The sequence below is a fragment of the Bos indicus x Bos taurus genome, chromosome 20 (assembly GCF_003369695.1).
Source record: "Bos indicus x Bos taurus breed Angus x Brahman F1 hybrid chromosome 20, Bos_hybrid_MaternalHap_v2.0, whole genome shotgun sequence".
Lineage (NCBI taxonomy): Eukaryota > Metazoa > Chordata > Mammalia > Artiodactyla > Bovidae > Bos > Bos indicus x Bos taurus.
This window is the reverse complement of record NC_040095.1, coordinates 28,121,510-28,409,867: the sequence shown is the minus strand read 5'-3', so window position 1 is coordinate 28,409,867 and position 288,358 is coordinate 28,121,510. Positions and strand designations below refer to the sequence as shown.

Sequence of the window (288,358 nt, the reverse complement as noted above, 5' to 3'; positions counted from 1 at the left end):
ATGAATATTGCACTTGTATAGTGAAATAAAATATTGAATTTATCTTGTTTTTAAATAAAACATAATACTGTGTACATATTTATTACCCTCATAATATGGCTAGATAATAAATACTGTTCAGTTCAGTTCAGTTCAGTCGCTCAGTCGTGTCCGACTCTTTGCAACCCCATGAATCGCAGCACACCAGGCCTCCCTGTCCATCACCAACTCCCGGAGTGCACTGAGACTCACGTCCATTGAGTCAGCAATGCCATCCAGCCATCTCATCCTCTGTCGTCCCCTTCTCCTCCTGCCCCCAAACCCTCCCAGCATCAGAGTCTTTTCCAATGAGTCAACTCTTCGCATGAGGTGGCCAAAGTACTGGAGTTTCAGCTTTAGCATCGTTCCTTCCAAAGAAATCCCAGGGCAGATCTCCTTTAGAATGGACTGGTTGGATCTGCTTGCAGTCCAAGGGACTTTCAAGAGTCTTCTCCAACACCACAGTTCAAAAGCATCAATTCTTCGGCTCTCAGCCTTCTTCATAGTCCAACTCTCACATCCATACATGACCACACGAAAAACCATAGCCTTGACTAGACGGACCTTTGTTGGCAAAGTCTCTGCTTTTGAATATGCTATCTAGGTTGGTCATAACTTTCCTTCCAAGGAGTAAGCATCTTTTAATTTCATGGCTGCAGTCACCATCTGCAGTGATTTTGGAGCCCAGAAAAATAAAGTCTGCCACTGTTTCCACTGTTTCCCCATCTATTTCCCATGAAGTGATGGGACCGGATGCCATGATCTTCATTTTCTGAATGTTGAGCTTTAAGCCAACTTTTTCACTCTCCACTTTCACTTTCATCAAGAGGCTTTTTAGTTCCTCTTCACTTTTTGCCATAAGGGTGATGTCATCTGCATATCTGAGGTTATTGATATTTCTCCCAGCAATCTTGATTCCAGCTTGTGTTTCTTCCAGTCCAACATGTCTCATGATGTATTCTGCATATAAGTTAAATAAACAGGGTGACAATATACAGCCTTGACGGACTCCTTTTCCTATTTGGAACCAATCTGTTGTTCCATGTCCAGTTCTAACTGTTGCTTCCTGACCTGCATACAGATTTGGAAACAATGCCACAAAGTCAAAAAACTTTCTGATTGTTAATGAGAATATGATAATATCTAAATTTACAGGGGTATATCTATAATGAAAATAATTACTGCAAACAATACTTTCAGCAGACATAGTGATATGCATTGTTTCAACTAATCCTCAAAACATTCCATTTCAAAAGTAGGAAACTAAGTCTGCACTAAACATCTAAGTATATGTTTCCCACCTTCAAAAAAACAGTAGAAACTTTGAATTAGTCCTACCTCAATTTTCCCCTAACAAATCCAACAATCTTGTCTTCTTCTCCATTCATTTTCTTCTTCAAAGTAAAAATAAGCAACTGACCCTCTTTCTGTTGAAGACCAGTCCTTTCATAGCTTCTCTGAATCAGCTTATCTTTTGACTTAGGAAACTGACATCACCAACTATCCTTCCTTGCTTCAACCACATCAGCTTTTAAATACCTTCATATCTTTTCCATATTTAAAACCAGTAAAAACAAGCACAAACAAAACAGAAAACCTCACTATTAAATCCCTCGCCACCTACCCCTTCAAACCAAACTCTTCTAATAAGTTGTCCATATTCACGTTCATTTCCTTCCCACTTATTCACTCCTCACTCCCCATTCTCTCCCTCATTAAATTATTAACCTGATAGATTTTTTTTCAACTTCATTGTGCTTAATCTCCTCGTGACTTTTGTACCTGTTAACCACTCTTCCTTCCCTTGGCTTCATTGGTGTTGTTCATTCCCAATCTTTTTCTCTTATTCTGTCTGCAACTACTCAGTTTCTTTGTCAACTTTATCCTCCTTTACCCACAGATGAAATTCTTCAAGGCTAGTGCTTTCTTTCTGTATTTTATCAAAGCAAAGTAAAGAAGGTTGTGTCTGGGGAACTTGTAACTAAGGATAGATGTGTAAGTAATTCAGACAATAGTGACTCTTCCATTGTAGAGACATTAATTATATGAGACATTGTATGCACTTTCAATGTATCTGAGTTTTGTAGAAAACACATTAGAATAAATAGAAAACCTGACTGTCATCTGCTTTTTTAAACTGTAAACCATTCTAGAACCATCAGTAGCTACATTTAGAAAACAACCTTAGATTTAAGAAAGCTCTAGTTTGTTGAAACACAGGGAAGCCTGGTGTGCTGCAGTTCATGAGGTTGAAAAGAGTCAGACATGACTTAGGGACTAAACAATAGCAAGTGTGTGGGAAGAGATATTACTTTTCTTTCTTCATGGGACTGGTCATATAAGACACAATGTGACATCTTACATTTCACCGAAAGATGCTTTTAGGATTAAATGCTGTTGCAATGACATGATCTAGTTATACTCCCCACCATGTGGAAAAGAAAAATCTTAGCCTCACTATATTTCATTGCTGACTACTCTGGAGACGTCCTTCAATTCTCATATCCTGGTTATTCCTTATTCTTGCCCTTGAATTGTCAAAATGTAAATCAAATTCATGTGTATTACCGGTCTCATCTATGACTGCTTGGCAGGCACAACATGGATTGCTTGTATAGTACAGATTACAGGAAAAAACACAACTGAAATCAATATCAGTTACTTTTCTGAGAATATTAAGAACCCTGAACAGGTGAATTGCTGCTGTGACTATTTTTCTGTGCTAAAATATATCCAAATACTACTGTTGTCTTTACTTTGTTTTATTCCTTGCCAAATAGGGTTGAAATGAAGATTATTGTTGTAGTATGCTGATTCATTTTTAGTAAAGTTCCACTATAGTATAAGATATTTACAGAACTTGAGGAATAGTGACATATTAAGACATTTCATCACAGGTATTGGCTGGTACTAAACTTGAGGAACCAGAGATCAAATTGCCAACATCCACTGGATCATGGAAAAAGCAAGAGAGTTCCAGAAAAACATCTATTTCTGCTTTCTTGACTATGTCAAAGCCTTTGACTGTGTGGATTACAATCAACTGTGGAAAATTCTGAAAGAGATGGGAATACCAGACCACCTGATCTGCCTCTTGAGAAATTTGTATGCAGGTCAGGAAGCAACAGTTAGAACTGGACATGGAACAACAGACTGGTTCCAAATAGGAAAAGAAGTACATCAGGGCTGTATATTGTCACCCTGTTTATTTAACTTATATGCAGAGTACATCATGAGAAATGCTGGGCTGGAAGAAACACAAGCTGGAATCAAGATTGCTGGGAGAAATATCAATAACCTCAGATATGCAGATGACACCACCCTTATGGCAGAAAGTGAAGAGGAACTAAAACGGCTCTTGATGAAAGTGAAAGTAGAGAGTGAAAAAGTTGGCTTAAAGCTCAACATTCAGAAAACGAAGATCATGGCATCCGGTCCCACTACTTCATGGGAAATAGATGGGGAAACAGTGGAAACAGTGGCAGACTTTATTTTTCTGGGCTCCAAAATCACTGCAGATGGTGACTGCAGCCATGAAATTAAAAGATGCTTACTCTTTGGAAGGAAAGTTATGACCAACCTAGATAGCATATTCAAAAGCAGAGACATTACTTGGCCAACAAAGGTCCGTCTAGTCAAGGCTATGGTTTTTCCAGTGGTCATGTATGGATGTGAGAGTTGGACTGTGAAGAAGGCTGAGCGCCGAAGAATTGATGCTTTTGAACTGAGGTGTTGGAGAAGACTCTTGAGAGTCCCTTGGACTGCAAGGAGATCCAACCAGTCCATTCTAAAGGAGATCTGCCCTGGGATTTCTTTGGAAGGAATGATGCTAAAGCTGAAACTCCAGTACTTTGGCCACCTCATGCAAAGAGTTGACTCATTGGAAAAGACTCTGATGCTGGGAGGGATTGGGGGCAGGAGGAGAAGGGGATGACAGAGGATGAGATGGCTGGATGGCATCACTGACTCGATGGACGTGAGTCTGAGTGAACTCCGGGAGTTGGTGTTGAACAGGGAGGCCTGGCATGCTGCGATTCATGGGGTCACAAAGAGTCAGACACGACTGAGTGACTGATCTGATCTGATCTGAAACTTGACAATAAACTGATATATTAATAAAATGCATGATCTGAAGAGTCTGCTAAACTTTAACAAAATATTATTTATATAAGGAATAATGCACAGAGATATATACTTTATGCTGCTTGTTTTATATAGTAATATAATGGACTGGGAAAATTTTAACAAACTTAATATTTATCATGAGGCTAGAAATGGAAAATTTTAGCATGCTGAATTTCCACAGTGAGTTTTATAATTCTTATTGAGAAAGATTGATGATAAACCTTCACAAGTGTAATCAGTAATGTAATCACTTAAACTAGTCATGCTTGATCTATTCTACTACCTAAATTTTGCTGACAGTATTATTTCTTATTCTTATGGTTATTTTGTTTGCGTATTATTAGTAAAATGTAGAATCAGCTAAAAATGTTAACTATGATTTTTTTTCAAGACTGTAGGTCTTACATTTATGAGTCCCATTGATCTCAATGTCAGCAATCTACAACATTCTAGAATTTTAGTCTAAGTTTTCTAGCTGTTTATTTACATATCCTAAACATTTGCCATGCTACTACATGATCTTAATAATTAAAATTTAACTGTCTTGAATAATGGTATTTTAAATAATGATATTAGAAATATTGTTAAATATTCTAATTAAAGTCCAATATTCAAATAAAATTAGAAATGTAAGTGTCCTAAATAATGTTATTCAGCATTGAGTTACCTAAATTTGACTGTGCTGTCACCCAACTACTAGTTACACAATTTGTTTCAATTTCTTTGTGTTTCTGATTTTAGAAACTCTAAAATGATTACTTCCAGAAAATAATTGTTTATAGAATTTGCAAATAGCTGTTTCAAAGATTTATTTAAATTTGAAACACATATTTTTAATCATGTATCAGTATAGCCTGTCCTTCAGTTCAGTTCAGTCACTCAGTCGTGTCCGACTCTTTGCGACCCCATGAATCGCAGCACGCCAGGCCTCCCTGTCCATCACCAGCTCCCAGAGTTCACTCAAACTCATGTCCATCGAGTTGGTGATGCCGTCCAGCTAGCCTGTCCTAGAATGGGATATAAATTAATCATACAGTATTATTCTTGTGTTTGATTTTTTTGGTTCGGTAAAGTATTTTTGAGATTTACCCATGTTTTCACAGAGTAGATTTGCAGCAATCTCTTCTGAGGATAGCATGAAAAATAGACATTTCAACTGTGCCTTTAGATTCTCAATCAGGTTGATGGAAACAAATAGCCCCAAGTCATTCACCTTAAAACCTAAATAAAGAAACACGCAATCGGCCAACCAGAGGTAAAAAATTGGTATAGAATTTAAAGACTCAAGAGACAGTTTTCTATAACAGATTAACCTGGGATATGCTCTAATGCATATTAGAAGTCTCCTTTATATACAGTTGGGAAGGTTCCCTGGAGGAGGAAATGGCGACCCACTCCAGTATTCTTGCCTAGAGAATCCCATGGACAGAGGAGCCTGGAGGGCTACAGTCCATGGGATCGCAAAACGTCGGACATGACTGAGCAACTAATACTTATACTCATGTTTTCATCTGTCTCAGCAATTTGTTCCTCTTTATTGCCTTCCTCAGCAATCAATGCAAAGAAATAGAGGAAAACAACAGAATGGGAAAGACTAGAGATCTCTTCAGGAAAATTAGAGATACCAAGGGAACATTTCATGCAAAGATGGGCTCGATAAAGGACAGAAATGGTATGGACCTAACAGAAGCAGAAGATATTAAGAAGAGGTGGCAAGAATCCACAGAAGAACTGTACAAAAAAGATCTTCATGACCAAGATAATCACAATGGTTTGATCACTCACGTAGAGCCAGACATCCTGTAATGTGAAGTCAAGTGGGCCTTAGAAAGCATCACTACAAACAAAGCTAGTGGAGGTGATGGAATTCCAGTTGAGCTATTCCAAATCCTGAAAGATGATGCTGTGAAAGTGCTGCACTCAATATGCCAGGAAATTTAGAAAACTCAGCAGTGGCCACAGGACTGGAAAAGGTCAGTTTTCATTCCAATCCCAAAGAAAGGCAATGCCAAAGAATGCTCAAACTACTGCACAATTGCACTCATTTCACATGCTAATAAAGTAATGCTCCAAGCCAGGCTTCAGCAGTACGTGAACTTCTAGATGTTCAAGCTGATTTTAGAAAAGGCAGAGGAACCAGAGATCAAATTGCCAACATCCGCTGCAAGAGAGTTCCAGAAAAACATTTATTTCTGCTTTATTGACCATGCCAAAGCCTTTGACTGTGTGGATCACAATAACCTGTGGTAAATTCTGAAAGAGATGGGAATACCAGACCACCTGACCTGCCTCTTGAGAAACCTATATGCAGGTCAGGAAGCACCAGTTAGAACTGGACATGGAACAACAGACTGGTTCCAAATAGGAAAAGAAGTACATCAAGGCTGTATATTGTCACCCTGCTTATTTAAATTATATGCAGAGTACATCATGAGAAACGCTGGGCTGGAAGAAACACAAGCTGGAATCAAGATTGCTGGGAGAAATATCAATAACCTCAGATATGCAGATGACACCACCCTTATGGCAGAAAGTGAAGAGGAACTAAAACGGCTCTTGATGAAAGTGAAAGTAGAGAGTGAAAAAGTTGGCTTAAAGCTCAACATTCAGCAAACGAAGATCATGGCATCTGGTCCCATCACTTCATGGGAAATAGATGAGGAAACAGTGGAAACAGTGTCAGACTTTATATTTTTGGGCTCCAAAATCACTGCAAATGGTGACTGCAGCCATGAAATTAAAAGATGCTTACTCCTTGGAAGGAAAGTTATGACCAACCTAGAGAGCATATTCAAAAGCAGAGACATTACTTGGCCAACAAAGGTCCGTCTAGTCAAGGCTATGGTTTTTCCAGTGGTCATGTATGGATGTGAGAGTTGGACTGGGAAGAAAGCTGAGCACCAAAGAATTGATGCTTTTGAACTGAGGTGTTGGAGAAGACTCTTGAGAGTCCCTTGGACTGCAAGGAGATCCAACCAGTCCATTCTAAAGGAGATCTGCCCTGGGATTTCTTTGGAAGGAATGATGCTAAAGCTGAAACTCCAGTACTTTGGCCACCTCATGCAAAGAGTTGACTCATTGGAAAAGACTCTGATGCTGGGAGGGATTGGGGGCAGGAGCAGAAGGGGACGACAAAGGATGAGATAGCTGAATGGCATCACCGACTCGATGAATGTGAGTTTGAGTGAACTTCGGGAGTTGGTGATGGACAGGGAGGCCTGGCGTGCTGCTATTCATGGGGTGGCAAAGAGTCGGACATGACTGAGCGAGTGAACTGAACTGAACAGAGTTGCTAGGTAGTATTCCACTGCATAAATTTATTCATTCATTCATGTGTTGAAAGATGTTTGGGTTGTTTCCCGTTTGGGAAGATAATGAATAAAAATGCTACCAACATCTGGTACAAATCTTTTGTGCACATGGATTGTCATTTCTCTTGAATAAATATTTATTCTGGATTTTTTTTGGTCTTAGGGTAAGTATCTGTTTAACTTTACAGGAAACTTCTAAACTGTTTCCCAAAGTAATTGTATCATTTTGCATCCCAACCTGCAATGTGAGTATTCTAGTTGCTCCACATTCTGACCAACACTCCATTTTTTTCTAGTCATTGTAGGACTATAGAACAGTGAGACCACACAAATTTTTATCTTGGAGACCACAGGATTTCTGAAATCAGAAGACAAAAATATAACAGAGTTTTTAACTGTGAGATTGCAAGTTAGTGCTGTATCTTTTGATTTCTGGATTTGATTACTAAGTAACATACCCACATTAGAGTTTTACCTGGGGTTGAGCGTTTTCTTTGCATTTGAGACTTCCTCAGACTCAAAGCCCTCATTCATCAGCTCAAAAGTTCAAAAACACTTGACAGGTTTCACTTACACAAAGCAAAGATTGTCTCTCTTCTAGCAGCTTGCTCCTCCACCTATCCTCAGCAACTGCACCAGGTAGAAATGTTCTCCATCCTTTGCTCACCTGTGAAGGGTTTATCTCTCTAGAGAGCATTTAGTTCTAGATTTATTTGTGCCAAATAGGATTGTCACAAAATGGTGGTTTTAAACAAAAGCATCAATTTTCAGTTTATTGGACAACTTGTGTCAGTAGGAGTGGAGGTCTTTCACGTTCTTTTTATAACCTAACCATAAGCAGGGCTCTTACCAAAAAAAGAAAAAAAAATTGTTTGCTAATTTGAGCAAATTCCTAAGGATTTATTCCAAGAAGAACATTATTAAGTCAAGAATAATAAATGTTTTCATAAAGATTGCCAAAAAAGAAAGATGATGAGGGTATTATTTGTCAATAGAAATCCTCTGCTCCTTTTTGCACAGAGTGTTACTGCAGAGATTTGAAACAGGACTCATTGAATTTTATTGCATTTATTCTGTCAAAATATTTGTGTACTGTTTTCAAACTTATTTGCATGACATGCTCTCTCCTCATCCACCACACATTTATTTCAAGAGCAATCTTATGACCTTTCCCCCACTTTTACAAACAAAATGAAATAAATGAGAATAACTACTATTGGGTATGGGATTTCTTTTTGCAGTAATTAAAATTTTCTCAAATTGATTGTAGAGATGGTTGCACAATACTGAATATAATAAAAATCATTGAATTGTATATTTTATATATGTGAATTATATGATATGTGAATACTATCACAATAAATCATTACCTAAAAAAATTAAATAAGGGAAGGAAATAGGAATGTCAATTAAGCTTCTGCAATATGACCAACCTAGACAACATATTAAAAAGCAGAGAAATTACTTTGCCAAGAAAAGTCTGTCTAATCAAGGTTATGGTTTTTCCAGTAGTCATGTATGGACATGAGAGTTGGACTATAAAGAAAGCTGAGTGCAGAAGAATTGATGCTTTTGAACTATGGTGTTGGAGAAGACTCTTGAGAGTCCCTTGGACTGCAAGGAGATCAAACCAGTCAATCCTAAAGGAGATCAGTCCTGGGTGTTTATTGGAAGGACTTATGTTGAAGCTGAAACTCCAATACTTTGGCCACCTGATGCAAAGAACTGACTCATTTGAAAAGACCCTGATGTTGGGAAAGATTGAGGGCAGGAGAAGAAGGGGATGACAAAAGATGAGATGGTTGGATGGCATCACCGACTCAATGGACATGAGTTTGGGTAGACTCTGAGAGTTGGTGATGGACAGGGAGGCCTGGCATGCTGTGATTCATAGGGTCACAAAGAGTCAGACATGACTGAGCAACTGAACTGATGAATATGTCTCCAATAAGTGAATTCTCACCCAACTGAAAACCAAAATCAATTTTATGGGGCAAGTTCCTAGTACATTGAAAAAAAGTAAAGTAAGAAAATAATCTGATCTACCAGAATATTATCGCAATAAATATAGCAAGAATGTACTGAATTTATATTTGATGTCAGGTACTGAGCTCAACATGGACTTTCCTGATGGCTCAGACAGTAAAGCATCTGCCTGCAATGCAGGAGACCCAGGTTTGATTCCAGGGTCAGGAAGATCCCCAGGAGAAGGGAATGGCTACCCACTCCAGTATTCTTGCCTGAAGAATCCCATGAACAGAGGAGCCTAGTGTACAGTCCACAGGATCACAAAATGTAGGACACAACTGAGTGACTAGGTACACACACACACACACACACACGCACACACATACACTGAGCTAAACTTTATAAATGAATTCTCATTTAATCTTTATATCAACTCTAGAAAGTTACTATCATTGTATCTTTTTGTAGATGAGAAAACATACTTAGACCAAAGAAAGTAAATGAAAAGATCCAGAGCTCAAATTCTAGGTTTGTCTGATTTAATTTTTTAATCTATTGCTTCCCAACATTACAGCATAATATCCAAGAAGATTCCATTGTTGTTGATTGTGGCCAAAAAATCTACACATTAAGATACCCACATCCAGAGTCACAAAAAGGCTAAAAAAGTATTTAATAGCATATACACATCAAATCAGCCTGTTCTGCTGAAAACCTAGACCTAGGAACTAAAAGCCTAAATGGAGAAATCCTAAATTCTTCAGAGGTTAACTGGAAGCAGGGGGTGCTGATAGATCTTCCACTTATAACTCTACTCCTGTTCAACATCAGTTTAAAAGCTCATTGATCCTGTGTCCAACCACAATAATAATACTTCAGCTTCTATGACACTTTATAGTCAATAAAGAGATATAGTATTGGTTAAGACAACTTATGGCCAGCCTTTTGAGAATTATTGAATTTAAGTTTTGCAAGAAATCTTTGAAATTTTATTTTATAGGTAGGGACACAATTCCCAGAGAAGCTAAAGCAATTTTCCAAAGTAAAGCAACTTTTTGGAAAGAAAATCACAAGTGTCTCGGGTGTCTTGAGCCAGGATCCAGGAATTCTTCTCCCATGTTGTATTGGTTATTACTGATTAGTAAATGTTAGTCTCCTTTTCTCTCTGCAGTCCATTGTAAACACCCAGCACTGGGCCAGTAATCATCTGTGATACTGCTTCCATGGTCTCTAGTATAGCCTGCTCTCAGATTACAAACTCTGGAAATAAACTTGGCGTAATCCCAGACTCTGCTCCTGCCAAGTCCAATTTCATCAGGGAGTAATAAAGAACAACAATACGCATTTTTACTTTAATGTTCAAAGAACGCTTCTGGATCATTGAATTTTGGACAGCATTTCATCTGTGGGATGGAAATTATTCTAATTACCACACGTTTACCTTATAAAAAAAGAACACCTTTTTTTTTCAGAGCAACATCGCCTAAACAATATTGAACTGAATAAAATTAAATTTTTCTTGCACTGAACAGTAGTCGTGAAATGATGAAAAATACACAAGAAATTATGTTTGCCACTGGAGAAAACACTGGATGATTAGAGAATTTTATGGAAATAACACTTTAGAATTTTATACTGTGTGCATTCGTACATGTGCATTCAACAACAACAAAAAAAGAAAGAATAGCATATAAATCTTGGTCCAAATTTACTGAAATTCTATTATTTTTTCCTTCTTATGATTTTTAATCTTCTATGACAGGTGAAACCAGGTAAGTAAACTTGTGAAAAAATTGTATGCTCAATAAATGGGACTCTTAAATATGTCCCTGTAAAGTACCTGGCCACTTACAGGGATCCTGGAAAACTTCTTCAGGAAATTTGGGAGAAATATGGGTTCATGTATTTGCTATAAGTTAGAGCTCCTCATGAAAATATTACCAACGATTAACTCTATTCTGTTTGTGAAGTTAGCAGAAGGGGAAATTGGTAACCAGGCTGCTTTGGTCACCTTAACAAAATACCATAGACTGAGTGGCTTAAACAACAGAAATTGATATTCTCATGGTTCTGGAAACTTGAAGTTCCAGATCAAGGTCTGGCAAGGGCAATTTCTGGTGAGAACTTTCTTCTGGCTTGTAGATGGCCACCTTCTAGCTATGTCCTCATGTGATAGAAAGAACAAGCTCTCTGGTGTTTCTTATTACAAGAACACTAACCCATATGATGGAGGAGGCACAAATATTCAGCCCATAGCATGTGGTTAGACTAAATAATCATATTTTTATTTTTCATGTCATTCTATTTCTGTATAATTTATTTTACTATATTATTTTTAATTAATCATATTACTATTATTATATTAGATGGTGATATGTATGGAAACTTTTCTGAGGTATATAGTTTAGTGTTATTTGGTTAAGTATCAATTTTCAGTTAAACTCAGAAATAGCATGTACTCCTTGAGTCTGTCAGAAGAGGATATCAAAGTACTATGGCCTATAGTTAATTTTTAGACTCAAGGCTTTTGGCTTTCATTATATATTTTTTGATGCTATAGATATCTGTTAAGTGCAGAAATAACCTTTATATTTAACAAACACATATGTCTCTCAAGTTTAGAGTAAGTGAAAGTCGTTTAGTCATGTCCAACTCTTTGCGACCCCATGGACTATACAGTTCATGGAATTCTCCAGGCCAGAATACTGGAGTGGGTAGCCTTTCTCTTCTCCAGGGGAGCTTCCCAACCCAGGGATCCAACCCAGGTCTCCTACATTGCAGACAGATTCTTTACCAGCTGAGCCACAAGGGAAGCCAAGTTATGTTAAAGCTATGTTAAATATTTTTGTTATGAAATTGATACTACTGCTTGATGAGGGGAATGAAAGAGCAAAATTTACTGATCAAATTTGTTTTTCCATACAGTCTCCAACCAAGAATGAGTCTTGGTTGCTAAGAAGATTTCCCCTGGGGTTTTCTTTAAAAGGTTATAATGTTAGTTTTCAATGACTGTCCTTAATGTAGTAGTTGTGAAATCAATCAAGTGTAGTGATCCTTCACCTGGAAACTTCTCAGACTTCATCTAATGGATCTTTAAGTTGTTTGTACAGATCACGGGTCAGTGAATTAAGCAAGTGGTTTTGTTCTTAGTGGTGGTGTTAAATGAGACAGTACAATCAACAGAAAACGCTATGGCTTTTCTTTACTGGAAAGTAAAAATAAACATTATGAATATTTTTCATTTACAGGTTACAGTGAAACCACTTGTCCCTGCCTTCCAGCATGACTATTACTCATCTTCAATCAACAGACAGCTGGGTATACAGCATTTGATAAACTAGCTGAGTATTTGACGCTTGCAGTACTTCCTAAATTATAATGTGTAAGTGACCAGTCAAGGAAAATGTCAAACTGCCCTTTCTAACTTTTAGGTCCAGTAGGTGTAGGATGGTCCAGTTTCAGGTGTTGCCTGAAATTCTGCAGTTTTATTGGTGATACTAATGTTGCTGGCCCAGACCACATTTTGGAGAACAAGGCACAGTCATTTCTCTTAAAAATTTACGAAACAGAGAATGATAAATGTAACATTACTAGCTTCCCCTTTATGGGTGCTTTGAGAAATGGTGAGATTATATATGTCAAGCAGCTGGCCCAAGACAGTTCAACAATGATAAAACCTATTAGTTGCATAAATAAGAAACTATCTATTATGTTTAATTTTATATAGCTTTATTTACTTAAGGCAGAGTTTGGACGGCTTGTTATGGTAGCATGGGCACATTGACATGAGTTTGTTGAAAACGGTAAACTTCTTGGGAATTGATTTCCAAAGAGGGAGAAAACTCAGCAGTGGCTTCCAGTCACAGTGATGACAAAGTAAACGCAGTAATAGCATCTGGCAAAGTTAAAGTTTGGGAAACCAGTGTGGATGTTTTTGCAGCGATACAGATTTGACTTGATGAGAGCATAGGGGTAACAGTAGAAATAATGAAAAAGGGGTAAGAGAGACCAGTGTTTATTGAATGGCTACTCTCAGCCAGGCAACATCATTTCTTTTACACTGGTTGCATATCAAACAAGCTGGGAGACTTTCAAATGTCTGCACACATTCAGGTCTCAATCAATAGAATCTCTGTAAGACAGTCCAATAAAATCTTTTTCTAAAAAAATGTACTTATTTATTTATGGCCTGCCAGTCTTAGTTGCTGTGCACCGGCTTTCTCTAGTTGCGGCAAGCAGGAGCTACTCTTCATTGCAGTAAGCGGGCTTCTTATTGCAGTGGCTTCTCTTATTGCAGAGCATGGACTCTAGGTGCTCGGATTTCAGTAGTTATGGTACGTGGGCTCATTAGCTGTGGCTCATGGGCTCTGGAGCACTGGCTCAGTAGTTGTGGCACATGGGTTTAATTGCTCCTAGGCATGAGGGATCCTCCCAGGTCAGGGATCGAACCCATACACGCTGCATTGCAAAGTGGATTCTTAACAACTAGATCAGCAGGGGAATACCAAGCAAATCTTCTAAAATGCTCTTCAAAGCCTTCTCTTATAGCAGGTACACCCTTGTTTGCCTGGAAGACTTCCTCACCCCAGAAATCCTAGAGGGAAACCCCCACTCCTTTCCTTCCCCACTTGCCCTCCTCCAGCCCAGCCACTTTCATGTAACCTTCCCCAGGGAAGAGCTAAGTAGTTATGGCAGGCACCTGTCCTCTGCTCCTCTGACAGCCTTCTGTTTACTCTCAGAAGTCTAGATTTAAAGTAAAAAATATTTGGAGATTAATAACTCTCTGCTCTACCTAATTCCTCTAAGGCACTGTAGATGCCTCTGTTTACAAAGGAAATACTCAAGAGGAGCAGACAAGAAAAAGATGCACGCAGTTCAATACTGCATGATCCTTCATTGCTACAGTAAATGGCCTGAGTCAGGGTCTGATTCTAGGTCGAAGTCCCAAGTACATATTATTCCTACTCTTCTTTGCTGCCAAGCATTGCAAGCTATCCAGGAAAAAGCAATTAAATTAGTAATAAATTTTGCTCTTGCACTTTTAAGACAGGAAAGAAATAAAAGTCATTATTTCATCTCACCAGAACTGTACCTTGAAATATTAAGACATATAGTACAGTAATCATAACAACATCTTTATCCTGAGCGACGAGGCTGTCACCACAGGTCCCAATTTCATTACACATCTCCAACTCCTCACTTCATATTTTGGCTCAACTCAGATTTTAAAAATTGAACATCATTCGTTGTTATAGATCTTTATCTCCCACTTCTGCCTTTTCAAAGCTTCTCTTACACGTCTTACTTGTCTTAACTGTATTGAATCTCTTCTATCAGAACACAATTTGTAAAGTTTTACCTTCCCTGAAAAGAAGAATTGAGCAGACCCAGTTAAAAACATATATGATTCACGTCAATGTATGGCAAAAATGACCACAATATTGTAAAGTAATTAGCCTCCAATCAAAATAAATTAGGAAAAGGCAATGGCACCCCACTCCAGTATTCTTGCCTGGAAGATCCCATGGACGGAGGAGCCTGGTAGGCTGCAGTCCATGGTGTCGCAAAGAGTCGGACACGACTGAGCAACTTCACTTTCACTTCTCAGTTTCATGCATTGGAGAAGGAAATGACAACCCACTCCAGTGTTCTTGCCTGGAGAATCCCAGGGACAGTGGAGCCTGGTGGGCTGCTGTCTATGGGGTTGCACAGAGTTGGACATGACTGAAGCGACTTAGCAGCAGCAGCAGCAACAGCAGCAGCAAAATTAATTAATTAATTTAAAAGAAAAAACCTGTATGTATTAATAATCCCATTACAATTCTGAGTCCCTTTTCAAAACTGGCATTTCCTCAATATGTATGTTTTCTTCATCTGTGTTCTTTTAAAGTTTTAAAAGCATATAGTATTGCATTGCCCTCTGTTCTTTTCTCTGGAACCTCTCTAAAATACATCTGTTATGATTTCCTGGGAACAATGATTTTCAAGCCCCACTTACACATTAGAATCTCTCCAGGTCTTTGAAAAATATTGTTGCTTGAGACCAATTAAATCAGAATCTTTGGGGTAGGATCAAGGTGTGAGTTTATTTTTACATGTTGGAACTGAGAATTGCTACTTTGAGTCAAGTATTACTTTGAAAATGACAGCAACAACAAAACAACCCTAGGGCATGCATTTAGCCAGAGGATCCCTAGGAGGGTTTGGAAACCTAGTAACTGGAGGGTTCCCAAGAGACAAATTTGGATGTCACAGAATTGGAAGACATAATTCAATCAAGGATACTGAATCAGTTACCAGGTACTGTATTTACAGTCCTTGTATCAGCCAACTCTCCTCTGCTTGTAAGAAGTACCTCTTGCTCAAAATCAGTATTTTAGATGATGGAAGGTCAATGACTCAGGTTTCTGTGATCTGCACGGAAGACTAAGGACAGGTGAGCAGAGTCAGGCTTGCCTTAATTGTCTTCTCACTCTGTAACCCCTATGATCCCTAAATTTTCTAGAGTAAACATGTCCTTTACAGATTCATCAACAAAGGGCCCAGAATGTCTAGCTAAAGCCCTGCCACAGGGGCTGCAGGCACAGAGGAGCACCGTAGGGTAGCCTGTGGTTCTGAACTTGAGATTAAGCACTGGATGTCTTACTTGTAATAAGTGTGTGTGTGTCTGTGTGGGGGATCAGTCATGGCCCACTCTCTGTGGCCTCATGGAATGTAGCCTGCCAGTTTCCTCTGTCCATGGAATTTTCCAGGCAAGAATACTGGAGTGGGTTGCCAATTCCTACTCCAGGGGATCTTTCCAACCTAAGGATCAATATTGCTCTTTATTTTGAACACAGTAATCAATCTGGGCCTCAGGTTCCTCATCATCAAAAGGGTATAAGATCAAGTGCCATACACACCTCCAAGGATTCCATAAAGTGAGACAGTCATAAAGCTAAGTGCTTGAAAGATTATAATATACAATTCAAACAAAAATGATTTTGATCACTGTGATTATTTATAAATGATGAATTTAGTCCATGTTCTATGTGGGGACCAACTTCTTTAGTAGAATGAAGTTTAGGAAGTAAAAACAAAGTGGAAAACAGTCTCACTGAAGTACATTTAATGATATGAACACAGTGAAAATGAAAGAATTTTTAAAAGAGAAGAAAGACATCCTGGGCATTTGTAATGACAGTGAAAGGAGGAAAAGGAGGGGGAAAGTGGTTTTTCTAAAAAAATTTTTTTTTTTTTTTTTTTTGCTTTTTCTGTAATGTGTACCTCCTGCCAAAACATACTTGCTCTCCCTTTATCAACCCAAGCATTGTTTAGGGGAGAAGTGACTGACCTTCAAGTTGAATTGCCATAATTCCAAAAGAAACTTTTGTTGCTTTCTAAGGCAAAATAAAAATTCAGTCTTTATCCTTATTGCATTCTCCAGGGAAATTTCAGCTCCTCAGAATAGCCCCTGGGACTTACTGCTGAAAGACTATTTGGCTGCTCTAGAGAGAAAGATCTCAAAGTTCCTCCGAGATGCCACTATAACTGCTCATTTCAGATACTTAGAGGCAGAATGTTTTCACTCTTAAAATAATTTTTCTGAGACATGTTTTCCAAAGAGATTGCTAATATTAAAATTCTATATCATAGATTACTCACTAATAAAGAGGTTAACCTCCTAACAAACCAGGAAGATTGTAAAATATTTTATGAATACCTAAGGCTGCTGTCACAAACAAGAAAATGGTAATACGCAAAGGACAATGTGTTGCAAAGCCATCAGGAAGAATTGTGTTCCATTTAAGTTCTGCCATGGTTGCTCCTCTATTTTGTTTTCCCTTAACATTTGTGAAATTAGTCAATGCGATATTATTTTACTTCTACACTTACCTTTGGAAGTGATTATTTAAAAATCCATGAAAACGTTTCCTCCTTAAAGGCAAAATTGCACGTTATTCAGTATGCATTTAGCACTTGATAAACACTTATAAAGTACATAGTAATATGAATCACATGATAATTACCATTTTCACAAGTCAAGTGTAATTTTATATCAGCAATCTCATATGCCTAATTACATAAGACTGACTTATCAATCACTTTTTCAAATATCAGGTTGTTTGTATTTCATTTGTAAATATCTTTAAAAAAGGTTTTCCCATCTATGTCAGAAAAGGTAAGCTAAGTGTTTTTTTGTCTCATGTAGTCATTTGTACTTTACAGCAATTAAATGGTACTTCTTCATGTTATGGTGGTTCCAAGTGTTTAAAAATATTTTTTCTTTATATGTCTTAGCATTTTTTGTTTGGAGGCTTTGGAGTTTTATTTTGGAGACAATATCCAGCTGCTGAAGACATTTGAGCCTGAGATTGAAGTAACAAAAGTCATATTTTATGACAAATAATCCGGCAATGTAGATAGAGTAGACAGAAAGTGAAAGTCGATCAGTCGGGTCAACTCTTTGTTACTCCATGGACTACAGAGTCCATGGAATTCTCCAGGCCAGAATACTGGACTGGGTACCCTTTCCCTTCTCTAGAGGATCTTCCCAACCCAGGGATCAAACCCACGTCTGCTGCATTACAGGTGGATTCTGTACAAGCTGAGCCACAAGGGAAGCCCCAGGTTAGAAAACTACTATAATTGTTCCATGTTCCTAAGCCCAGAAATATTTTAAATTTAATTTTTATCTTATATTAAAGTATAATTGTTTTACAATCTTGTGTTAGTTTCAGCTGTCTAGCAAAGTGATTCAGTAACACATATCACATATCCATTCTTTTCCAGATTCTTTTCTTATATAGGTTATTGCCAAATATTAAGTAGAGTTCCCTGTGCTATACAGTAGGTCCTTGTTGATTATCTATTTTATATAAGTAGTGTATATATGTTAATCACAAACTGCTAATTTATCCCTCCCTGCCACCTTTCCCCTTTCTTAACCATAAGTTTGTTTTCAAAATCTGTGAGTCTGTCTCTGTTTTCTAAATAAGTTCATTGGTATCATTTTTTTTTTTTAGATTCCACATACAAGTGATACCATATGATATTTGTTTCTCTGTCTGACTTACTTCACTTGGTATGGTATCTCTAGGTCCATTCCTGTTGCTGCAAATGGCATTATTTCATTCTTTATGTCTGAGTAATATTCCATTGTATACATGTACTACATCTTCTTTATCCACTCCTCTGTCAATGGATATTTAAGCTGCTTCCATGTCTTAGCTATTGAAAATAGTGCTGCAGTGAACATTGGGGTGAAGTCTTAACAGTTTTGTTGTTCAGTCACTAAGTCGTGTTCGATTCTGTGACCCCATGGAGTACAGTACACCAGACTCTTCTGTCCTCCACTATCTCCCTGAGCTTGCTCCAATTCATGTTCATTGAGTCAGCGATGCTATCTAAACATCTTATCTGCTGCCACCCCCTTCTCCTTTTGCCTTCAATCTTTCCCAGCATCAGGTTTTATTTTTTATTTTAATTATATTCCTTTGATATCTTGTAAATAGGTATATTGAACCAGAATGTTTCAGCTTTAGTTTTTCTTGGGCTCAATATGTTATCTATATACATAACTCACAAGTAAGTTAACAGCATTCTTATTTCTTTAACACCATTTTCAAATTGTGTTTATTCAAACTTGATAAGACAAATCGCTAAATTTCTACTCTACATATACTTAAGCAAGTTTTTCCTTACCATTTCATTTGGTCAGTCTTACTCTTCACTTGTCCTTCTGCCAAATTAAAAAACAATGTTTAAAAATTTATTTCATAATAAGAAATATGGGTTTCCCTTTAAGTCACTACTAGAAATCACAAATGTTAATAATATCTAACAAAGACATATTTAAGGTGATGGCGCATCTTTCAAAACTGATTTAATTCCATTTTCATGACTTTTGAATACCCACAGAATAAGAAATACCCACAGAATACCCACAGATAAGAAATAGCAAAATGTTACAAAGACTGCATACTCAAATTGTCACTGCCTTTTCCATTCTATTTTCTAGGATATAGTTCACATTTCAGGATCATTTGTCACCAAACTTCCTGCCAGCTTCCAAAATGCTGGTTCCCAGAAAGCCTGGACTTCCCAGAGAATAATCACAGTTGTTTCCCTTTGCATTTAATAAGATCCTTTATCAATATAGTGAGTCCTCTCTTCCCCATCCCAATTTTCTACCCCTTAATTTTAGTGTAGGCACATTTAGAGATTGTTTTGCTTATTCTCTAGACCCTTCTTTTGGGCAAATGCTTTTTCCCTTACCTAGTTTTGTGTTGACCTCTTGTAGTAGTTATGTAAATGCTTTCATGCGCAAATTCTGCATTGTCTTAGTTTCAATTTCAGGAGCACCTTAAAGATGTTCATCTACAAATCTAACCAACCATTTCTTTCTTACATAGCAGAATCACTCGATATTTGTTTGCATCTATTTATTTTCAGATTGGTCTTTCTCCATGAGGGAGGGGGAGGGTAAATGTGAAAGTGCTTGGAGTAAGGAAGAGAGGGATGGAGGATGGGGAAGGTGAGGCAGAAGGGAAGGAAGGAGAGGAGAGCAGAACAAAACCGGTGAATTCATTGCTTCCTCTGAGTCTATTACTTAACAGAAGGACCCCCCTGTCCAAAAGTTCTTAAGACTAAGGGAAGGAAAGACATTGGGGGAAGCATTTGAAAAATGGTGACGGCAATGTCAGTGTTAGTCTAACAGAGAGGTACATAAAGACGGTAATTATAAAAAGACCGGATGTTATATATGCTCAGTTCTTCACATTTTTAGAGGGTTTTTCACCCTCTCTCACCCAAGGCCCAGCTCTGACTCAGGCAAATATCCTGGTTCATATCTGATCAACTGTTAGCATTTGTCTCTAATGTTTTCATTTTCTCTCTCCTTTATATTAAAACTCAAAACCCAACTCTAAAACAGCCTTACACTGAATTTTCCTAGTCATTAATCCATGTCTTCACAGCATAATTTTGAATAACAACCACATAAATTCACATTATTTTTCTCTTGGATTGTTAACATAAAGCTGGTCATCAATGGATATAGCTATTTTCAGAAGCTATGACAGGAAAATTAAACTGGAGTTGGTTCTGTAAAGGGGAAAGAGTAAAATCTGTCTGGGGCTGAAGAACTGAAAATCAGCTTGGGCTGAAAAATGAAAAAGAAGTCCTGCCCTTAAGCAGGTTGAGAGCAGCAGACACAGATAAAACCAGTTGTTCACAGGAAACATTGTTTCTTCCAAGGTCACGCAGCTACAAAATACACAAAGATCCTTCTTTGTGTGACCACTGCTTTGTCACTTATAATGCCTGCAGCCCTGCTTTGCTATCCTCGCCCGTCCATTAGGATTCTTAACCACTGACTCACCCAGGAAGCCCCCATCTATTACTGCTGCTGCTGCTAAGTCGCTTCAGTTGTGTCTGACCCTGTGCGACCCCATAGATAGCAACCCAGCAGGCTCCCCCATCCCTGGGATTCTCTAGGCAAGAATGCTGGACTGGGTTGCCATTTCCTTCTCCAATGCATGAAAATTAAAGGTGAAAGTGAAGTCGCTCAGTCATGTCCGACTCTTAGCGACCCCATGGACCGCAGCCCACCAGGCTCCTCCATCCATGGGATTTTCCAGGCAAGAGTACTGGAGTGGGGTGCCATTGCCTTCTCCGCCATCTATTACTGGGGATACTCAATTACTGTGCCACACTGGCCTCATGCTAAGTAGCTTCAGTCCTCCTACTCTTTGGGACCCTATGGACTGTAACTCGCCAAGGTCCTCTGTTTGTGGGGATTCTCCAGGCAAGAATACTGGAGTGGATTGCCTGTTCCCTCCTCCAGGGGATCTTCCCCAACCAGGGATTGAACCCGCACGTTTTACATCTCCTGCATTGGCAGGCGGGTTCTTTACCACTAGCGCCACCTGGGTTTTTACTAATCCTGCTGCAGAAAGAGCATCTGACCCAGAACAGGTCTCCCTTTCCCTGGAGAGCTTCCTCAGAATCCTTCAGCAGGAACTGAAACCTCACCATAAATAGTACCCTCCTCCCCTCTGTGGAGGCTTCCCAGGTGGCACTAGTGGTAAAAAATTCCCCGCCAGTGCAGGAAATGTAAGTGATGTGGGTTTGATCCCTGGGTGGGGAAAATCCCCTGGAAGTCAACATGGCAATTCACGCCAGTATTCTTGCTTGGAGAATCCCATGGACAGAGGACCCTGGTGGGCTATGGTCCATAGGGTCATAAAGAGTTGGACACAACTGAAGCGACTTAGCATGCATGCATGGCCCCTTGTGGAGAGCACCATTCATGGTTCCTCTGCACTATGCTCCAATGCTTGCAAGCCAATAAATACCATTTTGTCAAACTACAGGTTTGAGAGTGGTAGACTGGGTGGTTGAGCTTTAACAGATGTCAAGTAGAAGTTGGAGAGTTTAACTGATTTCCTTGGATATTTGGAGTTTTAAGATTTCCCACATGCCAGAAGTTGTTTGGGTGGTATACAAATTATAAGAAAAACATGTCTTTGAAGAAATCCTTTGAGACATAATGAAATAGTATCTGAGTGAGGATTCATGATTTCACCTAAAGCTGACAACTTTCAATAATAAAAATTTCTTACAATGATGAAGACACAACTTTTCAAAAAGACGTGACAGTTTGGCTAAGAAGGAATAAATTTCCATCAAGTGTTTAATTTTTAACAAGTCCAATGAACTCTGGGATTTCTCTTTTCTATCAAACCTTGGATCTCCTTGGCAAGTACCCAGTATAAATATTTACTTCCCTTCACTCTTCAAACAGGTACTGCAGGGCATATATACCAGTAGCATTTGATTCAGAAGATTACTGTGGGTATGGCCTATGTCTGAAACACCTTCCTCAGTTTTATGCACTGCAGCTTCAGAATATATTTTTTATCTGATGAGAAATATCCTTTCCCACCATCCTCATCCTTTTTCAGAATAGTCTAAATTGTTTAGACTTTTTATTCTACCAAATACATTTTGTTAAAATGTTGTTCTATTCCAAAAGAAAATTCTATTAAATGTTCCCCATTGTAACTTTATGTAAAATAGCATCAAACTTCTAAATTAATTCAAAAGCAATTGAATTTATAGACTCAGGACTCGGTATGCTTCTTTTTCAAGTACTGTTTCTCAGTAAAATTTCTTTTACAGATGTGTACCTAATATTTTTACTATTTTAAATGTAAGATTTATTATTTTTCTTTCTTTATTTTTTTTTCATTAATAGAAACTGCCTTTAAAACTAACATGCTATTAATTGTGGTACCTCACAGATGATCCATGTATCAATCAAATTGCTCAACTCATTATTTTTCTTTAATATAAATAATACTCATGACAGGAAAATTTAGAAAGTGCAATATATATGTGTATATATATATATATACACACCATATATATACATATACTTTATACTCTATATATATCTATAGATATATATACCATATCTCTATTTATATAGAGATACAAGGGCTCCCCAGATAGCTCAGTTGATAATCCACCTGCAATGCAGGAGACCCCGGTTCTATTCCTGGGTTGGGAATATCCACTGGAGAAGGGATAGGCTACTCACTTCAGTACTCTTGGGCTTCCCTTGTGACTCAACTGGTAAAAAATCCATCTTCAATGCAGGAGACCTGGGTTCGATCCCTGGGTTGAGAAGATCCCCTGGAGAAGGGAAAGGCTACCCACTCCAGTATTCTGGCCTGGAGAATTCCATGAAATATATAGTCCATGGGGTTGCAAAGAATTGGACATGACTGAGCGACTTTCACCTTCTTTTCTCATATCATCATACTCCTATTAGGAGCATTAGGAAAATTTAGAAAGTGAAATATATGTGTGTGTGTATATATATATATATATATATATATTTCATACTCCTAATGGACCATAGTATCATCTTATCTAAAAATATTAACAATTATATCCCATCTTATTAAAAAAGTTCTACTCTATTCTTGTTCCATGCTTTAGTACGCAGAACAATGGCCTCCCAAAGATTTTCATGTCATAGTCCCTGGAACCTGTGAATATGCAAAAGGAAGCTAAGATTGCAAATTGAATTAAAGTTGCTAATCAGCTGGCCTTTAAATAGGGAAATTGTCTTGATGGTCCCAGTCTAATCACCTAAGTCCTTAAAAGCAGAGAATCTTTCTCAGCTTCAGTCTGAGAAGGATGTGAAGACAGAAGAAGGTCAGAGAAGTGAGACTTGAGAAGGGCTGGCCACTGCTGGCTTTGAGCCATGGAATAGGAATGACTTCTAAAAGCTGAGAAAGTCTTCTCCCACCGAGCCTTGATTTTTTTTCTCAGTAAGATTCTTGTCAGATTTCTTATCTACATAACTGTAGGAAAATAAATTTATGTGTTTTGTGCAATCAAGTTTGTGATAATTTGTTACCACAACAGTCGAGATTAATACACGTCTGTACATTGATCTGAACAGTATTAAATAATAGTGTCAAATTTGGAGTGGAGAAAGAGACATTTAGGTCCAAAAAACAAATGAGGCTTCCCTCCCTCAGCAATAAATGATACAAGAATTCCCTTCCACTTCATAAAATTTAATTAAATTTCTAATCTAATTTTATTGATCTGATTTCTAATGATACAGTGCCCCATATTTCATTTTTCTGGTTTCCTTTGTTTATTTCTATTTGTTACTTTCTTGACATACCATTTGCAAGGGATTATACAAGATTTCTCTACATCCATTTTTAAAGGAAATTTGAGGTGGCATCTTATCTAATGGGTTCTTATTTGAAATTCATATCCCTTTTAAAGTATTGACCCTTTTTGGTACTTTTGCCATCATATCTCTTTATACTGGGTATGACAAGACTCAGGTCTTATGTCTGTATTCTTATTCATCTTTTGACTTTTACCACATTTAAATTCCATTTCTAAAGATAGACTCAATATACATAGCTACCAACCTTGCCCATTCTCCTCCATTTCTCTCTACAGATCCAGTGGTCATAAGTAAGGTGAATATCAGTCATTATCTTCCCAGTTATCTTCCTTTCTCTTCCTTTTTAATTGCACAGTGCTCTCAGACTAAATCATGGTGGCCCACCCCTCCCTAACTATTAATAACAGGTAGTACATAAACCAAGATTCTTTTTCTCCTGGGAATCTAAATCTTTATTAGAATGCTGTGGTGTTCTTTTTCAAATTTTTTTATTATTTTTTTTAATTAATTTTTATTGGCGTATAGTCACTTTACAATGTTGTGTTAGATGGTGTTTTTGAAGTTGACTTGTGGGCTCTCAAAAGAAACTGTCTCTGAATTTCTGACTGAGATGCTCAAAGCTGCCACAGTTCTATTTTTCTTTTTTCCTGAGGCCTGATTATCCTGGTTTCCCTCTACTGTGTGATCTATGCAACATCTTCCCTTTACATTCACTTACTGACTTAATTTAACCAGAGTCATTTCCTAATTAGCCTCAGACTGATGCACAGAAGATAGTGATCAAAATGATACATAATATTCTCACCTTTCTGTAGATTAGTGTAAAAGTACTTCTTTGTGTACTATCTTAGTTAAGAATCTTTTAGTTTTACTGTCAGATTGACGATAACAAGAAGAAAGAAAATACGTTAAGTATGAAATATAAGAATAAGAACACATTCTAGTGGGATCTCGCCAGTGACTCCAATGTTACCAAATATGCCTTCCAAGTAACTCTTGTTTTTCCCGAAGTGAGAAGCTGCACAAGAGATGTTGGAGTGACACGGACCTTTGTTTGCAAAGTAATGTCTCTGCTTTTCAATATACTGTCTAGGTTTGTCATAGCTTTTCTTCCAAGGAGCATCATCTTTTAATTTCAAGGCTGCAGTCTGCCCACCTGTGAATGGCTACCAAAAAAGAAAAACGAGAGAGATTAACACACTCCTTTCCAAAGGCTGGCCCTTCCAGGAGCTATTTTGCAAGACTGAAGCCCCTTTTTACTTTACTTCCTCACTGCCTCTCCCTCTCTCTTCTGCCTTTTGCCTTTAGTTCCCCATTGCTGCTCTCCCTCTGGCTCTATAAAAGAACCTGGCATCCAGACCATGATAAGACAGTTACTTTGAGACTTCATCTACCATCTTCTTGGTCAGCCAACTCTCTTAATAAAGTTGAATTCTTTGCCTTAACACATCGTCTCTCAGATTTACTGGACTGTCACGAGGTGAACAGAGTCAGGTTGGACTTGGTAACAAACTCACTCCGGCCCTCAACTGCTGAATACACACATGTGTGTTAGTCACTTGGTCATGTTTGGTTCTTTGCAACCCCATGGACTGTAGCCCGTCAGGCTCCTCTGTCCACAAAATTCCCCAGGCAAGAATACTAGAGCGAATAGCCATTCCCTTCTCTAGGCAATCTTCCCAGCACAAGGATCAAACCAGGGTTTCCCACATTGTAGTCAGATTCTTTACCATCTGAGCCTCCAGGGAAACCTGAATGGCGACATATAAATAAGGAAAGCTTCCATATAATGTGGCTTAATGGTCTACATGGCAACAAGGGCAAGACATTTCAATGACAAAGAAATGAGTGATAATGAAGACAATTATTGAGGGAAAAGCAGAATGGCATATTGGCACCAAATATGTTAAGTAATAGATACTATAAAATAAGATTTAATAGTGGATCTGTTAGTTTGATTTCTTTTGGCTAGAGAAACCTTTTTCTAAATGATTAAGGCATCCACTATCTTTCCCCTCCTCACAAATGAACATTTATAAAACTGAGTTGCCCCCATCCCTTTTACTGGAATTAATCTATGGGAGAAAAATTTCAGAGCCCAGACAACAATACATATAAAATTCATTTACCCTGAAGGGGCAATAAAAGAATTTTTTTGAAAAGTTACTCAGGCATCTCTAAGAATCTGAAGAAAAGTTGGAATACTTAACCACTGGACTAACTCAGAGAAACTGAGAAGCAGTAGTTCATGTTTTGCTGTTTAGTTACTAAGTCATGGCTGATTCTTTTGCATCCCCATGGACTGTAGCCCACCAGGCTCCTCTGTCTATGGGATTTCCCAGGCAGGAATACTGGGGTGGGTTTCCATTTCCTTCTCCAGGGGATCTTCCCAACCCAGGAATCGAACCCATGTCTCCTGCATTGGCAGGCAAGTTCTTTATCACTGAGCCACAAGGAAAGCCCAAGAATTCATGTATTTTCCTTCTGTAGTTCTGTTAGGGGAAGCACACTGATTGAAACTGCCCACCGTGGCCAGGCACCATAGTAACCATTTGCATGAGTTGTTTTATGACAGGAGATCCTGATAAGGAATACGGAACTAATAAGCCACCACCAACCAGAAGAGTTCGGAAAAGGTCTAAAGGAGACACCACGTGTCCGTCCACTTCCCAGAATCCCTCTCACTAGTATCCATCTTGGCCCAGCGATGCCTGCGCCACTAGGAAAGACTCTGAATTAGAGTGATTGGCCAAAGACCAGCAGGAAACTAATCCCATCACCATAAAACCCGACATTGCGAACCACGCGGTTCTCCTGGGTTCCCTTACCCTACTGCTCTCCACCCGGGTGCCCTTTCCCAATAAAGTCTCTTGCTTCGTCAGCACATGTGTCTCCTCGGACAATTCATTTCCGAGTGTTAGACAAGAGCCCAGTTTCGGGCCCTGGAAGGGGTCCTCCTTCCTGCAACACTTCTACCAGGAATTTAACTTCCTTCTCAAAGTTAGGGAGTTCTGTGATCTCCCTGTGTGAGAAATGAATGTGAAAAAGCATTAGGACAACAATCAACAGTAATATACTGGCAACCAGAATGACATATCCTAACACAGGACTCTCACAGCTGTAACATTTTCTAATTTCTGTGCAGGGCTTCTTTGTGTTTTTTCTTTTCCCATCTAACCTCTAATATTCTGCTTTTCAGTCTCTCTGCCTCTTGATTTTTTTTCTAATTCTTAGGCCATTCAATTGCATTTTGTCATTTTGAAAATTGATTATTTGTAATATCTTTTGATTAATTTTTCTATTAAAACTTTTATCATATTTAACATATTTCATTATTCTCCAAAAGTTTTTAAAGTTAGAAATGATCAATGGTTTCCTTTCCAATGTTATCTTTCTTTTATATATATGATATATGAAGTATGAAAGCAAGTCACAAAAGCTAGAGTGAGAACATCTTATTTTTATAGAAATAATGTGTATATAACAAATTTATACACCAAGTCTAAATCTAACTTACCAAATTGTAAATAAATCAATAAAATGAAAGTGGAAAAGAATAAGTCAAATGATACCACATGGGAAACAAGCAACCAACCAAATCCAAAAAGTGGGAAATTCTTCACAACAATGGACCTAATTTCTTCAACAATAAAAGTCATAAAAATCAGAGGGAAGAGAAGCAATTACAGACTTAAAACTTTGGTTTGTCACAAAATCCTTGTCAGTATCCTCATTTGCAAACAAACAAAAGAACAATTAAAAAAAACTGTTAAAATATGCTTTTGAGAAAATCAGGAAAGCTGTATTAAGGAGTAATTAAACTTCGTTATGTGTGATAATGGCATTCTGGCTATATTTTTTTAAAGTCTGTCTGTTAGAGATGCACACTGAAGTACTTCCTAGTGAAGTGTTGTGATAGGTGAAATTTGACTTAAAATATTCCAGTACCACTTGTCGAACTGTGTGTGTTGGTGTGGGGTGGGGAAATAGATAACAAGGTTGACAGGATGTTGATAATTATTAGACAAGGGGATTCATCATGTTCACTCTCTACTTTTATAAATTTTTGAAAATTTCCATAGTATAGGTGATGAATTGCTGGATGACTTCCTTTCTGTGTTTTCTAGGTTTCTACTATGATATATTAGTATTAGTTGTGCAAGAATAAAATTTTTAATATTTTAAAGGTGTGTCCTATATTTTAAATGCATTCCCATTTCTAATGGAATTTGTTCATCTTCTATGTGCTACTGCCAGCTTTTCAAGTTTTGAGAAATAAATTTTGACATTATCAGGAAAGGTGCCATCTTCCATCACAAGAAGGTTTTAAAGTTCAATTGGGATCACATTTCTGCAAATATAGTGTAGCCATAACAATATTATCCAGATGCATTGTTATCTGTTATTGACTTGTTTCTTGCTTTTCTTTTCCTTTTCTCTTTTCATATTACAATCCAAACTGTTAGCACACATACATAAATATTGTACACAGACTTTCATCTTATCGTCTATTGTATTGATTGCTATTATTTGGCTTCAGAAATTGTTTTTCTTTATTCTCTTGTCCCTGAGATGCAGCTAAAATCTCCTTTGAATAACTTCTAGATGCAGGAAAATTATCCTCAGATAACTTTTCATATTTCCCTGAAGAGTACCCCTATTAAAAATTCTCATGTTCTCCTCTCAAAAGAAAGTGCAATACTCTCAAGAGGGAATTGTAAAATATCTAGGTGCATGGAAAACACTGAATAATAATAACAAAAACAACAATTTGCTTTCCCCTCCATACCCTTCAATTTATCTTTCTGCTTCTTCCATTTGTCTCCAGGCCTATTGTTATCGCCCTGCCCTTGTCCTCCTAGTTCTTCCAGGCATTATGGTCCATTTCATTCGGTCTGTTAACCTTATTTCTTTGAGCCTTTTCCTTTATTGATTTACCCATATATTCTTTTCCTCTTTCTACCTTTCCACTGCTAGACTTAGATAAAACTTCTTTCCCAAAATAAAAACAGTCATTTGGACAGGATATCCAATTTATTTCTTTAATTTTCAGTTTTATTTTTTGGTTTGAAACTGGCCGGTTCCCCTCTTTTCTTGTTATGACCAGTTACTCAGAATCCACAGGGCCTCCAAGGGACGCTTCGGGGTTGTATAACCAGCTCCTTCATTCTAATGATGAGAAACTAGAAGCCCATGTTTCTGACTCAATACTGAAACTCTTTTCATGACACCTCAATTCATCATGCACTTTAATGGTCATAGTTTATATTTGCATAATATTGGGCTGTCCAAAAAGTTCTTTCAGATCTTACAGAAAAACCTAAATGAACTTTTGAGCAACCCATACTATTCCTTTGTAGTGGCTTTCACATCTATCTTCTCACTTGAATATAGTTTAATAGCCACTCCTGACCACTAACTTCTAGTCATATTAGCCATGGCCTTGGGATATTTCTGTCCTGTGACTGCTCCTCCTTACTCTAGGCCCTCAGATAACAGCACAGAATCCCACATTGTATTGTCTTTAATGCTTTTCACTCTCTGGAGAACACATTTTGTTATATGCTCCATTATCATGGTAATATTTGCCTTCAGTTCAATGTGGAAGCATTAAAATGTGCATAATATATATCCTTTTAAAATATTATCTTAAAAAACATCACTTGGGGTGGAGAGGAAGTAGATGAGTAAAGAAAGGGTATACTTCCTCCCAAACAAATCAACCAAGAACCTCCTACAAAAGCTATGACCACAATCTGGATAAAGGAGGTTCACTTCAACAACAAAAATGTAAGAACCCAGATACTCCTAGATAGAACCTCTTACTACTTTTCTGTGGAACTTCAATGTTCTCTAAACCTTTTCACACATTGTCTCTTTTTCTTCTCTGGGGTGTCCCATCCTAATCTATACATAATTCTTTTTTTTTCTATAAATTAGTTATGTCCTTTTCTTCCAAAAATGTAGCACTTTTCGCTTTTTTTTTTTTTTTTCTCAGCCTGAGTCAAAAGGAACGGGAGAAAATCAAAACTTCAGATCTGTTCCTTAAGCCCGCAGAATCAATAGAAGCACAGTGGTGTTTTTCACCTGGATATTTTTAGCATCTTGTATGGCTCCTGCCACCTGCAGATGTTCAGGGTGTAGATCAATGAAGAAATGAAAGACCTCAGTGGCATTTCCATGGCATGCCCTCCCCCTCCACAGGTTCTCACTCAACCCACCTTCCTCTAGAATGTGTTGTTTTACTTGTTTAGTAATTTACCCATTGGTTTGAGACCCATTTATCGTTTAGACCATGTGGCTGTTGTCTCACCAAGTATTGATTCTTAATACAGCCCTGGAAGGAAAGCAGGGAACTTTTCAAAAAAGTGTTTAAGAAAGAGCGAAATTAAGCCCTTTGTTTAAAAGCACACAACAAGTTTGTGACAAGTCTGAACTAGACAGAACTCGAGTCTCTGGCTGAGAGTTCAGTGTTCTTTAAACTACACTGATTCTCAGAAATAATAAAAATTCCCATAGTGCAATCCAACTAAGAAGGTAATAGATGTATGAAAGAGATCCATCACACAGAAAGCATTTGACCACACATCATCCTGGTCCCCATGATGTGTTTTGTTTATATACTTTAGTTGGGTAGCAGGCACTTGGCACAACAACTGTCAGAATGAATTGAGGCCACAGTTTCCTGTGGCTGAATGTGTTGAGTCATTTCCCTTAGTTCACACTTCCACCTTGCTCTGTCTTCTAAGTTATTATCATGGTTTTAATCTCACCTTTATTTTGACAGTTGGGATATTTTTTAGACGTTATCCACTCTGGTACTCTTGCCAGGAAAATCCCATTAGCGGAGGAGCCTGGTAGGCTGCAGTCCATGGGGTCGCTAAGAGTTGGACATGACTGAGCGACTTCACTTTCCCTTTTCACTTGCATACATTGGAGAAGGAAATGGCAACCCACTCCAGTGTTCTTGCCTGGAGAACCTCAGGGACGGGGGAGCCTGGTGGGCTGCCATCTATGGGGTCGCACAGAGTCGGACACGACTGAAGTGACTTAGCAGCAGCAGCAGCAGATAAAATACTGATTCTCACTTACAAGCCTCTAATCCTTCCCCAAAGGAATTGGCTATTTGTTTGATACAATAGCTAAACCAGTAGGAGCAACAGCACTTTTAGGAAGACATTAAAAAGTTGTTTCCAAAAACAACAGTCAATTTACAGAAAATAGAAACTGAAACTTGAGATGATTGCCAACAGCTTTTTCTAATGTGTACTCAGCTCTTTCCCCCTCAACCCTCCATGATGTAAATTAAAAGCTATTTGAAAAAAAGACATTACCATTCAGGTGAGAAAAAACAGCCAAATCACTGAATTAGTTAAAAGACATGATTTCTGATTTCCAACTGTTGTCATATTCTTTTGTAATATAGTCATTATTTCTTCAGGCCTCTATAATATTCTACTTAACTAATCATCAAGTAAGGAAACTCTAACTTCTCTATTATGTATTATTCTATTATTTTAATCATTTATTTGATAAAACTCAGCTTCCTTTATATTCATGTAATATTAGCAGTCTAAAAATGACATTTCTCAATGAACAGGATGAATCATTTTGGGGAATAGAGAATCAGGTAATCACCATCAGGAAAATTAGAAAAGAGAAAGAGTCTAGGCAGTTGGAGGGAACACAGTTAAGGCTGCAGCATGAAAATACTGGAGAAGCTTGTTGGAAGGGCAAGACCTAACACATTTACCCTTTACACTTGTAAAGTATTTTGCTTCTTGCCTCTGCTTGAATGCCTTTTGTCATTTATTATGACTGGATTTATTGTTCCAATAGGGTTGTACCTAGAGTTTTGACCACAGTCAGAACAAACAAATCACTGGATTGAGTTGAAGCCATAGATTAATGACATAGTAGGGATTCATGCACAGATTTGCTCTATCACCATCTCAGATTTCTCTTACCATCAATCCATCCCACTGGTGCTCTGTGAAGGTCATCAGAGCTCAGTATAATTTCAGTAAGGTTTTAACTGAAAATGGCCTTATCATTTGGTGACATTCAGCTGTTTACAACCAAGAAGCCACTCCCCCTGTTGAATGGTTACTTGTACATGAGTCACCCAATTAGTGTCACTTTTCCCAACAATACTCAAGCTCTGGTACGTTAAACACTGCTTTCCATAAGCCCAGCTCCCCCCATCACTGATGATCCAAAGAATCTAAATTATTTCCCTGTCTTTGTCAAAGCCATTTCTTGTCATTGTATTTTTGCTTACATTGTTTCTACTTAGAATTTGTATCTGCTTCATTTTCCATTTCATCACTCTATCATCTACATTCTATGCAAATTGTCGATTATCAGAATTGATCTTAGCTGACTCTCCATCAAACTGTTTTGCCTGAACTCACCCTGAAACAACATTTTTCTCTGCTAAATTACCACTTGTCGTACATTAGTGCAAGTCTTCTCTAACTGTCATGAAGTGGAGTAGACGAGGTGAAGATGGAACTTAAAATTTGTTCTTTAAGGCAGACTCTGGGAGAATAGGCTTGGCTGGCGGTGATGTATATCTAGATGATGTTTTCAGAATCTGAAGATGGTAACAACCAAATACCAGTGCAAACCCAGGCAAGCTATCAATCAGTATGCTGCTACTGCTGCTGCTGCTAAGTCGCTTCAGTCGTGTCCGACTCTGTGCGACCCCATAGACAGCAGCCCACCAGGCTCCCCTATCCCTGGGATTCTCCAGGCAAGAACACTGGAGTGGGTTGCCATTTCCTTCTCCAATGCATGAAAGTGAAAAGTGACAGTGAAGTCGCTCAGTCATGTCCAACTCTTAGTGACCCCATGGACTGCAGCCCACCAGGCTCCTCCTCTGTCCATGGGATTTTCCAGGCAAGAGTACTGGAGTGGGGTGCCATTGCCTTCTCTGATCAATCAATATAGGGGCCTACAATTAAGTATTTCAAAGAATGGATAAATCAACTTGAGGAATTGGTAAGTAAATAGAAGGTGGACAGGCAGGGGTATGGTGAGGAAAATGGCTAAGAGATAGCAAGACTGAAGCATGGCCTAAATTGTTAAGAAATTAAGCCTGTCTGAGTCACTGAATCAATTATAGGGCATAAGACAAGATAAGAACACAGATTAGGTCAGGGTTAGCAGCAAGGGTGAAATAATATTGAGTTCTGAAATAATGAGCTAGAAATATTTAAATCCTCCTTGCCGAAGGTAAATATAAAGGACATTTCTTGGCTCTGGGTGAATTTCAGGTCTTTTGTTAAGGAGGCTAGAGCAAAAATACTCTCTTCCACTGAAAGTGAGCAGTGAAGCATAAAATCCCAAATATAGCTGCAGGTTCTATCACCTACTGGTTTGTGTGTATGGAGTATGAAAAGAAGGCTCAGAAACAAAAGCATACGGAAAAACATGCGAGGCAGCACCTACTTACAAAGAAATACGAGGAAGTCAGACTTCAGAAAAACTAGCCCAACAAATTAAAAAGCAGGTCAAATTTTTTAAAGCAAACACACAATATTTGGAAGACTATCAATTTTACATTCGCCTGTTCATGGTGGAAGACAGCAATTTTATGTTTACCATATTCATAAAATTCACGGCCTATCTTCAGACAATAGCATTATCGACAATAAAGTCACTTTCATTAAGGAGATAGCGACTAAAAGGAAATACTCCAAGAGTCATTTATTTGGAAGACTAGAACTAGACAGTCTTTTATTTATTTTTTGATTATATCAGGGTGAAGTGTGAGGGTTTTTTTGTTCTTTCTTTCTTTCTTCAGTGGTGGGATGTGGTGAATGTGCTTATAATGGTGGCAGTACCAGGTGTCACTTCTGCTTTTTATGGTGCTTCCTGTGGTCAAGTTTCCTTCCCTGTAGGACACATTTGTCTACCTACATTTGCTTAACATTTTCTCAATCAGTATTATTGATTTTATATTTTACTTTGACTCATTTGCATGGATGTAACAAGAAATGTTGATTAATATAGAATTACTTCTTTGATTTTTTTTAAATGGGACATATGATACTAAGATTCAAGAGTTTACTTCTGTCTATAGGTGTATAAAGCTGTATGCTTTTATTTGTATGTATTTATTTGTTCAGATGAGAGCAAACTAACCCATCCAATTCATTCTACCTGATTTCACCTACAGTACTTATAATTTCAACGGTGTCCTTTTTATAAAAGATACACAAATTTCTCACTGTATTTGTCCTTCCAACAAGCGACAATCTTTTCTATCTCCAGGGCTGAGATTTTGTAGTCCATATCAGGAACCAGATCAGGTTCCTGAAGGATATTGTAGGCATCATTTCTGCATGCAAAACATAGAACTGGTTTTTATTTCTTGGATCTATCTTATCTAATTAAATGGAATTTGTAGCATGGGAATGGTAAAAATTTGCTTTTTCCAATTATATGCAGGTAGAAAAGAAAACCAGCTCTTATTGAACCAATACAAATAACTACATTGTCATGAAAAGTAAAGGTCTTTATTAAAAGTAACTTTGGGGAGAGGGAAGTAAGTTTATACACTATCTAACCACTACAACTAATTTTATGAGTGCTTTAACAGACAAAGTCAAATGTAGCATGTCATAATTTTTTCTTACAAAATCATTATTTGTATTTTTTCTTGGAAACTTATTAGTTCCTATTCTATATTAAGAATTTTCATAAGCTATTTTTTTTCTCAGCAGTGAGGATTCAGGTTTGAAGTGCTTCATTTGGTTTTTACACATTTAATCTCTTAAATTGAGGGTTAGAGATAGATTTAAAAGAAAGAAAAGGGGTTGCTGTCATGTTCATTAAAACAAAATTAGATTAACCCCAATCAGATCACTTTATTAAGTCCCTCCAGTCCTAAGCAATCACTTCTTCTTTTACTGGCCTTGAGCTGTGCAGTATACCTTCATGAATTCAACAACTTCTAGATTACAAGCCTTGGAAATCCTGACTCATTCACTGGGTATAGTTAGAATATTGTTTCTGAGAACAAGGTTAGCTCATTTGGGAGGCTGACATCCATGAGTCAGTTTCCTGTGGTATCAAGACTGTCTGCCATGTCTGGTGCAGTTCTTTCTGAAGCTCTTTTGGTATTGCATCTAGAGGCCTTTAGGTTTTGTTTTGTTTTGTTTTGTTTTTTTTAAAGAAAACATTGATAGCAAGACTGAAAAGTCTGCTCTATTTTGTGTCATCAACATGACAATGGAAGAAAATGAAATTCTCTTTTGACTTATCATATAGATTCACTTAGTGAAACTTTTAACAGAGAATGCCATAAAAGAACAAGTATACTAAGGACACTAAGAGAATTCTGATACATCTCTAGGGCCTTTAATTTACTACATAAGTATATATTATTTTCGGAGAAGACAATGGCACCCCACTCCAGTACTTTTGCCTGGAAAATCCCATGGACGGAGGAACCTGGTAGGCTGCAGTCCATGGGGTCGCTAGAGTCAGACGACTGAGCGACTTCACTTTCACTTTTCACTTTCATGCATTGGAGAAGGAAATGGCAACACACTCCAGTGTTCTTGCCTGGAGAATCCCAGGGATGGGGGAGCCTGGTGGGCTGCCGTCTATGGGGTCGCACAGAGTCAGACACGACTGAAGCGACTTAGCAGCAGCATATATTATTTTAGTCACCAGTTGATAAGGTTATTTAAAAAAATTAATTGGTAGACAGTTATACCAGTCTTTGCATATGATTATAAATATACTTCAATCCAACCTGAAATGTGCATATAGTTGTTACAATGTAGCCATAGTAATTATAAATAATTATTCTATTTAATTAATCTAGGACTTTTTTAACTTGTTAGGTTTTCTTATATTGTGGGCTAAAAAACAGAATGGCTCTCACTGTAGTGTTGAACTAATTAAGGATCTGGAGAATGGAAAACATCACCTTTATTTCTTATTTCTTGCAGATCTGTGGGGTTGCCCAATGGTCATCTGGGCTCCCAGGTGGCGCAATGGCAAAGAATCCTCCTGCCAATGCAGGAGACACATGATACACAGGTTCAATTCCTGGGTTAGGAAGATGCCCTAGAGCAGGAAATGGCAACCTGCTCCAACATTCTTGCCTGGAAAAACTCCATGGACAGAAGAGCCTGGTGGGCTACAGTCCATGGGGATCACAAAAAGTCAGACATGACTGAACACAGTGATCATCTAGGAAAGCTAGAAACATTGTATTCATAAAAGATGTCTTAATAGTTTTAGGACTTTGAGTTGGAAGGTTAAATTTTGAAAAAGTAGTATCAAAAAGAGTGTCAACAATAGAAGTTTCAGGGTGAAGGGTTTTGCAATTAGATAGCCCCAGCTGGGCTTCCAACTCAATTCAGCATCCCAGCTGTGATGGCGACGCTCTGGGAAAGCACAACTTTTATAAGAGCAGGAATCTCATCGAGGTCCCTGCACCTCTACACCAGCCGATTATACCCCTGTACCCGCTTTTCCCTTCAGTCCCTGTCCAGGGATCAGATACTGGGGCTTAAGATGGAGCTCTCATGAGAAAGGCAGAATAAAGTAAATATGTCTTCTTCTGAAGACTTAATTAAGTTTTTTCATGACCTAGGTGCCACTACCGTTGCTTTTGTAGCAGAGGTTGTGGAAATCTTGGCCAATAGCATCTGGCCACTCCCCCAGGGGTTTGTGAGTCTGGGCTTTCCCTTTATCAGTTAGCCAGAGAATTCATGTAAACACATCCTGCCTTAGACTGCACTGTTGTATGGATCTGCTGCTCAAGGAACATCAGAAGGCAGACAGCAAGTGCTGGGACATTTCAAAGACAAAAACAGTCTTCAGAGAACAGTTGGTGTGCAAATGAAGAGGAAAGGCAGTTATTCCAACTTATCAGGAAATTCAGAGCTTCCACTTTGTCCTCAGAGAGTTACCAGCTTTGTAACTATAGTGTCCAATGACTTTTACAAGTTAAAGTACAGAAAGAAGAGGTCAGAAAATGTTCGTTCACTTTATTTATATGATAGTGGTTACCCAAGCATTAGTCATCAAAGCTGTTACATTCTTGAATGTAACCCAAAAAATGAAGCTATTTGGAAGACAAGATGGTTCTGAATACAATTTCTTATGAAGAATGAATTTTCTATTTGTAACAAATTATACTGCATAACTATCCAAATTCTCAAAGCCTTGGTATATTAAATCTCAAAGGCTTTAAGAACTTCCAAATCAACAATCATAGACAGTCAACTTAAAGATAATCTTTGTTGGGGTCTTTCAAAATTTAGAACTTAATTTTCTGACTTGTAAATGTTTTACTTTTTAGTTAGTGGCAGAAAAAAAAAATCTGTATTATGCCAAAGCAATCTGGACATTAGTTGTTAGTTATATAATAGATGCAGAAAATTTTTCTGTATCCATATTAACTGTCTCACATCATTCATCAGCTTTCATTCTCTCCGATTAGGGCAAAGTAAGTAAGCCTTGCTGGCTCAGATGATAAAGAATCCACCTGCAATGCAGGAGACCTGGGTTCAATCCCTAGGTTGGGAAGATCCCCTGGAGAAGGGAAAAGTGACCCACTCCAGTATTCTGGCCTGGAGAATTCCAGGGACTGTATAGTCCGTGGGGATGCAAAGAGTCAGACATGACTGAGCGGCTTTCACTTTCACACTTGCATTTCTTCCAAGGAGCAACCATCTTTTAATTTCATGTCTGCAGTCACTATCTGTAGTGATTCTGGAGCCCAAGAAAATAAAGTCTGTCACAGTTTCCATTTTTTTTTCTCATCTATTTTTCACGATGTGATGGGACCAGATGCCATCATCTTAGTTTTTTAAATGTTGATTTTTAAGTCAGCTTTTTCACACTCCTCTTTCACCTTCATCAAGAGGCTCTTTAGTTCCTCTTTGCTTTCTGCCATTAAAGTGGTGTCATCTGCATATCTGAGGTTATTGTTATTTCTCCTGGCAGTCTTGATTCCAGCTTGTGATTCAACCAGCCCAGCATTTCACATGATGTACTCTGCAAAGAAGTTAAATAAGCAGGGTTACAATATACAGCCTTGACTACTCCTTTCCCGATTTTGAACCAGTCGGTTGTTCCACGTTCCAAGAGACTTTCTAAGAGTACAGAGCTGTGTTGCTACAAATTTCTATTTCCTGTGTTGCTACAAACAACAATATTGTTGTTGGCATGTATAATTTATGTCTAAAGGGCAATTCCTAACCTGGTAGGACACTAAATAAAGACAAGAAAGCAAAGGAGGTGCTAAATGTAAGTGTACTTGTGATCTCAAGCTCTCTAATTACTCTTTTGTGATATCAGACTCTCTAATTGCTCTAGGGTTCTGAAAAAAGTAACTGAACTTTTAGTTAGACAAGTAGTCATAACTGTCTTGACTCAGGCTTCCTCTCTAAGACTCCATGCCTAGTGAAAAAAATAAAATTTAAAAGAATTGTCAGAAGATATAAATATGAATGTAAGCTTTAAACACCCAAGGACAAGAATAATAAAACGCACAAAATAAGCACAGTGATAAGAAACTGATAATTAGAAACAAAAAGACAAATTGATTATTAAAAAGGAGATTTTGTTAAAGAGTTATTCAAATATATAACAAAAGTGAAAGCATTAACCTTTGCCATCTGGAAGGCAAAAAATAACTGTACTATCTCTGCTAAGAGCAGACTAGGATACAAAAGATTGATTTACTATTTTAAAATATCAAAAAGAAAACCCAAATACTATTCCTTTTTGGATCATCTATATAAGATTTTGCAATAAGAGATTCAAAAGCTCTTTTATATTTTATAGATCAACTCATTAAAATTTAAAACAGCTTGATCCAAAAACTGTAAGCATTGTATTGCTCATTTAAACTCATTATTTACAAGTATTATGAATTGTATAGTGAATAAAGTTTACTTCCCTCACATATTCCACCACTGTTTTACACCCTCAAATATGTATTTTAAAATCTAACTTGGCATCATGGCACAGACATAACAATTTTACTTTTCCAAAAAAGTTACTCCCTTTTTGTTCTGATAAATAAAGCCTATTATCTTGCATGTACTTTGCCTATAATCACACTGACAACTTCTTAAAGTAGTAAAAATATACAGTGCACCAATAGGAGTTAAAGGTATTTTTTGTAGTCACTGTTCATTCTCTTATCTGATAGCCACTCTATAACATATAAAAGTAAGGGACATGGACATAAAAAAATGTTGAGTATCCAGATTTATCTTAATGTAGTCCAAGTTCTCAGAGTTAAGTAGTATATTAAAATTCAATTTGGGATGACACATTGCAGAGAAATGGAAATACATATTAAAGTTATGTTGGATATGAAATTTGAAAAGTTTTTCCCAGAGTATGTGATTTTACCTAGACGATGTAGTGATTTGTAACCCCACCTAAGTTCCAGAAGAAATAAAACTTTTTAAAAGATAATAATTATTATAATTCAAATTAGTTGAACCATAAAACCAACATGAGACATTTAGAGACCTCTGATTAATTAGGGTATGTTATAAATTAGAAAAAAAAATGCTAACATCAGTTCTAACATTGTGATAAAATCAGGAAGAAAACATAATTTATTTAAACCAAACTATCCAACCATATTAATTTATTTAAGAATTTCCCACAATTAAAAATATTAGTAAGCTTAATTTTAATTAAATAGAAAACCCCTTCAAATTTGGTTTTAAAGTACTGTATATATGGTCAGGCCACTCAGGATGGCTGCTGTCTCGCTCTCTGTCCATCTCCTGCCTGACAAGTGCCTGCTTCACTCATATCTTACCACACGACTGACCTTCCTATATTCTTGCCCAAGGCCCCAGCTTATCAAAGAGGGGCCTGGGGCAAGTATACAGGATGGTTTTTCACTAGTAACTAATGTGCTCATCTGACACTGACATCAATTCCCCTACAACTGGTAATCAATCCCCGCATCACTCCCACCCCTGACTCGAGGAGCGAAGGCTGCCCCCAAGCCCTGTCTGCTGTCAGCCACACATGGTGGAGCGACTCCCCAGGAACTGGCTTCAGACCTGTGGGCTCCACCACTCAGTTAAAACATGGATATCTCTGCTACTGGTTCTGGGGTCTTTCTTCCATTTTGAAGCTGAGCAAGCACAGGCCTTGTAGTCCTGTGGAATGCAACCCACAAAGGACCAAAGTCCTTAGCATTATTCAGTTCCTTTTACCCATCTGCCTTCCTTTGCTTCTTCTCATCTCATATAGCAATAAAACCCATTAATTCAACTAAGAGCTAAACCTCTGTATTTTTCCCTCCAAGCTACATACAGATCATCAAGTTACATGCATTTATATGGATAAGTCAGTGAAAATAGGAGCTTCATTCAATTTAAGAGACTGCTTACCTTAATTTATTAGTTTTCTCCAGAGATAGTAAAATATATTAGAATTTATTCAAAAGATATTTACATCACACAACAGAAGGTCATTATTGTATTCTGGGCCAGTGATTATTTTCTCCCTATTTTCTTATGTACCTTTATGTGCTGTTTATTTATAGTCCTCATCTGGGTCAGATTATGGGTCAAGTTAGGGACATAATTGTTGAGATTTAGTAATACCTTATTTTTGGCATACCGAATATTCCTCGCATCTTACTGTGATGCATTTTTATATTTCTGAGATTTTCCTTTTGAGAGAAAGGAGAAAGATAAAAACTTGAAACTCTTTAAAGTTTTCAGAAGGGGATACAACTCCAGACAAGACAAAAGCCACAGATCCCACAACAAAACGTATTCAGACTCACGAAAAACTTGGTTCAGGCAAACCAAGCAAACACCTCTCAAACGTCAGAACTCTCTATGTTACAAGCCATGCAAAATTTCTTCATTTGCTACTACAACAATGTTTCAACCTGAATGTGCAGGAGAATCACCTGCAAGGAAGGCTTATTAAAATGCAGATTCCTTGCCACTCAATCGGCAATAAGTGCTTAAGTGGGTAAAGCCCAAGAATTTGCATTTCTCACAAGTTTCCCGGTAAGGCTGATAACACTGGACCAAGGACTACTTTGAGATCCACTGTCCTAGAATGTTCACAAGATAACCAATTTTTTTGTCCAATTAATCTCCAAAAGATTCCAGAGAGAAAAAAATGAAAGACTGGTAACACTAAAAAACAGACCACTCTAAAAAGTTGATTAACCTTTTCTCGTAAAAATAGGAAAAAATGTGCATTTCATTTCACAGTCACAAAAAAGCTTTACAACTTCACTGACAGGTTAGAAGAAAGCATAGGACACTAAAGCTCACTGACCCCCAGGTCTCAATGTGTGGTTCTCCATTCCAATAGGGCAAACATTTTGAGCCCCTGTTGTTACGCCGCCGCCAACAACAACACAGAGGATGCTAAAAGGTATCAAAATCTTTGATACAAATAGACCAGAAAAAAAAGAAAGGCTATCTGTCATATTCCCTAACACTTTCACCTAATAAAAAATGACTCCCTGGCATTACACAAAATCAAGGAGCTGTGGTCTGCCAAGTTTCCAAGAGTCTTGGACACAGAGACCCAAAATTAGAACATCTGGGTTATTCAGGCTTAAGCAATATCACATGTGGGTTATGTCCAGCCCAGCTCCAGACCATGCAAGTCTCACTGGTATTCTGCTTTGTTTTCACTGTTTTTGCTATTCAAGAAATCTAAATTTTTGAAATTTCTTCATTTTCTTTTAGGAGGACATAAATACGTTGATACAAAATTTTTATCCCAACTTCTTTGAAATTTTATTAAGAATTCCAGAATAAAAGAATCCATCACTTTCCAATTTTTTTCTTAGTTGTACAAAAACAAGGAGGAATAATCGAATTATTCATTGCCTCAATGAAGGCTGACCCCATTTAGCAATACAGTGGAGGATAAGTTGGAACCAATGTCCTCAGAGCTGTCAAAAATACACTGCACAATGTGATTCACCATGGTGTTTTAAGATTTGGGGTTTTTTTTTTTTCAATTTTATTTTATTTTTAATTGGAGCATAACTACAATATTGTGATGGTTTCTGCCATACATCAACATGAATCAGTCATAGGTATGAAATTTATAATTAAAATTTTACCCTTTATAAAGTCTATGGTAAACTTTATAAGAGCTTCCCAGGTGGTGCTAGTGGTAAAGAACCTGCCTGCTAATGTAGGAGACTTAAGAGATGCAGGTTAATCCCAGGGTTGGGAAGATCCCCTGAAGGAGGGTACGGCAACCCACTCCAGTATTCTTGCCTAGTGAATCCCATGGACAGAGGAACTTGGCGGGCTACAGTCCATAGGGTCGCAAAGAGTCAGACACTATTGAAACGACTGGAGCCCACAGGCATGCAAACTTTATAAATGTAATTTGACTTTACCACTTCCACTCAGGTAAACATACTGATTTTCTTGTCATACAGTATGAATATTTATATCAGTTCAGTTCAGTTCAGTCGCTCAGTCGTGTCCGACTCTTTGCGACCCCATGAATTTCAGCACGCCAGGCCTCCCTGTCCATCACCAACTCCCGGAGTTCACCCAGACTCACGTTTATTGTGTCAGTGATGCCATCCAGCCATCTCACCCTCTGTCGTCCCCTTCTCCTCCTGCCCCCAATCCCTCCCAGCATCAGAGTCTTTTCCAATGAGTCAACTCTTCGCATGAGGTGGCCAAAGTACTGGAGTTTCAGCTTTAGCATCATTCCTTCCAAAGAAATCCCAGGGAAGATCTCCTTCAGAATGGACTGGTTGGATCTCCTTGCAGTCCAAGGGACTCTCAAGAGTCTTCTCCAACACCACAGTTCAAAAGCATTAATTCTTCGGCGCTCAGCCTTCTTCACAGTCCAACTCTCACATCCATACATGACCACAGGAAAAACCATAGCCTTGACTAGACGAACCTTTGTTGGCAAAGTAATGTTTCTGCTTTTGAATATGCTATCTAGGTTGGTCATAACTTTCCTTCCAAAGAGTAAGCATCTTTTAATTTCATGGCTGCAGTCACCATCTGCAGTGATTTTGGAGCCCAAAAAAATAAAGTCTGCCACTGTTTCCACTGTTTCCCCATCTATTTCCCATGAAGTGGTGGGACCAGATACCATGATCTTCATTTTCTGAATGTTGAGCTTTAAGCCAACTTTTTCACTCTCCACTTTCACTTTCATCAAGAGGCTTTTGAGTTCCTCTTCACTTTCTGCCATAAGGGTGGTATCATCTGCATATCTGAGGTTATTGATATTTCTCCTGGCAATCTTGATTCCAACTTGTGTTTCTTCCAGTCCAGCGTTTCTCATGATGTACTCTGCATATAAGTTAAATAAGCAGGGTGATAATATACAGCCTTGATGTACGCCTTTTCCTATTTGGAACCAGTCTGTTGTTCCACGTCCAGTTCTAACTGTTGCTTCCTGACCTGCATACAGATTTCTCAAGAGGCAGATCAGGTGATCTGGTATTCCCATCTCTTTCAGAATTTTCCACAGTTTATTGTGATCCACACAGTCAAAGGCTTTGGCATAGTCAATAAAGCAGAAATAGATGTTTTTTCTGGAACTCTCTTGCTTTTTCCATGATCCAGCGGATGTTGGCAATTTGATCTCTGGTTCCTCTGCCTTTTCTAAAACCATCTTGAACATCTGGAAGTTCACAGTTCACTGATTGTTGAAGCCTGGCTTGGAGAATTTTGAGCATTACTTTACTAGCATGTGAGATGAGTGCAATTGTGTGGTAGTTTGAGCATTCTTTGGCATTGCCTTTCTTTGGGATTGGAATGAAAACTGACCTTTTCCAGTCCTGTGGCCACCGCTGAGTTTTCCAAATTTGCTGGCAGATTGAGTGCAGCACTTTCACAGCATCATCTTTCAGGATTTGAAATAGCTCCACTGGAATTCCATCACCTCCACTAGCTTTGTTTGTAGTGATGCTTTCTAAGACCCACTTGACTTCACATTACAGGATGTCTGGCTCTACGTGAGTGATCAAACCATTGTGATTATCTTGGTCATGAAGATCTTTTTTGTACAGTTCTTCTGTGGATTCTTGCCACCTCTTCTTAATATCTTCTGCTTCTGTTAGGTCCATACAATTTCTGTCTTTTATCGAGCCCATCTTTGCATGAAATATTCCCTTGGTATCTCTAATTTTCTTGAAGAGATCTCTAGTCTTTCCCATTCTGTTGTTTTCCTCTATTTCTTTGCATTGATTGCTGAAGAAGGCTTTCTTATCTCTTCTTGCTATTCTTTGGAACTCATTCAGATGCTTATATCTTTCCTTTTCTCCTTTGCTTTTCGCTTCTCTTCTTTTCACAGCTATTTGTAAGGCCTCCCCAGACAGCCATTTTGCTTTTTTTTTATCTAGGTCAATAAAAAATCACAACTGTTATCTTACATAACTGCATAATATCAACATATAGATATAAAATATGTGTATGTATATATATGTATGTGTATGAATATATATGTGTACATATAACTTAATTTTAAAAGTTATTTAATCTTTCTCCTGTTGATGGAGGTTTACCATGGTCCCATATATTTTGCTACTGCAAACACAGCAGCAATAAACATCTAACTTTCTGGAATCTGTAACAAACATCGGTGCGTTAATTTCCGTAGGCTCGAATCCCAAAAGTAGAACTTCAAGTCAAAAGGTATTTTGTCTTTAAGAAAAATAATTATTATTCACAGTTTACTTTACGAAGAGTTTCCAGTTCACATTTCCATCAACATAAAATGTTGATATTCCAAAATCCTCATCAGCACTGCATTTTTTAATATAATCTGATGGACAAAAAAACAAACTAGTTTCTTCTTTAATTTGAAATTCCCTGTTCACTAATGAGATTAAACATCAACATTATTCCTTTAAAATGCAAATTCTGAAAATATGTATAACTATAATAAATGTCAAGTCTGTAAGCCAAGAGTCCTGGAAATTGAATTCCTATGGAACAAGTCACTGGCTGTGGAGATGGAAAGTTCCTATATAAATCCTAGTTCTTCCACCTACTGGTTTTGTAAATGTGGGCCAGTTGCTTTTCTCAGTTTCGGTTCCTATATTATTTAAATTGGACTACATCATCATATCTACTTCTTGGGGTATTGCAATCACGTGAAGGAGTTAACACCTGTTAAAGTGGTCAACTCAAGCCCTGCCACATAGAAAGAAAGCAACAATAGTGACTGGTATTACAAGTACCCTTACCATCTTCTAGTATGTTCTCTAGGATCCTGCGGGAAACATGTGGATGCAGAACAAGAGCAGAATGATGTCAGCTGATGATCTCAATGTAGTCACATTTTAAATATCTTGAAATATTTTGCTGGCAAAACAGAAGACACATACTGTCTTAATTGGGCGCTGATCATGTATTTAACCTCTAGAGGCAAACAATATGAAGTCAGAACATCAGCACCTACCCTTTCCCTCCACCAAAAAAATTAAGCAAAACAAAAAGAAGCAAAAAAAAAAAACCACCACATAAACACAAATCTTAGTGAGTTCATGTAATTCTGACTGCTGAAATGGTAGTGTTTTGAAGATTGAACTTTCTTCATAAGTGGATAAGTGTCCCCAGTGAAACCATATAATCATCTCATGTACCCACTCACTGTTTCTCTTACAAATTTTTACAAATTTTCTATCAGTTCAGTTCAGTTCAGTCGCTCAGTTGTGTCCGACTCTTTGCGACCCCATGAATCGCAGCATGCCAGGCCTCCCTGTCCATCACGAACTCCCAGAGTTCACTCAGACTCATGTCCATTGAGTCGTTGATGCCATCCAGCCATCTCAAATTTTCTATGTGTCTCTGTAAATTCACTCATTCTTTCCAGTTTCCTATTCTTATACTTTGAACCATTTTATCAGTTTATAACATTTACCGAATGGTAGTTTGCATTTGTTTATCTTTGGCTGATTCAAAACACTTGGTATAATTTCCTTTAAATGATCTTCCTCCCATCTCATAACACTGCATTATTTTCAATTAATTTCCAATAAACTTTTAATTGCCCATGCTCTGTGAAAGCTAACAGAGCTAATCCCTGTTTAAGCTAATGGGCCCAACTTTTTCAATAAGCAAATCTTTCATGAAAGCCACTGACAAGCCAGAGATTAACTGAATCTAGTTTCATTATTTCTCACTTTCCTTGATCTTTCTCTTACTCTCTGAGAAATAGTCATAACATCCTGGTGTTGGTAAATAGTATGATAAAAAATAGAGATTGCAGTCCAAGAAGCCAGAATATTTTTTTTGTAAATCTGGTGTGTTACTTCTTGAGCACCAAGATTCAGCAACAACAACAAAAAATGCTAAATTCATATATTCTACTGCAATTTCACTGTCAGGAACTTATCACACAGATAATTTTGTGAAAGTACATGAACCAAGATTTGTTATTAATGTAATTGGTAGTGGATTGTTTAAATGAAGTAGTCATACAATGCAGTTGTTAAAATAAGACTATCTTGAAGATAAATTATTAAAAATGCAAAGCCTAGGTAATCATTTTCCAATGTATACATGTATCAAATGGTTATACTATGCACCTTTAAACGTACATAATGTTGTCAATTCTATCTCAGTAAAGCTGGGGAAAGAGCACAAAGCCTGAGTTACACAATCCTTTTGTATAATTCTAAAAGATAGTTATATTTTCTAAAACTTGCTTAAGATATATATTCTATACTGGGGGATATGTATTAAAAATCATTTTTAGTAAGGCAAGAAATCGCCAGCAGTCATTATGTTCAGGAAAAGTTCTAGATGTCTGGTGGTGGAAGACTAGAGGAGGGGAATTTTATATTTTATTTTTATCTTAATTTAATTCTTGAATTTTCTTATCAGGTGCATGAATTCTCGGGTAAATGAAATTATAACTGTTTCTGTTTTCTCCTATTTATTTTTGTGCATAAAGAAAAATAAGTCTTACGAACCTATCTATAAAGCAGAAACAGACTCACCAACATAGAGATTAGACTTGTCATTGCCAGAAGGGAGCAGGGAAGGAGAGGGATAGACTGGGAGTTTGAAGTTGGTAGATGCAAACTATTACATTTAAAACAGATAAACAACATGTCCTAATTCATAGCACAGGGAATTATATTCAATCTCCTGTGATAAACCATAATGGAAAATATTTTTTTAAATGTATACATGTGTATAACTGAGTCACTTTGCTGTATAAGTAGAGATCGGTCTACCAGACAGATAGCACAACTTTATAAGTCAATTACACATCAAAAAAAAAAAAAGTCTCATCTTTTTTAAAATTTTGTAATTTTAATCCACAATTTTTAGGAAAGTACTCCTCTATCTTCCTATTTTCTTTCACAAAGACTGTTTATGTTGTACAATTATTTTTAAGACAATGATCTTATGAAGTAGGTACAAAAAGCAACATGCCTCCTTTGGGTCAAACTATTTTCAGGTTATGAACAGAATTGTGTAATGTCATTTTTAAAGACCTTTCTCTGATCTATCAATCTACAAAGTTAAATAGCTGAAATCGCTTCCAAAACAAATTCTTTTGCAGTCAGCAAAATGAAGCAATTACATGAATAAGTTTTTCCACTTGGCCTATTTTTCTGCCCATGGTTATTAATCAGTCTCACTGACTACATTTTCCATTTTACATCCACTTTCAGGCACTACTCCAGGTGGCCAAACATTTCGCATTACGTAAATAAAACAAAACCTTTGCCCATTTAACAAATGGGTGTACTTCATATCTAACACTTCCAGCCTCTTTCAAAGCACTCAAAATACACAATATTGTTTCTATAAAAGGATGCTCAATACTCTCATTCTATTTGGCTAACTGGAATTTAAGTGAAATTTTACTCTAGCCAATCTTAACCAAAAAACTGAATTAATTTAAAACAGTGCCCCATTATGGACCAGCTTTCGAGACCTTTGGCTTGACTGTATGACTGCTTTGTCTTGTCTCTTCTGAATTCTAAGTCTGAAGACTGTCTCTTCTGAAACAGCTGTTTCACATAAGGATTCTTCTGAATGCTGGTTCTTAACCCTGGCTATGCATCAGAATCACCATTTCTTTACTACTAATATTCTGGACACAATCGAGTAGAGATTTGGGTTTAATTGGGACAAAGTGGGGCCAGGAAACTTTTTTAAAGCTCTAAACATGATTCTGTGATGCCCATACATACATCTTGGGTCTCAAACAAGCCCAAACGCCATTCTACTCTGGGTCTTCCTAGATGCTTTCACTAGTTGCAGCAAGTGGCGGCTACTCTCTAGCTGCGGCGCGCATGCTTCTCACTGCGGTGGCTTGTCTTTTTGCAGAGCACTGGCTCGAGGTGCACGGACTTCAGCAGTTGTGGTGCACAGGTTTAGTTGCCCTGAGGCATGTGGAATCTTCCCAGACCAGGGATCAAGCCTGTGTCCCCTGCTTTGGCAGGCAGGTTCTTGACCACTGGACCACTAAGGAAGTCTACCACTCTACATTAATGATACTTCTCTTACATTTAATTCAAGTCCTTACGACTGACAGATTCCTATGGGCTGACCTGGCCTAGTGGTAATACAGTTGTATCAAATCTACTTACAGTATCTGTGTTCTTCATAGAAATTGCAGTGTTCTAAGATTAATGATTCTTTGGTCTGAGAGCTTTAATGATGCTTGCTCCACTCCCAAAGTCTAGAGTGTGACTGGGCATTGAGATATTTAGAATTTTTTCCAAATGATGCTTATGTGTAGCCTATGCTGAGAAACACCCTGTAGGAACAAGATATTTAATAAAATTTAAGTCCTATCCTGTCAAATACAGTGCCCCTCTTTCCAAAGAAACCCGGAGTACTGCATCTGATCACAGGATAATGACAGGCAAAGGGAAACAAAGTAAAATCACTATATGGACATAAATTCTGTTTTTTTGACACTTGGTTTGTAAATTTCTGTGTTAGAGTTCATTATTAGAATTCTGTCTCTAGAAAACATATTTTCACTCTGCAATACAGGGCCAGGCCTAGGAAAAATACTGAGATTAGAAGTTTTTTTGCCATGGCCTCCTCTCAATTTCTTTTATCCACTTCTCTTTTTTCTCTATCCAGGAAACTTCCTTATGTGGCAATCTCAAAAGGCTGTGCTCTCAGTTAATTAGCTAAGACATTAGCTTTCAAAGGTATATTTTCTCACAAGGGTGTAGAGTATCAATATTTAATAAGGAAGATTATGAGAAGATTTCAATCCTCTTTTCAGGGATATTATATCCTCTCACTCTATTCATCAGAATAGTCAAGTCTCTAGATTAAGATGGAAATTCACAGCTAAAAAATGAATTCCTGTTGTGTCCAGTACCGTCTTGATTTTAGCAACAAAAATTCCACATCTAGACAATACTTAATTCCTGAGCAAATTGGGAGATTGATCGCCGCCACCCCCTGCCCTTTTTCTATCGGTGTCTCTCCCTTTCATAACTGGCTCACAAACATGGTTGCTGTGGCCTGTCTGTTTCTATTTTACAAAATTTGTATGTTTAAATAGTAAACCCCAAAGTGATGCTATAAGGAGGTGGGGCTCTGGGAGATAATTAGAGCATGAGAACTGAGCCCTCAGGAATGGGATCAGTGTCCTTGTGAAAGAGACCCTATGGAGATCCCTCTCCCTTTCTGCCATGCAAAGTGAAAGTATTAGCTGCTCAGTCAGGTCTGACTGTTTGCGACCCCATGGACTGTAGCTCGCCAGACTCCTCTGACCACAGGATTCTCCAGGCAAGAATACTGCCATGTAAGGATATGTGAAAAGACAGCTGGCTATGAACCAGAAAGTGGACTATTACCAGATACCAAATTTACCGGTGCCTTGATCTTGGATTTCTAGAACTGTGAGAACTATGAGAAATAAATTTCTGTTGTTTATAAACCACCCAGTCTGTCGTAATTTGTTACAGCAGGCTAAGCAGACTAAAACAATGGCAAAGGTCACAATTAAAAAAAAAATTATTTCAATGTATTACTCGTTTCTGTCTTTGTGTTTTTAAAATGTTTCATACTCCTTAAGAAACACCAGAAATATATAGAAAATAGTAAAGAATAAAATAAAAATCATTGACATTCACTATTAAAATCATTCAGTATTTTTTCTCTCAATTTAACTTATTCTTATTAATGTCAAAAGAAAAAAATCAGAGCTTCACTCTTGTCAAACAACTGTCCTTTGCCTCTAGACAATTTTGGACAAATAAATAGCTTAATTCTATCCAAGCTTCCCTTTTACAGACTCCATGTCTATTCTGTTAAGACATCATTTTCTGAGACAGAATAAATATGGTTACTATATATATAAGCTTTCTGAGTTAAACTACAATTCAGTTAGCTTTCCTAAGTTTGTAACAATTGGATTTTGAATGACCACAGAATAGCAAATTGCTCATTTTTTAAAAATTCAATTCTTGTAATATAACTACAATTTGGGGTACTTTTTGTCTCATGTTCATATTCTTTCTCTATTTCAAAGTCCAGGTATATTTCCATATTTACATGTTTGTTGTTGTTCAGTCACTCAGTCGTGTCCCAGTCTGCGACGACATGGACTGCAGCACACCAGCTTCCCTGTTTTTCTCCATCTCCTGGAGTTTGCTTACACTCATGTCCACTGAGCCAGTGATGCATAAAACAATAATGATATTATAGTGTACATACAGATTTATATAATGCTGTTTTGAAAAACAATTAAGTGGACGTCCCTGGTGGCCCAGTGGCTAAGATCGCATTCTCAATGCAGGGGCCTAGGTTTGGTCCCTGGTCAGGGAACTAGATCCCACATGCTGCAAGTAAGAATTCACACGCTGCAGGGAAGATCAAAGATCCCACAGGCTGCAACTAAGACACACACAGCCAGAGAAATAATTTTTTTTAAAGAATATTTTCACCCTGCTTATTTAACTTCTATGCAGAGTACATCATATGAAATGCTGGGATGGGTGAATTACAAGCTGGAATAAAGATTGCTGGGAGAAATATCAACAAGCTGAAATATGCTCGCACTCTCATAGCAGAAAGTGAAGTTGAACTAAAAAGCCTCTTGATAAAGGAGAAAGAGTGAAAGAAGAGAGTGAAGAAGCTGGCTTAAAATCAACATTAAAAATTAAGATTATGGCATCTGGTCCCATCTCTTCATGGCAAATAGAAGGGGAAAAATTAGAAGCAGTGACAGATTTTATTTTCCTGGACTCCAAAATCAAATCACTGTGAATCGTGACTGCAGCCATGAGATTAAAAGATGTTTGCTCCTTGGAAGGAAACATGTAACAAACCTAGACAGCATATTCAAAAGCAGAGATACCACTTTGCCGACAAAGGTCCATACAGTCAAAGCTATAGTTTTTCCAGTAGTCATGTACACATGGGAGAGTTGGACCATAAAGAAAGCTGCGCACCAAAGAATTGATGCTTTTGAATTGTGGTGCTGGAGAAGATTCTTGAGAGTCCCTTGGACAGCAAGGAGATCAAACTAGTCACTCTTAAAGGAAATCATCCCTGAATATTCATTGGAAGGACAGATGCTGAAGCTGAAGCACCAATACTTTGGCCACCTGATAAGAAGAGCTAACTCTTTGGAAAAGACCCTGTTGCTGGGAAAAATAGAAGACAGGCAGAGAAGGGAGCAGAAGAGGATGAGGTGGTTAGGTAGCATCACTGACCCAACGGACATGAGTCTGAGCAAACACCAGGAGATAGTGGAGGACAAGGAAGCCTGGTGTGCTGCAGTCCATGAGGTTGCAACAAGTTGGACATGACTTAGTGACTAAACAACAACAGTTAAATACTGAATATATGTGAAATACTTAGAAAATATGTATAAGATATACACATTCATTGTAAAACAATTATCTCCAAGTTTCAAAACTAAGACATTGAGACTTCCCTTGTAGCTCAGTGGTAAAGAATCAACCTGCCAATGCAGGAGACTCAGGTTGAACCTGGTCTGGGAAGATTCCAGACGCCATGGAGCAACTAAGCCCAGGAGCCACAACTACTGAGCCTGCGCTCTAGAGCCCAGGAGCCACAACTACTGAAGCCCTAGAGCTAGTGCCCTGCAATAAGAGAAGCCACCTCAATGAGAAGCCCATGCGCCAAAACGGTAGAGTATCCCCCATTCTCCAAAACTAGAGAAAACCTGTGTGTAGCGACGAAGACCCAGCACAGCCATAAATAATTTAATAAATAAAATTATTTTTAAAAATGGTTTTTAAAAAACCAGGACATTGAGATATCTTTAAAGCCCACCTGCTTAGACTAGGCCCTCTCTTCCCTGTTCTACTCAATCATTTATTGGGTCCCAAACCAGTTTGTTCTCAGATTGCTTCCTGCCTCCTCTACTATTTTGTATTTCAGGAAAATACATTTCTAGGAATCTGTGAGGCATTGAGAGAAGCCAGGTTAACAGCTCTCTGTCTCATATGGTATCTCCTGCAAAGTTTGTCTCTTTTAAGGGGGCCCAGCTCCTGACAAATTGCCCCTACTTTCATTATGACGACTACAGTAGACAATGCTAATCTTAGCCTAGCACCTGCCTGAGATACTGGCCTCCTGTCTCTGATAATGATACTTCCTACCACTATCCTTCTGCCCCTCGGGGAATTCCTGGCTTCCTGTTCTTAAATAGCTAGCTCACCATGCCAGGTTTGGCTTCCATCATCTGGTAATCAATTATCTCCATTAAATCTCTGCTTGAAAGACCTAGAATAGTTTCTGATTTATAAGTGGACACTAAAAGCTCTTCTATTTCTAGTTTGCTAAAAGATTCATCAAGCTTAATTATTTAATTTTATTGAATTTACATTCTGCATCTCCTGAAACAATGATTTGCTTTCCCTCTTTTAACTTAATGTGATGAATTACATTTATAGATTCCTTTTTTCTATTGTTAAAAATCCTTGCATTCATAGAATAAGCCATTTTCATATTATATTATCTTTGTCATAGATTGCTAGATTTCATTTGCTAATTTTTAATGTAGAATTTTGCCTTTAGTTTCAAGAGAAAAATTGATTATAATTTTTCTTTAGTGTACATTTCTTGTATAATGTTGGTATCAAGATGGTAGTGACCTCAAAATATGAATGAATAACTCTTCCTTCTTTTTTCATTCTGAAAAATACTGTATCTACTTTTTGCTTTTTGTGTGACAAGAATAATACCGTTCTTGAAAACATTTGTTAGGATTCACCAATAAAAATGTCTAGGCATATAGGTTCTCTTTTTGTGGAAAGGATTTTTACTTCTAATTAAATTAAATATCTTTAATGCTTAGGAAAATTTTTAAGTGTTTTTATTTCTTCTTGACATTGATAAATTGGAATTATGAAAAGTTCTCAGATATGATCTCCACAAATATAACATTTTCCTTATATAACATATAAGAATATAACATTTTCCTTATGTTGATCACATTAGATATTGACCTTATTTTTCAATATCTATTCACATACCCATTTTACATTCTTCCCTGTGCTGTATCCAGTACAATTTTTTCATATCTTCTAATTCATTTATTTTATCTTTGGTTGTATCTAATCTAGTATTTAACTTATCCATTAAGATTTTAATTCTAAGGTTTTTTTTAATGTATAAAAGTTCTCTTAAATTCAGTTCCCAACCTGCTTAATATATTATATATATATTTCTAATTTATATTCCTGGCAAACTTCTTTGATTTCTTTAAACATATTGAACATAGATTTTTATGGTTATGTAGAGAAGGCAATGGAAACCCACTCCAGTACTCTTGCCTGGAAAATCCCGTGGACGGAGGAGCCTGGTAGGCTGCAGTCCATGGGGTCGCTAAGAGTCAGACACGACTGAGCGACTTCACTTTCACTTTTCACTTTCATGCATTGGAGAAGGCAATGGCACCCCACTCCAGTGTTCTTGCCTAGAGAATCCCAGGGATGGACGAGCCTGGTGGGCTGCTGACTATGGGGTAGCACAGAGTTGGACATGACTGAAGCGACTTAGCAGCAGCAGCAGCAGTAGTTCTAATATCTGAAATCATTATCATTCTAGTCTGTTTTTGCTCATGATGACTATTAGCTCATAGATTTTGTGATGGTCTTATTTTCAATCTCATGTTTAATGGAATGCTGTCAGTGGTAATTCTTTGAAACCCAGGCTACATATGGATTTCTCCAAATATGTTTTGCTTTTGTTTATCTAAGTTCTTGGCGATAACACAAATTGGGGCAAATATAAACTAAATTTTCCCTTTTTTTATTAATTAAACAGATAATGAGGTCTTAAACTACAAATTCATGTGAAGATGGACTTGTGATTTTTCCCTCCTCAACCTAGCACTAACTTTGAGGCAGAAAAATTTCCTAGTTGGCCCCTTCTGAGAGGCACGTTTTTTTGTTTTGGGGTTTTTTTTTTCCCTAATTTTCTTTCTCACTGAAATTATTCTCCTTTGGAGTTCTGACTTTAAGCAGATTTCTCGATAAGACTGATACTGAGCAGTCACTAAGTTTTGTCTCTCTCTCATTTCCCAGATCATAAAAATTGAATCCCAGGGTTTCAGGGACAGGACTGTCCTATGGAAGTCTCTGGTTTTGGTGAGCCTTCTGAATTCCTGTATTCTCCTCATGTTTAGCCTATGGGGTTTATTTTAACTCCTTTGCAGGTCAGCAAAACACATTTAAAATTACAGGTACATTTTTTATGGAATGTGTACATGTTATATAGGAAGATGATGTACATGAATTGAGGTTCAGCAAATCTAGACTACCATATTTCTGATAGAAAAATATCTCCTGCTTTTTGAAAATATTTTATCAGTCACTTCTATTGCCATTAATATTTTATAAATGTACTTTAAAATAAGTTCACAGCATCTTTAATATATTTTTGTTATCCTATATTTAACTAATCTGTCCCCTCCTCTTTGTTTTTTGGAAGTGAGGGTTGTATTCAATTCTGTTTGAAGTATGCTCCAATAAATATACATCTATACAAGAGTGATTATTTCATAAAGAGTGATTAGTGAATTATGGTACATATGGATTTTTGAGGATTGAGGTATATATGTTTTCAAATTTCAGAGTATAAAATGGTACCATTTTATACTCTGAGCAACTACTAGTCAAAGTACCGACTTCTTGCAGTCCTACAAACCCAAGTCTTCAATGTTTTTATGTCTGTAAATCTCACAAATCTTTAAAAGGCTTCTTATTATTTCACTTTACATTTGTTTGATTACCAGAATACTAAATTACTCAGCACTTAATCATCTAAACAATTTTTATATTGCTTTTTATATTAATATAAATTCTGAATCACTATTTTCTTTATCCAAAATTGTCTCCTAAGGAAAATTATATGGAACTCTATTCATACCTCTTAGATTAGATTGTTTTCTTATATTTATATTCTGTGAAATGCAACAGCATTATATATTAATTATGAACAGTTGGTTACACATATTGTATTTATTAGCATATTTTTTTCTGTAAATCTAAACATCATAAATCTTCCTTTAAATAGCTTTACAGAATTTCCTCTGGTTTTAATGATTGCAGGTAAACCTCTTTCTTTCATTTCCTATTGCTTCTGGCCGTTGCTGTCTCTTCTTTCTTCCATAAGATAAATAAAAATTTTTGTACCAGACTCTCTGACATATTATTTCTTACTCCCAGTCCCCCCACAACATTTTAAGGGTTGAAACTGACCTTTTCTTCTATTCTTCTTATTTCAAATTACTGGTGTGTCAGTACCTGGGAAATCTCATCAAGGGTTTAACAGTTCATACCCTACTGACTCATTCTTTATTTCAATTTGATCTTCCTTATTCTCATTCAATTCTATTTTTTTATGAATATAAGTTCTTCAAGCTTTTCGTTCTCTAATGCCTTTTCCAGGATAGCAGTTGTAACCCTTGTTTGCCCTCATTGAACAAAAAGATAAAATGTGCTAAGATTCTTGGAAGCTAATTATTTTACCAACTTGAAGACAAGAAAATTGATGTACTGATAAATAAATGGGAAGCTTAAGGTCATGTTCCTCACAAGTGGAGCAGAATTGGGAATCCCTGGGACTCTTCTGGGTTTTATTCTGAACAGTTTAAATATATCATTTTTTTAATTTAAGTTTTTCTATGTTCTCTGATACTTGTTTACATTTGTCCAGGATTGCCGGGATAAATATCAATAACCTCAGATATGCAGATGACACCACCCTTATGGCAGAAAGTGAAGAGGAACTAAAAAGCCTCTTGATGAAAGTGAAAGAGGAGAGTGAAAAAGTTGGCTTAAAGCTCAACATTCAGAAAACTAAGATCATGGTATCCAGTCCCATCACTTCATGGCAAATAGATGGGGAAAGAGTGGAAACAGTGGCTGACTTTATTTTGGGGAGCTCCAAAATCACTGCAGATGGTGATTTCAACCATGAAATTAAAAGACGCTTATTCCTTGGAAGGAAAGTTATGACCAACCTAGACAGCATATTAAAAAGCAGAGATCTTACTTTGCCAACAAAGGTCTGTCTAGTCAAGGCTATGGTTTTTCCAGTAGTCATGTATGGATGTGAGAGTTGGACTATAAAGAAAGCTTAGCACCAAAGAATTGATGCTTTTGAACTGTGGTGTTGGAGAAGACTCTTGAGAGTCCGTTGGACTGCAAGGAGATCCAACTAGTCCATCCTAAAGGAGATCAGTCCTGAGTGTTCATTGGAAGGACTGATGCTGAAGCTGAAGCTCCAATATTTTGGCCACCCAATGGGAAGAGCTGACTCATTTGAAAAGACCCTGATGCTGGGAAAGACTGAGGGCAGGAGGAGAAAGAGTTGACAGAGGATGAGATAGTTGGATGACATCACTGACTCAATGAACATGAATTTGGGTAAACTCCGGGAGTTGGTGATGGACAGGGAGGCCTGGGTTGCTGCATTCCATGGGGTCTCAAAGAGTCAGCGACAACTGAGCGACTGAACTAAACTGAATACTTGTCCGGTTTCTAATTCTTAGAACTTACTGTTCACAAAGGGGCCGTGGGATCAGCTTAACTTGGGGACTTGTTAAGAAGGTAACATTTCAGAACCCTCCCAGAGCCATCAAATCAAAATCCGCAACTTATCAGGATCTCCAGGTAATTTGTATGTGCATATCAGTTCAGAAGCACTGCTCTGGCAGACTGGAAGACTCTTCTACCTGCCTCATAAGTTGCAGGTGACGTAATTAGTTAATCAAGCAAAAGGTTCACATTTCTTAAGGAGAAGGAGCAGTCACTGGCTGTGTTTTGAGTGGCAAAATGGTTTATTCAGTCCTCATTAAACACAGAGATGTTAGAGACCCAGATCAAGATTATTAATTTAAGACACGCCTGTGATGCAGTTGCATTTGCTGAATGAAACTGCCTAAACAATTTGACGCAAGTTTCTTCTTTCTTCTCTTTGAGGAAGAAGGAAGAAACAATAAGCTTACAGAATGCTAGGAACTAGAAGCCAGGTGGCAAAAACACGCTATGCAACCTACTCCATGTCATCATATTGCTTTCTTGAAAACATTGTAGAGAGGCAGTTAGCGTTCAAAAAGCCAACGACTCCTTGCCTGGAGAATTCAGGGACAGAGGAACTTGGTTGGATACAGTCCATGGCATCACAAAGAGTCAGACACAACTAAGTATGCACACATTTAATTCTAAAAAAAATTAAAAGACATGCTGTAATTTCACTTCAAACATTTTATGGAATACTACTTATAATTCTTTTATTTTTGCTTATTGAACTCTGATTAGCAATATGTAAAAACTAATTTATTAGCAATCAACAACTTCTCTTCTTCTGAAAAGCACATATATTTTTTCTATTAACTGTAGAAATTGAGATTCTGGGAAGTATACATAAACTTTGTGATCCTGAATTTTTATATTTTCATATTGAAGTTACAATCCTCTTGCATCATGAAGAAGTACTTAAAATGGTTTAGGTTATATTTAAATATTGTTGGATGAAATATACTTAGTGACTGAAGCAAATTATGATACAAACCACATGTTTTTCCGTACCAAATTAAATGAAATGGGAAAAAAAGATAGTTCGATATAGTGTCTCTGTTTCAATATTGCACAAATCAGATGTATGCATATTCTAACATCCTTGTTCAGTCACTCAGTTGTGTCCATCTCTTTACAACCCCAGGGACTGTAGCATGCCAGGCTTCCCTGTCCTTCAACATCTCCCTGAGCTTGCTCAAACTCATGTCCTTTAAGTCAGTGATGCCATCCAACCATCTTGTTCTTAGAATATATATTCTAATATACATATTAGAATATATATATCTGTCTCCTCAAGCTTCTCTTAGAAATAAAATAATTCATAAGTAGACAAATTGTGTGTGTATATAATAACAAAAGAATGGAGAGATCTAGAAGCCAAATTGCTTGAATAGTCAGCTAAGTACTTTAAGCAATATGCATTTTAACTCCAGCAATTTTTGTATTAAACTTCAGTGATAAATAAGCAGAGTATACTGAATATCATGAGTGTTTTTCTCGATGAATCAGGGTTATCTCAACACAGTGCCAATGTCACATAGTTTGGAGTTAAAAAGTGACTGCGCTTGGGACTCTTGAAGCCTTGGGGGTTGGGGGGCGGGGTTGCCAACAGTATATGAAAAGAATAACACGCCAGTAGAATTTAGCAGCCTGTAATCGTGGGACTTGGCAGGCTCTACAATTCTGGTCTACATGACGCAATGAATGCCTGTTCCCTGTTTTTTCCTAACCTGGCTCATTTTGATTTCTTCACCTCTAACTCTTGTTTCTGTTTTATAGTAAACATACAAACACGTATGCCAATAAGTAGGGGGAGGATGGGAAAATTGCCAGACAATTCTGTTTAGTATTTTTCTTTTTTCCAAACTATGCACCACAACACCGAAAAAAAAATTAAGAATTTCTGTACATTCAAGAGCCTTCAGTACTTACACTGGTTATTGCAAAGTTTGCAGGAGTCAAAATCTGTTGAAGATTCACAGGTCTGTGATGCTTAATTTTGTGGGTCAATTTAACTGGACCACAGGGTGACCAAATATTTGGTTGAACATTGCTTTGGGCTTTTCTGTGAAGGTGTTTTTGGATGGATTGATATTTACACAAGTAGACTGAAGGAAGCAGATTGCCCTCCCTAATGTGAGTGGGTTTTACCTAATCAGGTGAAGGTCTGAATGGAATAAAAAAAGCTGACATGCTCTTGAATAAAGCACTTCCTGCCAGACTTCTTTTGAACTGGGCCATCAGCTTTTTTTCTGTTCTCACAATTGAACTGAAACATCAGCTCTTTCTTGCTCTTGAGCCTGTCTGTCTTTGAACTGAAACTATATAATTGGTTCTCCTGGGTGTCCAGCTTTGGTCTTATCCTGAAAATCTTGGGACTCGCCAGCCTCCATAATCATGAGAGTCATTTCCTTATAATATATACATATATTATATAATGTATAATATCCTTCTAGTTCTATTTCTTCAGAGAACTCTTAACACAAGGTCCCTCATGTAATTTCAGAATTTTGACTAAGAAGTAATAATGAAAATGTATTTCTTACAGTGTTCTTTAATCTCCTGCTATTTCTTGTATGTTTGTTGTTGCTCAGTCATGTCTGACTCTTTGTAACCCAATGGACTGCTTCTCTGTCCTTCACTATCTTGTGTGTATCATGTTCTTATCTGTGTGCATAGTTATTATTACAAGATCAGAGGCTAGTGGAGGTATTTGTCATGACCTCTTAACTTATTCTTATATATTCAATTTCCTGACCAATTCATGCTTTCCTTTTGCCCATCTCTGAAAGATTTGGGGACAAGAAATAGATTAGCTCAGGGTGGCTATATTAAAGATAAATTTATCTTCAATCAGCCTGCTTTCTGGAAAAGAGTCTAGTGAAATTACTTCAGATTTTCAAATTCATTAAATGGGTTATACCCTGGTGGCTCAGATGGTAAAGAATCTGCCTGCCATGTGGGAGACCCAGGTTCTATCACTGGGTCAGAAAGATCTCCTGGAAAAGGAATTGGCAACCTGCTCCAGTATTCTTGCCAGGGAAATCCCATGGACAGAAGATCCTGGTGAGCTACAGTCCATGGGGTCACAAAGAGTTGGACACAACTGAGTGACTAACATTTTCACTTTTCATAATTTCAAAATCATTAAATGGCTTCTAGATCTAGAGAATAGAGTTGACCCTCTCCATTCTCAGATGGTTATAAGGAATACTGCATCTACAAAAAATATGATGGAAGCAGAATCTTCAGCTGCATATTCAACAGCTATTTCCCGTTCCTCCTTGATAACAGATCCCTATTATCATTTAGGTTCCTAGTCTCAATTGATGAATCATGGAGTCTGAGTCAACAGGGTACTATCATTTTCTCTTTTTCTGTGATTGTTTCAGAGGCAAGTCTGTGATCTCTTTCTGACCTCTGAGATATAAGAAGAAGTGTGTCGAGAGCTTCTGGGAAAGATTTCACCTCTAATAAAAAAGAAGGCCTTTTTTTGCCCTATTCTCTATTTTCCTACTTTGGAAGCTTTCAAATAAGTAGAGCCACAAAGCTATTAATAACTATGTGGTGATGAGCCTGAAGGTGACATTCAATACCCTGAGGAGGGTAGAGGGAAAGGATAGAGGGGGGGGGATGGTTTTTTAAGATACCACTGAACTGCCAAACCAACTGTAGGACCCAATACCTTAAGGCTTCTCGTTAAGTAAAAATCAAATGTTACAGTGTTAATTAGGCTTTCTATTGCTTTCAGTAGACACAACGTAGCTGGGATAATTTAACATGATTAATTATGTATTGAATGTGTGAATTAGTCTTTATTTTTCAGTGGCTTTTTCTGGTTACTTTAGCTTCATACTGAGTAGCCTACCTTTTCTTGCATTATATATAATTAGATTATGTTAATTTCTGTTACGTATTCTATTGACATTTCATTAATTTGATACCCTGTGGGTGCCTTTACTTGCATAATGTAATCCTCAAACATACATTATTAGAAATAAAGTATTTTCTTTACCCTAATGGTCTAAGGTACCCCTCTGAAGTTCACAGAATTAAGCAAGATGCTTTTTTTATTTTTTGCAAAATAACATTTTTGTTCTTTAAGAAACCTCTCGATTGACTCCAGGCCATTGTAGAGATTGAAGTCCTATCAGTGGGACAAACATGACAACATGAATTGCTTATCAAGAAATGAGTGCTACACAATTAACAAGTCTTCTTCATCGGCCAACAGGATCCATGTATGTGGACTTGAGCCAACACAGATTCTGAAGATGCAGTAAGCTGCGTGAATTTACTCTCTGCACTGTTGCCCCTTCTCATCTGTATCTTCATGGGCAGTTCCCTATGGCCAGTTGATCGATGACAGACAAACTAAGCCTGATTGACAGGAGTAAATGCACAATATATCAACACCATACAAAAGTAGATTGCTTAGGCATTATGGTCCACTTGAGTGTAATCTTAACAGAACTTTAGGACATGTATTTGGTTTTTCACTATTCCTGTAAGGGGGGATAGTACTGATTTATATGTAGTGGGTAATGATTGTGCTAAATGATTAGGAACTTAGAAGGAACAAGATTGGAGAATGGATAACAATGAATTTGGGGGAAGAGATTGGGGAATGAACCAGAGTATGATAACATCTGTGCTTAATGCAAATGCTCACCAAACTACTGTCAAGAAGATTACCAATCAGATATTCAGGTGTGACACAATCTCTTTTACCAGGCACTATGTTGCTTGTTCTGAAGGCTAGTGACCAAAGAAACCTTGGTGAGGGCAATAGGGAATATGCGTAGACTCAGCATATGCCCTGTTCCTCACCAGAGCCAGTTTATCTGCAGCACCGTTAGGTGTCCAACATGCAAGCCACAGGGATCAAAGCTAAGCACCCAATAATACGTCTTGGGTGTACAAACCACTCACCTTTTGGCAGACTCATTGATAATTCTGACAATCCTCTATCAGAGTGGTAATGGGAATTTTGTAACTAGAATAGATGTTTATTCTAGGATTATGTTGTCTCAATCTGATACTACTCTCCATGAGCATATCAAATGCTTCATATGATGCCATGGTATTTAATTCTACGTTGCTTGTATGTAAGGAACCTGCTTCATAACAAGAGAGTTGTCGTTGAGTTTGCCTGTCTCACCATTTATCCTCTCACCCTAAAATAACTGTTATTACAGAATGGTGAATATTCTGTTAAAGACTCGGCTCTACTGTTGAGAGACAATGAGTTGTAAGGTTGAGCTGATGCTAGAAGATGTGGTGTGTGTTCTGAAACTAGTAAACAAGTCTGAGCTTGTACAGGAAGAGTAAATATTGAATACAAGAGCCTTTGATCTGGGTTACAGATGTCATTTCACCGTTACAACTACTGATTCCTTTCAAACTTTTGTTTCCTATCTCTGAGATTCTAGGCTTTCCTGAATTAGTACCCAAGGGGAAGATCGACAACAAATATTCCATTGAGTGAGAGGATAAGACTGCTATGTGGACTTTCAGTGCTTCTCATGCCTGTGGACAAACAGCTAAAAATTTAAGTTGGATCCGTTGTTGGCTGGGATAATAAACCTTGACTTTCAAGAGGAATTAAAATCTCAATTTCTGAGAAAAGTAGAAAGGATCCAGGGGATTCCATCCAAAATTTTGCAAGTCCTGTGGTAAAAATTAATGAAGGCTAATTGCCAAAATTTGGAAGCAACCAAGATATCCTTCAATAAGTGGCTTGGTAAATAAGCAGTGGTACATCTGCACAACTGAATATCATTCAGTGATTTTTTTTTTCAGAATGAGCTATCAAGCTATGAAAAGATATGGAGGGAATAGATGCATTTTGCTAACTGAAGGAGGGTAGTCTGAAAGGGCACACTACTATAGTATTTTAACTATATGACATTCTCAAAACTGTATGGAGACAGTATAAATATCAATGGTTGCCAGGAGTTGGCGGGAGGGGGATAAATACATGGATCATGGGGTTTTTAAGGCACTGAAACTATTCAGAGAGATGCTTTGTCGATACATAATAGTACACACTTGGAAAAAGCCACAGACCTGTGCAACACAAAGACATAACCCTCATGTAAACTATGGGCTTTAGTTACTAAAAGCGTATTGGAGAAGGCACTGGCAACCCACTCCAGTACTCTTGCCTGTAAAATCCCAGGATTGTACAGGTGGACAGAGGAGCCTGATAGGCTGCAGTCCATGGGATCGCTAAGAGTCGGACACAACTGAGTGACTTTACTTTCACTTTTCACTTTCCTGCATTGGAGAAGGAAATGGCAACCCACTCCAGTGTTCTTGCCTGGAGAATCCCAGGGACGGGGGAGCCTGGTGGGCTGCCGTCTATGGGGTCGCACAGAGTCAGACATGACTGAAGCAACTTAGCAGCAGTAGCAGCAGTGTATCAATATTGATTCCTCAATTTTAACAGAAGTACCACATATATACAAGATGCTAAACTTGTTTGGAACTCTCTGCACTTTCTCACTCAATTTTTCTGTAAACTTATAACCACTCTAAAAAATGAAGTCTATTAATTTTTTTTAAATAAATTAAGAGTGACCACAGCAAGTGCACACAAATAGATTATGAAGGACATTTCTGTTGAGAGTGAAGATTTGGTTACCTTATAATGTAAAATCTGACTGTCAGAGATGTTAGCGGAAGACACATGGTCATGCTGCTGCTGCTGCTGCTGCTGCTGCTGCTGTGTCGCTTCAGCACCAGTAATGACCTGGTGACCATCCACAGAAACAAAGGCCGTAACTTCCACTCATGCCTTTTTTCTGGTATTGTCTTGTATATATTTATATATCTTCACAGTTTTTCTCCTGTTCTTTCCTTTCCATTATTCCCTCTTTTTTTAATGTAGGGTATATTGGAGGTTAATTTTGAAACAACACATGAAAAAATATCAAGACAGTATTAGTGATAGACTGAGAAGAGGAACGGACATCATCCAGAACTCTTGGACTTAAAGTAAGTGTTATGACTAATGAGATTTGCAGATTATCCCCTTGTTGGAGGAACGTAGGAAAGTGTGCACTTGGAGAAATCATTGTATTATGTTAGGAGAAAGTATCGGTTTTTTGCATTATTGAAAAAATGAAAGTTTACGTTAATATTGAGCAAATCAAAGCATGAGTATTTATTACTATTTGAAGTTTGTTTCTATGTTTGAGGAATTCTCTGGCCTATCAGTCTTGATGGAAGCAAAAAACTATTGCTTTAGAAGCTGGGCTTCCCAATTGGCTCCATGGATATAGAATCCACCTGAAGTGCAGGAGCCACAGGAGATGTGGGTTCAATCCTTGAGTCCAGAAGAACCCCTGGAGAAAGGCATGCAACCCACTCCAGTATTCTTGCCTGGAGAATCCCATAGACAGGGGAGTCTGGCAGGCTACAGTACGTGGGGTAGCAAAGAGTCAGAAGTAAGTGAGCAGGCACACACACTTTAGAAGCTAAATTGCCAAATGCATGCTTTCTGTGCCCCCTTGCAGCTGGAGTACCACAATATGCTTTAGATTCTGCCAATTTGTTCGCCTGTGCTCAATTTTGACTTAAGAATTCATAGAAAAGAAAAAGATTTAACCTTTCAGTTTCTAGTGGAGGCAATGCAGTAACTGCTAAAGTGTCTGTTGTGGTGTACAGTGGGCGTGATAGCAGTGGTTTAACAGTCCGCCTCGGATTGTGAAACAGGGACGAGCTACAGTGTTAGTTCTTAGCAGTGTTGTCAGCGGTTTCCTCTCTGAACAGTTCTACAGCATGCTTGGGGCATGTTTTCTGGCTGCTTAACTTTTAAGTCCGGTTTTCCAGCCTTTTCAACGGTTCCCAATATTTCTGTTATAAATTTATTTACTGTTAAAATCAGGCCTATTAGGCATCTGTAACTTATATTTTAAAAAATTCAAGAAAAATATAAGAGATGCACAGCATACATTTGTCTTTTTAAGATATAATCTATGTCACATCAGGTAAAATGAAAAAAATTCAACACGCTGAAGTGAGGTAAAGACCAACCATATCTTAAGCCTGGCTGGACTTAGACATGTGACTGGACAGACCTGAGGTTTTTTGACTAAGTAGGAAACAAGTTATATATATTTGTAACTTGTTTTAAAAGGCCTGGAGTGTCTGGGTCCAAATGTCCTGGCTAAAAATGTTGATTCTAATCTTGTGGGAAAAGTAGAATATGAAAATACACTGATAATCTGAATCAGTATTTTTCAGTTCTAGGTAAAAACCTTTTTTAATATAGATTTTCAATAAATATTACATGGAAAAGGAAATGTTTGGTTAATTATAATGAAAACTGTAGGTGTAATCATAATTAGATTTTTTTTTTAATTTTTTACTTCTTGAAATGTTTAACATGTCTTGTGCTTTGTGGATCTCTAAAAGTGTGAAAAATACAGCTGGATATTTTCCAAATGTATTTGAACATGGACTATTTACTAATTAAGTTAGCAAACAAATATCCCATAACTCTGGCAAATCTAGTATCGATCAATTGTGAGATAACATTTTGGTGCTAGTATATTTGAGTAACTTTGGTTGTGAGTAACAAAAAGCATAATTCAGACTGTCTTTTATAATAGAGAGAATTTTGATAATAGTAAAGAATTCAAGATAGTTTGATACAGAGCTTTAGCAATGACACAAAATAAATACTTCTTGTCCTCTCTGTGGGGCTTCCCTGGTGGCTCAGACAGTAAAGAATTTGCCTGCAATGCAGGAGACTGGGGTTCAATCCCAGGCTCAGGAAGATCCCCCCGGAGAAGGGTAATGGCTACCCACTCCAGTATTCTTGCCTGGAGAATTCCATGGACAGAGGAGCCTGGTGGGCTACAGTGCATGAGTGTCTCCCTTTGACATTATTGCTGCTGCTGCTACTGCTAAGTCACTTCAGTCGTGTCCGACTCTGTGTGACCCCATAGATGGCAGCCACCAGGCTCCCCCATCCCTGGGATTCTCCAGGCAAGAACACTGGAGTGGGTTGCCATTTCCTTCTCCAATGCAGGAAAGTGAAAAGTGAAAGTGAAGTCACTCAGTCATGTCTGACTCTTCGAGACCCCATGGACTGCAGCCCACCAGGCTCCCCCATCCCTGGGATTCTCCAGGCAAGAACACTGGAGTGGGTTGCCATTTCCTTCTCCAATGCAAGAAAGTGAAAAGTGAAAGTGAAGTCGCTCAGTCGTGTCTGACTCTTCTCGACCCCATGGACTGCAGCCCACCAGGCTCCTCCATCCCTGGGATTTTCCAGGCAAGAGTACTGGAGTGGGGTGCCATTGCCTTCTCCATTGACATTATTAGGTCTCCATTTTACTCTGTGGCTTGAAATTCCATGTCATCACACGGAACTACCTTATGCTTCCTCTGCCACCATCAGAGAGAAGCTATTTTCCACTCAGTCATTGAATAAAAAAGCTGTGCTCTGTTCTGATTTGATTAGCTGAAAGCATATGCTCCTTCCTGCATCGATGATCATGACCAAGAGTTCTTGGCATGGGGTTATCTCACTCAGATGTTGTCATGGCTGGGAAATTCACTATCTTTTTAAGGAGTATGTGTGGGTGGGGAACACTGAATGCTTAGGAGGGCACGATATGTATTTCCAACAATGGGTCACTACATGTATTTCCATTTTAGTAAACTTTGTCATTAAGATACCGCTAGAACAACAATCAAAAAACAGAGCCTGGCGTTCCCAATTCTATTGAATTGACAAAATGAGGTTGTTTTCAATCGAGGAGTTTTGAGTCTTAACCATGCCCATATGTTCTAGCCCAAATTTATTTAAAAAACTTCTCAGATCCATATATTTAGGATATTCCATTTTTTGTTTATGCATATGTATATATGTTATTATAATGTATAAATATGTAAAATATTTGCACACAAACACCGCTACAGATATTAAACTTTTCACAAAAGAATGAAGAAAAATGATGGGTGCAGAAGTTGAAAAGAAAACTTTTGCTTTGTTGACATTTGTAGAATGTGCATCTAAATATTGTACTTTGTGGATGGATTGCTATTTTCACAATTATATTTGTTATGGCTTAAAATGACAGAAAGGTATTTTCTCACAGTTCCAAAGGATAGGAGCCTGAAATCCAGGTGTCAGCAGAGCCAGGCTCCCTCGACACCTCTATTGGACAGTCCCTCCTCGCTCCCTGTAGCTTCTACGAGGTGTTTGCTACCGATCCTTTAAGTTTCTTGTTTTATAGATGCATCATTCCAATCTCTGGCTCCATTGACGCACAGACTTCTTTTCCCTTTGTTTGTGTCTTCACATAGTGATCGCCCATGAATTTAAACACTACTTTAAAACCAGAAGATGAGATCCCTTAAACAAATTTGGCTCTCACCTAAAAGATGTCAAAGTATATGCTAGGGACTTCCCTGATCATCTGTGTGGTTAAGAATCTGCCTGTCATTGCAGGGAACATGGGTTCAATCCCTGGTCCAGGAAGATCCCATATGCCTTGGGGCAGTAAAGCTCATGCTCTGCCACAAGAGAAGCCACCGCAATGAGAAGCCTGCACACAGCAACCAGAGAGTAGCCCCTACTTGTGCAACTCGAGAAAGCCTACATGCAGCAAGGAAGACCCAGTGCAGCCATAAATAAATAAATAATTTTTTAAAGTATATAGTAGATGTACTTTACTCCTCAGTCTCCTCTGTAGAAATTTAGAAAGCCCCTATATTTCAGAAGGGCCTAACATATATAATTGCACACAGACACCAAGGTCTACAGTTGTCAACCAATTACTGTTGGAAAGCTACAGTATGTGCCATAGAGAGGGCAGCTCCTGGGTTTGCATTGGCTTCTAGCAGTTCTTTCTACTGTCTCCGCCATGTTTCATGTTACTGTTATTTAGTTACTGAGCTAACATGCTTATATTTATAAAGGATCTTGTGTGAGCCTGTAAATAATTAAAGACACATTAGCTCCCTGGAGGGCCAACATGATTCTCTGAACAAGCCAAGACACCTAGGGACCTAATCATGCAATTTCCCTAAAAAGCTTAGCTTTGAGGAAGAAGTCACATCACTCAGCAACGAGTATTATAATTACTCACAGCAGTTTGCCTGGTGCTCTATAACATTCAATTTACAGAATTAAAGGTAATACAATTCAAAAGAAAAATAGCTGGTTTTAGAGTGAATGGCTTTATCAACTATTGGAAATGTCTTTGGGTTACAGCCTCCATATTAGGGTTTTGCAAGCTTTATACTTTTAATTAATAACCAATTTAGCTTGCTATAACTTCCATTAAGCTTCTCTAGGACAAAATAAGTCAGAAATTGATTTTTGATTATAAGCCAAAAAGCAAAAAAGCCATAAGAACTGGGAAAATTTTGAAGAAAGAGGTCTACCAGGACTAGTCTTCCCAAAAGGATAAAGACTAATCAAACAGATAAAGAACCAGATATAGTACAAAAACCCTATAAAATGCACCAAGAAAAAAAAATTAATGTTTTAAGAAAAAAAGTTTAACCTGTCAGAAGATTTAGCAGTTTGGACAGGAAAAGAGCCAAATAAAATTCCAAGAATTACTTGAAGTCTAGAAGATGAAGCTTTAACTGTTCTCAAAAGAATTAGGATGCTAAAGGACATAGTTTAGTTAAAATTTGTGACACATGAGTTTTCTATAGTCTAATCTCCACTCAATAATTTCTAGCTTTTTAGAGTATTATATGTTTATATATAAGAATGTATTTCATTGGTTATTTAATCAGAAACATCAGAACTATAATGGCATTTATTGGGTTTAAAATGAAAAATTAATGTCCCCCTCCCTCTCCCCTATCCACAATATTACCCAAAGGTAGGTGCTGTTAATAATTTCTTGATCAAGAAAAAAATAAATTTCTTTGTCAACCTAGTATGTTTCATTTACTTTTTTAAAAAGTAGTGTACTAGACTAGTATACATGCTATCTCTGCCTGCAATGCAGGAGACCCGGGGTCGATCCCTGGGGTGGGAAGATCCCTTGGAGAAGGAAATGGCAATCCACTCCAGTATTCTTGTCTGGAAAATCCCATGGACAAAGGAGCCTGGCGGGCTGCAGTCTATGGGGTCGTAGGAGTCGGACACGACTTAGCAACTAAACCGCCAACCAGCACCATTCATGAACCTTGATTTTATTATTTAATAATATGTCTTAGGGCCTTTTCCATAATAGTATATATCTCTTCCCACGCTTTTAGTTACTGCGTACTGCATCATTCAGATGTACAATTATTTATCTACTCATTTCTTTATCAGTGACTATTTACGTTGTTCCCAGCCTACCCTTGCAGACAACTCTGAAATGAATAATCCTTACACATATATTATTGTACATATATTGTAGGGTTTGCTCAGTCAAAGAGAATATACACTACTAATTTTGGTGCCTGTGTGTGTACATGCTCAGTCCATCTGTCTTGTCTGACTTTGCGACCCCAAGGACTGTAGCCCGCCAGGCTCCTCTGTCCATGGGGTTTCCTAGGCAAGAATACTGGAGTGGGTTGCCATTTCACCCTCCAGAGAATCTTCCCGACCCAGGGACTGAACCCACATCTCCTGTGTGTCCTCTATTAGCAGGTGGATTCTTTACCACTGAATCACCAGGGGAGCCCCACTAATTTTGGTAGATGCCACTAAATTGTACACCTGAAGTTTAATCAGTATACACACTCTCCAAGCGTGTGGGTGAGCACAGCCCTTGTTCCCAACCAGGTAGTCAGCAATGATGGATATTACGAAATATGTTTTGCCAATTTATTGGTGGAAAAATGGTGGTCAATGCTATTTGGATTTGAATGCCTTGAATTAACGTGATTGAGAATCTTTTCACAATTGGTAATTTGCCTCTCTTTGTTGCTTTTCTCTTTCTATGTATATAGGTTTCCCCTGCTTTCAAAAAGTAAAATGTTCCTGTGAAACATTTCCTAAGCCAAAATGGCCTACAGAAAATCAATTACCTTAGGTCACATCTTGCTAATGGACACACAACATAAATCAAGATAAAGCACAGATGCTCACAGACACAGTTTGAAGCTATTGGCGCCTTGATCCTGAGTTGCTGAGTGTGGTTCCCAGGAAGGTGCTTGACGACTCTGGGGGTGAGTGATGCCTCTAAGACAGTTCCCAGCAAAACAAATGCTGAATGTTATTTTTTTCACCTTTATTTTATAAAAGCAAAAATTTTCTTTAGACTTCTTTCAGTTAGTGAGAAAGCAGGTGCTAATATAAATCTTTTGTAAAAGTGAAGTGACAGAAAGCGAACTTCAGAAAAGTGAGGGATAGATGTACTTACCCATGTCGTCTTCCTTTCATCTGTGTGTTGGGTTCTTCACTGTTTCCTTAATAATTTGTAGGTTTAAAATGACCCCCTTATCAGCTGCATATAATTCTAACAATCTTTCTCAAGTTGCTAACAATGATTATAAAATTTCTTGATATTTTGAAAGATTTTTAAAAATATTTTATGTAAACTAATTTTATTCTTATACCATAAGTAGTGCTAGGTTTGGAGTCTTCCAGACCTCTGTGCAGGCCACTTACAGGACATTTTCCTTGGAGATATATCACCTTTTCCCATTTGATTGTTGAGCAAAGAATAACATTACCAGTGTGAGGCACTCAGGAAATTTAATCAATGCATAATTGCTTTTAATCCTTATCATACTCTTATAAGAGTATTTGGGTAAAGCGTCTGCCTGCAATGCAGGAGACCTAGGCCGATCCCTGGGTCAGGAAGATCCCCTGGAGAAGGAAATGGAAACCCACTCCAGTACTCTTGCCTGGAAAATCCCATGGACAGAGAAGCCTGGTAGACTACAGTCCATGGGATCGCAAAGAGTCAGACACGACTGAGCAACTGCACTTCACTTCACAAGGATGATGAAACTTGTCTGAAGAACTTATGAAATTTGCCTAAACTCTTAAAAGAAGTAAGTGGTGAGACCAGAGTTTAAATCTAGGCAACATGAGTCTGAGTGGGAGCACTTTGCCTCTACAGCAGCTATTTTCTTTTGAGATTTCTAGTACAACGTCTTCAGCATTTACAACACTTATTTTTTGTGTCTCTCTCCAAGAAATCTGCTGTACGGTTGGGGATGCATTAATCTCTGCATTCCTCAGAGCATAGCACAGGGCTTGGAAATTAGGAAATGATGGAAAACATTCACTGAAAGACTTATTAATCTGTGATAGTTGTTATAAACATTCAACTAGTTGTTCATGATTACCAGTTACTAAAAGGAAGTCAAAAGAAAGAAATTACAGGTCTTTCCTCTAAGAATTTATAGTTTACTGACAAAGGTAAACTACACATACTTATGAATAACTGAAAGATATTTACAAAAGAATATCTGCTTAACCTCCAAGAGGCTGTGTTAATCATGAAGCAAACAAGTTTGTTCATAAATGGCTGAATGAATGAATGAATGGTTTTTCTTTGCCCTCCAGTTATTCTTTTTCCAAGATTGCTACTCTTGTCTTATTATTGTTAAAAAATGTATCAATCTGACCTTCTAACAAGAAAAAATTGTGTGTGGCTCAGTTTGGAAGCAAGGTATTATAGAGTAGAAATTCAGGATTAAGTTCAGATTCTGTGCTACTCTGCTGATATAGAAAAGCCTGATTTTTAGCTCAGTTCTCCAACTGAGTGCTAGATGAATGCTGGCAGTAGGAGATGGTGAGCCAGTACAACTGGCTTTGAAATATGGCTTTGAAAAACTCTGTCTCATTATGGCATGCCACATATGCTAACATTTGACCCTTGGAAAAAATGAGGGTATCATACTGAAATCTTAGAATTTTTTCATGTTGCTCCCTAAATGGATTTCTCTCTACTTCATTCTTATGTTAAGGGCAGACAGAATTCTTATTCATACAAAAGGGATAGTCACCTGAAGCTTTTCCTTCCAATATCACTAGAGTGACAAAGCTAATCAAGAGCTTATATTATATTTATATAATCATATATATTATATAAATATGTTGTAGATATATAGTAGGGGTCCCTAACCCCCAGGCCATGGACTGGGACTGATAGGTCCCTATTAGGGACTAATAGGGACTATAGACTGATAGGCCTATTAGGGACTGGCCTGCCCAGCAGGAGATGAGCAGCAGGTGGACAAGCCAAGCTTCATTGTTTTTACAGGGGTTCCCCATCACCTGCATTATAGCCTAAGCTCTGCCTCCTGTCAGATCAGTGGTGGCATTAGATTTTCACAGGAGTGAATACCCTACTGTGAAATGTACATGTGAGAGATCTAGGTTGCGCAGCGGCTCTTAATGAGAATCATCCCAAAACCACCACCACCACCACCCATCACCCGGATCCATGGAAAAAGTGTCTTCCATGAAGCCATGAAGTGGTTGGGGACCACTGATACATGGGATATGTCACAGGCTGAGTTATGCCCCCATCCCGGTCATGTGTTGAAGTCCTGACCCCCAGCACTTCAGAATGTGACTGTATTTGGACAGAGGGACTTTAAAGATGCAATTAAGGAAAATGAGGTCATATCGGTGGTACCTAAACCAGTAGGGCTGATGTTCCTATTGGAAGAAGAAAGTTAAACACTGGTGTGCATGCACACAGAAAGAAGAAGAGCCTGTGAGGACAAAGGGAGAACATGGCCATCTACAAGTCAAGGAGAGCGGCCTCAGAGTGAAATCGAACCTGCGGACACACACTTCTAGCCTCTAGAACTGTGAGAAAGTAAGTCCTGTTGTTTAAGCTGCCCGGTCTCTGGTGTTTGTTTTAGCAAAATTAAAACACTAATACAGAATATGGATGTTTATGTATACATAAAAACATATATATACACACACATAGATACATGCCCTTTATATATATACATACATATGTACATGTATATATATAAACATTCTTTCCAATGGTATGTGGATAGCAAGAGAAGAAAAAAGTCTCACATCTCCCTTCCTTTCTGCTATTTTTAGACTGCAGACTCTCCTCTCAGAAATAAAGTAAAATACTAACAAAGCAAGCAGAAAGGAAAATAATACTATTTTTGACCCCTTTTCTAGAATTCCTGCAATGTAGCTCTTCATTTACATTGAGACGTTTATGTTCAAGGTTGTATTAACGTGGAAGAACTCACTCCTATTCCAAACATACAGAAATAATAGATAAAATGATAGAGGATACTTTTAAAATACATAGCTGAACCAGACTAATAGAAAAAAAATTGCTGTCTCCACCTGGCACAGAGCCAAACATCACATTGCAGGTTTCTGTAAGACCCAGGTCTAAGGATTGAAAGTTGGAATACATATTGAGAGAAAAAGAGAAAAGATGATAATACAAATTTGCTAAAAAATATTAGCATTAGAGTAAAGTGCATGTGGGTATTATGGGTGCTGCTGTGTTTTTAATTTATTTAATTTCAAACTTGTTTGAAATTGTTTTCAAACAAAAGATCTTTAAGTTAAAATCAGAGAGATACTTTAGGGTAACATTTTCACACCTAGGCTTTTCAGATACAGGTAGTACTCAAGCTCTGAGCAAACGTCTTACAAATAAATGCATAGCTACATATACCACTGCAAGGAGATCCAACCAGTCCATGCTAAAGGAAATCAGTCCTGAAAATTCATTGGAAGGACTGATGCTGAAGCTGAAACTCCAATACTTTGGCCACCTGATGCAAAGAACCAACTCATTAGAAAAGACCCTGATGATGGGAAAGATTGAAGCCGGGAGGAGAAGGGGACGACAGAGGATGAGATGGTTGGATGCATCAGTGACGTGATGGACATGAGTTTGAGTAGGCTCTGGGAGTTGGTGATGGACAGGGAAGCCTGGTGTGCTGCAGTCCATGGGGTTGCAAAGAGTTGGACATGACTGAGCGACTGAACATATACCACAGTGAAATTGCAAGGGATTGGTGGCAAGAGGAGAAGAGGACGACAGAGGATGAGATGGCTGGATGGCATCACTGACTTGATGGACGTGAGTCTGAGTGAACTCCGGGAGTTGGTGATGGACAGAGAGGCCTGGCGTGCTGCGATACATGGGGTCGCAAAGAGTCAGACACGACTGAGCGACTGAACTGAACTGAACTGAACTGAAAGATTCTCTGGAATGTAACAGGGGTGAAAGCAGATAACCTGCAATGAGAGACAGGTAGGTTATTGCAGACTTTTCTTCATCTGCAATGAGAACAGGCAATAGAGAAATAATATATTCCAATTTGAGTCATCAAACTAGAATTCTATAACCAAATAAACCATCATTCCATGGACTGGGATTACAGATGTTACCAGATGTATATAAGAGAGATTTACCTCACAGATGTCACTGTAAGTTTGCTTGCTAAGATAGTGGTAAATGGATATCTGATAAGCTTACTGGGAATTAATGAAGAGTTCAAAGCTTCCATCATGTGTCCCCACTGAACACACGGAGTTTTGCACTTGCTGTGGAAGGTGCTTCCACTACAAAGAAACTGCTGCAACTTCACCACCTCAAGTGTAAGAATCTCTCTTTCACTTTGATTCTTGGTCTCTAGTCCCTGCTCACGTGTATACATGTTTGTGTGACACAAGTCCTTCTCTTTTGGTTGTTTAATTCTAGACACTGTCTCTTTCAAAATTCTTTATGTTCACCTCAACCATAAACAGAAGAGCTGTACTAAGTGATCCTGGTTAACTGCATTGACTGCATGGCTTGTATTTGGTTAGCACATTTCTTTATAAAATATTTTATGCTTAGATGGAGAACTCCATATAAACTCAACTAGGAGAATATTTTCTGTTGTAGTTATTGGACTCTTGGAGATGTACTGTTAATTTCTCTTCAGCAAACAAACAAGCCCAAATAAAAGTATTCAAAATATAGATGTTTTGATCATGCTTTGAAATGGTATATGAAGTAGCAAAAGGCAAATAATATTCAGGGGGAAAATGATTACTTCTTAAAAATTGGTGCTGAAGAAAGGGAAATGTATGAAGTGTGAGGAAGTATGTAAGAAAAGGTATGTAAGTATGTAAGAAAAGTTTGAACATAGTTGCATCTTATATTAAAACCTATCTGCTAAGAATTTCTGATTGGATAATGGCTAGGATGTCATAAGAATATGTCATATTCTTTCTTGCAGAGTGTCTGACACAGTTGCAAAAATTTATTATGTGTGAGTTTGAGGTATGAAGCAGGGCACCCAAAGCTGATGTTCTGGGAAAACCTGGGTGGGGAGGGAGATGGAAGGAGGGATTTAGGATGGAGGGAACACATGTATACCTATGGCTGATTCATATTGATGTATGGCAAAACCCATCACAATATTATAATTATCCTCCAATTAAAATAGTTAAAAAGCCAAAAAAAAAATCAATTTAGATTTTTCTAGAAGAAGAAAGCAATATGCTGTCTTTTAAAAACTAGTACAGAAAAATAATAATTATGAGAGGATCAGATCAGATCAGATCAGTTGCTCAGTCGTGTCCAACTCTTTGCGACCCCATGAATCGCAGCACGCCAGGCCTCCCTGTCCATCACCAACTCCCGGAGTTCACTGAGACTCACGTCCATTGAGTCAGTGATGCCATCCAGCCATCTCACCCTCTGTCGTCCCCTTCTCCTCCTGCCCCCAATCCCTCCCAGCATCAGAGTCTTTTCCAATGAGTCAACTCTTCACATGAAGTGGCCAAAGTACTGGAGTTTCAGCTTTAGCATCATTCCTTCCAAAGAAATCCCAGGGCTGATCTCCTTCAGAATGGACTGGTTGGATCTCCTTGCAGTTCAAGGGACTCTCAAGCGTCTTCTCCAACACCACACTTCAAAAGCATCAATTCTTCGGTGCTCAGCCTTCTTCACAGTCCAACTCTCACATCCATACACGATCACAGGAAAAACCATAGCCTTGACTAGATGGACCTTTGTTGGCCAAGTAATGTCTCTGCTTTTGAATATGCTCTCTAGGTTGGTCATAACTTTCCTTCCAAGGAGTAAGCGTCTTTTAATTTCATGGCTGCAGTCACCATCTGCAGTGATTTTGGAGCCCAGAAAAATAAAGTCTGACACTGTTTCCACTGTTTCCCCATCTATTTCCCATGAAGTGATGGGACCAGATGCCATGATCTTCATCTTCTGAATGTTGAGCTTTAAGCCAACTTTTTCACTCTCCACTTTCACTTTCATCAAGAGGATTTTTAGTTCCTCTTCACTTTCTGCCATAAGGGTGGTGTCACAGGCCCATTAATTTATTAAGTACAGAGCGATAGCTCTATCTCCCTCTCTCTTGCCCTATTACTTTTACTTCTTTTCTCTCTATTTCACTTACTTTTCAGACCTCTGTGTGCCCACTGACTCTAGAGAGGGATGTGAAAAGGCAAAGCAAAGGAAAATGTTTTTCAGGCTTTGGTTTCTAAGGTTCTAAGCCTTAAGGAAATACAGAGGGTTCTAGACTTACCAAGGTATTTAGAGGCAGAGAAGAATTTTTTCCCACCTTCTCCTTAAACCAAAATGAAAAAAAATTAAAAATACTTCAGGTTCAAATTAGAAGAGAGAGAAGGGAGGATAATGAACTTGGGAAGAAGTAAGACCTGGAGAGAGGGCACCCTTAGGGTCACCCTAACAGGAAGGAGGAAAGTCGCAACAAGCAACGAGGACCTGCAGCCACAGGTGTCGTTGAGGGTCCAAGGAGCTGGACCTGAGCGAGCTGAGCAGCCTGCACTTGTGTAAGCAGAATGTGCTGCCTCACCACAGGGGTAATGCTAGCTGAACTTCCCCTCTCTGACCTTTTGCAGATTCTTTCTCTGGAACATCGTGCTGGAGGATCACAAGTGACCCCTATTAGTGTCCACGGGGGTGAAAATGACATCCCTAAAATGCCATTGGATGAAAGGGGATGGATGCATTTTATATGGATGAGAAAATCCTTGTTCCTGAGACCTGGTAATATTACCAAGCCAAATACAGGTCTCATCACCTGACTCACAGCAAAGCCAATTTATTGATGCTAGGTTATGGTGAAGGAAAGTACAGTGTTTATTGTAGGCCCAAGCAGGGAGAACAGGCAACTCTTGCTCAAAAGACCAGAACTCCCTGATGAATTTCAGAGAAGGGTTTCAGGAAAGGAAAAAAGAGGAAGAGGGTGGCCCGGTACCTGATCAACCTGTAGACATTCTTCTGATTGGTTGGTGGTGAGGTAGCCAGGTGGTATTTTGGGAATCAACATCAACTTTCCGGTTCCAACCAGTCTGGAGTCTACATACTGGAGGTCAGCAGTTGACCTCTTCCACCTAATGCGGGCTTTTGTATCTGCAAAACAATGTAAAGATATGGTTCAGGATTTTATTTATTGCCCCTGAGGAGGAACTAAAGATTCTTGACTTTGGTTTATGACTGAACTATTATTATTTTGTCTTGTTTGACTGCTTTCCTTTATTTTGGCATTTTCTCACTTTTCTAATTAAGCCTGCTCTATAGAACTCAGGGAAGGCTTAGGAGGCTAAAACATTTCTATAAATGATAGGTGGGGGATATGGGGGGAGTTGGTCCCTGTTAAGGCCGCAAAGGGTCCTGCTCAGTTCAGTAAGACATATCCCTACTACAGAGCCTACCACCAATGTCAGATAAGCAATATCTAAATGGCGCCTAGAAGTAAGATTTTACTGAAGAATTCATTTAGAAAAGAAGTCCTCTCTTTTATTTAGAGTTGAGAAAAATAGAGTAAAAGTAAAATAAACACCTCAGTTATGGAAGAGCCACAGTGTTCATTTTCTATCTTTTTGTTATTGTTAGTTCTGAATTAACTAAATCTATAATTTGAAAATCAAGGTAAATTTGTTTAAAATAAGTGAAAACATTTGAAAATCATGCGAATAATCTGAATAACCATTAAAAATTTTTAAATAAGGATAAAAATTAAAGCATTCATAATACCAATATTCAGAGACAAATACTTTTAACATTTTAATGTGATTTTCAAGCACATTGTGAGAGATGACCATTCAGATGTAAAGACGTTTACTTTGTAAAAGTTTAATTCCATACTGTCTTTTCGTCCTAGAAGGCACGTGTTGAACATGACAATACGGAGCCACCTGCTGTACAGCGGAAACCAACACAATTTTGTTAACCAATTATCCTTCCATTATTTTTTTTTTAAAGTGGAAAAAAATGGGAACCACCATGAGGGCACGAAGGTGTCTTTGTAGGTAAAAAGTTGGTTACTTCTATATTAAATTTTCTTTGCAAGAAACTCATAGTTTTCTAGTGCATACCAGCAATGGTCTGGTAGACTGTTTACATTGTTTTTATTGATTTATTTTGTTTTTACTCTTTATGTCAGTCAACAATTACTACAACAATGCTGAGTAATAAATCCACTCCAAACTTCGTGGCTTAAAATAGCAATCGTTCATTCTTATTTATGTGTCTGTTCGTCATTTAGGTTGGAGTAGACAGGACTTGGCTCCAAGTTGCAAGTTGAATCCAGATCTGCCCTACATGTTTGTCTGGGAACCAACAGATTCTTTGAGTTATGTTCTCCCTCTGGTGATAGCACAGGTGCAAGAGAGCAAGTCCAACCACACTTGCACATTTCAAGCTTCTGCTTGCTTCACACCTGTGAACAGCCTATTAGCCTTGACAAGTTGATGGACCAGTTCAAAGCCGAAGGCAGCAATGTGCACTATACCTGACAGGAGACCAAGAAGAATCACATTTCCAGCAACAGTTAGAAGTAGACTTTGCTCGTGCAGATTGGAGGGCAGGAGAATTACTGAGTAGTAATAGAATCTATTGCATTAAATTTCAGTACAAACATTGGATATCGTAAGTTTGCTTTGTCAATTCTTGAAGTGATTCTGTTCTGTTACGGTCAATGGTACTTACATTTTTGATTTATAAAGATTTTCCCTATGACAACTTTTCATGGATGACCCACTTTCATAAGATAGAAGAAGTACACATTTTTACTGAATTGGTCCTCACTAGGGTCTTCTGTAACCACTTTTCTATGACAGTAACTAGTGACAGCAATATTAATTCTAACTCCTGATTCTATATTAAATTTCTCTTGTAAACTATAAGAAGTTTACACAGGTAGAACAATCATTTTACACACAAAATATTCCCTAAACAGGGCAGTGGAAAGGCCAGAGACCCCAAGAAAAGAAAAGGTCAGATTCAGGAACTAAGACCCTGAAACTGCTTTTAGGGATCGGAAACTAAGGGAAAGGGAAGAAGGCTCTTGGACTGCTATGAAGTCAAGTAAGAAATTTTCAAGAACTGGTCCACTGAGTTTTCAAGAACCTGTCCTCTTGCCTTCATAAAAGCAAAACACTAAATAAAAACCAACAAAGTGACTCTGAAAAGAGTGCTCCAAGGTAGCTGCTTGTTTCAAATCACATTGCTTTCGCTATGTGTTTTCATCTCAACAGTCCTGGAAAGAATCTATTACTTTTTCTTCCTTTCTTCCTGCCATCTTTCCTTCCTCCCTCCCTCCTCTCCTTTCTTCCCTTCCTCTCTCTCTCAATCTCTTCCTCTCTTAAATAAGCTTTTTTTCTATATATATTCATAAATTTGAAACAATGTGAAAGCCCATTTAAGGTTATACCTCTGTTATTAGACTGAACCACACCTAAAATAACCTAGACAGAAAAGAAAAAAAAATATGGCAAGAGTTGGCAAAACTTCAGTTGGAAGTTTGCTAATGTCAACATTTCAGGAGGCTGGTATGCCAGGTGGCAGGAGGAAATAGACTTGTATTATATGGGATGCATGAGCTCCTGGCACTGACTTGAAGCAGTGCTGCTATTGTGGCTATGCTTGGTCTTGATGAAATCAAGCTTAGGTTGAGCCTGGCATAGCTCTAGGCTAAGCTGTTGGTTAAGATTGATTTGCCGGGACAGGCAATAACTTCCCTAGAACTGCAAGCATTTAATATAGTGTGACTATTTACGTCACCTTCTGCCAAGTTTGCCATACAAAGCTGTTGTTGAAGAGCTCCAGCCAGCAGATATTGAGCAAGTCATGTCATGTGTTTCCCCTTTCCAAATCTTTCAGTGGCTAAGAAATTCAGATGCCTATGCTTCGCACATAAGTATCTTCATAATTTGACTTGTGAGTAGCTTGCTAGCTTCGTCTGTAGTAATATTCTGTCCTCCTCATGCTTCATGCAGTGGCATAGTAAATGTTTCACTGTCAGCTCTCTGGAGAAGAACGTTGAGTGCCTGCTTTGCAGTGACTCTGAGTTCTGTGGTAAATATCCCTATTCCAGCTGATTTTAAGCTGCCAGTGTGAAATCACTGAACGTAAAGTGAGGAGGAGGTGCATACAATTGATCTTGCAAGCTTACAGGAGCCAGCTCAGGCACACCACTGACTCCAGACCTTCCCACAGCCTAGAATGTTCTTTACTTTCTTTACTTCTACTCTGCCTTCCACACTCAGCATCACTGATACCTGTCCCCCAACCCCCAGCTCATCTGAGTTATACGCCTGATGTCTGTGTTTCTATTTCGCACTGTGCAAGGGTTCTCTTTTTTCTTTTAATGGGTATTTATTGAGTGTTTTCTTTGTTTCACACATTAGCTTAGGCATAAGAGAAATTCTGTTGAACAGAGCAGATTACTCAGAATCAGGGCACATTTGCTTAGCCTTGTAAGAAAGAAAGACAAACAATATGTGTGGTAAGTGCAATGGAGCAGCACCAGCGTGGAGCACAGTCTGCAAGCATTTTCAGTATTTCACGGTAAGAATAAGATGAGAAGAAACCCAAACTGGGAGGAATAAAATACTACATTTTTGAGATATTTCACCTCCCAAAATATTATTGAACATCTCAGACCTAGTCTAGAGAAATGCAGTAAACTGGTATAGTAAATGAGACCAGTAAGAGATACTGTCTTCGTTCTTTCCCACATCTGCCCCTAAATGTGGAATAAGTAACAGACCTGGGTTTAACAAATCAGAATACTTCATCTACTTGACAGCAGCGATTATCTAAAAGATAGACCTTTGACCCAAAGCGGTTAACTATATTACCTTTAACCTGGGATTCATGTAGAGTTTTGGGGAAAAGAAGCCATCTTTCACCTCTACCCAGGCTTAATAAGCTGGAATGTTATAGGACTGAGATTACCAGAGGGCCATTTTCCCTATTTGGAAACATGAAAATGCCAAGCAGAAATGGAAATGAGAAGGGAGAGAAAATGGGTTGAATGAAGCTCCAGTTCAATTCCCTGAGCTGCCAGGTCTGCCAGCTCTTGCTTTGGTCCACTATACCACCCAAATGTATTTCTCCGTTGTCTGAGCCAGCATATCAAGGCTTGCTTTTGCTGGTGTGAGTGAGAGTTCTGTGATACAACCAAACGTTTCCCAACAAATATAGTAACCATGGATGTGAGCTGGAGGAGGTTAAGACTGGCTTATAAAAGCTGCACCTTCATTGAGGCACTCGTTTCATGTTCCTCCAGTTCCTTCCACTACCTAGAGTCTATGTGGGCTTCCAGATGGCATAGAGCACACGGACAAGGCCTACAAACATGAAGAAGAGGAAGTCCCTATGCAGGGACTTACCACTTACAACAAATACATCCAGACAATATGACAGACAACTACCAGGTAAATTGGGGAAGCCAACAAGAAACTAGTCAACTGTAGATAGGGGTGAGGAATAGAAGTTTTAAAAGCAGCTCTTTAATAATAGTTAATTTTTACTAAGCTACTCCTATATTTCTCTCTGTGTTTCCCAGGTGGCGCAATGGTAAAAAAATCCACCTGCTAATGCAAGAGATGCTGATTTGATCCCTGGGTCAGGAAGATTCCCTGGAGAAGGGAATGGAAACCCACTCCAGTATTATTGCCTGGAGAATTCCATGGACAGAGGAGACTGGCGGGTTACGGTCCATAGGGTCGCAGAAAGTAGGACATAACTGAGCACAGCACAATATTTCTCTTTACATGGGCTTATCTCATTTAAACGCCTTCAACTGTTAATGGCTATGGGCCATTGTTGTCCCCATCTTTCAGATAAGAAAACTAATTGAGATTGCATATATTGCCCAAGTTTCCAATTCTAGTAAGTTAGAGAGCCAGGATTTGATCCTGTTTTACTCTAAAGTCCAGTGGGATGAGTGTTAAAGTTGTTCCACAGTTGATATCACAAAGAAGAGAAAGAACGTATAAGGGAAGTTTTTAGTTGAATTAAGAAAATATTGTAATTACACAGAACCCAGTTCACTGCCAACAAACAAACACAAACCCCAAATGTTCAGTCATCTAAAACTACTTGGAAATGCCATGTATTCCTCTTAGTTAGGTGTATTACAGACTCAACATTAATTAGAGAAAAACCTAATTAACTTTATGTAATCCACTTTCCCTCAAATTTACTGGAATCTGGAGCCATCTTGGGGGGAAATCTCATTATATAATATAAAGTTAATATCCCATGGGATGCTTTTGAGGAAATGCTTCTCTTTTTCAGAAGAAAGCATGAAATGTTGAAGGTCATAACAAAGTGAAATCAGTTAATCAATACATCTGTACTGAGCAGCTTCAATACATTCAGCACTGTGCCAGGAGCTATTTATGAGCAACAGAAACAGCGTAAGTAACAGGGGCAATCTAAATTTCAAAGAGCTTAAAGCAAAGCAATAAAAGACAATAATTAAAGCTTCAAGTCAATCCAATAATTATCCATTGAGTTACTGTGCATTAAGTTTAAACAGTCTCTTTTGTAAGCTCTGCAGTGGTTACTGAATTGAGTAAAACTAGTTTCTGCCTTCAAGGAACTTACAATCTAGAAATGCGGAGTTAGAGCAGAGGAAATATTAGTGAGTTGGAGAAATCAGAACAGACGTTTTTGAAGAAAAGAGTATGTGGTCTGAAGGAGTTAGCTTAAATCTGTATTATTTTTAATAAATAAAGACCTAAAATTACTAACTAAACAGTGCCTATAAAAGAAAAGGTGTTGCTGTCCACAAGACATAAAAACTCTTAGGAAAAAAGGAATAAAAATCCAGAAAAACCAATAGGAAAATAGAGAAAGACTACAACAGGCAGTCATACTCAATTATACTTATATACTCAAAAGACTATAAATTGCCAATAAGCATTTGAAAAAATGCCCAACCTCACTAATAATCAAGGAAATACAAATAAAAACAAGGTGAATATTTTTCATCCAACCAATTAGAAGAAGATTTAAAGATTGATAGTGCCTATTGTTGGAAACGTTGCAGAGAATTAGGTATTTGCAAAAAGAGTTGGCAGAGTATAAAACAAGATAGTTTAAGAGCAATTTGCTTGTACCTACCAAATAAAACACCAGTTCCCTATGATTCAATCAATCCACTTCTAACAATCTATCCCAAAGAGATCGTGGGAAATTTGCATAAAGATGTGCATTTATTGCAAATTATTTTAATCACAGAACATTTTGAAAAGACCATCATGACTGCAGAGGCATGGTTAAAATATAAGACAGTGCATCCATTCGATAAAATTCTCCGCAGTAGCTAAAAAAAATGCGCTAGATCTCTTTGCACTGACTAAGTTCTCCAAGCCAGCGGAAGAATCAAGCTGCAAAACAATGTGGATTGTGTGGTTCCTTTTAAATTAGAATATACATGTATAAATCGATGAATAGATGTACATTTGTGTGTGGCTAGATGAATACAAGAATGGGAGGATTATTTTACAACTATTAATGCCAGTTACCTTTGGAATGAGGAGTAGACTTACAGGTTATGATAGATAGGAATTTTCAGACTTAATATGTCTTAAATGGTTTGCACTGAGAATATGTTCATGCAGTATTTATGCAGTCTAAAAAATAAACAAAGAAGAGGCATTTAAAGAAAGTAGAATTAAGACGGGGCGTACCTGGTGGCTCGGCTGTAAAAAATCTGCCTGCCAATGCAGGAGACACAGGTTTGATCCCTGGGCCAGGAAGATACCCCTGGAGAAGGAAATGGCAACCCACTCCAGTATTCTTGCCTAGGAAATCCCATGGACAGAGGAGTTGGTGGAATATAGTCTATGGGGTCACGAAAAAGTAGGACATAACTTAGCTACCAAACAACATCAAAGAATTAAGATAAAGATTGAGTGGAAGCTGAGAAGGATGAGTTTGCATGGGATGGTGATGAATCTAATCTAACTAGGGCTGTGGATGCATCTATAGTAGAAACAGGAATTAAAGTTTAATGAAAGACAATTGGGACTAAGTTAAAGAGACCCTTGGAACTAGAAAGAGCAGTGCAGGTTTCATGCTATAGTCTCAGTATTTGTTAAATTCACTAGGATTTTGAGGAAGGACCATAAAACCTCCACATGACCACTGTGCTGCTCTATTTGACCTTAGGTTAGGGAGTGTGGTGGCTCAGAGGTTAAAGCGTCTGCCTGCAATGTGGGAGACCCAGCTTCAATCCCTGGGTCGGGAAGAACCCCTGGAGAAGGAAATGGCAACCCACTCCAGTATTCTTGCCTGGAGAATCCCATGGACGGAGGACCCTGGTAGGCTACAGTCCATGGGGTCGCAAAGAGTCAGACATGACTGAGCAACTTCACTTCACTTAGGGAATGTGGTAAGGATCAAATTCAGGTGAATTTCATATCATACCACCTAAAATTCTCCATTTTCAAGGTCAAATTTGGTTTGCCCCTACTTTGGTTGTTAGATCAATAAGATGAAGTTAAGATAGCATGATTAGTTTCTCTCAAAGCAAAACTACCAGCTGCTTTATAAAGAAGTGTCCAAATCCCCTCATTTTAGAACAGGCCAGTTGGGGCTAGCTAGCAGGAATTTGAATTGTATGGATTTGTTTCCATTATAGAACAATTGCAAGAAGAACCTATATAAACCTAAAAATTGGCAAGAGCTTTGAGGTTGCCTTCCTTCCAGTAGCTTCCCATTTCTCTCAGATAAAATCTCACCTCCTCACTCTAGCTTAAGGTTCTTGGTTACCCCTTCCCATAGCAACCCCTCAGACTCAACCTCTGCCTTTTTGACTCTGATTCTACCACAAAGGCAAGTTATCACACTGCTGTTTCCATGGTTGACCAAGTCTGCTGGGCATTCCCATGGGCATTTGCTACTGATAACACCATTTGGGAAAGGGGACTGTTGTCTTTGACAATCCTGCCCTCAACCTCTTTTCTTAATCCCCATGGAATAGCAGAGCTCACGCTTTTACTTTAGACTTTACTGAGGGCTGGGATTCATTTGAGAAAGGAAGTTCACTGCAGGAAAGAGAAATATAACTGCCACTAGAAGAGGCTATTTTGAGAAGCCATAGGCTCCAGGCCGCCCTCAGAATCCATTATAGGACTTCTTGTTGGCCTAACTCCTGGCCTGATGCCATTAGTGGGGCCAGTTTACTCAGCAGTGAGACTTCTGAACGTTTATTTTCCTTAAAGTTCAGTTCAACTGCTGAAAGATTTGGATAGAGGAAAAGGTTCATTGCCCATCAGGTCCCACCTTAGCTAATGAACCCTTTTGTGCCTCAGTCTCCTCTTTTCTCAAATATGAAGAATAACAGTATAGCGTCCCTAGAGGGTTATTGTGAATTAAATGTTAACATAAGTAAAACTTTTAGAGCAGTATCAGGCTGGGCTACTAAGTTCTGAATAAGTGCAAGTTATAAATAGCTACATCACACCGTTGAACTTGCTGCCACATTTCCATTATGTTACACTTCTGCAGTTGAAGATTTTAGCATAGGTGAGGAATTTACATTTTTTTTTCTAGTAAATTCTATTGGTTGGCTTGGGATCATTTTTATAAACCAGTGGAACATTTTTGGCTAGACTCTATCATCTAACACATAGATTATTACGTCCAATTACTATAGCATGTCACAGAAATTGTCTCTCATTGTGAAAAAATGATTCCTTTTTAAAGCATAGTGATTGAGGGTCTGCTATTTACTATGTTCCTGAAGGCATGTGTGTGTGTGTGTGTGTGTGTGTGTGCGCGCGCGCGCACGCACAGTGTTTAAGGTAGGGATATAACCTCCTCATCTCAAAGGTGAATATAGTTTTTAATAAGACCACAAATAATCTAAATGTTTAAATAAGAGTCTGAGATGAGGTGGGGTAAGCAGGACACTGGCTTGTGAGCTGAGTTTGAAAGCACCGTGTCATAAAGATCTAGCTTAGCAATATTGATGGCTTGGAAGTTTTTATTAGAGAAACTTATCTTGTAGAAATGCAGATAGAAAAGTTTTTTTTTCCTTATCCCTTAAAATTTAAAAATATTTAAATATACTGCACCTTCAGGGCATGAACAGAGTGAGGTTAGCTTTGTTTAACCAAAACACGGCAGCCTGTAAAGCCTGAAAAAAAAAAAAAAATGTAGGGCAAATCACAAGAAGGCCTATTTTATGGAGTGAGTAGTAAACCAGGAGGTGATCCAGGGCAAAACATTCCATGCCTTTAAAACGATTTCAAATTTATTTGTGGAAAGAGTACTACTTTGGGAACACAAGCTTGATGGATAGACAACTATAAAATTATCTCTTGTGAGCTCATAGATTTTAAGTTTTTCGGGAATTTAGAGCACAGGACGGCAGGAGGAAGTGTTCATGATACCCAGTGTTAGGAGAAAGAGAAGAAAGTGCTTTTGGCAGCCAAGGGGCCTGTACAAAGCAACATGACCAGGAAAGACTTGAACCTGTCCTGCCCTAGTCAAGAAGCATTTCAGGAAGGGTGAGCAGCAGATGAGCCTCTACTCGAAGACTGCAGTGGTCCAAGTAATGCAGATGAACGTTTCCTCTTATAATTCACAATGAATGTGATGTATTCCAGGCTGTACAACAAATCATTTTGTGTTTTCTTTCTGCAAGACAGAGGAGTTGGGGCATATGATCTCTGGATGCTTTTCTCTCTAGAATCTAAAGACTCCATAAGGGATCACAGCCATTCCTAATTCTCCTAAAGAGCACATAGTCACTGTCAGCATCAGAACTGAACTGATTAAGGGTCTGAGCCAGTTTGACAACTCTTGGGTACTCATAGTGATAAGGAAGCACATTGAAGCTGGACTATCTATAAAGAGGCTGAACTCATTCATGCATTCAGACAGCAAGCATTTTCGCCTCCCCGTTATATTCCAGGCACTGCACCAGGCACTGGGGATGCAGAACCAGGCGAGACATGCACTGCTCAGGGAAGCCGTCCCAGCGGAGAAAAGATTAACAAGCCCGTCCTAGGGCACATGGCAGTACAGAGGCAGGGCAGCTACCTCGGCCCAAGTTGTCCTCAGGCAGAACAGAAAGTGAGGCTCAGAGCACTATCTCAGTTCTAGGCAAGACAACAGGATTGTAGCAGCTTTCTCTTGACTGACTGGCAAAAGGGTGGCATTAAACAACAAGCCAAACAGATATCCATCCTTGACGGAGACCCTGGCACGTGCCAGTTGATTCTGCCAATTTTTCATGGACGGAAAGACCGAGCAGAGCAGAACGGGTGAGTCTCTGCAAGTGGAAGAAGTCTCTCAAAAGGGGTTGTGTTTCCTAAAGGGCGCTCCAGAAGGGCTGTACTACTTTTATCCGGGAGAAAACACTCTGGCAGTGTAGGCACGGGAGGGTGTACGTCTGGAGTCATTTCAAGGCTTTTTCCATCTTGCCTGATGTGACAACAAGGAAGGGTTTGTTCGTTTTATTTATTTATTTCCCATTTTGAACGATTTCGCTTTGCCCCTCTTCCCCCCTTCCAGCCACTCGGGTTTGGGTTTTCCATATGACTCATAATTCCTTCCGAAAGTGGAGTCGAATTCATAAAAGTGGTGGAAGCGCGAAGAGGGGGGCGGGGGACGGGCTAGGAGCCCCAGGGAGTCTTCACTACCGACATTCCCACTCAGCCCCCGGCGCGAGCGGCGGCTGGCCTGGGGAATCCAGCCTGCGCTCTGCCGGCGGGGATACTAGCGAAGCCCGGGCGGCCGGGACCGGGTGACTGGGCGGCGGGCGCGGGAGGGTCGGCGGCCGGCGGCGCTGCAGCAGCTTCGGCACGGCCGCCGCCGCCCGCGGGCGCGAGTGTGCGCGGGTGTGGAAGGCCGGCGTGCGGGCCGCGAGGGGTGTGCGCGCGTGAGGCGGAGCGGGGCTCGCCCCTCGCCGGCGCCCGCCGCCCGGCCGGTGATCGCTCTCCGGCCGTCTCCAGCACCCTCGGCCCCCCCACGGCCGTTGGTCTTGGCGGGGGGAGGGAGAAAGTGAGAGTCGGTGTCATCACCATCCATTGTCAGGAGGGGAAGAAATTGGAATCCAGCAGCGGCGAGCAGCAGCTGGGCGGTCACATCTGGGAATGCAAAGCCGACCTCCCCCGCCTCCTCCTCCGCCACCACCGCCTCCTCTCTCACCCGGGATCACTTCCGAAACCACTTCGCCTTCAGCCCCTGCCTCGGCCAGAGGTTTCATTTTTAACTGAATATTTACGAAAGCTGGAAGCGTGCGAGGGGGTGGGGTGGGGTGGAAAATAGCGGCTGCTTCTTTTCCAGGGATTTATTTAATGGGGATGTGTTCAAGGCAAGAGCGAATTCAGAAGGATATCGACGTCGTGATCCAGAAGTCCAGAGCCGAGAAGGACTGCCTGTTTGCAGGTGAGTTCTCGCCTTTCCAGAGCCTCGGACCCAGCGCCAGCTTCCTCTGTCCGCCCGTCACCCCCTTGCCCAGTTTTCTGGCCGCGATGTGTGTGGCTGGGGATGGGGGGTGGGTTGCACATCCCCATTCTGGGGTTCATTTGGCAACAGCTGCTGCAGCGGGAGCGGGAGCCAAAAGGGGGAGGGGGCAACAGCCTCTCTCCTTCTCCCCTCCCCCCGGTCTGGGGCGGTCACCAGCTTTGGGGACAGAACCCTGGTGGCCCCGAGCAGGGGTCTAGGCAAGGAGCCGTGCATGGTATTTTTAGTCCCCTGTGGACGCCTGGAGCGTCCGATCCCGCCTCCGGGGTTTCAGCAGCAGCAACCCAGGCGGCTGATAGGACCCGCCGGGTTTGCGCAATGGGCTGAGCGGCGGCAGCCAGGAATGGAGCCCGCTGCGCTGCGCGGCGCTGGCTGGCTGCGCCGGGCGCCGAGCCCCCCCCCCCCCCCCCACGGTGGGCAGCGTCGGGCCGATCTCCGGTCGCTTCGGCTCCCTCTAGTACCTTCGACTGGCAATGTCATGCCCCGGAAAAAGGAGAGATGCCCTAGGTCCCTAAGGCGCCCCGAGCCTCTGCTTGGGGGTCGTCTTTCGTCCATTTTGCTCCCCCTGGAGGGGGACAGGATTTTGCTCCCCGAGCCGACAGCTCAGCGGGGGCCGCTTCCGGCAGCCCGGACCGGGAAATTCCCGCCGTTGCCATGGCACCCGGCACTTGTTGCGGGGGGCGGCCACGCGCGGCACCCGGCTCGGGGTGCGCAGCATCCCCTCCGGCACCGCTCGGAGAGGGGAACTCGGGGTTCTCCAGCTCTCGCCTCCCGCCCAGCCAGGCCTCCCCTTGGCTCTATCAAATAAATAAGGGGTCCGAGTCAGGACGAGGGTTAAAAATCCATTCCAGGGGGTAGCTTTTAACAAGACTTTTCGTTTCAGATTTCAGATACTCAGACTCCACCTTTACTTTCACCTACGTTGGCGGCCCCAAAAGGTATTTATGTGTATAGAGTTGCTTCATTTCCTGTTCACAAGCTGGTGTTTCCTTTGTTCTTAGCGTGTTCCGTGTTCGGGTGTTTTTTTCTTCTTCTCTTTTTGTTGTCGTTTAGCCACGTCCCAAGCCTGAGGTCTCTCGATTTTAAATAGCAGAGGGGAAATAAATAGGTTTGATTCATGTGTTTCTAAGATCACGCCACGGGCCAACAACAGAGCTCTCACACTCTTCGTGCTAAAGATGTTCTACAGTAGTACCTAGCTCTTGAGCCTTTAGGGTTTGACATAGGCGAATGCAAAACCAGAATATTGGGCATAAAAGACATAAGATGTCACAGAATAGTTTGGTCACATGTGATTTTTCTGGTGAGCTGGGGCTGCACATTTCTATGTTTTTTTGTAGGTTACCATAAACATGTAGTCTGCCAATTCTCCATCTTTTTTTTTTTTTTTAAAAGGAGTCCTATTTTGGTTTTCATAGAAAGAATTTGGAAGTTATATGTAGCTGGAATGTGTAAACTTCTTTCTGGAGGAGGAAGAATGAGAGATGCATATGTTAATACTAAGTTGTTAGCAGTGTGAAGTAAGCCCAAATCCAATTTTGTGTTTACCACTTAGAGATGAAATTAAACCATTAAATATGCCATGCTGTCTTCACTTGTTAAGGTAGAATTTTTACCCTGATAGACCTTTGGGGACACAGTGGTTTAAAGCAGTGGCCACATCTGAGAACTGTCAGAGATGTAGCTTTGCTGTTAGAACCTGATATTCAATACTGTTTGATCATATTCCAAAATATCTTTTAGCTAATGGAAACATTTAGGAACATATAAATTGCAAAAGAAGCTTTCTTCTGTAAATACATTTTTAAAAAGCTTGGAATTAATGTGAATCTTAAAAATGCTTAGGATTTGTGTTGCAGTGTACATTTCAAAAAAGCTTGCATTGAAATAGTTATCACATTTCCCATAGGCACAATGTACCTAACTGTCAGGATTGGTATATTGATTTGATTTACTAGTTGAAAATATAGCATATGTAGTATGGACTTTATTAAAATGACAATATTTCTAAATTTTCCATTGTACTGTTGCTTTTGAATAAAAAGAATATATTAGAAGAGATTCAGGCAAATTAGCACTGTTCCTACACTTACTGTCTGAAGGATGCTGGTGTATAACTAATAATCGCTTGAATTGTTTTAATAGTTAAAATTATGCTATGCGGCCCACTGAAAACATTTCCTATGCTTCTGGGTTGATACCTGCTTGAGTTGTCTGTTTCACAATTGTGGTTCTCATGAGAGGTGTGGACTGGGAAAGCCCTGGGTAGGCTTTTCAATTAATTAGCTTTATTATTAACAGTAAGATACTTGTTTTGGCCTCAGTTTACTTATCTGTACAAGAAGGGGATGAACCTTACAGTTAATCACTAAGATCTGTTTGCACTAAGATTCTTTATCAGGAAACTACTGAACTAGTGTTAACACAGTAAGAGGTGGAGAAGTTATAACTGCCTCCAGGAGCAAGGCCTGGAGATTGGGATGGATAATTGCGATAACATCAGTTTTCAGTGTAGGAACAAACACCATGGCTGCTCGTAAAGTAAGAAAACACCATGGCTGCTCGTAAAGTAAGAGATGTTTCCTCATCTATGTTATCCTCCTAAAGGATAGTTTTTTCCTTGCTTCCTGATTTAAATAACAGTTCACTTGCATTTGTAATGTGGAATAGTCTGCTTTTTAAAGACTGTTGTGAATTGTTGCTGTGATTGCTTTGTCCTTCCAAAAGCTTGCTCTATAAACCAACGTATAAAAGATTGTTTTAGTACTGTAATAATAATACCTTTAATATTACCCCTTTATGGGTTTGTAGCTAATGGCAGAAAATAAATTTTCTGAAAGAAAAAAAATTGTTTGCATGAACTACATTGTCTATATTAGAATTTGATACTTGTTAGTATTTCTCATTGCTGTGTGTCATCAGGTATTTAAAAATGAAATAATCCTTTGCTTTGATTTAAAATGCTTATCGACTTACTATATTCAGTTGATAGTGTCATTTTGGATTGTTGTTGTTCAGTTCCCAAGTCGTGTCCAATTCTTTTCGACCCCATGGATTGCAGCTTGCCAGGCTTCCCTGTCCTTCACTATCAGACTCATGTTGGTTAAGTTGGTGATGCCATCCAGCCATCTCATCCTCTGTCACCCCTGTCTCCTCCTGCCTTCACTATTTCCCCGCATCAAGGTTTTTTTCCAATGAGTTGGCTCTTCACATTAGATGGCCAGAGTATTAGAGCTCCAACTTCAGCATAAATCCTTCCAATGAGTATTCAGAGTTGATTCCCTTTGGACTGACTGGGTTTGATCTCCTTGCTGTCCAAGAGACTCTCAAGAGTCTTTTCCAGCACCACAATGTGAAAGCATCAGTTCCTTGGTGCTCAGTCATTTCCTGTAAACTAGACTTATTTTCCTGATTAAAGGAAGGTGGAGATCTTCTGGAGAGATAGTCCATGTTTATCTTGAATTATACTGTGCTATCATTTCATCTAAACCATTGAAAACATTTATGTTCAAGAAATGATTTCAAAAATAATTTTCAGTTTCAGGTTATATATAAAACTTAATCTACTGTTTCCTCTCTGACACTGTCCAAGAATAGTTACACTTTGTTCTGAGGCAGAAGTTGATTTTATATGTTACTCTTCAAAAAAGAAATAATACTGAAAATTTTTTTTCATATAATTTTGTGTGTGTGTGTGTTTCTGTGGATAAGAGGACATGCCAAGAGGCCAGCGTGTCAGGGCTGGCCATCGGCCTAGTAGGTTGGCCTTTCATTTAGAGGTTGTGAGAGGGGCAGAGTGCCTTTTACATTTGCCCTTCTATCTGTGTGGACTTCAGGTGAGGTTTGAAGGGGAGCAGATAGTCAGCTAGAAGACTTTGTTCACTTGCTTTTCCCTCGTGGGAAGATTCATGGAATTATTATTATCCCCAGCTTTGTATTTGGAAACTTGAGGCTCAGAGAGTTTAGAGAACCGGCTCAGATTTCCTCAGTTAATGACGGAGCTTCCACGTAAAGCCAGTTCTGTCACACTTCTGAGACCTGGCCTCTTTTCTATACACTAGTGTTCCCAGCCTCTTTGAACAATCTCTTGAGACTCTTGAACATCAAAAAAATGATGCAGCCGTTTACCTGAGAGTTGTAGTTTTTGCATCATTTGATTGAGAAACAATGAGAAAAGAAGTGTTAAATGTTAAGAATTGATTATTAATGCAATCTACATATGCTTGAAAACTTGGGGTATATATATATTGGGCAAGGTTAATTCATTGTAGCACTGATCCTTACAATGCTTCTGATTCCTGGCCTCCTGGGAAGAACTCCACAGTCGTTGGTAGTCCTGGGCCTGCTGTGGGCTCCTCCCGAATGCTGCCTCGCAATTTCACGGGTGTGCTAAAAACTATAAACCAGGAGCCTCAATTGTATACAGTTTGTAAGCTGATGCAAATTCACTCCTTCCCTATACTTTGTCATGCTGTTTGTTTACTTTTTTCTTTCTCCCTTATGGTTGGTAGTAAACTTAAGACCAGAGATTTGGGGCTCTTGTCCTTCACCTCACTTGCAGTTAGTTGTACAGTCAGTGGTAGAAGAAACAGAAGGGGCCAAATGAGTGGGGACAGCTGCTGAGAGGCTGGGGAAGCAGGCTGAGTACTTGGGGCCAGAGGTTAAAGATAGAGAGTAGGGGGAGCCCTGAAGGAGCCTGGTCATGGACCCTGGTAGGATTCCCTGACTGAGCTTTTAGCAAGGAAGGTATTGTGAAGATATACCTGAGGTTTTAAATGTTGATTGTTTAAGAAAAGAAAATGGAAAAAGAGATGTCAAAAATAAAATTAAATTAAAAACCACATGATTTCTCCGTCTTCTATTAACATTAGCATTTATTCTCTCAGAATTTTTCTGTGTCTGTCTGCATATAAAATGTACACATCCAAAGACTGTTGTTATCCTCTCGAGACCTCACTGTTTTTCACCCAAGAATATAACATTAATGTCTTTCTTTTAGAAAGGATATGAGAGTAAAGAAATACTTAATTGAATTAGGAATTTTCCAGTCAAGGAGTGTGCATGATAAGAAATCTAATATTTATTTTACAAATTATTAATAAATTAGAAATTTAATGTTTGGTGGAATGTTCAGAGTTGCCTGTGAGTTTACACCCTTTATTGTGTGTCCGCAGCTTTACTTTTTTGAAGTAAGTAATTTTATTTTTGGCTGTGCCGGGTGTACATTCCTTTGCCTAGACTTTGTCTAGTTGCAGTGAGCGTGGGGCCACGCGTCCTTGAGGTGCACAGGTTTCTCACTGCGTGGCTTGTCTTGTCCTGAACAGGCTCTAGGTGCACAGACTTCAGTAGTTGCAGCGTGCAGCCTCAGGAGTTGGGGCTCCTGGGCTCTAGAGTGCACTGGGGTTAGTTGCTCTGCAGCATGTGGGAACTTCCTGGGCCAGGGATCACACGGGTGACCGCTTCATTGGCAGGTGGATTCTTATCCACTGCCCCATCAGGGAAGTAAGTCCCAGATTGACAGGTCTTCTGGCTGGTGGAAAGCAATTTCCTAACCCAAATAACCAGGTATAGGGATACTCAGATAGTTCAAAAAGCCCCCAATCTGGTGATATCACTGAGGAATGGAATTTCTTATGAATCCAGAAGTTGCTTACTCAAGTTATAAGCCCTATTATCTGACTTGTTCAAATGTTTCCAGAAGACAGATAATGCAGTTTTTTAGGATAATAGAGAGTTATGGGGGCTGTGGTACACTGGAGAGTTTGTTTTTTTCAGAGTATTTATTTCAGTTACAAAAATCAACACCACTCTGGTGGTCAACCACATCTTCTGGGGATCCTAATCTGCTGGGGCTCCCATTGCACAGTCCTTTACTGATGGGATGCTATGGAAAGAGGCAATCCAGTTGATTGCTAAAGTGCATTTGTTTTCTTTTGAGTTTCCTAGAAAGGAGGTGTGTACATGTGTGCAGGAGTTGGGGAACTGGGAGGGTGGAGAAGTAATTCCAGCATCTCAAAAAAGACTCATCAATTTTCACTATGCAAAAAGTACACTAAAATTTTGGAATATGTAATTATTTTGAAACCTTCAAGAGCTCCTGAAGGTGTCAGAATGAAAAGAATGATCATTTTTAAAAAAAATAAAAAAAATTAGAATGCTTCTCTTACCAATGGGGACCTGTTTTCCATAATTTTTGATTATATCAATTATTACCCAAAATGATATTTTTTTTAAAAGTGTGTTTGCTGGAGCCCTGGGAACCTGCCTTGGAGGTTTGGGGTGACTGGTGGAAGGGAGTGTGAAGGAAGCTGAATGAGTGAGAGCCAGGCTTTCACATCCCTTTGTAAATTACAGCTGCTCTATCTAGCTTTTTCTGTTCCGGTATAACATTTTCTTTGAAAAATGTTTCATTGGTAAATGAGTTTTAAAACCATTGACCTAAAGTAACCACCAATTTAACACAAGTTTATTGTACCTTATATATTAAAAAAAATTAAACTCCATTTATTTCATGGATTAAAATAATACTGCTAATGATATTTATTGGGCATGGTCTCACCTACCTTACATCCTGTATTTGCAACAAAGAAGACCAATAGGTATTTTGTCAGCTGTTGTACATTTTATAGCTAAAGAAACTGTTGGGTAGTTTAAATAGTTTATGGTTAGTAAGAAGCTGAGTAGGGATATACTGCAGTATAAGTCAGTGTTTTTGTGAGGTTTTAAGGGGCATGGGTTGAACTGGCCTGACTAGAATAGCTGGGAATGTTTGGGCCTGGGCAGGGATTGCTTTTGCTGGTAGAATGTCTGCCAGGGGCAGTACTGAAAATCTATTGCTTGACAGGGCAAGTGCCCGAGCCCAACGCTAAGCAGTAATGGTAGGAAACTTATCTACATAGACTGTGGAATTCTTGTGCAAATATTGGGCCCATCTAATTTAAATTCCCCATCATCTCTTTCTGCAGCATTGGGGAAAAAAGAAAAAAAAAAAGGCATAAAAGTGAAATTTCATCAGTCTGAAAAATATTTTGTAATTCTCTGCACACATTTGCTTTTGGATGGGTTGTGCTGTAATAGATAAGTATTGCTCTAGGACAGCTGTCACTGACTTAGTATGGAATTTTAATCAAGTTATTGATACGTAATCTTTCTTTTTTTCATTCTCTAAATTTCTGCAATCCTGTCTCCCATGTGCCCCCAGGAAAGACTAATCAAAATATGTTTTTATTAATAAAACTTGTCATTCTTGTCTTATTGTGATCATACTTCAGGTTTTCTGTTCAGTTATCTCACTTCATTGCTGGGCAGTTCAACCCAACACATGGAAACATTTCCTCCTTTGAAGAAGCTTCTCTTCCCAGCCTTTCCCCTGGTCAGCTTGACATCATTTGAGCCTGGTGTGGGGAACCTCGGTCTCAGGTTTCATGTATCCCACCTTCTTCACCTTCTAAGCTCCACCAGCTCTTACTTTGAAATCATTGTTGGCACCTTCATCGCTCCCCATGTCTACACTTGGTCTGGGTCCTGATAACCCTGACTTAGGTCAGTCACTTTGAACCAAGTGACTTAAAATACTCGATTAACAGCTACTCACCCATCCAGTTCATTTATACCTGAACTCTTTAACTATGTATTTAATCAAAGCACTTACCTGCTCAGAAGCTTTCAAATGCAACCAAGATTTTCTCCAGATTAAATTTAATTCCCATTCTTGACTCTCAAAAGTGACCTTTCCCATCCATTCATATATGTTTCTCAGCCTTCCAAATGCTAACTCACTGCTGTTTATTTATTGACCTCATCTCTCTAATTAGCAACAGTTTGTATGAACTCAGTGCATTAAGCATATATGGCTCTTCAAGGTTTATTGATAGATAACATCTGTGTTGCATAATATTCTTGGTTTGGCTATCAAGATCATGGTTTTTATTATCACAAAGACTGATTGATTTCATCTTTCCTTTGACCACAAGTGGCATGTCTGTGAAAATATGTAATGTGTTCACACAGAAGAGGATAGAGGGAGACCCCGAGTGGAACAAGTTGAGATTGAGAAGACAAAAATGAAACCTGAGGAGGGTGGGTGGGATGAGAAAATAAATAGATCAGTCCCTATACTGAATAACAACAGCTGGTCTCATTTGTAGTTTATTTGCATCTTGGTGACATCCGGTTTGTGGCTGACACCTTCTTGGTATTAAATGGAGGATGCAAATGATTCAGTGTTAAATTTAAAAGGAAGACATTCACATAAGCCTTTGAGCAGTCAGATCATTTTTCCTTATACTGAAATTAGCAACCAAGATAGCTTCTTTCTGAACATTTTGAAATGTAGGTTGGAAAGACCTTCCCAATGGCCTGAAAGTATTCTTAGGATTTGTTAACCAACTCTGAAGTGCTGTAGTTATTTGCATTTTCATCACTGTTTTGTTTAAAAAACAAATACAGGTTGTTATTAGCCAAGATTTAGTTGTAAAATATTTCCTGTGTTTGAAGTAGAGAATTGAGCCAGAGACTAATATAACTAGTTTACATTTGCTAGACTTTCATATCTATGCAGAAAAAAAAATCAGGCAAAATTGGAAAACAACAGACCAAAATACTATTAAGGATAGAGCTGTATAAAAGAAATAATAATAAGTTGAATAAAATAAGTCACACAAATAAAATCAGTACTTTAAGAACTAGAACTCGTTTTAGCATAGTGCCCAGAGTATAGTATTTCCTAATATTTCTTAAATGATAATAATATTTTTCCTATGTGGTAGCATTTCCCAAACTGTTTAATTAGCTGTTAGATATGTAGCCAAATATGTCTGGGAAATGCTTAGTTAAACAATATTAAAAAATTTTAATGGTTGTCTTCTTAGAGGCTTTTATATATTAGTGTGCATTATGCATACCCAAGAGGTGAATTAACTATTCAGGGTTTTTCAGACTTATTTGATTACAGATCTGGAACATCTCAAGAGAGCTGTTTTGTGGAAAACACTTTGGCAAACTCTGAGTCCTATTCATTAAAAAGTTTTTGAGTAAACAACAGTATAATATAAATGGAAATTGCCGATTCACACTGAGCCCCAAAGAATTTATTTGCAGTCATTTTTACAGAATTTGCTTTATGACAGGGAAAGTCTTAGTTAAAGGCACTTGGCATTTCATGCCACCAACATTTCTACATGAGGACTTCTTTTTCTGGGCTGCTCACTCTCTCCTTGGTTGTATTGAAGTCATTTATAATGAGAGCTCTCATCTATTCTTCTTTATGAAAGCACTGAAGTTAGCAGGGCCCTCTCTGGCACATGATTAAAAGTCAGCCTTTTAAGGACGCGTTAGAGGTAGATAATGATCCTGTGCAGCAGAAGGACTCGTTATGTCCTCTTAGATTCTGCCACTCTGACTGCAGTAGAGCTTCTTAGTGAGCCATCTTTGATGGAATATATATTTTGGGAGAAGTTGGTGGTGAGAGAAGACTAGAATTTATCTAAATGTTTCATTTCTTTGACAAATTACATTTAATAAATCAATGAAGGTATCTATTTTGTAAAATCATTTTCCTCCCAGTGACTATATGAGAAAATTACTTGAAGGAGTTTTCAAACATTTCTCAGAATTTTTTCAACACTAGCCTGGAAATAAACTCTCTCTTCTTTAAAGAGCATTAGTCGTTAAACTTCAGGCAGCCACACATTACTTTGGGCTTCCCAGGTGGCGCTTGTGGTAAAGAATCCACCTGCCAATTTAGGAGATGCCGGAGACAAGGATTCAATCCCTGGGTCAGGACAATCTCCTGGAGGAGGGCATGGCAGCCCACTCCAGTATTCTTGCTTATAGAATCCCATGGATACAGGAGCCTGGCAAGCTACAGTCCATAGGGTCGTGAAGACTTGGACACAATTGAAATGACTTAGCATGCACACGTTACTTGTGCTAACATATGTGTGGAGAATGAATTGTCTGCTTTAAAGTGCACTCCTGGGGACAGAGGGTCAGAGTATTCAGAGTGTTCTGTATTCAGAGTGATTCATGTTAACATTAGATGTTTTTTTCTGTACTAACTACTGTTGTGATTCAGTGGAACCTCACACATACTGAGAATCTAGTTCTAGGTTTCTCACTTGGAAGTTAGTGTGTAAAATGTTAACATTGAATTTGTAACTGTGACAATACATTTATTCACCTACATGTATTTGTATCAGTGATCTTCTTCGGAACAAAGTCATCCATATTAGCATGTGGGAGACCTAAGCAGAAGGCTAAAATCTGCTTCCTGGATAAAAGCTGGTGCAGTCATCCTTTCTCATTAAAATGCACCACAGCTAGATATGCAGCAGGAAAAATACAGGCCCTCCAGCTGAAAAGCAGTCATCGCTTTATTATTACTACAGAATTTGATATGATGTCTATAGTGATTGGTGGTGGTGGTTTAGTTGCTTTGTCCTGTCTGACGCTTGCTACCCCATGGACTATAGCCCGCCAGGCTCCTCTATCCGTGGGATTTCCTAGGCAGGAATACTGGAGTGGGTTGCCATTTCATTTTTAGCTAACGAAGAAAGATGTTTGAATAGTTCACTGCGAGCCACATTCTTTCTTGATTCTTCTTGGATCAGCCGATCCTTCTGGGAAAACTAGCCTAGAACAGTAAATTCAGTGAGTTTCAATTAAATGATTTCAATCAGAATTGCATATTCTTCACTGAGTTTATCCCCCCACTGATGAAACTTTGGCCAAGAAAGCTTTTGAACTTAATTTTTTGAAATCATACTAGTTTGATTTCATTTGCGCTTTCTGTGTTGACTTCCTATGTCATTAATTTAAAATTTCCAGTATCAATTCTCGATGTCCAATATATAAAAAATTCTTTCTAGCTGTAAGTAATTGATAGGGAAAAATCTACTTAGGGCAATAGTTTCATAAAAAAGTTTTTTAAAAGAAATGTTGACATTTTTCAGTCTTTGGATTATTCTGGGAAATGTTACATTTCAAATGTACTTTGAAATCAGAATTCAGGTGCTTAATACTTCACAGCTATTAGAACGGCCAATATCCAGATCACTGAAAGCACAAATGCTGTTGGAGATATGGAGCGATAGGAACTGCTGGTGGGAAAGCCAAGTGTATGTCCAACCACTTTGGAAGACTGCTTACATAGATAGTTGCTTGTAAAACTAAACCTACTCTGACCTGTGATTCAGCAGTCACACTCGTTGGTAGTTACCCAAAAGATTTGAAAAATGAATGTCCACATGAAAATCTGCACATGATGTTTGCAGCAATTTTACTCAAAAGGGTCAAATCCTGGATATAACCAACATGTCCTTCAGATGGTGGATGGATAAGTAAACAGTGGTATATCCAGACATGGATTGTTTTTTAGTGCTAAAAAGAAACGAGCTATCAGGCCATAAAAAGACACGAAGTGAAGTTGCTCAGTCATGTCCGACTCTTTGTGACCCCATAGACTGTAGCCTACCAGGCTCCTCCGTCTATGGGATTTTCCAGGCGAGAATACTGGAGTGGGTTGCCATTTCCTTCTCCAGGAGATCTTTCCGACCTGGGGACTGAACCCAGGTCTCCTGCATTATAGGCAGTTGCTTTACCGTCTGAACCACCAGAGAGATCCAAAACAAAAAGACGTGGAGGAAACTTAAGTGCATTCTGCTAAGTAAAAAAAGCCGATCTCAAGGGCTGTGTACTGTGTGGTTCCAACTACATGACGTTCTGGAAGAGACAAAAGCATGGAGATAGTAAAAGGATCAGTGGTTGCCGGGAGTTAAAGGAGAAGGAATGGCGAAATACGTAGAACAGAGAATTTTTAGGATATTGAAACTGTTCCATGTGATACTGTATGAGTGCATATATGTCACTGTGCATTTTTGTAAATCCATAAAATGTACAACATGCAGAGTGAACCCTAAAAATAAACTGTAGATTCTGGATAATATTGATGTGTAGTATACGTTCCTCGTTAGTGATAAATATACTGCTCTGGTGGGGAATGTTGGTGATGGGAGAGGCAGTGCTTGTGTCGAGTGTCAAGGGTGTTTGGACTTCCCTGGTGGCTCACATGGTAAAGAATCCATCTGCGATGCAGGAGACTCAGGTTTGATTCTCCGGTCAGAAAGATCCTCTGGAGAAGGGGATGGCTACCCACTCCAGTATTCTTGCCTGGAGAATCCCATAGACAGAGGAGCCTGGTGGGCTACAGTCTATGGGGTTGCAAAGAGTCAGGCAGTGACTGAGTGACTAACACTTTCACACACTTTTCATGAGGAATCTCTATATTCTGCTCAGTTTTGCTGTGAATCTAAAACTGCTCTAAAACAAAAAGTCTGTTTAAAAAAATTGCCAGGGGTAAAAAAAGCAGGTACTTGCCAAAACTTTTCCAACTTATGATTCAGATCTATAGAAAGTTTAAGGATTTCTTTTTGTATTATACAGGTATATAAATTTAAATCAGGAAAGTATAAAATTAGCTATTTAGTTTTACTAAATAAAAGTGTCTTGGCACAAAACTGAAATGGGTAACCTGTGTTATGGTTTTAGCATTTAGCTAATTTTGTAAAAGGAAATCAGTTTTAAATTAGAAATCAGTTTTATTCAAATAGAAATTATAAAACTATATTAAATAATAAGTATTTTGTATTCCAGGAGATATCAGTAACTATTACAGATTTTCTTTGCCTCCAGAATTTTAGTCACCATGTGCTGTATTGTGTTTAGTCGCTCAGTCGTGTCCGACTCTTTGCGACACTATGGACTGTAGCCCGCCAGGCTCCTGTGTCCATGGGGATTCTCCGGGCAAGAATTATTGGAGTGGGTTGCCATGCCCTCTTTCAGGGGATCTTCCACCCTAGGGATTGAACCTAGGTCTCCCTCATTGGAGGCGGATTCTTTACCATCAGAGCCTCCAGAAAAGCCCTTAGTCACCATAGAAATCCAATATTGATAATGCCAGCGCATTTCTCAAAACCAAGTAGAACTTGGTGCTATCAGGTATTTCTGTGGCTGAATACTGAACTTAAACAACGTATTTTTGAAACATTTCTCTCTTGCACACACATGCACATATGCACAAACCTGCAAAACCCTGAAATGACAGTGCATTTTAAGCTTTCCCCCTCAACATACAAAGATAACATTCTGAAGTACATTTGCAGACATTAAGAAAATAAGCTGCCTATTTCATTCTCTCACATACACACGTCCGCATATGGTTCTCAAAGATTGGAGGCACAGAGAATTGAATTACTTTGAAAAATTTTTTTTAGTGGGGAGGGATAGGTAAGCAAGGAGTCTCATATAATCTTTAAAAGTTTTGGTACCACATTATAGCTTTTAGAACCACCACAAACATACATAAAGTTCTTAATGATTATAAGTTTTACTGTGTTTACAAATTAATTTTAGTCTAAATATTCAGAGAGTATGAAATTGTATTTTATGTTTTTTGAAGAAAATACTGCAAATGTAGGTTAACTGATAGTTATTTCACAATTCTTTATAACCTGTAACATTACAGCATGGTATAGCACCATTAATTTGGATTATTTTAATCAACCAGTTAAATGAACTAACTTCTCAAAGTCTGGATTTTATCATCTATGAAATGGCAGTAGTTATACTGCAGGGTTTGGAGGACTGAACTACATAATAGGTTTGGAAAAGTGTGTTGTTAGTTGTTCAGTCGTGTCTGATTTTTTGCGACCCCGACCCCTTGGACTGTAGCTTGCCAGGCTCCTCTGTCCATGGGATATCGCGGGCGAGAATACTGGAGTGGGTTACCATTTCCTTGTCCAGGGGGTTTTCATGACCTGGGGCTCCAAACTTGGGTCTGCGGCATTGGCAGGCAGATTCTTTACCATCTGAACCAGCAGGGAAGCCCAGTAAGTTTGATAGGGAGACCTGAAGACTGTTCTTCGGCTTTGTGGTTTCCTAGAAGGAATAATAGGACTCAAAAGCTGTTAAACTCACTGTTATATTTTATTCTAACAAAAGGATACAGATTAAAATCAACAAAGGGCCCAGGCTCTCTGGGCAAAGTCCAAGAGAAACCAGCACAAGTTCCCAAGTGTCTGGTCAGTAGCGTCACATGGACACGTTTGCTCTTCCCCACCATGATGTGTGATAACACATGCAGGGTATTGCCAACCAGTGAAATTCCCCTGAGTCTTGGTGTCCAGAGCTTTTATTAGGGGTCAGTCACAGGCATGATGGGGAAGTCATGGCAACTCACTCCAGTATTTTTGCCACGGACAGAGGAGCCTGGGGTCTCAAAAGAGTTGGACACGACTAAGCAACTAAGCACACAGGCATGATGCCCCTTTGTGACTGACCTCAGCTATTTAAATTCCAGCCACAAAGCAAAAAAACATTTGTTGGCATAACTGTCTGAGCAAATCCAAGACCACAGGCCTACAGGAACATCTTTGTCAGGTAGAAGATTCATTCCAAGGGCTCCAAGCTCATTTCCTAGGAACTGGCCAAGGGCCAGTCCTAAAGACAGACTTTTCCTGGGAATGTGCAGGGTTTGAACGGCCAGGGCCCGAGTTAACCCTTTCCTGCTGTGTCCAACACAAGACTTGAAAGAGAAGGCAATACTTGTAATTATTCATAGCACTAGCCCTGATTCTGCTTCCCTAGTGGCTCAGTGGTACAGAATTCTTTGCCTGACAGTGCAGGAGACAATCGTTCGATCCCTGGGTCAGAAAGATCTCCTGGAGAAGGAAATGGCAACCCACTCCCACTCCAGTATTCTTGCCTGAAGAATTCCATGGACCGAGGAACCTGGCAGGCTATATAGTCTGTGGGGTTGTAAAGAGTCAGACATGACTTAGTGACTGAAACAAGAACAGCAACAAACCCGATGCTAATTCCTGGAGTCTAGACCCCAGGAGCAGGCAGAATAAGGGGAGAAATGCCCTATTTGGGGTAGGACAGTTGCCCTGATTGATTTGGAAATACAAAATTTTCTCAGTTTAGAAAGGCATTAATTTGCAAGGTATACTATCATTGAATAACAACTTCTAATGAAAACTGTGTTAAGTATACACCAAAGTTAAAAAGATAGCCACAGCATACGTTCACTTATATAACTGCATGCTATTCTTTTTTTTTTCCAGTGTCTCAAAGTTAAAGTGTAGACCTTTGTCATTTTTAGAGTCTGAAGATTCTCTGGAATCACTGGCTGTTGTCATGTCACTGCAGTATTCCAGTGATATTGACTTGCCTTCCCCAAGTTCTGGGTTCCTCATCTTCACCTATAACTTTAGAATAGTTAGGCCTCCTTTTCTTTTAATTTGAAAAATGACAGGTTTTTGTCTACGTTTCTTATTTGCTTTACCTTGTATTTTTTCCCTTTCTCTCATCGAGTCGTGTAATTGTGAAAATTACACAACTCTGGAAAATTAGTTAAAGTATGTTTTAGAGTCACTACCAGAGCCCTCCTCTTGGCAGGTCCCTCCTACTGTCCTAGCCTCCCCCATCCGTAGAATGTCTTCATATATTCTGATACATTTGGCACTTTCCCCTGACTTTTCTGGCAGTGTCTGACCCGTAGTGTGACTGTCTCCATAGGGGGAAAAAATTATTTTAAGGCTGTGTCATAGCTTTATGCAACAGGCACATGGTGATTCTAACACAAGTGACCCAGGGGTGACAATCAAATGAGGTGAAATGTTCTGTTGAGGTCTGAGTTCTCTCTTGCTAACATTGGCAGGTAAATGTCACAACTACTTCCTACATAGTAGTTAAGAAGTTTATCCTTTGATATATTAGTGATAATAAGTTAGAAACATGAATCTTATAATCAGGGAAATCCAATAAAAAAAACAAAGACTTACTGAGCCAGTAATTTGAGATAGGCAAATAATTCCTAATTTCTGCTTCTGAATTGCCTCTTACATTTTGGTCCCAAGCAGATTTCTCATTCATATCATGTCCTTTACATGCTGGAGAAGCTGTTTGAAGAAACAGGTGACTGGAATAACTTTATGCATTCTGATAGCCTAGACATTAACATGCTTAATTGAAGTATCTGTTTGATAATTTAAATTAATTTGAAGCAATGTAATGAAGGGATTTTTCAGATTTTGTAGAGAGGCTAATTCAGGGACCAAATATTCATCACTAGGCTGACTGCCTCTGTCTCCTCCATTACCCTGCATCATTGCCCCTTGTTCTTATTTTTCACAGCACCCTCCCGCCTGCTTCCCACACGCTATGCGCTGCTTTTTAATTTTATTTTTGGACAATGACTCTCTAGGCTGTTAGGGCTTCCTGGATGGCTCAGCCATAAAGAATCCACCAGCAGTGCAGGAGACGCAGGTGTGATCCCTGGGCCGGGAAGATCCCCCGCAGGAGGAAATGGCAACCCACACCTGAATTCTTGCCTGGAAAATCCCATGGACAGAGGAGCTTGGCGGGCTCCAGTCCAAAATGTTGCAAAACATTGAACACAACTGAATGACTGAGTATACATGCATGCACTCGAGACTCTGGGAGCTGATACGCCAGGCAAAGTGGGAAATGGGAAGGGTGAATAATCATAGAGGTCATTAGTAAACCATCTGTATTCTTGCTGCTCCTCCATTCACTCTGTCCGCTTCTCTCTGTGTGCATGTCTATTTCAATATACATTTTACATGCAGAAATCTACAGTTTTTTAAGAGCAACTGTTATCACAGTTAAAACCTGGGGAAATTGATTTTCTTAAGGGAAATACCAATTGGCAAATAAAATTAGTTGATTTTTTCCCCCCTTGAAACTTACTTAAGTGTATTGATCAAATACACTCTGAAGAAAAACATCGCTGTCTCATAAAATATGTTTCACTTTCATATGCGCTCCATATTCCCCTAACTCAAGCTTCCTCTTTCTAAGGGTTATTTCCTAAGTGATGTTGAAAGCCATGTATGTGGTAAGAGGGCAGAATTGCAAAATCAGATATAAATAAAAATAAAATCTTGATATATTTGGTACAAATCCATCTGTCCCATGTCCTTTGTTAGGACCTGAGGGCATGCCTGATTTTCATAAAAGCCATGCGTCGCCATTTAAAGAAGCAAGCAAAAATTATTTTTGATACCCTACTGAAAAACACATGGATTACTTAATTGTATTAGAAATTTTGCAGATGGTTGAAATTTTATGAAATGCTGAGTTTTATCTTTTTTGTGAATTCAAAAGATAGACCCTAGTTTTCTTTTTTAAATTATTTATTTATTTTTGGCTGTGCTTGGTCTTTATTGCTGCACAGGCTGTTCTCTAGTTGCGCTGCGCATGCTTCTCATTGCAGGGGCTTCTTTTGTTTCAGAGCACAGGGTCTCAGGTGCATGGACTTCCGTAGCTGTGGCACACGGGCTCCGTAGTTGAGGCTCCTGGGCTTTAGAGCACAGACTCCACACTTGTGGTACGTGGGATCGTCCTGAATCAGGAATCAAGGATCAATATCTCGGATCCTCAGTGATCCAGGATCGTCCTGGATCAGTGTCTCTTACATTGGTAGGCGTATTCTTTACCACTGAGACACCAGGGAAGCCCAATCCTAGTTTTTCTTAAAAATTAATTTACATAGGTAGTTTCCCTAATAATAGGGTATGAGTGAGTTTTTGTTCCAACTTCAAAGAATGTATATTACCAGAGACAATAAGAATCAAATGTGTCCTGTCCTGTTAGAAAATGCTACTTTCTCTTGACATTTTAAATGACAAGAATTTAATGACATAGCTAAGTGTTCTTTTGGTTCATTTAAAAAAATAGCTTCAGTAAAATACAATTAAGCATTGAGATTTGTTCTTTCAATATCTTAATTTTTTTTTTCAGCTAAAAATTAAGTGAGTTTAGCTTTGAATCCAGTTATTCATTCTTGAAGAGCTGTTGGGTTGCTGATCCATGAGGCAAAAGTCATGTTACCATCCTGGATGTGGGTAGTCACTTATAAGCATCTGCTAGATCCTGTTTACTTAAAATCACAGGGATTAGCATTGGGTGGCTGAAAAGGAGGGTGAATATTCCTTTTTGATATCTAGAGCAGCAAATTTACAGATTCATTATTCTTACAGCTCAAATTGTCTAAGAGCCTCATATTATGAAATTTAATTTCAGTTTCAGCTACTTGTGAAGCAGTTTATTGAAAATAGAATTAAAGTCCTCATTTTGAAGTTATGGAGGAGACTCAAGAATCACAAGAGAGTTTCTTTCAACCTGAAGTTGAAAGTCTGTGAGTTCAAGGACTAATAAGTAAAAAAGTAAATGATACAGTGTGATTATTAAGGGGGAGCTATTCCTGTAGATACTGTGACCTGGTTGAGGAACATTCAAATCCTGAATCTCCCACTTTCTGTGTTCTGTCTTCCCACACCCCATTCTTCTTTTTCAGTTTCTTCTTTTTGAATATGATGTGATTGGAAACCAAATAACCACGCTTGTTAGAATCCCGTCTAAAATGGCACAGACTTCGTTCAGGGACCAGAGGGAACATAAGGACAAATTTTATGACATATTTTTTGATAGTTTAAAATGGTTTTGTATGTTTTGTTTTCTTCTGTGTTGAATTTCATGGTTACCACTGTTTCGTTGCTCACACTTACAGCTTTTGCTACAAAGCAGAGGATGAGTTGGTTAGATAGCATCACCGACTCAGTGGACATGAATTTGAGCAAACTCCGGGTGGTAGTGGAGGACAGAGGAGCCTGGCGTGCTGCAGTCCATGGGGTCTCAAAGAGTTGGACACGACTTAGTGACTGCGCAACAACAATACAAAGCAGTGTAAATGTTGCACCTATTATCATTGTCATGTTGACAGATGGCAGTGTAGGGATAGATGGTTGGAATTTTGTTGTTTGAGTTAGACTGTGCCATTAGAAATTTGTTTTCCCAAGTAACAGTATATTCTGTACTTCTCCTGAATGGAGAAATCCAGGTCTGAACTAAGCATAATTGAATGCATAACAAGGGGAGGTGGTATAGGGAATAACATTTGATGGCTACTTCCTTTCCTTATAATTTGTTCATTGTATTTTAATGTGAATAAGACGTTTTTCTACCAAGAATTTGAAAGTAACATTTTGCGAAGGTAAATTTTGATAAAATCATTTGGGCTTATTTGTAGTCACTTAACATTTTCAGTCCATGTGTTAAAAATGGTATTCAGTGTGATAATCACCTTATTACTGCAGACACGTAGAAGTTTGGCATTTTTAATATCAGATGTTTTAAGTTAAGAGAACTTGCCAGTGTCCCACAGCAGACAATCTCTGCTTGCTTGTGTGTCTTTAATCTTTCTGTGATAAAATTAAGCCTAGAGGCCTTATGCTATTTTAAATTTTCAAAATGAGGTCACGTAAATGTTGTGTCAGACTTTTAATTCATGAGTAGTATCCTCATGAATAGTGAAGATAAGTTATATTTATATCCTACTACTTGCTTAGCTGTGGATCAGCAGAGGTGAACAGAGAGCAGTAATATTACTTTCAAATGTTGGTAAACTATTTTTCTTGATCTCATATGAGTATGATGACTTTTTTTTCTTTCTGAATGTCGAAACGTAAGTGAGAGTACATTTGGTGACGGCAGGATGAAATGCTTCAAATTAGGGTTGACCTGGAAATTTTATGGATTTGGAGGGGGAGGGAGTGAAAAGGAACTTTAAAAGCAAGAGAATGAATAGTAGAGAGGATGGATTAGCAGCAGAGCTCAGGGATCCCAGGGGTTTATTTTGAAGAGATTGAGGAGAATTCCTGTGGTTTATGCTGCAGGGAATCAAATTGAAAGCCTTCTACCTAGGAAATGATTTAAATACCCTGGTGCTATACAGAGTGTGAATGCTTTATTTACTTTGAGGAAGAGGTTTAACCCTCCTCATAGATTTCATCAATTTCAGATGTAATGCAAGTACACTTCCCCTTTGGCTATTTTACAAGGACATTGAGGATTAATTAAATTTAAAAGAAAGTAGTGTATTGAACCCCAGGAGGCAGAGGAGCTATGTATTATTTTTCTCATCATTCATTCCTTATTCATTCATTTTGCAAATATTTGTTGAATATCAATTACAATGAAGACACTATAGCAAGGTGCTCTAACTAGGAATATAAAGATGAATGATGAGGGTTGCTTCTGCCCTCATTACGTACGTATTGTGTTCATAGTTTATTTTAAACATTTCCATTCTAATATGAGTAATTGTGCAGGGACATAACATTGCCAGTCTCAGCAATAATTAATCTTTGACTAACTTCACTGATACATATTTTTACTTTGTAAATTCACTTTTCTGAATTTAGAACTGCTCTACCTTCTACTGTAAGAGAGGCACAACATACACATTTTTGTATATTATAATCATTGCTCTGTGGTTGCCTTTTTCTTACAGAAAAACACAAATTATAATAGTAAATCAAAATAGACCCCTCATATAATACCTTTTCCATTAAAATATATAGGTCATATTTAGATGGCACATGGAGAAGAATGTTAACCACATATTCGTATTTGTGAAAATATTGCTAAGTAGAATTTAAAAAAAGAAAGTCTCTAATATTCATGTTCTTTAATTAGCATTAAAGAAGCATAAATTAATCTACAGTTTGAATTAAAATTATATGCTAATTATTGAAGACAAAAATTTAGACATTTCCAATAAACATTTGTAGTTTATTTTAGTAGAAGAATGCACACTATTTTCCAAAACGGCTGGTGAAGGTTTCCTAGCTTAGATGACTTTTATAGCTAATTGGTTCTTGAAGTTCACTGAATAATGAGTGAACAATTTTGACTACCAGCCTGAAAGTGTTAGTTGTTCATTTCAGTCTGAGCAAGAGAAAGTAGATAAATTTGTAATATGTGCCTGGTTCTCTCCTTTGGGTTTGAAAAGAAATAAAGACTCTTCTTCCTGAATGAGTAGAGAAGAGAAGGGAATTTCTCTCCTTGATTATTTCTCAATTTAGGTTTGTGTTTTTGGAGAAGGAAAATAGTGCTGGAATCAGTAGCCTTTGTCACTGCCAAATAACGGAGCTGTGACGATGTCCTGGGCTGGGATGAAAAAATACTGGATGAAGAATAACGATAAGTGACAACTAAAGTTTTATATATATTCATATATTCTATTTCTCTTCATCTTACGTAATGTTATAAAAATGATAAAATGCCTAAATGTAGTCTTGACAGAGCACCAGCATCCAACTTCTGCTTCAATTACATGAGCCTATCAGAAACCTTATAAGGATATTTTGGGGCTAACCTAATGTTATTTGGAGCCAGTGTCAGGAGTGATTTCCAGGACTCACTTGACTTCCATATTTATAGCTTGGGTTTTTAAAAATGGTTTTTTCACTTTGGCTACTTTGAAAGCAAGGAGTTTAGTAAATGTAACAAATGACATATTTTTCTATTTCTGCCTCCTGTTCCTTTCCCAGAAGCAGGAGGTGGGTGAAGTCTCTCTGTGGGTGGTGTGCTTGCAGGGCACTCAGGGGTCCTGTGGTTCTGCTGCAGCTCCATTCCCATGAAGATCAAATCATTCAACATCTCTGTGGCTTCTGCTGTCCCGCTTATAACCTATAAGATAAACCTAGACTATAGGCTCCTTTACAGAAAATTCAGATTTTATGACATTTCTTTTTTTTGCACATAAAGTGTTATTTGATTAGAGAATAGGGATAAGCACGCCAGGATTTCTGGAATGTGCAGATCATTCTCAGAGCATGGAACACACACAAGCTGTGTGTCTTGACATTTGTATCTGTCAAGATGCCTTCATTTGCTAATAATGGAATATTCAACTCAGTTGGCTGAAATAAAAGATTTTTCTTCGTTATTTCACTCTGGAATCAGTGAAAAATTGAGTTTATGGGTTGATTTATCAGAGTTGATCAATGTCTTCAACTACTTGGGTTTTTTCCCAAAATTGACTCTTGTCTTCCATGTCAGCTGGTATGTGTCTCTTTCTTCAGGGATTGCAAGACAGCTGCAGACCACTCCAGTGGTTTTTCCTTTCCTGTATCAAACAGGGGAGATGCTTTCAGACGCTGATTATTTGGGGCCTGCATTCCATGTCTCAGTGCTAGAGTTGGGTATCAAATTAGCTGTCCTCAAATTAGCTACCCTGAGAAAGATACAATACAGTCATGGACAGTAGGAACATTTCTGGAAAAAAAAGAAAACAAATAGATGTTGTTGGTGTGACAACCACAAAGTTCACCAGAGAGAGTTTTTTCATTTTGTGATGTATTTTCCTGTTTGGCCTTGGAAAAGCTACAGAACAATTGGATTTATCTTCCACAAATAGATGTACTATGCTATGTGAGAGTAGTTCATTCTCACACACAACTCTTACAAACAAAAGACTCTGCTTGGTTTGAGTGTGCTTGGGGCAGGCTTCTGGAGTCACTAACTGTAGTTTTGCAACAAACCTCAAAGATCCCTGGTGAGCAGGCATTGCAGAAGAAGAGACTTCACAGGAAATACTCATTGGGAAACAGGTCAGAGTATGTCATAACGAACCAGGGCTTTCCAGTGCAGAGGGTGGCAATGATGATTGGTAAATATTTTATTCTTTTAGATAATATTCTACAGTTCAGTTGATTTTATATTATTGATGTGATTTCAAACTCACATGTATGGCTTAAATATTTATTAATACTTTAAAACTAATAATGATGGAAATTAAAACTCAATTCTCATCTCTTATTAAATTGTAATTATGAAAGTCCTGAATTAATATTTATATAATGCCTAGAAGTTAATTCTAGCTTGACTCTTCAAGTAGCATTTAAATTCTTTACTGAAAGAAAACCACTTATGTATGATGAGTTGTTAGGTTATTTTATTCCTTTTATTATATAGCTTTGTCAGTTCAGAAAATTAAGAATGTCTTGATATATTATTGGTTGAGCTGTGGCTCAAGGCACTCAAACAAGAAAATGATTGCTTTGGTGATCTTGGACAAATTTCATCATTCAGAATGACTTCCTTGTTTGTGCCGAAGGAATGGGGTGCGATGTGGCAAGATGTTTACATATGAAGACTGTTTCCTGCTGAGTTTTTCAGGGGGTGCTCCATTTTTTCCTGGGGATTGTTAAGCTGTTGTTTGACCCTCTGGCCTTCTGAGGAAGAGACTAGTCCACCAGTTAGCAGAGTTGTGATTTTTCTAGGGAGCTGGGGGACCTGAACCTTTAAATTGGCTACTCTGTCCTTTTTTCCACCCCATTCACTCTTACCATCTATCACAGCTTTTGGTTTTCTTGGCCAGCATGAGCACGGTCAGTAAGTTTAGGCTAGCTATGCTGGTGTAACCAAATAACTGAAATTTGAACCACTTCATTCTGCTAAGGTTTATTCTGGTCTTACTGTCTACCTCCACCTTTAGATGGTAGGAGCTCCATACAGTCACTCAAGGAATAGGATTGAAGAGCCTCTATCTTGCCTGTGTATTATCTGGAAACACACCTTGCTCAGTTTCTATTTCAGGGAAAGAAAGAAGCTGGAGAATTCTACATGGACCTCTCGTTGCCCTAGACCAGGCGTGACACACAGCACTTCGTCTGCTGTATCACAGGCTCACATCAGTCATGTAGACCTGCCCAGCTATAAGGGTTATAGTGAGAGGGGGCAAGAAGAATGTCAGCAGTATTAAGCCTGCTGTATTTCTCTGTCCTGGGAAAGTTTACAATTTCTGAACATTTGGTGAGGTTCCTAGAGATTAAGTCATTCCCCTACCTACCTTACTTGGTACAGTGGTCTCTTGAAATTCATAGATCTTGATAATTCCTAAATGAGGCATATGTCTCACCATGTACCTGGATTATTGCAGGTATTTTCTCTTGGAAACTCGTTTTGGATCTCTTGGAAACTCGTTTTGGAAACACTGTCTACCATTCTGGCTGCTAACACAGTGAGGCTTGTCAGTTTCTATCCTTAGCTGGAGGTTGAGCCTTCCCTGAGGTCATCTCCCTGCAACCCTCTCAAGAAAGCTGCTCTTAGGCTTAGACCGTTTTGCTTTACAATTAGGAGATAGGACCTGTGAGTTATGTGAGATGGCAGTAAGATAACAAAGATTCCCACTTGATGATTTCCATTTCTTTTTTAAGGAAGGTAGAGGAATGGAGGGATTAAGGAAGTTGGAATGGTCACTGTGAAGAGATGTGAAGTGGGGAGGAGAGAGAGATCCTCAGTGCATTCTTTGCCATACTCTGCAAAACCCTCTGCTGTTGTAAAGCCCATGTTTTTACTGTACCTCCTTCCCTTCCGTCTTGCTGCTGCTGCTGTTTGGTTGCTCAGTCATGTGGCAATCTTTTTCAACCCCATGGACTGTAGCCCTCCAGGCTCCTGTATCCCTCCAGGCTCCATGGATACACCATGGGATTTGCCAAGCAAGAATACTGGAGTGGGTTGCAATATCCTTCTCCGGGGGATCTTTCTAACTCAGTGATTAAACCTGTATTTCCTGCCTTGACACGTGGATTCCTTACTATTGAGCCACCAGGGAAGCCTATATACAAATATACAGACACGCAAATACAGCTACTGTTTTTCAAATAAAATTGGTTTTTTATTGTATGTGTCAGCGTATGATGAATATTTTCTTATATCAATAAATATCTTTAAAACGTGATTTTTAGTGTCTATAAATTTCATATTAGGATAGATTATCATTAATTTGAACATTTATTTTTGTTCTTTTATTACTTTTAATCTTTTGTCTGCACCATTCTCCCTCACGATTGAGGACTTTGACACCCGATTTGCAGTTTTCCAGTCAATTTTCCAATCAACCCTAAATCCAGGCAACACACCAGTGACTTCAGGATCCACACTGATGCTCTGCTTAATATACAAAGGCCTTTCATTCTTTGGATATCGCAACACAAGTATTTTCCCATTCTAGCCATTTTAGCCACCCATGTCATAGCCACTCTCTGGAACTTAGCATCTCCTGGAACTGCTTAACTTCTGGTGTATTTAGCCCACACATCTTACTCTCTGATATCGTCAGCTTGCCGTCTTTCCAGCTCTCACGTTGTTGCTACATTTCAATGAGACCTTTGATCTTCTTGCCCATTTACTTTCTTTATTAACTTCTAATTTTATTCCTTCCCCTTGTAGCCCGTTCCACCATTTGAAAGACCTGTTTGGAAATATCCTCTCAACTTCTTTGTCCTCTTAGCTATCTGTTGCGTCCATCTAGCTAAACTGCATCTAAGATTTGTCTACCTAGTGACTGTCCTAGACTGACTCACATTTCTGCAGGCAGAAACTCGGGAGTGACCATTAATGTTCTTAAATGTGTGATCTCCAACCTCGACTGGTCCCTCACGTATCAGTTACTGCAGCAGTTGTTGAAAGGACACTGAAGAGTGAGACACACCAACGCTGTCTGCTTCCCTGTTCAGCTTGCTCTCTGTTTTCTGTAGTAATTTCTCTCTCTACCTCCTAAGACCTCGTATTCCTCCACCTTCTTCTGAATGACATTCCATCAAAATTGTTGTTAAAATCAGTAACCAAAAGGTAGCAACTCTTTCCCCTCTTTGCCAGGTACCTACAGCCTTGTTTTCCTCCATCATCTTTGCTTCCATCATTCAGTCGCATTGGAAAGGAGCCCATGGCTAATGTGAACACATCTATTCCCCAATATATTCCCCTTTCACATACCTTCTTCTTGCTAGTTTCTTTGTCTCAAGCAAACAAGCTTACAAATAAAAACTCCCTTGTATCCTCATTCTTCTCTTGTTCCTGCTTTCCTTCCCTCCAAAGGCAGATTCTCTGACAGAAGTGTTTGTGTTGTTTTCTTTACATCCTCAGCCTTTCTTTCAGCTGAACAGCAATGCTAATAGTTGGCTCTCGCACTCCATTGACACAGCTCTTACTTTGCTTGACTTGCTTGAATGTAGCCTTTGACAGGGTTAATCAGTCCTCCCTTTGGAAATGCTCTTCTCCCTTGGCCTCCATGATGGGCTCCTGGTTCTGCCCCACATCTTAGACTCCCACATCCTTTTATGGCCTCCATTCCCTATTCCAATCTAGCAAATGTCAGGGTAACTTAACATTCCCTTCTCTTCCCTGATCTTTACCTACACCAAAGTGAGAGTGAAAGCGTTAATCACTCAGTCGTATTTGACTCTTTGCAACCCCATCGACTGTAGCCTGCCAGACTCCTTTGTCCATGGAATTCTCCAAATATCCGGGGAAATCTCCATCAACTCCCATCTTCAGTTCAGTTCAGTCGCTTAGTCGTGTCCGACTCTTTGCGACCTCATGAATCACAGCACGCCAGGCCTCCCTGTCCATCACCAACTTCCGGAGTCTGCTCAAACTCATGTCCATTGAGTCGGTGATGCCATCCAGCCATGGCATCCTCTGTTGTCCCTTTCTCCTCCTGCCCCCAGTCCCTCCCAGCATCAGATCATGTCTTAGGTCTCTCCAATTCCTGATGCTTTGTGTTTTTAGCCCATATCAATGTTCTTTATATCTCCTGGTCTACTAGGCATGACAACTTGGACGTTTTAAGAATATTCAAACTAAATATGTAAAAAATGAAACTTATCTTCTGCCCCCTTCCAAGTTCCTGTGCCATTGAATGATTCCACTGTTCACACACATTTATACATGTGACAGACTTGGCTGATATCCAGGATGACTTAGTTTCCTACACTCCCTACTTAAAATTGATCATCACATTGCTGTTTATATTTTAACTCCTTCAGTTCAGTTCAGTCGCTCAGTTGTGTCCGACTCTTTGCGACCCATGAATCGCAGCACGCCAGGCCTCCCTGTCCATCACCAACTCCTGGAGTTCACTCAGACTCACGTCCATCGAGTCAGTGATGCCATCCAGCCATCTCATCCTCTGTCGTCCCCTTCTCCTCCTGCCTCCAATCCCTCCCAGCATCAGAGTCTTTTCCAATGAGTCAACTCTTCGCATGAGGTGGCCAAAGTACTGGAGTTTCAGCTACAACATCAGTCCTTCCAGTGAACACTCAGGACTGATCTCCTTTAAGATGGACTGGTTGGATCTCCTTGCAGTCCAAGGGACTCTCAAGAGTCTTCTCCAACACCACAGTTCAAAAGCATCAATTCTTCGGTGCTCAGCCTTCTTCACAGTCCAACTCTCACATCCATACATGATCACAGGAAAAACCATAGCCTTGACTAGATGGACCTTTGTTGGCAAAGTAATGTCTCTGCTTTTGAACATGCTCTCTAGGTTGGTCATAACTTTCCTTCCAAGGAGTAAGCGTCTTTTAATTTCATGGCTGCAGTCACCATCTGCAGTGATTTTGGAGCCCCAAAAAATAAAGTCTGACTCCTTGATATCAGTCAAATGACTGATACTGAATGGCAGCAGTTACTTTCCATCCCAACTTCCTCTGTCTTTCTTCTGACCACCACCACCACCGTTTCTTTCTTTGATTGTTCTAATTTTCCAGATTAGTCTCTCTTCTTCCTGTCTTGCTTCATTCCATTCCATTCTACCCTAGCAAAATCATCTTAAATCTGATCAGATTACTTCCTCCTCTTAAAACCCCATCTAGTTTATCCACTGACCACAGAATGAATCTAAAAATCTTCATGATGTCATTCAAAAGCTGCCTTGTGATTAGGCATCTCTTGATCTTCCTGCCTAATCATTGATCTTTGCCATTTTGTCTTCTTTTGATATTTTATTTTTATTTTGCATTTCACTTTACTCCTGTGTGTTATGCTTCCAGTTTAAATGTCATTTCTTCTAAGTTTTCCATGAAACTGTGGCCCCTAATACTTAGCTGTATGGTGACTTCATGATTAAAACTCCCTGTTTATGACTCTGTGTTTTATATTCCCTCAAAGCAAAAATCCATTTCTTTTTCGATTAGCACAGTACCCAAGTTAAAGCAGAGAATCAGAACTTTTGAATGAAGGAGTGAATGCTGTCGGGACCTAATTAGGCAGGCCTATTAATGAGAAATTCGCTGTTCCCATGGTTGCTTTTTCTTACTTCCATAAGATGGTAAGAATTAAAACCCTTTATTTCTCTAATCCCTTTGACTAAATCTTAGCATCAATATCTAAGATTCAATTTAAGTAGTCACACTTGGTCAGTCATTACCTTGTCTTAGAGGCACTTAATTTGCACCTCTATGGCACCTCATGCTTATTTGTTATAGTGCTTAAAACGATTTATAATCATTGGCTTTCTTGCCTGTATTTACTTCTTGACTTTAAATTATTCAAAGCAAGAATATATACTGTTCTTAACTGTGTCTCTAGATGATTGACCCAGGAAATGAGGAGCTCTTAAAATTTTCAATATAAGAATGTTGGGGACTGCCCTTAGCAATTCTTCATATAAGTAAAACAGGAGTTCTCCACAGGATTATCAAGCTCAAATGCCATTGGTAGATTTTAAGCAAAATTATCAGTTGACAGTAAATGAAAGGAATATTTTAAATACTGCTTTCCTTTACTGTTCAATAATTGTTACAACTGACCATAGCTTTTCCCCCACTGATTTTTAAATGGTTTGTCTCAAATAAAACTTGAATAAGCATGGGAAGTAGCTATTATGGCCTGGTGTTTTCTTACTCTTTATTCATTCATTCGAGACTAGGGTTGAAAGCATCCTTGGGCTTAGGATGAATTACATTTAGCCAGCATTTTGAATCTGAGCCATGCTCTGCAGCCATTAGAAAATTAAGCCTGTCCAGGTGTTGCTGATTGTGTTGATTTTCTTAGGAGGTCAGAACCTACTTCAGGATAGAACTTAACTGCATTCATAGAAGAACATGTTCAGAGTCTAGGGTAATAGAATTCTAAGCTTTTTTGGTTATATTCACATTTACATTGCCTGTAACTTTAGAGTTGTGCATAATTGTTCTTATATTCCTGACAGTGCAGAGAAAAGAAAATTGCGTATAATTTCAGCACCCAAAATTAATGGATTAACAGTCTGATATCTTCAGTGTATTCTTCTGTCCAAATACACACACATATTTGCATGTTTTCTCTCTCCCTCATATTTTTATGTTATGTATAAAGAAAGAGTATGCTAAATTTCTAAATGGTGTTTTGTAAATAGCCTTTTCTTTCCACATAACAATAACGATAAATGTCTACAACCCCTTTCTGTATGACACTTTATGCTTGAAGCAACTACTTGTGAATATTTTTGTTGCTTTTAGTGTCCTGCAGTGAACAAGGATCCTTGTCCTTATGTTTTTTTGTACTTGTCTATTAACTCATAATATATTCCTAGAATGAAAATTCTGAGTCTCTTGACACATGTTGCGAAATTGCCCTTAGGAAAGTGACACCAATTTACACCCCTGCCAACACTCTTATGACTTAGCTCGAGCAGGGTGTTAAAATTCTTTAAAATTTTTGCCAAGTCCATGCACACAAAGTAGGATCTCATTATAGTTTTAATTTGCATTTATTTAATTGGTAGTCAGTTTGAATATGCTTCATGTTTAGTTTATTCTACTAGATTTGGTCAAAATCCCCTTAGAGGATCTTGATACCTGCAGAGCAGGTTTCATCTCTGCTTACATAAATTTAGTGTCCTCAAGGCATTTTTTAGGGTGGCTTCAAGAACCTTGGTTTTAACTATGAGCCTGTCGGTACAGCTTCTCCATGGGGCTGTGTGTACCTGGCTGTGTGTTCTCTATGGAATAATCGGTTCTCAAGTATGGAAGTGGAGAGAGAATAATATGTGTGACAGGTGCCTTAGCAGTCACTCTGAATTGTTGGTGCTCAGGTAGCAGTGAGCTCTAGGTGGGATCCTGACTTCATGCAACACCCCAGGTTCAATGCATGATACTGGATGCTTGGGGCTAGTGCACTAGGAGGACCTGGAGGGATGGTATGGGGAGGGAGGAGGGAGGAGGGTTTAGGATGGGGAACACATGTATACCTGTGGCAGATTCATTTTGATATTTGGCAAAACTAATACAATTTTGTAAAGTTTAAAAATAAAATTGTAGTTGGAAAAAAAAAAAAAGAAAATGAAAAAAGTAACAACCTAATCCTGGTTCCTGCTTAGTCACCCAGCAGTGAACTAGGTTGCTAATGATTGTTGGAGTCTGACCAGTTTTGCCCACTGAATATTTATTAGACATACTTCATAAAAGCCAATGGCCAGGTTCTGTAATCTGTATTAATAATGTGTACTAATTAATGATCATTATTGTCAATAAAAGAGCAAAATATTTAATTAATCTTTCTTTAATGGCTTTAAAAAAATAAATGTGAATCACTTATGAGTTATTGTTCAGTTTGCTTCTTTTTAATTGAAATCTCTCCTTCAGTATATAGTACAGTAGTGGATTATTTCTAAATTTTTCCCCCAACAGTACATTATTTTGATTTAAAAATAACTCAGTAGATAAGGAATTGCTACTTCCAGAAGCACTACAAGTTGATATACTTTTGAATGTGCAAAATTTAAGCTTTAGTGTACTTGAACAATATTTTTGTGATTTAGAGTTGCTCTGGGATTTATGTTTCAAAAATTTTCGCCTCAGTGAATTAAAAATTATCCCTCACTATGGCATCTTGATATGTTTCAGTTTAAATTACTGTTTATTTTTGGGAAAAAGCATGATTTAGATGAAAGAAAGACTTGTCCTTTATTGTTATGAATTATGTAAATCTTATAAATTAAATCTGTACATCAGTACTTAGAGGACATCATTTTTTTTCTTTATATATTTTGGCCACATGTGTGGGATCTTACTTCCCTGACCGGAGATGGAACCCAAGCCCCCCTGCATTGAAAGCCTGAAGTCTTAACCTCTGGATCATCAGGGAAGTTCCTAGAGGGCATAATTTAATGCTTCTACAGGAGAGATAAAAGATTTTGTTTTAAATGAGGAAAAGAAAAATAATTACTTCAGATTAATTTCAAATAGGTTGGTTGCTTGGTTGTTTAATTGCTAAGTTGTGTCCAACTCTTTTGTGACCCCATGGAGTGTAGCTCAGCAGGGTCCTCTGTCCATGGAATTTCTGACCCAAAAATACTATTGTGGGTTGCCATTTGTTTCTCAGGGGATCTTCCTGACCTCGGGATTGAACCCTCATCTCCTGCATTGAGTGCGGATTTTTTACCAGTGAGCCACCAGGGAAGCCCGTAATTTTGAATAGACATTATAGCGAAGGATTGAGGAGAATCAGACTATACCTTGACTCCTCCTGTGGTTGAATTTGTTTCAACTAGTTTGGCTACTGAGGGGGCTTCCCTGGTGGCTCAGAAGGTAAAGCGTCTGCTTGTAATGCGGGAGACCTGGGTTTGATTCCTGGATTGGATCCCCTGGAGAAGGAATGGCAATCCACTCCAGCACTCTTGCCTGGAAAATCCTATGGATGGAGGAGCCTGATAGGCTAAAGTCCATGGGGTTGCAAAGAGTTGGACATGACTGAGCGACTTCACTTTCACTTTTCACTTTCAATTAGGCTACTGTACAGAAATAATTTTTTGTAATTAGAGGTTTTAAAAACTTTACCTGGATGAACGCTAAAAGTTTTAAAATTGTCCCAAATTTTAAATTAAATTTGGACATCCAAAGTACCATATTTGTATGTAGAAAATGTTCACTAAATTTTTTCCCTTTGGCCACGCCACACGACACGTGGAATCTTAACTCCCCGAGCAGGGATCGAACCTGCATCCCCTTCAGTGGAAGTGTGAAATATTTACCACTGCTGCTGCTGCTGCTGCTGAGTCACATCAGTCGTGTCCAACTCTGTGTGACCCCATAGATGGCAGCCCATCAGGCTCCCCTGTCTCTGGGATTCTCCAGGCAAGAACACTGGAGTGGGTTGCCATTTCCTTCTCCAATGCATGAAAGTGAAGAGTGAAAGTGAAGCCGCTCTGGACTGCCATTAAATTTCTGGTCCCTCTGTTAAATTTCTTGAATGATTAACCTATAATCTTCAATATGAAAGGATAAAAACTGTAAGGCAGACAGGATTTTATTACCTAAAAACAAAGTATCTATCCTGTTTTCCCATCAGCTCTTTCTCTTTCCTGCTGCAGTAGTAGTCTGTACTCTTTATTTTCCATTTACTCATTACCCGGTGTCTGCCCTCTGACCTTGCCGTTCTAATTGGTCACCTTCTACTTTGTGTCTTCTTTCTGCAAAGTCTTTTTCCTTTTGACTTTACTAACATCTCACCTAGTTTTGTTTGTTTGTTTCCCTTTCTCTGATCGCTTCTCAGGCTTTGACACTTTGACATTTCCACGTTTCTACTTTGTCTGCTTGCTTGCCCCCTTAATCTCCTTGCGCCTTTCTTAATTGATGCTGTAGCTTTTGGAATTTCTTATGCTTTTACAAATTTAGTTGTGGCTGTCAGGCCCTGGGGACTCAACCTTCTTATCTCTCTCTGCACTCTTGGACTTACTGCTCTTGCCTTGGGTGTTCTTATTCTCACTTAGGGTAGTGAGGCCAGGCTTGCCGCCACATCTGTTACTCAGGACATTAAAAAGAATGGGTCTGAAAACATTCTCATATCCTGCTGAGTCCAAAACTAGGGTTTTGGAAAGTTATTAAACAGGCTGCCAGAATCTTTTCTGGAAATCCTGTTTCTTTTGTTTGAAATCCTGGCCAACAGTGTTTGAAAGAAGAAAATCAGTACTTCAATCAAGACATAAATTAAAAAGACATCAGTTCTAGAAAAAATAAAAAACAATTATCTGCATCATTTTTTTGATAAATGTATTGGTGGTGATAGATGTTGACAAAGCTGTATCTTTTAAGTAAATCATATTCTCATTTGTCTCCCATGATAAAATTTAACATGTGGCTTATAAACTCTTGTTTACTATAACTAGTAATGAAAATAATCAGTGTGTTGGGTCAGTAACACCTCTTTCCTTTTTTACCTTCTTTGCAGCTTTCACTGATTAAGTGTCATAGGAAAGCCTCCCCTCTTTCACTGGGTTAAAATAAATAAATTAAAAAAAAAAAGGGGGAAGCAAAAAAAAAAAAAAGAATTGTCAAATTCACTGGAAATTTCTCCTAGCATTGCAACTGAACTTTTACACATTTGTAAATGATTACTCGATCAGAGTTTACTTTATTTCTCTGGACTGTGAACTTTGCAAGGGCTTTTGGTGTTCTGTTGCCTTGGGCCCAGCACAATGCCTGGTACACAGTAGGTGCTCAATGACTGTTTCTCAGTTGAGTGCCTAATAAATGAATGAGTATAAAGTTAAAGATAAGAAAACCTCTGAAAACAGAATTTGTTTTGTGAGATGTTTACTAACTGGTCTACTCATCCATCATTCCAGCAGCCGTAGGCTCTAGGGAGACAAAGATGAATTCAGTGTGACCCCTTGCACTGTAGGTGTTCATGTTAATCTAAAGCTTCCTCTATTTCCAGAGTTTCCTGAAATCCTAGAACATCAGTGAATGTTGTAACTGAAATACTCTCAAATGAATTACCTTCTTTTGAAGCATGTTCTTCTTATCCCCCTCTCATTCCTTAGCATCTTTTCACTTCTTATCACTTTGTCAAATGACCCTTTTCCTTATATGAAGCTTGAAATTATACCTAAGAGTTTAATGTGCAGCAGAATCTCAATGGAAATGAGATTCCCCCTGCCCTTCCCCTTCCACAGCACCCTGAAGAGCAGAAGGAAGGCCAGAGACCATTAGTCAGTCAAAGAATAATCAGTCCGTAAAGTGTCTGTCTGTAATGCTGGAGCCCTGGGTTCGATCCTGGGGTCGGGAAGATCCCCTGGAGAAGGAAATGGCAGCCCACTCCAGTACTCTTGCTTGGAAAATCCCATGGACAGAGGAGCGTGGTAGGCTACAGTTGATGGGGTCACAAAGAGTCGGACATGACTGAGCGACTTTACTTTTACTTTATCCTGATGAGATTTTTGCTTTACCCTCTCTCTGAATGGAAGGAGAAACCATTGGAAGAAATAAATGGAAAACAAACAAAAGTCTGAAAAGAAACTCTGGGGCCAGGGGTTCCTTGGAAAGGGTTCAGGGAAGGAAAAGGATTAGAAGACTGGGTGTTATGTAAGATGTGCTGGCCAAGATGATCTGTAGCTTCTAACTGGTAAGTTAAAAATGTACCAAGTGAATCTATTCAAGACATGTCATCCCCCGCTGGGAAGACTTAGAACAGGATTTTACTTAGTTTCACAGGAAAAAAACTTCTTTGGAAAAATTTCCAACTTTGCTTCCTTGGAACTGTGGCGGAACAAGAGCTTTCCACACATCTCTGTGCTCAGGAAATGAGTCCACTGCGGTGTCGTTGGATCCTGTGCGTCTGGCTGGAAGAGTGTGATAACCTGTCCTAGACCCATGATAGCATTGGTCCCGTACAGATAGAGTCGTGTCTGTTTTACTCTCCCAGTGACTGTAGTTCTTATCCTTCACGTTGCGGGACACAGGTAGTGTTGAGTAAGTGTGTGATAAATGACTGGCCAAGTGAATGAAAGATTGCGGAGGGCCTTCCATACTGGAACATGGGAAGAGTTGCTGGGTTTCTTGATTCTTTAAATTCCTCCCTTGCCAAGTTCACAACCCAAAGAACATGGATCTTTCACAGAATTGGGCTCTTTAGGAAAAACTCACAGTACCAAGTTATTTAAGACCTCTCCATTTACAGAATGCTTGTGCATACATTTCCATGTGATCTCATTTTCAGAACGGCTTCAGTTTCCCAGTCATCTTGAGAGCATAGCACTGGGTAGAGGTAGTCAGATCAGCTAGGTTCAATAAGCCAGTATCACCTGCTTAGAATTCCTCTCAAAATGTTCCTGGAGAGACTGTTGTGAATCAGCCAACTTATTTATAGTACCATCTCTGTTATTCAATATGATGATAAAGCAAGTGTGCTGAATATCAGCCTTGAATGTCATAGGGATCACTCGAACATCTACTGAAACACAGGTTCAGATTCAGTAGGTCTGAGATGGGCCAAGTTGCGATGTTTCTAATAAGCTTCTACGTGAGTTGATGCTGCTGGACTGTGAGCCATACTGCAAGTAGTAGCAAGTTGCTAGGACATTAGAAAGTCTTTGGGTGCAGCTAAGCTCTCCCATTGTTTTTCTCTGGCTGATCCATATTTGATAGGATTATGTCACCCTTTGTCCCATTAAAACATAGAAGGACAGACAACATGACTTATGGAACCTGTCTTCACTGAAAATTAGTGAATTAAGCCAGATTAAATACATATCCATTTCTAAAAGTCCAACTGTAGGCATTCTGGTGAGAAAAAGGAGGCTTTCAGATGGTAATATTAGTTTAAGATCAAGAAAATATTAGACTTAAATCTTCAGTAATCAACATTTGTCCTCTTCCTGCTATCCCAAGGGCCAGATGTGCCAGAATCAACTTCTAAAAAAAAGAACTGCACTAGTTTAGGGGTGAAAAGAGCTGGTGTTTTTAATCTGTTGTCACTATGCTGAAAAAAGAACATGTCTTTTTATGATTTTTTCTCTTTAAAATTCTCTGACAGCATACAACTCTGCAGAGAAAACCAAATCGCAGCTCACTATTGATTATTCTGTAGATATCTTCATTCACAGTTGGGAGACAAGATAATAAGTTTGCTCATAAAAACTTCTTTCCTTAAGTAGCCTATGGTTTGCAAACAAATTTTTGTTTTGCTTTTCTGTAATGCAGTGAAATTGAAACTTAATTTGATCAACTACGAAAAGCTAAACATAATGTGATCCAAATTTACTAAACAATGCTTTAAGGCAAATATTTAAATTAGTAAGAATTGGAATATATGTTTGATTTTAACTGCTTTCTTTTGGTCTCTTTAGAATTATTTTAGTCTCTTGACTATTGCTTATACTTAATAAGTGAATATTGTGTCAGGCATCATTTTTCAAAATTGTATTTTCCTCCCACAAATGCAGTATTATATTAATGTGGTAATGTGGTCAGGCTAATTCAGCTACTATTCCATAAACTTCCGTGTCTTTTTTTTTTAACCTGGCAAATGCTTTCTCTCAAGATGATCGTTGTACTTAGTAATATTCACTCTCATACTTGAAATAATTACTAGATAGTCCTCCAAGTCTCTGAGACAGTGGAAATTCCCCAGGTTATACTATGGAGAATTTTTTGTATTAGAATTTATATTTAAATCTTACATTATTTGAATTCTGATTTTAGATGTGTTTATGTTTAATGACTGACATGAATTCAATCAATTAAGTCAATGAATTAAATCAATACAGATTTTAATTTTGGGAGTTCAGTTAACCTAATACAGATTAAAAGACCACAGCCTAAGTCATTGTTCCCCTTCTCACTCATTTTTTCTTGCTGCTGCTGCTGCTAAGTTGCTTCAGTCGTGTCCGACTCCGTTGGACCCCATAGACGGCAGCCCACGAGGCTCCCCCGTCCCTGGGACTCTCCAGGCAAGAACACTGGAGTGGGCTTCCATTGCCTTCTCCAGTGCAGGAAAGTGAAAAGTGAAAGTGAAGTCGCTGAGTCTTGTCCGACTCTTAGCGACCCCATGGACTGCAGCCCACCAGGCTCCTCCAACCATGGGATTTTCCAGGCAAGAGTACTGGAGTGGTGCCATTGCCTTCTCCGCATTTTTTCTTAGTAGAGTGATAAAACAAAAGGGTTTTATATAATCTTTAAAAGGAGGAGACTGTTGTAGTAGTGGCCATAAGGCTGAGCATAAGTGGATGAATTTATGTTAAGTGGCAGGATTTGGTGTTGATTTGGATGTGTAGGGTAAGCTGTATTGATTTCATATATGGGATGGGAATTTGGGGACTTCATTAAAACAAAGTCTCAGTTCAGTTCAGTCCCTCAGTCACGTCCGACTCTTTGCGACCCCATCGATTGCAGCATAGTGAATTTGGTTTACTGAGTATAAAGCCTTTATTTAACTCTTTTTTACCTGAATCCTTTTTGTAAATATCAATTTGCTCTCTTTCCCGTAATTTTATAATACATATGACATTCAAATTAAGTAATTAGATTTCCAGTTTGAGTAATCATGTTTGAAGTAATTTTGGTTAACAAGATCAGGTCTTTTGAGATCTGGAAAATGTTTAAGTTGTTAAAGAGTTAAAGTTTGCTTGAGAAGACCGTTTAAAGTAGGTATTGATTCATGATTCCAAAATAAATCATTTACTCTTTTGCTTTGATACTAACCACATCCAGGGAAGAGCTTGTCTTGCTCAAGGGGCTACAGAGAGGGTAGGCTTTGAGAAATTTGTTTTGGTTTTTGTTCAGCAACACGGTGATACATAGCATTTAGAACTTCTTCCTTTATTATTTAGAGACTTGGAATCTTTTATGTCATAATTTTATTTTTAAAAAATTCAAGAATTTGACCTTGTTCCTCCAGCTCTGACTCATGAAAATAATGGGTGTAATTGTGGTGTTGTGACTGTTGTATCTTGTAAATATAAATGAATACTTTTTTCTTGTTTTGACAACTGACCTTTTAAATAAAACAGCATCTGGTTTTCCTGCTTTTGCAGACTAATTTGCAGAGTATATGATTTGAAACCTGAAAAAAGATTCATTTTCAATTGTACAATTTACATAAGTGTTCTTAAGTCTGGTCCTTTTAGAAATAAAAGAAGGATCTTATTTAAACTTCTAATTAAATCTTACTTAATTTCCCTAAATAAGAATATTGTTTTTTTAAAGGTAGATATTAAACTATCCTTAATCATACAATTGCCATAATTAGACCTAGTCTTTCTGATCATAAATAACTTGACCTATGATCACTGATAAAGCATGAAAGTAAAATTTTATCTTTTAAGTAGATAAACCAATTTATACTTTATTGGTGGCCTCTAGAACAATACCAACTTAAAAATTCATACCTTCCTGTCAAAGTGAAAGCATTCTGAAATGATAATTTTCAAGGCTTGTCAATGTTATATGATTTCCTAACACATTTTTTATTTTCTGCAAAGTATTTTAAATTCATTCTAAGTTAAAAAAAAAAAAAAGCCCTAGTTCATCCTGAACTAAGAATCTAGTAGATGACACCCTTGCTTTTGACTTCTCACTCTTATCTCTATTTTAAAAACATATAAAATTTCAAATCCCACTGCTACAGCCCTTTTCCTCCACCCAATTCCTCTCTCCACTCTATTCAATGAAAATAGTGGGAGTTGGTTGTTTTTATTAATGTATGTCTTTAATCCTCCTGTGAAGTAATTGAGGATCCAGTAATGCTAAGTGCAAAAACAAGGATTAGGTGAATCCATCCATTACCCAGAAGAGGAAACAATAAGGAAAATATATGCCTTTTGTCCGTGTCATTGTTCACGTGCTTCCTTTCTCTGTGCTAGGCACAGTGGATATAGTAGTGATGACTTGACTGGGACCCTGACCTCGTAGGGCAGACAGACCATGGTCATATAAATAAACCCGATAATTGCAGATGGTAGGAAGTTTTTCGAAACTAATTGAGTGGATGATGAGATAATCCCTGAGAAATGCTATTTCTGATTAAGGAAATGGTTTCTTTTTTTTTCATTATTTACTCTATGTAGAGTGTAGGGTTATAGAGTATAGAATAGAGGGTCTTCCCTGTAGCTCAAACGCTAAAGAATCTTCCCGCATTGCAGGAGACCCAGGTTCAATCCCTGGGTCAGGAAGGTCCTCTGGAGAAGGGAATGGCAGTCCACTCCAGTATTCTTGCCTGGAGAATCCCATGGACAGAGGAGCCTGCCAGGCTACAGTCCATGGGATAGCAAAGAGTTGGACACGACTGAACGACTAACAATACTCCATATAGAGACAAGGTGTGATACTTGAACTGTCCAACCAGGTCAATTCATTTCTTAGGAGGTTTACTAGGGGTTTTGTTTTGGCCTTTGAAGGAGTCATGATATTATTACTGCCACTGTTTATTCATCAGGCCAGCAGTACTGATTGAGTGTCTGTTGTACTGAGTTGGTCAAAAAGTGTTTGCTCTGGTTTTTCATATAGAAAAACCTGAATGAACTTTTTGGGCAGCCCAGTGGCAATCTGCTCCAGTATTCTTGCCTGGAAAATCCCATGCACAGAGGGGGGCCTGGAGGGCTATAGTCCCTGGGGTTGCAAAGAGTCGGATACGACTGAGTGACTAACAAATACAGAAATAAAAATAAAGATATTTTAGGCCCTCTTCTGTTTGTGGAGAGCAAAATTTAAATCCCCTGATCTCAGAGAACGTGCCATTTGTTCTCTGAGACTTTAATAAAGCCCACCTTGAGAACAAACTGTCTGGAGGTCTCTTTCTTCTCAGAAGAAAGCTTCAAGGGGAAGATGTACCAGAGAACTTGGTTTTTTGTTCGTACCCTCCATTAGGCTTGGGAAAGTGAAGCAGAGATAAAATCGGGGTTAGATTTTGCAATTAGTCATGCTTGTCTTACCTCTTTCCTTTTACTGATAGTTCTTTGCCTAGAACCTTTCGCACTGCTCTTCACAGGTGAGATGCTGGTGAATATTAATGACTGACAACCTGTGTGTTCAGACCACTGATCTAGCCGCATATGTATTACTGACTTTGAGGGCCTTTATCTGTGTGTCAGAAACTAGGGTTTGAACAATAGAGCCTTCTTCAGCTAGTGGAATACTGTCTCATTAAGGAGAGACTCATCTGGAGACCTTGTGAAGTGTTGTTTTGAAGATTTTATGTCAAATACAGGAGGCCAGTAATAAATTTCTTGTTTCTACATTTGCTTAATAATTTATATTTGCCTTGAGACTTTTTCATTGTTTTAAAATGTGCTGTTATTTATGTTTAATCTTAAGAACTTGAACTTTCAAAATATTCTTAAAATGTAGAGACTGAGGTTTATTTTAAATTTACTTTTTAGGTAAGAAAAATGTCATTTTGGGGAGCTTGCTAGAAAAGAATAATGTACTGCATGTATTATTGATTCTATAAGTTTTTATTAGTATCGACTATGTGACAGGCACTTTGCTGGCAGCTGGGAATATGACGACAAGCATGGTGAATGTGCTTGATTTCATTATGCAATCAGGCAAAAAGTACTTAATGAAATATTTCCAGTACTCTTGTAGAAAATGTGATGTGATAATTGTTCAGCAAGATCCCTGTTTTCAAGAAAACTGTAATGGGGCAGAGTTCATAAAATTTAATTTAGTGAAGAAATTTTATTAAAGATGAATGTCATATGATACTGACTACATATATGGTTATAATTCAAAAGAAAGGAGAAACTGCATTGCCTTGGGTGAGGCACTGGGTTCGTAAATGTAAATGTAATTCAGAAAAGTATCTAGAAAGCTTCTTTGTCTGAATCTTTGTGACCCGCCAGGCTGTACAGGACTGTACAAGCTGTACAGGCTCTACAGGACTGTAGCCCGCCAGGCTCCTCTGTCCATGGGGATTCTCCAGGCAAGAATACTGGAATGGATTGCCATGCCCTCGTCCAGGAGATCTTCCCAACCTAGGGATCAAACCCAGGTCTCCTGCATTGCAGGCGGATTCTTTACCATCTGAGTCACCAGGAAAGCCCATGAATACTGGAGTGGGCAGCCTATCCCTTCTCCAGAGGAACTTCTCAACCCAGGAGTAGAACTGAGGTCTTCTGCCTTGCAGGCGGATTCTTTACCAGCTGAGCTACATGTGACACCCCAGGAAGATAACAGTGACATTAAAATTAGTTCACACTTATTGGGCACTTACATGCTCCAGTTTTACACACATACATGCACACAATCTGTCATTTACTTGGAGCTGACAGTTTCTGTTTTTGAGCTTTAACTGCTTTAAATAAATTATTATTATTTAAGTACTAAAAACTTTGTCGGGGGTATTTTCTTCCTTTATCTTATCATCTGTTACATCAGAAATATAATGAAAATGAGATCGTAGGAAAATACATGATGTAAATATAACAAAGCCCTGTTGTAGGATATACTTATGTAGTTAATGTAATGTAAGGGCATTCCAATTTAATAGCAGTAAAGAGAAAATGACTTCAAAAGAATAAACTTAAAAAAAAAAACTTTTGGTAGTTATTTTAAGATCATTGACTTTTCACAATTAGCCCCTCAATTGTTAATTGTTTCAAGTGCTGCTTCAACTTTTTTTGTTTCTCCTTGAAAGTTTGCAAGGCTAAGGAAGCGAGGCATTTGTTGAATTTACATTTCAGTGTTTGTTCTTTAGGAGAACGCAGAAATCTCAACGATTCAGCGTTTAACTGGTGCAGTCTTCTGTGTCAGATGGTGAGGCACCTCACAGCCACAGTGGACGCAGAGAGGCCTGATAGCCACACCTCCTTTCTCACTTCAGAACTTCTTCCACAACATAGGACTGTTTTTGGTGGAGGAAACAAACCTAAGAAATGAATTATTCCCTCCCTTCTTTCAAGTTTAGAAACCAGATAGTTTGCTTATTGTAAAAAGCAGTTCTAAATACACAGATTTAGGTCTCACAATCTCTCGTTTTGGAAACCATTAAAAAATGGGAGTTAACTAAAATCATAGTCATATTGGTGGACTTAATGAAGACCAAACTATAACTGTGGCAAGATAACACAGAGGGCTTGTGTGTGTGTGTGAGTGTGCTCAGTCTTGTCTAACTCTTTGCGACTGTAGCCCACCAGGCTCCTCTGTTCATGGGATTCTCCAGGCAAGAATACTGGAATGGTGTGCCATTTCCTTTGCCAGGGGATCTTCCCAACCCAGGGATTAAACCTAGGTCTCCTGCATCTCCTGCATTGGCAGGCAGGTTCTTTACCACTGAGCCACCTGGGAAGCCCCCACAGAGGGCTTAGACTTTGCTTAATTACCATTAATTAATTACCAATAAGTGGCAATGGATCACTCATCAAGTAACATAAGGAAAAGGTTATTTGGCTTGCATTTCAGCACTGAAATTTTCTTCCCAGTTAATACTGTGCTTGGTTATAGCTTCCTCCGATCTTATCTTGAAGTTCAAAGCCTGTGAACTGCCCAAGCTTATATTTATAACTTCTTTTCCACGGCCTTCCCAGTCACACATGCTGTTACCTTTGACATAATCTTTGAAATTCTGTGTTTTTCAGCATCAGTTGTCTATTTAGAGAATCTGACCTTGTCCATGGCATTGTCTTAATTCTGCCTGCGTACATACTCCCCATTTTTTTTTATTAGAAGTTTTACTACAGTTCTTACATTTCTCTCCATATCTTACTCAGACCTATTAAAATACTAATATTTGAGAAAAATCTAGGTCTACCCTATGAATTAGTTTAGTTTTGAGTAAAATGAGAGTACTGAAGTAAAGGAAGGAAGTTATAATATCCACTGGTACTCAGATTAAAAGGGTCACAAGTGCAATGTTCTCCAGCAGTGGGTATGTTTACTTCTAGGTACTTGGCCTGTTGGTTGGATGGATATTTCCAGGTACATTTAAAGTGCTTGCTATGATGATGTATACTTGGAAGTGGGCATGGTGAACACACTTTAAGTTTTCCAGTCCCTGACTCAATGAAAGGGATGTAGCTCTGTGAGAAATAAGAGTACATTAGCAATAAATAACAACTTTGCTGTGTGTTTGTTGATGTCCATGGGTTAACGCCTCAATATCTCACAACTTAAGCTTTTCTTACATAAAAGGTTTTGTGAGTGTTACTTGCTCAATTATATCCGACTTGTTGCAACCCATGGACTCTAGCCTGGCAGGCTCCTCTGTTCATGGAATTCTCCAGGCAAGAATACTGGAATGGGTTGTTATTCCCATTAGATACTTAAGGGTCTTCCTAGGTACTTCCCTGGTGGTTCAGAGGGTAAAGAATCTGCCTGTGATGAGGGAGACCTGGCTTTGATCGGGAAGATCCCCTGGAGCAGGAAATGGTAACCCACTCCAGTATTCTTGGATGGTGGAGCTTGGCAGGCTACAGCCCACGGGGTCTCAAACAGTCAGACACAACTGAGCGACTTCACTTTGAACAACTTTTTTTTGGGTCCTCCAGGCCTGTCAATTTTGTATGTCTGAACATTCATTCTTTGAACATTAATTTTCCATATTTAGATGTGAATTACAGGGGAAGGTACCTGCTGCATAAAGCAAAATTTAAGATCTAATTGGTAATATACTGAAATGATTGATTTTACTATTGTTTTTGAGCTGAATTTAACATTGTGTTTGTCTTGCCCTTGCTGAAATCTTTTCCTGTGTTAGAAGTCATCTTGTGTGCATTCAGTACAGAATCTGGTGCCATTCAACCTCAGCTGGAGAGTCTGGCTCACTTCTAACCTCTGAGACTTGAGGTGCCACAAGGTCCTTGTCATTTTGGATAGCCTGATAATTCTCCTTGATGTATTTAGATCCTGATCACCACGTACCCCTCAGAAAGGCCATGTAACTGTCTTCTTTCAAGTCATCATCAGAAAATATTGCTTACTTTTCTACCATCTTTGAAAAACTACCCCAACCAATGTGTAATTACCTGGGTAAGCACATGGTGATTTATCTTATGAGTCTTTACTCCCTTAGTGCTCACCTCTAAGGACTTGCAGTAGTAATATCAATATTTCTGAAAATTATTTCTTCAAATCTGTCCTTCCCCAGCATGGTAGCACCTAGCCAAAAGTGGATGGTGAGTACTTGAAACGTAGCTGAATTGAGATGGACAGTGATGAGGTACAGTGGTACCTCATTGTAGTTTTGATTTGCATCTTTCTAATAATTAATGAGTCAATGGCAAGCCACTCCAGTACTCTCGCCTAGAAAATCCCATGGATGGAGGAGCCTGGTGGGCTACAGTCCATGGGGTTGCCACGAGTCTGTCGCGACCGAGCGACTTCACTTTCACTTTTCACTTTCAGGCAATGGAGAAGGAAATGGCAACCCACTCCAGTGTTCTTGCCTGGAGAATCCCAGGGATGGCAGAGCCTGGTGGGCTGCTGTCTATGGGGTCGCACAGAGTCGGACACGACTGAAGCGACTTAGCAGCAGCAGCAGCAGCAATAATTAATGATGTTGAGCATCTTTTCATGTGCTTGCTGGCCATGTATGGCAACCCACTCCAGTGTTCTTGCCTGCAGGATCCCAGGGACGGGGAAGCCTGGTGGGCTGCCGTCTCTGGGGTCACAAAGAGTCGGATACGACTGAAGTGACTTAGCAGTGGATAAATGTCTGTTAAGGTCTTTTGTCCATTTTTCAGGGGGTTGTTTGGTTTTGTTGTTGTTGTTGAGTTGTATGAGCTGTTTGTATATTTTGGAGATTAAGCCCTTGTTTGTCTCATCATCTTTTTACCTTTTCAATGTGACGATTTAAAACTGCACCCGTGGCTTTCAGTGTATTTCTTTTATTAGACAGTGTGCTTTAAAATAGGAATGCATAGAGAATGTTTCAAAACGGTTTTGGAAGGCTGGATTTGTTAATCTATTTGCAGAGATGCAAGATCACTCTACAGCAGTGTAATTTTTAAATTTAGAACTACTTCGTGATCAATAATAAAGCAAGTGAGGGTTTTAATGTTGTGTGTGGGATGGACATGACATTTACAGATGGCCAAACTGCAAGCTGCCAGAGCAGTGTCTTTGTTTCCATCTTGATTATCTTATCAATATAAATTGAGATTAATATACACAAGGAAAAATGTTTTGGTGGAAATTTTTTGTTTTAAATTTTTAAAATGTTTTATTTTAAAATTGAAATTATTGACCTGACTAGTTCTATAGTCAGTACTAGTCAGAGATTTACTTTGGGTTTGTGTTATGCTTTAATGTTTCCAGACACTAAAGTAAATCAAGGGGTTTTCTTCATGTGAGTATTATGCGTCTCACTTGATTATAGGAGAACAACCACAGTAGCTCATTAACTTGCTTCTTTTTTAATTGCCACTTCCTAATGTGTCACACAAGTTAGGAAAGAAAAATACTAATTTGATAAAGATGTCTGACTTGTTTTTAGTTAACTGGGCTCATTTTCTTTTTAAAATCAGAAGTCTGCAGTGTAGCATATACAAATTGGAAACATAATTACTTGTATGAAATAAATTATTGAAAGTGAAGTTTTTAAACCACATACTTTTATTACTTTCAAAAATAGCTGGATAATGCAATTCCAGCAATTGCATTATCTCAGACAGCATGGCTCAGGAGACTGTATGATTTTAGAAGTAAAAGATGAAAAGAACATTGATGATGCCTTTTGATCAGATATCTAGGGACTATTTTCTGTAGTATCTGCTTAATTATGAAGGGTAGAGGAGAGTCAGGTTGCTGACAAAAATTGATGAAATAAGAAATGATGACTTAGGTGTATTATTCCACATTACCAAGGTCCAGTTGAAAAGCTAAATATAATAACAGAGTCCTTATAGCTACAATGTGAATATTGTAAAGGAGGTAACATAAGATACAAATAATATGGAGATAATCTTATATCAAGTAGTTTAAAATTCATACATTAAAAAGGAGTTGGTGGGTTAGGACTAGGATTGATTTTCATAATAAGCTAGCTTCATGTACTATTTAAATGTTTCTTAAAATGTGGTTCAGAAATTCTGCATTAGAATTACTGGAGTGCATGTAAAATTTAGATTCCTAAGTCTCAGAAAAATTCTGTTTTTCTAGGTGTGATGCCTGGAAATCTGTATTTTAACTTGAATCTCAGTGGAATATTTTAAATTTTTTAAAATTAAAGTATGTTTGGTTTGCAGAATTATGTTAGTTTCAGAAGTACAGCATTGTGATCCACTGTTTTTGCAGATTATACTCCATTAGAGGTTATTACAAGATGATGAGTATTTCCTGTGCTGGACTGTATATTCTTGTTGCTTGTTTTTTTGTATATAGTAGTTTGTATCTGTTAATCCCATACCCTTAATTTGTCCCACCCACCTATAGTACAGAAGTACTAAGCTGTACTTTGGAAACTCCTATTTGGTAAAGATAAATTTGTTTTCTATATTTGTGGGTATGTTTTGGTTTTGCATATAGATATACATTCATTTGTATTATTTTTTAGTTTCCACAAAGAGGTGATATCATACAGTATTTGTCTTTTCCTATGTTATTTCACTAAGTATAATATTATCCAGTTCAATCCAGATGAATGCAAATAGCAGTATTTTTTTCTTTATGGCTAAGTAATAGTCCATGTATGTATATATACCCCCAGTGGAATCTTAAGTATATTTAAGTGTGAGAACTCTTTAAGATGTTAGAGTATATTGGTGCAAATTTTCATGACATGTGAATTATCTCAGCAATAACTAAAATGAATGTGCACTGTAAATTCATTGGTATTGGTATAATATACAGTTCTAGCTAGTCCTGAACAGCATAGTATTGAGATTTTCAAAGTGCTTTCTGATAGTGGTGGGTGGGGACTAACAGTTTCTGTATCAGGAGTAGGATGTCCGTGGTCTTATTTCCCAGTTCTTGGGGGTAAGCAAGTCTTTTGTTGGTATTTTGCAGTTGCAACACTGCGAGCAGCACATCGGGAATTAACAGTCAGGGCATACATCAGGGACTGAGTGATGTCCTTACGGAACTGGCTATATAGGCTTCATCCCGAGGCTGGTTTTCCTCCTGTTTCCAAGATGGCTGCATTAGCAATCAGCACTTTTCTTGCTGCTTTGTTCATATTCAACAAAAAGAGCTAGGGTATTACCTTATATCAGTTTCATTGTAATGGAATTATCATGTTCCACTATTTTGTGATTGTTTCAAGGTAGCATAGGTACTAATTTTGCCGAACATCACTGTATGTCTCTTTATTTACTTGAGCTAGGTTCTCTCTTGAGTATATTTTAAAAGTGGAATAGTTGGATTAAGATAGGCTCGTAGTCAAAAATTGCTTTCTAAATTCATTGTACCAATTTATACAGTCAGGCAGAAATGTTTGAAAGTCATCATTTCTCCTTATTCTTGCCAGTAATTGATGTTACATTTTACAATTTGTATCAATATTAGGGTGTTAAATCATGTCCCATCTTTAATTTGCATCTACTGATTATTAGTGAGTTGGGGTATTTTGAGTATTGAAAATTTGGAACTTTGTTTCTGTGAAGTTTCATATTCTTTTGCATCTATTTTATTGGGTCTTAAATACTTTCCTCAGTTACTTTTATGAATTCTTTATTCTGAAGAGTTGGCTTATGGGATGCAGAACTTTTAATATCTGGTACCAATTTTCTTTTATCTGAAAAATCATATAATACTCTTCCTGTCCCATTTGACTATATCTGGAGCCTTTTGATTATAAACTTCCTGTGATGGTTAATGTAAGAAACAAGCCTACTTTAACAGTGATTTTAGTAGTTAAGATTAGGGTTTTGAATCCAGGACTTTCTGTTTGAATCCAGGCTCTTCATGATAATGGGTAGTTACTTCATCTCTCTAATTTGTACATAGGAATAATAACTTACTACAGTAAACACACACACACACACACACAAATACTTAACTCAGAGCTCGAAACCATACCCACAATAAATGGAAGTACTAAATCTTTATTATTAATAATAGGAAAAAGAATAGCCCCAACAATGTTCATTTCATCAAATAGCTTTTGCTTTCAGGGTGCCTTTACTTAAGTAATACATGGTTATCTGGGCATTTCCTAATTCCTATTTTAATAGTCCGTTGTGATGCTAGAAGCGTAGATTGATTCTGTAATTTTTATATACTGTAGACATATATCTTGTTTATGAAATCACTACTCAAGGGCTTCATAATTTACACAAAAATCTGTATAGCTACTTTTTTATTGGGTAGTCTTGTCTGAATCTTAGATTTGCATATATTTATGTAGTTCATTAAATCAATATGTTCTTTGTAAACTGATATAAAATCTTTTTATACACAGTCATAAGAACATTTATTGATTTAATAAATCATACAGTTGCCAACCATGTATCAGTGTAAATTGTTTTTTATATATAGTGTGAGCATAGTTCTTTAGACAGAGTACATAATTCATCATTCAATTAACATAAATACATGATCAGTCAGTATTTACCTCCTCTTTGATACATAGAAGTTACAATTGTTTCTAATTTGATAATTTTCCTGTGGTGTTTTTGTGTTTTGCAGATGTTTTAAATTTAGCTTTTTTAAAAAACTCATTTCATAGTAAAAATTAAGTAGAGTTGACAGGTATAGAATGAATAATCTTTTTTGTAAAAACAATATGGAAAATTCTAAAGATTTGATTAAAATCCAAGTCATTAAAACTAACCTTTTAATATTTGAATACAGTGTTTGATTTTAAGGCTTAATCTTTGGAAAATACTACAAAGGGATACTCCAGATGGTGTGTGCTTAGTCGCTTAGTTGTGTCTGATTCTTTGTGACCCTATGGACTGTATCCCCCCAGGCTGCTCTGTCCATGGGATTCTCCAGGCAAGAATACTGGAGTGGGTTGCCATCCCTTTCTCCAGGGGATCTTCCCTACCCAGGAATCAAACCGTAGTCTCTTGCATCGCAGGCAGATACTTAACTGCCCCAGCCACCAGGAAAGACCCTCCAGAGAGAGGGAGAGAGATTCATTCACTCATTCGCTCATTAGGGGACATGTTTTGCTACTTTTCAGAGAACAGTAGTCAAATGTAGAGACCATACTACTTGCCAAGATTGTAAAGCTGATTATATTGACTGCTTCTTTTGAATTTGAATGCATGCTGGTATTGTCCTGCTTCTACTTGCTGTGATCTCTTGTTGTTAATGGAAGGTTAAAAAAAAAGTGTATATTCATTGACATGTGAAAGTGAAAGTGAAAGTCGCTCATAAGTGTCCAACTCTTTGCCACCCCATAGACTATACAGCCCATGGAATTCTCCAGGCCTGAATACTGGAGTGATGGGTAACCTTTCCCTTCTCCAGGGGATCTTCCCAACACATACCTAAGTACAAAAATATATCAACTGTAGTACTCACTGTACTTTCGAATGCTTTAACTGCTCTTTACTAGTTTGCCAATTTTAGACAGTTTCTGTCGAATGCCTGTTATATTAGTATTTATCCTCTCTTGCATTGATGCATTTTTGGCTGCATCACTAAATCAGCATTACATTTACATTGACTATATCACTGTGTTATAACTATATTTTTTCTTATACAACTTTTTATTTTCCCTAGGGTTAAAAATTGCCTGTGAATTTTTTCATTAGCTTTTATTTGACTATGTATCTATTTTTTCTCAATTATTTCAGAACATTTGTCATGGCCCTCAATAATTTTCTCAAATGGTCAAACACATCAAATAAATGATCAATGACTCATCTCTCTGCACTCCTGGCAACCTTCCCTGAGTTTTTGTTTTTGTTTTCTCGACTGTGCCCCATTTTGTCTGTAGGTCTAATGCACATGTATTATCCTTCAGCATAGCATTGTGTTGTATCCTTGTTTACTGGATGCCACGCTTTTCCTTTTTTGTTGGAAAACATACTCTTTTAGCTGCCAAAGAAAAGTTGTGTTGGAAGCCTTTTTTCAAAAATTCTAAGAACGTCTAAAATATTTTGATCTGATCCTTTTACTGACAACTTGAGAAAGTATGAAAATCTGGGTTAGAGCTCATTGTCCCACATAATTTTGAAGACGTTGCCCTACTGTCTTCCAGTATGCAGTGCTATTGAGTAATCCAGCACCTTGCTGACTCATATCTACTTAACCTGTCTTTGTATCTCGTTGGAAGCCTGATTTTAGAACTTTCAAGTTTTGAAATTTCACAATAATGTGGTTTAGAGTAGACTTTCTAAGAAAGTCTGTTAGACTTGGCATTCACAGGAAGGTCTTCTGGTATAGAAACTCCTGTCCTATGAAATTTTCTTGCACTATATATTTGATAATATTTCTTTACCTCTTTTTTTTTTTTTGAGTCTACTGTTGAACTTCCTAAAATGATCCTCTGTTTCTTATCTTTATTTTCATATTTTCCATGTCTCTATCTCTTTATTCTGCTTTTTCAAGATTTATTCAATTTTATCTTTGAACTCTTTTTGTTGAATTTTTAATTGACTATATATATATTTATTTTCAAGGCTCTTTTGTAATTCTTAATTTTTCCTAATTTTTTCCTTTTGAAAATACTTTCTTAAAACGTTTTGTTTTATTTTATGTACTTAATATCTTCTGGCTGTGTCTCTCTGTAGCAGTTTAGTTTTATTCTACTTCCTTCATCATTTCTCTTTTCTCCAAGGTTGCTTTTCTGTCTGTTTTGGTCTCCTACATTCATGTTGGAGGTTTTTCTCAAATGTCTAGTGATTGTTCACTGCAAAGGCACTGGGTGAAATGTAGTAATGACATATGTAAACATAAGGGACAGTAATCAATGGAACTCTGGAGTGCAGTAGCCACACTGTTCAGAGGACTGTTTGATTTTAAGTTTCATCCAGAAATTTACTTCTCCCTCCCGCCAGAAATACCCCGTGTCATTAAAACCTGCTGCTGTTGCAAAACATAAAATGAAAGGAAAAATAAGACAGAGGGAAAGACCTAGAGCCAGAAAGAGAGAGAGAGAGAGTTCAGAGTCTTAAGAATCAAAGATGGGTTGATGGATTGGTAAGTATGAATGCAAGAGGAAGGAGAAAGGGAGAAAGAAGAGAGAATAAATGATAATAAGAATATATGTTCAGAGGTGTTTTTGAAGTAAATTTAATGACCCTTCAGGAGAGAGAAGCTTTGTGTTAACTTTGGCCAGGAAAAAAAAATGACAAGAGAAAATTCACGTTAATAGTTTTCTGGGGTTAACTACTATGTTTTAATTTTATTACACTATTACTCCTGAAGTAGTCCTTTCTTGATTATCTAAAGGTGATAAAGTGAATACCTTCCATCAGCTTATTATACTTATATGCACACTTCAGATTGATTTGCCTGTCTCATTCAACCTGAGATATAAATTGAGTTTTTCTGGTAATTTTGTGGATCTTTGCTTAGATTTTGTCTTCTACTGATTTTTATCTTTATCTTGGGCTCATTTATGAGGCAGTGGTTGGACTTGCCTTAAAACTTTATCAGCAATAGTAATAGAGAAGTACTCACTTCTTACCTATATCCTTTTATAGAGGAAATGCTTCTATTTGGAAGAATCATAGATTAGAGTGAATTTAACACTCAGTGGTACCTGTCTCACTGAGTCCTACTAACTCTCATTTCTATATCCTCTTTCTGATAGCAACCTTTTAGAGAAAGATGCAGGACAATGTGTGTGTGTTCATGTGTGTGTATGTGTGTCTGCTCCTTCATGGTATGGATTTTCTTGAATTCTATTTGCCCTTTTTAAAGTGTCAATATTTAAGTGGAACAGATTTAGCAATGTAACTCTGCTGTTGACTTTTGAAAAAGAACATGATTTTGTTTCCATGTCTGCAAGGTCCATATCTGATTAAAAATGATTGCATCTGAAACTTCTGGATCAATGAGGTTGAATGACTTAACCCAGCCTTTGTGTATTTATCTCTGTCTCTATCTCTGTTTCTGTCTGTATGTTGTGTATTCACACACAGAGAGATGGGCATGTCTAAAATATCTTGATCCTCATTTTAATTGATAGATTAAGAAAGTATGAAAGGTGTGTATGTATACATACATATGTGTGTGTATGTACGCAAGTATATTTGAATGCTCTCCTAGCCTCAGCATATAGTAGTATGTTTAACTACTTTTTAGAAAGTGAATGGTTTTAGAAATTGAATGATTTATTGTTACTGGTCATCTGTAAAATGGTATTTGATTCCTCTTCTGGTAAACAAAATCTTCCTCCTTCATCCTGCCTCCTCAGAGCTTGGTAATCTGGCCTATTGTAGAGTTAACTTTATGACACTGTTCATTTCCCAAGTTTCAAACTTTATTGTCTATCAGACATCAATTCCTACCTTTTTCTAGGCAAAGAGAAAACCAATTTTATTCAAGAAATCACCCTTAGTGAAAATGAGCGATCTTCTGTCCAGGTCAGGTGTAAGAGGGAGTTAGTTTAATCCAGTCATGTGCCTTAGCCCTCTTGCCCACATCCCCCTCCCCTCTGCAATATGTTTTTTTTTTTTTTTTTTACCAATTTAAAGTTTTATTAATCTTCGCTTTATTCAAGATGGTTTGAGATAGATTACAAAGTGGACTGGCTCTTATTATGTCCAAAATAATGAGAACAAACAGAATTTACTGACTTCTGGTCACTGGTTACCATTTTGTAGACTTACCACAGAGCTGTGTATTTATTTACTTATTATTATTTTTAAAATTTTCTAAATTTTAAAATTGTATTTTATATTGGAGTATAGTTGGTTAACAATGTTTTGCTAGTTTCAGGTGTAGAGCAGAGTGATTCAGTTATACATATATTGATACATGCATCTATTCTTTTTCAAATTCTTTTCTCATTTAGGTTATTATAGAATATTGAGGAGAGTTCCTGTGCTATAAGTGGGTCCTTGTCGGTTATCTGTTTTAAATGTAGAAGTGTGTACACACCAGTCCCAAACTCGCAGAGCTGTATATTTCTAAATAGATATATGGCATTTTATTTAAGGAAAAAAAAAGCTTTTGGGAAAGGTTTCATATTTCTCCATAGTGAATATATACTGTTTTTTGTAAAGCACCTATAAAGCCACAGAATGACCATGTTTTTCATGCTTTAATTACTGTCTTGTTGATTGCAGCAACAAAAGAAACAGTAATATTTTATTAGTTTATTCAACTTCATATGGATTTTATGTTAATAGAAGTGATATTTTATTCTAAGAAATGTACAAAATAGTAGCAGTTGGTAACAATTCTTGGCAAAACAACTGATTCAGGTTTTTAAATTACTGCAGTTTATTCCTACTGCACTCGTTCATTCAGTAAGCACTGAAGATGGGGCTCTACAGGCCACCCTGAGTATAGAAAAATCCCTGTCCTCAAAGGTCGGGGGACAGATAAAGAGTCAGACATTACCATTCATTCTAATATCGTAAGTGACGGTACAGATGACTACAGGGAACTGTGGGAACAAATAAGATGAGAACCAAATACAGATCTATAGAGAGGAGAAGAAAGGTATTTTGGTATAAGGAATATTTAAAATAGGAAAGTGGGAGACACTTAAAGTGTCTTTAATTTTAAAAAGTTCTAAATGCTAATATTGAACTTGATCATGTTTTTACTTTCACAGCATGAGATTTATATAAGAAACTTGATGCAGAGATAGAATAATAATAACTAAAATTTACTCGATGCAGAGATAGAATAATAATAACTAAAATTTAATAACTAAAGTTTACTGGGTGGTGGTTAAAGAGTGAAGGTGGGATATTTAATCCCCTTCTGTCAGATACTTGCTGTGTGAATTTAGGCATAGGAAGTGTGGTGTATTTTCCTTCTGTAAAGTGGGGATAATAGTGTGTATGTCATGGGGCTGCTATGAGGTTTCAGTGAGTTAAATCTTTAAGGGATTTAGAAGAGGGCTTGCCATGTACAGAGTGATCAATAAACTGCAGCTATTATTATTATTTACATAATACCACACCATCTTTTTGGAGAAGGCAATGGCACCCCACTCCAGTACTCTTGCCTGGAAAATCCCATGGATGGAGGAGCCTCGTAGGCTGCAGTCCATGGGGTCGCTAAGAGTCGGACACGACTGAGCGACTTCCTTTTCACTTTTCACTTTCATGCATTGGTGAAGGAAATGGCAACCCACTCCAGTGTTCTTGCCTGGAGAATCCCAGGGACGGGGGAGCCTGGTGGGCTGCCATCTATGGGGTTGCACAGAGTCGGACACAACTGTAGTGACTTAGCAGTAGCACACCATCTTTTTAATAGCATGACAAGCTGATGTGGGAGACAGAATAATGGCACCACAGTGTTCGCATTCTAATTCCAGAACCTGTGAACATGTTCTGTTGCCTGGCACGGAGGAATTTGCAGTGGGATTAAGTTAGGATTTCACTATGAGGAGATCATCCTGGATTATCATAGCGAGCCCAGTGTAATTACAGGGATCCTTAGAAGCGGGAGAGTCAGAGTGGGAAATATAATGTGAACAGCAGAGGGTTGTAGTCATAGATTGAAGACTCTGTGCTGTTGGCTGAGAAGATGGAGGGAAGAAAGCAACAGGAGCTGATGAGTGTTGTAGGTAGGTGCTTGAAGCTGGAAATGCCTGAAATGGATTTTCCGCTCATTCCTTGCGGGTTGGACCATAAAGAAGGCTGATCGAGAAAGAACTGATGCTTTTGAACTGTGATCCTGGAGAAGACACCTGAGAGTCCCTTGGACAGCATGGAGATCAAACCAGTCAATCCTAAAGGAAATCAACCCTGAATATTCATTGGAAGGACTGATGCTGAAGCTGAAGCTCCCAATATTTGGCCACCTGATACAAAGAGCCAAGTCACTGGAAAAGACCCTGATGCTGGGAAAGACTGAAGACAGGAGAATAGGGTGACAGAGGATGAGATGGTTGGATGGCACCATTGACTCAATGGACATGAGATTGAGCAAACTCCAGGAGATGGTGAGGGACTGTGAAGCCTGTTGTGCTCCTATGAGGTTGCAAAGAGCTGGACACGAGTTAGCAACTGAACAATGACAACTTGGGGTGTGGGACATGGCCCTGCAACTTGATTTGGGCCTGGTCAAACCAATTTTGGAATTGTGACCTCCAAGCTGCAAGATAATTTGTATCAATTTAAGCCATGGAGTTTGTGGTAATTGGTTAGAGCTGCAATAGAAAACAAATAAACATTTCCTTTTCTGAAATGAGGAAATGCACTCTGGGAAGTTAAATCACTGGCAAGGTTACCGGAAGCTCTGAGGCATGAGTGAGCAGGGGTTGCAGGCAGCTAGGCCTTGTGAGTGAATAGTAACCGGGCGCCCGGGGCCTGCAGTCAGGCCCTCCTGAAGTCCTGAACTCCCTGGCTCTTAAGGTGACCAATCGCCTCTCTTCTCCCTGAGATACATTCTTGCAGGTAGCCCCACCACTGGCTTTTTTTTTTTTGGCTTTTTTATTCTGTTAAATCACTGAACACTTTTCTAGCCCCTTCTCTTTTTCCAAAAGTGTTAGACATCTCTTTTCCCCTGGTGGCTCTCTCATTGCTTCCTGTCCTGGTGAATGTATGCCATCTTTTCCCTGTCTTTATACTCATTTTAGTAAGAGCTCATGAAGGAACAAAAATCTGCAGTCAACCCAGCCGTGCTCACCCCAAGCAGCATATTAATTTTTGACCCATGGCAATGCCTCCTGTCACTTCAGTACCCTGGAAAGATTGCAAACAATTGCATAAATTCAGCCAGATGACCAGAAGGAAAATGTCTCACGTGGTCATCATGAAAGCACCCATGGGTTTTGTACTCTTTAATAAATCTTTCCATACAATCTTAGTGGTAGGGCAGCAGGTAGGAGGCAGTGCTTTTTCACAGCCTGCCAAAATAGTCATAATGGATGCATTTCATATTTCGGGACAGATTTCTATGAATTCACTTATATTTTTTTACAAATTTTCTGGAAGTTTACTCATACTTTCATGAGCTCCTTCCCCGTATTGGGGGAGAAAAGGGAATTACAGTGCATACATTTTTGGGTGTGTGTGGGTCAGAGTGTCCTGGTATTCATAAAGACCTTTTATAAAAATAAAATACTGCCCAAGAGATGACCAGAATTGGTCATTTAGTACAGAAAAGATAACATGATTAATCAAAAATTTAAATGTTCATTTTTAAACAAATATTCAGACCACCACTAGGCATGTCATCCAGCTACATGGAGCAGCTGAAGGGCATGTCCCTGCTAGTTAGGGCCTGACAAAACGTGGTCCACTACAGGAGGGAATGGCAAACCACTTCAGCATTCTTGCCTTGAGAACCCCATGAACAATATGAAAAGTAAAAAAGATAGGACACGGAAAGATGAACCTCCCAGGTTGGTAGGTGACCAATATTCTACTGGGATAAAGCAGAGAAATAGCTCCAGAAAGAATGAAGAAGCTGAGCCAAAGTGGAAATGATGCCTAGTTGTGGTTGTATCTGCTGGTGAAAGATAAGTCTGATGCTGTAAAGAACAGTGTTGCATAGGAACTTGGAATGTTAAGTCCATGAATCAAGGTCAATTGGATGTACTCAAACAGGAGATGGCAAGAGAGAAAATCCACATTTTAGGAATCAGTGAACTGAGATGGATGGGAATGGGCAAATTTAATTCAGATGACCATTATGTCTACTACTGTGGGCAAGAATCCCTTAGAAGAAATGTAGCCCTCATAGTCAACAGGAGTCTGAAATGCAGTACTTGGTTGCAGTCTCAAAAACGGCAGAATGATGTCTCTTCATTTCCAAGGCAAACCATTCAGTATCACAGTAATCCAAGTCTATGCCCCAACCTCTAACGCCAAAGAAGCTGAAGTTGAACGATGCTATGAAGACCTACAAGACCATCTAGAACTAACACACACACAAAAAGATGTCCTTTTCATCACAGGGGACTAGAATGCAAAAGTAGGAAGTCAAGAGATAACTGGAATAACAGGCAAGTTTGACCTTGCTGTACAAAATGAAACAGGACATAGGCTAACAGAGTTTTGCCAAGAGAATACACTGGTCATAGCAAACACCATCTTCCAACAACACAAGAGACGCCTCTACACATGGACATCACCAGATGAAAAGTGAAAGTCGCTCAGTCGTGTCCAACTCTTTGGGACCCCACAGAATAGTCAGTGGAATTCTCCAGGCCAGAATCCTGGAGTGGTAGCCTTTCCCTTCTCCAGGGGATCTTCCCAACCCAGGGATCGAACCCAGGTCTCTTGCATTGCAGGCGGATTCTTTAGCAGCTAAGCCACCAGGGAAGCCGTAGAATCCTGGAGTGGGTAGCCTATCCCTTCTCCAGCAGATCTTCCCAACCCAGGAATTGAACCAGGGTCTCCTGCATTACAGGTGGATTCTTTACCAGCTGAGCTACCAGGGAACCTGAATTAGATTGATTATATTCTTTTTAGCTGTAGATGGAGAAGCTCTATACAGTCAGCAAAAACAAGACCTGGATTATACAGTGGAGATGACGAGTAGACTCAAGGGACTAGATCTGGTAGACAGAGTTCTGGAAGAACTATGGACGTATCAGCTCCTGTTCCTGCATTGTATAGGAGGTGGTGATCAAAACCACCCCCAAGAGAAAGAAATGCAAGAAGGCAAAGTGGTTGTTTGAGGGGGCCTTACAAATAGCTGAGAAAAGAAGAGAAACCAAAGGCAAAGGAGAAAGAGAACGATATGCCCAACTGAATGCAGAGTTCCAGAGAATAGCGAGGAGAGATAAGAAAGCCTTCTTAAGTGACCAATGCAAAGAAATAGAGGAAAACAATAGAATGGGAAAGACTAGAGATCTCTTGAAGAAAATTAGAGATACCAAAGGGGCATTTCATTCAATGATGGGCACAATAAAGAACAAAAATGGCAAGGACCTAGCAGAAGCAGAAGAGATTAAGAAGAGGTGGCAAGAATATAGAAAAATTGTATTAAAAAACCTCTTATTGACCCATTTAACCACAATGATGTGGTCACTCACCTAGAGCCAGACATCCTGGAGTGTGAAGTCAAATGGGCCTTAGGAAGCATCACTATGAACAAAGCTAGTAGAGGTGATAGAATTCCAGCTGAACTATTTCAAATCTTAAAGGATGATGCTGTTAAAGTCCTGCACTCATTATGCCAGCAAATTTGGAAAACTCAGCAGAGGCCATGGAGTGGAAAGGTCAGTTTTCATTCCAATCCGAAAGAAAGGCAATGCCAAAAACTGTTCAAATCACCGTGCAATTGCACTCATTTCACATGCCAGCAAGATAATGCTCAAAATCATGCAAGCTAGGCTTCAGCAGTGTGTTAACGGAGAACTTCCAGATGTTCCAGCTGGATTTAGAAAAGGCAGAGGAACCAGAGATCAAATTGCCAGCATTTGCTGAATCACAGAAAAAGCAAGGGAATTCCAAAGAGCTTTGGCCACCTTATGCGAAGAGCTGACTCATTGGAAAAGACCCTGATGCTGGAAAAATTGAGGGCAAGAGGAGAAGGGGGTGACAGAGGATGAGATGGTTGGATGGCTTCACTGACTCAAAGGACATGAGTTTGAGCAAACTTAGGGGCATAGTGATGGACAGAGAAGCCTGGTGTGCTGCATTTATAGGGTCGCAAAGAGTCAGACATGACTTAGTGACTGAATAACAAGAGCGGCAACCTTATCAAGGGTGATATTAATATGAGGAATAAGTAAATATTAATTAAAAGAATATAAAAACCCTAGTGTTTGCATTGTAATACATATGATGCTGGGAAAGATTGAGGGCAGGAGAAGAAGGGGGTGACAGAAGATGAGATGGTTGGATGGCGTCATCAACTCAATGTACGTAAGTTTGAGCAAACTCAGCAAGATAGTGAAGGACAGGGAAGCCTGGTGTGCTGGTTCACAAAGAGTGGACACAGCTTAGCAACTGAACAGCAACAACATGGTATGTTTACCTTATAACTTATATTTGCTAATATAAGTGTCTCATGTCTCTTTATAATTGAAAATTGTAACTACTAGGTCTTTACAGAATAGATATGTAGAGCTAATTTCTCATTCTCTGGAGGTGTGCAAGAATAATTGAGTTTTTCACTTGTTCTTTAAAGATGAACATTGTAATAGATCTCTTTTTTTTTTGAGTGTTGAGTTCCCAGGTTTCTAACTCTAATTCTGTTCTCCTTGAATTCTCGGGTGTGAATGGATGAAACTGACGATGTAACAAGAAATCTCATACTTATTACGCTTTGTCAAAATGAGTAATTCTTTTCAAAATTTTTCTGTGCTTCAAAATGATCATCTAAAATTCTTGTGCTTTCACGTGGAGGCTGAGAATTGCCAAGTTGGAGCCTTCTGTGAAGAAAGGAAGATTCTGTTACTCCACTAGAATTCTGTTAAATTACAAAGGAAGATGACTAGATGATATGGCACAGAATTTTACCAGTGAGAATAATTGTATAATGTAGGATAGTTCTGATTTAATAGTTATGTCAGTGTAGTGAATATCATTGTTTTTACTTGCTCATCAAATGGTTTGATGTTAAATGAGCATAATGCCTGGATAACATTAAGATTCTCAGAGTAAAGAAATGTGGTAAAATTTTCTTGCTACTAGTGAATGTAAATTGTGTTTGAATAAACATACTGTATGTTTTGTTGTTGTTGTTTAGTCGCTGAGTTGTGTTGAACTCTTTTACACATGGACTGTAACTCCATGGACTGTACCCTGCCAGGCTCTGGCTCATCTGTGCATGGGATTTCCCAGGCAAGAATACTAGAGTGGCTTGCTATTTCCTTCTCCAAGGGGTCTTCCTGACCCAAGGATAGAACTTGCCTCTCCTGCGTGGTCTTAATATTGATTCCATGCATTATTTCTACTGTGTATCAGCTACTGTTCTTGGTGTTTTGTTAACAACAGTAAACAAAAGCAGAGTCAACATGAGAAGACCAGGTGGTGCATTTTTTAAAATTAATTAATTTATTTTAATTGGAGGCTAATTACTTTACAGTATTGCAGTAGCCTCTGCCATACATTGACATAAATCAGCCGTGGGTATACATGTATACCCCCCTTCTGAACCCCGATCCCCAGGTGGGGCATTTAAAAAAATTTGAATTTTATTTTAACTAACTGTTGAAGGATTTTAAGTGGGAAAATTACATAATTTGTAAATATGTAAGTTGCATGATTTATAAGTACATCATTGTGGCTTCTCTGCACATCATGGATTATTTGGAGAAACAAAGAGGAAGCTGGAAGACTGGATGGAGGCATTAAAGTTATTCAGGGGGAGAATGATGGTGGCTTGCCTTGGAGTTAGAGAAGAGGAGATATAGAAAAGTGAACATTTCAGAAGGTGGTGTTGGCAAGACTTATGGTACAGTAGACAGATTTGAAAGGGTGGTTGAGGAAAGGAAAGGAATTAATCATGATGCCATAGTTTTGGGCCTGAGTAGGTATTTAGATGGTCAAGATACAGAAGTCTGGGGAAGAACAGATTTGGGGGTGAAGTAGGAAATAGTCAAATAGGAGGTTAGATTTCTAGTCTGGAGTTTTAAGCGGGGGATCAAGGCAGGAAGGATGGATTTGGGGCTCACTGAAATAAAGGTGACATTTAAAGCCCAGGCATAGATGATATGATGTATATGCAGATAGAGGAGAGAGAAAGAATTGTCGGACTGAGCCCTGGAACATTCCATGATTTAGTGGTCATGCAAGAACATGGGTTAAAAAAAAAAAAGAGCATGGGTTCAGCAGTTGAAACTAACGAGGGACATAGCTAAGAAACTCAGGGAGAGGATAGTGTCACGGAAGCTAAGAAAAGGAAGTGTTGCAAGAAAGAGAACATGGTTAATTGTCCATAGCTAATGAGAGTTCAGCTATGATAGGGAGAAAGAACTGATCATCAGATATGGGGACAAGGAAGTTGTTGATTATATTAATAAGAAGCCCAATTTTAAAAGGTTAAAGGAAAAACACTAGCTAGGAAAATAGAAGAAATAGTGAGTATGGGCAGTTCTTTCAAGAAATGTTCATATGAAGTAGAACAGAGAAATAAGGTGGGATCCCAGAAAAATTATTCTAGGTATAGTAGAATATACCTATATGTTTGGATGCTGATGGAAAGAGATAAGGAGAATTTGATGATGACAAACAGGCTAATTTTACACTTGAAGTTGTTAAGAAGTTGAGAGTCTAAGCATCAAGGAATTATACAGTTACGACCAGTTGAAATTCATATTAAAATCTGGGAATTTGACCATAGGTAAGAAGTTTGATGAAACATAATGAATCTTTTTACACCAAATTTTGAAAGTGATACATGGAAAAATTGATCTTAACAACTATTTTCTCTCTTGAAGAAATCTTGTGTCTTCCTGATAAAAATTGCAAACATATTATTGAGTAAATAGGAAATGCTTTCAAAACCATGGAGAAAGCATATGTGTATCTTATCTCTGAAGGTGTGCCAACAGGAATTTGGCCAGAGAATACTGTCAGTATTTTGGTCCTTTGTTGTAGGTTTTAAGAAGAATCATATTAAAATTTGTGACCTTCTTCCTTCTCAGAAGTTAAGTAGTTTAAAAGATTAAGAGGGGAATTATTAAAAGAAGTATTTTCACAGAGTTCCCAGAGAAAGAGCGCCCCTTGGAAACAAAACATGCAGTACATTTTCAGAAATGATCATCGTGAAAAATCAAAGTCGACTCTAGTTCAGTTTCATGCCAGTAATTGAACTCTGAGAGACTTAACAGAATCTGCAGTGTCTTGTTAGGTATACCTGTTATAAGCCATATAATCCTTAAGGCAAATTATTTGAGAATAATGGACTTACTTCTGTCTTGTTATGGATCCCATCAATAGTTGTATATAATCATTAATGGAGAACCTTTCAAAAGCAATGTTTTAGAAATCTTCCGATTATTGCTCCCAATGCGTACTTTGCAATGCTTATATTGTAAGAGATGTTTACTACTACTTCATTGTCAAGGTCTGCCTCAGGCAGCAGTTTGCATTCAGTGGGGATCTAGACAAGGGAAGAGGTGTGTATCTCGGGCCGTTCTCCCCTCTTGTGTATTCTAAGCTCTAGTGTCTTCTCATAATAATTTGGCTGCAATTAACAAAAAAACATAATAACTTGAGTTTTTTTTCCTATTTACATTGGTTTTTCAGGGAGGGTCTGGTCTCTTTCCAGCTCATCCCTTCTTGGTGGGCCAGAGTGATATGCATATTCCCCAAAAGAAGGAAGAATGGAGGAGGAAGAAGGCAAGCATTTACCAGCTGCCTCTTAGAGGAGGAACCCAGAAGCTGCTGCAGGATAGTTTTGTGTGAACCGTGTTCCCAGAAGGAGACCATATTATAATTCCTGGGTATAAGGGAAGCCAGGGAATACAGTCTTGATTTGGGGCATCCATGCTCCAAGGTCAGCATTCAGTTTCCATAGAAAAAGGCATGAAATAAATATTGGGTTAAGGAGTTCTGCCATTACATCCAACTCCTGACATCACAGAGGTCTGCATTTCCTTGATATATACATGCTCTTGATCATCTTTCTTCTTGCCTTTCACATCTGTTTTACATGGATCTTTGAGAGTAAGAAAATGGCATCTCTTCCTTCTAGCCAAACTGTGCTAGGGTTCAAGTATTCCCAAGCAAAGTGCAGGCTGGATAGCATTCTCTTGGGAGCTCTTGGCCCAGAGCCCTTGTGCAGTGCACACTTCGTGACACTGTACATGGCAGCCCTGTTTCCTTGCTCTGAGATCTCTTCTGTGTCCTCTGCTACCTGTGGGAAGGAGAGCAATCAAATTATCTAATTTAGGTGATATATATATATATTTTTTTACCTTCCACAGGGGTTATGTATGAAATATTTTTGAAATGGAATAAACCCCTTCCAGTTCTTTAGTATCTCTATATGCAAAACTTTCCAATAGCAGTCTGACCCTATTCTGAAGAGAAGTCTTTCTCAGTGTAGTTTTGTTTGGAGGTTACAGCTGTGGATGCCTGTCTCAGCATACCACTTAAAGCATACCACTTAAACTCCAGTGGGTACAGGAGACTAAATTTCTTGTTTGTTTTCTAGGGATAGCATTAACTTTTGTAATGGAGTCATACCCTGATATATGATTTACTGGAAAGATGAGAATTGGCCAGATGTTTAAGAAACATGAAGCTAATTTTGCTTGAGTTGTAGTCCACAAATTTGATAATTTATCTCAGGGTATCAAGCCAACCTTGAGAGAGAATGTTCAACTCATTGAATCTCTTCTCACATTTTCTCTGAATTCCAAACCAAGTACTTGAGACTTCTTAAACAACCAGTTGTATTGTTCTATGCTTTCCATTGACTGTAGTTGATTAGTTCACGTGAGTGGAGTATAACTGAAATAGTACTAATTTGGAAATGAGTTTGAAACTATCTTCTGTAACTGTTTTACACGGGAGGCTTATTTAGCATGAAAGTGTGAGTGAATTCATAGAATTATTTCTCCTTAATGAAAAACAAAAGTTGTTGTTTGGTGAGAAATCATGCCTTTGTTTGCAACACGTGATTTAAAGAAACTACTAAAGCTGTATTCTGATTTTTTTTTCAGATAGTTTCTGTGATATAGACTTTTTTATGTGTTTTCTGTGAATTTATATCATGCTGTAAAAGTGTAGCTTTGTAATAGTGTTAAGAATGTGACTGAGTAGATGAATCAGATTTTATTTTTCACGCCCAAGCTGTTTCCCTTTTCAATGTGTCCAATTAAAATATGTTACAGTTTTCATAGTGAGTGTTTCAGTGTATTATGAGAAGGATGAGGGACAGCTGGACCAAAATAGTTGTTCTCTGTGAAAGTTTAGGGAATTAGTGAAATATGCTTTAAAATTACCTATATTTGTTTTTCTCTCACCCTTAATTTCTAACTAAGGGCACTGGAAAACTGAAGTTCTGTGGTTAACTAAAGCTTTTCAAAGTCATGAAATTTGACCGTAAGCCAAATGTATTAATAGTGGTAACACATGCTGTGGGAAACTTCCGTGTGTTAACAGCTCTCACAGCTGGACTACATCTTCCAACCTCCCTGCCCGTTTAGCATGATCATGCCTTTGAGTTCCAGAGAATGGAGTGTGGATGGAGATGGCATGTCATTCCAAGACTTTGCCTGTGAAACTCCTCTCCATGGCCTCCGTGTTGTTTCATGAGCGTGTGATTGATGCTGGGGAGGGTGAAGCCTTAGCTGACTGCTGGACACAACAGACCGGAAGCCTGGAGCCCTCAGTGACTCTGTAGAACAGAATTACTGTGATGTGGATGAGAAGTCAGTGCAGGCTTAAACTGCTGAAAACTCATGTAAGAATCATACCAACAAATGTATGCTTCTCAGCTCTTGGGACCTTAGAATCAAGCTGTGTGCTCTGGAGGAAATAGGATTTAGTGAAGACAAGACACTGTCTCTGCCAGAGTTAACTTGCCCACGTTTTCAGGCATAGATATTTTGTGCGCTTAAAATGAAAATTCTGTGTATCTTACATTATCCCAGATGTCTTCTAACCCTGCAAAGTGATGTGAGTTGTATACTCACTAGGAATGTTTGGAAAGTCCAGCATAGATTCATTTCAGTTCCGGCATTTCAGTTCACTCTGAACCATGAATATTTCTGCAGCTGATCATTAACGTTGGTAATTGCACTGTTTCATAGCCAGCTTACTGGAATGATCTGTAATGCAGGCTGGCAACTGTCAACAGCTATCAGAAGCCATTTGAAATAATTTTCTGATTAGAGATAAGTTATTAATTTGTGCTCAGCTTTTCTACTCAGTGAATGTTAAAGTGGATTTTTGCCTCTTAAATATGGTAATAGCTTTTCCTTGGCATGCAAATAATTGTTATAAACTAAAAATTCCTTTCCCTCAAGAATCAACTTTCAAATGCCTTCGATGGATGATGCTTTTAAAAAATGTTATCATTCGGTTCTCAGAAGCTTGTTTTAGAGTTAGATTTGTTTTAAAAACTCATTTTGCCTGAAGTAAAGCTCTGTCTTTGCTGTTTTAGGAAGCAATGGAAGGACATTAAATTTCTTGTTCTTACACTCTTGCCCAAGTGTTTAATTAGAACATTTTCTACCAGGAAGAGACTGTTCTTTCTCAGTTCCCAGATAAAACAGTTGCCTTCTTAAGACTTTGGTGATAATGTTAATGTGATTAAGTGTTTGGATATCAAAGGCCAGGGGCCTGTCTTTTCTAAAAGAACTGGTTGTTTGGCTTTTGGTTTATATGTAATTTGGTGGTTTGGGCTTGCTTGAATACTAGATTCTGGGCCTAATTCTATCACTTTCTTGCTAAGTAATATCAAATAAATCTCTTAACTGCCCTCCTTTCTCATTCATTCATACCTATAACAGGAAAAGTTAGGAAGCCCTTTATAAAAGCTCTGTGATCCATTGAATTTATAATTTTTGCATGGGAGGTAGTACCTTTATCCTTGGTGACTGTTATTCTAGAGGTGAGAATAAGTTCTCTTTTAAAATATAATTTTATTGTAATTGTTTATTTTTGGCTGTGATGGGTCTTCGTTGCCGTGCAGGCTTTTCTCTGGTTGCGGCGAATGGGGGCTGCTCTTTTGTTGCCTTGCACAGGCTTCTCATTGCAGTGGCTTCTGTTTCAGAGCACAGGCCCTAGGGCATGTGGGTTTCAACAGCTGTGGCTCTTGCCTGGGCTCTAGAGCACAGGCTCAATAGTTGTGGCACTCGGACTCAGTTGCTCCGTGGCATGGGGGATCTTCCCAGACCAAGGATCGAACCCGTATCTCCTGCATTAGCAGGTGGTTTCTTTACCACTGAGCCACCTGAGAAGCCCCTTCAGGAAATTGGGAGAGTTTAAAATAATTCTTGAAATATTAAGTTCTAGAAACATCAAAATTTTCTAAGATTTATTTATGAGAAATTTAGTTTCACTTAAAAGTTTCAGTAGAGTATTTGAAATCCTCCGGGAGAAATTACTCTCTTTGGGTCCACGTACATCTGTGCAGTGATATTCTTATAATTATTCTTCAGGACCAACCGTAGAAATTCTTAAAAATATAGTTGTCTGTTTAGATTACATGCCTTTCCTTTCTGCTTTTGGATTGGACAGACAAATATATAGCTCAGTGAAATTATATTGTATGTGAGGAAATTGTTTACTCTTACCTACCTTATAAAGCATGCAAATTGCTTACTTTTCAGTAGATGCATTTAAAATAAATTATAGCTAAAAATAAAAAAAATTAAAAAATAAAATAAAATAAATTATAACTAATCAAATGTGTCGCTTTGTTTCCTTTTAAATGACACAGTTGTATGCCAGCACAGCAAAAGTAGAAATCAGTTTGGTTATCCTTTATTGCAGATGGAAGTTGATTGGTTCAAAAAATGAATTTGCAGCTACATGAATTGATATTTATGAATTGATGTGTAGATGAGTAGGAATCACAGTTGTGTCCAAAAGAGATGATTGCTCTTGAATATATGGTGAAATATTAGATAATTCTGTCCTCTTCTCCCCATCTGTCCACAATTTATTAGTGGAGAATAATGTAATTATGTTATTTGTTTTAATTTTTTGTGTGAAAGAAATACATACTGTAATTTTGGCTGTATGTGATATTCTTTTTTTTATTTTTATAATTGGAGTTAAAATGTTGAAACTTTTTTTGATTGGTTGTAGTTTAATACCAGTTAAATGAATTTAGTTGTTTTTCATAAAGCATTTTACATAATGTCTGTGTATGTGTATTAACTGGAAGTGAATGTTGACTAATGTCTAAAGTAAAAAAAGCAATTAGTGAATTATTTAACTATTATACTTTTAATAAAATATTTATATCTAGGTTAAAATAAAAATCTTGTAATTGATTTTACTGCTTATCATCACTGTTAATCTGAGAAAGTATTGGCTTACTGTTGCTTCCTAACATAAGTACATGTTCAATCAGAGCATGTCTCAGAAATTCAAACATAATTTCATGAGTTTACTGCTAATAATGGCTCTTAACCAAAGCAAAATGAGTGGGCTAAACAATGTAAATTAAAGGGTAATGCATCAGTTTACTAATTGTTTTTCTCCATTGCACACATTTTAAATTGTTTATGCATTATGCCACACTGGTGCTAAAACAAGTATTTACACTTTAGTTATGTTGCCATAGCAGTAGAAGATCTGTTAGGTTCTCAGCCAGTCTTTCTAAAATATAATCAGTATGTTCTTTTCTGTCGGTGTTTGTATTTCAATATGGCAGTGCTAATGTTGGCCTTATCAGTTTGTAAGCAGTTCTGCTTAGTTTTTCTAATTCTGTGCATATAAGCGAGATTCCCCTTAAATCAGACTGTCGAAGCCTCCCTTAGAGACTGAACTGTTTCTAGCAATGCCACCTACTCCTCTGGTATTTGTTTCCATTCATCTTTTTTAGATAGGAGACAATTTTGATGCTTTATATGCGGTTATTCCACAATTGGGCTTCCCTGGTGGCTCAATGATAAAGAATCTGCCTCTCAATGCAAAAGATGCTGGTTCAGTCCCTGAGCTGGGAAGATTCCCTGGAGTGTGAAATGACAGCCGACTCCAGTGTTCTTGCCTGGGAAATCCCAAGGACAGAGGAGTCTGGTGGGATGCAATTCAGTTCAGAAACTTCAGTCGTGTCCTGACTCTTTGCGACCCTGTGGACTGCAACACACAAGGCTTCCCTGTCCTTCATCATCTCCTGGAGCTTGCTCAAACTCATATCCATTGAGCCAGTGATACCATCCAACCATCTCATCCTCTGTCATCCCCTTTTCCTGCCTTCAATCTCTCCCAGCATCAGGGTCTTTTCTAATGAGTTGCTCTTCACATCAGGTGGCCAGAGTATTGCAGCTTCAGATTCAGCATCAGTCCTTTCAATGAATATTCAGGGCTGATTTCCCTCAGGATTGACTGGTTTGTTCTCCTTTGTGTCCAAGGGACTCTCAAGAGTCTTCTCCAGCACCACAGTCCAGAAGCATCAATTCTTTGGTATTCAGTCTTCTTTATGGTCCAACTCTCACATACATATGTGACTACTGGAAAAACCATAGCTTTGACTAGACGGACCTTTGTTGGCAAAGTAGTGTCTGCTTTTTAATACGCTGTCTAGGTTTGTTATAGCTTTTCTTCAAAGGAGCAAGCATCTTTTAATTTCATGGCTGCAGTCGCCATCTGCAGTGATTTTGGAGCCCAAGAAATTGAAGTCTGTCACTGTTTGCATTGTTTCCCCATCTGTTTGCCATGAAGTGATGGTACCAGATGCCATGATCTCAGTTTTATGAATGTTGAGTTTTAAGCCAGCTTTTTCACTCTCCTCTTTCACCTTCATCAAGAGGCTCTTCGTCAAAAGTTCCTCTTTGCTTTCTGCCATAAGGCTGGTGTCATCTGCATATCTGAGGTTATTCATATTTCTCCTGGCAGTCTTGATTCCAGCTTGTGTTTCATCCAGCCTGACATTTCGCATGATGTACTTTGCATATAAGTTAAATAAGCAGGGTGACAGTATACATACAACCTTGACATACTCCTTTCCCAATTTGAAACCAGTCGGTTTTTCCATGTCCGGTTCTAACTGTTGTTTCTTAACCTGCATACAAGTTTCACAGGAGGCAGGTAAGGTGGTCTGATATTCTCATCTCTTTAAGAATTTTCCATAGTGTCTTGTGATCCACACAGTCAAAAGATTTAGCATAGTCAGTGAAGCAGATGTTTTTCTGGAATTCTCTTGGTTTTTCTTTGATTCAACAGATGTTGGTAATTTGATCTCTGGTTCCTCTGCCTTTTCTAAATCCAGCTCATATCTGGAAGTTCTCGGTTCACATACTGTTGAAGCTTGGCTTGGAGAATTTTGAGCATTACTTTGCTAGCATGTGAAATGAATACAATTGTGCGGTAGTTTGAACACTCTTTGGCATTGCTTTTCTTTGGGATTGGAATAAAAACTGGCCTTTTCCAGTCCTGTGGCCACTGCTGTGTTTTTCACATTTGCTGGCATATTGAGTGCAGCACTTTCACAGCATCATCATTTAGGATTTGAAATAGCTCATCTGGAATTCCATTACCTCCACTAGCTCTGTTGGTAGTGATGCATCCTAAGGCCCACTTGACTTTGCATTCTAGGATGTCTGGCTCTAGGTGAGTGATCACACCATCGTGATTATCTGAGTCATTAAAATCTTTTTTGTATAGTTCTCCTGTGTATTCTTGCCACCTCTTACTAATATCTTCTACCTCTGTTAGGTCTATACCATTTCTGTCCTTTATTGTGCCCTTTATTTTGTGTCCTTTATTTTATTTTATTTTTGTGTCCTTTATTTTGCATGAAGTGTTTCCTTGGTATCTCTAATTTTCTTGAAGAGATCTCTGGTGCTACTGCTAAGTCACTTCAGTCATGTCAGACTCTGTGCGACCCCATAGATGGCAGCCCACCAGGCTCTGCCATCCCTGGGTTCACCAGGCAAGAACACTGGAGTGGGTTGCCATTTCCTTCTCCAATGGATCAAAGTGAAAAGTGAAAGTGAAGTCGCTCAGTCGTGTCCGACTCTTAGCGACCCCATGGACTGCAGCCTACCAGGCTCCTCTGTTCATGGGATTTTCCAGGCAAGAGTACTGGAGTGGGGTGCCATTGCCTTCTCCAGAAGAGAACTCTAGTCCTTCCCATTCTATTGTTCCCTGTATTTCTTTGCATGGATTACTGAGGAAAGCTTTCTTATCTCTCTTTGCTATTTTTTTCGAACTCTGCTTTCAGGTGGGTATATCTTTCCTTTTCTCCTTTGCCTTTAACTTCTCTTCTTTTCTCAGTATTTGTAAGGCCTCCTCAGACAACCATTTTGCCTTTTTGCATTTATTTTTCTTGGGGATGGTCTTGATCACTGCCTCCTGTACAATGTCACGAACCTCCATCCGTAGTTCTTCAGGCACTCTATCAGATCTAATCCCTTGAATCTATTTGTTACTTCTACTGTATAATCGTAGGGGATTTGATTTAGGTCACACCTGAATGGATTAGTGGTTTTCTGTACTTTCCTCAATTTAAGTCTGAATTTTGCAATAAGGAGTTCATGATCTGAGCCACAGTCAGCTCCTGGTTTATTTTTGCTGACTGTATAGAGCTTCTCCATCTTCAGCTGCAAAGAATATAATCAGTTTGATTTCGGTATTAACCATTTGGTGATATCCATGTGTAGAGGTGTCTCCTGTGTTATTGGAAGAGGGTGTTTACAATAACCAGTGCGTTCTCTTGACAAACCTCTGTTAGCCTTTGTCCTGATTCATTCTGTGCTCCAAGGTCAAACTGGCCTGTTACTCCAGATATCTCTTGACTTCCTACTTTTGCATTCCAGTCCCCTATGATGAAAAGGAAACATTTTTTTGGTGTTAGTTCTTTTTTTGTTGAAGATACGTCTTCATAGAATCATTCAGTTTCAGCTTCTTCGGCTTTAGTGGTTGGGGCATAGACTTGGATTACTGTAATATTGAATGGTTTGCCTTGGAACCAAACAGAGATCATCCTGTTGTTTTGGGGATTGCCCCCAAGTACTGCATTTCAGTCTCTTTTGTTGACTATGAGGGCTGCTCCATTTCTTCTAAGGGATTCTTTCCACAGTAGTAGATACAATGGTCACCTGAATTAAATTTGCCCAAAAGAGTTGGATATGACTTAGCTGCTAAGCAACAGCAACAATTCCAGAGCTATGCCATTTTGTTTCCAGTTGTTTACCTCTTAGCTTAAAAAAAATTCTCTTGCTTAGCTGTGTGTCAAAAAGATCTGGGTTTGAAGGTTCACTTTTTCCCTTGTTAGGATGTGAGTTTGGGAGTGTTTTTAAACTTTGGAGTCTAAACTGTACAGTAATAGTGAATTCAGGGTATTTTATTAAATGACCTAGTGAAGTGCTTGGTACATAAAAGAAGTTCAGTGAAACATATTGAATGAAAGAAGTATGCATAAACTTTAATTAGTTGCCTTTATTTCTTTTCCCCTTTCCAAGCTTTATTTCTTTTCCCCTTTTATAAATAGGTGTTTCCTGATATGAGTACCTCAGATTTGATTTCAGTATCAGAGAGAGGAGGCTCACCCAAAGGGCAGAAGCCAGGACACTCTGAATGCAAAAGGCAAGACTCCTTTCTTTGGAGGTGAAGGGTTGAGGTGCCCCTTGAGGAAATTCACATCTTAGAATAATACTTCCCAGCTTCCTTTATTTCTTTCTGTGGAAACAACCACAGAAGAGTGTGCCATGGAAACTACTTTCCCTTTGGTAGTTTAAGGATGAGGTAATACCTAAAGGGGAAAAGTGGGGGTGTGGGGAAGATCAGTTAAGAGTTTAGGATTAACATATATACACTACTGTGTGTAAAGTTGGTAATCAACAAGGACCCTTTTATAGCACAGGGAACTCTATTCAATATTCTGTAATAACCTATGTTTTGAAAAGAATCTGAAAAAAGAATGGACATATGTATATATAGGGAAAAAAAGTGTTCGTCACTCAGTCTTGTCCAACTCTTTGTGATCCCATGGACTGTAGGCCTGCCAGGTTCCTCTGGTTCCATAGGATTCTCCAGTCAAGAATACTGGAGTGGGTTGCCATGCATTCCTCCAGGATATCTTCCCGGGAGACCTGGGATCGAACCCAGGTCTCCTGCTTTGCAGGCGGATTCTTGACCATTTGAGGTACCAGGAAGCCACAAAAAATTATGAGGTAATCCCATGCTATGGTGACATTTATAACCATAAATAAAAACCATCTCAGGTTTCTCAGGGACTTTGAAGTTTGTAGGATAAACAGGTACTTACTATGTAGGAGTAATTTTGTGAATGACAGAGCATTGCTGTTTATGCTCTGTTTATGGTAATCATTTTATCCTCAGCTCCCTATCAGCAGGGCTCTAGAATTACTGTGACCACTTACCCCTTTTGTAAAGAGCATTTGAGCTTCTTCCTTATACAAAGAGCTGTAGACCCATTTGGAAGCTAGGTGAATCAGCCCTGGCTGTCATGTGCCACATACTCCCTTCTGTTTGCCCAGTCCCTGCACTCACTTCTACTTCCCTTTGGCCTTGGCTTTCTCTGCAAAAGATGGACACTGATTCTCTTGAGAAACCTATATGCAGGTCAGGAAGCAACAGTTAGAACCGGACATGGAACAACAGACTGGTTCCAAATAGGAAAAGAAGTACATCAAGCCTGTATATTGTCACCCTGCTTATTTAACTTCTATGCAGAGTATATCATGAGAAACGCTGGGCTGGAAGAAGCACAAGCTGGAATCAAGATTGTCAGGGGAAATATCAATAACCTCAGATATGGAGATGACACCACCCTACTGGCAGAAAGTGAAGAGGAACTAAAAAGCCTCTTGATGAAAGTGCAAGAGGAGAGTGAAAAAGTTGACTTAAAGCTCAACATTCACAAAACTAAGATCATGGCATCTGGTCCCATCACTTCATGGCAAATAGATGGGGAAACAGTGTCAGGCTTTGTTTTTTTGGGCTCCAAAATCACTGCAGATGGTGATTGCAGCCATGAAATTAAAAGACACTTACTCCTTGGAAGGATAGTTATAACCAACCTAGATAGCATATTAAAAAGCAGAGATATTACTTTGCCAGCAAAGGACCGTCTAGTCAAGGCTATGGTTTCTCCAGTGGTCATGTATGGATGTGAACGTTGGACTGTGAAGAAAGTTGAGCGCTGAAGAATTGATGCTTTTGAACTGTGGTGTTGGAGAAGGCTCTTGAGAGTCCCTTGGACTGCAAGGAGACCCAATGAATCCATCCTAAAAGAGTCCTGGGTGTTCATTGGAAGGACTGATGCTAAAGCTGAAGCTCCAATACTTTGGCCACCTCATGCAAAGAGTTGACTCACTGGAAAAGACCCTGATGCTGGGAGGGATTCGGGGCAGGATGAGAAGGGGACGACAGAGGATGAGATGGCTGGATGGCATCACCAACTCGATGGACATGAGTTTGGGTAAACTCCAGGAGTTGGTGATGGACAGGGAGGCCTGGTGTGCTGTGATTCATGGGGTCTCAAAGAGTCGGACATGACTGAGCAACTGAACTGAACTGAACTGATCCACTTAAGCTATATCCCTCTTTTCATGTGTGTGCATGTGTGTGTAGATACTATGTCGGGTGCTTTGATCAAACTTATTGCAATGGCAGATGTGGACAATATTTCTAAAAAGTAAAACACGTGAGGTAATCTACATTACTTGTAGCTTATAGTCAGTTCTTTTCAATAAAATGTTTTTAGGTATATTATGATTTGCACCTTCTGCTGTGCCATGGGCTATAGGTAACTGCAGATATATCGATGAAGAAAATGCAGTTTCTGCCCAAGATGAGGTCTGGGTTCTACACTTAGTTTGGAAGCTAAAGGCTAGAAAATGAAAATCTTGAAGAGAGTAGTGCATTGAAACTCCAATCCTTTACCTTAGTTCACCTACACATTTCTGCCCAATTCACTTTGTCTGGGAAACTTGCCTTCCCCCACACCATGGGGCAAATCACATGCCCTTGTTTTATGCTCCAGTTTATGGTGAATCTTTCCTTCAGAGCATTTGTAATAACTAATTTTTTTTTATTTGGGTGATATTTTCTTTGTGTTTTCCTTCAATGAGCTAGAAAGTTCCTGAATTCAGGGTTCCTATCTATTTAATTCAGCTGTGTTGGCACAGAGTAGGTGCTCAATAATCATTTAGTCCATATTTGGTTAAATGAATACTGAACTCTATGAATGAGTGGTGAGAACTAATTGTTGAATTCAGTTTCTTGTTCTTTCTTTTCACTCTGAATGTGAATGTCATTTCTCTCAAGGGTTTATTAATATTTGCTGTGTTTACAAAGCCTCTCTTCCATGCTTTTAAAAGTTTTATTTTGTAGTATTTTTTAGTTATCATGGGATAATCACTTAGAATTGCTTTCTCAGAGTCATGTTTGTGATTGGTAGAGTGGTTTAAAATATTTGAGTGCTTTGTTTAAGTGAGTGGGTATTTGAGAAATAACGCTTGGAGTAGACAGGACCAACTCCCGCATTCATTAGTTCTCTGCCATTTTTGTAGGTGGAAGTAAGTTAAGGCTTAACTATTTTCCTTTACATTTTAATGAATATTTCTATGCCAATATCTTGTTTCCTTTGTTAAATCACAATGTCCAGTGAAGACACTTCATTGATATTTGCAATTTTAGAAAACGGAGTGGGTGTGAGTGATGAATGGATACATTGAATTAGGCTGAGGCATAAGAATGATGTGAATTTTAAAGTGTCTAGGAACCAGGTCATTTAAAATGGTAAAAGTGATTCTGCTGATCTTAACATTTTGAGTTCTGATCGACTTTTGTCCTTTTGATATTCTCTTACAGTCTTTTAAAATTGACCCCATTCTTCTACTCTTTTCTCTCTACCATTCTGAGTGCAGTTTAATTGGTGATTATCTCAGCTTCCCTCTTTTGCTGTTTGTCACACTGTCTTATTTCCTGTCAGGCCCTTGTTTTCTTAGGAATCACACTTTCAGAGTTAAGGTAATATGGTTTCCTCAGTTCTTAAAGAACTACACAGATTTGTTTTTTCTTTTTCTTTTTGACACCCATATGGGACTTTTGGTTACACCCTTCTGCTAATTAGTTGCCTTTTCTTTCCCGAGAGTGCCTGATAGAGAAATAGTTGTAAAAGAGAAGTAAAACTACCATTTTAATGTTTTTAATAATTTAATATCAAGGAATGCAATATTTTTGAATTGATAGCTTCTCCAGCAAAGTTTAAAACACTGTGGAAATTTATAGGATATGATTTTGATAGCACTCAAGATGAAATTTTATATGAAATATTTTAGAGTTTTTCCATATCCTTTTCATATCAGGGACACCTAGATGTTACTTTGAAAACTATTTACTGGGATGAGACAAAAGTTCTTCACTGATGTAGAGAAAAGTAACCAATAGCTCATTTTCTATTCAAAGTGACTGAAGATTTAAACTTTTTTCTCATATGCGTACTTAGTTATGTGATAGTAATAATTTTTTGCTTCTGTCTTGTGGTGTACATATAAATGTGCAGTCGTTGAAAATTACCCCTCTTCTAAAGTGAAAATCTCATTCATTTAAAAAAATCCATAAATTTTTGCTTTTACTGCTTTCACAACTCTGAACCAAGTAAAAGTTTTCCATAGTCACCTCACCATTATAGAATCTTTGCTTTGATAACTAATATAGATTTGCAAAATTGATGCCAAATAGAATTGCACATTATCTCCATTCACAAAGGTTGCTTTGCTAAGGAAACAATGTACAAAGGAACAATAATGTTTTTTTTCACATTTGGCTATTAAATACATTTTATAATTTGTTTAAATTGAATGACGTCTGACTTGGAGCAAGAGCTGGTGTTGTGCTACATATAAATGTTAATAAATATGCTGTACAGATTCAATTTAATAATTGTGGAAAATGATAAAATGTAATGAAAGACATCAGGACCAAAGAAGAGCAAAGTTCTGGACCAAATGCTGTGTAACTAAGGGCTCATTGATAGACCTCTCTGGATCTTAATTCCCTCATTTATTAAATGAGAGGCCCGGAAAGATGGTCCATTTTTATGCCTATAATTCTGAGTGTTATGAGAGTAAATTTTATCTCTCTTTGCAGTTCAGAAAGTTAACTCTTTTTGAATTATTTCTTTTTGGTTAGGTATGAATATCTCCTGCAGGCATTTTCCATCCATATTTCCAGATTAGCTGTCTTGAATGTTTTTCCTTCCTTTTCTTACCGGTAAATTTGGACTCTGTCTTGACACTGATGACAACTTCAGTATCCTTCTTGTCACCTTGCAGACTTTAAACATAAAAATCCTCATTGGTTTTAAAAGGGAAAAAAAAAAGTATGCATTAGTACTGTGAAGCTTAGCCTTGAAATATTTCTTTGCTTTTAAAAAATATTTGTTACTTGAACAGAATTTATTTCAGAATGTAAAATGGGAGAAGAAAGGAGCTAGATTCATTTGAGAATCCATTTATAGACAAATAAACATTTCCGATACTTTCTTAAAGTGAATACATGTGGAAATGTATTAACTGAGGTATGATGGAGTGTTTTAGCTTGTCTCTTATTGATTAGGGCAAGCACCTGGCTATATTTCCTCTTTTGAGATTGAAAAACAAAACTTCAAGTCATCAGCATGGATTGTAGATGGATTTTAACTGGATTTTGTCTTAGTTTTATCAATTTTTTCTTTGTTAGTTTCTGTAATTCTGTAAATCTCAAACCTACTTCTATGACAGAACTGAGTTATGTTTGATTTATTAACCAGTACTTTAGCAGATGAAATATTTATTCATTGACAAAAATTGTTGAGATGTTTTTGTTATATTTTAAATAATTTCCTTTGAAAATAAGTTATACTTTTAGAATATGAAAGTGTTCTTTTGTTATGAAGATCAAAGGTGAAATACAACAGATGAAGAAGCAACTGCGTAAACTTGGAAGCCAAGATGTAACCTGTGAGGGAAAGGATACCTGGGGAAGGGGGGCTAACTTTGGGACTGTGACTTTATTCTGTTGTCTTCTATGTTCAGGAGTACTTTAAGGAAGGAGTTTAGATCTTGTTTCAAAATAATTAGAAGTTTCTTGCCATAATGAAGCTCAGTGTGCAAAATCCTAAAATTCCAAAAGACTTAAAGGAGGATGTCAGAAATCCTAGCTATGCTTCTGGTTCCGCCTGGAATTGAACAAATCCCTGTATATTTGTGTTTCTTAGTCTGTAGAAGAAAATGGCAACCCACTCCAGAATTCTTGCCTGGAGAATCCCATGGACAGGGCCTGAACAATGCTCATAGAAACTCTTGTGAAGCCTGAGCTGGACACTGGGGATTGGCTCCACATAGAGGCCCAAGGCCAGTGGCTGAAACTCAAGGGACTGAGGCTTAGGGTGCTGGGTTGGCTGGGGCGGGTGGGGCAGGGTGGTGAGTGAGGCTGGGTTGAGTTGGTGGGTGTTCTCAGCCTGGAAGACTTGGCTCTAGTCCTTGTCTCTTTGACCTTGTGAAGATGAGACCAGCTGCTTTGGTCTAGAGGCATGATCACAACCCTTCCACACACACACACAGATAGTTTTTCTTGGATTTCTTCTCTTGCACCGCACCTAGCATCAGGCTGCACACAGAAGGTGTATGCTTGCTGCTCCCAATTCCTGTAACTTGTTGCACAAACCCAAATTCAAAGCCCAGTCTGACCCTTCTTTGGTTGCCCATTTATCAATCCCATTGCAGCCACACCTCCCTATCCCTACCACCCTCTTCTCCGCCATGTCCCAGGTGGCCTGTGGTTAGTAGGAGATTCTGCAGCAAGGGGACTGCAGACAGACATGCCAAGATAGGCAGAGTTCGATCAGGAAGGCAGGGGAGGTTGGATAGATGCAGTCAGCCCAGCCCCACCCCTTCAGCATCCCGGGTAAGGGGCAACTGGGAGGGTAAAAGTCAGCTCCCAGAAGGTGCTCCATTAATGCCTGTTGTCAGCAGAAGCTAGGCATACCTGGGGTTGGTCCCTAGCAGTCTCCCATCCCAGGCAATGAGGCTGGTGGTGACAACTGCAGCCTAGCAGGCTGCAGTCTATGGGGTCGCAAAGAGTCAGTCAGACATGACTGAGCGACTTCACTTTTTTTTAATCTGTAAAATGAGGGTGTACATGAGGTGATTACTAATTTCTGTTCCACTTGAACACTCTGTGAAGTACAGATCATATTATGAATACCTTTTTTTTTTTTCATTTCCAAAGCTTTTTTTTAAAATCCTTTGGTTGGCCTTCAGAGAGTGAAATCAAAACAGACTCTCTCCATTTTGAATTTCTTTGTTTAATTATTTTTGCTCTTTGTCCAAAAGAATGAGCACCTTCATCTCTTGGATTTGAGTCAAATGAACACGTAAAACAGAAAACTCATAGCATTGTGCATTTGTCTGTACAGGTCTGGCCCATGTAAATCTGGCAGATATCTCAGGTTTATCTGTATCTAAAGAAGAAAGATGTGCTTGTTGAACCTTGAATAAAGGACCACCAGACAGCTTTTTGTCCTTTCCATTGTGAAGACATATTCATCTTGATCTTATGATGGTGGGAAATGTCCATTATCTCCTTTAGATATTTTTCTCTTTTTTTGTATATAGTTATTGGGAAAGCATAAAGTATAGGACTCAATGCTTAGGTATTTGTGTGTAGATTTCTTATTATAATTAGTTATGTGACTGCTTAACTACAGAATGTGGCCTCATGAGTCATGCTTTTAAAATATTAAAAGTTGATACATTCCAGTTATACAAATTCAATACTCAGAATTGCTAAATCTAAAATACTCTGAAAATTGAAGCAGAATTACTTTGCAAATCTGGCCCATGTTTAGTGACAAACTAATCTGAACTGACATGAAGTTATTTATAGTGGGAACATTTATGCATCTTCCTCTGTATGTATTACTGGTTTTGATGGTAAGGTAAAATATGCACTCTCTTACTGTTCTATAATGTGAAAAACTCTGAATTTCAAGATACATCTGGCTACTGGGGATTCAGATAAGAGACAGAGATCTTTATTATTATTAATTTTCCCAAAGGATTAACATGTGAACAATGTTTGGTTTCTTACTCATTTTTGCTGGTAATGGAAATACAATGCAATAATTTAGACAATAATTTAGTGCTTGCCCCTAAGAAACATTGGAATTCAAATCTGGAAAAATAAAATACACACAATATGGGAGAGGATCTTAACAAACACAAAGCATATAAAGTACTTATTTATCGGAATGAGTGCATGGTACCCGTGAGTTTTAAAGCCAGTGTTGTTTGCTCTAAATGCCAGTAGTGTTTTGTTGTTGTTGTTCAATCACACAGTCGTGACCGACTCTGTGACCTCATGGACGGCAGCACACCAGGTCTCCCTGTCCCTCACCATTTCCCGAAGTTTGCCCAAGTTCATGTCCATTGCACTGATGATGCTGTCCAGCCATCTCATCCTCTGATGCCCTCTTCTCCTTCTGTCCTCAGTCCCTCCCACCATCAGGGACTTTTTCAATGAGTTGGCCGTTCTCATCAGGTGACCAAATACTGGAGCTTCAGCATTAGCATCAGTCCTTGCATTGAGTATTCAGGGTTGCTTTCCCTTAAGATTGACTGGTTTGATCTTGCTGTCCAAGGGACTCCCTCTGAGAGTGTTTTGTACAGACTTGCTAAACATGATTAAAAGAAATTCGGAATAGAAATAGTTGATAGGCAGACTGATATTTGCATAAATGCGAATTAATGGACTACTCTGGAAACATTCAATATTTTGTTGAGTAATTTGGCTTTGAAAACAAAGTGGTAAAAATTGTGTTTTAATGACAAATGCAAATGATATACAATAGTTTTGATTCAGCAGATTATATATATATATTTTAGTAACTATATGAATGAACATGAGTTTGAGTAGGCTCCAGGAGTTGGTGATGGACAGGGAAGCCTGGTGTGCTGAAATCCATAGGCTTGCAAAGAGCCGGACACGACTGAGCGACCAAACTGATAGGAATGAGATTGTGACTAATTCTCAAATAAAAGTGCTTTTAAATTTCCGATCTGTGCTCATAGATGACATTCAAAGTTGATGAAAAGCTTGCTCCTGACATAACAGATGGTGTGTATTGGGCTGTCTGGTGGGCAACTTGACTTTTAAAATAAACTAAAAATTCAGTTGCTAGTACTGTCACTGTTTTTAAAATTATAGTTGATGTACAATATTATATAACTTGCAGGTATGCAGTACGGTGATTCACAATTTTAAAGGTTATATTCCAGTTATAGTTATTATAAAATATTGGCTATATTCCCCATGTTGTACAGTATATCCTTATCATTTATTTTATACCTGACAGTTTATGCTTTTTAATCCGCTGCCTCTGTGTTGCCCCCGCTCCTCTCTCCCTACTGGTAGCCACTGGTTTGTTCTCTGTATTTACGTCTGCTTCTTTTTTGTTATGTTCACTAGTTTGTTGTGATACCAATACTTTTTGAAAATTTTACATTGCTTAGAAAGCTTTATATTTTAAAATTCTTTTTGAAATAGTTTTTCTAAAACTTTAAAATGTTTGCCTTATTGACTTTAACTTAATATTCTTGTAAGACATTTTTTGAATAATTATATTAAGCTGTAACAGCTGTTATGGGCTTCCCTGGTGGCTCAGATGGTAAAGAATCTGATTACAATGCAGGAGAGCTGGATTCGATCCCTGGGTCTGTAAGGAAACCTTGGAGAAGGAAATGGCAACCCACTCCAGTATTCTTTATGTTTGCGTGCGTGAAAGCTATGACCCTTCGGTCGTGTCCGCCTCTTTGCGACCCTAGGGACTGTAGCCTGCCAGGCTCCTCTGTCCATGGATTTCTCCAGTCAAGAACACTGGAGTGGGTTGCCATTTCCTCTTCCAGGGGATCTTCTGGACCCAGGCATTGAACCCATGTCTCTTGCATTGGCAGGTGGATTCTTTACCACTGAGCCACCTGGGAAGCCTGTATAAATGTTTGCTTAGATTTCAATTTAACGATACTCAGGGTCAGAAAAGGTAGTTGTTAAATAATTTAGGAAATGGCGTATCAATCATACGCCTCACAGTTTGTTGTACATAAAAAAGGGCTTTTGTCAGTGTTTATGGTAGAATCTGTGGCTTTGTTATCTGTTCCAATCTCTTACCTTGTGAGGTTTCATTTTCACATTCAGTGTGGTTACTTATTTTCTTACCAAGTCAGATTCTCTACAATTCCCTACATATCTGGTCCTCACACTTGTTCATCTTTTCCTTAAATCTGTAGTACTCATCAGCTTCTGGTGTATTCTCAAGTGTGACCTCTACCTCCAAAAGCCTTCTTTAAGTCGCCTTGTACCATGGAGAGCACTTCTCACTTCACGCACTCTCTGGACAGTAACTGAGAACTTCACTGTTGAAAATGAACTTAAGTGACAAAATTTGCTATGGAAAATAATGTTGGAAAATCTTGTGGCAGCTTATGAACTAATGATGTTAAATGCAAAAATATAGAAAGAGTTGTACAAAAATTTTTACCTTTGAACTTTATCTGTCTTTTTTATGGATGTTTTATTTCAGATCCCATATGGACATTTACCTTCTTTTCAGTTGGTATATGTGAACATGGTAATAGTTTATGAAGGATCTCTTGACTAAAGTTGGGGGTTGGGAAATCTCATAAAGGAAATTTCATTTTCCTTTTCACTGGCCTTCTTAAGAAAAGGAAAGGGAAGAAAGAAAAGAAAAGACCTTCGTGATGGTGCAGAAGCAGAGAATCGAGTTCTTCATTTGCCTTAGGCTATCCCTGGATGAGTACATTAATCATAGTAATCATAATTATACATAGTCCTACATGATAACAGAAGGAGGCATATAAGTGAATTATGTGCAGAAATAATCACAGTCATTTCAAACAAGTCAATATGTCACTAACGTATTTACTGTTGTATAAAATTGATTCTCCTTTCCTATTTCTGTCCTTAGAACTGTGTAATTCTCAGCCAAATTGCAATGTTCCCAGGACAGTTAGTGTACATTTTCTATAATATCGCAGATTGACTGAACAAAGACAGCTAATGCTCTTTCTCATTTTCTGTCTCTCCCTCTCTGCTTTGCTTTTCTCTGCATTCTTTGCCCTGAGAAACTTTTTCATTGACTTACCTGGGATGAAGAGTGTTCTCACTTTTTAGAAATAGAGAAGTGACTTTCCATTGGTGCTGGAGTTTTCCCATTTTCTTCAGTGAATTCACAGCACCCAAATCAAGGATGCCCAAACACAGGTTCATTCTTTAGCCAGGCATTGCCTAGAAGGGGAAGCTAAGAGAGTGAGATCTTTCTGCCCATCCTAAATTGAAATCCTCAAAAGATTATCTATGCAGACCCATGTGTTAGACAAACTGTATTCTAGAGTCTCAATATCATTAGTATCACTGTAATGTATTACTGCAATGGAAATTCATCATGAAGGATTTGTAGTGATTGGAAGAATATTTTTGTAAGTCAGATTGATGGTCGCTCCTCTCAGTTGATAGTGTTGTAATAGGATTCCAGTGTACATTTGTGTGGCTCATGGGGAGCTAGCTAAGCAGGATAGTTTCTGTAATTTATTTAAACATGTTTGCATGGCTTGTAAATATTGAAATTTCAAGATCTTCAAGTGCCTTTTGTTGTTTGTTCAGATATTATAATCAACATTGCAAATATCAAGTGTAATATTTTCATAATTTTGAGCATGTTGAATTATAGATGAAGGTACTTGAACCCTTTGCATGTATATATAATAAACACAGGCAATGTGACTCCTGTGTTCTCTCATTTAGAACATCATATAATACAATAAAATTCCACAACAATGATTAGTTTCATGCAGACACATTATAGGCCAAGTTATTTCTCTTAATCTATTTCATATATTTAAAAAAAAGTCTGTTCCATGAGTGAGAGACACTGTTATTCATGTCACCTAAAATCAGACTTATAAACAGACTTAAGTTAATTGGATTTAGATGGTTTATCTTTGATAAGACATAAAATACTTATTCTGTGATTTTAAGAGTGATTCAGTATGTATCCATGGCAGGGAAGCTGTACATAAATTTTGAACATATCTTAGGATGTATGCATGCATTCTATGTTGCTTTGGTCGTGTCTGACTCTTTGCAACGGTATGGACCACACCCTGCCAGGCTCCTCTGTCCATGGGATTCACCAGGCAAGAATACTGGAGTGGATTGCCATTTCCTTCTCCAGGGGATCTTCCTGACCCAGGGCTCGAACCTGCATCTCTTACGTCTCCTGCATTGGCGGGTGGGTTCTTTACCACTAGAGCCATGTGAGAAGCCCACATCTTAAGATACTATGCGTAATTTGAGCTTCTGGGACCTTGACTTCCCAGGTGGCAACAGTGGTAAAGAACCTTCCTGCCAATGAAGGAGTCTTAACAGACAGGGATTTTATCCCTGGGCCAGGAAGATCCCCTGGAGGAGAAAATGGCAACCCACTCCCGTATTCTTGCCTGGAAAAGTCCATGGACAGAGAAGCCTGGTGGGCTATAGTCCTTGGGGTCACAAAGAGTTGGACATGACCGAAGCAACTTAGCATGCATACATGGGACACACCTGTGAGTGAGATACACCATTATTTGTTTAACCATTCCCTGTTCATGAACATTTTAGTTCCTTCTAACTTTGCAATGACCCAAAAGTACTTTAGATAAAGTGTACAGTATTTATGCTGCTAAGCTGCTAAGTCACTTCAGTCGTGTCCGACTCTGTGCGGCCCCATAGACGGCAGCCCACCAGGCTCCCCTGTCCCTGGGATTCTCCAGGCAAGAATACTGGAGTGGGTTGCCATGTCCTTCTCCAGTGCATGAAAGTGAAAAGTGAAAGTGAAGTTGCTCAGTCGTGTCTGACTCCTAGCGACCCCATGGACTGCAGCCTACCAGGCTCCTCTGTCCATGGGATTTTCCAGGCAAGAGTACTGGAGTGGGGTGCCATTGCCTTCTCCACAGTACTTATGAAGTTGACTTTATTATTTTAACACCTAAATATGAAATAAAGAGACCTTCATTTATAAATGCCTAAGCTTCTTTGTTTATGTTCACATGATTCAAATGAGAATTGGAGGTACAGATATTTGATTTACTGATATACATGTTCTTTATCAGAAAAATCTCATTTGTAATGCTACAGATAAATTATTTGCATTATGATCAGGTTTTTTTTTTTTTTTTTTTACAGCTAAACTTTTATCCCTGTAGAGTAGAAAAATATCTGAGGTGATTAAAAATCCGTTAGGAATCAGATACTCATTTGCAGGGCCCACTGAACAATGCCCATTGTTCCAGTGTAAAACACTCAGAATTCTTTTGGCCCATTTTCATGTTTTTGACACCTTTTCCTATAGTATTCCTCCTCTGATCATAGGTAATTCCCAAAGGTAATTCTTCATCACAAAAAGCATCAACAAGAGTATTAATTGGCCATAGAGGCCTCCTTGAGCTTGTAGATCTAGAATCATGTTTTATTAAGGTGATAGAATTTTTTTTTTTTACTTTTTATTTTTTTATTTTATTTTTTTTTTAATTTTATTTTATTTTTAAACTTTACATAATTGTATTAGTTTTGCCAAATATCAAAATGAATCCGCCACAGGTATACATGTGTAAGGTGATAGAATTTAACTTCCCTCCAGAATTTTTCATAAGAAATCTTAGATTAGAGTTGTAAAGCCTCTATTATTTGCTTCTCTGAGGCTGGAAAAACAAAACCAAGACACACGTTACAACAGATTTCATTTTCAGTACCTATGTAATTGGATGAGTAGCTGTTTAGTTGGGTCCTGCCAGAAAATGACCTTTCTCACCTGCTGTAACTCTGCGAATCTACCAGCCAAGCAATTTTCCTGGCAGAAATTTGTAAGCATTAGTTCCATATAAAAGTCAATTCTTGTCCCTCAGTAGTTGCTTGTCATTTCTGATTAAATGAAAATCATTTTGAAATATGATATTCTCAGGATAGCTTTGGTTACACAATGGCTTTGTCCAGTAATATCCTGGTAAAAAAGAGAGGCAGATTCTTATTGAAGCTGTAAAAATAACTATGGTCATGAAACATAAGGGGACTCATTAGGAGTTTTTGAATTCTGGAAGGATCAGTGAGAGCTAGATGCTTTTTCTAAATGTTTCGTTTTAGTTTCTAAAAACAGTGTCTACAAAACTGAAAGCTGGAGACAGCTCAAAAAGAAAGAAGAAAGATGAAACTCTTATCTATTTGATAGAAAATAGAATATTAAAACAGGAACAACAGTATCTCAACAGATAGCTATGATTAAATATTCCTGATCACTTGACTCAATTGGATGTCATTCTTGTTTCATTGGATCTGTGGTCAGTAGAATCTGCCTTGGCCTTCTGCTTCCAAGAAAAATCCACATGTTGTATTTAGACATATATTCAAAACAGGTATTCTGATTGTAACTGGTTTGTTAAACTCGCCACTTTTCCTTGGTTAAACCATCCACATGGTGCTCTTTGTGTTAAATTTTTGTTACTTTGAGGCTGTCTTTTAGTTACATATTCACTGGCTTAAGAATGAATTGCATTTGCTAATTGAATATCTAGTAATCAATTAACTTGGTGGTCAAAATATGTCAGATTTAAGTACATTACCCTTGTTTTCAAATAATTATACTTTCCACATTAATCTTGTGAGAACAAATCATTTTTCAAAAGCTTAATGAAGAGTGAAAGGCTAATTGATTTTAGCAAGCATTAGGAAATACTGTTCTACAGTTTGAAAGTCTCCTGTTTCACTGCTGACTTCCCAAGAGCAATGGATAGGACTACAGCTTTCCAAATCCAATTTTACATACATGTAGTATTCAAATAAAATAAGAAATCAAATGCCCATGAAAGGCTAAAAAAAAAAAATCATTTTACCACAAAGAAAAAAATGTTATACTTGAAAGAAATCTTTGACAAACAGAAAAAAATAAATTGCTTGCAGCTTTCAGTGTACAATATCTAATGTATTACAGTTGCTTTCAGGTCATATGTTCTATTAAAATTATAGATATAACTTAAAACCCTAAATAAATCACTTGTATATTTGCTGTGTGTGTGTTAGTCACTCAGTCGTTTCTCTTTATGACTCCATGGACTGTAGCCCACCAGGCCCCTTTGTCCATGGAATTCTCCAGGCAAGAATACTGGAGTGGATTGCCATGCCCTTCTCCAGGGAATCTTCCCTACCCATGGTTCGAGCCTAGGTTTCCTGCATTGCAGGTAGATTCTTTACCGTTTGAGCTACCTGGAAGAACCCAAATGTCTATTAGTTTTTAATTTAAATAGCTTGTACATGTTTACATTAAAGTAACTCAAGCAGTTTAATAGATCCATGTCCAAATTAAGATGATTTTGGTCAAAAGAAACAAAACTATTTTATGCTAACTTTAACTGTAAAAGTTTGTCCCTGCCATGAAGTTTATTGATAATGAGACTTAAGATTGTTTTGATCAGAGTCTTGCCTCTGTCTCTGTCTCTGAAATTTTCTAAGCTCTGCCTTTCTCTGTTCACCATGGGTTTTAGGAGTCTACCAACAGAAACTATGGCTATATGCTTCCTTATCCACAAACAGGAGGAGCAAGTGTCACTTCCCAAACCATTAAATAAAAGTTCCAGGCTTTACTCTGAACAAATCACTCTGAACCAACCACTGATGCCAAGGTATAGGCTAGTGACTTCTCTTTTCTACTTTCAAAGAGGGATCGGCAATTCTGATCAGCCTGAGAGAAGGGATTCTCCTTCTACAAGTTCAAGGACTTCTTCTTGCAATGAGCTAGGAGGCCTTGTGGATATCCATTACAGACTTATTAAAAAACCTTTTCTCATGCTTGAATTTTGGGGAAGGGGAGGAAGTTGAAAAATCAATTTTTTTGGATCATCTCCTTCCATGCCACAAGCTTCTTTTTTCCACATCACATCTTCCATGTAACTGTCATTGACAAGACTGACTAGAAAATAGATATTACCTCGCCTAACAAAGAAGCAGGAGAAAGTTAGCCAGTTTCATCTTCTCAGGTTCATGTGGCTTGGTAAAGGCATATTCTCAAATCCATGCTCTTTCTCCTGCGCTCTTCAGGTTGTAAACCAAGTCATATTTGCTAAGTAATGTGAGGAAGTTTATTCTGAGTTGGAAGATAAAAAGATGTATACATTTGAAGTAAACATTCATTCCACAAATACTGACAGTGTTCCCACTAGGTGCTAGGTGTGTGGTAGGTACTGAGAAATTACGATGAGGAAGGCAGATGCCTTCTAATCTCACAGATTTCATGGGGGAAGCAAATGTTCACATCACATAAGTAAGGGCATAATTACAAACTGGGCAACTGCTGTGTTCTGAATGGTCTGTCCAGGTCTGGTAAGCTTGATCAGAACGCTTATTCCTAGGAGGTGACATTTGAGTTAAGATCTGAAGGGTGAGGATGAGTTGGGCAAAAAGGAACAGGAGGAGGAAGACAATTCCAGACAGAGGGAAGGGGGAAGAACTGAGAGAGGGGTTTTTTGGTTTTTTTTTCTCTTTTTTTGTCAGGCACAGAGAGAGTGAAGAAACAAAAGGATGAGAGGAGATAGGCTGGATCCTGAAGGGTCTTCAGATGGTATTAAGAATTGTGCTTGATATCCCACAAGCAGGTGTCTTGGAGAGAACTGATTTTGTGTACCTCAACTACTGGAGAAAGTTGGTGAGGCAATATCTTAATATTTATTGCAGGTATTTCTCTGAGTATTTATAATGTTTTCTTAAAACATGTTTTCCTATCACTGCAAAGCCTTGCTTCAGTTACAGAATTATTTCATCATGCTCAACTTTTCAGCCTTGTCATGCTATGCAAATAATTTGTAGCACCTTTAAACTTTAAAACCATTTATAACTTGAGCTTAGATCTAAAATGGTGAAGATAAAGGTTTTTGTATGTATCCTCAGTCGTGTCTGACTCTGCGACCTCATGGACTGCAGCCCACCAGGCTCCTCTGTCCATGAGATTCCCCAGGCAAGAATACTGGAGTGGGTTGCCATTTCCTACTCCAGGGGATCTTCCTGACCCAAGGATTGAATCCTTGTGTCTTGTGTCTCCTGCATTGCTAGGTAGATTCTTTACCACTGGTGCCACCTTGGAAGCCCGTCTCCTTTTTAGTGAATATTTATCAAAACAGTATTGAATTAGTTATAGCTGGAAACTTTGCAGAAGAGAAAACTTTAAACATTAGACTTTGAGGGAAGAAATATGGAAATTATATACATAATCTAGTGAAGGTGTCGGGTGGTAGTTGTATATAATTAACTTAACATGATGCGAAGAGCCAACTCGTTGGAGAAGATTGATCCTGGAAAAGATTGAAGGCAAAAGGAGAAGGGGGTGGCAGAGGATGAGATCGTTAGATAGCATCACTGACTCAATGGACGTGAATCTGAGGGCACTTTGGGAGATAGTGGAAGAAAGAGGAGCCTGGCTGCAATCCATGGAGTTGCAGAGTCGAACATGACTATAGAGACTGAACAACAAAAACTTAATAGTGATGACCTGGCATTCTCTGTCCAATATTCATGTCTTGTTGGAATTGTACTTGTAATCTCCTCTTATTTTTGGTTACGATTAAAGAGAGAAGTAGAACTTTATTTAAATAAGCTATTGACTTGTTTTTAACTAAGGCAGTATAAAAGAATGATTTTGCTCTTACTGTATAGTTTGTTAATGCTATAAATAAAGGATGCATCTAGGTTACTAATCAAAATTGGATTTAAGTCTTTCAAGTTCATCCTTGTTGAAAAGATGGTTTACTTACAAGTCTAAACATTCAACCTATCAGTTCAGTTCAGTCTCTCAGTCGTGTCCGACTCTTTGCGACCCATGGAGCAAACAGGTTCCCTGTCCATCACCAACTCCTGGAGCTTGCTCAGACTCATGCCCATTTAGTCGATGATGCCTTCCAACCATCTCATCCTCTTTTGTCCCTTTCTCCTCCTGCCTTCAACCAATAGTGTAATATTTAAGCATAGAAAATTGCTGACTCAGCCACTTTCCTAAAGTCAAGCAAAAAGCATCATCACTTTTGATCTTGCTAAAAGTATAACTTTAAAGATGATCAAAATAAGCTTTGAAAATGGGAACATGCATATTATTGAGAAACTCAGTGTTTATTGGGCATGCATCTTCACCCTTGAACCTTTGTAAAGGGGGCTTCCCAAGTGGCGCTGCCAATGCAGGAGATTTAAGAGATCAGGTTCCATCCCTGGGTCGAGAAGATCCTCTGGAGGAGAAAATGGCAACCCACTCCAGTATTCTGGAGAATCCCATGGACAGAGGAGCTACAGTATATAGCGTCGTAAAGAGTCAGACATTACTGAATTCACTTCGCACAAACACACAAACAAAGTGTGGTGTAAATTGCCTCGTATCAACAATGTATTTCCTTGGTGGGAAAGATGAGCCTTCTGTGCCGGAGTGAGAGCAACCTATTTGTGTCTTCACGTTGAGTGGAATGGAAGAAGGAAGGTCATATACACTCACAGGGTTTCCACTGAAGGCCTTGGATAAAGCGTGCTTATTCCTTTCATGAAACATTTTCTATACCCCTGCCTCTTTTTTTCTAGGCGAACGGACATTCCTTCTTCCATACTTTCAAGATAGGAGTAAGTTAAATAAAGACTTTTCATGTGTAGCATTCTCATGGCAGGTAAAATAGTTAAACTACTGATCAGTTTGAAAAGCTAACATGCCTGCTCTTTTGTGAACCTAACTGTTGCTTCCATTTCTCAGAGCATCTCAGAGATCTCCTATACTGTGTTACTGAATTTCAGCTCATGCGATCAGGTCTGGTAATAATTTTAAGTATCACACTCTCACTGTGTAGATTCGAAAATGAAAAGAGAATACCCATGACCTGGGTGTTCAGAACCGGTTCTGCTTCTATACATCACAAAAAGCGTGTGAAAAGAATGTGATGAAAGGGACTGACGCATGTACAGTGGTATGTACCCACAGGGAGAACTACTGGTTACCACATTTGCTGATCTGATTTTTATCAAATATTTGAGTACTGCTTACTACATGGTAGGTATTCTGTCTAGGAATGGCATGGTCTATTTTTAAGTAATTTTGGAAAAAGATATGATCTGTTCATTTATTCAGAATTTATTTAATTGTTGAGTTACTGTGGCAGAGCTGTGGGGGTTTGGAGATGACAATGTTTGGTCTGTACGTTTAGTCTAAGGACAGTTAAGGTCAAGGTAAAATGGGACACGGGGGAAAAAACACCCAAGTCTGCCCGAGTTTTTGAAGTTTCATGCTGCTAAGGTGCTTTAGTCGTGTCTGACTCTGTGCGACCCCATAGACGGCAGCCCACCAGGCTCCGCCGTCCCTGGGATTCTCCAGGCAAGAACACTGGAGTGGGTTGCCATTTCCTTCTCCAATGCATGAAAGTGAAAAAATAAAGGGAAGTCGCTCAGTCGTGTCTGACTCTATGTGACCCCATGGACTGCAGCCTACCAGGCTCCTCTGTCCATGGGATTTTCCAGGCAAGAGTACTGGAGTGGGGTGCCATTGCCTTCTCCGTGAAGTTTCATAGGCAGTTGCTTTAGAGATTTGAATATTGAGGGGAGAGGGGGTGTTTTCTCAGAAAATAAGTCTATTTATAGAAGTAATAATCATTGAAATAATATTATTAATGAAGCAACTTATATTTATAGAATACTTTGGTGTCATTTTTTTTCTTCTCAGTGCTTTACATGTGTTTACTTGTTTACTCCTCACAACAGCCCTAAGAGACAGGTACTACAGACGAGGTAACTGAGGCAGAAAACAGTTAGTTATCTAGCTGTCTGTCACACAGTTAATAATGGTAGAGCCCAGCAGTCTGGAACCAGTTTCGTTTGTGTGAAAAAGATGACCTCTTTGGGGAATGGTAGAACCTGACGTGGTTGGATGTTAAGGTCTGTGGGTATTTGTGAGGGTTTTGGCTAGTTAGGAACTTATGGGTCAGTCAGATAATGACGAGCCTTGGAAGACATGCTAAGGAGTTAGAATTTTACTCTGTAGGACCTGTATTTGTATGTTTTTGAAAACAAGATCCAGAGCTTACTTTCATCGGAATCACTCTGGGTGCTTTGTATAGATGCACACTCCCAGGTTCCACTTCAGATCTACTGAATCAGAATTTTCCTGCTCCAGAAAGTGGCCAAGGGGCTTGTGCCCTGATATGGTCAAGTAGTAAATTGGTCCCTAGTTCCCTAACAGCAGCTGCTGCTCTTATTTGCACTGAATTTCTTGCTATTTAATCTGCTGAGTTGAAAATTCATGTGAAGAAGCCTCTGAGTTCTGTTTTTAGGTGTTGGGTTTAATTTGCTAGCAGAGTATCCTATTGAAAATGTGAGAGGGGAAGAAAAAAGAAGCTGCCTGCTTGATTTAGAGATTGGGAATATTTGAATCTTCTGCTTCTGGCTGGTAGGAGATTCTCATGGATGTAGTTGAGATGACTCATTTGAAAAACTAGAGCAGAAAGCATTGAAATACAAAAACAATATGAAATGTGAAATATCAAAAGAGATTAAGGAGACATCAAAAGCAAGCCAGGGACCCAGGGAGAAGTGGAGTTCAAAACCCAAGGAAGGAGGGTTTCTTTGATATCTTTGTTTTTATTAACTGCATCTGAGAATTCATGTAGAAAATAACTAGAAATAAAAAAGGCCGACGGTGACCTGGAGAAATAGAATTTTGGTAGAGTAGTAGGCGTGTAAGCCAGATTTTAAGGTGCCTGTAGAGTTGATAGCTAGTGAAGACTGGTTAGATTATTCTTTATAAAAACTCAACTTTCAGAGAAAAAGTAGAGTGATGAAAAAAGGCTACAAGGTAAGAGGAGAGCTTAAACATTACTAGGTTTTTCCTTTTTACACATATACATTTATTGTAAGTATCAAAACAATATAAACAGTAGAGTTTCCTTTCATCCAATTACCAAGAGATAACAACTGTTCAAGTTTGTCATTATTTTTCAAGCCACGTTTCTATCTGTGTAGACATGCATGTATACATTTTTAACGAAAATATGTTTACAGCAGTCTGATTTTTTTGTATGTACCTTAATATATCAGAAGCACTTATCTCATTCATTACATATTATTTTACACCATTATTTTTTCATAGTTGCCAGGCATCACATTGTGTGTATGTAATAGTTGGTATAATCCTATTATTGGCACTTATGGTTTGGGGGGCACTTTTTCTTTTTAAATGGTACTACCATTAATATCTTTGTGGGCAGATCTCTTCACACTTGGATAATTACAAATTTTGATTAATTTAAAATGATGTCATTGTTAGATTAAATTAATCGAGAAAGGTACCAAATGGACTGTGAGCTTATGGGATCTATAAATCATGTAGATGTGTTAGTCTTAGATAAAAGGAAGATTTCCTTTTTTCTGGATGCCAGAAGAGAAGTATGAGCCTGTAGGTGGTTGGTGGAGAATCAGTTGAGGGAATGCCTTGAGGGAGTAACCATATGATCGTCTATTGTATCTTAATGTACATTGTGAAAGGGCAGGTATTAATAGTTATAAGGTGTTGGAAAGATGTTGGGGGTTGAAAAGACTACTGAGAAGCAGCAGCAAAGGAGCGTGTGAGAGGTGGGCTCTGGGGGCCACTGAGCTAGTTGTGCACAGCTGGCGTCACATACCACATGGCATGCCACTAGATTTAGCTCCTCTGTCCTTTGAGCAGCACTCAGAGCCCAGGGCTAGGAGTGGAGAATGGCCGGCATGCGTTAACCTGGCGATGGAGGCAGGCAGGTGACCTGCATGGGAAGCTGGGAGCGCATGGCAGAGGAGGGAAAGGTGGTGTGTAGAGAAAGCAGTTCAGTTCAGCTCAGTCGCTCAGTCATGTCCGACTCTGCGACCCCATGGACTGCAGCACACCAGGCCCCCCTGTCCATCACCAAACCCTGAAATTTACCCAAACTCATGTCCATCGAGTCGGTGATGCCATCCAACCATCTCATCCTCTGTCGTCCCCTTCTCCTCCCACCTTCAATCTTTCCTAGCATCAGGGTCTTTTCCAATGAGTCAGCTCTTTGCATCAGGTGGCCAAAGTATTGGAGTTTCAGCTTCAACATCAGTCCTTCCAATGAACACCCAGGACTGATCTCCTTCAGAATGGACTGGTCGGATCTCCTTGCAGTCCAAGGGACTCTTGAGAGTCTTCTCCAACACCACAGTTCAAAGGCATCAATTCTTCAGCGCTCAGCTTTCTTTATAGTCCAGCTCTCACATCCATACATGACCACTGGAAAAACAATAGCCTTGACTAGACTGACCTTTGTTGACTAAGTGATATCTCTGCTTTTTAATATGCTGTCTAGGTTGGTCATAACTTTTCTTCCAAGGAGTAAGTGTCTTTTAATTTCATAGCTCCGATCACCATCTGCAGTGATTTTGGAGCCCCCCAAAATAAAGTCTGACACTGTTTCCACTGTTTCCCCATCTATTTCCCATGAAGTGATGGGACCAGATGCCATGATCTTCATTTTCTGAATTTTGAGCTTTAAGCCAACCGTTTCACTCTCCTCTTTCACTTTCATCAAGAGGCCCTATAGTTCTTCTTCACTTTCTGCCATAAGCATGGTGTCATCTGCATATCTGAGGTTACTGATATTTCTCCCAGCAATCTTGATTCCAGCTTGTGCTTCCTCCAGTTCAGCGTTTCTCATGATGTACTCTGCATAGAAGTTAAATAAGCAGGGTGACAATGTACAGCCTTGACATATTCCTTTTCCTATTTGGAACCAGTCTGTTGTTTCATGTCCAGTTCTAACTGTTGCTTCCTGACCTGAATATAGATTTCTCAAGAGGCAGGTCAGGTGGTCTGGTATTCCCATCTCTTTCAGAATTTTCCACAGTTTATTGTGATCCCACAGTCAAAGGCTTTGGCATAGTCAATAAAACAGAAATAGATGTTTTTCTGGAACTCTATTGCTTTTTCAATGATCCAGCAGATGTTGGCAATTTAATTATAGGAGTAAACAAATACATAAACAAAGTACAAGATTAGGTAGATTAGGTACATACTCAACATCCGAGAGGGCTCTTCCAGGAACTGCTCCAGAGGCTCTTGGCTATTGGAAGGTATCTTTGGGATAGATGCTGTCAGAGCAATAAGAGGCAGAAGCAACCATTTTATCAAAAAAAATTATTGAGATCATACAAATAACTTATAGATTGTGGTTTTAAACTTGTAATATTAAGAACCTAGTACGGTGCATTCAGTATATGCCAAATACCTATCGATGGACTTGAATTTCTCTGTCAAAGCACCTCAGTGTATTTGTAATTTAGCAAATTCCAAATATCTGAAGGCATTTTTAAAAATGAGATTTCAGAGCTTGCTCCAAGTTTTTCTTCCTTCTCATGCTCACTGTCTTTCACTTTCACTTCTATCTTTTTTTTTTTTTTTGCGTGCTTTAACATTTATTATGTACTGCATGTGCTACACTTACTCTCATATCTATTTAAGCTTGGTTCTTTGTTCTTTTTTTAGCCCTACCTATTAGGTCCTTTAGCTTTAATCATCCATGTCTGTTTCTATTAGTTTGTTTCCCTAAGGACTCTGTAAGTGAAACTGATTCAGATTTTACAGCCCTAGTGATTTTCCTTCTGGTGTACAACCCTGAAGATGCTATACATCACAGGAGTTGATGAATCATTTTGTAGGGCTCTTGTTTTCTATTTTGTATTTGAAAAATTAAGCATGCTCATGAACATGGGAATGTCTCCTAATATCATGAGGATAATACAACCATAAAATAAAATCACCCATGTTAGCTTTGGTCTCTGAAAAAAAATGCATTGTATTGTGATTTTGAACAAACTGAGTTCCCCAGAGAACATTCATTCATGTAAAATTTCACTTCTGTAAATTTTCACTGCTTGTACTGGAAGCTATAATTACTCTGCACCTGCTGCTAGTGTCTGGCATTGTCCTGGGGGCTTTACACCTGTTAAGCCATTAAATCATCACAGCGGGCTGGTAGGGTAGATCTGGATTCCTCCATTTTACTGAAAAGAGATGGGAGCTGAGTGTATAGAAATTACTTTTCTTCTGCCACCCAGCTCAAAGTTGGAATTTGATCCAGTTTGCTTGGCCTAACCACAGCAGTCTCCCTAATTGAAGATAGACATGGGACTGTACTAAGGCTTCCTTTTGGTTCTAAACATTGATTCGGATGAAAAATGAATCCAAGTGCCGTAGGTTGAGATGGTAAGCTGTTGGGAATCAATTCAGCTCAGTACTGAGCATAATCTTTGGCAAATTCCCAGGCTTTTGTCACATAGTACTGCCAGATAAAGGCTTGCCCTGATCATCCATAATTTCCTTTCTACATATAGTATCATTCCATTGTAAGGAAACGAATTGTGGGAAGATGAATTCACATGGGGTCATAGTATATATTTCCTCCAGCTTGTTTGAGGCATGGTTATTTTATCTTCTAATTTTTGGCATTTGATTCAGGGCCCAAAGCTGGGCTCTTGGCAGGGGTCCAGCATCTGCCATTTGTTCCTGCTTCTCCTTCCCATTACATACCTCCCCACTGATGTTTGCTCATATTTTATTACTTAATTCGATCCCTCTCCTCTTCAGTCTATCCTAAATGTTTCCAATCATAGTAATTTTTTCGAAGTACTAATTTTACCTAAAATACTGCTACGCTTCATACTCTGATTTCACTTACATAATAATAATCTTGAACTGACAGAATTACAGAGAAGGAGAACTGATTAGTGGCTGCCTGAGTTTAGGGATATAGGTATAAAGGCAGATAAGTATGACTCTAAAGAGGGAGATGTTGAGTGATCAAATCGTTCTGTGTCCTGATTTGCAATAGTGGGTACATGATGCAAATGTGAACAAATGACATACACACTGGTGTCAGTTTCCTCCTTTTGATGTTGCACTATCAGTGCATAAGATGTAGTCAGTGGAGAAACATGAGACTTCTCCTCACTATCTGTGTAACTTCACGTGACTCTATAATTATTTAAAAATAAAAAGCAAAAAAAAAGCGTCTGATGTGCTTTAAAATATTCCGATTTCTTGGTCTGTCATATTCATTATATTTCATATTCTTTATTTACCTCTGAATTAATAGTTTAGTCATGTTTCAGTTTTTTTTCTACCTGAATCTTATTTGGGATTAACACAGTGTTTGACTTTTAGCAGTTACCAAGAAATGCTTCTTGAATTAATTGAACAATTAAATATGCTTTATGAAAGAACCAGCATATCAGTGCTTGGTCTCATATTAACCATCTTTCTTTCCTACTGTCCTCTTTATTTAGTCTTTCTTGTCCCTGACTGATTACTTTCCAAGGACTAGAAAAACATGCCAGGGATTTGACTGATGGAGTCCTGGAGACTTGGGCTTGACTGGGAGAGTTGCATTGCCTGTGGCGAAGGTAACAGAGTCCAGTCACGAATTCTAAAAGGCAGTGGCTTTTCGAGGACTTAAGATTTAGTGTTTTAAGGACAAGATGAGCCGGGGAGACCAGGATATAAACTAGTGAACCCTGAACAACTATGCGTTCACATTTATTAGGACTAGTTTTATAGCCCCGGAGAAGGCAGTGGCACCCCACTCCAGTACTCTTGCCTGGAAAACCCCATGGACAGAGGAGCCTGGACGGCTGCAGTCCATGGGATCGCTGAGGGTCGGACACGACTAAGCGACTTCACTTTCACTTTTCACTTTCATGCATTGGAGAAGGAAATGGCAACCCACTCCAGTGTTCTTGCCTGGAGAATCCAGGGGACGGGGGAGCCTGGTGGGCTGCCGTCTATGGGGTCGCACAGAGTCGGACACGACTGAAGCGACTTAGCAGCAGCAGCAGCAGTTTTATAGCCCAGTATGTGACTTTACCCATGTGTATCTAAAGAGAAAAAGATAGTCTTTTGAATATCTTTTGTGGTTGTAATTTTCTATGAAAATGTATTTCAAATCATCTGCGTCTTTAATGATCTCTTTCTTGGAGGGGAGTGGTTCTGTCAGTTTCTCATACTATGTTGAATTGTCTGTTTTTCCTTTTAATACTGTCAGGTTTGTCTCACGTGTTTTGAAGCTCTGTTATTAGGTACATACACATCTGTGATTATTGTGCCTGCATCCTGATGGATTAATCCTTTGGATTAATGAATGATATCATTATGAATGATATCTTCGTGTCTGTCTTGAGTTTTTTGTTATTAAACACTTCAGTCTTCTTATGCTTACCATTGCATGGTATATCTTTTCCATTTAAAAAATTTCAATCTACCTGTGTTTTTATTTAATGTGGATCTCTTAAAGACAGCATGGAAATGGATCCGGCTTTTTTAAATCTATCTATCCATCTTTGCCTTTTATTCAGTATGTTTACTCCATCGGCATTTAAGGCAATTCTTGCTATGGTAGGATTCATATTATTTAGTATTTGTTTGATTTCTATTTGTTCCTTGTGTTTTGTTCTTCTGTTCCTGCTTTCTTTGGGATTAAAGGTTCCAGAATGATTTTAGAATTCCATGCAATTTATTATTGTATTTAATCTTGTTTTGGGCTTGCTCTAGGACGATGTATATTCTTACAGTTTCTTAGAGGTATTATTTAGGGTTAATATTATACCATTTCCCATAAGATTAAGGACCTTGAAGCTATATATGACCATTTAACCCTTCCCGCACATTATTCTGTACCTGCCATGGGTACTACATTTACATGTTATAAATCACACAGTGCTGCATTTTTACTTTAAATACCCATGTGTATTTTTAAAACATTATGAGAAATACAGTCTTTTATATTTTGTCAAACAAAGCATGACAGTTTCTGGTGCTCTTCATTCCTTCTGGGTATTTGAAATTCTAATTATGTTAGCCTGGGAACTTTGTTTGGGATTTCTTATACTTTAAGTCTGCTGAGACATATTTCCACAATTTTCCTTTTTCTGAAAGATTCTTTATTGGCCTTCACTTTGGACAGATTTATGGCCTGGATACAGAATTCTTGGTTCATAGCTGTTACTTCCCCGTCCCCTCCTCCCACCGCCGCCCCTACTCTGCTTTTCTCCTGTCCTGTGTCCTCTGTAGTTCCTTACAAAAACTTAACACTGATTCTTATTTCCCTGTATATAATGTGTCTTTTGTTTCTCTTCTGTGAAAATTTCTCTTTGTATTTGTTTCTCAGCAGTTTGATTATGTGTGCCTGGAAGTAGATGTCTTTGCCCTTATCCTGTTTGGAGTATTCTGAGCTTCTTCAATTAACACACCTATGTCTTTCACCCAAATTTGGAGATTTTCAGCTTTATTTTTCTGCATTATTCTCTCTTTTCATCTTCTAAAGCTCCGATTATATAAAATATTTGCTATTTTGCTAGCGTCCCACAAGACCCTGATCGTCTCTTTGTATTTATTTCTTCTTGAGATTAGATTTTCCTTCCCATCCTTCAGTTCAGTTCAGTTCAGTCGCTCAGTCGTGTCCGACTCTTTGCGACCCCATGAATCGCAGCACGCCAGGCCTCCCTGTCCATCACCAACTCCCGGACCATACTTACTGTTTTAACATTATTGAGGGCTAATCTCATAGACGAGTCAAATTTTTTTCTTGAAGTAGGCTCAAGTTTTTTTTATTTGTTAATGTGTCGAGTAATTTGGACTGTATTGACTTGGTGAATGATACTTTATATAGGCTCTGTATTCTGTAAGTTTCTTCAAAGACAATTGATAATTTTTGGTCTGAACAGGTAGTTATTTTGGCTGAACTTGAACTCAGTTTTGACTTTTCTGTGACAAGTGGCAGCCCCACTGATCCATCCAAAAAGCTAATACTGAATATGTGCTGAATATCATGCATGTGTGTCTAGCCTAGATAACTGTGCTGAAAATACAAGTATCAATGGACCTTAATTTCAAGTGACTTGCAATCTAGTTGATAAAGGAGAATAAACAAAGTATGACAAATCCCCATGTGTCATGAGATAAATACATAGAAACAGTGGGGTTACCAAGAATGGAGTTGTTAAAAGTGATTTTTAAAACAACCCAATCCTTCTGAGTACAGGAGGTAGTTTATTTACTATATACGGTGATGATGAGAGATTGGTTTGTGAATACCTATTAGTTACACTGTCACCATTTTGTTAATTCTTTAAAGTAAAGGACCTGTTTCAAAAAGCACAACATATTATGAAAAGGCAATATTAAAAATAAATGTTTAGATCCTTAAGTGCCATACTACATGGGAGAATACTTCATTTTTTGGTAAGAAAAGATGATTTGATAAAACCTACACAAAATGCGGAGAAGGCAATGGCACCCCACTCCAGTGTTCTTGCCTGGAAAATCCCATGGACAGAGGAGCCTGGTAGGCTGCAGTCCATGGGGTCGTGAAGAGTCGGCCACGACTGAGCGACTTAGCAGCAGCAGCAGCAGCACACAAACAATGCACATGTTTATAAAGAACTGAATGTTAGACACTGCTGAGATAAAAAGACCTAGCTATACTAAAAAAAGTATCACAAAAGATTTATATTACTATGTCATGTATTTAAAAAATCTGTAAGATTCCTGTGTCAACTATCAAAGATGTTTTCTAATCCATCTTGATTTCTGTTTATACTTGTATCTGTATAAATTAATGAGTAACCTGAGGTTGGTTTTTACTGTGTAAAAGCATGTCTACCTTAGTAGTAACTTGAGCCTGTCTTTTCTCTCCCCCCCTGCCTTGTTTTAACAGTGTATCCTATTCAGTACATGTATCTGAAGATTACCCAGGTATGTTTTTCTTCTTTTTATTACAAATATTTATGCCATGATTCCTTTGAATATTTTTTCTTCTGGAGATGTGAAATGTATTTAAATATATCCAGGGGTGAATCACTGGCAGGGGAAGACTTAAAGATATAATTCTGTTGATTGCCTGCTAGGTACATGTCTTACCCTGAGATGCAGTCCAGAATCAAAATAGTTTCCCTGTGAAAACTATTCTTTCTTTAAGCCCATATGATAGTGTCAGCCTATGTACTTACCTCATTATGGTTAAAATAAAGGTTCTCTAAACTGGTTTAGTTGTTGGTTTGGGGAAATCATTTGGTTTTTCATAACCTAAAAATAATAGGTAGGAGCAACAGCTAAAACAATAGCTAAAAGTAATAGTAATAATTGAAAATGACAGGCCATTCTCAATTTCTCTAAGTGTATGTATATGTGATAACACGCTCAGTTGTGTCCTAGTCTTTGCAACTCCACGGACTGTGGCCCTCCAGGCTCCTCTGTCCACGGAATTCTCCAGGCAAGAATACTGGAGAGGATAGTCATTCCCTTTTCTAGGGGATCTTCCTGACACAGGGATCAATCCTGGGTCTCCCACATTGCAGGCAGAGTCTTTACTATCTGAGCCACCAGGGAAGCCCTTCTCTAAGTGTATATATAATTAAACAATTCTTGCAGCCGCCCTATGAGATAGTTACCGTAATGTCCCCATTTTACAGATGAATGATGACAGTGCCATTAAGGAGAAGAGCTGTAATTAGAACCCAATAGTCCAGAGCCCGGGGACGCACCGCTAGACTGCACTAGGCTTCTTACATATGCACAGCCGTCCTCCCTGTGTGTCCTGAAATCGATTACTAGGTCCACAAACACTTGTGCATAAAAAGCAGAATGTAAGATCACAATAGATTCATTTTTTTATGCATCAAACCAGTGTCTGTCTTCAAGGCCATGTTCAGTCTTACTTTCTGGACTCACTGTAGTCTCACCAGAGCCCAGGATGTGTTTGCCAACATTTGTCATGATAATTTCAAGATATGAACAAGATTTGTTTATCTGTAGTTCTTTTCTCACAAATGATATGTATAACTTTATCTTGAGTAAGAGCATGAGACTGTAGACTTAGAGAAGATTGAAACCGTCTTGATTAGGCCTTCCCGGGTAGCTCGGCTAGTAGAGATTCCTCCTGCAATGCAGGAGACCCTGGTTTGATTCCTGGGTCAGGAAGGTTCCCTGAAGAAGGGATAGGCTACCCACTCCAGTATTCTTGGGCTTCCTTGGTGGCTCAGATGCTAAAGAATCCTTCAATGCGGAAAACATGGGTTCGGTCCCTGGGTTGGGAACGTCTCCTGTAGTGGGGCATGGCAACCCACTCCAGTATTCTTGTCTGGAGAATCCCTGTAGACAGAGGAGCCTGGTGGACCACAGTCCACGTGGTTGCAAAGAATCAGACACAACTAAGCATACAGTTTACCCCAAAAAGTATAATGCAGGAATCTATTGTTTATCATACACTGTAGGAAAGATTAGCAAATTTTATCTGCTTATATTTCATATATATACTTTTTACTCCATATTCATTCCTAATAAAATCTGATGGTTACCAAACTGACCTATGTGTGTTACAAGTTAAAGTCATAATTCTAATTCCTATTTAAATCTAACTATTTTGTTCATTTACTATGCATTATTGAGATCATAATTTCTATATAAAATGAGTAGATTGCTATAATTTTGATTATATGTATTTTGAATATTAAAAAAATAATTAGTTAATAATGTGGTGTCAGAATATTGTAAAATTTATTTCTTTATCTTTTAACCTAAGTATTTCCTGTAGCAATTTACATTCTGCATTTAACCTTTTTGTAAAATCAAATTTAATATTTTAAAATAATTTTCATAAATCACAAATTCCTTTACTGTTACTTTGCTATGATCTCCATATATTTCTCCATATATATAGAAAGTGTAGCATTCTATAAAACTATTATGCAATTTTTAAGGAGAGTTATTCATTATTAAATATATACCTATTTTTAATAGTAGTATCAAAAGTATTCTAGGCAGATACTACTGGAAGAACCAAGACATGAACTATATAAAGAAAAAAAGTTTTTGTATGATTTTGCAATCAGCCCTCTCCCTTATGATATAGTATGCTTTTGATGCTGAATGTTTGCTTAAAGTTAGGAAAATAAAAGCCCTACTTTTTTATTGTTCAGTTCAGTTCAGTTGCTCAGTCGTGTCCGACTCTTTGCGACCCCATGGACTGTAGCACACCAGCCTTCCCTGTCCATGACCAACTCCCAGAGCTTGCTCAAACTCATGTCCATCGAGTTAGTGATGCCATTCAACCATCTCATCCTCTGTTGTCCCCTTCTCCTCCTGCCTTCAAGTTTTTATTGTAAATATAATTATTATGTGTTTCATCTGAGGTAGCTTCTAGAGATGTCAGCCATGTGTGATGCAGGACTTTTAAGTCAAGGTGATAGAAATAATGCCACAAATCAAAGCCCAGTTGAAGACAGTAAGAGAATTATTTTGTAGGGTAGGAAATATGATGGTGCCTTTAATTAAGTGAACCAAATATTTAGCTCCCTCTTGTGGCCACGCGGTATTACTCTGGTTTTCCTCACCATACAAGAGCCCCACTTGGAACTACGGTATACAGAAATTAAAATTGAAAATAAAGTATTGGTTATCATTGGTGCTTTTTTAAAATTGAATTTTATTCATGAAGCAAGTTAGTAGTGAATTTCCAATATAATTTAGTTTATTAAAAAGGAATATAAATAAAAACGTGAAGATAGAGAGGATCAGCGAATTTGGGGATAGAACCAAGTATTTTTATATACATGATTGAATTTATTCTAAATATAGTCTATGTATAGACAGAACAAGTGTTATCATGACATTTTATACGTGAAGAAGTGTGCTGAGAGAGGCTAAATATCCCCCAAGGCTGTGTAGTTTTGCTGGTAACCAAGACTCTAATTCAGTTCTGATTCCTGTCACTTCTGAAGATACTTCTGGAGAAGAAGTAGTAGCAGTATTTTTATGGAGCTTTCTTCAAAGTGAATATTACTATGATATTTCCCCCATTATTAAATTTAATTCTAGTTATTTGTACTAGGAGTTCAGTTACTACACTTGGTTTTTCATATAAATATATATATATATATAAAATATTATATAAAAATTATATGCTTACTTTTCCTTCCCAGTATTCATACCTGTATTTTTTCTCCTCTTGCACTAGCCAGAACTTCCAGAGTGATTTTTAATAATAGATATGAAAGTTGGCAGCTTCCCTCCTTTTCTCAAAATTAGTGAGCTTGCTTCTAGTCGCTTTCAGAAAAGCAGGTATCATTTCTTTTCTCATTTACCAAGCTTTTTTTTTTTTAAAGAATGAATATTTACAATTTATCCAATTCTTGTTTGGCATCAAATGCAGTATCATATATGATTTCTCCTTTGAACAAAAGGTGACAAGTTATTTTAGCAGATATTTTAATGTTGCTCTATAAGAGTTATGTGTATTTTGTCATATATTCTGTTATTAAAGACTTCAAATTGCTGAAGAGATTAAACTGTTCTTTGGCATTTGATAAAACTTGCTAGCAAATCTGTCTGAGCCTGGTATGTTTTTAGAGATTGTTCTAGGGCAGTTATATTTTTCTGCCATGATTAGTGATCTGTTCTTTTTTTTTCTATTTCTTTAGCCATTTTTTAACACGTGTTCTTCCTGAAAGTTCACTATGTTGGAGAAATGTCCAAATTTCTTTTAGCAAAAAGTTTTTTTAATAGTATTCAATCTTAAATCTAAAAATCTGCATCTCTGTGATTATTTCCCCTTCCTTATATATGTTATTTTATATTTGTTTTTGTCTTTCCCCCCTTTGTTTTTCTTCTAAAATGTTTGTCTATTTTAAAAATTATTCCAAACAAATAGCTCTTTTATGTCACTTCTAATTTCTAAATTCAGTAATCTTGATAGTACTTTTCTTAATTCCTTCTGATAATGTTCCTCAGGCTTTCCCCCTGCCCCAACTTTTTCTGAATTTATGGCTTAATGATTATCTTATCATTTAAGTTTGAAAATACAGTACGGAATTTTTTTTTTTTATCCTATGAACGTGTATCAACATAATCTTCCCAATTCAAGACTATGCCATCTTATTTATTTCCTTAGGAGCAGATTTGCTATTTTATAATTTAACCTTTTAAGTTACCTGTGCCATCTATTGAAATTCATTTCATAGTTTGTTTTTGTTAAAATGAAAATTTAGAGGGTCTTTTAGATTTAGGTGTACAAAATGACATGTATATAAATTAAATATATATATTGGCTTTTCAAAATAGTGAAGAAATAGAGCAGCCTTCTGGTTATCTGTACTTCTTCATGGAGTTTATACTGTAGACAATTTGCTGTTTTTTAAAGTTAATTTTATTACAAATCAGGCTTCCCAGGTGGCACTAGTGGTAAAGAAACCGCCTGTCAAGCAGGATGCTTGGGTTTGATCCCTGGGCCGGAAAGATCCCTTGGAGAGGGCATGGCAACCCACTCCGGTATTCTTGCCTGGAGAATTCTATGGACAGAGGAGCTTGGCGGGCTACAGACCACGGGTCGCAAAGAGTCAGACACAACTGAAGCAACTTAGCACACATGCGTGTGTATTACAAATCATAGGTTGTGACTCTGTTGTGACAGACCAGCAGAATTCTTCCTCTTGGGTTACCACCTTTAATTAGGACGCTTGCCTACTGGAGGGTATGAATTCTCTCATTTCTCTATTTTTTTGATATTAAAAAAATAGCAAAGCATTGATGTTTGGATTCAATTTCACCACTTACTACACTATGTGTAAACTTTAATTACTTAAATAATTTGGGTGAATTAATTTCTCTGATTCTTTGTTTCCTCATCTTTAAAATAAGGATGACATTGATAATTGACTGGGTTGGATGGTTTATATGAATATCATATATGGGGGAACTGTACAGATTATGTTATAAAATCAATACAGTTATTATCTGTAATTATTTCTATGAAGTTACGTAGTAATGAATAATAGAATGATGGCTTAAATTAGAAATAGAATGAAATAGAATAAAAGCAGTGGTTTAAAACACATGTTTTCATAGCTCTCTACTCATCTGTCCTCGGTCCACAGAATTTCCAGTGATGCTTGCATAGTCTGGCAGGGAAGGGAAAAGGAAATATTCATATTGGTAACAGCCTTTAACAAGGATCTCCATAGGTTCTCTACAAAATGTACACGTTAAAGAACCTAATTGTCCCCAGAAGCTTTTAGAAAAGAAAGTGGAGTCATGTCTGACTCTCCGACCTCATGGACTGTAGCCTACCAGGCTACTCCGTCCATCGGATTTTCCAGCCAAGACTACTGGAGTGGGCTGCCATTTCCTTCTCCAGGGGATCTTCCCAACCCAGGGATCAAACCCAGGTGTCCTGCATTGCAGACAGGCACTTTACCATCTGAGGCAGAAGCTTTTAGAAAGAAAAGAAATTGTCAGCCCTAAACTCAAGTAGGAGACTTGCAGAGAAGGAATTTGAGCTTGAAAGCATTCTGTCTGTCACTGACTCATTCTGTTACCTTAAATGCATTGTTTACCCTTTTTGTGTACTATTTTCCTATGTCTAAACAAAGATGAGTATTATTACAGGTGTCAAAATAGTTTGAGGAAGATTTAAAAATAGTTAGTTAAACAACAACAGCAAAAGAAAACACAGAATTCATTCAGACAGCTGGGATGCTCCTCAAAGCTCCCCATCAGCAAACGTCTTCATTTTATAACTGAGCAGAACGTGGCTTAGATTTAAAGAGATCAACAGCTAATTGGTAGCAGAGTCTAGATTTGAAGTGCTTTGTCTGCTCCTGCATTTCTCTTCTTGACCTGGATATTCCTCTGTGATCTGGCCTGTTGTATTGTAATGGTGATTTAATGGATACTGTTATCCATTGAAACTGAAAACATTTTGGTTTGGGTAAATTAAGCCAAAAGCAGAAATGGGAAGTGTTCTGATGCTTAAATACTAATCAAAATACAAACCAATAGAAAATCTCTTTAAAAATGTTATGTTGAATGCATAATCCTGTCTTTTAGTATTATGCAACATTTATTTACCAAATTATATTCTCTTGACTCACACCTCACTTCCAGTAAGCCATTTGATCCTCTAAATTGAATTATTCACTTCCTTGTTTTCTTAAACAGAAAATTCTAATTCATTTGCCTCTTGATGCTTTAGCAAAAACCTCCTCATTCCATGACACCAAATATTCCATGATACTGTGTCCACTTTACAGATTTTTCTGTATCTTCCCTTCTGGTTGGTGGTTAGCTGTTGCTTCTGTTGTTTTAATCCTCTTTTTCTTCACAGGTTTGCTTCAAGGAATCCATTGTGCATGGGGAAAGCCCAACTAAATTGATTCCATATAAATAACTTTGAGTCCGTGAGGCTCTGAATGAGGGTTAAGAAATTTAAAAATTGGGTTTAAGAGCAGCTTTTGATCCTCAATTGAACGTGTGAGCTTACTAACAGAAGAGACTTCAGATAAGCAAAGTTTCACCTAATATAACAAGACAGTAATTAAAACTTATATAAAATCTGTTTCTTAATCTGGGGTCTCACTAGATAAACATAGAAATATCACACCCTCCTAGATGCTAGTTGAAAAAGAAATAAGAATTTGTAATTAGAACAATTAGAACAAAGTAATGAGGCAAACCAAGTCCAGCCCACCCCCATCACCGCTCACCTTCCTAAATAACTTACAGCTGTATAACTTTGAGAGTCTTTTGTGGCTACACTGTGAATACATATCACTTTTCACTTACTCACTCCTCAAGGCCTAAAAACAGTACAGATGTATCTTTGGAAATAATGACTTAGCTTGATAGCTCTCACTGCACTGACACAATATTATGAAAACTTGGCTCAAGATCTTTTATCATGTATTCAATAAGTCATCTGAACACTCATTTCTCCTAGCAGAAATTGATGCAGCCTTCTATTATTTGTTGGATGTATTTTATGCTTTCATTTTATATATATGTTTACATTTTTATACATCATTGATGAGCATATTTTAGGACCATTATTTAATGGTCTATTTAACTCTTTGTTAAATAGTTGTGTCACAGATGCCCTGTAATCATCAGTGAGCAAAAAATATAGCACCTGTGTATTATGTTACAATATGTGTGTGCCGTGTGCCATGCTCAGTCCTGTCTGACTCTTTGTGACCCCTTTTACTGTAGCCTGCCAGATTCCTCCTGGAATTTTCCAGGAAAGAATACTGGAGTGGTTTGCCATTTCTTCCTCTAGGGGATCTTCCCGACCCAGGTACTGAACCTGCAACTCTGATGTCTCCTACCTGGCAGGCAGATTCTTTACCACTGTGCCACCTGGGAAGCCCCAGATATTATCACGTGCTGTGCTGTGCTTAGTCGCTCAGTCATGTCCGACTCTTTGCAAACCCCTAGACTATAGCCTGCCAGGCTCCACTCTCCATGGGGATTCTCCAGGCAAGAATACAAGAGTGGGTTGCCATGCCCTCCTCCAGATCTTCCCAACCCCAGGATAGAACCCAGATCTTCCACATTCCAGGCATTTTCTTTACCATCTGAGCCACCAGGGAATTCCAAGAATACTGGAGTGGGTATCCTATCTCTTCTCCAGGGGATCTTCCTCACCCAGAAATGGAACCGGGGTGTCCTGCATTGCAGGCAGATTCTTTACCAGCTGAGCTACCAGGGAAGCCCAGATATTACCACAGACTTATACCAATATTTCAAAGGATGTTCTTCCATGAGTTGAGGCAACCAGTCACTTTCAAATGATCCATTACTGCATGAAATGTTAGAGATATGTTTGAATAGTCTCTATCCAAAGTCTGTACTTCTCCAGGAGATACAAGCATTTTTAAAGAAAACATTTATAATTAATTTGCACATTATTAATGTGCAAGTAAACCTGTAATTTCCTTCATTTTTTTTCCAGATTAAATCAGAATAATAGTACCTCATGAGTGTTGGAAGTGATGTAGCACTATTCCTTAATTGTTTTTAATAAAGGTTGTACTTTTTCAAGTTACTATGCCGTTAGTTGTCTATATTTTTTTGCAGATAATACATATGTGTCAAGTTCAGAAAATGATGAAGATGTATTAGTTACTACAGAGCCAATTCCAGTAATTTTTCATCGACTAGCAACAGGTAATGGGAATACACTGTTTTCTTACGTTCCTGGTTAATATTTTGTTGATTGTAGGTAGCTTTGTCTTTTGGTTTCTTTTAACCCATATAATAGATATTTATCTTTGGAATCTATAAGCCTGGTTCTCTATGCAAATTTTCTATTTAACATCACTAGTTTGTCTCTCAACAGTTTTTTAAATGCATAAATTAGTACTTTAAAAAAGTCCCGTTTAAACACATTATGTTGATATTTGCTTGTGAAAATATTTTCATGCATAACAATACTGCTAGACAAACTAAAAGTTTAAAAAACATAACACAACATAGATTCCATGAAATATATAGTGAGAGCTGACGGAATTTGTACTGTGGCCACTTTAGTTTGACCACATTTTATGGGCAATGAAAAATCAGAATAGTTTGTGTATAATTCTCTAACATAAGATAATTTCAAAACATTTCTTAATTCTCTTGCAAAAAAAGAATCATCTTTGGATGTTTTTATACTGAAACTTATAAATGTTTGGTAAATAGTATACTGAAAACTAAAATGATCCTTTAATTATATATTTCAGAATTAAGAAAGACAAATGACATTAACTGTTGCTTATCCATAAAATCCAAATTACAGAAGGAAAATGGCGAGGTATGTAAATTACATTTTATGTTTTATTATATTTCTTCAAAACAGTATAGATGTATTTGAAATTTACCATGTATTTGTGGTTAATACCATCATTATTTAGATTAAGACTGCATGTAGTGAATGAAGTTCATGCTGCTGGCTTAGGGATTTATGTACGGGAAAGATAGCATCCTAAAATTAACTACCTTTAAAGTAGTAGAACATCTGATTTAAATCTAAATAAGGTGTGTACAAAACCTAACTTATTTTCTGTATTTTCATTTAATAACGTAGTTGACTGAAGAGCACTTACGTAGCATAGTTAGAACGACTGTATGTGGTATACAGAATTTTGATGAGATCTTTAAAATTTTATCTGTAAAAGATGGTCTTTCTAGTTAAAGGAGCACAGAGCTTGGGTATAATCTTACTATTTTTTTGCCAGTGTTAAAAGAACAATAGAACCTTTAGGAAATTTACTTCAACCTGTAAATAAATACTGGGACATTAAACCAACAAAATGATGGTGGGATCAACAATTCTTTGATTTTAAAACTATACACTGGGACTTCCCTGGTGGTCCGTTGGTTAAGACTTCGCCTCCCTATTTTGGGGACATGCCTTTTAGCCATTAAAAACAACAACATAAAACAGCAGAAGCAATATTGTAACAAATTTAATAAGGATTTTTAAAATGGTTCACATCAAAAAAGAAAAAAAAAAGGATCAAGTAATCTTATAATAAAACAAAAACTATGCACTGAAAGCCACCCTGCTTTCCTTTTAGTGTTATACCATTCATTCTGCACTTCAGTAGCCAAAGTGAGCATCACTAATTTAGCATTATCATCGCTAAAACCAAAAACTATATTTTATAAAACCTACATTCCCTTTTCTAGGTTTTTTGTTTTGTTTTCTTTAATAATTTGAAATTTGGTCTAGAAATTTAGGGATGATCACAAAACATCAAGTTAATAGATTCCTGTGTCTGAATGCAGCTACCTTTCTCTTAATTATTTTAACAGGGCCCGGGGACAGGAATAGTTACTTTAGATGAATTTTTGTCATTTGTACTTTAGACACATGACAGATACAGTTCAGTTAATTAGAAACTCATCAAGTATATTTAAGTAAATATCCTTTTGAAAATTGAAATTTAAAGCAAATAATTTCTACACACTGAAAGTTATCTTTGTAATGTATTTGTATGTATATGCATAATTTGATTTTTATATTATTAGATTCAAAGTGCCCTTTCTTTCATATCATTATGTGGAGTTGGCAGTGAAAGTGAGAACAATCTGGGATAAATAATGCTGAGGAATTTTTTAACAAAAAGTTGAATCAGTATGGGCTTGTCAGATGTTTTATCAGAACAACACCAAAGTTGTAATTGATTAACATAGTTTTTTATATACATCAAATATTAAATTATAAAACTAAAGACCAGGGACATAGAGCTTCATGCACCCACCACAAAACTTATCTGTTACTATCTTTCATTTTTGGTTTGCATTGCACCAAGAATGCTTTTATTTAAAATTCACATGGTATACACAAGACCTACCTTTTAGGTCCATTCGTTACCTTTTTTTCCGAAGGAGGAAGAGCTAATTTGACCATTAAAATTGTCTTCTTACTTTATTATTTTAAGGAGTCAAGACAGAATAGCACAGTGGAGGAAGACTCTGAAGGAGACAATGATTCGGAAGAATTTTATTACGGAGGACAGGTGAGCACACGAGGCTCTCCTGACACCCGCTCCAAGGCAGAGACAACCGCACAAGCTCTAGCAGAAATCTGTGCTTGTCATCCGAAAGGCCTATGGTTCCACAGCGCTCTGCAACTAATAAGGAAATTCATATAATTTATCTGTCGCTCATTCTCTATATAGTTTCAGAAATTAAGGTTGCTTTTGCAGTTCTTTGACTGTAATCATTTATTTACATTGAAGTCATCTGCCTTCATTACAGATATTTTGCAGACAGCATCTTATTACGCTTTTAACTGTTACATCTATCAAGCATGTTGTGCTCACTCAGTGTTTTGAAATGGTGACACTAATAAAAGCATGGATTGTTTTCAATGGAAGGTGATTAACCTTTATAAAAATTGATGGGCCCTTATTATCGAGCATCTTCATTATTTGTATTTACTCTCTTCCTTTTCCTTCTATACGAATGTAAAGTGTTGATCAGTTGTTACGAAGAAACATCATAAATTATACACATGGAAATGGCACCGCTGCATATGCATGCAGTATACGAAATAATTCATTATATTTTTCTAGGATAATGTTGAAATTTTAAACTGAGCATTCGATTTTAGGATATGGCTGTCTAAGGTATCTTGTTTTATTTTTGTAAACTTGATCAAATATGCTTTGTAATTTGGATAGAATAATGGAAAGGTAATTTGTTAAAGAGATGCTTTAAAGCCAAAGTTGTTATTATGTAAAGAACGCAAATAGATTTATTCATTTGGAATCAAAAACTAGTAATCTGGTCTATCAAGCATATGGAAAGCAGTAGAGGTATCGGTGGACATGAACAAAACTAGAATTCTTCTCTCCAGGAATGCCTGACTAGAAATGGGGTATTTTTCCTAAGATTCTTTAACCAGATAACACTTCAACAGTATTTAAAATAATTCTTCTAGTTTTGATTTTTGTTTACACCACTAATTCTTACAGAGGGGAAGTGAATGCTCTTTTCTTAGTCTAGAAGTTTTTCCAGATTATCTGCCATTTACTTCACTCATCTTAACAGTGGCATTGTTTTCGTATCAAAGTAGTCAGATAATAATTTTTTAAGCATAATGAATTATACCAGATGTATCTGAACCTAAGAACTTTAGTGAATATACTGCTGAATTATCTATATATATTTTTTATGAAGGCAACAGAGAAAATGGCCATGGCAGAACTATAGGGTAACCTGTCTAAGAGATTATTTGTATTTTGCTTTTTTTGTTTCTCTTCACCGTAAGTCACTCCTAAATGATTCCTTTTCATCAGGTTAACTATGACGGGGAGCTGCACAAACACCCCCAGCTTGAAGCTGACTTGTCGGCAGTGAGAGAGATATATGGGCCACATGCAGTTTCTCTGAGGTAAATAAACACCTTTGATGATTACAACTTAAAATTATTTGGAAAGTCATTGGAATTTTCTGTTGGAATTATTTAGGTGGAAATTTCCTCAGGCTCAATTATATTTGAAAGTATATGAGAGAGTCTGTTATGTTTCTGCTTAAACGAAATGGCATCATTATGGCTATGATTATTTTTTATTGTACATGTAGTTTAAGATTACATTCATTTCATTAAAGAAATTAGTTATTTTGTAGAGTTAGTTTGATAAAATAGCAGTCTTAAGTGGCATCATTATCAATTCCTGTAATAGATTTGGTCAGCTGGGCCCACGCTGTTATTGTAAATCAAAGACATATCTGTGTGAACAACAGAAGTAAATAATGAATAACCGCTGGTTTCATCACGTTGTGAGAAGTAAAGTGTTGAAAGTGAAGGTGTTAGTGCTCAGTTGTGTCTGACTCTGCAATCCCGTGGACCGTAGCCCGCCAGGATCCTCTGCCCATAGAATTCTCCCGGCAAGAATACTGGAGTGGGTAACCATTCCCTTCTCCAGCAGGTCTTTCCGACTCAGGAAATGAACCTGGATCTCCTGCATTGCAGGCAGATTTTTTACCATCTGAGCCACTAAGGAAACCCTTGTGATAAGTAATCTGGTCCCTAAAAAAGGAAAGGAAAAAAAGACATAACTTTGTGCAGTGCGTATTTGAATGTTGCAGTTACTTAATTATTTGGTGATAAATTTCCAAACCAATTTGTATTACTTTAATCATTCAGAAGACCCAACTATCCCTATTTAGTCTTTCTTTTCTCTCTTTAAGAAAAACCGTTTTTTTTTTTTTTTTTTTGCCATCATGCTTGTATCCTCCCACCAGTCAGATCTTTTTATTTAGATTTTTGTTTTCCTAAAGGGTGGTCTCCAAGTCTCCAGGCCCTTCTTACAGCCTGACCTCAGTTCCAGCCTCATCCACCCAAACCAGGATTGTTCCCGTTCTCCAGATACGCTGTTTCCCCTTGACTTTGGCCATTTGCCCAATCAGTGCCTCCCTCTCAAACCCTGTTGCTGTCTTTATTCAAGCCCCAGTCCAAAGGTCAGCTTCTCTTTGAGCCTTCCTGGAAGCTCCGGTGCAGATTGGTTATTCTGCCCTATCACATTTGTCTCTTACCTCATTTATTATTCTCTTCATGTCTTGTCATTATTGGTTTACTTCTCCCCCTCTAGACTCTTAATTCTGTGCACGGTTTTGTTGCTTGTGTACTTTGTTTTGGTTTGGTTTTCGATCCTGGTTTATAGTACAAGGCATGTATGAAATACAAACTGAAGGCTTCTTGATTGTTTTCAGTGGAACACGCATTAAAAATGTTCATATTCTCTGGTTATATTCTTTTCAGTGGACATATCCAGATTTTGAGAAAGCAAACAAATACTTTTAGTGGTTGGGAAGTATAACACAGCTGTAAGTTATTATTGCTAACTTTCATTTTATCTGCAGAAACAGAAACTCATAACCACCTGCAGCCTAAATAAGCTGGGGTTGTATACCCCAGACGGGGCTTCCCAGGTGGCGCTAGTGGTACAGAATCCGTCTGCCAGTGCAGGAGATGTTAAATGATTTGGGTTTGATCCTGGGTTGGGAAGATCCCCTGGAGGAGGGCATGGCAACCCACTTCAGTATACTTGCCTGGAGAATGCTATGGACAGAGGAGCCTGGCAGGCTATGGTCCATAGGGTTGCACAGAATCAGACACATGCTGTATATGTGACAGGTGGCACATATACCCAGACCCCCTCTCCTACTCGTGGAGGAATATTAGACCGCAGTTGAGTGAGTGAGATAGGGATTATACTTGCAAAAAGCTAATCTTGGAATCTTCAAAGTTTTAGCAAATAAGCTGTGATTATTTCATAGTTGATCTATGCCTCGGCTAGAGAATAAGGAAGATGGAAATTCAGTAAGTATTATAGAGTGAATAAATTAAGAAAGCAATCAGTTCAGTTCAGTTCAGTCACTAAAGGACAGAAATGGTATGGACCTAACAGAACCAGAAGATATTAAGAAGAGGTGGCAAGAATACACAGAAGAACTATACAAAAAAAGATCTTTACGACCTAGATAATCACGATGGTGTGATCACTCACCTAGAGCCAGACATCCTGGAATGTGAAGTCAAGTGGGCCTTAGGAAGTATCACTATGAACAAAGCTAGTGGAGGTGATGGAATTCCAGTTGAGCTATTTCAAATCCTGAAAGATGAAGATGATGCTGTGAAAATGCTGCACTTAATATTCCAGCAAATTTGGAAAACTCAGCAGTAGCCACAGGACTGGAAAAGGTCAGTGTTCATTCCAATGCCAAAGAAAGGCAATGCCAAAGAATGCTCAGACTACTTCACAATTGCACTCATCTCACATGCTAGTAAAGTAATGCTTAAAATTCTCCAAGCCAGGCTTCAGCAATACGTGAACTGTGAACTTCCTGATGTTCAAACTGGTTTTAGAAAAGGCAGAGGAACCAGAGATCAAGTTGGTAACATTCGCTGGATCATCAAAAAAGCATGAGAGTTCCAGAAAAACATCTATTTCTGCTTTATTGACTATGCCAAAGTCTTTGACTATGAAGAAAGCAATAGAGATTATCCGTAAATTGTTCAGGGATTCCCTGGTGGTTAAGACTCCACACTTTCACTGCTGAGGGCCCGCGTTCGAAGCCTGGTCAGGGAACTAAGATCCCACAAGCTGCCTAAAAAAATAAATAGTCTGAAACAATGACTGATTTTTTCTTTTCTCTTTAGTTGAACTTTGCTTGAAATCTTAAAACTTTAATCATAGAAAGTTAACCCTCTCTCCCATATACAAAGAAGTCTGTATATGGTTAGCCACGGGTTCTTTACCACTAGCACCACCTGGTAAGTTGATCACTCAACACAGCATAGAATTTAATTACTTTTCATCTAAAGTATGTATCTTTGTTTAGAGAATCACTTTACCACACATTTTGATTGCTTTTAAAATTAGTTTTGTTTTTTTTTTTAAACACATATTTCTGGCTATCTTTGGTAAAGGATCTGCCTGCAGTGTAGGAGATGCAGGTTTGATCCCTGGGTTGGGAAGATCCCCTGGAGGAGGAAAGGGCAACCCACTCCAGTATTCTTGTCTGGGAAATCCCATGGATGGATAGAAGAGTCTGGCTGGCTACAGTTCATGGGGTCACAAAGAGTTGGACTTAGCAACTGAGTATCACACACACACCATGCTATCTAGGCCTCAATCATACCATTATTTATGTGTGAATATTTTTTAGTTTCTTCAGCAAGCATTTACTAAGTACTTATTTCTATTAGTACTTTCCATTATTAATAAAATAGTGATAATTTATGGACTGTTTAAATTAGATTACTATACGGAATTTCATTCAAGTGAAGTGTCTAAAGTCATAAGTGGTTTTGATTGTTTTCCTCTTGCCTCTTTCACTTATAAGTTTGATCCAATTTAAATCTTAATGAATGCAAGTCATGTTCTTGTCTGCTCTAGATTTTCTCCAATTACAGAGTATGTTTCCAGAATAAATAAGCTCCCAGAGGCCCCATGATATAAGTGAATCACAGCAGGACTAGTTTGATTTACTTAAATAAGAATGAATTTACTGTCTGGTCTAAAATACCGTGGCTTGGATACATGGGAGAAGGAGTAGTTAGGCCTAAGGTCTTGGAGTCATCTTCTTTGCAAAGTTCTAAGTCTATTGAAAACAGACTGTTCTAATTAGCTGTTCTTTTACTTAATTGAGGTTTATAAGAACTTAATGGAGTTTGAAGAGCAAAAGTACCTCAATATGCATAATAGGCTATTTGGTATCATTTTTTTTTATGTGACATCTAATGAGAAAGGCAGCTAACCACATCTAAGTTCTCTGTAAGAGATGAAAATAACAGAGATTACCTCAATTGAGGCAAAACCCTCTTAAAGTAGGTGAAGGAGGCTTTAGCAAAAATGACTGATGATAAATTTATTACTTAAGTAGGTAGTTTTAGTTCTACTTGACCAAATCATTCTAAAACAGCATTCTGATTGGGTTGAACCATACTTGTAAACATTGATGACAATTTTAATTCATAACTGTTGTAAAGGAAATGAGTTAGGTCTCTGGAGGAACACGATCAACCCTCTAATCAGTGTGAATGTGTTTCATCATGAATCAATAAAAGAATGAGGTTCTTTTATGTTTTCATTATAAATTTACTCCTATAATCAGCATTCATAAAAAAATTGATCAGTGTCATTGAAAACAATTTGAGATTAATATTTTTAGAAAGTACGGAATTACAAGTCACAAAATTCTCATTTGCTCAGGACTGAAATGATGCTGATAATTTGCTTATGATTTTGAAAGTTTTATCCCAAATAAAATATCCGGTGCTTCATAGCCATCCATCATCCATTTAAAAAATTGAAGGCATCTGAGTAATATTCTAACCTTTTGATTGTGACTAATGCTTAAAGTAGGTTGGAAGATTACAAGATTGTGACTATTCTGCATTTTGATCATTTTTTTTGTGGTTGGATGATTGTGTGTTTGAAATGAATGAGTAATTTTGGTATTGCTGTTTTGGAGGACAGGGCATGCAGAAGATGTTTTTAAGGTTTGAGGAAGCTATACTACTATATGCGGGCCCACCACCCAAACATATATCTCCTGGAAGAGAGAGAAAGAAAATGAAAGGAAAAGCCACATAAATCAGAGTGGTCCACTGTAAATGTCTCTGGATTTCCATAAGTAGTGGGTTAGTAAAATAGCTTAACAAATCTGGCTCTCCTCTTCTCGAAGATGGCAGGATTGCATTTCCCTAGCTATTATAACATCAGCAGTGGACATGCAACCTCGTGTTGGCCAGTGATATATGAGCCAAAGTGCTAGTGTGCAAGTTCCCATATCTTCAGGACGCCACCACTCTCTGAGCCCCTTGGCGACTAGTGAATAGTGTTCTCTCTCCTCTTCTGATGCCACAGTACGCAGGTAGTGTGAGTGAGATATAAATCCTTTCTGTATGTTAAGCCAGTTAGTGCTTGAGGATGTTGGTTGCTATGGTACAACTTACTCTACACTGAAGCATGTCATTCATCAGCAGATCTTGGGTTGGATGTTTGTAATGTCCTCTGCAGCACATTGATTCTCCTGCTACTGTGAAAACAGTCTGACTCTGAACACCAGGGGAAAGTGATGGCAGGAGGCACACAGCAGAAACAAACAAAAGGGAGACTCTTTCAAAAGCACTGGCATAAAATCTAGGTACAAGCTTCAGAATGTCAGATCCCCAACAGTCACCTCTGCTTGCAGCATCTGTGCTTTCCTCAAGCAAAACCAAGGAGTTTTAAATGGGGGGCAGAGTTTCAGCAACTGTTTACACTGTACTTCTTCTACACTCTTAGTTTAGATGGGTTTCCTTTCTTACCCGGATCTAATTTTTAAATTCGTCTCAGTCCTATTGTCCTTTAGAGAAATATATAGCTACCGTGAATACAGTCTTGCAAAAATGCCAAGATTTCTTCCTGACTACTGAGTTTGAATAATCTTGGCCCATTCACAGGCATCTCTCCCACACTGAGCATGAAACACACACTGAGTAGGCATGCGGAGACAGACACGCAAGCTGTTGAGTTTCAGATGTCAGAAGGAGGTGTATATTTCTTCGCAGAATATATTTCTTCTCAAAATATAACTGTCCAATTATTGAAAGCAGTAACTAAATAGCAATAGAAGTTTATTTCTCAAAAACTTGTGGTTGAGTTTCATGTATGTGTATTATACATGTGATTTGCTCGACAGTGGATAAGAGAAAGCTATATTTTTTATAACCAGAACAGTCCCTGCTAATTTTGATCAGATAGTATTATAAAACATCATAACAGTATAATAAACAAGCTGTGGTTTTATAGAGAAGGAGGACCAACATAGACGGTCAAGTATTTAATATATTGTAAGTTTGTATGTGGTGTCATTAATGAGGATGTTATCTTAATAAGCTCCGTTAAAAAATGGGAGAATGAATTGCTAAGTGTTCTAACACATACATAGTGCCCTAAAAAATGCCTGTTTATAGAAAGCAAATATTTCATACATATGTTCTTTATACGTATGAACTAGATCACATGTAAATATTCAAAATCAATGGCTGGATTTCAAGATCTGTCTATTCTAAGACTTCACTCAGATGTCTGGAAAGAAATTTATGGAGCATTTCTCAAGACCTCAGTCCTTAAGTGAAGCAACTGCATCAGATAATTTGTGTCGCTTCCCTTCTCTTAAAAAAGTATTCAAGTTCAATTTGATGTGATCTTTTCACAATGAATAAATGCAGGCAGGGCACGGAATTATTTTGGATTATTATAAACCCAACACAGCATTCAGTATTCAATCAGATATCAGGCTTCACACTTCAGGTTGCATTCATATTTCAAGCATTTGCCTTGATTCTGCATTTGCTATTCATGAGATTGGGGCTACTGAAAGATATTCAGATACAGAAGCAATCCTGAGACTGGGTCATTGCATCTGGGCAGACTGTAATCACACTTTGTAATCTTGCAGTGGGAAACGTGAAATGAATGGCATTATATAAAAAGGGCATCACAACAGAAATTGGTTTGCATACACACAGTGTTGTTGTGAGTTCTTTGAAGTGTGGCATAAAAACAAACAGTATAACTATTTACAGATCTACAGCTGCAGAATCCAGTTAATTGCAAACCTTTAATGTCTCTGCTTCCTTAAAATTCTATACTCCTGCTCTGCTGTGGTGAAAGAGCACTTGTAACCCTTTTGTTCCTGTGTTTGTTTTTTTTGAAAGAAATTGATAGTATTAGAAATTAAAGATACTTTTAACTAAAAAACGTGAAAGAAAGTGAAAGTGAGTCACTTAGTTGTGTCCGACTCTTTGTGACCCCATGGACTCTAGCCTGCCAGGTTCCTCTGTCCATGGGACTCTCCACTCAAGAATACTGGAGTGGGTTGCCATGCCCTTCTCCGGGGGATCTTCCCAGCACAGGGATCAAACCCAGGTCTCCCACATTCTAGGTAGATTCTTTACCATTTGAGCTACCGAGGAAGCTCTTTAAAAAGTGTTGAAAAATTACATAAAGAATAAAATTCACATATTAAAGGTTTTATAAAGAACATATGTCACATTCTAATCATAACTCTATGATTTGTTCTGCTGAAGTGGTATAGAAATCTATGTATGAAGAAAACAGCTGGGGTAAGGTTTGTACTGACTTTTGTTATCTCTGCTGCACTTTTCTCTGCTTTTAAATATACCGAAGTCTTGCCATCATAAGTAAATCCAGAGTTATTCTTCCCTCTGAAATTGGCAAAGATGGGAGAAAAAAATGCCTGGTGATGATGAGAATGTGGGAAATGGCTACTGTGAGAACCTGGCTGATGTGATTATAAGTTGTTTTAACTTTTTAAAAATAGTAACTAAACAGTATATATTAGGATTACCAAATATAGTTATGCTATTTTTTCAATTATTAATTCTGGAATTTATCTCTGAGAAGACAGCTGCATGTAGACTTCTATCCAGAGGGCCATTTATCAATATTAATAGTGTAAAAAAATTGAGATCACCCTCATGTTGTATTATATAATTTTATTCATACAAATTTATAGATTTAAATTTATGGTTTTAAAGAATATTCCACAAGGTAAAAAAAAGTACTCATTATAGAATAAGTGGAAGAGCAGGACAAAAATTTTTACATACCTATTATCCTTAGTAATGTGTATTATAATGATATATTAATATATGAAAGAGACTGGAATGAATATAAAGGAAAACTATTGTGTCTGAGTGGTATTAAATTTTATTACAAGTTATTTATTGTCTGTTTTTCTCTTTCTCACATTTTATATGAGTCTATATTGCCATTGTAATCAGAAAAAGATTTTTTTAGAAAATAGTTTTTTTTTACAAAATAAATGTTACCCACAGCCTATATGTAATATACAAGTCCTCTTCCTATTTTTTTGGTGTTCCGATTTCTATTTTATTTTAAAAAAATTATTTCACTCTCCATAATGTTTTGGTATTCTACTTGCTCAGTGAACAGTATATATTTGGAACATTTCCCTCATGATACTAAATATTTTTATATCAACATTTTTAGTAATGGATAATTTAAAAAAATTATACCATCATGCCACAGTTTAAGTATTTCCTTATTATTCAATATTCATTTTTTCCTAATTTCTACATTGTACATATTTGTTCTAATTTTATGGGAATGGTTATAGTCAAGGTTTCTTTCCCTCACCAAAATGTCGTTTGAACATCATTAGTGGTCTATCCAGAGAAGGCAATGGCACCCCACTCCAGTACTCTTGCCTGGAAAATCCCATGGACAAAGGAGCCTGGTAGGCTGCGGTCCATGGGGTCGCCAAGAGTCGGACATGACTGAGCGACTTCACTTTCACTTTTCACTTTGATGCATTGGAGAAGGAAATGGCAACCCACTCCAGTGTTCTTGCCTGGAGAATCCCAGGGACGGGGGAGCCTGGTGGGCTGCCATCTATGGGGTCACACAGAGTCGGACACGACTGAAGCGACTTAGCAGTAGCAGTGGTCTATCCTCATCATTGTATTTAATGGTTCCCTTTTGACATGTCTGATTTTAGATATTTGACTTCTTGTACTTATGAATAGTATGCTGACGTCCAGGGTCAGCAAATTATGACCAGTGGGCCGTGGGATCTGTTTTGAACAGTTCATGGTGTTTGCTTTTCTTAGAGGGTTGTAAAAAAAAATGGCCCCAAAATAAAGAGAAATATGTGAAAGAGACTATGTGGCCTGTAAAAACTAAAAGGTTTACTATTTTGACCTTTACAGGAAAAGTTTTCTGAACCCTGAACTAGACTCATGAAAGCAATGGTTCTTGTTCTTGATCCTTATTCTTGTCGTAGTTTCTGTATAATTTTGTAACTAAATTGGCATATGTTTATATCTAAATTTGCATGTCTAAATTTGCACAAGATTATAAAAATTTTTATCCTTTGTGATTAAGACAGATGTTTTGAAGCATGCAATTAAAGAAGTAATTCTTTTTTTTCTGATTTTTTTTAATATAAATTTATTTTTTTTAATTTTATTTTATTTTTAAACTTTACAATATTGTATTAGTTTTGCCAAATATCGAAATGAATCCACCACATTAATTCTAATGTGAATAATTTTATCTATTTTCTATAACACCAATATTTTGAAGCGTGCAATTAAAAAGTTAATTCCTATGTGAATAATTTTATCCATTTCTTATTTATGTAACCTTTAGAAAGGACCATGAAAAAATAGAAAGTGTAAACGCATAAATAATGAAAATGTACTCAGTGTTTTGATATATTTTTAAGGAGAGAATGGAGAAAACATAGAGGCTGAGTTGTTAGTTTCTAACATGCTGCATTTTTTGATCATTGATATAAAAAAGTAAAAGGACTCTCTACATTCCTTTATTCTTCAAATTACATAAAGCTGTTTAATCATTATAAAAGTGCATTCTCTGAACCCTATAAAAGTGCCATAGTTTTGTACTACATAATGAATATCATACATGGAACTGTTCATTGAGTACTTACCGTGTGCCACATACTGCACTTGACAGTTTGAGATTGAATGTACATTCTGTGTCTGAATTTCCACCAACTTTTCTGCCCGCTGGCAACTTGTTCCACTTTCCTGAACCTCAGTTTCCTCATTTGCGAATGAGGACAATTATATTATTGCTGTCAGAAGTTTATGACGAGGACTTAGTGAGATCATCCATCATTGTTTGACCTGGTTTCCGACACAAAGTGATAGTTTATTGAATAAAGAGCTAAGCACCTACATAAATATTTAAATCAGATCAGATCAGTCGCTCAGTCGTGTCCGATTCTGCGACCCCATGAATCGCAGCACGTCAGGCCTCCCTGTCCATTACCAACTCCCAGAGTTCACTCAGACTCACGTTCATCGAGTCAGTGATGCCATCCAGCCATCTCATCCTCTGTCGTTCCCTTCTCCTCCGGCCCCCAATCCCTCCCAGCATCAGAGTCATTTTCAATGAGTCAACTCTTTGCAAGAGGTGGCCAAAGTATTGGAGTTTCAGCTTTAGCATCATTCCTTCCAAAGAAATCCCAGGGCTGATCTCCTTCAGAATGGACTGGTTGGATCTCCTTGCAGTCCAAGGGACTGTCAAGAGTCTTCTCCAACACCACAGTTCAAAGGCATCAATTCTTCGGCGCTCAGCCTTCATTCAAATCCTGGCTCTGCTACAAAGCAATGATGGGTCAGTTACTTTATGACTCTGAGCCTCAGTTAATGGGTGTGTAAATTGGAAATGGTAATAGTACCCTGGTGTCTCAGTGGTAAAGAACTCACCTGCCAATGCAGGAGACACGATTTTGATCCCTGGGTTGGGAAGACCCTCTGGAGGAGAAGATGGCAACCCACTCCAGTATTCTTGCCTGGAAAATCCCATGGACAGAGAAGCCTAGCGGGCTACAGTCCATGGGGTCGCAAAAGAGTTGGACATGATTTAGTGACTAAACAACAAGTAGTACCTATTGTGCGTTATGATCACATGTATGCAAAATCTTTAGAATGCTTTCTGGCAGGTAAGTGCTCAATAAATATTGGCCATTAGTTTTTACAATTTCTGTTATCATCATAGTTTTTTCCGTCACTGTAATTAGCATTGGTAACTTGAGAATTTTTAAAAATATCAAAAATAGAGATGTGTGTGTGTGGAGAATACAAAAACTACTGTTTTTGCCCTTTAGTTAGTTAAAAAATATGCCTGTTTGTGTGGAATATACTGTTGTTACTTGTTTTAATTTGGATACATCAGACATGTAAAACTGCCTATTGAAACATCAGTGACATTTAAGTAGCAGAACACCTGGATAAGTTTCAGAACTACTGATGTTCTAATGTGGCAGGAAAATTTATGGCATATTATTGTGGCAATCAGTGATCCCTCCTCCCCTTCCTCGGGTCAGAGACTCCTTTCTTGCGCTTAGAGGCAGCTCTGAATCTTGAACACCAAGTGATCACATGAGAAGATCACTGAATTTGTTAAATAGAACCGGGGGTATTTGAAACTATGAACCAAATAACTCTTGAGTTCATGTACATAGTTGCCTGTACATAAGATGGAAAAGTATATATATGGTATACAGAGGTCACATGAGACCACAATCCAACTAAATTGAGTTAGTTAATTTATTAACTAACAGTCATTTCTGAACTATCTATGGGCATCAGGGATGAGAATTCATGACTAAATTTTAATTTAAAATAACCTCGGACACACTGTCTTTTAATGAAAATGAAACAATAATGTTAATCTTTGCTTTCAGGGAATATGGAGCCATTGATGATGTAGATATTGATCTGCATATTGATGTTAGCTTTCTTGATGTGAGTATCGACTTATACGATTGCTGCATTTAAAAAACACTTTTTTTCTTGGAAGAAATTTAATTTTAGTTTCTCTTATAATACGATTAGAAACATAATGACTTTGTTAAAGTGATTTATGAAGAAATGCTACGACTGGTTGAAAAAGCAGAGATGTTGCATATGTTTTCTTCCATCAGTTCTTTTAATATTTTCTGAAAATTATGAGTTTGTATCAGTAGTATAGTATGTCCTTATTTGTTAAGTTTTCGGTTGAATTTTCAAATGAAGGCAAAGATTAAAAGTACTTTGACTTCAGTTTCACAGACCTGTAAGTTTTTGAGATAATTTGTAGTCCTTAATGACAAGTACTTCTTCAAAATAAGTTTTAGAAACATATATTTTTTATTTTGGAAAAAAATCAAGAACTCTAAAAGATTACTAATTCATCTTGCAAATATTTGCACAGGAGGAGATTGCTGTGGCATGGGAAGTGATTCGAACAGAACCTATAATTGTCCGATTACACTGTTCTCTTACACAGTATTTGAATGGCCCAGGTGAGTTTCGTTTTCCTGTTGTTTTGCATATTCATCAGTTGTGCATTGTGCATGAAGTACAGTATGGTTCATTGGGTAATTCTGAACATAATTGAGACTATCTTGATAATGCTTTTTAAACATACTTGCATCCTAACAGAGGTGCCGTATCACCAACATAACTTATGTAAACAGAAGCATACATTTCGTGTTATCGTTTTCAGAAGCTGATGCGTTGCTGTGGAAGAAAAACAACGAAACCTAAAAGAGAATTGTGCATATAATAAAACACTCAGTAACTATACTGAGAGTTGCCCTTAGGTTTAATTTTTTGTGTTTCTGAACCTGATATTTAATTTTAATTTATCTTTGATTACTAATGAATTTAGCCTAAGTATAACATATTTCTTTTTTGAAAATGAAGTATTAATAATATTTTTGTGTTCCAATACCTGAAGGGATGATTTTGATGTATCTGAAGGAAGAGTTGTTTATAACAAAGGACCCTATTATCAACCTTGCCAAGACTTACTGGATTTAAATGTAATCTATATGTATTATGGGACTTCTCTGGTAGCTCAGCTGCTAAACAATCCGCCTGCAATGCAGGAGACCTTGGTTCAGTTCCTGGGTTGGGAAGATCCCCTGGAGAAGGGAATGGCTACCCACTCCAGTATTGTCTGGCATCTCTGGTGGCTCAGTCAGTAAAGAGTCTGCCTGCAGTATGAGAGACCCAGGTTTGATCCCTGGATCGGGAAGATCCCCTGGAGAAGGAAATGGCAACCAACTCTAATTTTCTTGCCTGGAAAATCCCATGGATGGAGGAGCCTGGCAAGCTACAGTCCATGGGCTCTCAGAGTCAGACACAACTGAGACACTTCACTTTATGTACTTCTCTCTCTCTTTCTCTCTCACATACACACACACCAGTATCCTCTCATATTGTTGCAATTATCTACTGCTGCAGAATAAACCACTCCAAAATGAATTGACTTAAAACAACTTCTCTCTCACCATTCTTTGGTGCTCCACTGGGCATCTCCTGCCTGGAGTCTCCCGTGCCTCTGTAGTCAGATGGTGGGTGAAGTTTATGTTTTTAAAGGCCCCATTAGGTTGGAGGCTCAAAATGGTTGGACTTTAGATGACTAGCAATTGATGCAGGTATCATTTCAGGACCACGTAGGGCTCAGCTGGGACTATAAAGTGTCTCCTTGCATCTGGCTGCTTTGTGTGGTTTAGCTTCTTGTAGCATGGTGACTATAATCCAAAAGCAAGTGCTCTAAGAAAGGGGCTGTGGTAAAAGGCTCACGGAGTCTCCCACTGTATTCTATTCATCAAAATAGTCAAAGAACCCACTCAGAATCAAGGGATACTGACATAGATGGTGTGTCTTGGAATTGTAGCCATTTTTAATCTTCTGGGCACACATTACCATTGTCTCTGCATGTTATGCTTTAGGTGTATCAAAGAGCTTACATCTGTTGTTAGTTTTCTTATAAGAAAACTATCTGCCCTTTCAGGTTTATTAAATATATAGGAAAGTCTCCATTTTGAAAATATTTCTGTTGTCATCACTTTTTAATTATTACCTAGTGTATTCTACCTAATTAACAACATGCAGTAACATATAGTAACTGATGTCACCTAATGCTAGGCAAAGACAAATAGAGGTGACATATTTTTATTTTGATTATATGTACAAAAATAAATTATATTTATAAATGCAAAAATACATATAGAGAGAAATGCAATAAAGAAGGAAAATAATTCCTTATAATCCCTCTATACTGAGGAACCAATAAATCAGTTGGTGTTTTTTATGTTTTCTGTGCACATGTGGTTTATTTTCATAAAGTTGACATTGAATTGTATTAATAGCTATGCACCTTAATGTTATGAGCCTTTGCTCCAGTTGTTGAATATCCTAAAGCAGAATGATGTGTAATATCTGCATAATAATTTAGCCTGTAGATAGATGTGTTTTTGCTGTTTCCCCACTTATTGTGGGGAAATTTTTCTCTCTTTAGTAATTTGAAATATACTTATTCTGTTTGATTCTGATGGTGACTAAAAGCAAAAGAAACCCTCATGTCTAAACTTTTTTTTTTTTTAATTAACAGGGTTAGGAACAAATTTGGGTCATTTCATCTCTACTCACTCAGTTCCATCTGTGCGAGATGACAATGTGGCATACTTTTATGTAACCTTTACCACTGTTTCATGTGTTTATATAATCTTGAATTTTAGGCAGAGGTTTTCCTTTACAGTATCTTTTAAAGACTCATCATATTTGCATGGCTTTATAAATATTTCAACAATTATGTTTTAATTCATGTTGAGAGGATTTGTTGTTCAGTACCACTTATTCAGTTTTGCAACTCATTCGTAATTTAATTCTTACTTTTTCATCTCCAGTAATTGATTTACATATTTAATAGTTTGAGAAGGAAATGGCAATTCACTCCAGTATTATTGCCTGGAAACTCCCATGGACAGAGGAGCCTGGTAGGCTACAGTCCATGGGGTGGCAAAGAGTCGGACACGGCTGAGTGACTTCAAAAAAAAAGCTAAAGAAACATGAGGGTTATGCTTCATTTTTCATACTGGAGAATGATTCTTTTTTTTGTGAACAAGACAGATTTAACCAGGTATAAATTTATGAGCTCATAATAGTTCCCCCCAAAAGGCAAAAGTGTTTTAAAAACTTCTGCTAGTTTGTGTGTTCAGTTCAGTTCAGTCGCTCAGTTGTGTCCGACTCTTTGGGACCCCATGAGCTGCAGCACACCACGTCTCCCTGTCCATCACCAACTCTCATCCTCTGTTGTCCCCTCCTCCTCCCACCTTCAATCTTTACCAGCATCAGGGTCTTTTCAAATGAGTCAGTTCTTCGCATCAGATGGCCAAAGTATTGGAGTTTCAGCTTCACCATCAGTCCTTCTAGTGAATATTCAGGACTGATTTCCTTTAAGATTGACTGGTTTGATCTCCTTGCAGTCCAAAGGACTCTCAAGAGTCTTCTCCAACACCACAGTTCAAAAGCATCAAGTCTTTCGCACTCAGCTTTATTATAGTCCAACTCTCACATCCATACATGACTACTGAAAAAACCATAGCTTTGACCAGACCTTTGTTGGCAAAGCAATGTCTCTGCTTTTTAATATGCTGTCTAGGTTGGTCATAGCTTTTCTTCCAAGGAGTAAGTGTCTTTTAATTTCATGACTGCAGTCACCAAAGTTTGTGTATGAAGTATTTTAATTCTGTTCATTTGGGAGAAATCTGTCTTGATTAAGTTTGTGTTTTGTTGTATGTACTTATTGAGCTTTCCCCCCTCGGTTTCCTTGATATTGTTGTTGTTATTTAGTCATCAAGTCATATCCAACTCTTTTGCAAAGCCATGGACTGTAGCCTCCCAGGCTCCTCTGTCCATGGGATTTCCCAGGCAAAAATACTGAAGTTGCCATTTCCTTCTCCAGGAGATCTTTCCAACCCTGGGGTCGAATCCTATTTTGGCAGGGAGATTCTTTACCACTGAGCCACCTGGGAAGCCCCTTCCTTGTTGTTACCATTTATATATTTATCTTTGATTGTTATGCTTAGATCTTATTCCACCTCAAGGAAGTTCTATGCAATCATTTTTTTGGTTCCTTCTTTATCTGTTCTCCACAGTATATGCAGATTGGATCTAATTCCTATATCCTTCATGCTTTTTATCATTTGTCTTAATCTTTTGCCCATCACCTCTGGTTTTATAAGTTATTTTTCCATTAATCTTCTACTACATTAAGCAGATGTTTTCATAATTTAGTCTTTGATTTAATGTTCCCCTTCTGTTTTTAATTTGACTGCAGTCTCTACTGATATCATATTTATATATCAATTACTTTCCTTTTATTTATGCATCATTTGGAATTTTGTTGTAAACAAAATCAACAGTTGTAACAGTCATCCAAGACACATAATCTTGTTCCTGTAGATGTGAATTTTGTTTCCCTCAGAATTCAGGCAGTGCTAAAATGCACTTCTTTCAAAAATTAGTGTGGTTTGTGTATAATTTCTTGCCTTAAGAAGAGTAAAGACTCTTGGTAATGAAAATAGAAAATACAGAAACATCATGGAGGGAAAAAACAGTAAAGAGGATTCCACATTTACTTGATTCTATAGTTAGAAGAACAAGAGCCTCAGATACGCAGATGACACCACCCTTATGGCAGAAAGTGAAGCAGAACTAAAGAGAAGAACTTGATGAAAGTGAAAGAGGAGAGTGAAAAAGTCCTCTTAAAACTCAACATTCAGAAAACTGAGGTCATAGCATCTGGTCCCATCATTTCATGGCAAATAGATGGGGAAACAGTGGAAATAATCAGAGACTTTATTTTGGGGGACTCCAAAAACCCTGCAAATGGTGACTGCAGCCATGAAATTAAAAGATGCTTGGTCCTTTGAAGAAAAGCTATGGCCAACCTAGACAACATATTAAAAAGCAGAGACATTATTTTCCCGCAAGGTCCATCTAGTCAAAGTTATGTTTTCTCCAGTAGTCATGTATGGACGTGAGAGTTGGACTATAAACATAAAGAAAGTTGAGCACTGAAGAATTGATACATTTGAACTGTGGCATTGGAGAAGACTCTTGAGAGTCCCTTGGACTGCAGGGAGATCAAACCAGTCCATCCTAAAGGAAATCAGTCCTGAATATTCTTTGGAAGGACTGATGCTGAAACTGATACTCTAATGCTTTGGCCACCTGATGTGAAGAAATGACTCATTGGCAAAGACTCTGATGCTGGGAAAGATTGAAGGCAAGAGGAGAAGGGGACAACAAAGGATGAGATGGTTGGATAGCATTACCAACTTGATGGACATGAGTTTGGGTAGACTCCAGCAATTGGTGATGGACAGGGAAGCCTAGTGTGCTGCAGTCAATGGGGTCGCAAAGAGTCGGACATGACTGAGCGACTGAACTGAACTGACAGTGAGCAAGAATCCCTTAGAAGAAATGGAATAGCCCTTAGAAGAAATGGAATAGCCCTCATAGTCAACAGAAGAGTCTGAAATGCAGTATTTGTGTGTAACCTCAAAAATGACAGAATGATCTCTGTTCGTTTCTAAGCAAACCGTTCAACAGCACAGTAATCCAAGTCTGGGCCCCAACCACTGATGCCAAGAAGCTGCAGCTGACTGGTTCCATGAAGACCTAAAAGACTTTCTAGAACTAACCTCAAAAAAGATGTCCTTTTCACTATAGGAGATTGGATTGCAAAATTGGAAGTCAGGAGATACTTGGAGTAACAGGCAAGATTGGCCTTGGAGTACAAAATGAAGCAGGACAAAGGCTAACAGAGTTTTGCCAAGAGAATGCACTGGCCATAGCAAGCACCCTCTTCCAACAACAAAAGAGATGGCTCTACACACAGATATCACCAAATGGTCAGTAACTGAAATCAGATTGATTATATTCTTTGCAGCCTAAGTTGGTGAAGCTCTATGCAGTCAGCAAAAACAAAACTGGGAGCTGACTGTGACTCAGATCATGAGCTCCTTTTTGCAAAATTCAGACGGAAATTGAAGAAAGCAGGGAAAACCACTAGGCCATTCAGGTATAACCTAAGTCAAATCCCTTATGATTATACAGTGGAAGTGACAAATGGATTCAAGGGATTAGATCTGGCAAACAAAGTGCCTCAAGAACTATGGATAAAGGATTCACAACATTGTACAGGAGACAATGACCAAAACCATCCCAAAGATAAAGAAATGCAAAATGGTTGTCTGAGAAGGCCTTACTCATAGCTGAGGAAAGAATAGAAGCTGAAAACAAGGGAAGAGAAGGGTAAGATATACCCAACTGAATGCAGAGTTCCAGGGAATAACGGGGAGAGATAAGAAGGCTTTCTTAAATGAACAATGCAAAGAAGTAGAGGAAAACAATAAAATGGGAAAGACTAGAGGTCTCTTCAAGAAAATTGGAGATATCCAGGGAACATCTCATGCAAGGATGGGCATGATAAAGGACAGAAAAGGTATGGACCTGACAGAATCAGAAGAGATTCAGAAGGGTCACAAGAACTATACAAAAAAGATCTTAATGACTAGGATAACCATAATGGTGTGATCAGTCACTTAGAGCCAGACGTCCTGGAGTGTGAAGTCAAGTGGTCCTTAGGAAGCATTACTACCAACAAAGCTAGAGGAGGTGATAAAGTTCCAGTTAAGCTATTTCAAATCCTAAAAGATGATGCTGTTAAGGTGCTGCACTCAGTATGTCAACAAATTTGGAAAACTCAGCAGTGGCCACAAAACTGGAAAAGGTTTTCATTCCAATCCCAAAGAAAGATAATGCCAAACAATGTTCAAACTACCACACAGTTGTGCTCATTTCATGTGCTAGTAAGGTTATGCTCAAAATCCTTCAAGCTAGGCTTGAGCAGTACATGAATCAAGAACTTCCAGATGTTCAAGCTGTGTTTAGAAAAGGCAGAGGAGCCAGAGAGCCAATTGGCAACATTCGCTGGATCATGGAGAAAGCAAGGGAATTCCATAAAAGCATCTATTTCTGCTTCACTGACTAAGCACCTTGAGTGTATGGATCACAACAAACTGTGGGAAATTCTTAAAGAGATGAGAATACCAGACCACCTTACCTGTCTCCTGGGAAACCTGTATGCAGGTCAGGAAGCAACAGTTAGAACCAAACATGGAACAACAGACTGGTTCAGAATTGGGAAAGAAGGACAAAGTTGTATTTTGTCATCTTGGTTATTTAATTTATATCCAGAACACATCATGAAAAATGCTGGGCTAAATGAAGCGCAGACTGGAATCAAGATTGCTGGGAGTAATAACAACCTCAGATATACAGATGATGCCACTCTAATGGCAGAAAGTGAAGAGGAACTAAAGAGCCTTTTGATGAGGGTAAAAGAGGAGAGTGAAAAAGCTGGCTTAAAACTCAACATTCAAAAACTAAAATTATGGCATTCAGTCCCAATACTGCATGGCAAATAGAAGTGGAAAAAGTGGAATCAGTGACAGATTTTCTTTCCTTGGGCTCTAAAATCTCTGCGGAGTGGTAGTACAGCCATGAAATTAAAAGATACTCCTTGGAAGGAAAAATATGACAAACCTAGACAGTGTATTAAAAAGCAAGGACATCACTTGGATGGCAAATATCCATATAGTTAAAGCTGTGTTTTTTCCAGTACTCAGGTACAGATGTGAGAGTTGGATCATAAGGCTGAGGGCCAAAGAATTGATGCTTTTGAATTGTGTTGCCGGAGAAGCCTCTTGAGAGTTCCTTGGATTGTGAAAAGATCAAACCAGTCAATCCTAAAGGATATCAACCCTGAATATTCATTGAAAGGACTGATGCTGAAACTGAAGCTCCAATATTTTAGCCACCTGATGCAAAGAGCCCACTCATTGAAAAAGACCTTGATGCTGGAAAAGACTGAAGGTAAAAGGAGAAGAGGGTGGCAAAGGATGAGATTGTTCAATGTCATCACCAACTCAGCGGACGTGAATTTGAGCAAACTTCAGGAGATACTGAAGAACAGGGAAGCCTAGTTTGCCGCAGTCTGTGGAGTCACAGAGAGTTGAATATGACTTAGTGACTGAACAACAAGATTAGTTCCATCTGTTCCATTTGTAGCAAAATTTGCTTAAAGGTTCTCTCATATGAGGATGGCATTATTCCATGTTTCTGGTCCTTTTGCTGGGTTTCTCCTGTTTCTAAAATGCAGCGATTATGATAAGCCTTGTTCAGGACGATTGACTCACTTTGTCAGCTTAACTAGTAAATTTACCCAAAGACTATGTTTTCTTCCTCAGAGAAATTTAAGGAAGAATATGATTTAAAATTAGGAATAATATGAAATAGATGGCCAACCTAGAGACAAGGATACTAAAAAGAAACATATAATTTATTATTCTATAAAAAATAGAGTTTATCCTAGTTTACTTGGATCATTGCAAGCAAATAAATAGATGAGAAAGAGTTTCTTGAAGATTGTTTTGCAATGTCTTTGACAATATCAACATTTATAGTAAAATGAACTTGCAAAAAATGTATGACTTGCAAAAATCCAAGGTTTAGGCTGACCTAGTTAACAGTTCTTTTTGAAGAGCATTTGTTCCTCAGTTTGGAGAATGTATGAGTAATACTTATCTGAACTATAACATTTGGCCAGGGCTAATCTGACAGTGTATCTGTGAGTGAACAGAAATGATAAGAAGAGAAGAAATAACCTCCTTATCCACTTTGAAGTTAAAGATTATTTTCATTGTACATGGGGAAATATACTTTAAATAAAAAGACAAGATTGTTATGATTTTTATGGTACTATGTATTCTTCTGAAAATTACTGGTGTATAAGTCTAGTTTATGGTCTCAAGGACACGGCTGCTTTTTGTTTAAAGTGACACACAACTAACATTATTAAAAATGTTTTCTTGTGCAAATCATCTCATTATTGATACCACTACATTTATATGATCAGAGTTGGAATAATTTCCACCTACCTTGAATGACCCTCACTTATTGCTTTCCCAACCTAAATTATGAGAAACAAGGAAAAGCTGAATAACCTTCCCTTTTAAAACAACAAATATTTTAGTAGTTTATCTTTCTCATTCTTTTGTCCCCAGAAATGTACCCTGAGGGGAATTTAGTTGAGGTAAACTTTTAATTTAGGGAGAATAAGTATTTCTATGATATTTATTACTTTTCCTGTAAAGGGTCATTTTCGTGTAGATTCTACTTTTATATTTATGTATTTGTAGATTCTACTCTTAATAGTCTACTTAAAAGACTACTTTTAGCTAAATTTATACCTTAATATTTGTTTACTCCTGGAGAAGGAAATGACACCCACTCCAATATTCTTGCCTGGAAAATTCCATGAGCAGAGGAGCCTGATGGGCTACAGTCCATGGGGTCGCAAAGAGTCGGACACGGCTGAGCATACACACACACATTTGTTTATTTGCTTAATGGGTCTTTTATATTCCATTTTATTTTCTAGCTGATTATTTTGGCTAGCAAATATCTGTTACTTTTAAATACATTAAAAAAAATTAAAGCATTTTCAGATTTACAGAAAAATGGCAGAGTTAGTATAGAGTCCCCATACATGTATATCCAATTTAACTGATTACTAACATCTTATTTGAATACATTAAATACATTTCAGTAGCTAATTGCATTAATTTTAATAGTATATGAATTTTGTCACTTGAATTTTGGAATATTTTTGGAAGTAACATCTTGTTAGCTCTTTCAGTATATTCCACAATTTGGGGTCATTCAGATTTTATACTACTAATTGAGTCAATATTTGTGACATTTAGTTTCTGCTAATTCATAGTATGAATAAGTTTTGGTCTTTGTATTATTAATTTGTAGGAGTAATTTGTATATTTTGGATAAATAGTTGTGTGTATTATACCTCTTCTGTCTTTCTCCCTTTGTCTTATACAATTATCTTCAGTGAAGATTTCAGTTCTTCTAGTGCATTTTGAATTTTTTTCTGCATTTTTAAAAGCCAGGCCCCTTTCATTTTTCTGCCTCCATCTTCCCAGTTTCTTTTTCCATCTGCCTGAGAAGAGATTGTGTCTTCTTAAATCTTCTTAGAGAGAACACACTCTGTTCTAATTTTGTCATCTTTTTCTTTAAAGAATAATTCCCCTGAGTTTCCAAGTTAGGATTTTTAAAATTCATTTTTCTATGGCACTGGGTTTGGGATGCATGGAATTGAAGTTAAGTAATCTCTGTTAAGGATTAGAATGTTTGCTGGACAGAAACTGATGGGTGATTAGCACCAGTTTTCTTTGATCAGTGGAGTGTTTGTATCCCAGACTAATGGCCAAGACAGGGAGTGAGGCAGTTGGGGATACCAGCCTGCTTTGCTGTGTGGAGCATGTGTGGTCTGAGGATGTATAATAATTAGACAGTCTTCATTCTAATGATCTGTTATTGCCACAGTTTGTAAGAATGGTACTACCGTTGCTGTTGTACAAGGTCATCTTTTATTTGCATACTAGCTTCCATCCTCTTTCATCTAAATTAGCACACTCTTCTCTCTCCTTCTTATACTGTTCATGTATGTCTCTTTCTTCTAAAAGATTCCCATTAGTAAAAAAAAAAGTCCTCTCATTTTTAAAACAGACACCTTTAGACCTTAAATCACTCTTCATTTAGTCCCTAGTACTCTGCTTCCCATGACTGTTGAGTTTGCTCATTAGACTTGTCTCTGTTAACTTACTTCATTTTCCCCCTTCTTTTTCTCCTTGAATCTGCTGTAGATGTGTTTTGTATGCATCATTTCACAACCAGGGCTCTTGTCAGCGTCACCAGTGACTTGACTATTGTTTAATGACCCGATGACCAATTTGGAGTCTTCATCTTAATTAACTTAGCAGCATATTCTAACAATTGTTTATCCCTTCCTTGGAAAACTTTTGTGAACATATGTCCATATCAGCAGCATTCTGGATCTTCCATGCTCCTAGCTGTTCCTCTTCAACCTTCTCTGTGGAGCCTCTAGATACTGGATGGCTCAGGCTGAATCCTTAACTTCTCTTCCATCTACACTCACTCATAGTTTCTCATCCAGCCTCATGCCTTTAAATACATATATGTTCTGACTCGTCCAAATGTATGTCTTTAGCATGTTTCTCTCATCCAAGTGTGTAAATACTGGATTTCTGTAGTAGCCTACTTAAACTTTTGCACTTGAGTGACAAACAAGCATTTCAAATTTACAGTGAGGGTGGGTGCTGAGTTGTGTCTGACTCTTTGCGACTCTATGGACTATAGCCTGCCAACCTCCTCTGTCCATGCGATTCTCCAGGCAAGAATATTGGAGTTGGGTTGCCATTTCCTCTTCCAGGGGATCTTCCCCACCCAAATTTACAATATCCAGAGTGAAATTGCCGATCTTCCCCACTGCTCTGATCTGATTCTCCTGCAGTCTTTTACCCAGAAATTTGTAAGTTTTATACTTCTGGTTGCTCAAGCCAAAATCTTTTGATTCATCCTTGACTCCATTCTTTTTCTGATACTTTGAATTCAGTCCATCAGCAAAACCTGTCAGATCTCCCAGAGAGTGTGAATCCAGAATGCTCCCCACCTTCACTAATCCAAGCTACCATACTCTTCCCTTAAGTACTCTAAGTTCTGGGCTGAGTTTCCGGTTTCTACCTTTGGTCTTTACAGAAGATCCTGTAAGCAAGGAGCTGCCTGTGCTCCTTCTCTCATCTCCTCTACTAATGAGATACCTTGTTCACTCCTCTCCGACTCCCCTTGGTGGTCCTAGAATGGTGAAGCACATTTCTTCTTACGGGCACTGCCCTGTGTTTCCTCTGGCCAGGACCGTTTACTTTCTGCCATATTATCTAATGCTGAAGTCTTTTTGTGCCCACCTAACCTTTAGCCCCCTCCCCCTTTTCATCCAGAGCCTTTATCACTATGTGACGTTTGGTCTGTTTTCTTATCTGTTTTCTATCTGTCTCCCCCTGTTTCCTAAGGCTTAGAAGGGCAGGGCTATTTGTATTTGTGTATTTTGCAGCTCTATCTATAGTGGCTGGCACAGAGGGAACATAATAAATACCCTTTAAACCAGTGAATAATGAATGGTGAGTGACTCTTTTGGTGGTTATCAATTTCGTAAGCAGCATAGTTATTAATTTACAGAAATGCATATATCTGATAAAAACATTAAGCACACGATGCTGTGCAGTGAAAAGTGAATCTCCCTATGCCTTACTGTCATTCTCCATTGTTTTATTCCTAGAAAAAGATCTATGTGTGTACTTTCTTACACCTGAAGAATAGAGTGCAAACTGTAATATACATTGCTATATACACTTAATATATATTTTTGAAAATCATCACTATTATACATATTGTACACTTACATATACATATATTTATACGTTAGTGTATAATATGGACAGAGAGCTGTGACAAACCTCACAGTGTATTAAAAAGCAAGATCATCATTTTGTCCACAAAGGTCCATGTAGTCAAAGCTATGGTTTTTCCAGTAGTCATGTACAGATGTGAGAATTGGTTCATAAAGAAGGTTGAGCACTGAAGAACTGATGCTTTCAAATTGTGGTGCTGGAATAGACCCTTGAGAGTCTCTTGGACAGCAAGGAGATCAAACCAGTCAATCCTGAAGGCAATCAAACCTGAATATTCATTGGAAGGACTGATGCTAAAGCAGAAGCTCCAATACTTTGGCCACCTGATGCAAAGAGCTGAGTCACTGGAAAAGACCCTGATGATGGAAAAGACTGAAAGCAACAGGAGACAGAAGACAAAAAAGTGGCAGAGGATGAGGTGGTTAGGTAGCATTACTGACTCAATGGACGTGAATTGGAGCAAACTCTGAGAGCTAGTGACAGACAGGGAAGCCTGGAGTGCTGCATTCCATTGGGTCGCAAAGAGTCAGACACAGCTTAGTGACTCAACAACAGCAATAGCAACCTAGAATGATCTCCAAAATCTCTGTATAAAACATAAGCAACGATGTGTAGGATTGTGTGCAGACTATTTTAAAATGTGTATGTATGTGTATATACATATTACGCACACATAGTAATATATATATTACTTTTCAGTCGTTTTCCTGGCTGATAGTTGAGTTTCAGCTCAATATTTAGACTGGTTTTTTGTTTTTCCTTTGCAGTGCCCACTGTTGATGTCTTTCAGATTTCCACAAAAGAGAGATTTGGTCTGGGACATCAGCTGAAAAAGTAAGTTTTCCAATGAGTGAAAGCAAATTTCTGTTAAAGAGAACTGAGTTCTCATTTTGATTGCCACCCCCGCCCCATTTTTATTCAGCACAGCTCTTTGAAGTAAATGCCTCAGGAGAGGAATTCATCCTGATGCTGAGAGGTGCATCAATAATTTAGCTGGCAGAGCTCACTTTTAGAACTGGGCTAGATTCCACCTGCCCCGCCCCCTACCCCCCCACCCCCACCCCCCAGCCAGGATCCTTTCTCATTTCTGCAACACCCTGCCTTCCACCTGAGAAGGTGGGCATGTGAAAATCAGAAAGTAAACTCTTAATGTTTAGAATTCTACATCTTTGAAATGAAATTCAATTTACAACATATGTTTAGCACTTTATATTATGTGGTGTTTTCTTTTTAAGGACTCTGAAGAGAAATTTTCTCAGTTTTCTGTATTGAATTAGGTATGTTTTTCCAACTTAATTGGCTTTGTTTTTTTGACTGGACTTTGTTTTTCAAGCCAGTATGTTACAGGTCTTGGAGCAAAGCATGGAGCCTGCCTTCTATGTTAAGCCATTCAAGTTAGGTACCACCTCACCTTGCCACATCTTCCCACCCCTCTATGATTTTTTTTTTCCTTCACCAGTTTTCTCCTTAGTTTTAAAACTTATTCTTAATTTAATGACTTTACTTGTTTAGATCGGTTTTAGGTTCACAGCAAAATTGAGAGGAAGGTACTGAGCTTGCCTCCTGCCCCCACACATACATAGGTTCCCTATTAGCAACGTCTCCTACCAAGTGGCACATTTGTTACAACTTGTGAACCTATATTGACTATGATTATCACCCAAAGTCCAGAGTTCTACTTTATGTACATGTGTAAGCCACTTAAGAGATATTTGGGGAGAGTGAAATGACATTAGTCCAAACAAGACAAGAAACATAAAATTTCAGAAGTGTAGAAATAGCTTCCTACCCGTACTGGCATTTGAGTACATCATTTGGGCTCAGAAGAAGTAATGATGTGTATAATCCCCAACCCTGAGAAATTAAGGAAATGTGTATTCTATCTTCACTGTTTAATCACATTATAGAATATGTTTAGTCACTGAGTCATGTCCAGCTCTTGTGACTCCATAGACTAGAGCCTGCCAGGCTCCTCTGTCCATGGGGTTTCTGGAGTGGGTTACCATTTCCTGCTCCAGGGGATCTTCCTGACCAGGGATCAAACACAGGTCTCCTATATTCCAGGTGGTCTCCTTCTTGGCAGGCAGATTCTTTACCAACTGATCCACCAGAAAATAGCATTTCAGAAAAGTTATTTACTTTTATGTATAGATTTTAGTTAATGTGGACAGTTTGGTATATGAACTTGAACTTTTTTTTTCATGACTCTTGATCAGTTTTAGTCTAATTTAGTTTCTTTCCTTAATTTTAAATAACTGGGTTTTCCTGTGATCTTCTAGTCTAATATAATATATAATAAAATTCAAAACCTGATCTCATTCTCAGAATAAGTCATAAGAGGAAATTGAAATATAAAGAGGCTATTTTCCAGAAACATACAGCAAGTTAGGAAGGCAGATTTAGAATCTAGGCCTTTTGTTATTGCTCAGGAAATAAGAAATACTCATTAAACTTTTTCTGTGATTCTTTATCTTTTGTGTTTCTGGCAGTAAGACAGAATCTCAACAACAGCAGGAGCTGCAGCCTTTGCTTATGCAGTGCTGCTTTTTTTAGTCAAGTACTTAGCATTGTGATATATATTACCACCCTTGACCTTCATAACAACCCTATCAGGCAGGTACTATTACTCTTCATGTTTCCTAGATGATGAAGCCCAGGCCCCAACAGTTTAAGCAACTTGCTTAAGCTCACACACTGAGAAAGTGGTGGAGATTTCTCCACAAAGGATTTGATTTCACATCAGTATTTTTGATTCACCCACTAATCTGTCTCTCATACAGTCCCAGATACTCCTTGCCTTCATAAAGCTTGGAATATATTTTCAGCATTGAATACATATTGGGGAAAACGTGAAGTCATTAAAAGAGCCTGAAGGAAAAAATACTAACTCCAAACAGATGTAATATAGTGATCAGTCTTGAATAGGGTATCTATTAGTCAAAGGCTAAGCATATCACAGACTATGGAAATATTCTTAAACTCTGTATGACTTTATGTTCAATTGGCATTAATCAAGCTTAAGCTGTTTTTAAAAGGAAAAGTACATTGTGAATCTCCAGCATTGCCTTAAGTACATAACAAATAAAGCATGGTATAAATTATTCATATGTTGCGTTCAAATTTATAAACCAAAATTCAATTTATAACTGATGTGTAAATTGCAATAAAAACTCACATTTCAAATTAATACAGGAATTTAACTTGATGGATGATGTCATTTCGCTCCAGCTGTTTCACCACCACAGTTTGAACGCAGTACTGGTTACAGTGGTGCACATTTCTTTTGAAATCAGCATGTAGAAAATCATCACATTGCCCATGTATACTCCCATTTCTCTATCTGAACTACCCTGGAATCTTTGTTCGAATAGCTGACTGTGACATCATCTGGTCTTCACTTGATGTGAATGTATAATTTACCCTGAAGTCTCTTCCCTTCTTTTTATCATCAGCCAATGGCAGTTGTAATAGCTCTTCTTAGTGCCAGTAACTCAAACACCAGTATGAGCACTGAAATATCTATTTTAAGGGAGTGTCCATTATACTAAATGTACTCACATTGTATATTTCAAATTACCATTGAAATGAAACACCATATTGAATTACTTACAGAGATAGTTAACTCCTCCCTTTCAAATCCAAGAATAGGTAGGGATTTGGGTGTCCAAATTTAAGAATTACTAGTTTAAGATGTTGAAGTCACACTTTAGAATGCTAATGTTATATGAAAGTGAGAACAATTTTAGCTCTTTGACTTGTGTTTTGTTCTGGTTAGTCTGTTGAGAATCAGAGAAGCACGTGTTAGATTTCTTAGGGAATGGTACACAGGAATGGCAATTTTTCATAGGAGGAAAAGAATTCAATTCTGCCTGGTACCAAGGGTGGTGTCACTGGGGACTTCAGGTTAAGAAAAGGGGAAAACGATGACCCTGCTGTTCTATTGCATTTAAATTTTGCTGAAATCTTAGGAGAAAAATATCTTCAAAAATTAAGTGGGAAATAAAACCTTGGTTTTCTGTTCTGATCTCTGGGAGGGATATACTGCAAATTTGAAGTCATGCATCATTGATTGTGACTGCAGTTTTACCCCCTTCTTCCTCACTACCTCTATAGCTATAAACACCCCCCCCCCATAATTCCATATTTCCTCTGAATTTACAAAGTTGGGGTAGTAAGTCTGAGTGATGTAGTTTCTGGCAATCTGTGTTAATTTGGTAAATGAATAATCAGCCTAGTATTAAGAGGCACACCTGCCCCTTTTGAATAACATGTTAACATAGATTCATCTGTATCGGATTACATAGGTATTACAGCTCTGCCACTTACCATCCAGCTAAACCTGGACAAATTTCATGTCCTTACCTTACTTATGAAATGTGTAGAAGGAGGAAAAAAGATTTGTAAATAAAGTTCCTCCTTTACACCCTGGCCTATTGTCAGTGGTAGATCCTGGTACCATTTCCTGGTCCAAAAGCAATCTGTGTTAGAAATAACTGAAAACAGCAGGAAAAGCAGGCAGTGCTGAATTGACTTTGAAAAGAAAATGAAAATGTTTAATCTCTTGCACACAATGTTTATTGTAAAATTTCTTCTCTACTTCAATATCAGCTAAGGAACCCTCCTCCAGGGCCACTGGAGAGGTGGGATCCAGAGAAACTGTCACAGCCTGGGACCCATCTCAGAAAATAAGGCCACGTCTTAAATCCGCAGTTGACATTCTAGAATTTTTTACTGCAAAACAGCGATGACATGGTCTTGATTTAGAAAATATTGAGGTCAGAAGTTACCAAATTCCTGCCTTATGATAGGAACTGAAAATTCTTAGAGGCTCATCATTAAAAGAAAAAAAAATACAGCATATTTTCAAGTGAATGGGGCTGTGCTGAACATAAAATTTGCTGATCTGCTTATTCTCCATAAAGTTAGTTTTGCACAGCTTATTTTTGCTTAAAATTTTGTAGTTTCATTTTGGTTTCCTTTTCAGGAAGAAAACGACATAAACAAATCAAGTAAAAAGAAAAAGTTTATTTGTATCTTCATCATAATTACTAACAAAAATCATTTTTAAACCTATGTGGCTGGCACCAACAAAATATTTCAGACTTTTCTTTTGCCACCAAAGCTAAAGGTGTTGATCCTAGAGAGTGTCCTTATAAATCTCTTTATATCCTTATTCTTTTACCTTTTAACAATTATTTAATTACTTGTATTTTTAATTATGTCACAGTAATTAATTATTAATTGCAACACAGTAAAATCACTAGAAATTTTCTATAGGATGTTTTCCTACACATGAAATCATCTTGTATGGTTCAAAATTAAATTCTCTGTAATCACCATGCATTTATTTTCCTTTGATAAATGCATTCTCTCCATAATCTATACAGAAATCTGATAGTAAATTACCTGGGAACTGTGACAACACACTTATCTTTGGTTTGACAGAATCATGCAGACATTTGTTACACAACAGTGGAAGCAGAGCAAAGAAAAATCCAATTGCCTGCACAATAAGAAGCTGTCAGAGAAGAAAGTCAAGTCTCCCCTGCATTTATTTTCAACCTTGCGCAGGTGGGTAATAGACATCTTCCCCTCGTCTTACTGAAATGCAGCACCGTCCATGGTTATTTAGTTCAGCGCGTTCCTTCTACACTCTCGGCATCTGTTTATTTTCTTTATGACTTTAAAGAACAAATCAAAAAGCATAGCTACTCATTTCTGTGTTTTGAGTTTGTGTTTTTTACATTGGTTAAATTTACTAAAATTACATTTCTTTTGGTTTCTAATTCCATAGAGTTTCCCTACCAAAATTAGTCCTTTGTATAGCAGGGGTCCTCAAATGGTCCCTGAGCTGCAGGCTAGTAAGTGAAGCTTCATATGTATTTACAGTCATTCCCCGTCACTAGCATAACCACCTGAGCTCCTGTCAGATCATTGGTGACATTAAGATTCTCAGAGGGTTTTCAATCCTTAACCTTAAAGTCAAGGTGGAATATCCTGAGATTGCCACAAAATAGAAATAAACTGCACAAAAAATGTAACTCACTTGAACCATCCTGAAACCCCCACACTCCCAGGTCCATGAAAAAAGTTTCTTCCACGAAACTGTTCCTGATACGAAAAGGTTAGGGACCACAGCTTTATAGGCCTCTAGAATAGGTAGGAGGGGAAGAAAAAAACAAAAAAAACTGGACAATCAATCCTTTTTTTTGCTTTCCAGGTAACATAGAATTCAGTCCCTGTGATCTTTCGGTACATACTTCTGGTTTCAGTTTTCACTGGCTAGGCTGGGTTTAAAAGAGATGGTATTTGTAGCAGAGTTGAGTTGATGGAGCCCAACAGGTGTTCTCCACGGTCTGCTACACTCACGATTTGCCCTGTTAACTGTTTAACTGTTCGATTTCGAAGGTCGCCAAGTTATCCTCCCCCTGGTTGTGGAAAAAGCAAATCTAAACTGAAATCGGAGCAGGACGGGATCTCCAAGACGCACAAGCTACTGCGGAGGACTTGTTCCAGCACCGTCAAGACGGAGGACGTGTGCGCCCCGAAGCCACACAGGACCTTCGGTCGCTCGCTGTCCAGCGACCCCCGGGCTGAGCAGGCAGTGACAACCATTAAGTCGCACAAACTCTTGAACCGTCCCTGCTCTGCAGCCGTCAAGCAGGAGGACTGCCTTGCTCTCAAGTCGCACAAACTCTTGACCCGCTCTTGTTCCGGAGACCCGCGCTGTGAGCACAATGCCAGCCTGAAGCCTCACAAACTGTTAAGCAGGTCTTACTCCAGTAACCTCAGAATGGAAGAATTATACGGACTCAAGAATCACAAGTTGCTCAGCAAGTCTTACTCCAGTGCCCCCAAGTCATCCAAAACGGAGCTTTTCAAGGAACCCAACACAGAGGGCAGGAGGCTCTCTCTTACCTCAGGGCTCATTGGTATCTTAACACCATCGTCATCTTCATCTTCCCAGCCTGCTGTGCGTACATATTTTCATCTTGAGTTCTTAGATGTTAGCCAAGGGGCAGGAGAGGGTTTTGTGAGTGTGTTTGTGTTGCAAAGGTCTGGTCAAAGACGCACGGTTTTGTTTTGGGTTTTGAAGATTTACTATTTTTTTTTCTTTTGAATATTCCTTTGCATACCAGACATTTGTAGCTAGTACTGGAATGTTCATTTTGATTCTGGAAAAATAAACGTTCCTGTGGATGTGAGGTCTAGTCCAGATTCCTGTCATGGGAATGAATGCTCCTAAAAATAGAAGTCCATTGAATTCACAAAGCAAGCATAGCATTTTTAATGTTTAATTAAGCAGGTTTATCTAATCTCTAGTTTACTCACATAAGTCGTGGAAGTCAGTTTGTCTAAAGATTCAGAGTGGTGTCCTTGCTGTCGTGCATAAGTAGAGCGCTTTGCCTGTGAACTTGTAGAGTGAAGTAAGAGTTAACCGCTGTATCCCAGAGCGTTACTTCAAGCTGCTCTCAGTGTCTGCTTTATAAAACTGAAATTGCTTTATCCTGAAGCTGTTTTGTGGTGAAGATGGGGCTGGCGGGAGATTGTTTTAAAACTTAAGTACTTTGGGTGGTATTTACTGGGAATCAGATTTACACAAAGTTTGCCTCTAGAGTGATTAGCATTATAGCCAGCTTCAGATAAAGAAGCAGACCTATCTTATTTATAATTACATAAAATAACTGACCAAAAGTTTTCTTTGCTTTTAGTAAATTGGTGTGTGTGTGTGTGTTTGTGGTGCCCTTGTATAGATATATTTCTGAAATTACGTTGTAAACTATACCGTGAAATTTTGTGTGAAGAAAATATATTTGGCTATGTTGATAGTTTTAGGTGGACATCCCTAAAAGCCCATATCTTCTCAAAACTATCAAAGACATACAGAAAATTAATTTTGTCAGAGTTACATAGTAGAAAGAACCCCATAGTTAGTTTCATTCAAGAAAGATAATTTCAGATATTCTGTGAAAGAAAATGTCTTCGTGCCCTCCCATAATACGTCCTACCGTATTATGTTGAGCATAATATGGTAGTTTAATATTCTACCCCTTTCAGTAGCTTGGAGGAATTGTACCTCTTTCACACATCCTTGAAGGAATAATTCTATCTAGTTGTAAAATGAGATTGAATAGTCTAAATGAGGAAGTGGGAACGTTCAGTGATCAGGGACAGAGACAGCAAGTTTTTGTGATCATTTAGAGATGCCAGTCATTTTTACTAGAAGATCAGAAATTAAGAATGCAATTCATTTAGTTTAAACAAAGATTGCAATAATAATGGTGGAAAGAGCATTATAATAAATTCTAAAATCTTAGTGTCATAATCAGTGATTTGATTCACTTACAGGTAACCTTAGAAAATCACATCTGCATTCATTCTTGCAAAAGTAAAACACTATAATTTATATATTTTTCCTAATTAAAAAACATTTTCTTTTTACTTTGCTTCTTATAGCCAAATGGTGCCAAATGCATTCCAATACGAGACCGTGGCTTCCTAGTGCAGGTATGAACCAAGCCCCTGAAATAGTTTAGCCTTTAGTGGGTTTTCAAATCCTTCTTGAACTTGACTTAATTCTTTCTCTTTATTGTCTTATTCAGACAATTGAGTTTGCTGAACAGCGGATCCCTGTGTTGAATGAGTACTGTGTGGTTTGTGATGAACCACATGTATTTCAGAATGGCCCCATGCTTAGGGTAAGTTCTCACTGGTGGAATGTTGGTTTAGAACAGAAATGAAGAAGGTTAAGATATAAACAAGTAAATAATTGCATTTACAGTAAATGCTCTCTATGGAGTCAATTATTTAATACACAAAGTTGTATAGTTTTGACAAATGTATCACTATTTCTGAAGGACTCTGTGAAAGATAACAAGCAATTTCAATTTAGGAAAATATTTCTTAACTGTATTTCTTACATGCGCCTATCATCTTGCTGTTGGTTTGTCTTTATATATCTCTGTGTCCATCCATATTGATATGTATATATATGTAAACTTGTAAACACTGTTTTTTTTTTTCAAAACCACTCAATCTACAATACTTAATGTAGGAGGTATTCCCTCGCAGTTCAGTGGTTAGGACTCCATGCTTTTATTGCAACGGGCATGGGTTCAATCCCTGGTCGAGGAACTAAGGCCCCACCAGCCATGCAGTTTGGAAAAAAAAAACAACAGAAGAAAAAGAGTAAGATATTTAACATAGAGGGAAATGAGTAGTCCTTATTCCAGTTAGAAGAGGTATATATAGTAGAATCAGAAATAAAGATTTTTTTTTAAATGTCTACTCACACATTTGTGGCATTATTAAGGAAGTATGGAAATAAGAATCAATGTGTAAATGGTATTTTGGGGGATAATTATCCAATTAAAAATTTTTTGCAGTTTTTTTATTGAGATAAAATTTGTATAAATAAACAATTCATTGTTTTAATGTGTACAATTCAATGTTTTTTTTTTTACTTATATTCTCAATTTTGTGCAATTATGACTACTTTCTATAATTCCAGAATACTACTTTCTATAATTCTATTACCCCAAAAAAGAACCCCCATAAATGTTAGTAATAACTCCCAATCTTCCCTTCCCCTCATCCTCTGGCAACTACTAATATATTTTCTGTCTCTATGAATTTGCCTATTTTAGAAATTTCATACGAATGGACATTAAATTATATGTTATGTGGCCATTTTTTTCACTTTGTAGTAAAATGTTTTTGAGGTTCTATATAGTGTGTCTCATAATTTATTCCTTTAATGGTGGAATAATACTCCATTATACAGCTATGTGACTTCTGTTTATCCATTCATCAGTTAATGGAATTGCTGGAGACTTGTGTTGACTCTGTCTAACTGTTTTCGGAACTAGCAAACTATTTCTGACAGTGGCTGTGCCACTTTAGATTTCTAACAGCAGCGTATAATGGGGTTCAAGTTTCTCCACATCTTCACCAATACTTGCTATTCACCTCTTTTTTCCTCCAACTATAACCATCCTATGAATTGTGAAGTTGTAGCTCATAGTGGTTTGCTTTGTCCTTTGCTAATGACTAATGCTTTGAGCTTCTCTTTATGTGCTTATTGGCCATTTGTATGTCCTCTTTGGAGAAATCTCTTTAAATCCATTGCCCATTTTTTAACTGGATTGTTTGCTTTCTGTAGTGAGTTCTAAGAGTTCCTTGTGGCTCAGCTGGTAAAGAACCCACTGCAGTGTGGGAGACCTGGGTTCAATCCCTGGGTCTGGAACATCCCCTGGAGAAGGGAACTGCTACCCACTCCAGTATTTTGGCCTGGAGAATTCCATGGACTGTATAGTCCATGAATCAGAGTCAGATACTACTGAACAACTTTCACTTCACTTCAAGAGTTCTTTATATATTCTGAATTCTAGATCATTATCAGAGATATGATTTGCAGGTATTTTCTCCTGTTTTGTGGGTTTTCTTTTTCTTGACAGTGTCCTGTGACAAACAAAACTTTTAATGTTAGTAGAATCCAGATTTATCAATTGAGGTATTGCCTAATCCAAGGTAACAAAGATGTATGCCTATATTTCCTTCTAAGAGTTTTATAGTTTGTATCTTACATCTAAGAGTTTTATAGTTTGTATCTTACATGTAAGACATTGAGTTAATTGTTGTTTATGGTATGAAGAGAGGTTCAGATTCCTTCTCTTGCATGTGGATATCTAGTTGTCTGTGCACCATTTGTTGAAAAGACTATTCTGGCCTCATTAAATGATATTGTCTCCCATGTGGAAAATGATTTAACCATAGATGTGTGAGTTTGGACTCTTGATTTTATTCACTGATTGTATGTCAGTTCTTATACTTGTACTATACTATCTGAATTACTGTAGCTTTGTAGGAAGTTTGGAATCAAGAAGTGTGAGTTTTCTAATCTGAAGTGTGAATTTTGTGCCTCTTCTAATCAACATTTTACTAGAGGTTCTAGTCAGGCAATTAAGAAGAAAGAAATAATAGAAGGTATCCAGATTAGACAGGAAATACTAAAATGATATCTATTTGCAGATGATTTATGCACCATGTGCCAGATACTCTGGGTAGATATTTTGCATGCTTGAGTGCATGCTCAGTCGCTTAGTCACGTCCAACTCTTTCCGACCCCATGGACTGTAGCCTGCTGCTGCTGCTAAGTCGCTTCAGTCGTGTCTGACTCTATGCGACCCCATAGACGGCAGCCCACGAGGCCCTCCCCGTCCCTGGGATTCTCCAGGCAAGAACACTGGAGTGGGTTGCCATTTCCTTCTCCAATGCATGAAAGTGAAAAGTGAAAGTGAAGTCGCTCAGTCGTGTCCGACTCTTCGCGACCCCGTGGACTGCAGCCTACCAGGCTCCTCCGTCCATGGGATTTTCCAGGCAAGAGTACTGGAGTGGAATGTCATCGCCTTCTCCAGGACTGTAGCCTACCAGACTCCTTTATCCATGGGATTGACCAGGCAAGAATCCTGGAGTGGATTGCCATTCCCTTTTCCAGGGGATCTTCTTGACCCAGGGGTTGAACCTGCGTCTCCTGCGTTGGCAGGCAGATTGTTTACCACTGAGCCACCTGGGGAGCCCGAGGTATTTTGCATATTACTTCCTTGTTTGATTTTCACAGAACTCTGTGGTTTAGGTATTTTTATGCCCATGGTGCAACCAAGGAGATTAAGATTCAAAGAGGGTAGGCAGTTTCTTTAGTATCCTCCTCAGCTGTGTGACTGGAAGCTGAACTTTGAACCTGATTGTGTCCAATTTCAAAACTGCACCACCAACATTTATTAAATGCTTTATGAGTATAAGGCACTATGCTAGAGTCTGTTGCACTTTTTAAGAGAAATTTATCATATGTGTTTGAAAAGATAAATTATAAAGCCTGGAAACAGGTAGTTTTATTAGAACACTTTTGCCTTTCAAGATTTATGTAATAAAAACGTATATACAGCCATTAATGAGCACAGTTGTCTGTCAGGTTTTATGATATATTTGTTTCATTTTATTGTTTTTGGAAAACATATAAAAAAAGTTTTTCTTGCCCCTCATATGCTATTTTTAACAGTTATTCCTCTCAAAGAGATATATTGCTATTCTGAAACCAAATTAACTGACTCAGCATTTATTTTAGTAAAGATTCGTACAAGATTGTTATTTTTATTCGATACACAGAAATGTATAGTTATGCTGAAAGGAGAAAGAATCATTTTATCATGTTCATTTATCCCACTAAGAAGGCTCATCTTTCTTTTGTTTGTCATTGTGCATCTGTGGACCTTGATTTATTTCTTAATCCATGGCAATAATATTTTCATTGCAGAATATAATAGTCATGTTATTAATAGCATAAGCTTTTTGGTGTGTTTTTTTGTAATCGTATTTTTGAAGTGCCTTACATGGATCTTCCCTGGAAGCTGGGCTTCCCTTGTGGCTCAGCTGGTAAAGAATCTGCTTGCAATGCAGGAGACCTGGGTTCCATCCCTGGGTTGGGAAGATCCCCTGGAGAAGGGAAAGGCTACCCACTGCAGTGTTCTGGCCTGGAGAATTCCATGTACTGTACAGACCATGGGGTTGCAAAGAGTCGGACATGACTGAGCAACTTTCACTGCATGGCTTATCTTATTTAATCCTTATAATAACCTTCTGAGGATGGGTATTACTACGCCTGCTTTATAGATGAGGAAAACAGTAATTTTTTTTAATGTCACAATGCTAGTAATTGATAGGGACAGGATTTGAATCCTGGCAGAATGGCACCAAGGCCATGGTTCTCAATCATAATGCTACTCTTGACTTACATACTTGAACTGACTACTTTCACGTCCTGGAAATTGACTACACTTGGTGTTGGGAGTTTGCTCTTCTCAGTTTACTTACTGGCAGTTCATTCCAATAATAGGTGATAGAAAGATCGTAGTTGATATTAGTATTCTCTGTGCCTTCCTCCAAGTTCTCTTTTACTTTATCTCTGTCTTTCTGCACCAGTTAAGTATGCTGTCTATTTCTAAAAAGGGAAATGTTTTCATAAAAGTGAAGACAACATTTTTAAATAAATATAGTTTATCAAGAGGTTTTATGTTGCTGTAATTCAGGCTGATATCTAAGGAAATCAGAAACCTTACTTTCTTAAATAGTAAGATAAGTAACACATGAAATCAGATCAGGAAATGAAAATAGAGAAACATCTCATATTCAAAGGAAGAAAAGTAAACAGAATACCTCCTTGTTGTATTAAACAGATATTTCACTTAAATCAGGCATATTCATTTTTTATTTCTTATATTTCCATTGCAATGTATTTTGCTATAATTTCAATAATGTTTAGTGATTCATTTCAATAATATATAACAATTTTTATAAATGTAATTTCCTATGGATAGTAATCAATAAATGGACTCATTGGTCACTTATTCTCAGCCCATGTAACACATTAAAAACTGCAGTAAATCCCCAAGCTATAAAAAAGAGACGTTATAGCCCCATGGGTGATTAAATGGTTAGATAGAATTGTTTCCATAGATTTTCTGCCTCATGTTTGTTACATTTGTTAGATTTCTCTGTCAAAATTCAAACTGTTTCTCACTTTTTTCTTTCTTCAAGCCTGATTGTTTTTTAAATGACATAAGTCTCCATTTACTCCTATTTCCCAAATGTCCTAAAATTTTAGTCACTAATTTCCTGTTCTGTCACTTTCCTCAGAGGTCTAGGCAAGCTTGTCACACTTTTGCAACATGAGGAACTAAACTACTTATTTAGAAATACCACAAGGCTCTGATTTTCTCTTTTGTTTACAAAGGTTATAAATATCACTCTCAGGTGGGTTCTGACATGTGATACTTTAGATTTGCATAAAACTCACATTATCAGGTGGGTTGTTCAGAGTCCCAGAATTTCAGTTTGGCAGTATGGTCTGCAATCCCATCAGAAAACCAAACCAAAACCAAACCACTAGTTGATTTTGGAATCAACTAGAGTGTTAATACAGTAGACTGTTTTGGTGATGCTTTAGAATGTTGATTTTGGACTTCATCAAGTGTGTTTGCAAAAGAGGAAAAGGAGGATTTACTGCCAGAATCACCACTGTTTTTATCAGCCTGTAAATTCCTAGTGCCCTTGTCTTTTTGTTATACTCACCTTAAGCCCCATTCTTGGATCAATGCAGGTGTTTGTCTTCTCTGAGCCCTGTATGTGAGCTGCTGAATCCTATTGGAGAAAACCACTCACGTGGTTGCGTGGCTTAGTGTCCCGACGAAGTTGGAACTTTGTCAGTGACACTGGGTGTGTGTTCCCTGTGTCCTGGGTTAACAGACTTTCTTGTTTCCCACATTAGCATGTGATAAAAGAATTATGATCTTGTTTTCTTCTCCTGCCCTGTGGAAATGTGCCACATTACTTGCTTTGTGTTATCAGGCCTGAGATTCTCCTGTCACCTCTTGAGAATAATGCTCCATCCCACTAAAGTCAAGTCAAAGAAACCCATGAATCGAATCATTTTTGTACCCAGTTTTGCTGTGGACCTTAGACAAATGTTTGTAACTAAGATTCTTGTTACAAAGAACCTTAAGAGTTAGTAAAGTTAACAATACTCATAGTTTGGTCATAGCTTAAGGCACTCCCAAGACCAATCTTGAGAAACTGAGTATGTGGGTAAACCTAGATATGTCCCATTTTTACCTAAGAGGAAAACAGGTAGGTCTTCTTATGTTTATGTCTGACCTTCATACCTTAATATTTAGGGAATGAATGAAAAAGCATAGCCAATTTTCTCCCCCCAAATCCATTTTGCAGAAATTAATGTTGCAAGTTTTGACATAACAGGTCAAACTAAATAATTTCGCCAAAAAACTTTTAGTTAAAACATAAATATTTTTACATCCAAATTGAGCAGAAATTGGTTTTAATAATCAAACAACAGCTTTAGTTTTATGAGACAGTAGGGATCAGCATGTATATTGAGGCCTAACCAGGCCTGATCCTATTTCATTATGGATCTATCTTGATCTCTGTGGGATTCCTGTCTTTCCTAATTGACAGTAAATCTTGCCTTGCTCCAAATGTGTCTTTCTTCCAAACCATTGACAAGAACCCAAAATACTGACTATAAAACTGGAAATACAAAAAATTAAGGGCTTGTAGGTTTTGTGTCGGAGAAGGCAATGGCACCCCACTCCAGTACTCTTGCCTGGAAAATCCCATGGATGGAGGAGCCTGGTAGGCTGCAGTCCATGGGGTCATTAAGAGTCGGGCATGACTGAGCGACTTCACTTTCACTTTTCACTTTCATGCATTGGAGAAGGAAATGGCAACCCACTCCAGTGTTCTTGCCTGGAGAATCCCAGGGACAGAGGAGCCTAGTGGGCTGAGGCCTATGGGGTTGCACAGAGTCAGACACAACTGAAGCGACTTAGCAGCAGCAGCAGATTTTGTGTTTCTAGTTGATATTCTTAATTATTCTCATGTGTTTTCAACACTAGTTTTTTTTTTTTTAATTATGAAGTTGTATTTACATTGCTCATTTCTATTTTAGCAAGAAATGCTTTAGAAACAAATTAAGAATTTTGATAAACCATTGGTATGAAAATAAAGGTACCATGTCATGATACGCTTCAATGAAAATTCTTATTAAACACATATTTCTGTATATAGATTGAGTTAACATAAGTAGAAGAGACAGGGTTTCCCAGCTGGCTCTAGTGGCAAAGAACTGCCTGCCAAGCAGGAGATGTGAGGGACATGAGTTCAATCTCTGAGTCAGGAAGATCCCTGGAGGAGGGCATGGCAACCCACTCCAGTCCTCCAGTATTCTTGCTTGGAGAATGCCCATGGACAGAGGAGCCTAGAAGGCTACAGTCTATAGGGTCACAAAGAGTTGGACACAACTGAGCAACTTTGGCACATTATCGAGCTTACCTAATAGTGTTAATATTTCAACAGCTCTCTATACCTCAAGGAGATTTTATAATCTTTATCTCACTCGATTCTTCTCTCTTGGTCCTTTATCAACCTGGTGAACTGGATCTGATTTTATGTCTGTTTTATAGCTAGCAAAACTGAACTGTGCACATAAGCTCCAGCTGGAACAACATCCATGTTCATCTGTTTTATATATTAGGCTTACATGAAATATTTTGTTTGAAAAAAATGATCACAGCAAAAAGGGTTTGAAAACCACTCACCTACACTGTGCTATATATAAATACATAGCTGGATTCTGAGTTGTGTTATTTCTGTTTTCAGTAGGAAGTAATCTAAATTCATTGAAAACACAAGATTTCTAAAATGCAGTTAGGTTCTAAAATATTCTTTAGGGCTTAAAATCATTTTTTGAGTCATGTTTTTACTGCTCACATTTAAATTGTTTTGATTGAAGTAAAATTAAAAATGTATTCATTTTAGCTTAAAAATTTCTAAAATAAATCTTAATTTAGGGACATATAAAGTTCCCCATGTTTTTAATGGTGCAGAGTGAATGTTATATTGCAGATATAGTATGTATATTATGTGTAATGGCAAGAGGGACTTGCCGTGGTTTTACAGTTTAAGTTATAGGGACTAATTGTTTGAAGGCAATATAATAGTATAATATTAAGAATAAGTAGTATTTTATAAATTGAAGCTAATAGATTTCTTGTAAACTTGAATTAGTAAATAATGTACATTTCGGGTGATATCTAGGCATGTATACTTTATTAAGTCATGTTTAATAAAACATACAGTTTTGCTTATCCAGCAGTAGCTATTCCATGGGTATGTTTTATTTTGAATTGAGACTGGAGTTTTCTATGCAAATAATATAGTGATAGCAGATTTTCTTGGGAGCAGGGCACTGGCTGGCAGTATGCTCAAGGTGGGAGAATGCTAATTGCAATATAACTGTATATTTTATTAAGGAGGAATGAATCACTTGCTTTCCTGGAATAGGACGTCCTTTCTGTGAGCCATCTAGTCTTGATTACTTGTGATTTGAGAACTTTCTTTTAGTACGCCATCTTGTGTTGACATTTTGAACTCCTCTCATATAAAATGTGGATAAAGTTATCTACAAAAACTAGATTGGCAAATAATTATCTGAAAATTAAGCTTATTTATATCTTGAATACTCTATTGACTGTTCTAGTAAAATGATTGATAGATGTAACATTGTTATTTTAAAATTCACTGGTGTTTATTTAGTGTGCTGGTGGTGGTGGTTAGTCTCTAAGTCGTGTTTAACTCTTTTTGTGACCCCATGGACTGTAGCCCACTAGGCTCCTCTATCCATGGGATTTGCCATTTCTTTCTCCAGGGGATCTTCCTGACCCAGTAATTGAATGTGTCTCCTGCATTGGCAGGTGGATTCTTTACCACTGAGCCACCTGGGAGCCCCTACTATGGTACATAAATTAATAGCAATATTATTACCTCTATCATTACTATTTTAAAAACAAAGATAAAATTATCTTTATAAGAATATAATGTATAGTTCTACTTCAGATTTTTCAGAATGGTAATACCATTTCTTGCCCCCCTCCACAAAGTTTTCTATTGTACCTGATTTCCTTCTTCAAACAGTTGCAGTAATAGGATATTCTTAGAAATCAGCCTTGCAGATTTGAGTATGGGAAGAAAGGCCATTTTTCAATGAAAAAAATGCAGGACAAGAAAAGGAATATTTATAAAAATATGAAGCCATCAGTTCAGTTCAGTTCAGTTGCTCAGTTGCGTCCGACTCTTTGCGACCCCATGAATTACAGCACGCCAGGCCTCCCTGTCCATCACCAACTCCCGGAGTTCACTCAGACTCACGTCCATCGAGTCAGTGATGCCATCCAGCCGTCTCATCCTCTGTCGTCCCCTTCTCCTCCTGCCCCCAATCCCTCCCAGCATCAGAGTCTTTTCCAATGTGTCAACTTTTTGCATGAGGTGGCCAAAGTACTGGAGTTTCAGCTTTAGCATCATTCCTTCCAAAGAACACCCAGGACTGATCTCCTTTAGAATGGATTGCTTGGATCTCCTTGGAGTCCAAGGGACTCTCAAGAGTCTTCTCCAACACCACAGTTCAAAAGCATCAATTCTTCGGCGCTCAGCCTTCTTCACAGTCCAACTCTCACATCCATACATGACCACTGGAAAAACCATAGCCTTGACTAGATGGACCCAGCTTTATCATTAAGATTGTACGTTTATAATTTAAAATAATGGGTCAATTGATAAATCCATGTGATATGGAGATTTAGAGGTTGGAATGGAAATAGGTCTGGGAGGAGGATGAATCAGCAATGCAGGAAAAACCATTCAGAAAAGACTGAACTGTTGCTCGTTTGTTAGTCAAGATAAAGACTAGGAGGTCTGGGCAAAATTGGTAAAAAATCATTTGAGATGAAGTCAGGGTGGCCCATGAATTCCTAGGACTGGGGACAAAGTATGCGGATAGAATATTCAAATTTCAAATAATTACGTTCCAGTCTAGTTTAGCAGAGTATTTGTTTCATTTTCCTCTATACTGTTTAATAAGGCAACAATTTAATGCCAAAAATTAGTTTCTACTTTATTCCCTGAATATGTGTGTGAATATACATACATACATATATATATTAGGATGATCACAAAATAAATATAATTAACTATCCAAGGTTCAAAAAGTCAGACATAGGAAGACAAATATCATATGATATCGCTTATATGTGGAATCTTTTTAAAAAGGTTATAAATGCACTTATTTATAAAACAAAAGTAGAGTTGTGCATGTAGAAGACAAAGTTACTTAGCGCAAATAGGGGGAGGGATAAATTGAGAAATTGGGATTAACACAAGAGTATATATAAAATAGAAAACTAATAAGAACCTGCTGTATAGCACAGGGAGCTCTACTCAGTACTCTTAATGGCCTATATGGAAAAATAATCTAAAATATATGTAAATGTATAACTGATTCATTTATTGTATACCTGAAACTTACATTATAAATCAGTTATACTCCAATAAATTCTTTTTAATTTAAAAGAAACTAAAAAAAATTTTCCAGGGTTCAAATAAAGCATTTTAAAAATGATCATTGCTCGTATATATTAAATGAGCCTTATCTTGATATTCAGCTTTAGAATTGATGGATTTTTGGTCATAAAAAACTGTATGGTTATTTGGCAACAGTATTATTAAAAACAAAGCACCTTCTGTGTCTCTGTTTACTTCCTCAGTGAACTTTGGGTATCTGGAATATGAATTAATTCCTGTGGCCCCTTAATGATTTCCAATGCTTACCTTCCCCTGGATTCTTTTTTGTTTACAGTTTCATTATACTCAAACACCAATATAGTGTTTGACGCTATAGTAAGTGTGCAATAAAATGGTTGCTCTCATTATTTCAGAACATACCATGCTCCCAGAAAGTAAACAAAAGAAACAACCCAGTGTCAGTGGGAGAAATTGAGGGGCAGCCGTACATACACATAGATACACACGAAAAAATAGGACAAGATTAAGTTAAATGCTAAAGTAAAAGTAGTAGAAATTGAACAGTCTGCTCTAAGTTTATCCAAGTGCATACAGCAGTGTATGCTTGAGTCTGGATGAAGAACTTTGTCCAATTAATTCCCTGCCATAGGTAGTTTTTCCTGATGTTTCTGAAATAGAAACTGTCTTTTTAAGACTGACAAAGAAAATACATCAATTTATTTGGGGGAAAATTTTCTTTCAGTTCAGTTCAGTTCAGTCGCTCAGTCATGTCCAACTCTTTGCGACCCCATGAATTGCAGCACACCAGGCCTCCTTGTCTATCACCAACTCCCGGAGTTCACTCAGACTCACATCCATCGAGTCAGTGATGCCATCCAGCCATCTCATTCTCTGTCGTCCCCTTTCCTCCTGCCCCCAATCCCTCCCAGCATCAGTCTTTTCCAATGAGTCAGCTCTTCGCATGAGGTGGCCAAAGTACTAGAGTTTCAGCTTTAGCATCATTCCTTCCAAAGAACACCAGAAATCTTTGTGTGATTGGCTTTTTGTCTACAAAGCCACCACGTGGGTCCATTCTCAGCATAAAGGGTGCTTAGTATGGGGCTGTCCTTCCCCACTAGGTAAGCAGTGGACGAAGTTATCCTCTGAAGTCAGTGAGCATGGGAGCAGTGGCACTAACAAATACGTCTCTCTGCTGTGCCGGGCACCACAGGCTGCATCGTGTTAGGCTTCATCAGCTACCTAATGCGATGTAACTCGGGAGATGAGATAAATCAAACAGATGACACTGTATTAGATTTGAAAGATGAGAGCTCTTCCAAAGCAATTGCAGAGTGTATATTTCAGTGCTGTTGACTTCAGGAGGTTATTGAAGTCAAAATCTTTGCAACAAAACAAACCAGTCTTTCAAGAGTTAGGTAGCAAGTAAGCAGAGTCATGCTTATTTCTTCTGGAGAAAATTACCTAGGAAGAAATGGAATTCTCCTTTGTAGATTTGTTTTACACAGCTTTGGGATTGAATCTCATTTTTTAGTATATCACCAGCTTAGGTATCTGCTTTCAAATGCATCTTCTGTGCAAATGTGTATTAATTTAAATGCATCTTCCGTGCAAATGTGTATTATGCAAGCAAGATGGACTTTCCACTTACAGAATATATTTTGTGTATGCATGCTCAGTCATGTCTGACTCTGCGACTGCATGGACTGCAGCCTCCCAGACTCCTCTGTCCATAGGATTCTCCAGGCAAAAATACTGGAGTGGGTTGCCATGCCCTCCTCCAGGGGATCTTCCTGATCCAGGGTTTGAACCTGCATCTTCTGTTTGGCAGGTGAATTCTTTACCACTGAGCCACCTGGGATAGATCCAAAGGATATTTTCACATATTGCTAAATCATTCCAAGTGCAAGTACCTAAAACTAACTGAATTGAATTTTTAATCATATTTTTGACTATATCAGTAAAATGGCTATTTACTAATTGTTACTTATATTTAGAAATTCAATTTTTTAAAATAAAGTGATAGTTCTTTACATCCCCTCTCCAGTTTTATTGAGATATAAGTGACATACAGCACTGTATAACTTTAAGGTATACAGCATAATGATTTGTCTTACGTGCCTCATGAAATGATTATCACACTAAATTTAGAATATCCATCATCTCATATTAATACAAAATAAAAAAGAGAAAAGCAATTTTTCCTTGTGATGAGAACTCTTAGGATTTTAGTCTCTTTTATATGTAACATAAAAGCTGGATTTAGAAAAGGCAAAGGAACCAGAGATCAATCAATTTGCCAACATCCATTGGATCATCAAAAAAGCAAGAGAGTTCCAGAAAAAGATCTACTTCTGCTTTATTGATTACATCGAAGTCTTTGACTGTGTGGTTCACAACAAACTGGAAAATTCTTAAAGAGCTGGGAATACCAGATCCCCTTACCTGCCTTCTGAGAAATCTGTATGCAGGTCAAGAAGCAACACTTAGAACTGAACATGGAACAAAACTGGTTCTAAATTGGGAAAGGAGTATGTCAAGGCTGTATATTGTCACCCTGCTTGTTTAATTTATATGCAGAGTACATCATGTGAATTGTCGGGCTGGATGAAGCACAAGCTAGAATCAAGATTGCCAGGAGAAATATCAATAACCTCAGATATGCAGATGACACCACCCTTATGGCAGAAAGCAAAGAACTAAAGAGCCTCTTGATGAAAGTGAAAGAGGAGAGTGAAAACGTTCGCTTAAAACTCAACCTTCAGAAAACTAAGATCATGGCATCCATTCCCATCACTTCATGGCAAATAGATGGGGAAACAATGGAAATAGTGAAAGACTTAATTTTGGGGGGCTCCAAAATCACTTCATATAGTGACTGCAGCCATGAAATTAAAAGACACTTGGTCCTTGGAAGAAAAGCTATGATGAACCTAGACAGCATATTAAAAAACAGAGACATTACTTTGTCAACAAAGGTCCATCTACTCAAAGCTATGGTTTTTCCAGTGGTCAGTATGGATGTGAGAGTTGGACTCTAAAGAAAGCTGAGCGCCAGAGAATTGATGCTTTTGAACTGTGGTGTTGGAGAAGACTCTTGAGAGTCCCTTGGACTGCAAGGACATCCAACCAGTCCATCCTAAAGGAAATCAGTCCTGAATATTCATTGGAAGGACTGATGCTGAAGTTGGAACTCCAATACTTTGGCCACCTGATGTGAAGAACTTACTCATTTGTAAAGACCCTGATCCTGGCAGGAGGAGAAGGGAATGACAAAGGATAAGATGGTTGGATGGCATCACCAACTCGATGGACGTAAGTTTGAGGAAGCTCTGGGAGTTAGTGATGCACAGGGAAGCCTGGTGTGCTGCAGTGCATGGGGTGGCAAAGAATCGGACACAACTGAGTGACTGAACTGAACTGAACTGATATGTAACATGCACCAGTGTTAATTATATTAATTATGTTGTACATTATGTCCCTAGTAGTTATTTATCTTGTACTTGGAAGTTTCTACCTTTAGACCACCTCCATCCAATTTCCTCTCCCTCTACCCTTCCACTTCTGGTAACCACAAATCTGTTCTCTTTTTCTATGAATTTATTAGTTTTTGAAGTATAATTGACCTACATAGAACACTTTGATAGTTCCTGGTGCACAATGTAGTGATTTTATATTTCTGTATATTACAAAATGATCACCACAGTAACTCTAGTTACTATCTGACACCATAAAAAGATGCTACATTATTATTGACTGTCTTCTCCGCACTGTGCATTTCATCCCTGTGACTCATGCATTTGATAAATGGAAGTTTGTACCTCTAAATCTCCCTCATCTGTTTTCTCTCATCCTACCACCTCCTCCCCTCCTGGCAACCACCTGTTTGTTCTCTGTGTCTATGACTCTGCTTATATTTTTGTTATTCTTCCTCATTTGTTTGTTTTTTTAGATACATATAAGTGAAGTCATACAGTATTTGTCTTTCTCTGATTTATTTCAGTGAGTGTAATGTTCCTGCAAATGGCCATATTTTATTCTTTTTTGATGACTAAGTGGTATTCCATTTTATTTATATATACCACGTCTCCTTTATCCATTCATCTATAAATGGGCACTTAGGTTGCTTCCATACCAAGACTAGTGTAAATAATATTTATATAGTATTTCTTCCTTTTTAAAAATGTTTGTTTATTCGTTTATTTTGGGGTGTGCTAGGTCTTTGTTGCTGCACAGACTTCTCTCTAGTTGTGGCGAGTGGAGGCTGTACTCTAGTTGTCTTGTGTGGGCTTCCCATTGCGGTGGCTTCTCTTGTGGAGCATGGGCTCTGGGTGGGTGGGCTTCAGTAGATGCGGCTCCCCGGCTCAGGAGCACAGGCTCAGTAGTTGTGGCTCCTCGGGCTTAGTTGCGCTGCAGCATGTGGGGTCCTCGTGGATCACAAATAGAACCCGTGTCTCCTGCATTGGCAGACCAATTCTTTACAACTGAGCCACCAGGAAGCCCCTCTTCCTTTTTATTAATAATATTCTAAAACTTTGCATTTTCTATTTATTATAAAGAATATCATACATTTAATTTAGGAATTGAACGATGGTAAAAAATTGTTGAATTGATTCCCCTTTCTTTTGTAGCCTACGGTGTGTGAACGAGAGCTGTGTGTATTTGCTTTTCAAACCCTGGGAGTAATGAATGAAGCTGCTGATGAAATCGCAACTGGAGCTCAGGTACTAACACATGATACTAATTATTTTATATTTTGATTTGAAAACATTATTTATTCTGCCCTTCTTTTGGGCAAATTTTTGGTAGTTTCTTGATACATTGAAAAAGCAAACCGGCATTTGATATTTTTAGATAGACACTGCAGTTTGCCAACTTTATCTAATGTGTTTTGTCATTTTGCAGTTGGCAAGAGAAGTTAAACCAACTTTAATTGTTTGAAAAATAATTGCATTTCTTTTTTATATGGTGAAACTGAGCTACCAAAGCCCTTGCACTTGCATTATGTAAAATTTATTTGTAAAGTTACAGTGCCATAAAATGGAAGCCAATTTATTTTTAAAACTTAGGTGAAAAGGTAATGGGCAGAACATGTAATAAAAAGAGAGCATTCAGTTTTACAATAGCAGTGTTTATAACATAGGAAGAAAAGTATAAAAACAAAGAAAAAACTTGGAAGTAGAGCAGCATCCCATGTTTCTGGAAAGGAAAAAAAACAATTGTAAAGATGCCAAAATGTATTACATCATGTAATTCATTAAAATTTCAATTAGTATTTGTTCATTTATTGAACATGACTGAAATACTAATAGATGAGAAAAATTCCAAAAATCAAAAAATAGTGAATGTTAATTAAGGGAGGCTAGACCAACCAAACACAAAGCCATATTATGTAATCCTGTAGTATTTTAACAAAATACAGTACTGGCAAGGAAAGTACTGACTAGAAAGTCTGGTAATCCCCAAAATTGTTCAAGTTTTAAATACATTTTTTATATATTAAAGGAGGTATCACATCATGTCATAAAATAAAAATGGTTTAGTGTGATGGAAACAACTGACTTGCAGCAATGGGGGGAAGAAACACTTTTAGGTCTTTACCCTTGTGTGTAAAATCAAATTCCAAAAGACTTAGACTTTAAAAGTTTAAGTATTGCTTTACAAGTGTTTAAAAGTATTATATCTCAACTGGAGAAGAGTCAAATTAAGCATGTACCACTTATGTAGGGCATTCGGTTCATGCATTTATGCACATATAAGAAATCATAAAGAAAAAACAAGAGATCTGAGTCCATACATATTTTACATCTTTTACTTGAAAAATATAGTGAGCACTAAGAGCTAACTATGAAAAAGTGTATTTTGCTACTAACTTAATTACATGGAAGCTCATAAAAATAGAGAGGAAAAACATGAATATCATTACAAATTAATACAGGAAATGAATGCACAATTCACAAATATGAACCTGTAGTTAGTAAAGAAACATGAGAAAATATTTACCTTCACTAAAAATCAAAGGAAACTAAATGTAAGAGAATTTTTAAAAACTCACAAAGATGGGTGGGAAGAATGGTCATACAAGAGACATATGGTCATCATTGCAGTAAATATCAAATGCCTGCTGTGTAACAGGTGGTACACTAGACTAAGATAAAGCAGTTAACACAGACAGCCCAGGCCTCGTGGACTTACACTCCCTTAACCTAATTATTTCACTGATGAGCTAAAATGAGATGCAAACACTTGATGAAGTTTTAAGGGTAGTATTTGTGATGTAATGAGTTACAAATGAAAATGATGCAAACAGTAGAACATTGACCAGTTGTGATATGGAAAAAATGATTCCATGACTAAAATAAACTTTAAAAATCCAGCTTAATATTACCTTTGCATCCAGTGTGTGCAAATTTGCATACTGAAAGTTCTAAGAATCTCTAAAACTGAAGAAAATGACTAGCCTTTACTTAGAGGATTTCTCAAATGTATCTGACTGTGGTGAGTCTTTTCTTTTTTTAATGTAAAAGGTTTTCTCATCCCTTGGAAACTAATATTGCGCAAAAAAGAAAAGATACTTTAATTTATGCTATGTATAGCTATGTAAAAATAAACTTTACACAGGTGTATATGAATATGTGTACACAAATACATGTATTTTCTCATGGGTATATATGTATGTGTGTATGTATATGTATATATGTATAATTATTTGAGTAGTATGGTTAACATTTAAGCATTTTACTGGATGTAAATTGTCTTTCATACAGTTTAAGCAGAGAAGAAAGTAAAGTAGAAATAAGGCACAATTGATTAGAAGGAAAATTAACCTCTTAACAGTAGGCTAAGTTGATAGAATAATAGGTGCTTTTTCCCCCTCTAATTATAGATACATGTCTAAAAATAATGGATCTTAAAGTGAAATTATGTTTGGATTATGTAACAATAGTAACAAAACACAAGTTTTCACTTAGATCAATTTAATGATTTAGCTCTAAAAATCAATATCCAAAAAAAAAAAAAAAGAGAGAATTTAGTGATTCTACTTGAATGCCAATGCAGAATATTCTTTTAACCTCTTTAAAGATATACCCCTGGAGAAGGAAATGGCAACCCACTCCAGTGTTCTTGCCTGGAGAATCCCAGGGACAGGGGAGCCTGATGGGCTGCTGTCTATGGGGTCGCACAGAGTCAGACACGACTGAAGCGACTTAGCAGCAGCAAAGATATACCCCAGTATTCTGGCTGTAATCTTAAAGATTACGTGTAAATGGATTCTTTTTCTAAATAGCACTGTATCTCTGTGGTCTTGTTTCATCAGCTGACTCTTGAATTTTTCATGGGGCTCTGAGGAGCTCTGGAGGTTACATGAACATTCTTTAGAGGGATCTGCAGGAGACTGGTCTAGGAAGAGAGTGTGTCAACAGCTGGGATTCCAGGCCTCCAAATACTGCTTTAACTAGAAGGCAGCTCCATTTTATTTTATTTCTTTTATGTACTGGGGCTCTTCCATACAATTTTCTTTAAAAACAAAAAAAGAATTACTATTGAAATGCTTGAAAGCCAGTGGTCTACAATTTTAAATTCACCTCTTCTCCAAAAAAAACACATCATTTTATTCCATGGAAAAGTTATCATCTGCAAATAGAATACAAATTCAAAAACTATAGTATAAACCTTTCTTTGTGCCAACGTTCCAAATCTGACTACTATAATAGATAAACTATTAATATGGTATACTTTTAGTTCTAACTCACACAACTGTCTGGTTAGAATGTTTGTTGGGTAGCTCTGATCGTTGAAGGAAATGGATTCTGTCCACCATGTGGGTCTGCTGTTTTCAACATGTGGTGTATAGTAGAGGGGAAGAGAGGAAAGGAGCACTGTCTGTCCATCAGCTCAGCCCCTTTCTGCTTACTGTCCATGGGTTAAGATCAGTCATATGGTCTGATGTAGACAAAAAGGGTAGAAATATTGCTTGCAGAGCAGTTGCTTCCAAGCAGTAGCCCTATTATACCTTGGAAGCAATGTATGAAACTTTGGTGGACAGCACAGGATTTTGCCAGAGTAGTTGCACTGTTACTTTGAAGTTAGTTTAGGATGTATATTAACAAAAATATTCTATTAGTTAAATTCTCTACTCCTATATCTCTCTTTTTTTTTTTAATCAATAATTACTTTATTTTTTTGGGGGGGGTAAATTCTTAAACTATTTTATCCATTAATTGTGTATTTTATTAATCACAAATCAAAAGGTCTCATGCTGCAAAATTTTTGCGAAAATGACTAGTTTTTAAAAGCTTTATAAATAAAATCTCTCCCTACCAAAAAACTGAGTTAAATTCAATCATCTTTTTTTTTTTTCCAGTATGTTTTCTCTTATTTTCATTATAATTTACTTTGAAATTATTGGCAAAACAATGCAGTGATTTGGATAGTTTTGATTTGAAGCTTTTGGCTCAAGGTATTTAATTAAAATATTTGATTGAAAGGGGAACATTTATCAGGTTATTATTGTATCCATTTTTTGCCTTTTTTATTGTTGTAAAAAAGACATAACATAAATTTACCACACTAATCAGTTTTAAATGCACAGTTCAGTAGTGTTATATTTAACACTACTGAATATTCACATTGTTATGAAACAGATTTCTGTAACATTTTCATCTTGCAGAACTGAAACTCTATACCTGTTCAGACACTCCCATTTTTCCCCTACCCACATCCCTGGTAACCACTCTTTTTTCTGTTTCTGTGAATCTGATTACTTTAGATGCTTCATGATTATAGTCAGTAGTATCTGACTTTCTGTGACTGGCTTATTCGCTTAGCGTAGTGTCCTCAAGGTTCATCCATTTTGTAAGAGGTGACTGACTTTTCCTTCTTTAGGCTAATAATATTCCATTACATGTGTCTGTAGCATTTTGTTTATCCATTCATCCATCAATGGATATTTTGGTTGCTTTCATCTCTTGTCTATTGTGTATAATGCTGCTGTACAGGGGTGTACAAACATATCTTAAAGATGTTTTCATTTTAATTCTTTTGAATATGTACCCAGAAGTGGGATAGTCACTTCCAGCAGGACCCTTATGGAATTTCTATTTTTAACTTTTTAGAGGAACCTCCAGACTGTTTTCTGTAGTGGTTGCACCATTTTACAATCCCATCAACCCTGCACAAAGGGACCGATTTCTCCATATGCTCACCAACACTTTGTATTTTCTGGTTTTTGATAATAGTCATCCTGATGGTTGTGAGGTGGTATCTCATTGTGGTTTTGATTTACATTCCTCTGATGACTCAATGGACGTGAGTCTGAGTGAACTCCGGGAGTTGGTGATGGACAGGGAGGCCTGGTGTGCTGCGATTTATGGGGTCGCAAAGAGTCGGACACAACTGAGCGACTGAACTGACTGACTGACTGACTGATGACTAATGATGTTGAGTATGTTTCATACACTTTTTGGCCATGTGTATATCTTCTTAAAAGAAATGTCTGTTTAGTTCTTTTGCCCATTTTAAAATCAAGGTATATAATCCTTTGTTGGTGAGTTATAGGAGTCCTTTATGTACTTTGGATATTAACCACTTATCAGATAAATTATTTGCAAATATTTTCTTCCATCCCATGTTGCTTTTTTCACTCTCTCGATTTTATCCTTTGATGATAAAAGTTAAGTTTGGTATAGTTGTACTGTCAATTTTTGTTTTTGTTGCCCACGTCTTTGGTTTTATATCTACAAAATCATTGTCAGATCCAATGTCATGAAGCTTCTCCCCTGTCATAAAGTTTTCTTATAGAAATTTTAGTTTAAGGTTTTATGTTTAGATTTTTATTCTACTTTAGTTAATTTTTGCATGTGGTGTAAAATAAAGGCCCAGCTTCATTCTCCTGCGTGTGTATATGCAGCTTTTTCATTATCATTTGTAGAAAAGACTCTCTTCTCCCCATTGAGTGGTCTTGCTTGGCACCCTTGTCAAAGATTATTTGACCACATACACAAAGGGCATGTATTTTTACAAAGCTTCAAATGCATACTATGCCATATAATTTTTTAAGATATTTATAAAATTGTACCAATTCTTGACTCCAAAAATTTCAAAAAGGCTCTTTTATCTTACTGATGAGTCTTTCTTAGGAATTCTTGCTTGGGTTTTACTTTACTAACAGGCCAGATCATGCTGAATACAGTTTGTATCTGGGTTAAGGTGCATCTTTCTGGGGTGGAAGGGGTGTGGGTATGGGAGAGGAAAACAAAAAGGAGGGTTTTATTATATCTTTATTGTTTTTTAAAATTGATTAATTTATTAATTTTAATTGGAGGCTAATTACTTTACAGCATTGTAGTGGTTTTTGCCATACATTGACATGACTCAGCCATGGGTGTACATGTGTCCCCCATCCTAAACCCTCCTCTCAACTCCCTCCCATCCCATCCCTCAGGGTTGTCCCAGTGCACCGGCTTTGAGTGTCCTGTTTCATGCATCAAACTTGGACTTGTGTATTATATCTTTATGATTATACCTGTTGCTTAGAATCCAGGTTGTGTGCTCATACACAGATAAATGGAATAATGTGGTAGAGACATATTAGCTGTTTTAGTTGTACCATTTTCTGAATAAGTCCTAGGGGTATCTATGTCTGTGTACTTTGGGGGCTGTTATTTATAGATCCTATACTCTGTGCTTGAGTGTTGCTGATTGTTTTCAGTCACTGGAAATTCTGGATGGATGCTGTAATTGGGTGGATGTGTTTTGTGAGTATACACACATCAGAGTGAGCCCTACTGTCATTAGGTCACAATGCCTCCTCATGAACCACATTTTAAGAATCAAAAATTGTCCTGCTCTTACTGTACATTGTTTAAATGCCTGTTTCAAAACTTTCTGGTGCTATCTTTCCTTATATAGATTAAGTCAGCTGCTTCCTTATGAGGTCTCTTGTCATCACACTGTAGATACATGTGTTCTGATGAGCTCTCTCTATTTAGTATTGGTTTTCTTGATTGGGTTGCTAGAGCATATTGTTTGGGGAACCAGGGAAGGGAGCCATGCTCTTAACTGCTACATAGTACTGCCTCTTAGAAAATTGTGCAGAAGAATCATAGAAGAACATAGGAATAAAATCATCTTATTTAACAAGCCAACAGTCTTTAATGGCCTTTGTCAGAGTAGAGTAGGAAGAAGTGAGATGATGTCAGGATATTTATTTTTCTTGAGTAGGTCAGACTCATTCTCTGTAGTTTCCTTCACCCAGAATGGTTTCTTCCTAGACAGTCACACGTCTTCCTCTCCCACTTCGTTCATGTCTCTGTAGAAACATCACCACATTTCCTAGCCACTCTGAAACAGTCCCCTCTACTGCCTTGGTCTCGAAAGCCTGCTTTATTTTTTATAGCGTCTAACACTGCCAGGAACTGTCTGTAAGCATATATTTGTTGAACTGTTTCATTCAACACACTTCCTCCTTGAAATGTGAATTCCACACGAGCACAGGCCTGTCTCGTGCACTGACTTGCCGTGGAGCCTGCAGCACTGTAGCACGTTGTATGTAGTCATGACAAAGACATACTAGAGACAGAGATAGTAAAATGTGATAGTTGGAAGCAACGCGTATTAATTACTTTAATAGTCAAGCTTGGTCAAACTTAGTCTAAGGCCACAAATTAAAGACTTCAGAGATTAATAGCTATCTTGAGTCTTTCCAATTAATTACCATGAGAGGGAGAAACAATGGCAAAACTCTTGATAAAACCTGAAGGGTAGTAACTATCTTATGTATGTATTTCAAGGTGGTAGATCTACTAGTATCCATGTGTAGGTCTGCATTGGAATCTCCTAGAAAAGTTGTCATTTTCGAGCCATATCCTTCTGTGGTAGATCCTAACGATCCTCAGATGCTGGCCTTCAACCCCAGGGTAAGTAATCCTGCACAGCACCCGTTTCCTGTAACAATAACGGAGACTTCAGTCTCACTAGCTTTCTTCTTTCTTAGCTAAATTACCATCTCATCAAATCTACAACCTGTCGTGAACTCTATATCTGTTTAGCAAATATGATTCTTTTCTACAAATTTGATTTACTTCCACCTTGTTTTTCATGTACCCTGTTACTTCTCTCCTTTTCTCCTTTAAAATCACTTTCCTAACTTTACTGTCACGAAACTAGACCCATTTAAGATCAGACTCACATGCTGATCTTTACTCATTCCAACTGCACAGAAGGTAGGTAAATAGCTATAATCAATTGGTTTATAATGGTCAATATGACTTTTAATTTCATCACATATTTTTTTTGAGATTATAACATATGTAGTCTCATTTTAAGAATCATGGGTAAGGGGACAAATTTTCCCTTTTCTTCCGTATTTTTATTTCACCCTCTCTTGCCTTCCCCCTCTCCCTCCCCAGTTATCTGAAGGTTACTAAAAGTTTAATTACTATTGTTGATCAGCTGTCATTTCTTGAGACACCAATTTCGTAAATATTCATGGAGGTTAGGCAGAATTCTTCTGAAATAACACAATTTTCAAGTTGCATGAGAGACAAAATTGCTTCAGTTTCTATTATTACTCATCTTGAAATCATTTTATGGAAACAATGACTGTATAAAGTTTCCTAGGAAAAACTTTCCTTCTTTCATATTTACAATATTCTTACAAATGAATTATCTATTGAGCATATGGTGTCATTTACACATTTACTAGTAATACTCTTTTGGTAACAACCTTCTAATCAAAAGAAAATAAAAGCAAGATGAAATTATAAGATTTAAAGTGGATTTTCGTGTTTCAGAAGGATTCTGTGCTTACTTTAGTCATCATGGCTTAACTTTTTAGTAGTGAAAACAAAAATCAGGAGCCTAATAGCTTTTTTGTACTTAGAGTTTTTCCCCTGTAAGCTGAACATGGTTTTATGTACTGATACTTATACTAAAACTGGCATTGTTTTCTTTTTCCTTCCCTCTGACTCAATTATACATGCTATATCCTTGAGCCATCTTATTAAAGTCTTCCCTTTTATGTACACCACACACTCATTGCTTTCAAATTGACCCTGATGGAAAATTCAGGTACAGAAATAATATGTTTGTCTAGTGATGTGCAGACTTGCAAAGGCTTGTAGTGAATACTGTTTTTCCCCCTTCAAACAGAAGAAGAACTATGATCGAGTAATGAAAGCATTGGATAGCATAACTTCTATTAGAGAAATGACACAAGTAAGTATATCATCTTGTGGTCTTATATACAGTTCAGTTTTGCTTGAGTGAAATGATATTTTTAAAATATCTGAGAGTACTGACCATGCAGTAAAATGAAGACTTTTTTTGTGTGTGAGAGTATAATTAAAATCATAAAAAATTTAAAATTGTTTTGTACTAGGATGTTTTAATGAAATCACATCAGTGTTTTGGCATGCTACCACTGTGACTTTGGAGGGTAATTGCATAAATATAATCCTAACTCTCTGCTCTCAAACTCAGATGAGAATTTGTTGGAATATCTTAAGGCAAAAGTTAAATCTGGTACTATCTTCCTAGACTGTCAGTGTTAATTAATGGTAGTAATTTCAAAGCATCATTTTAATGTTAAAATAAAAACAAATATTCCGCCAAATATAAATTGCACATAAATATTTTAGAATATTTATACAAAATCTCAAAACAACTCTGAAAGACACCAGACTCCTTGAGAGCTTATATTTTTGACCATTAGGGAGGCTTTGGTGGAAGAGTTTGATGAGCAAGGATCTGGGTTTATTATGAAAGTCTAATATGTCACTGGGCTATAGTCCAACACTTGGAAAAGCACATCTTATTGAATTATTGAGGCCTTTCTGCTGCCAAAGACTTGGAGAAAGGTTTAGGGCTCATCATTATAAGTAGAAATTAATAACCTATAATTGACAGCAACACGCACAGTGGGTTCAGTTTGCATATGGTGCTTTCAAGGCTTGCATTGCCCTAGAGGCCCTTGCAGGTTTATAATAAGTGTTACTCTCAGTCATTGCCTTTCTCTGGGGAGGGAATAGTGATTTCTCCAGTCTTGGGGTCCACAGAGCTTCTGTGCCATGCTCCCCTCCCCCCACCGTAACATCTACTCCATTTGCAGATGTGCTGACAAAGTACATTTTTGTATTCCCAAATTTGATTCTTAATTCTTGTGATACTTATTTATGAAGTCAAATATTCATTCATTCAACAAATAGTAGGTGTCAGACAATGGTAAATAAGAGATATTTTAATTCACAAGTTATATTATTTGCTTAAAAGCCATCATTCTTTCTAGCTATTTTTCTATGCCCTTTCTACATTATCTGAATTCCTTTTCAAACAAATATGTATTATTTGTATAAGGTAAAGAAAACAATCAAAGCATTTCCACTGAGGGGGAAGAAAGAACCTACTGCTGTACCTTACCCATGATTATACACTTTTAGTCACCAAAGACTTTGGTATAGAGTATTTGTACTGTACCATAGATCCAAATCATTCTTGGTTTTAAGAATAGCTGCAAACTCTGTCTCTGGGATCAGCTCTGTGCCAAGAATTGCCTCCTTTATTCTGGGTCATGTGTAAGCTATTTTAATAGGAGGCAATGGAGATGACTGAGTGTCAGCTTGGGAGGTTGGCGGCCCACCTGGTATAATTTCCTCATCAGTGACGTGGCTTGTGACCTTGGGCAAGTTGCTTGATTGCTTGATGCCTCAGTATCTTCTCTGCTGAGATGGTAAAGAGTAATGCTGCATCCTCCTTCAGCATACATGTCATAAGGACGCTGTTAGGGTTTATTGCATCAGATGCTTTAAACCTCTCCAAATAAACATAACATTATACTGTCCTATTTTCTAGAATGTACTGCCCTATAGATGAGACCTAAATTGCCACAAACAGACTGCCTTTCATTCTATGAAAAGGTTAATTGTCTGGGTGAATTCCATCAATACTTTTAAAAGAAGGAGTTGTCTTCTTATGTAAATCTTGTCCAGATTTTTCATGGAATGATCTACCCAGTGTCAGTACCTTCAGATATGAGCACGATTATAGCTATTACAAGTTTTGTTTTAATGTCAGTTAAAAGTTAAAAATGTCAAAGAGAGACCATACACTTCTAAAGGTGGCAAGACAGATTTCATCAAGTACTGCAGTAGAGGAGAGAGATTAGCAGTGTGAGCTGAGGTCACCTCTGAGGAAAACAAGGTGACCAAGGTTTCTAAGGTGAAAACAAAGAGGGAACAAAAAGGGGCTACAGAGAAGTGAAAATAAGGGACTTTGGGGAACTGGAAAATTTCACAGGAGGTAAGTAGAGAATTACTGAATGATTAGCAGTGTGGGTTGGTACCTTTTGTGTTTTGGCAGCATTGGGTTTTCCTGAGCAAAGATTCAGCAGGAGTCCAGGGAGTTGGCCCAGTGCATGGAAGCCAGGTTAAAATTTGATTTAAGACTCTTATCCAAATGTTCTGGCAAGTCCTTTGTGCAGTGTGGAAAGTCAGAGTTCATGTCATCTTGGGGAGAAGCAACTAGGGTAATGGTCGTTGTTATCATGTCACAACCACAAGTCTTCACATTTAACTGGATTAGACATACCTGTTAACGGTGATTTTCCTTTTGCAAAAAAAAAGTAAAATAATTTAAGAAAAATCAAGGAGCATAATGACTTTTTTTTCCAGGCACCATATCTGGAAATCAAGAAGCAGATGGATAAACAAGACCCCCTTGCTCATCCCTTACTGCAATGGTATAAAATTTAGTTTTCCTCTTAATGAAAACAGCAGCATTTTCTGTTGCCTGCTTGAATGCAGGGGGGTGGAGCCCTGCAATGGTACAGTTCCTCAATCCTATGAGGACTGGTGATTTTACAGTCCACAAGTCCTTAATGACTTCCACTTTAATTAAAACTTGTACATCACAAGGGGAAGAAAATGCTGTCATATGCAATACACGAATATACTGTGTGGTTGACTCTATAGATTTAAAAAAATTGACTATATTACATGGTGAAGCCATTTTGGCTCATTTAATTTTCTAGTTAACTAAGTGATCAAACTGTTTCAAACACTTACTGAAAATCTTTCTTAAATGTATGTTTTGTATAATTTGCTCCCATAACAAAGAGAGTATAAATTTGATAAACTCTTCTTTTGATGACTACAGAGGACATTCTCTTTCAGAGAAAGTCTGTTGAGGGCCACAGCATTAGCTCAGCATGGATCCTAGAAGAAGAGTTAGACTAAGAATAGTTAAGAAGTGGGTTGAGCACTCATCTTGCTCTACAACACTTACTTCAAGCAATTTGCCCTCTGATTTCTCATCTGCAAAAGGAAAACAGTAGTATCTACTCAACGTATCTTTGAGGGTTTTAGGTACGTCTCTCTGAAGTCACTGACAAGTAAAGGCTGTGGGATTCATCATGATTATCATGCAATAAAACAAATGTGAAGACTATACGAGATTGATCTGAATGAGTACTTATTCTATGTTAACACCAGGAAGTTTTTTAAAAAATATGTAAAGATCAGGAAAGGAGAAAGACTCTGGCTACTCATGATCATAATTAACTTTCACTTACACAGAACCTTACAAAACATATTAAATTTATTCTAGTAAAATCATGACAAAAAGTAGGTTTTACAAGTCTTTCATCTTTGTACCTTTCACAATCTGTTATTAAAAATCTGATGAGTAAAACAATGCATAGTTGTTTCTTTTTTAATCTTTCAAATTCTCAAAGTCATTTTCAGAATGAAGACAAACATCTCAAACATCCAGTCTTTCTTTTTAACCCTAAAGTCAGCTTGATTTTTCACTTTTAATTATTTGTGATCATTTCCTTGAACTTGTTAGTCACTCGTCTTTCAAGCAGAGGGAAATTTACCAACATGTTTTACAATTTGTTTAGTTATGATTTTCTGTGCTGACAAGTATAAAGCAATTAGTTCTTTCAAATACCTAAAGTTTTGATTTTTTCCAACTTCATTGTCTTACATACAGTTAATAACATTTTGTATGTAAACCACTGTATGTGTCAGTGCAAAGATGCTCAAATATTTATAGAAAGGAAAAAAATCTCCATGAAAACTCATGCTTAGTTAGACACTGTAGAAAAGAGCAGAGAAAGCAGATTGTGATTCAAGTTCTAATCTTAGATTGTGGTTATTAAAAGTTATATATCTTAAGTTTTAAAGAGCTACTTCTTTGTTTTCTCAGATTAAAATATTATCTTTTTTTTTATTACATCAGCTCTTTAAATTGTTTGAGGAAGTGAAGCAGAATGATGTAATTAGATAAAATGATTACTCAATTCATGTCACAGCAAAAATAAGTTTTAATCACTTACCAACTGAGGAAAAAAACTTTAAATATATGTGGTGTATATTTGTGACTGATGGATTATTTCAATTAATTTCAGGGTTATTTCAAGTAATAGGTCACATATTGTGAAACTGCCAGTTAACAGGGTAAGTTATTTATTCACATATACATACAGAAATGGGAGGGCTACTTATTGGTTGTGATTTTTTTAGGCAGCCTCTCCAGGAAATTGAAGGAAACTCAGGCTAAGCCTAATTCTTTGAAATGACATATGTGCTCCAGTTCCAGGTTTTTCCAAGAAACCAAATTCAATTTCAGGCTGCTGCCCTGAGCTTTTAAGTAACCGAGTCAATATGAAATCATTTAGTTATTCCACATGTGATAGAAAGAACATTATCTAGAGATTGCGTACTTTTTATCATTGTCAGTTTAATGTTGGCACAGCTTCACTTTTCTATATCAGAGGAGATACTGACTCCAGATATCTTACTTATGGGCCTAATGTGCTTACAAAATTAAAAAAGAAAAAAAAAGCTCATGCAGTCTGATTTTAGTTCTGGTCGTTACCCAGGAGCAGTATCTAAAATCTCAGGTCTGTCATCTCTGAATCTCTCAACTGTGAGATTCCTGTATGTTAGATTTCTATATAAGTACATATAATCTTAGGTGGAATAGCAGCAGTTAGAAATTTGTGTCAAGCAGTGTATCAAGAAGCTAATTCAAGAGAGTCTATTTTACTTTTTTTTTTAAGAACAAAGGGGAAAACTATAATTTGAGTGTTGGCAATTTCTGATTTTACAAATATATGCAAATAAAGCATAATGATGATAATTTTTGCAATTCTAAAATCTTGAACTAACTTTTCTGCTTAGCAAACTCAGATATTTCCCCAGTCAAATAGTTTGTGGATACTTAGGGAATTCAATAATAAAGTCTCAAAAAGAAATGTAATTAGGAAGGCAGATCTGCTTGAATGTGATTACATAGCATATTCCAAAGCTAAATATAAATGACTTTGGATCGTCTGTCTCCTATTCCTTTTCCATTAGCCTAAAGAATTATCCTTCATATCAGCAATTCCATGTGATTTATCACTTATGCAGGGGTTTTGTTAAATGAATGATCCTGTTAATATAAATTATTATAGTTTGAAAATATATAATATGTTAAATTTGATATGTTTTACTGTGCCCTTATTTTCAATGGCAGCAACTGAAGTTCATGCACACACCCCATCAGTTCCTTCTTCTCAGCAGTCCACCAGCCAAAGAATCCAATTTTAGAGCTGCTAAAAAACTCTTCGGAAGCACCTTTGCATTTCAGTGAGTATGGCTTACTGTTGAGGGGTGTGAGTTCCCTACCCAGTCTTCCATAAATGCGGGGGGAGGAAAGCACCTCTTTTAGTAGTTGGTTGGTAGCATAGGACAGTCACTACATGATGCTTGACTAGGAAACTCAGGGCTATGAGAAGGCACCATGGCTTGTTATATTGCGACCCCATTAAAATGTCGTTGACTTCTGATTTTGCTTTTCCTTCTCTTTCCCTGTGTTTTAGTGGCTCACACATTGAAAACTGGCATTCCATCCTGAGGAATGGTCTGGTTGTTGCTTCTAATACACGACTGCAGGTACATTTTCTGAATGGCTTGATGCGATCTCATAGTTCTTTAGTATGGGAGTTCAGTAAGCAGTCCTGGTGTTATGTTTTTACTTGCAAAAGGATGAAGCACATGTGCTTTAAACAAATCACATTGACTTTCTAATGGACATTCATAATTTTCACCAAGTCAAGCAGAATTGATCTATATACAACATAGGGATGAAAAGAAAAATAAAATTGAGTTTTCCTATGAGAAATAGTAAAATCACTTTAAACTTAATTAGAGAAAACAAAACCTGATACTGGGAAAGATTGAGGGCAGGAGGAAAAGGGGGAAACAGCGGATGAGATGGTTGGATAGCATCACCAACTCAATGGACATGAGTGTGAGCAAACTTTGGGAGGTAGTGAAGCACACGGAAGCCTAGCACACTGCAGGCCATTGGGTCGCAAAGAGTCAGACACAACTTAGCGACTAAACAACAATGACAAGAAAAAGATGATCCCCAAAAAGGTAAAACCTTACAAGAATTCTCTCTACTAATCCAATACACATTTCTTGAGCCCTATCTCACTGTGAATACTTCAACAGAAGAAAAGGTGGGGCTAAGAATAAACAAAGTGGAGAAGTGGAGATTGGACACCAAAAAGCCATAGGCTATCTGCCTTTCAAGCCCCAGGGCAGCACATGAGCAGGGTATAGTGGGTGTGGTCCTCATCTTTATGCCCTTCATCTCCAGCGTTCCACCCCACTCATTTTCATCTGATGATGTAAGGAGGTCAGGAAATGAGATCCTCAACCCAGTTACCAGTATAAAATTACAAACTCTGATGACAGTTGGGATGATACAATTAAATATGAGTGAGTGAGTGAGTGAAGTTGCTCATTTGTGACCCCATGGACTGTAGCCCACCAGGCTTCCGAGTCCATGGGATTCTCCAGGCAAGAATCCTGGAGTGGGTTGCCGTTTCCTTCTCCAGGGGATCTTCCCGACCCAGGATCCAACCCGGGTCTCCCGTATTGCTGGCAGACACTTTAACCTCTGAGCCACCAGGGAAGCCCTACAATTAAATATAAATGTCCATAAATACAAATTGATTGAATTAATATTTGGTGCACAGTAAAAGGGTATGAGGGCCTTAAACATGGAAGTAATATTAGAGAATTTTAATTGTTCTGAGTAGTACACTAGTCAGAGTTTCAGTTAATAAAGCACTCTGTAACTTGAAAAATTTGAAGGAGGAAAATGGGGTGACAGTGTTGTATAATGAAAATCTGAATAGGATATTTTATTGATACACAAATAGATGAGTCCTAATCAACCTTCTGTCATAGATGTTTCAGCCTGTTTTCAGTGTTTTAGAGCCATTAACATACTATTCCAGTACATTATACTAAGTGACTCTCTGTCATCGATAGGATGGAAAATCTTTTCTAAGGATGTTTTTTCCTTGGCTGTCATTTTCCATATATCAATGCATTCTTAACTTTAAGGACAAAGATATTAGTACTCTTCTTCAATTCCAAATAGACCTTGGAATAAAGGCTTAAACATTTTCTAAGAGCTAAGTGTTCCAGCATGAGACGATGGTCCTCTCTTGTGAAATATTAACATTTAAAACCATGAACTGACAGCTTCCTCTCCTGCCTCTTTCCATTTTAGCTCCACGGTGCAATGTATGGAAGTGGAATCTATCTTAGTCCAATGTCAAGCATATCATTTGGTTACTCAGGTAAGCTTGTATTCCATTTCTAACCTCAAATTTATTAGGGTTTTACCGTTGTATATTCCAGGCGGTGGTGGTGGTTTCGTCACTAAGTTGTCTCTGACTCTTGCAACCCCAGGGACTGTAGCCTGCCAGGTTCCTTGTCCATGGGATTCTCCAGGCGAGAATACTAGAGTGGCTTGCCATTTCCTTCTCCATTTCCTTCTCTTTAACCCAGGAATCAAACCCAGATCTCTTGCATTGCAGGCAGACTCTACCAACTGAGCTATACAACCTTTTTATCAAGTGAACAAAGCTTATTTGATGTATTTGTATTAAATTTGATAAGTGTCATTTGATAAGTGTCAGAAATAAAAACAAAGCTCACATGCCAAGATTTATAATATTTCCCCTAGTGTATAACATGGAATATATGTTTTGTTAATTTCAAAAATTGACAAATTTTAATGTTACTTTTAATTTTCAATCATTTCTATTTTTATTCCATCTACACGAAACATTGATAATATAGTATGTACAAAGTATTATGGAGATAACTGCAAAGTTTATATACAGATTAATCCACTATCATTGAATGTAATTCTGTAGCATGCCAACTTCTTACCTTTGGATCATTATGTTGCTGTTCAGTCACTCAGTCATGTCCAGTTCTTTGTGACCCCATGGACTGCAGCACGCCAGGCTTCCCTGTCTTTCACTGTCTCCTGGAGTTTGTTCAAATTCATGTCCATTGAATTGGGTTGTATTATTATATATCCCATAAAAAAGTTTTAAATGATATGGAAAACTTAGGTTTAGAAAGACACCCTCAAAACCATTCTACTTGTTGACAATTTGTTGTTAATATTTTGGTGAGATTGTTTTAATTTTGGAATAAATTGAAAGCATGTGCTAAGGAGGAGCCTCATGAATTCAAAATATGGCAAGAATGATTACCAAATTGTTAGCATCTATAATCTTTAGGTAGTAAAAATTTGGGGTGTTTTTTTCTTTGCAATATTTCTTTGGAATATTTCACTTTGATCAGATTTTTTTTAAAAACAAAAATGTATTGTTTAAATATAAAGTAGTTATGTTCTTTGTTTGAAAAGATGGTAACAATAACCCTGTATGTGAGACAGCAAAAGAGACACAGATGTATAGAACAGTCTTTTGGACTCTGTGGGAGAGGGCGAGGGTGGGATGATTTGGGAGAATAGCATTGAAACATGTATAATATCATATGTGAAACGAATTTCCAGACCAGGGTCGATGCATGACACAGGGTGCTCAGGGCTGGTACACTGGGACGACCCAGAGGGATTGTATGGGGAGGGAGCTGGATGAGGGGTTCAGGATGGGGAACACATGTACACACGTGGTGGATTCATGTTGATGTATGGCAAAAACCAATACAATATTGTAAAGTAATTAGCCTCCAAAAAAAAAGAAATTGAAACTACACAGAATGGTATAAAATAACAGATGAAAAATTTTCCTCCTTTCCTACAGTCTCAGTGTTGAGTGCATTTCCCTTTAGACTTTTAAATGCTTTATGTTTGGCCTTCTGTATGCCTGCATATATGTAGTTGGTTTTGCTTATGTGCTTGTGTGTGTGTGTGTGTGTGGTTACATGATTCCATTAAACAACTTCAGGAGATGTTGCTCATGTGGTGCCTGTATGTAAGTTTCAAGATCGTCATGTTATAGGAAAGGTGACTTAGAGAGGTCTAATAACTAGGGGAGCATTAACGAGGCTCACCTCTCTGATTGTTTTGTCCAAGTTCATACTCTTTCAGCCACAGCATCTGGTTTCTCAGAGTTCTATCCTGACCTTTTCCAGAGTACATGTCCTAAGAGGACATGTATGCCTGTTATGACTCAGCGTCAAAAGTCATATGGTGCCACTCTCCATATACAGATACTGGTCAGAGCAGTCACAAGGCCCTCCAGATTCAAGGGCTGGGGAATTAGACTCCATTTCCTGATGAAAGAGCAGCGAAGTCACATAGTTGAAAAGCATATTGTTGAGAAATATTGTTGCAGTGATCTTTGAAAATACAATATGCCCAAATAACACTAGGAAAATAAATATCAGAAGAATAAGATAATATAGGAAAGAAAATAACATAGTTCAGTGGAGAAGATGATTCAAATCAGCTTAAGTCAGACTCTAAATCTTCCTAAACCAAACACAATAAAAAAGTAATATAAAACCAGGTTTAATAACTAAATGCAACCTCAGCATAGATAAGAAAAACACAAGTGCTGTGATTTTCTGCTTCATATCCTGGTGTACAGACTCTTTAGATGGGTTCATGGAAAGGGGGGATACAAATGAATGTGAAATTTGTCTGTGTGAATATGCATCTATCTGGAAAGAGGATCCATAGATTTCATCCAATTCTTTAAGTGTCCTTGATCTGAAAAGAAAAAGTAAGAACCTCTACCATAAGTTCAAGTACCTCCATACTTGATTTTGAAGGCTGTAGCTATAGGAGGTGCATATAATAGCCTCTGCCTTTCCCTCAAATAGGGCTTCCCTGGTGACTCAGACGGTAAAGAATCTGCCTGCATTGCAGGAGACCTGGGTTCGATCCCTAGGTTGAGAAGATCCCCTGGAGAAGGGAATGGCTACCCACTCCAGTATTCTTGCCTGGAGATTCCCATGGACAGAGGAGCCTGGAGGGCGACAGTCCATGGGGTTGCAAAGAATCAAACATGACTGAGCGACTACTACACTTTCACTTCCTTCAGAACTGTCTCTGAAACCTTAGGCCTGTTTCTCAACTTGACTCCCCCTACTTGTGTATCTTTAGGGGAATGTCTACTTTGGAAAATGCTTATGTCACACCATTTGCAATTTGGCCCATAGACTTTACCCATTTTCATTAAGCCTTTTATTGAAACAGCAATAAACAGGAGTCTCAACTTCAGGATAGTAGATGAGCATTTTTTTTTAAGTATAGCTACAAATCTACCTATTCTAAACAGATAGGAATTTTATTTCTATTTTGTCTGAAATATTTCACAGTAAAAAAGCCATGGAGTTAACAGAGTCTGGTAAGATTTGTGAGTATCTTAGACAAAAGGACTTGGTTTTCCTTTATTAGGAGGAATAGTAAACTCTATAGGTATTGAGCATATATCAGCCACTCATGAAGAGGCAGTATTAATATCTTTTTTAAATCATTCCTATTTCCCACCCCTTATCTATTTTCTTATCACCAGATGATAAGAATGAAAGTTTGGTCCTAAAAGCCTTTTAAAATCAAGTTTTAAAAATTTTCTGATTATATCAACTTTATGCAAGAGGTGAGCCTATCCTTCTTTTCAACACAAAGAAAAACAAACTGTACTTTCCACTTTGTAACTTGACCAGAACTTCCAAACCCACTGACTTTCCACCCTCCTTGCTCAGGGCATAGTGGCTGATCCTTCAGGAGCCCTTTGTCTTCAGGAGCCTTTGTGGCTTGATGCTGTCAAGCCTTTGCCTAAAGTGGAACTTGGCAGTGTAGATGGATTGTATTTTGAGCTGCATCATACAGCTTTGTCCCTAAATTATTACTTTGCTAATGTTTTTAGGGATGAACAAGAAGCAGAAGGTGTCAGCCAAGGATGAGCCGGCTTCAAGCAGTAAAAACAGCAACGCATCACAGGTATTGTAGCAACTTGGGTGACTGTCTCTGATGGGTGAACTCTAGCGTTCTTAGCCAGCAAGATTTTGATAAATACTCAGGCTTTTTAAATCTGCAAAATTATTTTAGGCATTACTCATACAGAAACAAAACTCACCCTAAAATATAATCATCCAGATGCCTTTATTCAATCAGTATGCAGCAAATATTTATTGAGCTTCTACTAAAATGCTGGACATCTCCTAGTCATTGAGCTATAGTGATAATCTACAATAGACAAATCCTCTTGAAACCTGCATTCTACTGAGTGATATAAATAAATTAAATATGGGACTTCCTGATGGTCCAGTGGTTAGGAATTTACCTTCCAGTGCAGGGGTTAAGGGTTCAGTCCCTAGTCAGGGAACTAAGATCCCACATACCTACAGACTAAAAAACCAAAACATAAAGCAGAAGTAATATTGTAACAAATTCAAAAAATACTTTTAAAATGGTCCACATCCAGGAAAACTTTAATAAATTAATTAAATATTTATTTTAGTAAAATATCAGATGGTGGTAAATCTGGATAAAAATCAGGGATAGAGGATGCTGAATGCTATCGATTGAAGATGGAACTTGAATGAATGTTAAATGGGATGATGGGGAAAGAATACTCGGAGAAGGTTCTAGTTGAGTAAAGAACCTTGACTCAACTTATTGGGTTGAGTAAATAAGTGATGAGTGCATGAGCCATGGTGCTCTCTGGAAGAAAGAACATTCCAGGCATAGAGAAGAGCAAGCACAAATCCCTTGTTATTTCAGAGAAAACAGGCATTCTGGACAAATTAAAATCCATCTGATGAATAATGTGACTCTAGATTTTTTTTAAAAAAACGTGTAGCTAAGCTAATATCTGAAAACAAAAACAAACCCCCAGATTTTCTAAATGAGATGTTTCTGAAACCTCTGTGGCTTAATGTGTTATAAAAATGGGTTGGTTTTGAATAGTTAGGTGATCTAGAAAAATTGATTGTAATGTTTGAAAAGATAATGCAGCTTTGTTTCCCTCTAAACAGAGATGCTAGACTTCCAGTAAAACTAAAATTTGAGTTCTGATTCTGTGTTGTGGCTACTTTTAAGTATTTTCAGGTCACTTATTTTGAAAGTGATTTAATTATGATTATGTACAGAAATTAAGTGATGTAACAAATATAGATTGACATTAAGAGATAACTCAAGGATATTACTGCTAGTTGAGAAAGGCCATTTTTTAAAACTCTGGTGCTATCTTAGTGATGATTACTTTTTAATGATGATTCTTTTCACTTGAGTGACTGTTCCATTTTTACTCTAATTTTTAAATTCTTTTGGAATTTAGTCACAGAAGAAAGGACAGCAATCCCAGTTCCTGCAAAGCCGTAACTTAAAATGCATAGCCTTATGTGAAGGTAAGTTGAAAGTTTTATAGTCCTCATAGCATTTATTCTCAATTTTACCAGTATTTAAGAATTTAAGTGTGTTTACAAAATGCTCATAATAGACTAGTGAAAGCTTTCTTCCTTAGGACCATCTCAAAGAGCATAGATGGAAAATACAACAGAGATCATAAAGGTTAAAACAAAGAGCACAACTGGCAAGGTTTCAAACAGTGCTATATTTTATTCTTGGCAGCTATCTCAGAAGAGTAATTATCTCTTTCTGATCAAGTATTGTTCATCTCTATTGTTCATCTATACCCCTTCCTCTTTATGTTGGTGTCTGAATGTATAATACCATGAAAAATCTGAAAGATGAACTGAGCACTGAGTAGATAACCCAGGAAGTCTTTCTTGTTCCTACACTGAAATTATTCTTCTTTTCTGAACTTGGGATAGAAAATTGATAGGTGATTTACAATATCATATACTTTCCTTTGTTCTTGCTTTAAAATCTGACTTTGGCTAAAAGTTCATTTTTTCTTCTTCTGTTGGGAGTTTTGGTAACCACTGTTAACTGTCTTTTGGGTTTTTCAATATTTGGTAGTTGTAGAGGATGCTAGCTTACCTTCTACCTAGTTCCCAAGTCAGGACCTGTTTGCCATCATAAATACAAAGTGATTTCCTTCCTATTGTTGTTATGCTAAGTGTGTTCCAAACATAAAATTGCTACTTGGCATTTCACTGTTTTTATTTACATTTTTTGATAGTTTAATAAGATGAAACATTTTTCATATGTTAATTTGTACATGCAGTTTTGCTTTTGGATTTCTAAGAAAAGGGATATAGTATTTAGAATAAAATAGTTCTTTAATTTTTTTCTTCCCTTTACAGTGATCACCTCACCTGACCTGCACAAACATGGAGAGATATGGGTCGTCCCAAATACTGATCATGTCTGCACAAGATTCTTTTTTGTGTAAGTGTAAAGGCTTAAAATCCTACGTTACTGTCTTCTCCATAAATGAGGTAATAGTGACTATATTATTGTTTGGTCACTTAAGCTGCCAAAATATAACAGATATTTTCTCATGGACTTCCCGGGTAGCTCAGACAGTAAAACGTCTGCCTGCAATGCAGAAGACCCGGGTTTAATCCCTGGGTCGGGAAGATCCTCTGGAGAAGGAAATGGCAACCCATTCCAGTACTCTTACCTGGAAAATCCCATGGACCGAGGAGCGTGGTAGGCTACAGTCCATGGGGTAGCAAAGAGTTGGACATGACTGAGCGACGTCACTTTCTTTAACTTTCTCATCATGGCTTCCCTAGTGGCTCAGACAGTAAGGAATCCGCCTGCAATGCAGGAGACCTGGGTTAGATCTCTGGGTTGAGAAGATCCCCTGGAGGTGGGCATGGCACCCCAGTATTCTTGCCTGGAGAATCCCCATAGACAGAGGAGCCGGGAAGGCTTAAAGTAGATGGTGTTGCAGAGAGCCAGACACGACTGAGCAACTAAGCACAGCACAGCACAGCATTTTCTCATCAAATTAATGTTTTTGTTTTATTTTAATAAGCTGTGAAAAACATGGATGTTTAAAAGCCATAGCTTAGAAGATTTGAAGAAAAACACGGTCTCTTTAACCACTGTGTATGTATGTACTGTGTTGTTGTTTAGTCCCTAAGTCACGTCTGACTCTTTTGGGACCCCATGGACTGTCATCCGCCAGGCTCCTCTGTCCATGGAATTTTCCAGACAAGAATACTGGAGTGGGTTGCCATTTCCTACTCCAGGGGATCTTCCTGACCCAGGGATCAAACCCACATCTCCTGCATTGGCAGGGGGGTTCTTTAGCATTAAGCCACCAGGGAAGGCCCCATATGTGTGTATACATGTGTATATAAGTGTACATATACATACATACAGATCTTACATGTATCTAGGTAGATATACACATTAGATTACTTACAAAAGTGTGGTTATTGGGAAATCATAGGTCTAGGACAATAACCTGGATCTTGTAGCACCAGAGCTGTTATACATCCTCCAGTCCCTAAAGACAAGAAGAGAAAGCAGTTATGAAAACCTGTTAGGAGAGACATTTCTAGTTCATCGTGGCTCCATGAAAGGAGTCATGGCTGTCAATTCAGAGACGTAGGCAGTCCAGGGGGCTCTTGTGGGGTGGAGCCAAGCAAAACCTTGATGTTGCCCTCCTGCCAGCGCCCTGCTGGGACACTCCATTGGCCAAACTCTACGGGAAACTAGAGGGCAAGGGAAATTATTGATCAAGTCCATACAGTCAGCCTCCTGGGCTAAAAGGCAACGTAGAGAAGGGCGTTCCATGGCTCTGGAGGCTCCCAGGAAAGCATCTGCTTTTTAAGTTTATAATTCAGATGAAGTTATAGCACAGCACAGGTCTCTCATGAAAGGCAGTCATTGAATATTTTTTTCCTTTCATCTTTCTTGCTCATATTGCTTCTTATTCATTGTTAGAAGATTGAATTTCTATAAGACACCTCCAATCACAAAGTTGTTCAGTGAGTGTGAGCTGGAAACTTTGATGGAATAGTAACTCCAGAGTCCTTTTCTTAGCCTGTCCCTAATTAGTTAATCTATTCCTTTTAGTGTTGTGTGTGCTAAGTTGCTTCATTCGTGTCCAACTCTGCGATCCCATTGACTGTAGCCCGCCAGGCTCCTCTGTCCTTGATTCTCCAGGCAAGAATACTGGAGTGGGTTGCCATTCCCTTCTCCAGGAGATCTTCTCTACCCAGAGATTGAACTCTGTCTCCTGTATTATCAGACAGGTTCTTTACCACTAGCGCCACCTGGGAAGCCCCATTTAGTGTTAATGCTAAAATTCAAATTTGTTGAGATAAATAAACAACTTTAGATATGAAAGTGCTCAGAAGTAGTATTATTTCTTTGCAGTTTTACACAAATTATATCTAAACTAAATCAGTAGGGCACATATGTGGATATTGACTGGAGAGAAGGATTTCTGTATTTCATAAGAAAAAAATGAAAGACCATCTGAAGACAAGAGAAGAAAATACTTTCAGTATCCTCAGATATTTTCCAAATAATACAAATGGGGAAAATTCTATTAAGGTAATGATTTTCATTTCGTTATAAACACAAATGAGATTTCATCCTTCATCCCTCAGGAGAGAAGAGACTAATTAAGGAAAATTGATAAGATTCAAAACACATCAAAAGGAAAATCAATTCACTAATGAATGTACATTCTAATTACAACCATCAGTTTCTTTCTTTATAAAAGATATAATCACAGACTTCTACTAGTGTTGTGACTCCCCAGTGAGCGGTAGCATCTAGGAAAAAAATAAATTGAGAAAAAATGAGTTTTCACAAATATTCTGTAATCAGAAACTAAATTTCTGTTCTTATTTTATTTATTTATTTTACACATTGTGTGATTTCTAGTTAGGAACTGTTCCTGATGACTAGGATATAAAGTAGTGAATTATAATAAATTCCATGCTAATCTGATTTCCAGAATGAAGGAGAGAATAAAACAGCTATGTGATATTCTAATCACATTCTTCCCAAAAAGTAAACAATACCAGAGAATGAGGGGAAAACGGGAAATTTTAGGGATTAGGGCATCAGAAAAAATTTAAAGTAAAATTTAAAGGACAATATCAGATAGGGAAAACAGAAGAATAAGAAGTTTGAAAAAAATTTTGTTGGAAAATTCCAAAAATGAATAAACTTAACCAAATATATATGCTTCAGGCAAAATGTAGTAATTCAGATTTTAAGAACAGATTCCAGCCAGTTTTGAGTATCTAGGAACTGATCAAACTAAAGCTTGATTTTGTTACTAATCTTGAGACTCATGTGCACAAAGACATTAATGTCAATATATAGAAAGCAGGCAGCTGTTTTTAAAGGGCCAGAATTTGGGCTTAAACAAGGGATGTAAAAACCACTTTGTGCTCTGGTCATATACAACAAAAATGTTTATTTCACACTAAATGGGGATTTTAAAGCTGGAGAGGAAAACTTGATATTTTGGTCTTTTGGAATATATTTGATCAAATATCAAATATATTTTATATTTACAGAAAATATTGATATTTTCCGTAAATGGGAATGAATAATAAAATCCAAGAGAAGGCAATCGATTGGGTGCATCTAGAGCCATGGGCACCCCGTGCTATCCTACCCCCGTCACTGCCATCGTGAAAACTTGCAGAGGTGGGAGTGTATCTTCTCCCTCAGCTACTCGGGACCAAGGACACTTTAAGAACTGCCAGTTTTTGTATCTTTCTATCTGATATTTCCACCTAAGCGTTTGGTTAGGTTCTAGCATGGTTCTTTGGTTTAGAGCAGGAAGGTTTGCAGATGAACTGTTACTGTATTTTCTTTGTCATATCAATATAAGGTATATGTTTTCAAAACATTTCAAGATGTTCAGAAATTTAAGAGCAGAAAGGACAAAATAAAACAGACCATCTGCAGAAAAGAGATGTGGGGTATTTTCAGGTTCTGGGGTGAAGCAGATATCTGTGCTAAATTTCAGAAATTCCTATCTAAATCTACTTTTTAAGGTCTAGCTCAAATACCACCTCTTCCATGAAGCTCCTAATAAAAATTAACCTCTCTTCCTGGTATTCCTACAGCTCAGTGCAGAACTTCCATTTAAATCCAGTTTATTCGTTGTGTCTGACTCTTTCATAAGGCTATATGTTAACTCTTAAAGGGCAGAACTCCTATTGTTGTTGTTGTTGTTGTTGTTTTTTACTGCCCTGCATGCCCTGAATCAGCTTGTATGATATATGATACACAGCTGCTTTTCAGTTAATTTTTAATGAACAAAAAGGCGAGGGGGCACAAAAAGGAAAATGTTTTAGAATATGTATGGTTTTTATTTTAGGTCAGAGTTTGAAATATATCTTAAAAAGGTAGCTATAAGAGAAGTTTATGAAATAAGAACTGTAGAATGGCTATTTTGAGAAATAAGAGATACATTGCACCATGATTTTGCAAAAAAAATACAGTGTTTGAATGGGAGCATAGCAAGGAGACAGCTTATTTATGAAGTTAGACAACAGGACATTCAGTCATGGCTCAGTGACATAAGCTGTGTGACATCAAACTGATACGATCTGAGAGCTTTGCTTCATCCCCAGTCTGTAATAAATCCAATTTCTCTGTCTCTAACCCAGATCTCTTTCCAAGATTGAAACTGCCACATCACTCCCCTACTTAAAAGTCTTTGATAGCTGCTTACTGCTTATAAGATGAAGTCCAGTCTCCTTTACAAAGGGAACCAACTGACTCCTTGATGCTTTGTTCTTTTTTTCAACACCACTGTGTTGAAGGAGGAAGAGATGCCCAGCTGCATGGCCCATCATTTTCCACTGGCCGCTGTCTCATACCTGGAATGTTACGCTGTGCAATCTGACCTGTATGCTGGAATTTCTGCACTCCATGCTGTTCTTCTTTCCTTTCTTCATTAAGCTTGGATCCTTTCTTTCATTCTTTTCTCTATTGCCTATCTCTTCAATATTACCTGTCTAATTCCCACTGCTCGTTTAAATCTTAGTGTATATCTTCCCTCCTCCCAGAAACTTCTCTTGATGCCTTTGTGCTGCTCCTTTTTGTTACTGTATAACACCTTGGATGTGTTTCTATGATTGGATTGTTCTTTTTATGTATTGTCTCCTCCACTACTACTCTGTATGCCTCTTGAGACTGGGCACTACATAGGTCACCAGTATAGTGCTTGGCAGATAAGTAGGAATGAATGAAATGCCAATTTTATAACTGCTTGCTGGATATTTCCCTCCCCTCCAAAGTCGACTAATTTTCAGATCATTACGTACAAAGTGGAGCCTGTTATTGCTAAATCCCCTATCTGCTTTCACAACTTCCTCCATCTCTGCTCACGTCATACATCAAGGAGACTTGGAACCTGAGCTGTAGCTTTCAGTTTCTTTTTCCTTGCTTGCTAGTCATCGGTTCCCAAGTACATCTTTTCACGAGTTTCCATGTGTATCGTAAACTCCCTGCAGTACACCAGAAGATTGCTAGTTATTTTCCATGCTTCTGCTTTCTTCATTGCTCCTAACCTATTTTTTTATACTGCCAGATTATAAAAAACATTATTACATTAGTGGTACCTGTTCAATGTACAGACACTGAAATCAAAAGCAAGTTGAAAGAGAGACAGTCACCCATCATAGTCCCACCTTAGAGTTAACAACAGTTAATAAGATCATACAATTTATACCACATTATTTTTCCAAAAGGAGAGTTTGATTATTCCTTGTTCATGAAGGCTAATAGTTATTAACAAAACAAAACAAAAAAATTGGCATTCTGCAACATGGTGCCCATCTGACTTGACTTCAATTATCCATATAAACCACTCATTGAATAAAATTATTTTCCAAGCCATTTCTTGAAAAAACTTGCAACTGTTGTTCCCATTCACCATGCCTTTGCTCAGTCAGTACTAGTGCTTGGCCTTCTCACCAGTTCAGCCTTTAATCAACCTTTCCAGGCGTAACTATGTGGTCTTTTCCATGGGGCCTTTCCCGGCGTCCCAGTCAGACAGGATATCTGTCTTTACTGTGACTTCTGCTTGCCCTTTCTTTGTTCACCCAGGCTGCCTTGTCCTCCAGTTAACTGCATAACTCTATTATCTCCCCTAGTAAAATGCAAATTCTGTCTGTGTTTGGGAATCTCATGTCTTGTGCAGAAAGACTTAATACATATTGAATGAAAGCAGTGACAAAAGACTGAATGTTCTAACTTAATCAAGAGATTTCTACATGGGCTGTGAAGTAGACAATGCACTTACAGCATCAGATTTCTTACAGGAACTTTGGAGACGTGCTGAATGTCATTCAGTTCACAGTGAATTTCTCCTCCCTGCAGCTAATGAAAAGCAGTACTACCATTTCTGGATTCCAGATTTAGGAAATCAGAAAACACATGTATGTGTACCAGTCTTAAAACTGTCCCAAAGCTGCTATGAGCTTCCCAAGTGGCGCCAGTGGTAAAGAATCCTGCCAATGCAGTGAGAGACCCAGATTTGATCTCTGGGTCAGGAAGATCATCTGGAGAAGGAAATGGCAACCCATCCCGGTATCCTTGCGTGGAGAATCCCACACACAGAGGAGCCTGGCTGGGTATAGTCCATGGCGTCACCAAGAGTTGCCCACACTTGAGCAACCAACACTTCCACACTTTTTATATCACTAATAACATAAGTAATTTTTGTCTTCTTGCAGATAATTTCATATTTCCTTCTTCAGAAACCCCCACTCAAGTGTATCACTTCCCTGTTGATATCATTCTTGCTCTATTTCTTTTTAAAATTTTGTTGCTTTCTAGATGTAGGTAAACTGCAACATGTTTAACGTAAAACAACAGTTTTACATTAACAACTTAGTAATAATAATAACTGAAAATAGTCTATATGCTATATTATAGTAAACGCTGTAATGCCACTAGTAATTCAAGTATCTAAGCCCTGCTGGTTGACTAACTCAAATGGTAGTTGGGTTTTCCTTTATTATTATATATGCTTCATAGTTTCAGACACCCAAATGCCTTTGATCAATTTTATCCTTCAGCCCTCAACTGTTGTATTTCCTATGGGCTTCACAGACAATGGAAAAATAAGCATTTTTCCTGATACTTTCAGCTCAATTTCTCATTCTTGCTCTCTGTTCTTTTCTCCCTTATGTTCTTTCTCTAAATTATTATAGTTTATTTAAAGAATGTGAGTCTCACCTACTCTCTGTAACGTCAAAGGCTTTTTGAGTGTCAGTGAATGTGTATTTGGGTACAGAGAACCCTTCCATCTGAATGGAAAATAGAGTGAGGGGAGAGAGATGGGGCATGACTGGAGAGGAAATTTATGTTTGGATTAGGAAGGACTCTAGAGTGAATGGCAGTGACGTTGGATCTTGTTTTACAAGTAAAGCAATGGCCATTTGCATCACTTTAGCAGGGCAGAGAATAGTCTTGTAGGAGGGATGGTGCGGATAAGTGTAGAGCTAGAAAAACTAGTTACCATGTTTAGTAGAATCGTCTAGATCAGCGTTTCTCACTACAAAAAGAAATGTATTTGACATTGGGACCAGGGAAAGAACAATCTTGGTTGGTACTTACTGCCCTTCTCTATTCTAATTTCATTGAAAAATGCTAGCCTGCACAGTCTAAATTAATTTCAGAGCCTGCTAACTGTATACAACGTGCAATTTGAAAATCACTCATTAGACGAATAGTGTGTATGTGTGTGTGTGTGTGTGTGTGTGTGTGCACACTCAGTCGTGTCCTACTGTGTGACCTCATGGACCGTAGCCCACTGGGCTCCTCTGTCCGTGGAACTTACCAGGCCCAGAATACTGGAGTGGGTTGCCATTTCCTACCCCAGGGGATCTTCCCAACCCAGGGATCAAACCCAAGTCTCTTGCATCTCCTGCACTGGCAATCGAATTCTTTACCATTAGATTTGTTTACCAGTGAAAGCCTAAATGAAGTTGATGGTGTCAGATTGAGAGAAGTTGCAAGTGAGAATAAGTAGGAAACTGGAAGTGAGATAACCAGATGATTTATTAGATTTGGGCACATGGCATAACCAAGAATAACTGGTTTTCCTGTTATTCCTGATAGATGGTAGTACTTCAAGTTTAAAGACTGACAGAATAGAAAAGAGCAGTCGGTTTTGAATTAATAAATTAAATTTCAGTTTTAAATACACCACCTCTGTGATTTCTGTAGGAAGTGTATAGTTAGGGCAAGATGTAAGGATTGGAGATACAGTTTTAGGAATCGGCAAGTGGCTGATAGTAACAACAGTGGGAGAGACTAAAGACTATGTTCTTTCTTTGCATATCGTGAAAAGAAAGAACACAGAGGAGTGAATTGTGAATAAAACCAGCACTGAAATGGGAGGTTAGGGAAGAAAATGCAATGAAGGAGACTGAGAATTAATTATCAAAGGGCCAACTAAGGAGGGAAGAGATGATACAGCTTCACGAAAAAGCCATCAACTGTATCCCATGCTGCGGACATAGTGGATATAGTCTTCTGGTTGCCATGCGCAACCGTTGTCAGTATTTTTCAGGATAGTAGTAGGACCTGAGGGAGAAGGCAATGGCACCCCACTCCAGTACTTTTGCCTGGAAAATCCCATGGACGGAGGAGCCTGGTAGGCTGCAGTCCATGGGGTCGCGAAGAGTCGGACAGGACTGAGCGACTTCCCTTTCACTTTTCACTTTCATGCATTGGAGAAGGAAATGGCAACCCACTCCAGTGTTCTTGCCTGGAGAATCCCAGGGACGGGGGAGCCTGGTGGGCTGCCGTCTATGGGGTCGCATAGAGTCGGACACCACTGAAGCAACTTAGCAGTAGGACCTGAAGAATAATTGCAGTGGGTTAAGGAGAAAATGGAAATTATGACGTATTACAGACAAATTTTAATCAACATCCACTTTAAATTAAAAAGAAGAGAGATGTAGGCTGCTGCTGGGATATCTATAAAGATGAGAATATTTTACTCAACATTGTGTCCAAAGCACAGGGGACACAGTAGGTGTGTTGACTATACCCAAAGTATCATAGACATAATCTCCTATGAGGAAATTTAGGCTGGAGTTACACGGTGGACTGGGACCTGAAATTGGAAAGTCATCAAGAACAAAACAATTCTAGGACCTGCCATTCTTCCCACTTCTCTCAAAGCAATATGGTTTTCTTTGTGTCTGCTTTATACTCTTTTTGTCAATCTCTTTAAAAAGTTTTCCATAATCTGTATCCTAGAGGAGCTAGCTCAGTTGGTTTGGTAAAGCACCATTATCTTCTTTGGGCTGAGCCTGCAAGCCAGGTTGCTTCCCCAGCCTTGCTCAGAATTATGGATGGCTCAACCTACTCTTGATCCAGTGAGTAGCCAGAATTTATATAAAAACAAGGCTAACATATTTTACTTGTCCAATAAGATATATTTCTATACAGTTTGCTTCAAAACACCTGATTAGATCTGGATAATTCTAAAGTGTTTTGCTTTACACATTCTCTAGTTTGTAACAGAGGCTTCTCAGGTGGCACTACTGGTAAAGAACCCACCTACCAATGCAGGAGACATAAAGAGTTGCAGGTTCAACCACTGGGTCAGGAAGATCCCCTGGGGGAGGGCATGGCAACCCACTCCGGTATTCTTGCCTGGAGAATCCCATGGACAGAGGAACCTAGTGGGCTATGGTCCATAGGGTCGTAAAAAGTCGGACATGATAGAATATTGTTTGATCTCCTGAGAAAATATTTACAACTGGGCTTTGTACCATATATCCTATTCTTTTTTCACAATAATGTTTCACCACTGAATGCCTTATGTATACATATGTGTATGTGTGTATTTGCACAGTAAGAATTAACCAAGTAGGCAATCTTGGGCCATTTCTTAGGAGTTTTTTTAAAAAAGTGCTAATCTCTCAGTTGTGTCTGACTCTTTGCAACCCCATGGACTGTAGCCTGCCAGGCTCCTCTGTCCACGGGGTTCTCCAGGCAAGAATACTGGAGTGAGTAGCCATTTCCTTCAGGGGATCTTCCCAACCCAGGGCTCAAACCTGGGTCTCCTGCTTTAAAGGCAGATTCTTTACCATCTAAGCTACCAAGGAAGCCCCCTTAGGAGTTTAAACTTGATACAAATGCAGTTATCACTGGGTTTTTAAGCAGTTGATTATATAAAGACCTAACTTCTCATTGTTATATGTCATTTATTTTGTTTTTCTGTATTGTACCATTTCAGGAGAATTTTAGGTTTGGTGGGAAAAAGACAGTGGCACACATTAATCTCTGAGACTCTGTGCTTACACCCCTGGTTATCTATTTTGAAGTAATTACCACTTCTCTAAAGCTTCTGTCTTGAAGTCGTTTTTATGAAGTAAAATTAATTCATTACTTATTCTACTCTGAATATTATCATGGAAGTTTAAAAATTCATTCCTGGGAAATTCTTATTGCCCAAGTAAGTTTATTTGAGGAAATGAATTATCATCTAAAATGTAATTATTTCTTTCTAAAGGACTTAGTAATCGCAGTCTTTTAATGTATTTTCACTTCTATTACTTAGCTAAACTTGGCAGACTTGCTTTCTTATGTGTAGTACCAGCATAAATAAGAATAGGGTTTTAATTTAGTTGGACTAAATACAGCAACCAGTGATAAGGGAAAAAAAAAAAAAAAAAAACAGCACTGATTACAACCGAATAGTAATTAAAAGGCAAGAATCCTGCAGGAGCAATGGTGGAAGGTAAGGTGATTTTTCTGAGAGTGTTACTGATCAGAAAATAAAGAAATAATTGAAGTAGTAATGGAGCAAAGAAGTCAAGAAACCAAGGAACATAAAACTGAAGTCAGTATGTTCTTTCTCAGCAGGCTTCAAATAACAACTGCTGAGGGAAGTGTTCACAGGGCCAAAGACACTGGCATGCTTCCTCCATTCAAGCAATGCTTTATGGGGGGTTAAAATTTAAAATGAAGGGGCAAATCAGGGCATGATGTGGAATAATCATGTGTTTAGTGATGTGACCTTTTCTGCATTTAGTAATGTGATCATGTTATTAAATATAACTGAGAATTGTCCTTCTGTTGATTCCTTTGGACAGTACTTTAGGTATCAGAGATCATTTCTAAGCTGTCTTAAGTGCTCTCAAAATGTTCTTGAATGTTTCATCTTTTTGAATGTTTGATGTTTTTGTGTTTTAGCTATGAAGATGGCCAAGTGGGAGACGCAAATATTAACACGCAAGAAGGAGGCATTCACAAAGAGATCCTTCGAGTAATTGGTAATCAAACTGCTACTGGTTAGAGGACCACCATTTAATTCACATGATTTGAAAGCCTTCCTCGGGTTCAAAGCTGGATTTTGAACTGAAGAAGATGATAAAATAATTTATTGTTATTATAAACAAAATTAATCCTTTGAATACTGATTTTTTTCTTAGTATTTCTAAGTATATCATTAAATACCTAAAATGGTATATAATTTATCAATTGTAGGGTTATGGAATCTAGTAATAAAATTACACAGCACTTAAACTGAAGTTTGGGTTCCTCACACAATAAACAGATTGAAAAAACAGTTTTGTGCTGATATTTTTATATTAAACTCTCTAATTGGAAATTTAATATTATATACCGACATCTTAGGGTACCAAAAGAGAATTGAAAGCATTTTATAATGGCGTCTAAATCTGTAAGAGACTTTGCAAAAAGTATAATGTTTGCCCATTCTGATGTGCTATATAATTAGCAGTATGAAAGTTCGAATGTTTTGGGGAAGGATGTTTCCTAATCTGTTATTTTTCCTTATATGAAAACAATTAGGTCTTTAGATGCAGTGCTTTGCCTAAAAGTATGTAATATACGTATCTATAGATTCATGCATCAAATGTCTGATTGTGCATATATGTGTGCATCTACACATATATGTATTTTAACAACAAAGATGGCATAGCTCCACAGTTCTGTTCTCATTCAATGGAAAGAAAATAATATTCAGTAAGAAAATGATATTCTCTCTGGACATAAAGCAAGATATGAGCCAAATTCATCACCATTCATTCACTGAAAATATTTGCAAACAAATTTTCTATTTGTTTAAAGAATTTTCCCTTCAGTTAAACTCTTTATAATGTTATAATGTTGTAATCTGGGGTATGTAGACACCCCTGGTGGACTAAATCTGTATTTGAATGATCATATGTTTAAAAGAAAGACCTTGAATTTAACCAAACAGTATATATATTTTTATTTCCTACAATGGAATGTTTTTTACATTTATTTATACCACACCAGCCTTTTTATATTTTTTCATTTAAGATCTGTGCTTAGTTTGTTTTTCATGTTGAGAAAGAAGACAAACTTTGAAATTTCTTTTATATTAAAAGAATATGAATACGTTTACAGAGAACAGTAACACCAGCTCTCAGCATTCTCTTTTCGAGTCATGTGCTCATCAAAATTGTTTCTGTTTCTTTGGATCCTGAGTTCTTATTCATTACAAGTTTTAATTGACAGTGTTTATTTTCCTGCATGATGTTTTTGGAATAAGGCCATTCATGAGAGCAGTTTAATTAGCAAGTCTGCCACTCCATTCAAACCCTGAATCAAGGCTCATATCTGACTCTATTTAAAAAGAAAAAATTTTAAATGTACACTCATTTGCAAGTGTAATATTATAAATTCTGTGCTTATTTTCCTTTGGTATAAAAGGTGAGAACAAAGGTCATCCGCATTGTTAAAGGTTGCCATCTAGGAAGCATTTCTTAATCATTTGTTTTCTTATATTGTAAATAATTGATATGCCACTTATTTCTGCAAAAATAGACTTGAAGTGGTTGGGATATTCATCATTGTGATAGGATCCACTTAAAATATTGATCTGTTTTGACTTGTGCCTCTGAACTCAAGGCCAGACTGAAGGATAATATTGGTATGGCAGGGCCAAGGTACAGTATCTTATTCAGTCTTCTGTGACCAGATATTTGAAGACTTTACGTGGGACAAGAGGACTGCTTGCTGCTTTCTGCCATGACTCCCATAGTCTCCCAAGTCCCTTTACTGTGTTTTAAAAAGTAACAAAAGTAAAAAAATTACTTCTTCAAAATAATTTTGTGGAACATTCATATATATGACATAAATATAAAGCTGTAATAGCAGGATTTGGAAATTGAAATCCTGAAACCGCATATGTTTGGCCACTAGGACCACTGAGGCACCTCCAAAAACTCTCTGTAGTACCTCCAAGCATAATTTAAAAACCACCAATCCAGTAAGGGTTTATTTAACAGTTGAGTGATCAGTAAGGAGTGTTGTGTTAGAAGCTGAACTGGAAAGGGAGCTTGGAGGACTCAAGGGAGACTATTTAGAGGAGATAAAACTTCATAATACAAACTTCTACTATCAACTTAAGCATGAAAGTAGATTCAGCTAACAGAGCAAGGGAAGTAATTGATAGCTTTAATGCCTACTAAATTATTACAGATAATAGACATCTTTTATGATAATGTCTTCTAATGATAATCAATTGAATGATTTTGCAAGGCAGACTGACAGATTTTAATTTTTTTTGAAAAACTGTCAGAGCCTTTTTAAGCCAATATTCTAAAAGTAAATATTTAAATCAGTATTCTAAAATCCAGTCTTTTAATTGGACTTTTGATGTTGGGAATACTATAGTATACTGATGCTTATCTTTATTTCTACAGAATCTAATTTCAATACCTGTTAGTAGATGAATATCGTGCTTTCAAAATCCAAACAGGTCCTTTAAATTTAGAAGTTTAAACATTATTATCACGCCTTGATTCAGTCACTTCTTTTAAGAAATTATCTTTTGACTTATTTGATGATTCCAAATATGTGATATTGTGTTGTTCTTCTATAATCACTTGAAGTCTGTTCACTGATGCTTTGTAATAGTTACATTATTGATGTAGCCATTACTGCTTAATATTAACTCACTGAGCAAAAGCAATCATTTATTTTCATTCTTAAAGTAGGGGAAGAAGAGCCTTAATTTATTAGTTCTACTTTTTTTCCTGCATTACTGATTTTGTAAACATTTCACTATGAATAATTCATCCTCTGTCATTGTCCAGTGTATTTAAGAAGAGAAGAAAATGATCAAACATTCAAGAAGAGAAAAACAGTAATAATATACTTATAGCCGAGTGCTATAAAATACATTATGGTGAGGTCTTTGATGCCTTAAATTGTATTCTGTTACAATTATTTTTATTTTGTTGCTCAACAAATCTCAGTCAAATATTGGATTTGAAGGTGGTTTTTAAATTTAAATGTAAGAGTATCACCTCCTTAAATTCATTCTCAAATACTATGTGATACAAGAAACTTAGGCAAGCTATTTTAATGCTGTGATATTTCTCATTGAAAAATTTAAGAGTTTAGAAAAGAAATCTCTCAATTATTCTCCCCTCAGCTAAAAGAAAGGAAACTTTTAATATGTAAGTCTATGAGTCTTTATTATCACTGAAAGAATTTTAACAGTACTTTATACTGTAATACCATAATTTGCCTTAGGGCATGGTGTTTTAGAAAATTCTAAGGAAGACTTCATCATCCTTGTTAAAGTTTGAATGACTTCATCAGATAGCGATTTAGTATGTCATGAGGGGACATTCAACTTTAGACTGTCTGCCATCTAAATATATGGATTTCATGGTGGCACTTGAAGCACATTTTAAAAATATGTTATTCTATTGTCCTGCTGAATTCTTCATTATAATACTACCTCAGGACGAATGATAGAATGTCTGTTAAGATCAATTGGGTTTCCAGTATAAGGATCAAATAAAATTTTACAAACAGAAGTGATCAAATAATTAAACAGTCAAGACCATGCTGGATCTTTGTTATCAAGTACCTCTTGACAGTACGGTAATATGGATATTTCAGTCACCTATGATGAATAACATAGTTATCACCCAGTGAGTTATGTGAAGGGGTTTCAATCTGCAAAATTTAAAGATAATTAGTTCCCTTTAATACTGGTTTTCTACATGGGTAAATTTTATGTCCATTTACCTGAAGCTGCAAAAAATTGCCCACTCTTAACAATTAAAGAATTAAAATACCCAACTGCTATACCAGAATGGCAGACTGAATATTCAAGTATTCTAGCATTGAATGCCTGCTAAATTTTTGTCAGATTATAAATTTGATGTATATTATTACCCAGTAAATTTTTCTTGGGAATTTTGTATACACTCTGATGTATTAGGATAAGTTTTTGTAGTTCAAAGGAATTTCAAATAGTTTTTAGACAAAACATATCCATGAGTGTGAAAAAGCTGTGTTGAAGAATAGATTACATTATACATTTACCAGCAAGTCAGTAAAAAATAGTGCTTATTTACATAGTCAACATAATTTAATGTCCTGAAAATAATTTCTTCAATTGCCCAATATTTAATGTATCATTTGAGATTTTAAAAAATACAGCCACTCCTTTATGTAAACATTAAGACATGCCTATGTTTCTTTAACTCTACAGCCTTCTTTACAATAAATTTATTGACTTTTGTGCACAAAATAGTATTGCAACCTGCTATTTAGCCTTTGGTGCCTTAGAGTTACTATAAATATTTAACAATATGTACATAATGTAAATACTGCCAAAAGATCACTAAGGCCAAATATTTTCTCTATTCACTTTTTACTGCACTTGCTTTCTATTGCTACTTAAGCCTCTTTTATTCAGCTTTGTAATAGTTCTAACATTGTAGCCAATGTAAATGTTTACTTTCAATAAATCTGAATTTGTTCAACAAGTATGGTATATGTGGGCACTATTTTGAAAACTCGGTTAGGCCATAGATATTCCTCATGATGAATCTTGCTTCTGGGGACTAGATATTTGAAGTTTTCAACAAACTCTAAAAATGATGTTGCCCTTTTTACTTAAAAATACTTTTAAAATAAGAGCGAATTAAAAAAACACTCTTCTTGCCAATATTCCCCCAACTATTAATAGTTGCGGTAGATTTAATTTGGTCATGTGAATACCATTTTAATTTCAAGTTCCATCAAGAAATACAGAATTCAAACAAAACATTTTTGTACATTATATATGTATATATATATATATATGCTCTATTTATAAACCCACTGGCATGGTATCAACTGGAGCATCTCAAATGAACTGTCCCAACTTCTCTAAGCATTCTGACTTGATTAGTAATTGGAAATTGATTGTTAAAGCACCACTTTTTATAAAATGCACTTCATTAACTGAATAAGATATTAGTCCATAAATAAATACTGTTCTCTAAACACTTTAGTAGTAAATATTTGTGAAGAGCTAAGTTTATATTTTCATAATAAATATTTTACTTATGTTACCTTTATAGCTGTGAAACCATAGATAACAGATTTCTGTTTTTTAGGTTTGATTTCAGTCACTCTAGAAATATTTGTTAAGAGTTTGTATCTTGATGGTCAGTATAAGGAACAGAGAGGATTAGATTTTGTGTTGACCTCATGGAGCTTTCAATCTATTTGGAAAATGAAAACACACTTTTGGAAATAATTCATTTATAGCCCAAAGTCAGTGATGCTGAATGGGAACCACCAACAATACAGGCAACGATGGAGGAGATGGCTTGGGAGATCTGTGGGCATGAGGACAATTAATAGTCTGTCTCCTATCTGAGGACAAAATCTTTAAAACAAAGATAGAAGGAAAGCGGGTATAAGACATAAAGTAGGCTTACAGATGAAAGACTTGAGTGAAGCTACACAAGCTCCTAAATACTTTTGTTTGTTGAAATAAAAACTGCAATCCAAATGGCATTTTGATCCTTTAATCCTTTGTTAATAGGACACTTAATCCTTAAATTAGTGTTGATGAGTAGTGTACTACTAATTTCCATTTACTTATTCACCACTTTTTCATAATCTTTCTGTAACAAAGTTACAATGATTTGCTTTTATATCTGCTTTTGCTTTGTTGTAGATAATATGTATATCAAAAAGCACTTAACTGCTTTTGAGTGTTTAGTTTTGGATTGCTCAACCAAATTTTTAATGATTATCTTTTTGACTTCATGGCTCAGTCTTACTGACTGCTGAAGCTGTCATTCTCTCTGACAGGGAATGACATTTCTCCTCATAGGAATGTTGCTGGCAAGAGTGTTGTTCTGCATTCCGGGTTAACTAAGTAAAAGTTATACAGGCCACTTTTTTTGAAAGCCAGTGTTGAGAATTCGCTGAATAGTTGGCCTATATCTCCGTTCCCAACTTCCAGGTCCCTTTTTAAAAATATTTCAAATAGTAGTCATTTGTAACTTGTATCTAAAAAGGCTGAAAATTTCAAAGATACCAAATATGTATACATAGTTTTAAAATCATGTATTCTGGAGTTTCAGATAAGAGTAATTTTTAGTTAGATAAGATTTGCTTTATGTAGCTGTTGATAGTTTAGAAAGCACTTATCTCATTTTTTCATCAACATAACTGTAAAATGTGTTAGCAGATATGTTTATCTTGTGTAGATGAGAACTTAAACACCTTGCCAAAGGGATCCCTAGGCTCCAAACCTAGGATAAGCGTTTCTTAATTTCATCTTTGTGCTCTTTCTAATAAATCATGTTTATTACGGTTGAGGTCCTCACTTGGCAAAATGGATAGCAAATGTAAGAATCATAGCAGATTCCCAGGAAGAGTTAGTAAAGAGTTAAGTCTGGTTGCTTTGAAGAGTTCTGTCAAGGAATTGTTCAGTACAATAACACAGGCTGGGTGGTGTGGTTTTATTCTGGAGAATCTGGAAGGAAAGAAACCTGCACTTGACTGCCATGGAAAAATCATTGTCAACCCTTGTGACCTCATGAAAGTGGAGATTTGGAAGCATGCTGGCAGCTGTATTCAGAAGGATTTCAGAGAAGGCAGAAAGCAAGAAACATTGAATGTCGGTTTTAGTAATACTGACAGGTACAAAAGCTTGTAGATAAGGAACGGAGAAAAAGAATGGGTAGAAGAAATGGAGAGGATTTAGGGAAAAGCAATAAATTAGGAAATAAGCAACTAAATGTGTATGTTAGAGATAACTTGATATAAACTGAGGACAATTTTCCCCTCAACTTTGTATTGGAAATCATTTAAAATTCTCCAAGTCTTTTTAGTATTCAGGAAAGAGAGGACTACCTGAAGACAATGGCCTCTCAATGTGCTCTACACAAAGCCTAAAAACACACATTTAGCCAAGTGAAGGGGAACTGTAAGGGAGGGACCATAAAGGGACATGTTTGCAAATACACTTCACCTCCTCCTGTCAAAGCAGGCTTGCTAAACACTAAGATCTGTAAGAGACTGGTGGCAGGAGTTTGGTTAAGTTTTGTCTGTTATGATGTGACTTATCATTTCCCAGGAAATGGCAACTCACTCAGTATTCTTGCCTCATGGACGGAGGAGCCTGGCAGGCTACAGTTCACGGGGTCGCAAAGACTGAGTGACTGAGCTCAAGTCCATCAAATTGTTAAGTTGTGTGTGTGTGTGTGTGTGTGTGTGTGTGTGTGTGTGTTCAATGCATTGTAACATAGGCAACACTGAAGACTCGTCACTCAGGATGGTGGCCTCTTACTCTTCACACTCTGCTTGGGGGACGCTGTCCGCCATGAATGACTCAGCTCCCACTTGTTGTCTGATGACTTCTAAACAGCTCTTGTTCCTGCCTCTCCCCTGAATTCAAATTCATATAATCAAATACTGCCAGACAAACACTTCTTCCTCGGTGCTCCTAGGATACCTCAGATAAACTCTCACCAGTATCCCCACCCCGCACCCCCACCATTCTCTCCTCTTGTACTCCTCTCCAAAAATCAATCAACACCATCCACCTGTTGACTCAAACCAGGAGGCAGGGTGTCCACTATTCCCTCCTGTCACTCAGTCCCCACCAATCAATATCCAGATCATTTTAATTCCCCTTTATGATTGTCTTGAGTGCATTCAATTTTCTTGGTCTCTTCTGTGGCTTCTTTTGTTAACTTTTATGTGAGTTATGTCAATATCTTCCTGTGATTCTCCTTGACTGAATCTGAGACCCTCTCCCTGGAACAGACATTGAACTTGCAAATATGAGCACAGCCTGTGACTGTTAATATTCTGAATGTTAGACATGTATGTTAGTAAAGAGACACTGCCTCAAATCTCACGTGCCCAGATGCAGGAATTAACTAAGGGTTAACTCAGTGCACAACAGACTCTCCTACATTTGGCCCCTACTAAATAGGCTACTAGATACATATGTTTAAATTTATTGAAGTATAGTTGACTTATAATGTGTTAATTTCTGCTATACATCAAAGTCATCCAATTACACATATATATACTCTTTTTCATATTTTTTCCATTACAGTTTATTACAGGATATTGAGTATAGTAGGCTTCCCAGGTGGCACAGTGGTAAAGAACCCACCTGCCAGTGCAGGAGACACAGGATATGTGGGTTTGATCTTCGGGTAGAGAAGATCCTCTGGAGAAGGGAATGGCTACCACGCCAGTTTTCTTGCCTGGAGAATTCTATGGACAGAGGAGCCTGGCGGGCTACAGTCCATGAGGCTGCAAAGAGTCAGACACGACTGAGCACACAGACACACGTGCTTACCACATACCACACCATTAATATAGTTCTCTGTGCTATGCAGTAGAACCTTATATATTAATATCACAACTGTCTTGACACCCTTACATAATGCTAAAGTGAATGTGATCTTCCTAAAATGCAAATCTGAATTTAAAAACCCTTATCA

The 288,358-nt window shown here is 37.9% G+C and overlaps 1 protein-coding gene across 2 annotated transcripts; it reads left to right on the top strand.

The window, feature by feature from the left end:
- The first annotated feature begins 87,294 nt into the window (after nucleotides 1-87,294).
- Nucleotides 87,295-284,380, top strand: PARP8 (poly(ADP-ribose) polymerase family member 8). Of its 2 annotated transcripts, none has more exons than XM_027520534.1 (27): nucleotides 87,295-87,620; nucleotides 88,645-88,746; nucleotides 89,708-89,762; nucleotides 187,606-187,643; nucleotides 195,795-195,884; nucleotides 196,442-196,512; nucleotides 198,146-198,223; nucleotides 199,508-199,602; nucleotides 210,969-211,029; nucleotides 211,478-211,568; nucleotides 224,237-224,303; nucleotides 228,915-229,040; nucleotides 229,878-230,442; nucleotides 231,927-231,977; nucleotides 232,073-232,168; nucleotides 247,025-247,117; nucleotides 254,186-254,311; nucleotides 255,546-255,611; nucleotides 258,062-258,129; nucleotides 259,801-259,849; nucleotides 260,913-261,025; nucleotides 261,259-261,331; nucleotides 262,968-263,037; nucleotides 266,596-266,669; nucleotides 268,009-268,078; nucleotides 268,940-269,024; nucleotides 279,792-284,380. In XM_027520534.1, the coding sequence occupies exons 1-27, from the start codon at nucleotides 87,590-87,592 to the stop codon at nucleotides 279,892-279,894; spliced, it is 2,607 nt and encodes an 868-aa protein (XP_027376335.1). In that variant the 5' UTR covers nucleotides 87,295-87,589; the 3' UTR covers nucleotides 279,895-284,380. The 2 variants fall into 2 exon arrangements, with proteins under 2 accessions (XP_027376335.1, XP_027376334.1); XM_027520533.1 differs by lacking the exon at nucleotides 87,295-87,620 and adding an exon at nucleotides 88,247-88,557.
- Nucleotides 284,381-288,358: the final 3,978 nt, after the last annotated feature.

Coding starts and splice junctions, on each gene's coding strand:
- PARP8 (XM_027520533.1), top strand. CDS start 88,452: ATGCAAAGCCGACCTCCCCCGCCTCCTCCTCCGCCACCACCGCCTCCT. Junction 263,038..266,595: donor CATATCATTTGGTTACTCAG/GTAAGCTTGTAT, acceptor TAATGTTTTTAG/GGATGAACAAGAAGCAGAAG. Junction 266,670..268,008: donor AAAACAGCAACGCATCACAG/GTATTGTAGCAA, acceptor TTTGGAATTTAG/TCACAGAAGAAAGGACAGCA.